General features: G+C 40.6%; 3 protein-coding genes and 1 long non-coding RNA gene across 16 annotated transcripts in view; 2 read left to right on the forward strand and 2 right to left on the reverse strand.

Annotated features, from left to right (window-relative positions):
* Positions 1-11,388, reverse strand: part of RCOR3 (REST corepressor 3) — a 27,691-nt gene extending 16,303 nt beyond the window's left edge. For 3 of the 5 annotated variants that reach the window (XM_041476788.1, XM_041476785.1, XM_041476784.1), the window contains exons 1-6: positions 11,127-11,388; positions 10,594-10,650; positions 4,230-4,307; positions 2,634-2,686; positions 761-922; positions 312-436 (exon numbers count right to left, since the gene is read on the reverse strand). In XM_041476788.1, coding sequence (XP_041332722.1) covers positions 312-436; positions 761-922; positions 2,634-2,686; positions 4,230-4,307; positions 10,594-10,650; positions 11,127-11,268 — 617 coding nt within the window. In that variant the 5' untranslated portion in view covers positions 11,269-11,388. Of the gene's footprint in view, positions 1-311; positions 437-760; positions 923-2,394; positions 2,523-2,633; positions 2,687-4,229; positions 4,308-10,593; positions 10,651-11,126 lie in introns of those variants that run through there. The other 2 variants (XM_041476787.1, XM_041476786.1) reach the window with 2 other exon arrangements.
* Positions 11,389-11,916: 528 nt separating this feature from the next.
* LOC121358541 lies at positions 11,917-23,985 on the forward strand. 9 transcript variants are annotated; one of them, XR_005955901.1, is made up of 6 exons: positions 11,917-16,275; positions 16,764-16,835; positions 17,498-17,539; positions 18,289-18,346; positions 19,897-20,000; positions 20,123-23,985. It is a non-coding gene; the product is annotated as an uncharacterized LOC121358541 (long non-coding RNA). The 9 variants fall into 9 exon arrangements; XR_005955900.1 differs by having other exon boundaries at positions 19,897-19,991; XR_005955899.1 differs by having other exon boundaries at positions 19,897-23,985.
* Positions 23,986-26,651: 2,666 nt separating this feature from the next.
* Positions 26,652-195,873, forward strand: KCNH1 (potassium voltage-gated channel subfamily H member 1). Its single transcript, XM_041477121.1, has 11 exons — positions 26,652-26,724; positions 37,517-37,640; positions 37,887-37,993; positions 46,974-47,102; positions 54,700-54,818; positions 62,640-63,032; positions 75,466-75,895; positions 108,722-108,921; positions 112,469-112,721; positions 125,394-125,590; positions 194,919-195,873. The coding sequence occupies exons 1-11, from the start codon at positions 26,652-26,654 to the stop codon at positions 195,765-195,767; spliced, it is 2,874 nt and encodes a 957-aa protein (XP_041333055.1). The 3' UTR covers positions 195,768-195,873.
* A 13,868-nt stretch (positions 195,874-209,741) lies between these two features.
* HHAT (hedgehog acyltransferase) overlaps positions 209,742-220,709 on the reverse strand; it is a 147,560-nt gene continuing 136,592 nt past the window's right edge. Inside the window, exon 12 of the mRNA XM_041477305.1 lies at positions 209,742-212,004. Coding sequence (XP_041333239.1) covers positions 211,913-212,004 — 92 coding nt within the window. The 3' untranslated portion in view covers positions 209,742-211,912. The remainder of the gene's footprint in view (positions 212,005-220,709) is intronic.

The following is a 220,709-nucleotide window of genomic DNA, read 5'->3' on the forward strand; positions in this document are numbered from 1 at the left end:
ACCCAATCCCCCCCGCCCCCCCCCCCCCCCCCCCGCCCAAAAACACTCTCCTGCACAGGCAGTAAAAGACTTTAGGGTTTAAACCCTTGTTTTTACAGTTATCCATTAAAACACTCCTGTCTCCTATTACAACTCACACAGACTAGAGTGATGAAGTTTTTAAAGCACAGGTACCAAAACCCTTGCTAAAATCAGAGATAGCACAATTTCAAACCTAAAACACATGGCTCACACTGAAACAATGGTTTTAAACATTTTAATTATTTTAATTTAAAACATTTTAATTAATGGTTTTAAACATTAAAACTCACCTGTCACCCTGATTATTTCTATTAGCTAGTTTACGAGCCTGACGATCCATCAAACTTGTCCTAGAGCGAGTTTTTTTCCAAGAATAGTAATATTTTACAAGGCTTGCGATGGTCTTGTCTGGGAGCTAGAAGAATTCATCAACAGATTAACACTTAAAATTTAAAATTCCACCCAGAATTATAATTCTGCTCTGTTTATAACCATCCTTACACAATATTTTAAATGCATTGGTAAGACTGAAAGGAGGGATGTATTTCATACACTTTTTTAAAAAGGTAAGAAGGCTTCTTTTCATTAAAGTGAAAAGCTAAAATTAAATTATATCTTATATTCAATGTTCTTCCTGAAGCTTTTACACAGAAATCAACATGAAATTTTAGCCCACTAGGAGCCTTTGTTCTTAGTGCATCTAAGCTGTTTAATGCTTCTGATTAAAATATTACTTTACCATTTGCTGGATCCTGTGAAAGCTCTTTCCATGGAAGCTAAATGCTTGTTCAAATAGGACTTTATCTTCAACTGTCCATTCATCAGGGAAAGGAGTGAAGTTAGGGAGATCCGCAAGGGACTTCTCAATATTATGTTTATGCCAGAACAGCATGCCGAGAGCCTTTGAAAAGAAATAGTCCCTCTTTGGATTTAGTTAATTTTCTAAAACGTTGAGACAAGTTAAATAAAAACAGGCAATTTATTTGTTTGAAATAAAATTTGACTAGCAGAATCCCTTCTCAAAATGTATTTACAATTTTGCTGGCTATTTACTATAGGTTACAAAATTCTCTTGGAGACAGTGGGCACATCTATATTTTACTAATGGTATGAAAGCCAGACAATTTAAGGTTGGCATGGCAGCAGTAATTCTAGAGCAGCTTGAACTAGGCTGAGAGGCTCAAATCTGACCTGCTTTCTTACTTTACAGGCATAGATCACCTACACACCTCCTTAAAGGCCTTTATTACCAGCCCACTCAAGAAAGAAAATAAAAATACTTTTAAGTATTAATACTTTTAAATAAAAATACTTTTCAGTTGCCAGAGAATCATCCAAATTGCAAGTCTGAAAGTTCAAAGTGAGAGTGGTCTTTCTACATATTCTCCAATCCACAAATAACAGCATGGCCACTTTGTCACATGCACCTAATAAGGAATGGAAATTTAAACATACTTTCTTATACAATTTCATTTCTCAATAGCCTAAAAGGATTTTATGCTCATTGGACTTTCTGCCAGAGAATCACAGGCAGATTTGATGCCAAGATTCGGGCATCGGAACTGGGCAATGTAATCCATTCAGTTTCAATCACACAGCACAGACACGATCACCAGGCGTCTCTCCAACCCCCTGATTTCACATCTTCTAACAACCTGGACACAGCAAACCTCTGCTCATGTTAAAATGGGAAGTGACAAGCATCTCTTGCAAAGAGAACTTCTATTCCATTGTGAGGAGTCTATAAGTGTTTTGTACCAGAAGTTATTTTGGAAAGGCATCTCTTGGAGACTTGAGATCCATCATTTCCTCCTCCTGCCTAACAGAAGTCAAGGCATAAAGAAGTAACACCAAACCAAGGTATATTCTGGACATTGTAACACTGGCAGCCTCTTTGTCAGACAGCAGTTGATGAGCAAGTTTCCATCCTCCAAAACTTGATCATACCATTTCTTTTCAATTGTACAGCAAATATTTGTATGCAATAGGTAATCTCAATTTTACATAGATTGGTTAAATTATGAAGAATTTTGCACTAGAACTACATGCAGACCAGCAAAGTTTATCCTTACTTTAAGGGATGGTGACCAAAGGCTTTTAACTAAAAAGTGAACTTGTTACTTTTGGAGCTAAAACTTGAGTCTGTTCTCCTGCCTCTGAACAAACCCACTCAAATTGAGGTTGGTTTGCAGGTTTTCTTCAATATGAAAGAAACCTTTTCAGTGCAATCCCTTATCATTTAACGGTTCAAAATTGTATCATATTTGCATTCTAATGTTAAACTTTAAATTTGTAAGCTGCTTCCCTAAGAAACTCTTTAGCGAAATATACACACACAATTGCATGACATGCCCAGTGTATCAAGAAACATACCAAACCTTTCAAAAGTGCACATTACAAGCTGAGCATGTCATGAAAACAAAGAGCTCAATCTTTTGCAGAGAATCCAGACCACAACTGTATGCAGATCCATTTAACTGCAGTGTTTGCTGCCGTGCCTGAAGAGAAACAGCGTTAATTAATGGTAACCAAGGGGAAAAATAAGAGTTGTGTTATAGTTTTACATTAAAAAAAAAATCCTTAAATGAGCACTCTCATTCCACAGCACTTACCTGTTCCACATTGTATCCATGTTTTTCCTTTGCTATTGCTATATATTCATCCACTGTAACAAAGCAATGTCAGAATTACTCTTTAATACTTTTAGCTCTGCTCTATGACAATTAGCCATCTAACATGGGGAAACAGTTTCCCCATGCTTTAACACACTGCATTGGTCCAGATCCCCCAAAATGTTAAATATACTCACAGCTTTATTTATTAATAATAAATAAACCCACTGACCATTATTGAACATTTAATTTTATAAACTTTTCATGCAAGCTAATTCTGCTTTCTTTCACATTTTCACTACTACAAAAAAAAAAAAAAAAAAAAAACAAAAAAAACACAAAAACCACAGAGGCTTATAATTTATTTATTTAAAACAGAGACTAGCTGGTTATTGAAAGGCTATGCCTTTTTGGAACTCCCTCCTGGGTTAGTTCTAAATTGAACTACTTCTATTGCTTGTACTCCCAAACATGCTGAAAACTAAAGCAACTATATCAATGATTATGTATATCCTCCAGATTACTATAGCTTTCACTGACCACTATCGATTTTAACTATGACACAAAGTCCATTTTCAATAGAAAGTATGAAAAATCAATAATTAGATAACAAAATTAAGGAATAACATTTTAAAAATCACATTTAGCAATAATAGAGCCAACTTTGAGTTGAACACTTTTCATAATTTTGAAATTAAGTCCCACTTTATTTTTAAACAAAACCTTTCCCTATTCACCTTCTAGAGCTCAAAATTCAGTTGCAACTAAATAGTTGAAAGGAAGTATGATCAAGAAAAGGAAATAATCATATCCTCCTTCAAATGGACAAGGGATATCCTTGCCATGCACTGTTGCTGCAAAGAGTTAATATACTTTAAAGGAATGAAAAAAGTGTTGAATAATCACAGGTGTATTTTATTTCTAACTGTTCTGCAGTAGTTGAAGGTGCATTCCCTCAAACATAGAGGGACACAAATCTCTAACTACTGGTATTAGATAAAAGCTGTCCTGAGGATGAGGTTCTCATGGTTGCATTCTCAAAATTTACTCCCCTATATTATATATGGGAAATTCCAGCACAGGAGACAGGTTTGAACTAGATTAAACAGATAACTGATCACATTCAGTCAGATGACATAGTACATAAAGGGAAAGCTTTATGTACTATGTATTTCAGGTCACTCCTAAAGGCAAAAAACATTTGGTTTTTCCTTCTGTGACAGCAGTAATAATTTCCCCTTGAAGTGGGCCTCCACAAATCTTTTCCAAATTCATCCACTGAAACTCCTTCTCCTAGGAATTTAAAGCAGCAAGTTCCTCATGTTCAGATATTCCATTCTTTAATTAATAACAAAAGGTATCACAGACAATGATGATGATAATAGAAAAGAGGCAGTACGATCTGAAACAAAGACTTTACTAACATAAGAGAAGATTATCTTTGCTTTACCTGGGGTTCTCTAAATAAAGAAAAAGCAGCTTTATGTTTAATTATTTGTAGTTTCACTGTGCGTAAAATAAAGAGCAAACAGGCACACCAGAAACAATTATTTAGTTTACTTAAGCACCCGAATCCCTAAGCAGACAAGGACTTACACTTGGCATCAGGAATATTATGATATGGAGACCATACAAGCATCCCTCCATTATCTTTATCAGTGTATTTTGTGGCACCTGTAAGAAAACAAGTAACTCTCAGTATTTATTTAATAACTATGATCTAGAGAACAACTATGTGACAGTAAGGAAAAGCCAACCACAGTAAGAAGTCCAGCTACTAAGGGGGGAAAAAAACATTAATTCACAATTAATTCCTTAAGATAACAAATGGCTGAATCAGAACACTACTCTTAGGATGTTCAAGTACAACTAAATATTAGACAGTATCCTGGTTACCACAATTAAACCACTGAAGTGCATTGCTTCAGTTGGAAGGAATCTTATCTAGTTCCAAACCTCTTGCCATGGGCAGGGACACCTTCCACTTGACCAGGCTGCTCACCATCCTGGCCTTGAACACTTCTAGGGAAGGGGCATCCACAGCTTCTCTGGGCAACCTGTGCCAGTGCCTCACCACCCCATAGTGAGGAATTTCTTCCTCATATCTAAATCTACCCACTGTGAAGTTGGCAAAGATGCAACTTTGTTTGGTTGTCCATTAGTACTATAACATTTATCACTATCATAGGAGTACTAGGACCTACTGTGGTCAGCTAGGCTTCCTTAGAACAAACAAAAATAGGTAAGAGCTAGAATTCAGTCACCATCCCTGATCCCTTTCAAGAAGAAACTATACTAAGAACTATGCCAGAAACAATTCTGTTCACCTCTATCTAGTTTTGATTTTTCTAATTTTCTGATTTTAATATTCATAGCCAACCAAATTGCACAGCTGGAGAAAGCAGTTAGACATAAAAGTAATTTTTGGTTTTGGTTTGTTTACCCCCACCTCAACACAGCAAGGAAAGCAGTACAAATTACCAAAACCATCAGGACAGAGGAATACCAATGCAATGCACTGAAGCACTAAATCAGAGCATATGACTTTTGAAAACATGCTGTAAAAGAAAACTCCCTGGTACTGTAAAAGCATTAATTCAGAGTCACTTTCCATTACTATTTCACAAATGTAGTCTAAAACATAAAGCCCCTTACAATCTTTTTGTTTACAACAGTTTACCTCGCTAAGAAATTGCTCAACAATTGGATTTACATCTAATGTCAGTATGAATTCCTTGAGTAATCACCCTCAGAGGAAATATCCTTGCATTCTTCTTGGAGAACAACAGCTTTTTTTATTCAGTGACACAAGTAACTTTTCACTCCATTTTAAGCTTATGCACTTTATATTTAGGCTCTACATCTTGTTTGAAGCAAACAAAAAACCAAACCCAGTGCTTTGGAAAAAAGAACAGTGTAGTGCTTTCCCTTTATGTACTATGTTTTGTTGCTCTTCCCTCTTCAGTTTGGCAGTGTTTTGTATTTGCTATCATCTCCACAATCTTGATCCATCACAACTGTGAACTTGGAAACCGTTAATTAAAGAATTCCTGCGCCTTTCCAAAATGAGATGTGTAAGGCAGATAACCTGTTCGGGAGTTTATGCTGCATTGAAGTTAAGAATGTACATACACTCATAAAGCACCAGTTTCAAGGCATAAGCACTACTAAACTCTGAAAGGTTTTTGGTATACAAGAACAAACTTCTTAATATAACATTCCACTTCAGAATAAAAAAGCATGACATTTTTAGTCATTAGGAATGCAAGACTTCATGAAGAGCAGGGCAGCTGTTACAGGCACAACATTTTTCTTGCCACAAGTAAATGACTACTATCCTACACTTCATTCTAACTAAAGATGAGGAGAAAGCAGGACCACCAGAGAATGTATTAGAGTCTCAGGTTATGAGGAAAAAATGCCTAAACTTAAGATACCTGCATACAACTGGATATCATGGATATTACCAGATACTGAATACTCAAGTACTAAAGAAAAAAAAAAAAAATTAGTTTCATAGTTCTTGTGCCTGCAGGAGATCATGTATGTGGTGACACACCCCTAATGAGGTGTGACCCTCACATGACAACAACCACCAGAACATCCTTTTTCAAAGCAGTGCTGTGTCCCCAGCAGGAATCAGACATCTGCTTCCATTCAGGTGGCATCTTCACACTGCCAGAAGAAAAGCCAGGATGACAAAGGAATAATGAGATGCATAGAGGTAGCTTGAAGAAAGGCACCCTGACCTCACCACCAGACGTCCCTAGCTGTAGGATAGAGATCCCTCCACCTCTGATGCCTTGAGAGGCTGATCTGGAACAGAGACTAGACAGAGCTAAAAGAATAAAGTAAGTATTTATTAAAAGGTCTTAAAAGGATACACCTTGGGCAGTACAAGAGCCTGGCCATAGCTACACTCAAGATGCACCCAAAATGGCCACAAGATGGACAACCGGTCACAAGGTTTCACTCTTTTATAAGTTTTGGTCCATTTACATATTGGAGTTAACTGTTTAATTACAGCTTCAGATTATGAAGCCCCATCCTCCTTGTTTGCTCTCTTCAATTCACTGTTGTTTATGCTTTTTGGGCCTGAAGCTTGTAACCTTGGTTCCTTGTATCCTTGGTTCTCAAGCTGGAAAAGGATTGTTTTGTCTAACTATCCTGTGAAGAGAACTTGCTACACTCAAGATGCACCCAAAATGGCCACAAGATGGACAACCGGTCACAAGGTTTCACTCTTTTATAAGTTTTGGTCCATTTACATATTGGAGTTAACTGTTTAATTACAGCTTCAGATTATGAAGCCCCATCCTCCTTGTTTGCTCTCTTCAATTCACTGTTGTTTATGCTTTTTGGGCCTGAAGCTTGTAACCTTGGTTCCTTGTATCCTTGGTTCTCAAGCTGGAAAAGGATTGTTTTGTCTAACTATCCTGTGAAGAGAACTTACTAACGCTTAATATGAAGCTCAGAGCTACACACAAAGGCAGCACAGAATCTGAAAAATATGAAAACTAAAACTTAAGACATCATCTCCATATGCAACACCATGACCTACCTTCCTGGGAACTTCCTGCCTGTCCTTTGTGCCCCAAGCACTCAAGAAAGCAGCCCTCAAGGGCAACATAACCGTTTTTACAAGGGACGGAGGCTGGAAATACCCTGCAACAGGTTAACCAAAGTGTGTTAGAAGACTTGTAAGCCAGTAAGGAAGAGAAGGACCAAGAGCTACATCTGAAGAATAACAAGTCGCCCTCTCCCCAAAACACACCTCCAAGCCACTGAGGAAGAGGCTTCTGCAGTTCAGCTGCTGCACCCCTCTGCCAGTATCAGTTAGGAAATGCAGCCAGCTGAAGATGCACCACTTCCAGAACAGGGAAATCATAGCAGCAAACTGACCCTCTCTAAATTGCAGCTTCATATGAGAAGTAAGGTATGCACAGCTGGTGCAGCTCTATACAGGATTCCAGGTACTGAGAATAAAGTGATTATCCAGAAGCATGCAAGACACAGTGAGGGCACTGTAGGGCAGCGTGGCAATTTAAAAGTTTGTTGGTTTCCAGCAGAAAATGTACCTTCCTCTGCTTAAGACTAAGCCTTCCCCATACCATTTAATAATGCCAATTTTAAAAAGCCTGTTTTCCTGTTAGAGGACTAGAGAAAGAAAAGTTATAAAGACATACAGACAAATGCTTTCCTAAGTGACCTTAAACGGTATAAAGCATTCTTCTTGACAGCCCCAACTCCACCCCTGAAAAGAGGGTAAGTGGGAAATTAAGTATTTCAGCATTAAGTAGGCAAAATTCATACTAAAACAATTCTGAAGTCTAAATCTGAGTACAATAAAACTTCTCTAGCAGTTCTCTGTGGATGACACAACAGAGTGGTGCATTCTCTACTGTGATGTCCAAAAGAATGCAAACAACCCACAATATAAGGATACCACCTTTGTAACATCCCACTGGATCTATAAGTGGGTCAGAAAGCACAAGCAGAAAAACTTTCACCAAGAATATAAAATCCCATAGGAAAACCAGGAGGAGGAGACAAAAATCTGAGTGCAGGAGATGGTATGTTAACTCAGCAAATTAGATAAAGTAAAAAAAACCAAGTTTACTTATTGAAATTATTTCTTGCAGTGACAAAATCTCTCTCATTGCTGTAATATTGGTGACAATTAATAACACCACTTCTCTTAAGCTCTATCTGAAAGTTTGTTTGTAAAAGTAATATGGTGTGGAGGGGGTAAGAGAGTATATTTAAGTGAACTTTGCCTAATTGTTGCTTCCAACCACAATCCACTTCTTCCATAAGACACTGAGAAACAGTGGCACTTTTTCTTTAAAAAAAAAAAATCTTGTTTTATACATAAACTAAAATTTTTTAAAAAGTTTACTGCCATCACAACATTAATCATGAATATTTTGTTCCTCACTGTATTGTTGTAGAGCATTGCTTATGGCTATTTTTCAAGACAGGCTAAGTGAAACCCAAAGATTGGTATTATTCCACTCATTTTAGTATTCTGTAGGTTTATCAGGGCTGACTTTTGTGTCTCAGAGTTATGTCTACTTTTATCCATCATTGATTCCCTTCTCCCACCTATTTATTTCAAGGGGCTTAAAAAACAGCACTCAAGAGTACTGCAAATAAACACCCATTCCAAAGTATCTGATAAACTCTAAAAAAAAAAAAAAAAGTATTAGAACAATTCCAAGAAGAAACATAATCAAAGATAATCAAATACAGTGCCATGTCCATATATGCAAACCTGGAACTAAAGGGGAACTTATTACCTTACTTGCTACAAAAAAGTCACCTAAATGTACCTGTAAGGGCACAGATTTTTGTCTCTCATTACTTCTGTTTTTAAGAAATAATACCTCAAAACTCATCAGAAAAAAAATTCAACCAAAAAACCAAAGAGATGAAAGAATGAGATCTCGGTGATATCTCCTCAGACAAACAATCTGTTAACTTGGTAAGTGCTGTACTTTTGAACTTGATGGAATTTTAAATTTATTTTGTAAGACTTAGGTGTTCCAAAATAAATCACTACCTTCTTGCCCTAATAAACAAAATACACACACCAAGAAGGATAATACCTCATAATAAAACATTACGCCTCTAACTCAGGAGTTATTAAAGAAACATCTCCATTATTAAAGAAACTGATAGGGTGAGTATATTAACCCCAGTTATTGGAGAAAGAGGCATTAATTGAATACCATCCCCAGAAACACTTAGGAGCTCCAAAAAGTCTGCTTATAGGAGAGCATAAAATTAATTCTGTAGTTACTAATGTAATGGTACTATTGCAAATACAGTTTACAAAATTGAAACCACAGAACCTCAATTGTCCTACAAGGGCTGGAGTTCTTTTAATCAAAAGAAAAACAAACACTAGGTGTTTTTCCAATTTAAGTGGCCTATAGGAAAAGCAAATCCAGGCTGGAGGTTAGAAACCATCATTTTTATCTGTGTATATTTTTATGTAGGTAATGTAAAAATAGAGGGTGCAAACAATTAGCCTTATTAACAAAGACACAGACTACGTTCTCCCTCCTAGGAGAAAGGCATTCCCTTAAGCCAAGATCCCGCATTCATCTAATCCCACCCTCGCGCTTTCCTTCCCCCAGCCTTTTCTTTGGCCGGTGGGGACTTGCGCCCATCCAGAGGGGCTCGCTCCAGCCTTGGGAGGCACCCCGAGAGCAATCCTCTTCCGGTAAGAAATCATCCGACACCCATGGAGCCTGCCTGGAGAGCAGGAAAGTAGGCAGGCTTCATCTGACCGCTACAGCAAAACTGCTGCACGTTCCTGTGGTCTCCCTGCTCAGTGTAGTAAGGCACAGCAGCATTCTAGCCATTAACTTGCTCAAGCCGAGTACCAGGCTATGCGAGCGTACCCATATTCCTCGGGGCGGGGCTGGGGGGGGCGAGGAAGGCGGAGGAGAGCAGCTCAGCCTGCCACGGCGGGGCCAGCGAGGCTACTACAGCACACAAAACCAGGAGCAGGAGTTTCCCACCGAGCGCATCTTCCACCCAGCAGCCAGGTCTGCTCCGCTTCCGGCAGGGCGCATCACTTCCCACCCTTGCCCGACAATATCCATCACCCCTCGTCAAATATTTTTTATGGTTATAGGTTTAAGGACAAGGAGGGAAAAAAAAAAAAAAATCAAGCTTTTTCTGCTTCACCGCCTCCCGCCGGATGCCCATAATGCGGCCGATAACGAAGCGAGAATCCCCCACCGCGAAGCCCCCCGCCCCCGGAGCGCAGATGCTGCCCCGGCCAAGCCTCCCGCCGCCGGCACCGGGTCGCCGACACAAAGGCTCAAAAGCACCGTAAATACAGCCCCGTGGCCGCCGCCGCCGGAGAGCGCCGGGCGAGCCCGCCCCGGCGGCGAGCCCACCCCTCCCGCCTCGGGAGATGTCAGGTTACAGCCGAAAACCGATTTACCGGGCTCGAAGTCAGGAATGCGCGCCTGGTATTCCGCTCCGACCCTCATTCCTACATCTGCAAGGCAAAGGGGGGAAGAGAAATTAAGGGCTGGAGCGTCCCCGGGCGCCGTCCCAGGCTCCCGCCGTGCGGCGGGCGGGCGGGCTGGCGGAGCCCCCGCCGCGGCCGTGCGGAATAAGCCACCTCCTCCCCCCGCCACCCCCCGCCCACCGCCGCCGCCGCGGATTAAGCCCCGACGACCGCCGAGGAGGGGGCAGGAGGAGGCGGAAGGGGGAGTTTATTCCAGCGGAACAATGGGGACGGCGGCGGCTCCCGGGAGACACTCCCTCCCCATCGTTAAGTACCGCGGGGGCAGCCGCGGGGCCGCGCCGCGCGCTCCCGCCCCCCGCCCCGCACACGCGCGGCCGCGGCACGGACGGAGCGGCGGAGCCCCGGCACCGGGAAGGGGGAGGCGGCTCGGCTCGGTTCGCCGCCCCTCCCGCCGCCTCCGCCACCCCCCTGCCGCCGCCGGCGGGGCGGCCCCAGGCTCGCACCGTGCTCGTCGCCACTGTCGCCGCCGCCGCTCTCCGGCTCCGAGTAGTGCCCGTTGGAGGGGCTGCTGCTCTTGGCGCCGTTGGGGGCTGCCCGGCTCTTACCCCCCAAGAGCTCCGCGCCCTTCTCCATCATGCCCGGCATGCCGTGGCTGGGAGCGGGGGAGAGCGGCGGCAGCGCTGGCTGCCGAGGGGGGGGAAGTTAATACGGAGCCGCCATGTTGCCCCCTCCCCGCCCCCCCCTCGGGCACCTCCTCCCCCCGCCCGCCGCACCCCCCCTCCCCCGGCTCCGGGAATCCCTCCGCGCCGGCCCGGCCGGATCTCGCCGAGGGGCGGGGGATGCCGCTGGAGCGCCGGCGGCGCGGCCGCCAGATACTGAATACTCAAGTACTAAAGAAAAAAAAAAAAAATTAGTTTCATAGTTCTTGTGCCTGCAGGAGATCATGTATGTGGTGACACACCCCTAATGAGGTGTGACCCTCACATGACAACAACCACCAGAACATCCTTTTTCAAAGCAGTGCTGTGTCCCCAGCAGGAATCAGACATCTGCTTCCATTCAGGTGGCATCTTCACACTGCCAGAAGAAAAGCCAGGATGACAAAGGAATAATGAGATGCATAGAGGTAGCTTGAAGAAAGGCACCCTGACCTCACCACCAGACGTCCCTAGCTGTAGGATAGAGATCCCTCCACCTCTGATGCCTTGAGAGGCTGATCTGGAACAGAGACTAGACAGAGCTAAAAGAATAAAGTAAGTATTTATTAAAAGGTCTTAAAAGGATACACCCGGACCGCCGCCGCGCCGCGGGGCTCACCCGGCCAGCGGGCCCAGAGCAGAGAGGGGACTATTTCCCGGCGGCGGCGGCGCAGGGATCCCGGCGGGAGATGTGGCGGCTCCGGTGGTGCCGCGGCGAGGGGCGGGAGGAGCCGCGGCCGCGCGGGGACCGAGCGGGATCAGGAGGCGCAGGAGCGGGGCCTCGGAGAGGGGCCGAGGCCGGCGCCAGCCACCTCGGGGCCAGGGCCGGGTCCCGGCGGGGAAAGCCAGTGCTGTCACATCGCTGAAATCACAAGATGTGTGAACCCGTGCTGGTATTTCTTTCTAAATTCAAAAAGTGATCTATTTCTTTACCTGTGAAGTGAATTCTGATGCGTTACCAAGTGCTGCGGTGTTACCATCCAGTTTATCTCAAATATTCACGTTTTATGAGGTATAAAAGGGCTGAGACAGGCTTCAGGCCGACACTCAGTTACGATGTGACAGCAGTCTTGCTGCTTAATCTGGAGATGCATTATTAGTTTGGCTTGTTCTGTGCAAATACATTTAATGTTCTTGTGGCTATGTTTTAATATGTGTTATAGGTATTTTTAGTAATGCCGTGGTAGTTTGTAAGTCTGATTTCCAGATGTAGGGAAAAAGTATAAATTTAAATTGCTGTATATTAAATTAAAGTCTCACGTTCCAGCTAAGTGTGTCTGACACGATCCATTACCCTTTGTCATATCTCAACAATTCTTCCCAAACTTTGCCCTGGTGGCTGTCTACCCCAAGCTAGTTGGTTAATTGATTGATTGATTGATTGATTGAGGAGTGCTAGTGGAAATAGTGCAGCTGCTTTCTTAGGGTGAGATAAAGGGGAGATGACTACTTGTGTCCATGCTTATGGCTACTGAGTGTTCATAGTGCCTTATAGTGGGATTGTAACATGATGTAGTTAGTCGTGTTTGCTGTTTCTTGATACTTGCCTTGAAAGAATTCCATTATGATCAAGTTAGATACTTTTGAAAAACCTTTGGTGTATGTATGCTTCCTAGAATGTGTCAGGAAGATATTGTCAAGACTTTTCCTCCTTTGGGAATTTTGTGTCTTTGAAGAACTGTTTTTGTGCCAGCTTTTGGCTTTCTGGCTATCAAAAATGCAAGTAAACAAGCTGTGACTCCTTTATGCTTGCTGTTTTTCAAGAGCTCGAGAGAAAGATTAGCAAGGACAAGGTGGGAGCAGCGATGGTTGACTGCCTGCAAGTGCCTCAACAATTGAGGATTTGCAGTCTCACAGTTTGACATACACAAAAAAACTCAAAATAAGAAACCACTGAGATGCCAGAGCCACAGGAAAATCTTGAACCAGTGTTTGTATTTTTAAGGCATGAAATTTACGAAAAGCACAAAATCGTTATGAAAATTGCAGGAAATTGGGATTTGTTGTTTTAGTTCTCCTAAGGCAGTCTATTGGAAGCTTTTATCTTTATTTTCTACAGATGTGAAATTTGGGCATACATGTGGCACTACGACTGTATTTGTCTGACAGTTCTTAACTACTGATAAAAGCGGCTGGAAGTTTTAGTAAGCTGTTACAGCTTTCAGGAATGTTAAGTTCTTACAGGTGTCATGAAAGTAACCACCTGAAAGGAAGAAGGATTCCTTGTAGCACGGTTTGGAGGAGAATTGTCAGAAGAGCTTGACCTTTTCTTTTTCTGTTATTTGCATGGCTGCTGATGAAGCTGCATTTTGGAGGTTACAATAAAGGGGGCATAAGTTCACTTAGTCAAGCACTTAGATATTAGCAGATCCATATAATGATTTTTTTCCCCCCATGCAGTCTGGAAGTTGGCTTGCTTTGGGCTCTTTCTTCTCGTGGATTCTCGTCTTATCCTTCTCTTGTCTTCTGTTTTAATTTTTTGGTTGTTTTTTTATCCCTCTCTCCACAGTTGTTCTGTCAGGTTCAGTATACGGGTGCTTCTGGATTACAAGTGACATGACAATCAAATAGTTGTTTGTGAGATTGGTCCTGCATTTGTTATAGAAACTATGCATAAGAAATTATCCTAGATTAATGTTAGCATATAGAATCACAGCATGGGTTGGGTTGGAAGGGACCTTGAAGATCATCTAGTTCCAAACCCTTGCCAAGGGCAAGGATGCCACTCACTAGATCAGGTTTTTCAGAGCCCCATACAACCTGGCCTTGCACAGGGATGGGGCATCCACAATCTCTCCTTGCTTTATATTGTCTCCTTTCTTCTTTATATCCTTCCTTCACTGTGTCCCTATTTGTAATTTTTATTTCCGGACATGTTCCCCAGAGGGCAGCAAAGTAACCAGTGCCTTCAGAAGGTGCACAGTCTAAAGATTCTCTTTATGAGCCTGTCAGTTTTTCATTCTTGGAGATTATGCCTTTCTTCTTAAAACGTGTTTCCCAAGTCATAGTTTCAGGGGGAGGGTTTGTATTTGGTTATACAAAGTGGATTGCAACAGAGAGGAAGGGAATTAGGGAATGGACAATTTGAAGGCAAGGTGAAACAGTTGCTTCTTCCCTTTTAGTGAAATTGCTAAAAAGTAGAAACAGAAGCTCAAAAGGAAACAGCTTTCCCTATCCATTAATTAACTTTTATTGAAACCTGCACAGCTTCTGAGGATGCTCCTGAGGCCTCTTGCAATTTTTGTTGGTGTGGGTGCTTAGAATTCATTGCAAACCAGACTTTGATTGGAGTGTGGACTCCTGCATATTATTATCTTATGGTGAGGGTAAATGATGGTATTAACTGTTGAGTGGTGAGCTAGGGGAAAGTAAAGACTCTTTATTCAGAAGAAACTAAATTCTTAAAACGAGGTTTTAACATGCCTGTATTACTATAGAATAATTTAAGATGGAAATGACCTCTAAAATTGAGTCCAACCATTAACCCAGCACTGCCAAGTCTGTCACTAAACCACATCCCCAAGTGCCACGTCCATGCTTTTTTTATATACCGCCAGGGATGGTGACTCCACTGCTTTCTTGAGCAGCCTGTTGCAATGCTTGACAACTCTCTCTGTGAAGAAAGTTTTCCAAATATCCAATCTAAACCTCTCCTGATGCAACTGGAGGCTGTTTCCTTTCCTGTTACCTGTGAGAAGAGACCAATCCCCACCTGGCTACAGCCTCCTTTCAGGCACTTGTAGACAGCCATGAATATTCCTCTCAGCCTCCTTCTTTCCAGGCTTAACAACCCCAGCACACTCAGCTGCTCCTCATAAAATTCGTGCTCCAGACCTTCCACCAGCTTTGTTGCTCTTTGGATGCTCTTCATCACCCCTTGTATGTTATGCCCATCTCAACTATAAATTTCTAACTCATTAAATTCTAGGTCAGGGAAAGTATTGCAGATCACATGTTTGTCCTTTTTATCTTATGGTGACAGTTTCATGCTTTCACTTTTTTTGGAAAGAGCGTTTTGACAGTTTAGTGTCTTGGGAATGTTGCCTTACACCATTTAAAATCAGTGTCTTTAAATATTTTTAGAAACAGGTCAACAGATTTGTGATGCTTCTCCAGAAAAATTTTGGATAGATGATGTGTGTTGTGTGAAACCGAAAGAAAACAGGATGACCATGGAAACCTTTTGGCAATATCCAGCCTGGACACTTGTGCTTTAATGTGAAGGTCTATAATTGTTCCATAAAGAAAAGTAAGCTCTTTGTCGTCATAAACACATTAAGAAAAGCATGCCTAGGATCAAGGTAATTTCAGATCAATTACACTGCTTGGAGTCTATTCACGCCTCTGCTGGAAAATATATAGGTGTCATCCATCAAGTCCTGTGTTTCTTTTATATTAAACGTAACTAGGCCTGCTGGGTGGTAAGTGGGAGGCTTAGAGTGGACAGGGTGAGATTTATTAGTTCTTTTACACTGATGGTTGTTGCTGTGTTTCATTCAACGTTCTTGAATTTTTCAAGGACTTCACATTTTAGTGGAACCAGTGGAATGGTGGATTTTCTACAGCTCTAGAAAATCAGGTCTTCAGTCTCAACCTAGCACTTACTAGTGCCGCTTTTGAATTCTAGTCTTAATGTTTTAAGGCAGAAATTAGTAAAAAATGTGTTCTATAACTGGCTATTAAAATGAAATAGCAAAGAATTTGCTGTCTTTCTACTGTTAATATCCCCCAACTGAGATTTTTTTTCTTTGTTTTCTTTCTTTTTGTAGTGCTCTCTTCCAGTTAAAGGTTTCAAGAGTTATCTGCTTTCCGGATCTGAATGGAATTCTTCTGCATCAGAACTGTTGGTAACTTATTCTTGGGAGATGAAGAAAGTCATGTTGCAGTTCCTTTGAGAAGCTTAAGGACTTCAGCAGTGGTAGACATTTTTTCTTATTTAAAGGCCTGTCACCAGGTATCCTATCATATGGCCAAAATTTGAGACTCAGATTGTGTTGTACAGTGTTAGTGGTAGATACCTTGAATGGAGTGTGGAATGTTAGGACTTGGCACTCTGTTAAAAATAGTATTTTGAGATAAATTATTTGTTGCACTGTAGGAAGGCTTGTTCAGGAACGAGCATAATGGGTTAGTGCTAACATCCATCTTGCCCAGTACTTTGATCCTGACAGTTCTACAGAGGAAATCATTTTGGAGCGGGTGCCATAGTCTCCATTCTGTGTTGGCAAGAAGCCTATTCTTGGTCTTCTAAAGATTTTTACTCTGAAGTGTAAAGCTTGGTAAAAAAAATTCTTATTCCTATGGATGTGTTATGAAAACTTCTGTTTCACCTTTGCATATTTGTAGATTTGTTTCAGTGACTTCCTACATGTGAATTTTACTGACACTGTATAATTATATTTTTTTCCTTAAAAAGAAATTATTTTCTCTTTTTCTTGACAGGAGGGACAGCTGTTCCTGCTCAGCCCTTTCAATATCATTGTTTCATTTCTCTTCAGTTAATCTAAATATCTGGTGAGCTGTACAGTTTGCAAACAGTAAAGAGGTTCCAGTTTGTTATGAGGGCACACACTGTGGGAAAAGCTAGGTGTAGCTTTTCATTTTGTGTTACATAGGCAACTCAGGACAACAGGTCATTTCAGAAAGTCAGTCTACAGATATTATTTAACCATTTATATTTTTGCATACCCTTTTTAAAGGAAATTTTGGTAATAGCTGGCAGTATGTCTTTGAATCAGAGCATTGACATTCAGTATTGTCAGTGAAGATTCTCAGACTGTGTATGAAGATGTTGTATACGTGGCTGAAATGGTAGCACCTCTTTACAAATAATTTGGGTTTAGGGCCAGTTGTTTCCCACAAAAGGGAAAAAAATATATTGTAATTGTTTTGGTAAGCTAGTGTGTTTTTACTTTGTCCTCTTTCACTTTTTTAGTGGTTACCTAAACCACTTTTCATAGGACTGTTCAGCAGAAAGCAGAGGTCGCCTTAATTGATACTTTAAGCTGTTGAACATCTGTAAGAAATGTAGTTTGGTTCTCCTGCACGATGTTTACATTTCTGTGTGTTTGTTGTGGTTTGGGAGGGGTTTTGTTTGTTTTTCTAAATGCAAAGCAAGATCTTTGATTCCATGTGGTTGGGGAATTTGTGCTAAACTTATGCTTTGCTCTTGTTAGGTTGCCTGTTGCTGTGCTAACTTGAAGAGGTGACCATTTGCAGTGAGTTAATGATGTTTATGCTCTCTCCTGTGGATCTCTCCTCCTTTTCCTTCTATCAAGCAATGTCACAAAAGGAATAGACTGTGCAAGATTTTCTCCTTGCAGTTAATAATACCAAGCACTCATTTTGTTGAGAAAAATGTTCTTTAAAACATTCTAGAATAAAAAAAAAAAAGAAAATTATCTGCTGTGTTACCATTGTTGTGTGCCTAATCCTGAAAAAGAGAGAACTTTGCCCCAAACACCTTACAGTTTGTTTGGGATCCAGCCAGTGTATGTAATTGGAAATTGAATTTCAAATTGGGAAAGGAAAGTGAAGGGAGAATAAAGGAAACATCAGTAATATGTTGGACAAATTATGTGAAATTGCTGTAACCCTCTACTGCCCATCCATTTAAGATACAGTGTTATTGCAGGAGTAATCTTGGGGGATCTGAAAGAACCAAATATTAGGAACTTCACTTGAGGAAGATGATGTATTTTTACAAGTGGAAAAAAGGTGTAAGGAGTGTTGTAGTAGCCAGTAGTGTCAGCTTTTTTTGCTGTGTACCTTAGGCTTGGACTCTCAGAACATTTTATGCTGTAACATACTGGCACCTTCTGCTAAATTTTGTCCTCCATAGCTTATTCTACCTGGCTTCTTGTGATTTAAGTGTAAAGTGGAAAGTAACACTGTGTAGGACCAAAAGAAGGTCCCTGATGTATTACAAGAGTTTGTATTTCTGCTTTCTATTTTGTTGTTTCTACAGAAATATTTTGTTGTTTCTTAGAAGTTCCTGTGTTATGGAGCTGTGCTGGATTTTGAAGGTCAGTGTTGCTGGACTGTGTAGATATCAAAACATTACTGCTATTTAAGAGTCATATCTTTTCCTGCTGTAACTACTGTTTGGCTCATGTAATGATCCACAGTTCAGATATACAGTTTAGGAAAGATCAGCAAGAGGTTCCATTTTGAGAATATCTCTAAGGTGGAGTTGCAAGCAACAAAAATATAATCATTAATGAATTTTTTCTCATATAAGTAAGACTTATTTTTCCACATGGAAATTGTTATTATAATACCGTTTCACTGGAATTTTCTAGGAGTACAAATGGTTCTCTTAAAAGTATCCTGTTAAAAAAACCCAGCAGCTCAACAACAAACAAATCAATATGGCTGTATCTGGCTCTTCAAGTTGTATTGTACAGTGTTTCCAGGAGTATGTTCTCTCTTCTCCTGTCTGAGGCAGATAATGACTACATAAATATAAATCTGAAATCTGCAATTTTGCATTTGAGGGTATAGATCAGTACATACAGAGTCAATCTACAGTAGCAAAATTGTCCTTGGAAGGATGAACTGTTCACAAAATTTCTGCTGACGTGTTTGTTAAACTGAGAGGAAAAACAAAGCTCATGCCTACACAACTTCAGGGTGAAAATGTTGGATACCACTAGGACCTTGCTATTGTTGGTTTCCACATAGTTTTTAGAAAAACACCCACTCAACTTTACTTTCAACCAGTGCTTTAAATTCTCTTATTGCTGGACATGTTTTTACTTGCTTTTACAATTTTTTATCTTCCATCTAAATTACATACCTTTTAGTGAAGGTGGCTTTTGTCCTCAATAAATTAAACTAATTAAAACTTGAAATATGTTATAGTCTGGGAGCCTGTTATGAGGTCCATGTGTCTTAGACACATATTGTTCTACAAAACCAAAGAGATGACCCAGGTTTCAGAGTTACGCTCTGAGCCCACTGCCAGAGATCCCTCCCTGGGAATACTGCAGAACTGGCAAGGGCATTTTTGATATGTGATGTTCTGCTGGTTTATTGTGTAAACATACACTTCTAACTTCCCACCCCATCCACTCATTCCCTGATTTCACCTTCCCATGTGCTACATGCTGTATTTTAGTTTGGTAGCTGCAGATAGGTCTGGATATTCTAAAAGAATGTCCTGATACCTCTCTGTACTGTGTGACTTTACAAAGAAGCTTTTGTATTAATTAACTGGTAGCAGTCTTTGCTTCACAATAATACATGGAAACAAAAAAAAAAAAAACCAACTCCTCTTCTACTTGTAAAAAAAATTAACCAAAATTAGAAAAGACAAACCTCCCCCCCCCAGCAAGTATGCAAATGTTATGAAAATCAATAGCTCATATGTTACTAGTTACTAGGTATGAATACGAGTCCAGTACTGATAAAGATCATGGAAAAAAAACTGCTTTTAATATATGATCAAATTCAGAAAATTAGTATTTTTTTCTCAGTGCAATTGCTGAAGATAACAATAAGAAAGTTTGTTATCACTTTATTTAAATTTTAAATGAAATGCTAGTTACAAAACCCTTCCCTCCCTCCCTGCCAGATTTATGCTCCTCAGTTGTTTGGCTACTTCTGCTTTTCCTTCCCACTGTCAAAGAATGCAACAAAGTTTTGTCTACACAGAAAGCAGTAATGCATGTGAGTAATGTGAGTAATGCAGCACGTTAACATTACTAAGTGGGAACTATGTAATGAAATGCTATACTCAGAAAGAATATGAAATAAAGTGGCAAGAGTTTAGTCTGGTTTTTTTCCCTTCTCTATTCTAGGTGGGTTTTTTGTTTTGGAGGAGAGGTTGATTTCTGGCTGTTGATAAACCTTCCATAACTGAAAAGTACAAGGAACTGGTATGGTAAAGTCTTAAGGTAAGAAACATTACAGAATATGTGACTTCAAAGCAGGACTTCTGAGTACATGTAAGGCAAAACCTATAACATATAAGCTCTGTGCAAGAACTTTATTCACTGTGCTGAGGATAGTTTTATGTAGTTATATGCTGGGTACACTTTAAGGTGTGTTTCTTGGAGGCTGCTTGGAAAGAAGCACTAGCCATGCTTTTACCACTGTCAGCCTCACAGGTGGGATGCTTCTGTCCAGAAAACAAACAATGAGACTTTTAAGACTGTTGGACTTTTTAAATTTACCAAAGAGTATAATCTGGGGAGTCTGACTCAGTGTTATTTGGGAATTTTTTGTATTATTACATTCTTGGAAAATGCTGTATAGTAGAATACAAAGAGAAAAAAAAAATAGAAAAAAAAGAGGACCTGCTAACTAGCACAATATAGAATTAAAAATGGCTTTTAAAAATATTGTTATATTAGAGACTACTAGACAACAGTTGAGAGATAAAGATGCAATTAGTAACAATACAGTAATTCAGCCTTCAGAGCTCCTTGCTACTTGACAAAAAACAATCACCCAGAACTATGGGTTCCTAGGTTTATTGTGGACAGGGCATGCAGATAAAATTATTTGTTACAATTACTTAGCAGGGCCCTGCATTCTGCTAGAATTCAAGCAAACTGTATCTGAACTGCTTCTTTTTGCCTTGTTTTATATTGATCAAGAGACACAGAAAAAATGAGGCCAGGAAAATATGCAATAGATGTGATAATTAAAAAAAATCCCACCAAACCTGGAACCAAAGAAACTATGGGTATTTTCTGTCCCTTCTCTGAGTAACACCACCAGTGGGTCACTGCCTCTGCTCTGAGGCAGGGAGAGGCTGTGGCCATGCCAGGACAGGGTTGAGACAAGAGGATTGAGTAGACACAGCTGCAGTGAGGAGAAGGGTGATAGTAGCTGTTGTCCCAAACAAGATGTGTGGTGACTTTATGTTGGGTTCTAGGAGTTTTATTTTTTCCCTCCCTTACTCTGGAAATCCAGGATGCTTCCTCCTGTTAAAATAAATGGAGATGGACATGCTGTCCAAATGGGGAAAAAATTTCTATGCCCTTTTGAGGTGTTCTTTAAGAAGGAACAGTTCCTCCCTGTTAGCCCACACTCCAAATGTTAGATGTATAAATAAAAACTGGCTGTGTACTCCCTCATCAGTTTTATTTTGAGATTTTTTTTTTCTTACTTTCAGAACAGTGGATTTTCTTAGTTATTTTTCCATAATTGTTACCCATGAAAACTCTGGAGGAAATTCAGTAATTCCAAAACTAGAAAAGTGTTAATATTTATTGTTTGACAAATTTGTTATGGCTGCTTAGAAATGCTAACATACCTCGGTTCCTAGGTCTGCAGTCTGCTGTGCAACTGGATATTTCTTTGAGTTTATTTCAGACTCCAGAAATAATTGGACCTTTAGGAACCTCAGGCTGAACTTGACGAGTATCTCAAGACAGTATAGAAATAGATGGAACAGTTTCAGTAAGATGCACAGATATCTTCTCAAATTCTTTCCTTTTGATGGACACATGTGATTGTTAAACTACTGACTTGCCTTAGTTTTAAGGACCTTTGTTTTTCATTGCTTTTCCCACGAGATAACAAATAAGGTTAATCACAAGCAACTAAGTATTCATGGATGTTATTACTTAACAGGAGGTCTTTGCCTGCATTCCTCTGGGGGTAAGAATTTGTACAATAATGACTGCTTCATTGATTTTAATGTAAAAAGAAATAAAGTTATAATTGTTTCTCCATCTTAGTTGTAATTCAGATTTCTTTTTTTTTTGTTTAGTATCTGTATGGCAGTGTAACTTGTGTAGTACCTTCTGTAATTTGTTATTCTATCAATTAATGTATTATATTTTGACAGTTTATCAAAAGCTGTATGGTAATATACAAATTGAACTCAATTTAAAGATCGAATACTCTTTTTGTTTTTAGGGTTGGTGGTAGTTTGTTATAACTGTGTTATAATTCTTGGTTTTGATAGTTTATTTTTTACAAAGACCAAAAGGAAGTTTGCAAAACAGAGAAGAAATCAAAAAGACCTTAAATAAATCAGTTATTTTCAATATAAACCAGCTAAATTCGTAGCCTATGAGATGTCCCTAACTACCATGTTTCTTTACCCATTTGATGCTGTGACCGTGAAATGAGAAGTCCCAAAGTACTGGCAAAATCTAACAGCAGAAGCCTTGTGCAACTTTGGAAGAACTGGGTTTGTCCAGACTGCGAGGCAGCAAGAGCTGACAGATGAGCATTATAGCAACTTTTCATGCATTTGAAAACTTGCAAAAGGGTTGGTGATTTTTGTGACTGCAGAAGGAAGAGTTTTTACTGGCTTCAAAGACCAGATGACTTAGTGGCATTTTAGGAAAAGCTTTCTCACAAGATATGTTAGACGTTGGAACAGATTGCCGAGAGACTCTAATGGCTGACAAAGGGAAAGTTTTTAAAGTTACCTTAGTGTCTCTCAACGGTGAACCATGTGATAAAGTGCAAGAAGTGAGCTCTGTCCAATTCCAGTGTTTTTATTTTATAAATGCTGTGGTGTTAAATGACCTTCCCATAAGTTAATTCTTGGAGCTGATGTTTTCAAGGTATTTGCGTGTATGAACGCTGGAAGTTGACAGTCATGTTATTAAATGGTTTGATATAAACACAGGCTGCTGCCAAAGAGGGACATGCCTTAGCTGCCCTTTTCTGGCTGGTTTTCAATTCAGTGGGGTGACAAATATGCACAGCTTAGATGTGCATATTTGATGAAGGCAAATCTATCCCTTTTGCAGCAGCAGCTGCTCAGTGTGACCATGGAACAGGAGCTCAAGGCTCTGCAGCCAAGGGATGGTCACTTATGGGATGATTGATACTTCATGTCCTGACCTAGGGCCTTGTTCAGGAAAGAACACGCTGAAAGAGCGGCATAATGCAAGACAGCTGAATGTTTTCTATAGCAAGCTATCTCCTTTTCCATTAATCTTAAATGGAAGTGTTAGATATTTAGTTCTGTCCAGTAGGCTTTAGCAAACATGCAAATTAAGCAACTCCAGCTTTCAAGTTTCAAAAAAAAATTATAGCTGGAGAGAGGTAACTCACTAGTAATGAAGTCGGACAGAGTACATGTCCTGCTTCAAGTGGGGCTTTACCTCCAGCTCTGTATCATTTGCAAAATTTAACAGTGATGATGAGAAAATTAGTATAGAATTCAAAATCATCACAGTAAGACATTATCACAATGTCCCTTTGCTCTAGTGGTGAAAAATCCATACCGTCAGCAAGAATCATATTTTGCAGGGGGGAGAAAGTCCAAAGAAGGTAGAAGATCCAGGAGAAATCTTTCATTTGTTATTGGGTCCAGCAGAGATGGAGCTCATTTTCCCCCCAGCAGCCCCCAGAGCTGTGCTGTGCATTGGCAGCTGTAAAGGTGCCCATAAGACAGCAGTGTTTTGGCTGCTGCTGAGCAGCACTGGCACGGTGTCAGCGCTGTCACTCCAGCATCTTCTCCTCACCAGGAGGGTGGGGGTGGGCAAAATCTTGGGATGGAACACAACCAGGACAGCTGACCCACTGACTGAAGGGATATTTCATACCATGTGATGCCTGCTCAGATACAGAAGCTAAGGAAAAGGAGTAGGGAGGGGGGACATTTGTTATTTACAGTGTTTATCCTCTGGGGCAACCACTGTGTGCTGAAGCCCGCCTCCTGGGAAGTGGCAAGACACCACTCACTGATGGGAAGTAGACAATAAAATATTTAGTTTTTTTCTTTGCTTGTGTGCACACTTTTTTTTTTTCTTTTGCTGTAGTAACCTGTCTATTCTTGACGTACAAGAGTTTTTTTCCATCTTATTTTGCTGGGGAAGGGAGTGAAAGAGCAGCTTGATGGGTATGTGGCATCCAGCCAAGGTCAACCCACTACAATTTGCTGTAGCATTTTAGTCATTAGGGTAGATGTAAAACCAATGCAGATAAAATAGCACCTTTGAGATGAAACTTTGGATTAAGCATGACACTGAAAAATTAGGTAATCAGAGACTGGACCACACAATGCAACATAATCTGCAGCCAGCTCATGGAGTTCCAGAAAAAAAGTCTTCAGTTTCTTACTCTTATGTCACCTCATTCCCACTTCTGTGTACTTGCTGATTCAGTTTGAACCCTTTTTCCTTTAAAGGCCTCAAAATTCCTGTAATATATGTCAGCTGCCAGGTGTCTTCTAAGTCATAGATATTCCTGCAGAGGCCAGCAAAAGCTAAGATAGTGTGCGCTTATTCCTCTGGCATAGGGGCTTTGAGGAATAATAGAACACTACTTCGCATCCCAGTTTTCCAAATCTCACTCTTGGTTGTTAGCAGTTGCGTAAATTCAGTGTCAAAGGCTACATTTACAATTTTGTCAGAGGGTTTAGAATCTCTTCAGGTTTGGCCTGTGCTGCTGAAGCTAGCAGGAACTAAATGACCTGAGGTCTTTGTATGGATTTGTTGGTTTTCTTAGCTTTTGTAGAGATGGGGTAACTGAGAGACATTTTAAAAGGTTTTATTCTGTTATTAGTCTCGATGAAGGGTGAGACATAAGAGACATAAAACTCAGCACTGTTCCATCAGAAGCTAACCTATTTTCTGGTTACAATACTTTCTAAATGTTTTTCAGCCTATTAGCTTTTCCCACACAATGCCTCTATTACTTCTAACACTAATCACCTATATTTTTACCCTATGTAGTCTTATTACAATATATCTTTCACAGTTCTAATTCTCTAAGATATCTAGTCTTTTTACAAAAATGTATTTTAAAAATTATTAAAACTTATTTCTAGTTCAATCTCTCAACAATGTTATCTCTATTCCACGGCCTTCCTAAATCAACACACCTTATTTCAGTGTTTATATACAAATATACAGAACTATATGAACTTTCTGTCAAGTTTTAAAAATTCTTTATAAATCCATTTCTCACATGGATGGTTGTTAGGAATACTTAGATGCGTAAAGATGCAAATAAATGCTTCTATGGGATCTTTTAAACCCTGACATTTCAGGGACAGTAAGTGGACTTTTTGCAGCTACAGGCACTTAAATTTTTTTTCTCCTAACCTGCCTCTGTTTGGCAGCAAATGCAGGTGTCCAGCATGCAGATAATTGCCAGTTTAAAAAAGGCTTCTGTGGCACAGCTAATTCCTGCCTGGCAGCTGGGCGGGCTCACAGGGTTTCTAGAAATTCCCCAGGTTCCCAGCTATGTGAGGGGCTGCTGGCACCAGGATGCTTAGGGACTCGATCTGTAGCTGCTGCTGCAATGAAATTGTCACCTGCCTTCATCCCTCGAGTCTCACACTCTTCACTTAAAAATGCTGTAGGAGACAGGCGGCTGGTGGCAGGGAGATCAGACCTCTCAGGCAGTATTGTGTCACCGCTGTGTGGCTGAATCGGACCATGTGCTGGAGCTGATTGTGGTTCCTGGCTGTGCTGTGGTCCTAGCCCAAGCCTTACCCAGGAGAGAGCAAGCTGGGCAGTGCCAGAATTCTGTGGGAACAGTGGTAGTGGTTAAAAATCCCGGCTGACACAGGCCATCGTGTTTGCCATACTTTATTTGCTCACACTGTGAGAAATAGCTTTTTCTCAAGCAGATGAACATGCAGAAACATACTCTCCATGTCTCCAATATGCCTTGAGCTGCGGAGCCTGAAGGTGTTACACTTAATGAGGCATTACAGCAAGAAAATGCCAGTGCCAGCAAGAGAAAATATGCCTTTTAAATTTAAAAGATCGGAGTATTTTCCATTTACTGATAGATTGGTACGAGGGAACAGCAAAGTCGATTAATCTCTGAATGAAAACTTGGTGTCAGTTAAATATCTCAAAGAGTTCAAGACCTGTCAAAGGTTATACTTAAACAGTTTGTCTCGCTGCTTTCCACGGAGCTGTTAATCAGTTTGACCACTTAATACTAAGTAGCCTTCTAACAGAAATCATCATAGGCAAGCGTGAAGCGCGACCCGGGATGAGGGCGGCGAGCAAAGTCCCCGGAGTTCGCGGGGACCCTCCCGGGGTGGGATGTAGCGGTGCCTCCCGCCGCCAAGACAGCGGCTGACGGGAGTTCGCGAGCGGTCTCTAAGCACTCCGCGTTTCTCATCGGCGAGGGGTCGAGCACGGCGGCAACCACCCCCGAGCGGGGGAAGAGGCCGGCGGAAGGCGCCGTCCGCCGCGGACGGGCCGAGCGCTCCCGGGGCTCGCGGCGCGGCGCCGGCCCCAGACGATGGCGCTGCAGCCCCGGCGTTGCGGCGCGGCGGCGGCCGCGGGGGCATGAGGCGCGCGGGGCTGGCGGGCGGCGGCGCGGCAGAGCGCGGGTCGGCGCGGCCCTGAGCGGAGCCTCCGCGCCGCGCTGCGCTCCCGCTGAGCGACTATGGCCGGGGGAAGGCGAGGGCTGGTGGCGCCTCAGAACACGTTCCTGGAGAACATCGTGCGAAGGTCTAACGGTAAGGGGGCACCGGGGGCGAGCTCTCGCCGGCCGCAAGGAGCCCAACGCGACCTCGACGGGGACAGCGTCGGGCGGGGGGCGCCGAGCCCCGGCCGCTGCCGGGCGGCTCCGCCGAAGCGGCGCATCCAGGTGCTGGAGCCGGTGCCGGCTGCGCCGCCCAGCTCCTGCCGAGAGCCCCTGGCCCGGGCGGCGGGGCTCGGGCTGCAGGTGCGCCGGCACGGCTGGAGCCCAGCGAGCCCCGGTGGCCGCGCCGTGCCCGCGCGGGCCGGGATCGGGGGCGGCGGCGGCTCCGGACCGGGAGGAGGTGCGGGGATTCAAGATGGTCCCTGGGCTGAGAGAGCCCGGTGCGGGGGCATCGTCCAGGGCTGCGTGCTCGGGTTGAAAGGGAAGGTTTGTCATAAGTGAGGAGAGAGTTTGCCATTTTAAAGGCTGAGGGCAGATACTGTTTTTTTTTTTTTTTTTCTCCTAGTGCACTGTAACCAGGTCTGTCTCTTGGAAAACTGTGGAGTGGAAAATGCCTCGAATTTCACAATTGCATGCAAATATGTATTAATGCTATCCAGATTCTTTTACTTAGGGACTTACCAAAAGCTGCTCCCCCTGCAAGCCACCAACCATGCAAGCGTTCATAGATTTGTTTAACCTAGGCATGTGCATTTCTTTTAAAGCCCCGAGCCTAAGTTGTGCCATTTTTAATGTTCTAGTGACTTCAGTGGGGTTACTTCAGGGGTTAAGAACTCGTAGTATGGTTGAGAATATGAGGATCAAGCTCCTTTTGAAGACGAGATGAGTTAATTAATTAAAAACATAGTCAGTTTGTTCTGATAAGGCAAAGACAATTAGCCCTCTTGATAAGCAGCTAAAAAGTCAAATGATCCCAAGAATGATTTTCAAATTTTTTAAATTAGGCAGTATTATTGCACAACTAGTCTTTGATAAGACCATATTTTCACATAAAATTGTGAGGCTCTTTTTATAGGTTATTTCTCTCTGCAACTTTCCTGTGGAAGGAAGGGGGCTGGAGGCTGCATTCCTGAAAAAATTACTCTCCAGTCGTACAGTGAAGCTTACCCTCTTATTTTTTTTTTTTTATGTCTTCAAAAATGAATGTTACATGTCATCACATTCAGGCTGCTTCTCTAATCTCCCAACAACATTTATTGAAGGTTTTTCTCAAAACTGTCTCGACTTTGTAGATTATTTTCTTCATTAAAAACCAATTTCCTCTTTTGGCTTTCAGTGCCAAAACCTCGATGCAATAAATCAATTGAGTCTTGGAGATAGCTTCTGCTGCATGATTCCCCTATGCTCTGTTTCTTCCTCTCTTCCCCCATTATTAAGAAGGTGTCATAACAGAGCATGGTGCTAGACAGCACAGGTAGAATGACAGCACTCCATTTCCAAATGCTCAGCAAGTCCTGAGGACTGTAATCAATACAAGTTTTTAGATTAAGCTTGGTGAGAAATGATGCACAATTCAGACCTTACTAGGATAAGCTTAGGGAATTGACTCAGGTTTAAAACCCTATTTCTTCTGTGATGTGCCTTCAAGTTTTTGCTGGACCAAATTCAGTTTTGCTGGAAATGTGATGCTATCACATACCAGTGTTGGATGAACCAGTTTTTCTAACCTTAGTCTGTTTGAAGAGACAAGGATAGACTCCTTTCTCTCATGCTGAGGCAGGGCTGTGCTGACCAGCACGGGGGCAGTATGGAAACGTGCCATGTCTCATCTTGTCGTGCCTACTTGGCCATTGAGATGATTTGGGATACCCACAGGATGAGTGCTTAAATGGGCCCATAAAGCTTGAGGTTTGGCTCCCCTTTCTTGGTTTCGTTCAGTTGGGTAGTAATGTCACCCACAAGGAAGCTGTCTACGCCATTTGGGATTTGCCAAATAAACCTTGGGCTTGTTGTCAAGCTTGTATTTGCTGGCACATGCAAGCAAGTTGAGTAGTGCCAACAGATATTGAGTTGATACAGATACAGAAATGCTCCTAATTTGTGGAGGATTCCCTTTGAAAAGAGAGGAATTTTGTCATTGAACAGAAAGAATGTACTAAGTGCTTCACGTGAAGGAACTTCTACATGACACGTGTATCATCAGTCACGGGTGGACTCAGGAAAGAGTGTTTTGGGGCAGGAGGTGTTAACTCAGTGGAAGGGGCTGTACACACAAAGGAGTGGCCATACAGCCTCTTTTGCAAGCATTGCTCTAAGGACAGCACTAATTACACCATTATTTTACCAGCAGTTTTAACAAGGAATTCTTTGGACAGCCTTTCTATCGTGTTAGAAGCAGGACTGATGAGCTGATGCACATTCTGTGGCTAAAGGTAGTAGCAGCGTACGTAGACATGCAAGTTCAGGGTTTTTTCTATTAGGGTTAAAATTTGGCTCATGTTTATAGCACACCTTCTGACTCACCTCCAACTCCTTTGGTCTGAATTGTCTGCTTCAGAGTTATTAGGAATGAGAGCTTCTTCACAGGCTGCAAATCAACTGAGACAGGTTCTCATGCACTGAATGGCAGCCAAAAGAGTTGTGCTGGGGTTAGAGGTGCAAAGCACTTCCTTCCCACACACTGGACTAAAGAGAGGATGGGATGGCCTTAGAAAGCACACGCAGGAAAGAACATGAAACATGTCGTCTTCTAGACATGTGGACCTTGTCTGGTCCTCTGTGATTTCTTCTCACACAAAGACCTTCTGCACGAAGTGTGAGCTTAAGGTCTGTCCTTCTTTGAAATGAGGGACACCATAATTCTGATCATCTTGTATTTAATGTTCAAAATATGTGTTTCTATACTAGCCATGCAGAGCTAGAAAAATAAATGTTGCATGCAGTGGTTGGCTGACAAAAAATTCTTTGAAGCATTGAAATATTTAAAGACCAGAACACCCAGTGGGACAGAAAATGAGCCCATGCTGTAACACAGTGGAGTATATAAAGAATCACTAGCCCCTGATGGTTACTGCTAATGTGATATTAATGTTTTTCTTGGTAATGTAATACATCCACAGTATACAAGCACTGTAATAATAACAGTTATAAACCTGGATCATGGCCAGGGCACCCAAGTCAACTGGTGCAGCTTATTATAGAGGATAGTGGTTATTTGTGATATTCCAATGCTTTATCAATATCAGTAGAAAAAAATTGGTTTTGATTTATGTAAATGCCAGCCAAATTCTTCAGTCCTTTCTTGGTCAAGATTCTCATTGAAGTGTGTGATAATTGTGCATGTATAAGAATGGCAAAAGTCCTGTGTTTACATGGCTTTGGAATTTCAATGGAAGTCACAGGTACTCTTCTGATTTGTGGACAAAATAAGGAGATTGGAAGAAGGGTAAGTTAGAAGGCATAAGGCTTGTGTGAATTTACTTTTCCTTTCACAAAATCCCCTGGGAACACACTAAGGAGACATCAGTTATGGAAGCAAACCTGCATCTTTTGATGGAGAATGCAGAGAGTTCCCTGTAGAGGGAAAGAAAAAGCACCTTCATACATAGATCTTGAGTATAACAGACATTTGCATGATTTATGGCACTGCTTTCATTACAGGCTATAAAGTCCCAGTAAAATAAACATTTTGCATCCTGGGCATGCTAACCTTGTACCATCATCTGAGACCTAGGAGAGAAATTAACTTTATTGTAAACACTTCTGAAACTGAAAAGACTGTTTTTGTGTTCAGCCAGAGAAAAATGCAAAGAAAACTTAACAGAGAATGAGGAATGAAAACAGCAGACCTTCAGAAACTGCAAGAGGACAGCTTGTAGATTCTGTGTTAAGGACATTTTCCCAGAAGAGAATGAAACAATGGGTTTTATTGCTTCCTGATCTTCCTTCTTTCCCATGTTAACAACTGTGGAGAGACATATATTTTCATCCATGCTTTTCACACAGTTGATCAGGACATTGAAATACCTATTCACTACTGACAATCTTTTTTTCTCAGTATCACTGGAATTGAATGTAAAATGTGGGTTTTTTTCTGCTGGCTTTTACTAGGCCAGAAGTCTAGTTTTGAATTTGTGCCTTTATGCATTTAGGAATGTACAACCTGATTTCGTTAAAATTACTTTTATAGAGAGTAAGGGAAAAAATGTACAGCACAGAGATGGCAGGTAATGTGCTTTAAAATTAATGTTCTGAAAGCTCAAGAACTTCTCCTGTGATAATTCAATGTATCAATCCAGTTTTACATTAAATCCTAGAACAAGATTATAAAACAAATCTTAATGAAACTCATTGGAGAATTGGTTAATGCATTTTTAACACATAGACAAAAGTGAGTGGGGAGTTACATCTGGTATCAAATATTTTTAAGGCTATAATCAGTAAATCAAATGGCTTCTTTAAACTAAAGAAAGTCTCATAATCGATGCAACTAAAGTATGCCTTTTCTGGATATGGGATGGGAAAAACAAACACCGATGAACTCTCACTGCTAAACAGTTGTTTCGTCCTTTAATAAGGGTGGTGCAATGTCTGCCTCTTACCAGCTGATGAACTTTCTCATTTCTGAAAATCATCTAATTATCTTATTCTAACGTCACATATGTGTAAATGTTGTGGGATTTGTGTTTTAGTGCTTATTTTTGGGGTTTTTATAGGGGGGATTGTGTTGGATTTTTTAGGTTTCTCAATATGGACAGTACTTCAAGGATAGGTGACAAATCATGCTGTCCATAAAATACATATGACACCTTTGGAACAATTTTGGTGCCATTTCAGCTATTCTTGTTCTGTTATTCTGCAGCAATATGCTTTATTTAAAAATATATATATAGGTAATTACGGCAATTTTATAGCTACAAGTGTTAGAATGATGCATAATTTTCAATTTAAACTTTTCTCATGGTAGATGCCTACCGTGAAATATTTTCAATAACAATGCAAAGTAAGAATGTTGAGATGGAAAAGGTATTTTTTGTCTATTCTGCTGGCTGCAATTAGCATTCATTTTCTGTAATGATTTAAAGTGACTCACTTGAAGTTGTTGCTTTTGTTGGAGTCTCTTGTTATTTGTGGAACGACTGATGATACAAATTTTTTAATAATTCTTTTCAACTTGCACTTTGCTCTAGTGTACCATGACAGTGTAAAGTCATGTTTGAATAAACATGAAATATGTGTATTTAGGGAATTGTGTTCATGCTGTAGCAACCAAGGAACTTTTAAATCAATTTTGTTTTGGAAATTAAATAAATAGTTATAAAAAACTTTTATAAAACAGCCCAAATGAACCTATCTATAGGAGTTTATTTTTTTGTATTACAAAAAAGCTTAAAAATTTTGTGAGCTTAAAAATTTTGACCTCAGTATTAAGGATGGATGATTTTGAGGCCACTATATCACTATCTGTAGAGAAATCAAGTCGTTCAATGGGATATTTAAGCACTGAAGCACTTCTATTGTAGGGATGATTACAAGGAGAGACTGAGTGAACGTGAGTATTCGTGTGACACCACTGACTTCCACAGGAGGATGTGGGTGGAAGAGCAGAATTATTAATTATTATTTTTGTTCTACCATATGAATAGTTTTTCTGTCATTTGAGCAGGTCTGTGCTTGCTTTGACTACAGTTACACCACTTCTGTCAGGGTGAAAATGTGGTTGGTCCCTGAAGTGCAAGTTTCGAATCACATGTGTGCAAAGAAAGGATTGAATAAGTACTTGAAATTCAGTGTGACTTATTTGAACTGACTTAGGGACATATTTTCATCTCAGAAGTTACATCTGAACAATGTAACTAATCAGTGTGACTAACTGCTTCTGTTTTTTTTTCAAAGCTAAGACTAAACATGAGCAAAGATTCATACATTCCTATCCTTTGTTAGCAATTTTGACAGGCCTACTTGCGCACAATTGATTTCTATGCTCTGGGAAGAAATTAGACAGAAATGATGCAATCTCTTTTCCCCCCAGTATCCAAATGATGCTGTCTGTTATGCAAAGTCACAAGTTTGTAAATACCACGTGTCCCTTGTCCTTAAGATGTATGATACGATCTTTACCGCTATGACAGCCGCACATGATTTTTGGCTGCTGCACATTTCTTACACTGGCTGTGACACAGCATCTCTGCTGTTCTGGGCCCAGCTCAGGCAGCAGTAGCTGTATCCTCCACCCCTGTTCCATGGGGGGCAGGGGGGTAAGAGACACATGTGATGTGCAGTTCTTTTAGTTCTGCTGTAGAAGTGGTTTGTGCTTGCTAATGCTAAAAAACTAGATTTGCTCCCCTGAAGATCCATGGGAAGAGTTTGAGAAAGGATAAAAAAAGACCTGCTGGTCTCAATAACCAGGGCTGTCATCACCCGCATGAGGGAGGCTGTGGTCTCAAATGAGGAGGGCAATCCTCTTCTCTCTCTTCTCTTCTCTTCTCTTCTCTTCTCTGGTGAGGAGCAGGTCTTCCCACCATACTGAGCCTCATTCTCCTTTTACTCAGGGGGGAATAAATTGGGAATAAACCTTTCGAGTGTTGAATTTGTATGATGACTGTGGGAAAATAGATTAATATATTTCAATCACATTTGTGTGCTACACAAACCCAAGCACCCTGGGGGATTTAACTGGCCCAGATATGGGAAAGTGCAGTGGGTACCAGCCTCTCTTGTTACCAAGGTCTGCACTAGAACTGCCTGGGCAGAGGTTTCCCCTTGGCTTCCTCCTTGCAATGAGGGAACACCTGCAGTCTGAGAACGTGTCTGGCAGTGCTGTGGGAATATGTTTGGCTGTTGGTCTCTGACCTTCTGCCACTGTGTCCCAGAAGAGGACCTGTGCATCACTGGTGGGACAGGGAAGGTAGAACCGGTGTGCTGGACTCTGGAAAGAGGTGGGAGGGTCTCAGCTTGGCAAGATCCATGTTGGGATGCAGTGGGAGAGAATACGTAGCTGTGCAGAGCAATGAATGGTAGGGGAGAAACATTTCAGTAACTTGCTCCACTTTCGTGTAAGGAGGTGACCACTCCTTAGTCAGTTAGTCCTGGTCAGATAAATGTCTGTGAGTGCAGCTTATCTACAGGGATTCTGGAAGCTGATGGACAGTTTTGGTTAAACAAAGTACTAAATGTAACAGTAGGATTCAGTAGATGGAGTAGTTTTGGTAAGATGGCTGCTCTAGACACTTGTGATTGTTACTGTTTAAAGGACCAAGGCTGTTTAGAAAGAGATTTTCTGATTCTTCTGTGATGGTCTGTTTTCTGAGTGGAGGAAAGTACTGGTTTCAATGACTGAGTGAAATCCATTCTTACATTTTGGAAGGAGCTAAAATGTTTTTCTTGTTACTTTTAAGTGGCCATGTCTACTTTAAAGTGATAACTCAAACTGGATTTGACATTTGAGTGTGTAGATGCTGATGAGGGTATACTGCAGTGAGCAGAACTAACCTGGGGAAAATGCAGACTAGAAAATATGAAGTGATGCACTTCACAAAGTAATCCATGCTGCAGAAGCCTGCCCTCCTCATGCAAGTAATTGTGCTGCCTTTGTGATATTACAGCTCTTACTCTGTTTCTGCAACATGTTGTGCTCTGTGCTGCACCTCTGCATATTTCCTTGCCTGCCAGTGGTCTTGTTCAGACTGTGCCAAATGCAACACAAGCCAGAAGCCCAGGTCTTTTATATGAGGCTGCCATCTCTGTCATGTTTTCTTGGAGCTCATGTTTTCTTGGAGCTCACAAGAAGGGCCAGTGATGCTTATAGCTTCTTCTTGAGCCAGACAATACTGCTAACACAGCTGCCACTGTGATAGAAACTGGTTTCCAGGTACAGGAGTTTACTGAGTCCTTTCGAAGAGGTGCTTCAAGTCACCAAATAGTTTTGATACTGCTGCTATTACTATTATGTCCATTTCATCCCTGTCTTTGAAGAGAATTTAGCAGTGGATTTCTTCATGGTGTTCCTCTGGCCAAATCTTTTCCTGGCCTTGCTGACCCACTTGTGAGTCCCCAAGAGTCTCTGCTCTGTGATACTCAGAGGTCACTAGAGCATCCCTCATGCTTGTTGTGTAACAAAGCCACAGCTTTTTCCTGGTCTCTGGGACCCTGTGTCCCTGCAGATGGAATGGCAATATTTGCCTCAGTGGATATAGTATTTTCTTATGTTGGGAAAAATTACCAGATTATGAGTTGTCCTCAAGCAGCACATTGTCAGGGATGTCAATGCAATTGAATGTAAATGATAGCAACGAGGACAGCCCTTCTACTTCTGGGTTGTCTGTCGGAACAAGCTATGCAGTGAAGTTATAAGTGGGAGTCCTTATTTTATGCTGTGTCTTGCCAGCATTCACACAGGCAAAACAGTGCTGTCAGAGACACTTCTGAAGAAATGAGGTGTGTTTGTCAGCTGTGTAAAACCCAGATCAAAGAAAGGTCAAGATGCATGAGGTTGGAATTGGTTAGAAGGGAGAGACACTTAAGAAACAATGGGATCATCAAAATCTCTGACTTGTTCTTTGGTTTGATAGTTGTGTAAAATTTTTCCTTTAAAGCTTTATGGGTGCATAACAATCTCAGCTTGCTTCTAACTCAGGACTAAACCCAGCCTGGACTGTCATGAAACATTGTACCTCTACATGCTAGAGAGGTTCACCCAGTGTTAACTAACAGGGGTGCATAAAATACAACAGCCAAGTCATACTGACTTAAAAACTCATGTGGTGAGGATGTTGACATCTATTTGCTGTGGTAGCTTGATGATTAGAAGAGTCATTCAAGAGCTGAAATAATGGCTGAGCTTTCACTGCCCTAAAGTAGCCTATGTCTTCTAGGAGAACATCCAAACTGCTGTTGGGGGAGAGAAATATGTGCATGTTCTCTATCCTTTGGAAACTGCCAGTCCAAAAAAATCGGGTTTTGCTGGGCCAAAACATAAGTGAGAACAAGATTCTTCAGCTCCTGCAATAATGGCAAAGAATTGAGTATTAACTGTGAGAACTGGGCTCATGTTAGAATATTAGGTATTGCAACAAACATGGGAAAGGGGAAAAAAACCGAACCTTAAAATATCCCCCTTTTTCATTGTTTTCTGTGGTTTAACTTGGTCAGATTTCCACTTGCTGGGCTAAAGTTTTTCAGTTCTCCTCTCCAACAATGCTCACAGAGCTTCCAGCTCCCAAGTCCTTAAGAGCTGGGCATCAGGGACTAGACTGTTGCAGTCTCAACTTTTGGAGCTTAAATCTCTTATGGATTTAGGGCTTTGTTTTCACCTGTAAATAGGAGACAAGAGCATTGTTTTAACTCACATAAGCCTTGCAAGGCTAGATAAAAGTAGTATTATCACAGTGATGGTTATCAGAAATGTGTCCTATATAGCCTTCAATGAAAGAAATTATTTATCTGAAGACAATAAGGTTTAAGTGTGAAAGGCAGGCAAATTCTTAACAGGAACTCTTTAAGAAGTGGTGAGAAGGGAAAGTTACCTTTTGAGAAGGGAAGGCAGTCAGAAGCAATTCTTAAGCAATTCATGCATGGAATAACACTATTCAGATCAGGGCAGGACCTCGTCTAACACTTGTTTTTGCCTTTTTTTTTTTTTGTGTCATTTTTTTTGTACTTCCTGATGAAATTTTAAAATACCCTAACACAGTCTAATGTAGTGTTTATAACAGACACACAAAAGCACTTGCTTTAGCAGTGACAAATGACTTGGTTTACTTGGTTTACTTATTCGTGGGAAGGGGTAAAAGAGGAGTATTGTTTTCGGGAGAAAGTGCTTCAACTAAGCAAAACCCATGGTATTTAAAAGAGGCTGTAAGACACAAAGCAGCTAAACTATCCTGAAGTTATATTAGTGGTGTATTTCATTCTAAAGAGTGTGTAAAAATACACTTAATCATGTTTGTGGAATTGGGCAGTGGATTTAGCTAACTACAGGACTGCTTTGTTTAAACCCACTTGAAGTTTGGGCTGAAAGATTTTGAAAGGGAAAATTGAAACAAACTAAACTCTCTGCAATTAATAGGTAAAATGTCATTTGGTTGGAGGAAGCTTTAATGAGACCTTTGGATGTGTGAGCAGCTGGAAATTGATACTGAAAAGTAGACAGTGTGGTGGACTCCTGTAAAAACTCCTTAAAAATGAGTGCCTCTTGACTGCCCAGCCTTTCTTCCAAAAGCCAGAGGGTCTTTGCAGCTGTGGCAGGAGCCACCATCTCCTGCTGCCTGCCAGTGCCCAGGGAGCAGCACTGCTGTCTGTCTTGGCACAGGTGTAAGTTTGAGTTGGCAATCATAAAAAATGTGGCACACACAGCCCCAGCAAGAATGTAGGCATGAATCCTGCTTAATTTTCTTTTTTTCCTGCTGCTGGTGTAATTGCTAGCCCTTAGTTTGGAGTGCTGTGCTGTACACAAGTGTTTGAGCTTGTGTGGCCAACAATGAAGGCAGTGTTGAGAGGAGCCCCTGTGTCTGCATTCAGGGAGGAGAAATATTGCTCATGTGTTGGTTTGGCCACCTGCAAGAGGCTTCATATTTAAACTGAGTGTCATGTGAATCAGTGCATGTGGCACAGAGGAACAGTTTGGTGGATCTGTCTTCAGTCAAGAGATGAATTTTACCAGCTTAACCATCATGTATTTTATTTATGCTCTGAGTAACTAACACCTTTTTAAAAATAAAAATTTGCTTAAAATTAAAATCAGGAATAATCCTGTTGACTGCAGTGGGAATGATATCTGGGCAAATTGTGCAGTGACTGAAGAATTGGGATTGGGTTCTGAAATGAGTATTTCCTCTAATGCAACCATAGCTTTGACTAATGTCTAACTGATGTGTTTTTTCAAACAGATACTAATTTTGTCCTGGGTAATGCCCAGATCGTGGATTGGCCCATTGTCTACAGCAACGATGGATTTTGCAAATTATCAGGATATCACAGAGCAGAAGTTATGCAAAAAAGCAGCACCTGCAGGTATTTGAGAACAGATTTATTTTCTGTTAAATAGCTTGTAGTGTTGTGCCTGTTGCTTGAGGAGAAAAGTAATCCATTTATTCCAGTTTTGTCTTTTATCTCCTGGGGCTACATCTGTCAAATATGCTTTCCAGGTGAAACAGAATCAAAGAAGAGCCATTTCTAAATGGGTCTCTTTTACACAGTAAACAAATGGCTTTGTGTCTTTGTCTGGTATCTGACTTGAATTTCTCCATTTGTTTGCAGTTTTATGTATGGAGAGCTGACAGACAAAGATACAATTGACAAGGTCCGGCAAACATTTGAGAACTATGAGATGAACTCCTTTGAAATCTTGATGTACAAGAAGAACAGTGAGTAGTCGATTGGTTTGTTCATTAATGTAGGTGTGTAAAGTTGTTCTTAATTGTAGTGTAAGCTGCAATTCTGTCACCCTGGAGGACAGTGCTTTATCTAGGGCTAAATAAGCCCCAGTTCTGCCACTTGGTCTGAAAGGGAGAAATGAGAACATTAGAGATGAAAGTCACTCAGGGAGGCAGAGGAAGCTTTCTAATTTGTTCTGACATTTTGAATAATTTGTCTGTGATGCTTTAAGACAACACTGAAGATTCCATCAACAATGGTAGTACACAAGTTAGGTTTAGGTAAGTTTCCACTACAGAGAACATACTCAGTTTTTAACAACCTGATATAGCAAAGCCAGTATATAGTAATTTTGGAATAAAATAACCCATCTTTTGTTTTAGAAACTGAACTACTTCTGATGTTTTCAGATGAAACATCTTTTGTTTTGGACAAAAAAACCTTAACTGGCACATGATTTTTTTTCTGGGAAATTCAGTCTGTCTGTAACTGCACATGTCAGCAGATGTACTACTTGACCCAAACTTGCTGTCTCACCTAGTGTGGACTATGTTATGCAGTTATTTTCATCTACTGAATGTCACCTGAAGTGTAAATACACTGAGGTCTTCAGCCTGGCCAGATGCTAAGCTGAAAAAATTGCATTCTGTAACTTCCTTTGCTCTTAACAATTTTGCCTTCTAATAATGAAGCTAGTAGTGCCTGGATGCGCAGTCTGTATGGCCCTGCTTTGTGCTGCTTTCCTCCTAGGGCTACTTGCCTCCCATATTTACCCATTTTCTAAAAGCTGATTTCTGTTCCCAGCTCAGTTTGTGGCCATGGGGACCATATGCAGCTCACATCTATGCATCCAAACCCAAGTAAATAAGCTGCAGTGCTGGGATCTAGGAGAGCCTGGAATTCTCTCTTAGTTATCAGTGATTTGGCACCAAGAGACAATGCAGCTACTCTTCTGTCATGCTGCAGCATATGGCCTGCAGTGGAGCCTGGGGCCTCTCTGTCTTTTGTGCAGATTTAAAGCAAGGTAACCGTGGAGTGAGGAATATTTCCTGCCCTGCTGTGTACCCCTCCGAGGAGAGGTGGCCTCGAAGGAAGTCCAGCTGTGCAGTAGCTGTGTCGTGAGACGTGCCGAAGGACGGCACTGCCAGAGTTCTGCTCTGTGCACAGAGGGTCACGGGCATGGCAAAAAGGAAAGCACAGAGCTTGCTTTCAAGTTTAACAAACTGCAGAGCACCTAATGTTTGTTAGATTTGCAGCTTTACAGATACATTAACTACTGTTACAGAGACTGACTAATAACACAAGACAGTTTTAACTGAAAAATTTCAAAAAGGGGACATCCTGGAACTTTTTCTCTGTATAAGCCACATCACAGAAAAGGACTGTTCTGTTTACCAGTCACTTAGCACCCAGACTGCTAAGTGACCTTTCTTTTGTGGTCACCCTACCTCTGCCTGCAACTGTGGCAATGGTTCAGATAATGAATCCGGTTGGTTCTAACCTGCTCTCAGTTTGAAACTTTGGGAAAGGACCCTGAATTTTGTTAGGTATCTTTTTTCCTGCTCTTTGTTTCTTCTGTTTGGTCTCTCTGTTCTTTCCTCATTCTGTTTTTCTTTTTCAAATTAGCTAGGGAAATAGATTTTTCATATTCTTTACTTGTCTGCTTCCTCTTTATAAACTAACAGACATGACAAATAGCAATTTTTTTTCCCAGTTTTGAGTTGTTGGATAATTGGTACATTTTCCACAGCCTGCACATTTAATGTAATTCTGGCTGTTTTAACAGTACAGTCTCTATCCTTTTAGAGGAACAAAGGAAAACAAAATAGGAGTTTTGAGTTAATAATGATGTCTGTAGTGCAAGTAAATCTTGTACTTTTGGGAGCAGCAGCTATTTTTTTCTTTCTCTGAGAAACAATTATTCCCTGGTCTTATGTGTCAAAGCAGATTGAGACATTTAATGATGCTACTAGAAATGATAGGCTATTTTTTTATTTTACATGGCACTCTCCATGGTGGTGACCCAGTGTTAGTATTTGTTTGGTTGCCTGATAAGAATACCCCATCCAGCTGTTGATAGGTGCAGTATATCCACAAACTTCATTGCAGTTCACAGTATTAACTCTAGAAACAACATACAATTTCCTGCCTTCATCATGTTTGCATTTATGGCTGCTGCCTCTACCCTGGCCTTCCCTTGCTTTGTCCAGTTCCACCCACATCCAAAAGTGACTATACTCCCTGTTTTCAGAACTTGAAGTTAAAATGTGATAGAAATTTGATGATTCCTTGGGCTAGGCCCTTGATAACTTAGCAGATATGTAAAAATCACTGTTATTCTCTGGAAGAATTGCTTCCCAGAAATGCAGAGCTTCTTCAGGATAATTGGAAGCAATTAGAGCAAACAGGTGCAGAGCCACCAGATTTTTGTCATTGTTACTTTGATGCCATCCAGTTGCATTCAGCGGGGATTCATTGTCATACCTGGAAGGAGACAAAGTGAAAGCTTTCTTTAATCAGGACTGCAAAATGACAACAGACAGATTGACAGTAATTTCACATGAGAGCTTCAGTTCCATTGTTTAATTAGATGTGAGCGCCCAGTGATTCTGGAAGTATTGTTTATTTTTATATAGGAAAATGAAAACATTACTAAATCTGAAGTCAGCGGAGATAAATGAACTTATTCCAAGGAAGGGTACAGCTTATGTATTAGAAAATATTTTATATCTAGCCTTAGCCATATCTTACCTTATCTGAATTGATTTGTTTTAAACATCTAATTTCTTATGAGACTTTGACAGCCATTTAAGTTTTTACACTTGATGGTCAGCCTCATGAGTTAAAAATGGCTGAATAAATTCAACTTGGATTTTCTTTGTCTTGTATTTTGTCTACAATGTAGGCCTGACATGCAAGCAGTGCAAAAGCAGGCTTCTTCTTTATGCACTTGCATTCATTACTGATGAAGTATATTTTTATAAGAATACAAAATTCATTTGCTTCTATCTGCCCCTGAAAAGGTGGTGTCCAATTGAAATCTAACCCCCTTTTCAATGCAGTACTTGACCCACTTTAGTGGAAGAATATTTGAAGTGGGGTGAACTCGTCAAAGGTGAAGTGCATCAAGAGTTAGAAAGAGTCTTCAAGTGTCCCCTGTCTGAGCAGAGGCATTCCCATTGCTTATGGTCTGCAGCTGTGCTGCAGAGAGAGTGTTAAGACACCTTTTTTTTGTGTCTCAGTAGTTCTCTACTGATAGGACCAGCAGAATGCTTGCCAGAATGCTGGCTTGGCTGTAGGTAACTATTTTGCGCACTGCAAAGCAGTTTGGTAAAGCAGTAGCTTTTTGCTGAGTAGTCATATTATGGTGAGAGTCCCAAAGGCTGGGATGCACTTTTGATTTGTGCTGGGCTTCACTTCCCCGTTTCCTGGGTGCTTAAACATTTAACAAATTTAATAGCATGAATATTTGTGTGTGTGGTTTTTTTTTTATTTGATTGTTTGATTTTTTAAATTTTCATTTTAATGTGTGCACAATCTTCTCCCCTCCTTCCTTCTCCCTTCTTCCCCCAGTGTATTAGAAAGCCTTCAGATGTCAGAGAATGACAGACAAATCAGCCTAAAATAGTGATTTGGTAGATTCTATTTGCATTTATCTTTGGGACCAGTGCTTTCTATAGAGGTTCAAAAGCAAACAACCCCATCCTAATTTATTGGAAGCAAAATTCACTTCAGGGTGGTAGACCTGTGATTGCCCACCACCCCAGTTATGACAAAAGAGTTTCTCATGACTGTCATTGGTTCAAACCATGTAAACCCATTTATACTTGTGTGTGCTGTGCCTGTAGTGTCTCCAGATGGAAATCTTTGCTAGCCCATATCGTTGCATAGGAACAGAAGCAGAAAAGAATGAGGGTGTTGGAGTCAAGTGACAGGTATCCTCCTCAACCTCTCACTGAAGTGTAGCTCCATTATTTGTCAAGCAGTATGCACACCTGCATCTCCTGCATCTCCTGTGAAATCCATCTGTGTGAGTTCAGTTACCTTCAGCAAGGTCAAATTAAATATTTTGGACTCATAAAACTGGTAATTCCCATTTATCATTGTCTTCAAATGTGTTGGCCAGCAAGGCCTGCTGTCATCTCCACGAATATGTACAGAACTCCCAGCAGTAATCCTTAAGTATTTTTCCGGTGGTAAATGGAAAAAAGATCTCAAAACTTGACTGTGTCTTCCTTATACTCATGTTCTGTTCTTCAGAAAACTCAGAATCAGAAGAACCATGCCAGCACTACTGCAGTACAAGACTCTGTGCTGAACCTTGTTTTCTACTGTGCTGTTTCAGTGTCACAGGATAACCCTTGTGAACAGCAATTCCACCTTTGGGGACTAAAATTGATTTTCCTTATCTTAGCATGCAAAGATCTGACCTTTAGAAGCATTAGGTGCCGCAGCATCCAAGCACCAGATAGAGAAGGCACGAAGGTAACAGCTTTAAAAGTGGTGAAATTGTATTTTAAAGATTTACTCTTTAAAAGAGTGGTGAGCTGCAGGCTTAGCTGGTCTGTTCTCATTTGGTACACACTCTGCTCAAAACTAGAGTCTGTAGGAAGACTTGTTCTTCGTCTTGCATGGTCAGATTTCATGGGCTTCTCTGAAAATTTACACATTTAATGTGTGTTAGTCTGGAGAAGACTTGGGAGTTGAATAACAGCCCTTAAAATTGTCTTTGCTTTAAGGCAGCATCATAAGAACTGTGCTTAGATCATAAAAGCCTATCAAGAGCTGCACCTGTTAATTCTGGATTGGCTACGTAACTTTGGTACCACGAGCCAGGCTGGTCCTGTGGCTGCTGTCAGGCATTCATTGCAGATTTTCATTTCTTCTCAGTTGTCCACACTGCTTGTCCTGCCGCTTTGAAGGGGCATTCCCTTTCCTAGCATGATTGGTGCTATGCCACTAGACAAATGCTGGATTCTCTCACTGCTGATTCCAAATCTAACAGAAGCCAATGTAGCTCATGAGTGTTTACTTTTTTTGTTTGTGCACTGGTATTATCACTGAACTTTACCAGGGAGAGAGGTTGCCAGGACTAAAGACAAAATGTAAATGGAAGTAGATATATTGTTGGAAACACTGGTAAACACTTTCTGTGTGACTGTGCATCAGTGCAGACTGGGAAGTTGCTCTTGTTTTGCTGTGAGAACTCTGGAACATGCTGCAGTTTCACTGCCTGAATAACCACAGGCTGAATCTGAAAATCACATTTTTCATTAAAATGGCCTTTTTTGTGCCTCTTGCTAGTCATGGTTGTCTGGCTGAGCAGGGATGTTGGCTTTGATACCAAGAGCATGAGGGCTGTCTGTAGGACATTGAAATTCTGGTTTCTGACCTGATTTATAAGTAGTTTATACTTTAGGCTTTCCTGTTTAATAGTTAAATAAACTGTTTAAGAAGTAAAATTCTTCTGATAATTAAACCGGTATGCAGCACAAAAGCTGAGCATGGCCACTTCTTGGCTGAGCCATTTGGTGTGTTCCCATGTTTCAGATCCCAGCTCTGCTGTGAACGAGCTCCTGGTTGTAGAGCGCTGTGGAAAGCCCATGTAACCCAGCACTATGAGCACTCACCTCATGACTGTGTTTTTATATCCACTTGTCTCCTATTCACAAGAGACACTGATAAGATGTTAGGGAATGCACTGCAGGGAAAATACAATGTTGTGGAGGCAGGTACAGAATTTTCCATCTACTTAATTCTGCCTTTGTAGTGTTACTGTGTAGATCCCAAACTGGAAGATGATTTCTGCAGGCCCTGCATGCCACCCTGATTTTGCATGTTGCTCTGATGGTGGACTCTGGCAATTACAGGGATACCCAAATAGTGCATTTCATCAAACACGCCTACTTTTAGCTCTCAAGAACATCTGGCTCTTTCTTTTAGCCTTTTAGGGGCGTATCATTAAGTTATAGACTTGGTTCTAGGTAAAAAGTGTTTTGTCTTCCTTCTTTCTATAAATAATGCAACACATGAGTGGGAGTCAAGGGAGTCAGAAAGTAAAAACCCTGCTGATAAAAGCTCCTTGCCCTGCAGCAGCCTTCGACAGGTTATTGGGAAAAGTCCTCTTGCTGCATTCAGAACATGTTAGGAAATTCTTGCAGCAACATACTATAGCATAACCATAAAGGGAAGGTGACATCATGCATCTGACAAATAGCCAGAATAAGAGAGTGAATGGCATCCTTTCTATGTTGAGTACAGCATCTTCAAAAGCACAGTAGTAAGTTTTTATAGCTATGAGAATCAGAGAAGAAACTGAGTGTGTAATTCAGCCTCAATGCTATGAAGGTTAATATTGTGAGCAGCCTGTAGCAGAATAGCTGCAGCTTGAAGTAGTAAAACAATACAAAGTGGTTTGGGAAGGGGAAAAAAAATCCCTAATCAAAAAAAGTGCATGTAGATAAAGATCAAAAAGCAAGGCTGTTGACGGAGATCCTGGCTGATTAAAAAGTTGCAGTGTTAGTGAAGGGTGTTGAAGTGGGTAAAATGAAAAGCAGTTAGTCACCAAGGAGTCTCTGTAAAAGCAGGATACAGATTTGATCAACCTCAGAATAGTTCACATGTGAAGCTGGGAAAAAGAAGTAGGCAAGAAGAAATTGAGATAGGCAATTTTAGGAGCTCTTGAGAAAGGGTAGCGTAAAGGGTGTTACTGTCTAGAAAATTGCTGTTGGCTGCTTTGTGGCAGTGTCTTCTAAGCTCATTAGCAAGTCAGTGATGATTTTACTGGCACGGTTACTTTGCTGAATCTTCTTTCACACTTAGCATGTTTGTTTGTTCATACTTTTTTGGAGGGGGCTGTTCAGGAATGTTAACTCTTTAAAAAAAGGTATATTGACCCTTGAATACTTTCTGCCATGCAGGCATATTTCAAAAATGGCCACCAGTGATTCCATCTGGATTTCTCTGCTTTTTGAGCAGAGGCCTCCATGCATCATAGACCCTGCTGTTTATAGAAGTGGCTGTACATATGGCATGGAATCTCAGCCAGAGTTTGAAACTGCTTGTGTGTTATGCAGGCACAGTGGGAGCCTTAGGAATTGAACTTGGTTTATGGAAGCTGTCCACGGGTTTTGGAGATGCCCTACCTTTCTGTAGCCAGAAAAGATTGCTTAGCACTGAGGCTGGGAAACAGCCAGGTGAGGCACTGGTAACAACAATCTCTCTTCTATTAACATAGCTGTGAAAAGAGCTGCCTTTGCTTCCTTTTTTGGACAGTAACTTATAAGATACCTGAGGTTTTCTTATGACCCTTTGACAGCCAGGAAACACAAGCTGCCCTTGTTACTAAAAACTGTTGCATGAAATATACCATGTCATGCTCATGTTAAAATACTGAGCAATTCAGGTGAAAGAGAATCTGACCACTAGCATAGAGAAGGGTCCTTTGACTGAGAAAGAAAAGGAATAGTCTTCTAAGGTCGCTGTTTCTGAAATAGATTTTGCCACATGAGTGAAAAAGATTGTATGGTGCTCTTTTTTCTGGCTTTCCCAGAGGGTCAAGCTTCTGCTGATCTTATTTTGGCCACTGGTATGTAGACCCTTCTCTGCAAACAAATCTCATATAAAAAAAAATGTTGCTCACAGCAATCAAGCCTGAATTCTCTGTCTCTTGCTTCTTGTGCTTGCAAAGGCAATGGTGAGTTGTTTTCATCATCTCTGAGGGTGTAGGGGCAGTCTGAAAACCCATGTACAAACTCCTTGATGGCTGAGGTCTGGAATGTCCCTACTGTGATGTACCTTGGAGTTGGAGAAGTCATCTTTTTGTCTCTAAAGTTAAGACTGCAGACTTAAAAATGGTGCCTTCAGGGTGGTCATGTTATTGCATACAGGAGCCAAGTGCTTTTTTCTGAGCCCTCCAACCAGTTTATACTCAAATATCACTAAAATCAGTGTGAGTCACAGGACTCAGTGGTGAGTCCTGTGAAATGAGTGGCAGACACTGCCTTGTTACATGGAATTTCATTGGTATCACTAGGGTCTTCTCAGCAGTCTCAGGAGAACTGCCAGAAATATGGAAAGGCAGGGCTGACTGACAGATTCTCTCCTCAAGGTGATCTGTGTGGATAGAGGTCAAGGAGAAATGGCAGCAGCAGCATCTGAAGGGTCATATTGTGGGACCATCTTTTTCTGTGATGTGCAGACTTAAACTCTCAAGCAGTTTTAATTAGCAGTTCATCTGCTGCAGTAATTAGAAAGGTGCACTTCCATGCAGTACAACTTGATCCCATCCACAGCTTCATATGTTCTAGTCCTAATGGCTTGTTCTCTCCTGAATTCAGCGGAGTCTTGCTTCACACTGGAGTGATTTGGAGCAGGTTCAGGCCAAGGCAAGCTGGAAAGCAGCTTGTGAAGGGTTTCCCTTGTACGGGGGAATTTGCAGGCTGGGCCAGAGCTCCTGGAATCCAGCTTTGAAGCTAGACATAGGCTACTATAGTAGTTAGGGCATGGTCTTTTTTAGGGCATTCTCTGTTGGCAGGGAATTATAAAGTTGACCAAACTGGTCATATTCGTGAGTTGAGACTCTGTGTTATGCTCATGTCCTAGGCACAGCTGGCCCATTCTCAAATACTTCAAGAACCAGCAAGACACTGTTGTGTGCAGCTTTTGCACATACATGGGACTCTTCTTTCAGGAGATCACAAAGCAGTTCTTAAGTTCAAGTGTTAACTTTGCAGGTGAAGTTCAGAAATAGGGTGATTCCTGGAAGATTAAAAAGCTAAGAAGAGACAGAGCAGAGAACTTAAATAACAGACTTGTCAGCTGCTTTGTTATTGTTCCAAATAGGTGTTTGTAAAAAAAGGCAACATTAAAGTAACTTTTACAGATGGCTGATCTGAGACGTAAACATCTAAGCTGGCACATTTACTGTTCTGCCTGCCATTGACCAACTCTTGATGTGTTTGTTTCCAGGAACACCTGTCTGGTTCTTTGTGAAAATTGCTCCAATTCGAAATGAGCAAGATAAAGTGGTTTTATTTCTTTGCACTTTCAATGACATAACGGCTTTCAAGCAGCCCATCGAGGATGATTCATGTAAAGGTTGGTCTTTTTCACAATTATATATTTATGCTGCTTTTGTTTGTTTGCCCTGGTCCTGGAAGAGCTGAAGTCCTTTAAATACCCAAGCCAAAGAATTAAATGTTAAAATAGCTTGTAGCTGTGCCACTGGGGATGACATTTGTGCAAGAAATGGTTGCTGATTCCTTTAGTAAAATTGTTCTGGCCTGCACTAGAAAGGGTCATTGCTAATGAAAACCTCAAGTGCTTCAGAAAGCGCAGTTTACATAGTAAATAGGTACTGTTCTTCCTTTAAAATACACTATTAACCCACTCTCCAGCATAGGCCTCAAGGACTCACAGTGTTGCTCAACAGTCCTGTACAAATTGTGTGTGAAACTGTATGAAAAAACTGAGGAATCAACCCTGGCTAAGTCTAGCAAAGATCAGAATAATTAAATTCTGCCTGACTCTATGTTACTTGTTATTATTATGAGATTTCTTATGCTAAATTTCTGTTCTAAGTTTCCTTTAGCCTATGTGAAGAGATTCCAGTTATCTTAAGTGGAATCAGGTTTAAGCTGTCCTGGAGGGTGAAGTAGCACTGCAGTGTTCTGCTCTTAACCCTTTGCAGAGCTACAGCCTGGGAACCTGGAAGCAAACTCAGCTGTTACAGCAGCATAAACTTTCACTCAGGTTCAGATCCTGTCAGAAATAGATCTTTTGTACCCTATGGAGGATTAAAGAGACTTGCATCCTCTGGGGTAAAGAAGGATGTAAGTTCTCCTGTTGTTTGCATTTTTGTAGTATTTAATAATATTTGTAGTATTAAATTAAACAGGAAACTTACTGTGAAGATGAACTGATTTACATTTGTTCTCAAAATGTTATTCTTTAAAAACATAGTTTCTCAAAGTGGAAACACCTGTTACCATGAAAAAGAAAGTACAACCTTGACAAACATACCCTCTTTCAGGCTATGTGGGTAATTTTTTTCTCCTGCTAATGCTATTTGTTTGGTTCCTTATTGCTTTAACAAAACGAAAAATCTTAGCTTGTCAGAAAGTTTGGGTCTATTTTTTCCCTGCCTAATGGTGCTCACTGTATACTGATGAGGAGTGACAGCATAGATAAATAAGGATGATGCAGTAAAGCTGGCTCTCATTTATTTGCTGGTCGTGAAGGCCCTTGCTTCATTTAGTCAGTTGATAAGCAGGACTTTTAGTCAGGAGTGGTAGCTGTGTCCTTTGGCTTTCACAGGGGTTCCCTAATGTGGAAGAGATAGGCAGTTTGTCCTTCACTTTTAACACAAAGAAACACTTTAGCTTTCTTTTTTTCAATACAAGTATGTTGAAGAAAAGGAATGATAGTTTTGCTTTTCTTTTTGAATCTCCTTTGTATCTTGAAATTATGCTGTTCTTGCAGGGAGCATGGTAATTCTCAGTGGTTGCACATCTACAGCAGTATAGGCACCAAACCTACACATAAATGCGTGGACTTGCAGAGCAGTTGATGATAAGCAGAATTTCTCCCTCTGGCCCACAGAAACTGGCAAAGTGACTAACAGAGGTTGCAAACAGAAGAACTGAATGTATTATTTAGAGGCGACTAATTCACAGCTCTTCACTCTTTGCCTGAGTGCCATGTCTTTATGTACAGAAGGGCTTGTGCACTAAATGAGTCTTCCAAATATTTTTTCTGGATCTCCTAAAATTAATAAAGTTGCAGAAGTTTCATGCTGGTAAAGAGTTCTCTGTCACTTTATGCACAAATCAATCTTGATATAAATGGAACTCAACTTTCTGTTTTCATCCTTAATTTATCCCTTTTTCTTCCATAATATACTTTTTGTAGGAATTTTGTTGTGTGATATAGTATTAATCACTTAATGGCTAGATGAGCAATTTCTTGGAGGAGCTGATTTGTCAAATAGAATTTTACATGTGTGTCCACGTCTTTAATGTTAGATCTCATTGTACAATTGTATGCTGTGAGAGGGGAAAGAAAAGGCAGGTATGGGGTGTTAGATGATCATCTGTAGTAGGCTCTGGGATTCACAGAGTGGAAAAATGATTTAGGAAGATCTAAAAAAGGTAAAATTGTACTAACTTGTTCTAAGAACAATTAACACACATGAGCTTTGAAGAGGGCATATTCATTGTGCTGTGTGCAAGTTACACAGGAAGTCTGCAGCATGCTTTTGAAAGAGGGCAATTTTCTTAGAAACATTTCTGAATGTTTCTCATATTCTCAACCCAAATGAACTCTCAATCTGAAAAACTAAAACTGTGAACTGAAAACTGATTGCTAAATCAATTATTTTTCCTTCTTTCACCTTCAGTCAGCTTAGCAAGTACTTTCCTTTTACTGCGTTTGTATGTGTAATCAGTTTCTTATGCTTATGAGTACTTAGTATGTAATAACTTGCCTGTAGATGCAGATATGTTAATAAAATGTGCTCTTTGCACAGTTGCAGGACGTTATAGTTTAAAGCATTTAAGATTTTCAAAATCAATGTCTGTATGTCTATGTAAAGAAAAACATTAAATCGATCATGTTCTTGTACTACATAAAGAGCAACTAATCTGTCGGGCTAAGCCTGCTTAGCTGTGGTATTTCTTGGTTTTCTATCACCTGCTGGCAATTTCAAGTCTGATTGTTCAGCTGCAAATGATGCAGCTCCTTGAGTGAAAAGTGTAGAGCTGTAATGGCAGGTGTTTGACTATACAAAGATGAATAGGCATCTTTCACCTGAAGGTGACTCAGAGGGATAGAAGGTCCCATTACCATTTTTCATGCTTACTTTTTTTTTTTTTTATTGATTAATAATGTCAGACATTGGAGTAGATGAAACAAGAAAGTCACATAAAAGGTAGACTTCTCATTGTGGCCTTTTTAAAATTGATTCAGATAATTTAGAAATGTTTATTTTATTATTTCCATGGAAGGTAAGTAAGCTTGCTTTTAAATGCAGCAATTTAAAAATAGTGCATTCTAAATAAAACCACTTAAAAATAGTGTCAGTGATGTTGATAATTTTTTTAAACAACCTCTTTCCACTTTTTCCCTTTTGCTTGCCCCTCAAAAAAAAAATCAGGGAAATGTAAAAGAGGTTTACTTGAATAGAAGAAGGCAAAATCAAGCTTATAGCATAGCTAAGTTTGGCTTGTCAAGTGCTAGGTCATCTTCTTAGCTGAATTTTAAAGTTTATACTGTATTTGGAATTAATGCATTTTGCCTCTATATGTCTCTCCCGGTTTGAGATCTAACATACCAAGTATGAGATGCTTGAGAATAGTGTATAAAGTGGAATGCATCACTTTAAGCAAAACAATTATTTGTGCAGACAAATAGAAACTGTGCCTGCACTCTGAGTAGCTTCTAAGAAGTTTGCCTGAACAGGTTTTGAATGCATGAATACAAGGTGAACTTATGCAGAAGCATCTATGCTGTCTCATAAGAGCTTGAAAACTAAGCTTTGTATCCTAATTTTTGCTTTTGATAACTTCATTTTTATACAAAGAGGTGGTCAAATTCAGCCTCACTGAATCAAGTAGTGAATGGTTGTTATCCTTCAAGATGATGTAGCCTTTTGTGCTTTGTAGCAATCATCAGTTGCCATCTCCACTGCAGAAGATGCTTTATTTCATGTTGCAGCTAAGCTGTCCTTTGCATAACAAGCAGGAGTACAGGCACAAAAAATATTTTGTTTGTCTTCTTCATCTTAATTCAGGGAAAAATTCATGCTTCCTCTTTTTTTTTTTTCCTTTTTGTTTCTGGGGTTTTTTTGGGGGGATTTTTTGTTCTGTTTTTAAAGATGTATTTATATGAACAGAGCCAGTGTTTGAAATATTTTGATTAAGATATACTCTGCTTTCATCTGGATGAAATGTTTTCTTAAAAAGAGGAAACAAATGAAGGGGAAGTAGTGAGTATATTAAAAACTTCAGTATACTTTCCCAGCCCAGATGGAAAAAATAATACTGTTTTAGTCATGAGGTTTCAAAGTGAAGGAGCACTGCAGAGAAGCTGGATGGAAGCAAGGATCTTTCATGTGTGGGAATACAAAGGTGGCTTGAGTAGAGGCAAGAACTGCTGGAATCTTGATTTATTCAAATTTACACAGTTGTGTGAACAACAGAGCTGTGGACAGACAGACTTGTTCACTAGCAGACAATGGCTTCTTGTTCTGACTCCAGGAATTGTGCAAGTCATGGATCAGCAACGTGCTAACAAGGGTTCTGTAACTGCCACAGTTCCCAATGTTTGAATTCTTGAGTTATCAGGAATGAATTGAAAAGAGTGGTGGGAAACAAATAGCTACCTACAAATAAATAATAAGTGCTTTGTGCTTGAGTATCTACTTACTTAAAAATACAGAAAATTCAACTTAAGGCCATTGTTAAATGAAACTTCATGCTTTAAAGAAGAAAAGTTTTGATGCCACAGCACAAAAGTATATTTCAATGCCATATTTCCACATGAAACAAATCTCCAGGGACACCTTTTGTAATCATCTTGTCTTGGGTGTTATCAGAAGCAATTTCTATTCACCTTTTTGCAAAGAAATGGTGAAAAACTGAAAGAACAGTGTGGAATGCAGGAGTGCTGAAATCAGTGCTGTTAATCTTGAAGGCTTTCCATCCTTTTGAAGCTGGAAATGTTTTAATGTCATCCCATTGCTTTGTCTGTGCATGATATTTTCTGCAGAACTTAAAAAAGTAACAAAACAATGATAAAAATGGGTTAAAATCAAAGAAAGGGGCAAAGGCAAGCACTGCCATAGGGTGGTATCCATCCTTGTGTTTGGTTCCTGAATTTCAACCTGTCTTCTCTTCTGTGTGAGCTTATCTTGTTTGAGGATTATATATGTCTGTATTAGAACCACCTGGGATCATTAGATTTTAAATTTAATTTATATTTTCTCTGTTTCTAGGGGGAAAAATGGATGTAGGGCTATGCCAACTGCTTGTGTTGAAAGAGAACTCCTAACCCATATCATCCGATCCCTCTGTTTTAGCAGGACTGACACCAATATATTCTTACACCGTTTTGAAGCTTAGTTCCTCATCTTGGAAAACTCCATGACCCTTAAAATTTAGTGTTTGTGTTCAGTCCTATGGCTTAAGTGCGCTACTTGACCTGTCTTTGTTGGATAGATGACTGACCTGCTGTTGGCTGTGTCTGTCCTTAGGGTTCTGGAGGAAAAAATGCAATAAATTCAACAGGTACTGTTGTCTTTTCAGGCATTACTGGAGATGTTATGATTCAAAAGGTTTAGTACTGGCATTCTGTTTAATTTTTATTTTCTTTTTCCTATGCCACAATCTGCAGGTCCAACGGTATGTTGGAGTTGCCACATTTTTATCTTTTCCTTTCACAAAAGTCAGAACCCAAAAGGCAATACAAGGAGGAGAGTGTTGTGTTCTAAAGATGTAATTCTTACATGTTGCACATGGATTCAGTGCCTGGTTTTAGGCATACCGTGGCACAGCGGTGGGAGTATCTCCAGGCTGGGCTTTCAAGTGTGGTACCCTGTGTTTAGAGAGAATTAGGGAATGTACTCCCATTTTGTGTCACCCTGCTTTGAAAAGCCAAGCTGAAAAGTGACACAATCTCTTGCCTGGAACAGTTTTATTGCTTTCAGATCAGAGTTTGGAGTAGAGGGTGAAATCTAGTGTTTGTGGAAACAGTTCTTTTGTGAGCCATTTAGGCACCCACAAGTGAGATGTTTAGGACGTAGGGCAGAGGAGATGCTTGCAGGGGATGCTGAGGAGAGAGGAATGGGTTAAGCTGTGCCTTTCAGGAGATGACTCCTGGGAAGAAGGGGAAACACCTGAAGGTGCTCAGCATTTGTAGCCATAAATCATACCACAGAGTTGTCTGACAGTGCTTTTGTGCCAGAAAGCTCAAGTAAGGTGCTTCCTTTTCATCCTCTCTCTGTGTTTCTCCAAATAGCCCAAATCTTAGAACAATGTTTGGAAGAAAATGCGCACTGGAAGTTTGTCCTCAGGTTATGAACCAAATTTCGCATCTTCCAGGAGAATGTCCATCCCATCATGCTCTTCGAGTTAATAAAAGGAGCTGTCTATGTTATCTGTCATTAGAAAGGAGGCAGGTTTCGAGTTCCCGGGCGAAGCTGGAACTCCGTGGTGTGCCCCGTTTCCCTCCGGGGCTGGCGTTTGCGAGCGAGCCCCGTTCGTTCCTCTTCAGCACCACGGCCAGCGCCGGAGCGCCCGTCCCGCCGCCGGGCCGGAGAGAGGGCGATCGCCGGTGCTCCCTTGGAGCGCATCCCCCTCGGGCCTCGTCCGGCCGGCCACCTGCCAGGCCCTGCCCCTGGGCCGGGTGAGAGGCTGGGCGTGACTGGGCGTGACTGGGCGAGATGCACTTGAAGCTCATAAAATCAGCTGTATCCCGGGATGCAGCAAAAGCGGCTTGGCCAGCGGTCAAGAGAGAGGATTCTCCCACTCTGCTCCAATCTTATGTGACCCTACGTGGAGTACTGCACTCAGCTCCGAGTCCCCAGCATAAGGACCTGTTGAGCGAGTTTAGAGAAGGGTCACAAAGATGCTCAGAGGGCTGGACCACCTTTGCTGTGCAGACAGATTGGGAGAGTTGTGTGTGCTCAGCCTGGAGAGGAGGAGAAGATTCCAAGGATGCCTTATAGCACCTTCCAATTCCTAAAAGGGGTCTACAAGAAAGCTGTGTAGACAACGTTTTCCACAACCAGGTTCTCATTGTAAACTGAATCTTCAAAGTGCTGAGCATCCTTAGTTGGAGCAGGAGATGAGGAGTAGGAGCTCAAGAGCTCCCAGGTGGTGCTAGCATTTTTCAAGACTGGGACTAAATGCACTGATACTTTCAGTATACCAAAAATATCCAGATGTATACTCTGCCTATCTGTCATGGCAAAGTACTGCTCATAAAGATTATAGTTGTAGCTAGCTCTTGTGACTGTCATTAAAGGTCTTCTATTTTGAGGAATATTTGATATCACTGTAAAAAATATTCTGGATTAAAATTCAGCATACGACTTCTCTGCCAGAAGCTGCTAAATGTTTCATTCAAGTTCGAGAAAATCTATTAGTATATTCCCCCTTTTGTTTAGAGAGAGTAAAATTAATGATTTTGTTTTGCTTTTCTGCTCTGCTTTTTATTATCTTATGTATATTTCTCTGCTTATTCCAGATCTATGCTTGATGCATCTGAGGCTAGATTCGCTTCTGTTAGAGACAACTGTAATTTTCATTGTGCATTACTCTAGCCTTACATCTTGATTAGTCTGAAGTGTCTTCTGCAGTGCTGTGAGATCCAAATCTGATAATTAGATTTAATATGAGATTATTGTATAGTAGACATTTATCCTTGCAAAATACGCCGTTCATGTGGCAGTGCTTTTGTAGAGTCATTGAATACAAAAGTCACAGCAGTCATGGGTTTTATTACTGTACCACGCTGTCACCTATTTTCTGACTTGCTTTCATCTGGTACTTGGTTAAATTATACTCCCTTCTGGTCAGTATTAAAGCAGATTGCTCTGTTTTAACAACTTTTTCTCCCTTTAGTCATAAGAGGTTTTATGAGATACACTTGCAGCTTTTTTTGGTAATGTGTGTCTAATCTTGCATGTTTTCTCAAGGTTGGGGGAAGTTTGCCCGCTTGACCCGTGCCCTCACGAGCAGCCGAGGAGTGCTGCAGCAGCTTGCTCCCAGCGTGCAGAAAGGAGAGAACGTTCACAAGCACTCAAGACTTGCTGAGGTAATTTCTTCTTTCCCCAGGAGGAAATGTTTTTGGCCTTTGTGGGTATGTTGTCTTTGCACAAGCCAAGAACAGTCAGTCCTCCCTGCCCTGGGAATCTGGTACATGTGCTGTGAAATGTGTCCTATGACAGCAGAATGAAAGCAGATGTCCCAAAGACTTCATGTAACCTAATTGCAGTGTTGTGTTCCATATCCTAGCAAAGTCTTAGAAAGGTGTTATTAAAATAATACTTTCTTGCTTAGTTTCCATTCTTCTGATCTTAATAAGAGTCGGATCTTGGACTATCTGCTTATGTAAAACTGAGGTGAGAAAAACTTAGTCTAGTCCACAAGGAAATCCTGGAGAATCCGTGGCAGGGTTATTCTCCGAATTAATTTATGTCTAGTGGGATCCCAACCCTGCATTAACAACTGGTTAAAACCTATGTTTAAGTTACTGCTTTTATGGACAGAACAGTTGTAAGGTGACACAAGCAGCACTGCAGGGAGATTAGGAAAGTGAAACCTTGTGATTTAAGTAGCCTCTCAAAGTTTTGAGATAAGCTCCAGGTAGAGAAGGCCCCTTGAAGCACTTAGGGTTTGAGGGCTTTCGCCACGAGGGGGAGAGACTGTCCCATTTCCCGTAGCTGTCTCCTGGGCCGGTAGCAGAGTCTCCTGGGGAGAGGTTTGACATGGTGTTAATGACAGCACAGCCAATATGACATGGCAGTCCTGTGTCACTTCCTGCTGTGAATGCCATGGTAGCAGCTATGGCTTGACAATAATTCTTGATCTTCGTGTACAGCTGGAGGTGTAAGGCGTTGATGGGTTCCATGAGTTCTCCATGTAGTCAGTTGTACTATATTCTGCAAGTTCTGCTGTATACATCTCAGTTTCTATGCAAACTAAAAATCACCTCTCTTCTCATCAAGTATAATGGCAAAATTCCTGCAGACAGGATCTCACCTAGTCAGTATTTAATACAGAAGAATGCAAGAAGGGGAAACCAATTTCTGTTGGAAGCAGAGAAATAACATGGATCATACCAGCACAGAGGAGGGACAGACATTCACACGGGCACCATACCGCAGGAACACCATGTGATTAACCCATGTCCACCCTGAGGTTGCTTTAGTGTCCTGGAATTTGGAATAGCTTTCCTCCTAATCCTACTCAAGGCTTCGTATCAAATAATTGTTTCTTGTCTTTCGATCTCTACCCTTGAATTTTATTAATGCTAAAATGTAGGCAGCAAAATGTAAGACAAAGTGTCTGAGGTTATTCTGTTTGGCAACAGTCTGGATGTCAGTGACTACATGTTACTGAAACTTTTTGCAAGTCCATGTGCTCAACAAGTCTTTGCAAGTATTCTTACTGGCACAGCCAATTGATTCATTACAAATAATAAAGGGCAAGTGCATAGTTTACATGTCTGAAATGAGTTTCTTTAATTGCTGACTGAATATTGCGGGCATAATTTTACAAAAAACATTGGCCCTAGCTGTGATGTTAGGTAGCTTTTTTTCATGCTGTAATTCCATTTAAGCCAATAGAACTACACTACAGAGAAAAGAAGAGTGCAGATAATCATACAGACAAGACCAACTTTCTTTATTTGAAGATACATGGGGTGCCAGGCTTCTTATCCTGCAAAGGTTTTTTGATAATATTGAGTATGGGATCTCTAACAGTTCCCTGTTGTATTTTGAAATATTTTTTTCTTTTTTTTTTCCCTTCATCCCTGCAGTAGCCTATCTAAAATTTTAAAAGTCGTCCTTTTTCTTTTGCTGCTCACCATGACAATTCACATCAATCTTGTTTGTGTGAGAAGGCTCCATATTTATTGCAGCGTTAGTTGTGTTGCTCTTAGTTATTTATCACTTAGATATTTGAATGTCTTGGGAGGCTGTTGCATCCTAGAACCCAAGTAGAGCAAGGTGTTGGAGCCTGCCACAACAGGTTACAATTTTATATTGTTTATGGAACAGTTTAAGAAAGGTGTTAGTGACAGACTAACAGGCCATGGATAATACAAGCAGTGTCTGTGAAGCTTCAGTCTCTGACTTTCGTTGGTAGGCATAGATTTTTTTTTTAGCCTAATTTCTCTACTAGCAGTCATATGAAAACTATTCAAATTAATTATGCAATTAACACAAGGGTGTTAGGTAACTGTGAGACAACATTTTGCAATAGGAGTTTGTAAAAGTAATTGATGGATTTCTGTTACTTAATCACCAAGGAGCTGATTGTAGGGATGGTTCTTCCTGGTCACTGCTGAATGAGTACATGTGTCATCTGCACCTGTGGTCTTAGCTGATGTGTTCTGCACCTTTGCCATGCAGTTCTGGCAAACAAGACTGTGTCAAAATTAAAACCAAAAAATTACAGTTATGAGAAATAAAAGCAGAGAAATTATAATGGTGCTTAGCAGCACTGCTTAAGAATGGAACTTCCAACACTTTTTTTTTTTAAATATTATTTACCAGGGACTTATAACTGCCATTAAAACTGCCAGTCAAAATACTGAGGCATAGCACCTAGCCCTTAGTTTAGGAGCAATTTGTGTGGGTGCTTGGGAAAACAAAAGCAAGGAAGAGTGAGAGAAAGCAAATAGGTGCAATTGAAAACATGAAAAGGAGAGATTGAGCTGGAAATGAGTGAGTGTTTATGTTAGCTTTTTTTTTTTGCCCCCCAGTCATACAGTCATAAAAATAAATAAACCATTGTAACCACATTTGATGCAACTTATGACTCCTGACTTGGGATATATTCACCATTTTGTAAAAAAAATAGGATTAAAAAAAAAAAAAAAAGTGCTGTATTTAGAAAGTAACACGGTCTTGTAAAACCTGTGATGAAATTTGGCATTTCTGCTCTTGGAATAAAATTCTCCAGCGTTAGAGAGCTATTAAAGCATCATGCATCATTACCACAAATAATAAATGCAGATAATACAGCTGCATTATCTGATGAATAATAAGTAACTGAAATGATACTTTCATTAATAAGTTTCAGAAATAAATATTTCTTTTACCATGATAAAACTGTATAATAGTGAAAAATCTTCCAAAACCAGAGCTGTTTCAATTATTCAGAAAATTGTTGTAATCAAATTGTCCAGTGCACATGAAAGGAAGCTCATCATAATGGTTTATATGGTTGTGTACATTTTCTTCATGATTACTTTTATATCAGTCTCTTGGGGTATGTTTTTTTTTTAGCTCTTCAAGAGCTATAGCTTTACAAGCAGTTTGAATGTGGTTAGTTCATGTGGGTGTGTAACCACACCTGACTACTTTAGCAAACCTGTCTCAGGTTGGCACTACTCTCCCTAGAGGCTGAAGTGCAGCAGAAGCACCTTGGAACAGGGCAGAAGGTACTTTGCATCGACCTGGATTTGCTGGATGGTGTGGAAAGAGGGGGGTTTATAGCTCTGAATCTTCAGATGACCCAGGGGTGGTGTGTGTGTGGGGAAGGATGGTGAGGAAATAGACTTGGTGTGGCCCTTGGTGTGAGAAGTGGAGCAAGGAGCGCTTGTAACTTCCAGCGCAGTGACCTGATAAAAGCTTGATCTTTAGTACTACACTCTGTGGACCTCCTTCCATGGTTTCTGTGCAGTACTGAGCTCTTTTGTTGTGCTTTATGATAAAGGCACATGCTTGTTCTCTGAGATTGTTAAGCTTTGTTGTAGGTGTGTTTCTCTTCCTTCAGTGAAATGAAGAATTTGGTGCCTTTGAGAGCTGTTGGCTGGCACTGCCAGGCACTGTGAGACTTTTGCCAGTGTGCAAAGCAAGTTGCCTTTGCTGGGAGAGATAGTGTGAGCTGGGGCAGTGCTCTTCTTTCACCTCAGGCTGTGAAATGCTCTCTAGCAGTGCCAGCAACATGGGGTGGTTTTACAAAGGTGTGTGTCAGTGATGTAGTGAGAGGGAGCCCAGGCTAGAACTCATCACCTCCATCCCACCCCAAAAGAGGACTGGAGGCACCTCTGGCTTTCTGCAGGTGGCTTTCCCCATCTGGTGAATGATTGGAATCCCTGTGTCATTCCTTGATGCCTGCCTCCTGTCCCTCCATTCAGGATTCATGCCCACAGTGATGGTGCACATCCTCCTGCTGGAGACCAACTAAAGCCATGGCCCCAGTCTCTTTAAATAACCATTGCTAGGGCTTCTCCAGAGACTCCAGCGGGGTAACAGAAGTTCAGAAGACTTATTTATAAGGTCCCTAGCTACTCAGATAGTTTGGAGTATGTTTACTTTCTAAATAGAAAGGGAAGGAGATCAATCAGTCATCAATTCCTTTTATTTTCCTGTGGTGTAGCCCTTGAATCTCAAACAAGTAAGGGGAAAATGCTTTTAAAATGGTGATGGCATTTTAAAACACTGAAGCAGCAGTTTATTGTCTTAACAAGTTGGAACTAGAAGTCTGGTTTTTCTGCTTTCAGTTCAGTTTTACATCCTTACAGTTCCACTAGCTTTATTTTAATGGGTTTTTTTCTATTTACAGCAAAACAATGGACACCATAATTTAACCCCTTCTTTTTTGCCAAACAGAAATTGTTCTTGCCTTTTCCCCTAATTGGGTAAGCAAGTATACGTTAGTATATTTTCCAGTAAATTTAGTTCTGTTGATGCAAAATTTCCACAAATTCTTGAGTACAAAGAGAGCAGCAGTGACCAAAATGGAGTGCATTATGCAATTCTCAGTCTATAACTTATGTATGTATAGATAAGAACCACCTGACAAGAGCAAACTTTTTTTTTCAGTTTTTCATGGTTGAGGTTCCTATGCTGGTTAGAATAGTGACCAAAATATTGGACTTACTCATTTAATACCAGGGGCTAAAAAAAAAAAAGCTGTAGTAGGCCTGTGATTGCAGAAGAAGCAATTATGCTTTCCTGCTGCATTTGAAGAGTGATCCTGGGATGTGAACTCCCCATGTGTGGAGATGCGACCTGTCTCCCCACACCAGTAAAATCTCAGCATTAGAACTGAAATTCTGCTAAATGAAAAATGTTACTATGTGATGGAGGTGCTTGGTTTTGCTGATCAATTATTCCAGTGAGTGAGTGTTGCAGAAGACACTTCTTGCCCATTGAAGCATATTTCAGGCTTGGGACCCTGTGTAAGAGCTGCTGGTCATGCAGAGCCTTCTGAAAGCCAGCAGTAACTCATTGCTTTCCAAGTGATTCAGGTACAGCTGCAGTATGCAAAAGGGAGGGCAGGAGATGTTTGCAATATTGATTTGGGCTAGGGCTTTGTTGGGAAAAGACATCCCAACATCTGTCACCAGGACTGCAAACAAGCCTTGAAGGGAATGATGCTCTGAGTACACACACAGATTCAATACACATCCTCTGCCCCTTCCAGTCACACCAGTGACTTTTGGGGACTGCGTGGGCTGGCCAGTGCCTCCTGCAGAGAAGAGAGACTGCGTGTGCCTTGTGCTCCTTCCATCTCCTCTCAACACAGGACAGCTTAATTCCCTTTTATTTTTGGTAGTATGGAGTACATACATGAATCAGGGTCAGGATCAATAGACTACGCAATACTGCAGTGATCACGTGGGTCTGCTGGGGAAATGTTCCTTTCTCCTCTTTGCTGTCATTCTAGACACTCACTAACAAAAATACAGAGTCCTCTTATTTTTTTTTCAACCAATTTTTTTTCAGACTCTTAATGCCTCTGTGGTAGCATGCAGGTCTGTCAGAGCAGGTCATGTTAATTCTCTTCAGGAGAACATACTGGGCTCAAAGTCAGCAGGCTTGCAATTCCCATTCTCATTTACACGTGTGTGAGGAACTGTGGTCTGACAGTGTCTGACCCCTGTTGTGTACACGAGTAAGTGATTATGTGACGTTCAGAGCAGCAGGGAATTTCATCTTAGACTGTTTTGTCCAAGTAGATCTTGTGTAGCTGATTGTTTTCTTTTGTCCCCTTTGGCTGAAACTGTTGGGGAAAATCTCACCAGTGCACCAAAAAAAAAAAAAAAAAAAAAAAAAAAAAAAAAAAAAAAAAAAGGCACTCAGAAAAACCTGGAGATAAAATCCACATCTAAATAACTGACATTAAAAAAGCTGAGATAAGGAAAATGAAAGGAAGACATCCTTCTATTCTAGCTGTGTTGTCTTATCTTTTCTCAGAGAAAAACAGACATTTGATTTCCTTCTTGGCTTCCTATTGCTCTGAACTATGTGTAAATAAATGTGAAAAAGGAACCATGCTCCTAAATATTTCTCCTAAATACTTCTCACAGGTTCTGTGAGTTTGGCATTACCAAACACATTTCACTCAGGGAAACCTTCATGTTCCTTTCAGTTTTCATTTATAACTCACCCAGGGTAAAATTTGCTTTAAAATTTAACTTCTCTTTATTTGGACACAGGTTCTTGATGTTGGTTTCACCCTCATGTATAGCCATACATATAAACAGACACATCCTTATTCATAGGTATGTGAAAGAAACTTGAGTTCCCAAGAATTACATACATGATAATATTGTTTTTGCAGCAGTGGGCAGAACAGACATAAAATGGGCAGCATTGATTGAGACTGCAGTTATGCAAAACAGTGCTCGGTGTCAGCATGTCCTCAGCATGAGGTCCAGGGTTTAAAACACGTGCTGGCAGATAATCTTCTGCAGTAGTGCTTTTCTGAATTCAGACCTAACTGCAGTGTAACTCAACAGTGTGCCTCGGCAGGTCCCCTAAATCCTGCATTCAGTCTGGAGGACCCCAAATCCAGAGGGACATGGAGGCATTGGAGCGTGTCCGAGGAAAGGCAAAGAAGGCAGTGAAGGGTTTAGACAACAGGTTTGATGAGGAGCAGACTGGGGAGCTGGGATTGTTTAGCCAGGAGAAAAAGAGGCTCAGGGGGGATCATCCCATCTCTATAAGTGCCTGAAAGGACGTTGTAGTGAGGGGGAGATCAGTCTTTTCCTCCTGGCAAAAAGTGACAGCAGCAGGGGAAATGGCCTCAAGTTGCACCAGCAGAGATTTAGATTAGATGTTAAGAAAAATTTCTTCACTGGAAGGGTTGTCAAGCATTGGAACAGATTTCCCAGGGAATGGTGGCATTGTATGGTACCTGGAAGTGTTCAAAAGGTGTGTGGATGTGGCATTTGGGACATGGTTTGTTGAAGAACATGGGGGTGCTGGGCTAATTGTTGAACTCAACAATCTTAGGGGTCTTTTACAACCTTAATGATTCTATCTTTCAGTGATTCTACACCATCAGATAGTTAAGATATTGAACTTCTCTGAATGAAAAGGTGAAGTCCAAAATGAGTTTATTGAGGCTAATGATAGATATCTATGGGCTTTGGACCTTCACAGCCCAGAGAAGAGGAAAAAAGGCCTGTGCATTCATGATAGATTGTAGTTTGAGACAATTTCAGACAGGGTGTAGTGAAGAGTTTAATAGGCAGTGTTGAAAAAAAATGTGGTCCAGTGGTCCTGCTGCTGGACCAGAGCTCAGTTGCATGTTGTTCCAGGTTTTGCATCAATTTCTATTCGCCCTGGCCTTCCTGCCTATTCTTGCCCATCATTTTTCTGTCTCGTCTGTCTAGATAGCTGAAGGGGTTCTCTCTTCTCTGTCTGTCTTGGGCACTCCACACGTTAGACTTAGTGTCAAAAAATAATTAATGGCATTAAAAGAAACAACTGTTCTTCGTTTGATGCTGATTTGTGTAACAGAATACTTTTCTTGGCTTGCTTACCATCTGGTGGTGGTAAAAGGAGTTATTTGATGTGAATTTTTATGAACTGTTGTACTGAGCTTGAGAATCTAGTGTGAAAAAATTAACCATGTTTTCTTTTTCCTCTCAAATTTCTGTTGACTACAGGTATTGCAGCTGGGTTCTGAAATCCTCCCACAGTACAAACAAGAGGCACCAAAGACTCCTCCACATATAATTTTGCATTATTGTGTATTCAAGACTACCTGGGACTGGATCATCTTGATTTTAACCTTCTACACTGCTATTTTGGTCCCTTACAATGTCTCCTTTAAAACCAAACAGAACAACGTGGCATGGCTAGTAGTGGACAGCATTGTGGATGTCATTTTTCTGGTTGACATTGTGCTCAATTTCCACACCACCTTTGTGGGGCCGGCAGGGGAGGTGATCTCTGACCCCAAGCTGATTCGCATGAATTACCTGAAGACCTGGTTTGTGATCGACCTGCTCTCCTGCCTGCCATATGATGTCATCAATGCATTTGAGAATGTTGATGAGGTCAGTATACCACTTCCACTTCCATCCATTCATTGTTACTCAATGGCTAGGGGGGAGGTGCAGGACAAAAGGAATGTAAGTTTTTAAATTTATTGAATTACTGTACATACATCTCTGGTAGCCACCCACGGCATGCACAGAAGTTTGCTTATGAATCCTAGCCAGAAGGTTTATTCTTTAATTGCTGCTGTAGTTTTTGGTGTTAAAAACCCATGTTTATTTTCCTTCTTTCTGTACCCTCAGTGCTCAGGAGGACAGGTAGAGGCAGAGAGCAGCACCTTTGCACAGAACTGAGGAAAGCTGTTCCACCTGCCTTAGCAGGAATAGTTTGAGGTGTGTGTCAGGATAGTTTGTCGGGGCAGGCTGTGCTTGCTTTCACTGATGACCGATCAGGGTAGTTCTGCTAATGCCAGTTCTGCACAGGAGCAGAAGTAAAATACTTTTGGGAAGTAAAATACACATTTTCCAGCTGCTTCTAGTACACCATGGCAGGTGGCAAAGAGGCAGGCAGTCACTCACTGAATCGTCTTTGAGCACCAGAAAGCACTGTGTGGATACCTGGTGATCTGTGCAGCATTGCTTGGCAACACTATTTTTAGAGGAAGGTGAAGCAATTGAAGGTTCTTGTTTAGTGATTTCATAATTAAATGAAAGGGTAGGGAGAAATCTGGAAATCTAGACTCTTCCTTAGTTCTTCATTTGTCTGGGAGTAGATCACAATCTAGCAAAAGAACTAACATTTAGACAATTAAATCCAGAAAACTAGTATTTTTTAACTGCTTGTTTTTTTGGATCAGTCTGCCAAGAAAATATTCCTAAGGTAAATACATTAAAGTTCCCTGCCTAAATAGTTCAGAGAGTTAATGAATTTTTATTAAAATCTTAAAGAGGATTCCTGCTTTCTGGTTACATGTTATAAAATCATCAGCTATTTATGTCTCTGAGTTTATCTGTGACACGTGCTAAAGCTGTAAGATACAGAATCACAGGATGGCTGGGTTTGGAAGGGATCTCTGGAGATCATCTAGTCCAACCCAGCTGCTAAAGCAGATTCACCCAGGGCAGGTAGCACAGGGGATCACATCCAGGTGGGTTTGAATACTTCCAGAGAAGGAGAGGAATTTACATACCTACCTCATCAGGGCTTAGTGTTTGAATTTTAGCCTGTAAAATTTAAATTTTATAACTTCATTTAAAATATGCCCATTTACAAAGGACAGCCTATCTATCAAAAGAAAACTATGCCAAGAGAAATATAAGCAAAACCAAACCCCATTACTTTTAAAAAATTACACTATTTTTTATAAAATTTAAAGTGTTTTTCTTTAAAATAACTTGAGGACAGGTAGGTAAACTATTAAATGCAGTGGAAAAAATGTGATGTTATTTGATATTTAATTCCCTAGAGAAGTTTTCATTTTATATCAAGCTACAGACTGAAATAACACAAATTAGATCAGAGAGAGAGAGAGAGAGAGAGAGAGACCTGTCCTTAAGTATTTGTTTGCCATATAAAAGACCCAGACTGCAGATTATTCTGCAGGGCTTTCACCTATTCCTTTGCTGTGACACTGATAGAGCGATGGGAGGAGTGGCCATATGTCAGGTTCTGACATTTAGACAGAAAGAGAAAAAAATAAAAAAGAAAATTAAAAATTAACAAAGCAAGAGACAAAAAACCCAAAAAACCCCAACCAACAAAACCCAACAAACTAGGAAGGAAGCTTTTTTCACCCATGGCAGATAGAAGCAGCCTGGTGAAGATTTTGCTGAAGGAGCACTTTTTGACTTTAGGCCGGTGATGTCACCTACAGAACATCTCTGAGGAAAATGTCTGTACCAGTGGCTATGACAACCCTCGAACTGAGCACAGATGATTTTGGACTCATGGTAGCAATTCTGCAGAGAAATTCTTGTGTGAGTTTGTATTCCTGCAGGTTCTCCATCTCAGTGTTGCCTTGTAGCAATGAGAAGCTGATTGGTACTTCAGTTTTCCCCTGGCCCTTCAACAGTCCTTAATCAGTATAACAGTGTTAGTTTTAGTTATTCTACTATTGTGCCCAAGGGGAAAAAAAAAAATTTCTTGATGCTGTCCTTCCTTTCAAGACTGTTCATCTGCATTTCCCCTAGTGGCTTCTGACATTTGGCTGGTAAAAATCGTTGTAGGACCATTAGAGCAGAGTTTCCACTGGTGAAAATTGCCATGCTTCTGCTGAGGGCTCCTAGGCTGGTTTATGGGACCTGAGGGGTTTTGCCAGCAGAATAACACAGTGCATATCAGGAGGGGGTTTGGAACAGTAGATGCTGATTGCTGTTTCAAGAACTGCCTGTAGAGAGAAAGATAACTTTCTAGTGAAGAAGAAAAAAAATAAAAGCCACATTCAAGGAATCTTGAAAGCAGAAAATCTTTGCCTTTTATCTTTTTTTTTTTTTTTTTTTTTTTTTCCTGTTGTGTAGAGCATTCCCTTGTGGGTCAACTCCCTTTCTTTCTTGCTGGTTTAAATTTACCTCTCTCTTGCCCTGGATTATACACCATATAACTTCATAGCTGGATGAAGTCAGGTGCAAGGCTGCCCTGCTCAACGTGCAAATAACCAAACTGAACTGTATCTCTGTGTCACTTTAATTTTGCTAGAGGGAATTCCCTTGGAGCCATGGCAATGGAGTCAGTAGCTGGCCATGGCTGCTGCAGGATTTTTTTTTTTTTAAGTCCTAGTAAGAGTATTCTTAAAAAATGGCCAGAGATGAAATGATGCCCAGTGTCAACAGTGGTGATAAACTGAGATGAAGAATATGAATTGCTATTTTCCCGATCTGATGTTTTCCATACATGATTTTAAACAGGAGGAAATAGGATCCTGACTTTGTTGCAGTCCCTATAATGAAGGGGGACTGCACCAGGTGGAAGCTTGCTTATTTGGCTGGCTACTGTCATTTTCTGTTTAAAAAAAAGGCACTGAAGACTGAGAATGTCATGGAGGAACTAACTTGACAAGTCAATTTGGACTGCAGAATGTTGTAATTACTGTGATGGAGACTAATTGATTTGCAAGGGACCCAGGAACTGCAGCACTGAATAAGTAAAAACTGTAAAATAGGGTATTGAGATTTTTTTTGCTCTGGGCAGTTTTGGGACTGTCCCATTACTTATCTCTAGATGAATAGTGAAACCATTTTTGTCATCTTTAAAATGATCCACTAATTGTAATAGATGAAACTAGAGCTGATCAATATTTTTGGCAAGCAGATACTCAATTGAAAAAATTCTGGTATTGGATTTTTTTTCTTCTTTTGAAGTAACTTTTTGTTTTGCAATTTACTTCATTATTCCTTTATAAGATATAACAGAAAATATTTTCTTGAAACAAAATTGAGTGTGATTTCTGTGGTTTTCAGACAATTTCAAAATTCTTTGGGTTTGTTGCAGTTTGGAAAATTAGTATATTTTCACTTCACATTTTTCAATATAATCGAAATTCCAGTCTCCTCTCTCCATGGTTGAGAATATTTTTGTCCATAAAAATAATTTGAATTCATTAACTATTAATCAATACAACTATTAATAACTACAATTAATTCGAGAGGCACTTAAGTATGAATAGCCACATTCTACAGATGGAAGAGGAAAGAAAAAACATTAATGTCTTTGTTCAAGGCCATATAATTATATAAGAGACTGATCTCAAGTGCTGTGCTCAAAGAGATAGTAGAGCATTTCATATTCAGACATGAGCCGAATTCAACAAATGAATAAATGAGTAGCTGTAGAGACATTTCTGTTGTTACCCAAATGAAAGTAAAGTTATGGATGTTTCTCCTGGCTTTTTTATATGGGAAACGAATTATACAGTTAAATACTAATTATTTTCTTGACCTGACAGAATTTCAACAGAAGAAAATATACCATATTCATACTGATTGATGAATCAACTTAATGCTAGGCTTGAACTTTCTATTGTTAAGAGAATACATCATGCTGTAATTTAGTCTGAGTAAGAAAAGAAAATATTGGCCTAAAATTTAAATAGCCCATGAAACATGTGGTGTTAGTCTCTTTCAAATTTGAATGATCAAAATAGCATTTGTCAGTAATTCTTTACAGTAATTAGTATTATTCCTCACTTAAGGAAATACCACCTACTTTGGGGGATAATGTTATCTTTTTGTGTTCAGACATCAGTCAGTAAATTTAACAAAAACCAGGCTTAAAGAAAATTCCACAATTTTTGCCAAGAACAGTGAAATTTAAGACTTTGGATTCCAAAGCATATTTTTGCAGTGTCAGCTTGAGCAATTTTATACTGTGGTTTTCGTCCATAATGCCATAAGATATAATTTATATTGGAAAAAATTTTACTTATTGCATGTGATGCTGTTGTGAAATCTCATGCTAGGAGTGGAATCCAGTCATGTCACCACCATATAAATCTCTGAAATAGGGAGTTTGTAGTGGTAATTGCTATATGTGTTTGAGCAGAGCACTGTGATCAGTTGTTGGCTGATGCCAAATTGAGAACCATGTATGACTCAATTAGTTGAGGTAGAAGAGAAATAAATGCATAGTAAAAGATCATTAGGAAAGATATATTCAATATAAATGATCTAGTGCTCAGTTAAATGAATGAATAGGAGAGAAGCTAGCATGTAGGCAAAGAAGATATACAGCTTTGAAAGGCCAAAATTTATGATGATAAAAGGAGTCCCAGAAAAAAAATACAAAACGGAATAATAGAAGTAAATTAAGATAATTAGTGCTAAGTGAGTTTGGTGTAGCTGGAAAGTAAACAGAGTTGAGAGAGGAAAAAATGAATGTGTTGCTGGTCAAATTGTTGGCAACTCTCTGAGGCAGTACTTTTGCAATAGATTAATTTAAACCTTGTTAATGGAATAATCTCTCATGCTAATACAAATTAGCTATTTAGGAATTACTGAAGCAGCTACACTGGAAAGCGTACAATTTCCCTTTTTTTTTTTTTACCACTGCATGCAATAAGGGGCAAGGGAATAAATTATCCTATTTACAGTTTTATGGAATAAACTGGGACCTATAAAGAAAGATTTTGGGTTAGGTGAATTCTGCAAACTGGAAAATATAATTTTAAAAGTATTTTTAAACTGCAAACAGCTGAGTAATATGAAATCTGTTTGAAACAGTAGTTTACCACCCTTATTTGAATCTGTCCAATGAGGCAGTGCTGTATTTTGCTTGTGAATCTATTGCTAAATCTAGTAATGAATGAATAATTTTCTATGGCTAATTGAAATTTTAAAGTAGTCATAACCTACTTTTTATGTGATGTTTAACAAAAAAACCCCAGCTGTGTATCACGGAGCGTGATCCAGGCATAGAGGAAATGCTGGCAAATTGTGGTTCTTGAATGAGATGAAGGTAGAGGAGGGATAAGTGAGACCCTGTGGACTGGGTGACACCTACTGGGGCTCCTGGGGAAGGATCCAGCAATTGGGTTATTTGTGCCCAGGTGGGGCAGGGGAGGGCTGGCACATGGGCCTTGGGTTGGGGGTGTCATGATGAAGGAGGTCTGCTTGGTTGGCTGTCCCTGTGTGAGAAGCCCCTGAGAAACAGGGCAAAGCCCCTGGGAGGTGTGTGCTGGGGGCTGCAACCTGCCAGACACCCTCGGAGCATGGCCAGGAAGGTCCTTGCTGTGGCTCCTGGATGGTATTTGGAGCTTCAGAAGGAGCTTGACAGCCTTGAACTGTGGAAAAAGGAGAATGCAGTGGGAAGGAAAAGCAGTGGTGGAGGAGGAGGACTGCTTGTCTGACTTCTGTGAGTGCCTCTGTTCTGCAGCATGGCCCCAGGGGGCTGTGCCAGGCAGGAATTACTCCTTAACAGACAGGTAGGTGGAAGGAGTATTTTGAGGAAATGCAAATGGTGTAAAGCAGATTCCTGGGGTAAAGTGCACAGCCAGGATATAAACCAGGTAGGCAAAAGAAGCACTTGCTGTTCAGAGACTCCTGGGGATTCAAGTGAGGGTGTCTCTCTTCTCTGTCTGCTGATTGTTCCACATCTCCTCCCCCCTCCCCCCCATTTTTTTTTCCAGTCAAATATGAGTTTTTCTATCTTCCTTCCTTAAAAACCCAACCTCCATGCTACCCATCACATGTCATTTTTGTGCTACCCTGTGAAAGGGCAGGCTGTCTTTTCCCCCAAAATCCTCAGTTTTCCAAGTTGTGTTGATGTATACAGTCACTGCAGAGCTCTTATGCCTTGGAAGGCATTCAGGGTTAAATTCTCTCCCGTGCTGTAAGCCTGATTCTGCTACCTTCCCATGTCTTACCCAGGCTCATACACCTTGGTGGCTCAGAGATACCTGCTCTGTCTGCTGATGGATAGCCCCTACCAAAAGAGAATTCCAGAGCAGGATGTGTTGCTGTGCCCCTGCCTGATGTTGGCCTTCTCTATAGGCTCTACTGAGGCTGTCAGCACTCCAGCTGACTCTTCTTCTGTACTCCAAATGTTCAGATTAGTCTTTCTGCTAAGTCACAGATAAATAAGGGTGTTACTGGATTCCAGGGCTACTTCTTCATAGCTTTGAAAGGCCTGACATGATTTATCATTCTGTTAAAGAGAGAATAGTAGTCTACATAAGCTATTCAATCTGTATCAGGCTAAAAGAATTAAAACGCTGAATTACATTTTCAGTGATAATGTATGGTGATAGCCTTTGTCCAAGAAGGAGAGCTAATTGAATATATTAGAGTCTGAATTATTTCAAAAAGCTGCTGTTAGAGCGAGACTTACACTGTGTATAAAGGGAGGCATGTTCCAGAGGCAGGGATCAGTTACTCTCCTCTTCTCCCCCCATTCAGCACACTTGTATCGATCTGAGGCAGAAAGTCAGATGAGATTACAAAGGATATTTGTTTGAGTAGCTAAGTGGTTGCTCTGTAGTCTATTTCATATTAGGGATGGAATTAGAATTGGAAAAGATGGAGAGGTATTAAATGCCAGTAACACTTAATATTATTTGGGTGTTTTGCTTCTTTGAGATAAGTAAAAAGCTTTTGGAACTGGCTGTTGCTTTGAATCAGAAGCATAGGGAAGCAGATTGTTGTCTGTTGGGGTTAATTTTTTATTTGCTGCTACAGAAAGTAGGATTTCTTTAGGTTACTTATGTGTTATCTTTATTCTTCTTCTTGGAGTAAAAGGAAAATAGAGTTTGTTTCCTTGTTTCGTTTGTTTGTTTGTTTTTCCCTGAGTGTGCATGTATGCATGTAAGGCAAGCATGGACATAGTTTTACAAATGAAAAATCAGTCTTCCCATCTCTTCCCACACCCTGTGCTCTAATACATGAATTGTTGCTGTTTCTCCCCCAGTTCTAACCAAGCTCACAGATGTCTGACTGAAATAAGCTTCAGGGGTCTAGAGATCTGTTTTCTTCAGTGCTGAAAACCACAGCAGTATCCAGAGGGCTTAGATATTGATTTTGACCTGTGCACATAATGCTATCTCATCTCTTGGTTGCTAAATATGGCCATCTGTAGGAAAGGTCATGTTCTCAGACCTAATTAAGAAAATCAGAGGAGACAAATGACGGAAATGTGTAGTCCTAATGATGACCTGACAGGGCTGCCAGGTTACTGCAGATAGGCAGAGCCAGACTGTGGCATGGCTGGCTTCAAATAAAGTGTCAAGAAAAAAGGCAGTGCTTTCTGCGGCTCTCGCCTCACAGTAGTGATAAAATTGGTTCATTGCCTCCCTTTTTGGAATAAATAATTTATTTTTTTGTCTGTTTCATTCTCTTTCTTTTAATGGTTAGCTTTTAGTCTCCTGCATCTCCCATTAATTGAGATGAAGCCTGAATTTTAGCAGTTCCATATGAGAGAAAAGTGCTGGAAAACTTAGGAAAGATTTGTGCCAATACTGAATATTTCTTTTTTTAAAAATAGGTAGTAAGTAGGAAGTAAATTATCCTGCCTTTGAGCCTATAAAAAATCTTAATGCTTGGGTTAAGTGCATTTTCTTTTTGTACATGTAGAAAGTGAATAATGGCCTAAAAAGTGAATACTGTCATGTAGATTGAATCTATTACTAAAGTACTTGTGCTACTGCAGCTGTAGGAGGTGGGGTGAATGCAGCATTTTAGTTATTTTCTGCAGTTATTCATGCTGCATCTTGTTTGGAGTGGAAAATGAAGTATTTCTCACATTTTTGGGGGGGCAGGTGGGGTGACCTCAGTTACTTTTTATGGCTGCTCTTTCAGCACTTTGTATTTTAATTTTTTTCTAGGTGGACTTTTGTTACTCAGTGAATTGAGCCGAATTTAGTTTTGCATGGCAAATGAACAGGAGCAACTGCTTTTATCTGTGCAGCATCTATCACTGTGTGTCCACTGTTATTGTTCTTGGACCACAAAGACACAAATAACAATAATTGCTCTGCTTGCAGCCCTTGTATTTTCACAGTGTGTTTTCACGCAGTTTTTCTGGGTGTGGAAGTAACAGCACAAATCTTATGTTGTCTTATTGAGAGGCAGAGCCAAAATATGGATATAATATGGATATCCTGGATCCTGTATTTGGAAAGAAGGCTACTTACATGGCTGAGGTATCAGTGTGAGACAAGGGGTGCACTCACAATAGATTAGACCTTGCAGAAAGCAAGGAAATACAGAAGAAAACCTGAGTAAATGTGCACAGAATATAGTGAGGAAGTCTAATTAATAACAAATTATACATGCAAATTTACTTTTGGCAGTATTTAATGGACAAACTTATGAAGCCTTTTCTTTGAATATAAAATACGGGCACTGCTTTCCTCTGGGTCTGAGTCTGGTCTGTTTTTCTGGTTTTGGGGTACAGTTCTACCCTGCAAAGAATGTGTAGAAGGAGAGGGAGGGGAAGTGGTTGTGCTTATTATTTTAAGAGCTTTTGACATTCAAGTCTGCTCAGTCAGTGGCTATGGAATTATTTCTTCAGTGTCTCAGTGCCTTGAGCTTACCCTTTGGTTTGGAGGGGACTGGCTACACTTTCTTCCTTTATCATGCAGCAGCCATCACTGGCAATGAAAGTAACCTGCCAAACAGGAAATATTTATCAATATCAATACACAGGTATCAGCAGTAGAATTTTTTAGTCTCATTCAGTCACTTCAAAGCATTTGAAATGTAAGTGTGTGTGAAATTCAGTATTTTCTGACATACCGGACCAAGTGCTGCATATTGAAGTGAGCACTGCACCCAAGTTCTCTTTGTAAAAAAATATAGTAAAAATGTACTATGTGTCTATTCTGGCCATATAACAAATTTTTAAAAATTTATTTTCGCATGACCTCAAGGGATGTTTTCTGTTGGATAGACTACCAGCAGTTGCAACTGTGTCAGGGTAAATCAGACCCAGTAGAACTCCATGGAATATTATTTAGCCTTGTCCTTTCCCTGGCTGCCACACAGACTTTCCTTATGGTGACCCTTTAGAGCAGAGCATCTGAGGGTGCCTGCTTGGGACATGCAATGCCATTTCTAGCTCTTCATGAACTGAAGTTTTTCTATTTCCTTTGGGCACAAGGATCTCTGGGTGTCTCTTCATCTGCCTCTCAAAACTGGCAGGAGCAGCAGACCAAGAGGGTGGGACATACATCAAGAGAAGTAAATTGAGTTCAGGCGCCTTTGCGTGACATCGTGGAGCCATCTGTACGATAAAAGCATAAAAATAATCTGCTCTGATAAGAGCATTAAAATGGAGAATAATCTAAAAGTACAGTTCTATTTCGGAAAGTGGTAATCTAAAATTGTCAATTTTTCAATCCAGCAGATCTATTCCAGTGAGCATTAAAATATAACTTGCTAAATCTAGTGCCAAAAAGTACTGATTTAAAGTATTGCAGGACTATCTGATTTTTTCCCCCTACTTTATCATCTGTGAAGCAGTCTATTAAGTTTCTGTTGTTTGGAACCATTTGAAATTCTTTGACTTAGAAATTTTTAAGAGTTATATGCATAATCAGTTCCCTGTACAGTTCTTGCTCTTGATATTGATCCATTTAGGATAGACAAATCCTTTCCTTTGAGGAAATCAAAGAGAGAACACGGTTAACACTGAAATAAAAAAAAAAAATTGGGTTTTTTTTAACCGAGCTTTTTCTGAACTTTTAGAATTTCATTGGCAATGCAGTCAGGTGAGTATTAGGAGTAATTTGAATATTAAGTGTATCCTTCCAGAGCAACCAAATCAAGTATATATTTTCTGTAAATATTCAAGTTCTTCTTGTACAAAAAGCCTAATTCTCTGTATCTCTTGTCAGAATTTGGTAGAATCAGTTTCTCCCAAATGATGCAGTTCAATCCCATTTAAATTTTTTAAATAAAATTTCTTTTAGTGAATTCCACAAGAGAAATTAGGATAAGAGAATGCTTGAAAAAAGTATTTTGCCTTAGACTTTTAAAATCTGATTTCACATATTTCAGTTAGTATTCCCATTTTTCATATCCAATTTCTTGAGCTCCTCTTCTGTGATTCTTTCCTTTCCCCAAGTATTTCTAATCTTTGACTCTTTTTAATTTTTAATTAAGAATTTACCAAATTCTAATCTATTAAGTCCTTCTTAAACCATTATTATTTTTTGGCTTTGGTAGGACTCTTGCTGAGAGTCCTACCAAAAAAACAGCATTTTTTTTCCTTTTTTTTTGTTAATCACAGGGATATGTTTAATTTGAAGAACAGGTTTTGCACAAAAATAAAGCCGTTTTCTTGGATGTTGGGGTGGAGATTTTGAAGCAGTGTGTGATTAAAAGGCTTGGTTTTAAGACTGAAGCTAAAAGAGCACCATTGCTGGAGACCTCTCAAAATGTAAAAAATTAGTGTTTCTCTGCTAAGGTTTCTTAAGAGAAAAGGGAGAAATGGGCATGAGCCCTGAGGGAAAAGGCCAGAAAGCTGTGTTATAATGCCAGAATATTTAAAATGCAGAGACCAAATTTGCTTGTCAGTCCAGGACTTGCATATCCAATTCTAAAATGTGGTTATAATTTTTTTCATTTTCCACTTTGCTATTCCTCTCCATACTGAGTGTTCAGAAATACCTGCTTTCCCTGCCCTGGAAATTAAGGTCTTTTTTGTCATATTCTCAGAATTGGCACTGAGGCTTTGCTCCAGTGTTTACAAAACAAAGCTGGGTATGGAATGAATGGGAAATGAAAATTAATTTACTTTGTGTAGCAATTTTTGTATCAGTGACTTGAAAAGTTTGGCTTAGATATTCATTAAAAGAATAGTTCACTTGCTCTCTTCTAGATTTCTGGAAATATCTCTGATTTAAAGGAAGGCTGCTTTTTATTTTCTTTTTTTTAATCTCTCTCTCTCTTTTTACTCCCCACCCCCTGGTTGCATTAGATTTTGTCCAGATACTTAATAGAAATTGCTAGTGTGTTCCCAGGTAACAAATTACATCTGTCTCTGAAAATGAGTCAATGTAATCATGACAAATTCATGAAATAAAGGGAAAATATATTGCCACAGTCTTGGGGAACATGAGTCAATATACTTTATGTAATTATTTAATAAAACATCTTTTCTAGTGCATTGAAGCAGCCTAAGATACTGAGGCAGTTGTATTTATGTAGGAATAAACAAACTTCCAGTAAAAGCTGGTGACCAGAAGTATGCAATTATGTGTTTCCAGAAATACTCATTAAACCAGTCTGCTTAAATTTTAATCAGACTTCTATGTATGAAACAGTCTTGGTAAGAGGAAGTAGAAAAAAAAATGAAGGATTTTTATTATAGGCTATTCAGATCTTCTCGTGCTCCAAATAGGTTTGAATTTTTTTATTTGACTTCTTGTGCAAATCTGTATAAAAGTTAACAATACAAAATCCTGCATGATAGCTTAATTCTGTTTCAAGGAAGCCATATTATTTTCAGCACAGAAATACTGCATTGATATCAAAGCTGTCATAAAAAGGATATAATTTGGGGATTAGTGAGATGTTTAAAATATTTAAGCTTTGTGTAGTTCATATGAGAAATGCCAGAGGACTGATTGTCAGTGCATGAATTTGTATAGGAAAGTGAAGTCATAGGAAATGCATCGTAGGAAATAGGAAAACCACAAATTGCCAGGTACTGCCAGTATCTTTTGGCCTTCTTTATCTTTCTGACATTACATCTGACGTGTTGCATAAGAGTTCACAGCTGGATACGGAATAGACAGCCTGTCATTTGAAGTTTTCACAAAGGTATTTGTAAACTTATTCAAATAATCTGAAAAGGGAGTTCAGAGAGCAAAATGGTAGTGGATGAAGGCAAAGGTGCATGTGTTCATCCCGGGAAAGGGTCACTAAGCTTTTTGTGTTTCACAGTTTCTCTGTTACCTGGTGACTGTTTTTTGTGGATCACCTTGTTTCTTTGGAAGTTGCAGTTATGAATACTGTTGCTTTCACATGAAATCCTAATGGCCACTGTTCTTTGTCCTTCCAGGGCATCAGTAGCCTCTTCAGTTCCCTCAAAGTGGTCAGGCTGCTCCGGCTGGGCCGCGTGGCTCGGAAGCTGGACCACTACATCGAGTACGGGGCGGCCGTGCTGGTGCTGCTGGTGTGCGTGTTCGGCCTGGCGGCGCACTGGCTGGCCTGCATCTGGTACAGCATCGGCGACTACGAGGTCATCGACGAGGACACCAACACCATCCGCACCGAGAGCTGGCTCTACCAGCTGGGAGAGTCCATCGGAACTCCCTACCGCTTCAACACCTCCGGCTTCGGCAAGTGGGAAGGAGGGCCCAGCAAAGATTCCGTCTACATCTCCTCGCTGTATTTTACAATGACCAGCCTCACCAGTGTGGGATTTGGGAACATCGCTCCCACGACAGACGGGGAGAAGATCTTCGCTGTGGCTATGATGATGATTGGCTGTAAGTATTAGAGATTCTGTCTTTCTCGTGCACAACACCGAATAGCTGCGTGTCATGAATGCTGATTTCATAAGAACATCTGGAATCCTAGTAAGTGTGATGCAGCTAAAAATATTTTTGGTGGCAGTGTAAGTATTGCACACTTCCTTACTGGTTAGGTTTAAATCACAAAAAGGGGTATTGTTGTGACTAGCAAAAATTCAGTCATTTTGGAAAAAATATTCTGTCCATATCCTCTCAATATACTCTTGTAATAAACCATAAAATACTTAAAGCCTGAACTGTTAAGAATTAATGCACCTTTTGGCCTCAATTTTAGTATGTGGCAAACTCTTTTCATGTCTGAGAGCTGTATAAATTTGATAAGTGGGTCAGGGTGTGGGAGGAGGTCTGGGAGCATCATCTTCTAAGGGAGAGAAAACTGGGACTCTTTAGGAGCCACAAACTCTGGCGTGGGCTGAGCACACAGACATATCCTGAAGCAAGGGGGGTGATGCTGTGCTTGGGCACCTCTGGCTCAGACATCCTTGTTAGAATGGATACATGTTGCCAAGCTGTCCAGCTTTTGGCCATGTTCTCATTTCAATGCAGGATCCGCATTCAAAGTGCCTTGAGAGCTTCTTGGAGTTAAGAACCATATGGTGGCTGCTGTTAAACTAGGTCGTGGTCTTCTAGATAAGGGTGGAGTTTGAACCAAAATAAGGGAAAAAAAAAATCTGCTTTGTCCATGGAAAAACTTACTGATGGAAAAAGATAGAAGCTTCTGTACGGTAACATTGCATCCAGAGAAGGAGAAAGTCAATCCTGGCTAAGCAGAAAATGAAAACCAAATACATAATGAAACTCAATTAGCAGCACAATGCCTGTTGTAGAAATGTGAACCTTTGACTCTGATGTGTCCTTTTACAGCGACACTGAAGTCACACACTGAGATTATGTGTGCAGTGTTAAGTCTGATGAAGGTTAGTGAAAAAAACTATCAAGACAAGCATTGTTGATCACACAGGGATTGGGATATTTTAGCTATAAAAATTGTTAATTTTTTTTTATAGCTTTTTCCTCTGCCAAGAGTCCCATCATCCTAATAAAACACCCTGTAGGAGAAGGGACATTTTTATAAAACATGGATAAAATTTTGCAGTTTTCTCATGAGAAGGTGCATTAGACAATGTAGTGGTGTAGCACAAAGCAGGCTTCCAAACATGTTTCCTGATAAAGGTGCCAGTTTGATAGGAAATATCCTGATCTTTGGCTTATTGTTATGACCATGATACTAGCTAGAACAAGAACATCTAGTATTAATCAGTATTATTATTTAGTACTATGAATAATGATTAAGCATAGCCTTCAAAAAGTCATGAATGTACATGGGGTTATTTTGGACTTGTACCTGTTCCAAGCTCTTCATATGACAATGTGGCAGAAAGAAACTGAATTTATGCATAAATACAGTTGATTTAGATGAGCAGAAAAAAAAAACCACATTCTTTTTGTGTGTTTTATCCTCTGCTCATTTGAGTAGCAATAAGTGCTGTGTCAAAAGACTAGTGGCTTAAGCAATACTGAGGCCAGCTAAGCTTACAGTCACAGTTTCATTAGTAAGATCATCTTTGAAATTTTTACCGTATTTTTATTTCTCAAAGAAACTGACTTTTCTGGAAATGGTGATGGAGAAGGTGAACATCTGTGAAAATGTCTTCAAGCCCCACCATTTTTGCATGGGCTCGATGTGGGGCTGCCCTGCAGAAAGTCAGGGTGCAGTGCATGGCAGGGACTTGCCCTCCCACTGAAGGGTGTCAAAGAAGCTGCAGCTCTGTGGGTCCTCAATCAGTTCAGAGTCACAGCACTGCCTTTGCACCATCCCTCTGATTATGGGTATCGATGCTCTTGGCTTCAGTTTGCTCCATGAGCTGTGCCTCCATGGTTTGGTAGGGACACTCAAGAGCTGCTCCCCTGGAGTGCAGATGTTGGCATCTTGCAGAGGGAAAGGAAGAGTTTACTTTTAGAAGTGTAAAATTACAGAATTATTTTTAATCCAATGGATTTGATTGTGCAAAGTTCTTGTACCTCTGGGAAAGGCTGGTCATGGTACATTGCCAGGTGGTGTGGTGGTTTTGCAAGTCTTTCAGGTCCTTGTTTCTAGTAACTTGGTTTCTAGTTTTGTTTTGGTTTAGGGGCTCAGTATCTTGAATAGTTTCTGAAGAAGAAAGGTGTGAATAGCAGTGATACTTTTTTCTTTGATCTTGGATTGTTGTCTGTTGAGCCTCTGTTTCTGAAGAGGACTTGCTGTGCAAAAAAGTGTTTTTAAGACTTGCATTGCTGTCTTTTCCACTGGCAAATTGACTGAAGGGTTTGTGCTACAGTCAGCACAGGCCTGTGGTGACATCCAAACGGGATGTTTGTGCCAGAAAGGCTCAGAATATTAGGGGTATTTAAAAGCATAAGCAGTTCATAACTAGTGTTCTTCCACGTGTCTTTAGTATGCTTAAGCCCAGAGAGATGGAGTAAACACTGTAATTCCATCTTCCATAAGACAAAATGTGGTTTGCCCTGCTGCTCAGCCATGGATATGTCCCCTTGTGCTCACTGCTTACTCCCTCTGTAAAGCTGATCCTGTGGCAGAATTTCATTTGTGTTGCATTAACTCTGTAGACACACTGACCACTAGTATTAGTACTTTACTGTGATATCAGATAGCTGTTTAAAAAAAGTAGGTAGGACCACTTCCATTTTCTCTTTTATTCAAGCTTTCATTATGGTAAATAATAAATCGAAGTAACTTTTAATTCAAAATTTAGAAATACTTTATTGAAGCTGTCCTGGACCAGTGGGAATTTTGGCTGAGCTGAGTGCAAATGTTGACCCAGTAAAACATTTAATGTATGTTGCAGTGGGTACATCATATTGACTGTGCACAGATGCTGGGAAGGCATGGTTGAGGTGAATAAGCTGTGTGTGGGTATTGAGCCTGTGGGGCTGACTTTGTTAGCTGGGTTTACACTTGGGTTTACAAAGTTTAAGGAAGCATGGCTTTGTCTCAGCAGCCCTGGTCTCTGCTTCAGAGCCTCTTTCTGCAGGCAGGTGTTCTTGTGCTCTCAAGTGCAATGAGGCACATGCTGTCCTGCTGACCTCAATGTGGCTGCAGTTTTCAGAGAGAAAACTTGTCTTGCTGTTGGTTATTTTGATATGGAAAGGTGAAGCCCCTAATTAGATTTGTGGAGGGGGGCTGTGGCATGCTCCTAACCCCAGGGATGTTTTGTCACTTTGTCAGCTCCACTGGAGAGGGTAGGTGAAAATTGCTCTTGATTCTTGATGTCAAATAATGCACATCTGTTTGGGAAGATCAAGTTATTTTAAAATAGAGATGAAATACCCAGTGACTGCTTTTAACAATTTCTGTTCTGTGGAAGCTTGTGTTTCTTATTACTGTGTAGCAGCTTTTCCTGAACATATGTTGAATTATAGTTTTGCAAAGCAAAATAGCTTCACATCTCTGAACTGACCTGCATGGTTTTGCCTCACTTTCTTTGTTGAGTGTATGTGTGTGTATATAGAGGGAGAAGGATGAGTTACTAGGGGAAGTAAAAGCAATTAATTCCTCAGCTTCATTTTAAATGAAAAACATATTTGCTTATCCCTTTCCACAGATGGCCCTTAAATTGCTAATTAATAGGGAAGATGTCTACAGACAGATCTTTCTGTGAGGCTGATATTACATAAAACCAGGCTTAAAACCACTGTCTGGGTCTGCAGAAAGACATATATTTTCCATTTTTTAATATTTGAGAAAAAAAAAAAAAAAGCTGTTTCAATTTTTAGTTTCTTCCCTGTGGAGACATATGCCTTGAAATTACAGTCTTTATATATTTTTCTCAGTGATTCTGTCAGGTTGGGTTGGGTATTGTTTATATTTCCTATGCACTAGTAAAAATCAGACGACTTTCATTTGCAGTTTTTGTATCTGGGCATTGTGTCAGCAATCTCCTTGCTATGCAGGTGGAGTAGGGATGAGCAGTTCTAAAAATGCTTGGCATTCTTGACTTTTGACATAAAATAATACTGATGGATGCTTGCCTATTTGGATTTTGAGCAATGGAGCAAAATCCATCATTCTGGGAACTTTTTGTTGATGTTTTCAGTTGCATTAAAAGATCCCAAGTTTTTGGTGCCTGTTTATGCTAAATTCTCCTTTGTTAGGTAGGAACTTACTGGAACTACAGGGCTGGACTCATCCAAAATATGAAGGAAAAGGCACATGTTTGAATGCTAAATGAAATCATAAATTCCCCTGTGAAACACTATACTTAGACCAGATAGTGAGAGGGATCATGGAAAAAGACAAAAGTAGGAGTTAAAAGGTCAGATTCATGAACATGCATGCTTGCATACTGTGATGAATTGTCAGCCACTGAGTTCATTAGTCAAAACAGTCCAGAAACCCAAGCCACTCCTCTTCTGCATGATGTGTTGTGCACCACAAGCATCATGCAGTCCTGCAGCACTTCAGCTGTTGTCTCTGCTTAAGGTAGACACAGATCCCAGGAGAATGGAGTAGCTGTCTCAGCTTTGATCAGCTTTGTCTAGTTTCTTGCTCATTAGACAAAAAACCCGCCAAAACCAAACCAAACAAAAACACCCAAACAATCCAGAAATGAGAATAACATTCAGTAAATGTGAAAATATAGGCAGTTTTGTTTACAGTACTCTTGCTGGAAGGAACAATAGTGTGACCATCCTTGAGAGCTTTAAGAAAATCTTGGTGGCAGGTATCTTGATGCACAGGTCAGTGTTACTCCTTCACAGTGTCACAGAGCATTGGTGTGCTTTGGTGACCTCCAGCAGGTTAAGAAGTGTTTAGTGGCTCTTGTGAACAAGGATAGTCAGAAGCTGACAAAAACTAGACTGTTGTTATCAAAACACCTGGACAAGATATAGAGGCATTGCAGCATCATGTTTGATGACCTTCCTGAGCCATGATTTCCCCCTCATAAAGCAAGTCATCAATTGAAAAGCAAATGGATGTGGTCATTTACTAAACATGTATCTAATGACAAGAGAAACATATTTACTCCTAGAACCCCTTCTAGGTGGTGGGGGAATGTGTTGGAATAATTTTTGCTGGAAGTTGGTGGCCTGAAACTAAGGGCCAGCCATGTGCCAAGTGTTAGTTAGGTTTGCTGAGGGTATCATTAATGAGTGCAGCACAAAGGCCTAGGAGATTTTAAACACAATGAAACTTTCTCTGCGTTCATGGGTATTGCCAGTGCAGTGTTTTGGGTTTGGGGACATGCTGGGAAAGGAAAAAGAAACCTTGTCTTGCAAAAACTGTCTCTTGAATTCCTGGTCTTTGTCCCATCCCTGGCGAGATAAGAAAAATCCCTCAGATGTCACATACCTCTTGCAAGCTCCTGAAGCTGCAGATGGCATGCTTTCTGTAGGGCTGATAGTTTTGCATTAACTTTCATTCTCATCTATCTTAGCCAAGAGCAACACTACTCTAGCCAGTAATTCCTAATCTAAAGACCTGGATTTTTTTTTTTTTAATTTCTTTTTAATAAGTATGGCCAGTCTTTTCAGTTCCGTTCCTTCACCCCTCCATGATGTGTCTTATTACTTTTTATTTGATGCTAGTCATGAAATTTGAAGAGATGGTGTGTTATTGCTGTAATTGTTAAGCAACTGTTTAGGATTTCTGAGTGTTATTTTGCTTGGATGCTTTCTCCACTAGAACAAACCACCAGAAGTGCTGTGGATATATTTCTGTGCAAGTTTCAGCAAAGTGATAAGGCTGGCAGAAAAGTGGGTAGAGTTTCTCTGTACGTTGGAAGAGGGTTTAACTATTAGGGCAGGATTTGGTCTGGTTATCTCTAAAGATGAAAATATTTCAATTTTTCATGCTCAGAGTAAAGAACGAGTGAAAACCAAGCAAAAAAAAAAAAAAACCAAACCAAAACAACAAAAAGCCAACTCCAAAACTCAACAACAAAACCTACGAAGACCTCAAAATCATTGTGACAAATAGAAATAAAATGGATAGACAAGGTTGTTTTTGGCTTTTTGGATATATAAACAATCCTTCAGACATCTGAGTCCTGAGGGATGCAATTTCCAGCCGAGTGCGTCAGTATTTCTCATTGGTAAGCGTGGGGTGCGCTGGGTCGTGGCAGCATTTCCAGCCCCACTGATGTACCTGCTCAGAGTTACATTATTGACATTCAGTGCAGACTGGCCATGGAGGAGGGATGCCATCAGTGCTGACAGGCTTCACAACACAGCCAGCTCCAAAGTCAGAATTTAGCTCTTAAAAGCTGCCTCCTCTTTGGGTAAGGATGTCCAGGAGCTGCTTGTTTTTTTCAGAATTGCTTGAACTGAAGCACAACCCTGTTCCCCAGGACTCAGTATTGGGACCAGTCTTGTTTAATATCCTTCTGAATAATCTGGATGAGGGGGTCAAGAGTACCCTCAGCCAGTTTGCAGAGGACACCAAGTTATGTGGCAGTCTTGATCTGCTGAAGGTCATGAAGGCTCTGCAGAGGGATCTGTACAGACTGGATTGCTGTGCTGAGGCTAATGGTGAGGTTCAACAAGGTCAAGTGACAGGTCCTGCACTGGGGTCACAACAACCCGTGCAGGCCTACTGGCTTGGGGCAGAGTGACTGGAAACCAGCCCAGTGGAAAAGGATCCAGGGGTGCTGGTGACAGCAGCTGAACATGAGCCAGTGTGTGCCTGGGTGGCCAAGGAGGCCAATGGCATTCTGGCTTGTACCAGAAATGGCGTGGCCAGCAGGACCAGTGTTGCGGTGCGTTTAGAGGTGGGGCACCCCGGGGATGTCCCCGGAGGGGGCAAGGATTTCTGCCTCTGTACTGGGCAATGGTGAGGCTGCACCTCAAATCCTGTGTTCAGTTCTGGGCCTCTCAATACAGGAAAGAAGTGCTGGAGTGAGTCCAGAGAAGGGCAGCAGAACTGGAGAGTCTGGAGCACAAGGCTGATGAGAGCAGCTGAGGGAGCTGGAGAAAAGGAGGCTTGGGGGAGACTTTATCCCTCTCTACAGCTGCCTGAAGGGAGGCTGTAGCCAGGTGGGCGTCGGTCTCTTCTCCCAGGTGACAGGAAATAACCTCAAGTTACACCACGGGAGACTTAGATTGGATATTAGTAAAAATTTCTTCATGGGAAGGGTGTTCAGGCATGGGAATAGAGTGCCCAGGTGAAGGTGTGGAGTCACCATCCTGGAGGTACTTAGAAGACATGTAGATGTGGCACTTGGGGACAGGGTTTAGTGATGGACTTGGCAGTGCTGGGTTAAGATTGGACTCAATGGTCTTAAAGGTCTTTTCCAATTTGAATGATTCTCTGGTTCTATGATAAAACACTGGTGTTAAAATCAGAAAAAAGCCTTTAGGCAGCACCTATCTAAATAGTAAATTCCTACAAAAATTGTCTCCAGGAGAAGATGGACTCAAAGTTGTTTTTCAGGTTCACAACACAAGTGCTAATGCTGTAATAAATCTGTTTTAGCTAGTGACCATGGCCATATGAGAAGTGGCCCATTCATTTGGGGTTAGTCCCCTCCTAACCCCAACACATTTCAAAGCAAGCAGTAAGAAAGTATTTTCTGTCAGTATATTAGTATGGTAATACTTTGTTGCCTGGCCTGGCCTGAGGAAGCTTAAATTAATTCTCTGTGAGATGTTATTTCTTAGAATGCAAAAATTAGTAACCAGTATTCCCTTCCTTGTTATTTAAAGCATGTATAACCAGATTAAAGCTAGATTAAATTATTGCTACTAATTTTTTTGCAAAATATATTTTGGAAAGGGCAAGGGTAAATTGCCCGTGTACTTTTGGCTGTATGGAAAAAACCCATAAATGTTCCAGAGCTACATATCACATACCTATGCTTTATGAATTGTCCCTCAATATGTTATCTTGCCCTAATGACTAAGAATTTCAGGCTGTGCTTCAGCCTAATAGAACTAGAGAATCACCCTACCTCAGAATATACTAGAATTTAGTTGCTAGAATACTCCCGGGATATAGTCCATATCTTTAGCAGTACTCTGCAAATGCAATCACGACAATTCCTGTAGTGAGATTTTTCTAAAAATTTCTAATTCTCAAGGTTTTTACAGTCCATTTCTCTCCTGCAGAGCTTAACATTGCTCCCCAAGACATTGGACAACTTTTGAAAGAACAGTACATGGAAATGGAGAAAAAATAGTTCTGTTTGACAGGAGAGAAGATGAAAGCTGTGAAGTGTTAATAGTTTGGTTTTTCCAGGATTTGAGGAGAGCTCACACTACAGTAATGTTATAGATAATTGCCTTTTCTCTTTTACACAGCATTTATAAATTTTGTCTTTTAACTCTTTAATAGGAAGGAGAAGGATTAGGAAAATAGGTGTCCCAGCTGTGGATATCTTTCTTTTTCACCTGACGTCTTTCATATCATGTGCAGCATTTTGCTTTCTTTAGACATTTTTAACATTACTTTCTATAACTAGATTTAAAACACTGAAATATGCTGGCTTTATCAAAATTTAATCAGAGTGAGCAACCAGCTTGTTTTAAAATCTAAAGAAACTTGATTAACACAAGTTAATTTTTGAGAGAAGAGTGTGATGCATCCAGAACATGGACTGAGAAAGCAGAGGAATATAAAAAGAAGAAAGAATATTTCAGGCAAGATAATTTGCAAGATAAGTATTTTGTTCCCTACAATAAAATGAAGAACCTGCAAGAGACACAGTGCTTTGCTATGCAGGACAGCAAACCTTGGAGTTCAGTTTACAAATTTATTCTTAAATTGCTGAATTACACAAGTGCAATCTAGAAGAGCATGGTTTGTCTGTCAGAACTATATTATGGATTCCCACTTGTGGAATTGGCTAAATATAAGCAACATACAAAAAGCACAAATTTTTCATTGTCTCTGCATTCCTTAAGCAGCCAACTGTATTGCTGAAGGATGGTAATGCTGGACAAGGATTTGGTTTTACACAAGTCCATTTCTGACAAAAATCCCCCAATCTTTCAGATAGGCATGGGTGGAAAAATAGTAAAATAGCACATCCACCCATATAACACATTCTGCCACTTGTCACCAAATATGTGGAATATGATGGAAGTTCTGAAGCATCTTCTAAGCACTTTTCACTTCTGCATCAGCTTCAAAAAATTGTGTAATTATTTTAATATCTACATTCTGCTGGACTCAAACAGACCTGCTGTAGGTTACAAGATGTTGGAGTAGAAGTAGCTTGCCTAGCTGGAATGTGTGAGTGGTTTATAGATCATGTTATGACCTTAACCCCTTGGAGAAGCAGTCTCATGACATCTTGAGGATGAATAAGGCTTAGTTGTGCTTACCAGATCAGTGAGTTTTAGTGCATTTGGCTGCTTTTGTATTTTAAAGGAAGATTTGTCTGTTTATAAAAGTGATAGGGAATGTTTTAGAGTAGGCAAAAGCTGCTAGAGGTCATATTCAATCTGTTTCTTGCAGTTGAAAGCTCTGAAATACACTAGATCTGAACTTGAGTTATTATCTGAAGACATCTCCTATCATAAGCAGCAGCCTGTTGGAAGAAATTCTGATCTACTGAGAGAATATGGAGTATATGTAAAAATATCAGTATCTTTTATCCACTGTGCAGCAACTCTTGCTGCTACTGGTGTGAAAAATGTGGAAGGAGACAAGTAACATATTAATAGGTCCTATTGCCTGGAAGAAAAGTAGAAAATCTATTCTTCTAACCAAAGGATTTTGGCAGCCAGTAGGTTCTAAAATCTCAAGTGCCTTACAGTAAAGAATGAAACAGTTGAGGTATTAAGGCCTGACTTTTCTGACTCACCTCAACATGAATTAGAAATGCTTTCTTCCTTCTTTGAAATCAAACCAGTAACTGTACCAAGTGGTGTGGAATTCAGTTTTCTGGTGAGATAATAGGCAAACCTTGCTTTGCCCTGTCCCCAAGCCAAAAGCAAATATGTCTTGGTTGATGGGTGCAGGTGAGTGTCATGATTCGGGTTTGTGGTTTGATACTTCCTCATTGTTTTTGCAAGGATCCTACAGGATTTTCACTACAAAATAAGAGGGAACTGGAGATTGATAATATCTTCTAAGTGTAACAAGGCCAAGTGGAAGGAGACAGAATTGGATTTAAGATAATTAATTTCTGCCTTTGAACTTGAATGAAGAATTTTTTTGCAAGTTATTTTCTGATAAAATTGAGATTTACTAGGAAAGCATGAAAAATAATGTTGGAGGTTTTGGGTCATCCTGGTCCACAAAGGTCTTAAGCAGTCTCAGAGCTTCTAGAAACTTCATCAAGTAAATTCTGAAGACTTATTACAGTTGTATGACTTACTGACAGTTTGTACTTTTAGTACAAGTTTTCCAAAATATGAAGTAGCACACTTGCTCCAATTTTGAACCAACCATATCCTAATGTTCCTTTGTAAAACCTTTCCCCTCTTTCATATTCAGAAGGCAAATGAGTGGAATTTAATCTCCTAACGGTCAGACCTGCTGACCATTTGTGTGTTGTGTGTGTGGTCCTGGACCGTGTGCATCCTTTTGCATCTAGCACACAGATCTGGCTCCGATTTGGTCTTGGAAATAACCCAGTATCCACTGAGAATAGTTCACAGAACTGCACCCTAAATCTCATGTGGCCTATTTCCAGTTCTCTTTCCTAAAATGGACCACCATTTTTCTCTCACTTGTCTCTATAAACTTTCATTTCTGGGCCTGTCACCACTCTGAGCTTTGCCATCCCACATTAGCAGCATCATCCTGGCTTTATTTTTTTTACCTCACAGAGAAAATTTAATAAGAAACAAGGAACCAGAAAAGATACTCAATTTGACTTGTTCTGCCCCTTTGATTTTTGAGAAGGAAGTTGTTATAAAATGTAATTCCTTGAGCTTCTCATTCCTTAACCATTTGCTGAACTTTAAAATTCTTGTTGAGTTTGCTGCATTTAAATCCAGAGGGAGAGAGGGGAGGGGAAATGAAGGTGATTTCCTATATTGCAAATAAGTTTTGATTGCTTGATTCACTTCGGTTTTGAATATTTTTGATTCTACTTATTTTTTCTTTATAAAATCCTTTCTTTTCATGACCTAGAAAATTATAAAATCATTTTTATCAGGAACTAAATATGCCAGAACTAAAGATTTTAGGAACTGTCTTTCTCACACTCCTTGCAAATGAGTTGACTGCAGGTTAGTAATGAGATGACAGCTACAGAATGTGTGAGGGGGGAAATGGGCATTTTTCTGGAAAGGAGCCTTATTCCACATGAAGTTAGCAACCTCCTGTGAAAATCATAGAGGAATTACCAAACAGGGAAATAACTTTGAGCAAACCTCTGTGTTGTGTAGGTGCTGCACAGACTGGGGGCATTGGAAAGGAGAAGATGACCTATCAATGTGCCACCTTTGGCCCATAAAGCTGTTCTGATCCACTCATGCAGTGAAAATAATGTCTAATAGTGCTCTGAACCTTCATGTATGCTGTAAATTGAGGTGACTGGAGGCTGTGCCAGATGCTGTCTGGAAGAGGCACTGCAGTCCCATTGGTGGCCTGTAGTGTGACACAGGGGAGCTGAGGTCATATCGAGGTGAGGTGTTAATTGTGCTGTCACCTATTTTCCCTTCTTTGCCATTCTTAGGTATTTAGACTCTGTGCAGGGAGGTAGGGAGGGACCTGCCTCACGTTCCAGATCCTGCTGTTTGTTCCCCATGCATTGGTGTAGGTGTTTCCAAGAGGCACCTGAGAACACCTGTAGATGCTGGCTTGGCACTGCAATATGCCGTCTGATCAAGAAGGCAGCTTTCATGGTAAAAAACAAAAAGGGGAGAGGCAGATGAGTGAGATTTTTTTTCCCCTCACTGATATAAGAGAAGATAGTACACTTGTTGTGAAAACTGCAAGAGTCAAGTCAAAACTTCTCCATGTATGTGTAGAAATACGAGAACAGCAGTACCTGTGAGGCAGACATCTATATGACATTGCCAGGTACCTTCTGGGGTATTGACTCAAAGCTGCCAAATAGAAGGATGCTCCTGTTTTCCAGTGATGGCATCAGAAGGTCCTTTCAGGCCAGTACAGCTGACTGTCTGCTTTTTTGGGCTTCTGCTGGTCAATTCCCAAGCGCACTGACAGGTGTGAGATGGAAGAATGTAGGTTACTGTGATTCCCTTGCTTCCTTTGCTGTTATGATGAGGTGCGTGTGGGTGAGCAAAAGGGAGAGCAGGTGTTGAGAGAGAGAAATAGAACTTGAAGTGGAAAGTAAGGTTTCTCCTTTTCCTTTACAAACTCTGAAACTTCTTTTTTGACTGCTTTCCAAAAAACCCAGAAACTAACATGGAGCATGTTTAAGATGGTTGTTTCCTTATGCTCGTTACAGACCTGTAGTCCAAAAGATGAGCAGGATTTCTCTTCTTTGGCCCTTGTGGCTGAAAGAGTGTGGTTTGAAGTGTGATAATGTTTTAAAGCAAAGACTTGAACAGGGAATTTCAGAGAGTTATTTATGTGAGGAAAAATGCATGCTGGGGCATGAGGTAAGTAAGTATGGCCAATTGACTGTGCTGATATTATCAGGTTTGATATTGTACTGTACAAAGTGCATGAGATTCACATTGTGATTATGCCAACATAGAAGATATCTCCTTTCATGAGGGTGCAGTTCAGGTCCAGAATGGAGTTATCTTTTATTCATACACAGCCTTCAATAATACAGAAGACTGGAGGGAAGACTACTGTTTTATGGGATCATTGTGTTGTATCATTGGGCAGCCATACAGAAGAAAATGCTCTGAGTCATTGCCAGTTTGGGTTGAAATGGAAAATATGATACAGCAGGCAACTATATCCAAAAGGGTATGAATGGTTCAGTACATGGAGTTCTGGTACAACTGCAAGGTCCAAAGCACAATGAAATGGGCAGTTCAACAGTGAAATACTGGGGTAGGGAAGACATACAAAAACTTAGGAAGGTGACAGCCTAAGGGCAACCACATTTCTCAAGCTGTCTGCCTTCAGCTGGGAAGGACAACAATCTGCTGTGAAGCTTGTCTCCTCTTGCTTTGGGGGACTAGCTGTGGTAGAACTGGTCAGGGACAGAACTGACTCTCTAGCCTTGCACACTCTGCGCAAGCAGAAAGTTGAATCAGTGTGGATGACACAAATACTGCCCTTGTGACAGTAGTTACATGTTTTCCTTCCTGCAGCTGTTCCGTAAGCAACATCATGGCTGTACTCACTCTCCAGAGTTTTAATATGAGACAGTGTCAGTAGGGGAGAGCAGTGGGAAAAAAATCTGGGAAAGCAGCTGCATGTGAATGAGAAATATTTACTGTAAGCTTTTGATCTTGGTTATTGTCAGGGGTTGGGGGCAGGATCTGTAGGTCGACACTTTAAGGTAACACTGGAGATGGCTGAAGAGTTTGATTAATTTTGGGTAAATGGGCAGTGAAACAAGCTGCTTCCCAGAAGAAGGCAATATGGGTTGAAGAAAAGAAAGAACTTAAATCTGAGACTGCTATGTTAGTGCATGTGTATGCTAGTGCTGCTTTTTCCTCCTTTAGTTGCTGTCTCTAACCTTAACCTGCCAGAGAATACTGCTTTATACATTTAAGAGAAGAGTATCTGGTTTTGTTGCATTTTCTATGCAGCGATGCACAAAATGGTTGATACTCAGTAATGTTTGCCTGAGGCCACACAGCCAAATTTCCTGCTGGTTGTTAGTGGGAAAGTTTGTCCTTCAGCAGCTACACAGCGGTACTTCTGTTCTAGCAGTTTTGGAGGACTTTACCATCAGTCACCAGCTGCCTGGTGAACCAGAGCACTCCTGTAAAGCAGGGCTGCTTTCCCAAACAACCTGCTCTTTAAAATGCCCATTGCTTGTTGGTCATTTTAAATGCCACAGGATTTTTTGCTTCTCTCGATTCAACAGGCTGCAGATTCATCTAAAGTGAGGGAGAAAAAAGCATTTACTGAAGTTACAGCTGAGAAACAGCAAATTTCCTCCCAGTCTCTACTGAGCCCAAGTCCAGGGAGGGTAGGGGAAGGCCAGCTGCTCCTTGGTGCCCCAGTTTGGAATGGCCAGGTTCCCTGGGGAGGGAGGACAGCATAGAAATGTTCCAGGTGAAGAAAAAAACACGCAGTCCACAAAACCTATTTACCCTAAGGAGCAAATTTTACTTTTGCATGAATTTCTCCTCTCCTGGCTCCAGCCATGCTGTTCCTGAAGTGTTGCAAAGACTTGACCCCATGAAAACAGCCAGTGTTTCAAGAGCTCTTGCAGTAAAGGAAAGTAAAACACCTTTCATTAAACGGTTGGATTTCTCCTGAACTTAACTCAGAATCTCTGCTTGCAAATGCACTTACTCTCCTCATAGATTTTTTAATATGTTGTTAGTTTTCAATTTTCAAGCAAAAAATTGCCTTTTGGAGGAATTAGAGACTATTTTGTGTGCTTTTGCATTGTCTTTTTTGGCCACTGCTTTTCATGGGTGCTTGATAATTTGTGGTTTAGCTTCAGATTTTCCCTACTTGGTACACTACAAACCTGACTTTATGTTGCTACACCTCTCAGGCAGAATAGATTTATAATTTATTACCTTTATTATTATCACACTTATAAAAAACAATGAATCTGGCATTAAGAATTATAACTATCTGTGTCAGGGACCCACTGGAAAACTCTGATCTTAGACAACAGGAGACAAGAGAGACATAAGAGTATATGATTTTTCAAGCTAGGGTTGTACATACCTGTATGTCAATGGCAATTAAGCAGAATGTTTAATAGAGAAAATGTAGATGAACTTTAAAAGTTAAAATGGGAATGAAAAACTAAAATAGAGAAGCCTAGCAGCACAGGCTAATTCTGCCATCTTAAACCCCCTAGTTATTTGTGGAAACAACTGCACTTTCAATGCTGCCAATAATATTTCTGGTCCTGTCAGGTAGGAGCTGCTCCTTGCAGATATGCACTATCTGCCAGTATCAACAGATAAGGTTAGCACTGATATCTGGGCAACAACAAAACCATACTGTGCTTCTGCATGCCTTGTGTGTGATCTCTGTGCTCTTTCTGTGTAGTGAATACACTGGGTATGCTGTAATTCAAACTGTGGACTTTAACAATCACACTCAGATAAGCAAACAGAGCATAACAGCTATGATAATAATTATTTATCAGAAATTGTATGGCCAGCAGGACCAGGGAAACGTTCATCTCCCTATACTCAGCACTGGTGAGGCTGCACCTCAAACCCTGTGTTCTGTTCTGGGTCCCTCACTACAAGAAGACACTGAAGTGCTGGAGTGAGTCCAGAGAAGGGCAACAGAACTGGAGGGTCTGGAGCACCAGACTGGTGAGAGCAGCTGAGGGAGCTGAGAGTGTTTAACCTGGAGAAAAGGAGGCTCGGGGGAGACCTTATCCCTCTCTGCAGCTGCCTGAAAGGAGGCTGTAGCCAGGTGGGGGTTGGCCTCTTCTCCCAGGTAACAAGTGACAGGATGAGAGGAGGATGCACCAGGGAAGATTTAGATTGGATATTAGTAAAAATTTCTTCATGGGAAGGGTGTTCAGGCATGGGAATAGAGTGCCCAGGTGAAGGTGTGGAGTCACCATCCTGGAGGTATTTAAAAGATGTGGATGTGGCACTTGGCTTTACTGGTGAACATGGCAGTGCAGGGGTGGCAGTTGTACTTGAGGATCTTTAGGTCTTTTCCAACCTCAACAATTTTATGATCATGTTCAATACAGCTTGATTGAACCCGTGTCTTCTCATTAGAATGGGAAAACAAACACAACCCAAAAACAAAGAGCTTTTTTTTACTGATGGCTTTGTTCATTCCGCAGGCTGATGATGTGCTTTGTGTTATTCCTTACGCTCTGAATCCTTCCTACTATTTATAATTTTACTGCTATTATCCGTCTGCTGTCATCACGATAGCATTAGGACAAAATGTAACAACATCTATAATTAGGGTTGTCTACACATTTTCTCTCTATTTTCCATTTGACTCATGTTTGTAACTTTCAAAATCTTTCAATTTTCAAGTTGAGATAATCAAGGTCAGCCATTTCTGAGAGCAAGGGTGGTGTTTATCCATTTTTAAAAATGATATTTTGATCTTCAGAGCAGGTATATAAGAACAGCAGAGCTGGATATTAAAATTTGACAGGGAGAGAATACTTGTAGTAGAGAATTCTTAGAAAAAACCCAAATCTTCTTTCAAGAAAGATACCAACAAAGTAAGGACACTTAATAAAGACCTACTGGAAAGTGTTGATTTGAAAGATACACAAAATTATGCAGTTATTGAGATAGCCATATGCATAGTTTAATGTCAGTGGAAGTGCTGAATAGACATGAAGATTATATGTATTGCCTTCTCTGGATGAAACCCAAGAGAATGAATCATGAAAAAAGATGGATGTGTGTAGGACCTGCAAGTCAGTGCTCTGAGGACAAGCTAGGACATGCAGGCACCCTTTAGCTGCCAGTGCCCACAGCCCAGCCCACACACACCCCCCTGCTGTAGGGAAGCACCCACTGGAGGAAGCAGCGTGGGCTGGCCCCCAGCTGTGGCAGCAGCAGCATCTGGTGAAGAAATGGTGCTGCTGGACCCCGGGCATTAGGGAGGCTTAGGAGCACCTCGGAAAAGGTGGTGGGTGATGGACAGATTGAACTTTTAGTCAGTGATAGTATGTACCTATGCATGAGCTAGGCTGGTTGCTGTGCCTTTGTAAGCTTGCCTCAAACAGCACAGCTGTGGTTTTCTGCATGGGGGGCTCTGTGCTTGACCTTGCCCAAGCTGTACTGCTGTGCACAGGTGCTTTTTAGCATGTCTGGTTTTCAGCCAAGTGTGAATTTTGCTTTTTATTATTAAAATTGGGGCTTTTTATGTTGTTTTGTTTGTTGAGATCCTTAAAAGCATTCTCCTTTGTATCTTCTTTTGGGGAGTAAATTCCCTTCTGCTGTGTTTCACTCTGGTCCAGTGGGATACCACAGAGTGCTGTGTGTGCTTCATTTCAGGCACTGATTTTTAGATATTCGGGACTGGCCATAAGTGTGTTAATTGGTGCTGCTAATTGGTGATTAACCTAATAATGGCTTTGATTATGTTAATTAAACTCTTGTCCCAGATGGCAGCTGTTAAATCATTTGTCTTCAAGCTCTCCCTCAGCTGGGGTCCTTCTGAAACCTGCTGGTTTGTGTTGGCAGGGTACTGAGTACGTGATACCAGCACAAGTGTCAGCACCAACACTGTACTCAGTTTTTTTTCCCTTTAATTTTAAACTGCCTCTTGTTAAAACTCTATGGTAAAAATTTAAATGTCACTGATCCACTTCTATAGTGTGGTTCTCTGGAAGTTCTTCCAAGTGTGACTGCTCTCCAAGGTGATGGGAGAGAGCCTATGACACCTGCTTATGCTAATCTGCCTTTTGGTGCATGTATGCACTTCGTGAGATGCTTATGGAAGCTGAATACACGGATCATGAGACAAAAACACAGCAGTTCACTAAACATACAGCTGGGAAGGCTGGGCCAGGTTGTGGTTTTCCTGAAAGCAAGGGGAGAAGTGGGTCTTTATGGATTGTTAGCTGACAGAAAACTGTAGAAACGAATACTTCAGCAAGAAAAGACTGTAGCTGTGGTGGAGGGAGTTTATGGCAACACTGATGCTGCTACACCTTTTCCAGAATAACTCAGATCTTTTAAATTTGAGTAAGTAAGCAGGTGTCTCAGACTGGCTTGTCCACAGCTTCGTAGCAATTGTAATAATTTTGATGCTGCTTTTTTGGCATGCTTTCATCCAGCCAGAACAGTCTAGGAAACTGCAAATGCAATGAAAAGGGAAACTGGGCAGTTCCATGCCAATGTATATTATATGGAAACAGAGATTTTGCTGACACTGCCCTGTTACCATAGCTTTTAATGCTCAGGGAATGAGTGCAAAGTACTAAAGCAAAAATTATGTTGTCTTAATGCTGGTTTACTGAAATTGGTGACACACACGGAAGGATGAATTTAGCTTTATGTGTGCGTAAAACTAGTATTTCTACTTACAGAATATTTCTGATTGCCCCTGTTTTGTGGTTGTTGTCTTTTGGGGCATTCAGAAGTCCCACTTTGTTTGGATTGTTTCAGCTGAGGGTGCTCTGCAATTTGAAGTATCAAGCCTCAGGTCAGAAAGATTGCTTTTCAGAACTGAGGAACATTTTAAATTGATGGCACATTTACAGTGAGTACCTTTCCAGGAGACTGAACAGCACCAAGCCTACAGAAGCCAGTTCCTTTAAACAATGCCTTATCCCTTGTGATTGCTGTGACGATTAAATAACTTCAGAGTTGAAAAAGTTTGAATGGCATTTGCCTTGAGCATTCTTGTGCAGTGCTTTTTTAAATGAGCTCCCACACTGCCAGCTTGCAACTTTCAGTATTTAAAGCTTTCTTTGTGCTTCACTCTTACTGCAGTGTTGATAAATTGGGTTTAAGACTTTTATTTGCAGTTGTCCTTTTTGTGTGAAGTGTGAAACCGTGCATTAAGGCAAGGAGAGCTTTTATGTTTGTTACTACTTAATTCTGTTCTAACTTGAATCTAGCTGGAAGTCTAAATGTACTAGACTGTAAGTACAAGGGCAGAATAATACAGGAAAGATAAAAACTGTGATAATGGACTCTCAAAGATTCCAAAGTATTTTTAAAGACTTAACAAAATATTTATACATTTTAATGAAACTGCTGTGACAACTGCTGTGTTACCACTATGCACTACTGTTGGAACTGCTAAAAGGACATTGCTCCTATTCTAAGGCTGAGGAAGAGGAGACTGTATGAAGTACCAGCAGAGGGAGTCAGGACTGGCCATTAAATGCTGGGAATTTTCAGATCCCAGTGGTCATCATCTGGAAGGGAAAACATATTGTTAATGTGTGAGGTGAAGTAAAAAAGGTTGCCCTTAAGAATCTTCTGCCTTTTGTGTGATACATAAGCATGTCTTTTCCCCTCCAGCATTTGGATTAGGACTATGGTAACACAGTCTATTCTATTTTGGCTATCCTCATAGTGATTCCATTCAAAAATGGTTTTCTGAGCAATTTCCCTCTTTTCTGTGCCCTTCTCGAATGACACTAATATGTATGGAATGTGGTAGCCTTTGGAACTGTTCAGGATTTAACACCTCTAGCTTGTCACTGATAGAAGAAAAATGGCAAATGGATCCACAGAGGCTGGGAGGAAAAGTGGTTCAACATGCAAAATGCTGGCAGCATGCTCAGAACCACTGCTGTTTCCTCTCTCCCAGCTGCAGAGCAGTGGTCTCTGAATGGATGGGATGCATGCTGTCTCTGATGGCACACTGATGATGAGGACTTGGGCAAGTGAAAATGCTCTGAAGAGATTTGTGGCTGTGGAGAAGCTCTTGAAGCTCTTTTCTGTCAGTCTGCAGATCAACACAATGGACTTCATCCCACCTTGCTTGTGACAACTTGTTTACTTAGGATATTGTTAGGACCCAATGTTTTTGTCCTCTTTAGTGTCCTTTGCAATAATCTCTCTGGATTTGTTGTCTAGTGTTCCTTGGCTTGTTCTAAATTTATTTTTTTTTTAAATCTTTCTGGCTTGTTCCCTAAGCCTTCATCATTGAAATAATGGAGAAAAGCAAATAAAAATCATAGAGTATTTGCTTTAAGATATAAAAATAGATGAATTTGTATTCATTAGCCACTAGCAAAGACAACATTTTCACTGGGCTATTTGTTATCACTGGCACTGTGTTCTTTTGGTCTGACTTGCTCAGTGTAAAGAGTCTTGCAAGGCAGTCATGATGTTGACACACTCTTCAAACGAAGTTTTTAGGGATGCACTTAAGCCACAGCTTAGACTTTTACTGCATTTCACTTACTGATCTTGGTGAACGTGGTCCCAACTCAAACTGTTTCTTCATTAAGCAGGTTTTTGGTATGTTTTCTTTTTACTGGAGTAATGGAAATTCAGCCAGAGACACTGGAATCTACCAAACATTCAGAGAGATTGGTGATTGTTGCCCTTTTGAGTTTGCAGAAGGTCCTGGATACAGCAAACACGTGTTATGGCCCACAAAGGAAACAAGCTGATAGGCAAAGAGCAAAGCAAAAGGTAGAAAAACCCTGTTGCTTGTCTCTTCAGGGCTGACAGTGTGGGGCTGGCGGACAGGGGAGGGGCCCTGAGCTGGCAGGTTTGGGCTGGGTTCCCAGCTCTGTCACACACTCCTCTGTGGCCATATACAAACTGCTCCAGGTCTCTGCTTTGCCTGTCTTGCCACTCTTAACTCTTCAAGTCTTACTAGTGCAGAGTGGCTTGCACTGTGCTCTGTACAAACCATACCATTGTGTATCTGTTCCCTCCCTCTGCAGTGCCACTGAAGTGTCTTTTAATCTTGGATGGTAATGACATCAGTAAAGCCAAGCCTATGGAGAAAACTGGACATTTAAACTCTCTGTGCTTTTTTCACAAGTTCATTTATCAGCTGCTCCTTTGTGTTCTGTGTTCCTAACCTCATCTGCATTCCTTTTCTGCTCTTTTACCCCGTGCTTACATATTTAGGTTTGTATCCCTGTCCTTCCCCTTCTTCCCCATCTCTGATCTGTGAAGTCTCCCAATTCTTCTGACCATCTAATTTAACTTTGATTCCCTCCTAGTCATTAGGCTTCTCTATTGAGGCCAAAAAGGTCTGGCAACCTCTTTGATGGGTTTGCTAAGCTGTAGATTTAAATTTTACAGGCTTTGTGATGCAGAGAGACCACTAAATCACTGCTCCCATGACAGGTTTCTGAAAGGCTAGAGGAAGACAGAGTATTGAATAGAAAATTGGAAGAAGTGAGAGAAGACAGGAGGGTAGAACTTCTGGAAGAAAGCAGGAAGAGTAATTATGGGCCAGGTAAATGACAAGAGTCTGACAGGGAGAAATCATTTCAAAGAAGAGTGTGTATGCATGTGTAGATGGAGAAAGGCAGGATTGAAAAAAGACAGAGGGACATTTGTCAGAAGGAGCTGAAAACATGGTGGCTGCATTCTGAATGTTCAGCATCAGGGCTGATATTTAAGGACAACTTCAAGAGCTTCTGATCCAGAAAGTCCAGTTGTGTGGTTTCAGGTGGATTCTCTTATTAAAAAACCAATCCAAAACAACAACGAAACCTGCAAAAAAAAACCCAAAAACCCCAAAACCAGAAACAAACAAACCAACTCCAACAAACAAAACACCTAAAGAAATCCAAACTCAACATCGAGGCTGTGTACCATTCAAAGCATGTCAAGAGAGCTTGACAGAAAAATATTTTAATAGCCTGCTGCTCTTGTGCTGATTGATTACAGCAACAGCTCAAAGATAAGCATTCTGTCAAGAATCATTAATATCTGTCAGCCAGTAGTAGCTATGCAATATCAGAAATTCAAGCTGTTGAAAAGCATTCTATCCTTGCCTTGTGCTGAAGACCAGTAAATGAATATTCATGGTAGCACACATGAACAGCTTACAAACAGTTCTTCACTTCACATAGCTTTCAAAAGATGAGCATGCAGGTTATTACCACAGTTTAGGTGTGAAAATAAGTTCCTGCTTTTTTACTTATTTATACTTTGACAACTTAAATTCATGTAAATGACATGGAATGTAGTTACCACAATCATGTTCCCAAATCTTACTGTTCATCTGCAGTCTTACTATTCATATTCCAATGAGCTGTAAGATTTTCTTGTTGCCTTCATCAGTGAGGAGGAAGAATTTAAGATCTGGAAGATTTAAAATGCTACTTAGGTGATCCTGTACGTGGCAGAAAATTGAATTACAAAAGGTAAGTTCTTTAGTGCTTAAACAAGGAAAAGACTGTGACAACTGCAAAAACTCTTCTGGAAGTCCTCTGATGTTATGAAAGTTCTCCCTGATCTGTAAGAATTCTCAGGGAATGTGACCTTAGTGACTGCCCTGGGACTGCTGCAGGGTTAAGGTACATCCAGTGTTGTGTCAGCAGACAGTGGGCATCTGGGGGGATTTCCTTTTGTAATCCAAAGGTCAGGATTTCAGTTCAGGAGTTCATTGCTCTTATGTTGTGTACCCCATGTCACAGTGATGAAAAGTTTACTCTGAGGTTTGACTCCTGGTGCTGTGCTAGGGTTTACTTATGCTGAGATTTTGGCTACTTTCACCAGTTGGTACAACTACCTTATTTCCTTGTGATTCCTAAGACTTTGTTCATGCACATATGTGAAATCACTACAATGAATCTTAGAAATTAATTTTCCTGGGATCTTTTGGGAGTGCTAGGATAGTAGGTGTCCTTGATCTGCTGTGGCTGGTCAAGTAAAGCTTCTCTGAGCAAGCCTGCGAGAAAACATTATTCTGTGGAGAGGTGAGAGCAGAGTCTGTGTTTGTGTCCAGAGTATCTGCCTCCTCCATTCTAATCCATTATTTCATGGTTCAAAGGCTTCAAGGATATGGAAATATTGGGAACACACCCCTGCTGTATTTATGGAGATTGGAACAGTTCTACTAGTAAAAACTCTTTCCCTTTCCTTTCTGTTTGATTCAAAATATTCAGTCACCTTTAGGTGAAGGAAAATTAAATTTTCTTCAGAAAAATGGAAGATCTGATTTCAGGTCTGCTCCTGCACTGATATTTGAAACAGGCCTGTTGTATCCCAGATGTTCAGTGACTGCAGTGGACTATACTTGTAGTATAACCTTCCCAATTGTTCTTCCCTAAGCAAGGAAAAGCTTTGTGTGCCTAACTACTGGATGAGGTTTGTAGCTGCAAATTAATGACAGAGATATTTCATTGCCTTTGGGAGTCCTCTGTACTTTCTGTTGGACAGCTTCAGCTTATTAGCATCTGCAAATGCCATTCCTGGGTGCCTGGCAGGTACTGCACAAGCAGAACAGTTCTCTAAAAAGGTCCCAGTGGGATAGTAACACATCCTTACTTCTGACTGTATATGTTTGTTTATGTGCAAATATATTTGCATTTTGTGGTGACTTGCTAACAAAGCACAAAATGCAGCTGCCTGATATCTCTTAGATGTCAGATAATTTTTCTGTAATATTTACTTTAAAAATAATTTAGTCAGTATCTCTTACCCAATAGCATCTACCCCTGAATATCATGATTATCCTTTTTAGAAGTGAGGTATGGAACTCCCAGCTGTATGCATGTTTACTGCTGCTTTTAGTCCTGCTAAGTTCTAATAAAATAGCAGACTCAGCCTGGAAGAAAAGTACTTTCAAGACTGGAGCATTAGGAAGAGAAATTAATACCTGTTTCAGAAAGTTAGGCTGTAACCCTCTTCACCACTCCAGAGGCAAGTATTCCTCTCACATGCAGTCATCCATGGTTTATCATTAAAAACACAATAGTGGTTCCAGTTATTTTTTGATAAACCATCTGTGTCTTCACTAGCCTGTCATTTCACTCGTCAGTAAAGCAGGGCCCCCTTGAGAAGCCACTGTCTATGAGTTATTCCCATGTCACATTCCTGTAAATACCGTGTGCACCTCTTGATTTTGGTCTGCAAGCACACCTGTGATTAGTGTGCGGGAGGAGCATGACTCAGACCTAGTCATTCCAGTGACAATTATTATTTAACCACCCCAAATTAGTCTTCATCGGTAAATGTCACCTTTGTCTCCAACCTCATTGGTTTAGTCAACATAATTCCAAACTTCATTATTCTTATTTGTGTTATGAGCAGTATTAAATCTTTGTAACTATTTAGTGATACCAGAAAAGGGGAAGTTTTGCACCACTTTGTCTTTAGGTTTGTTTGGGAAGTGCTTGAAAACCCTGTGTAGAAAATAGTCACGTAACTTGTTTGTACTGTTGCACCCAGAAATAAAAGTTGTGCATGTGCAAGAAGGGATTGGCAGGTCGATGATGACCCCTTTGCAGTCTGGCTGTGGATATTGAAGTAACAACACCCCAGGGTGGCTTACCAAGGTTTTGTTGCATCAAAAGCTTCAGAGTGAGCTGCAGAGAGGCAAAGCACACAGGTGCAGCGTAGTCCAGTTAAGTGCACTAGCTTTAGGGACTTAATTTCACAGTAGAGGAGATCTGAACTGAGAATTAATTGTTGTCCTTATGTCCAGTACCCATTAATCTTGTCAGGTGCAGCCATGCCCTTAGTTCTTGCTGGCTGGTCTGTCACCTGAGCAGACCTGGCAGCTGCTGGGTGATTAGCACAGCCTCTCTGGTGTCTGGTCAGTGCTGGTTTCACAGTGTGACTGCTTAGAGCAAAGTCAGCTTGAAGGGCCTGCTGAGTGTAAACCAGGTGAGCTACAGAAGACACAGACTTCCAGGTACCCACTTTTAGTTGTTTTCAGGGTTTTGTTTAACAAATTTTGGGTTTGGGGACAATTAATTAATCCAAAGAAGTGTCTTCTCTCTGGAATCTGTGAGATAAGCGATATGCAATTTTTCCGTCAGCTGTCTGGTTGAGGCCAGCACTATACCACCCACCTTTGGTTCTCTTCAAAATGACACCAGAGTACCTCCATCCCACTCTGCTTTTATGTTGGGGTAATTTATAGGCACTAAAATTTTACCTTTTCTTTTGTTCTCAGAGAAGACAAAACCTAAAAAAAGACTGTGCTATACTGCTACATAGACAGCAGAAGCTTTTGTAAGTAATTGGATGAAAGTTAGGTATTGAAGAGAAATGCATTGTCTTGGTATTTCTCTGAACTGTGTCCTTAACTTTCACCACAGGCAGACATGCCCACCCCTTGCAGTAGTGCTTAAAGCACAGCTGAGTAGAGGTTTTAAGCCTAATGGGAAGTGAGGTCACTGCAGTCTCAGGGGAAGCCTTGGGTCCTTCCTCCTTGTGGTCTCACTGGTCGTTTCAGATCTGAACATGATCAGCAAGGAGTGCAGCCAGCTATGAACTTCCCACATGGGTGCTCTGGTGGGAGTAGAGAGAAGCCACCTGAATCCAATTATAATTTGGAACAAATAATTACTCTAAATGTAAGATTCCTTAATTAAATGAGTTTGAAGCAATGACCAAAAGGAACAGACAGGAGAATTTTTCTTGAACTTTGCAAGTCACTTTAGCCATTGAACTCTTGTGTTGCATCAGTGATGAGGGCAAGTTTTGTCCAGAAATCCAAGTGCTGGATGGTGGTTTTGGTGTGCAAAATTCAGATCCAGTGCTGAACTCTCAAAGACCACAGATAGGTTATTGCAAAATGAGGTCCAATAGTTGCCAACAGGGACACGCCTGAGGCAGCAGTGCAAAGCCCAGCAGAACATGTGGCAGCGATGAAGGGAAAGGACCAGAAACTTTGGATAACAGATGATCTCCTTGAGTGTCCTTAGATTTCCCTCCTGCAAGGCCGTGTGGAAAGGATCATACAAGTCACAGAAGAAATAGCTTGGACAGAGGAGTACTGACAACTACGTAGGTAAGCAGTTTCACATGAAGAGAACTTTCCTGATTGTGACTTTTGATTTTTGTTTTTGTTCTTTTGTTTGTGTAGTTCTGTTTCAGTAATAGATTTTACAATGAGGAGAGCTGGTGTTTAATTGGGGGAAACCATTTGAGCTAAGTTGAGAGTAGATAAATCTGAGCTTTGAAAGCAAAAGCTTTCATATGGGTGCAAATGAGTAAAAATCTAGAAGCAGTATCTGGAGATTTAATTTTAACCAAGTAATTGAAAATGGTCATGCATTACCCTGCATAAACTGTAGAAGAAAAATGATGCCCTTAAATGGCTCAGTCGTCATTTAAATGGTGATCTGTTCATTAGTGCTGGGAAATGAAATGGAAATCCATTTCAATTTTCTAGACAATTTAAATTTTATTGTCCATAAAATTCTACAAAACAGTAAAAGAGTGTCCTTTCTTACAAATTGCAGAGGATTTAATCAGATTTGGCATTTTATTAATTCTCATAATGGTAAAACCTGCTAGTGAATACATTGAGCTGAGTTCTTCCTGTGTTGGTAAAAGTGTCCCACTGGGGAGTCTGCCCTGGTATGTTTGGAACAGAGATAGTTTTTGCAGCAGTTATCTGTTTGTACACTTACTTTCCTCTTGGTAATCAAGTTGGCACATCGAGCAAGATCTTGATGATGCTCCATGTTTTGAGCATGTGTACTTCAGTGTTGCTCTAGACTAATCCCTTATGACATTCCTGAAGATCTTGTGATAAATTTACTGCTCTTTACAGGAATTGCAGTTGCTTTAACTAGTTGTAAAAATTGGTATATTTTCTTGCCATTCTGTTTTACCTTATCAGAGATAAACCTATCTTGTGGGGAATAAAATTTAGAGAGGTGACTGGGAAGTGCCATTTTCTGTAGAATCTTCCTTTTTCTCTAGTCTTACCTTTGATTTATCGTTATCACCATTTCAAATCTTGCCTGTTGATCTTCCTGTCCCATATTTTATATTTTCTCTGAAATAAATTGATTCTGCAAGGAATTGTCTGTGGACTCGTTGATTAAACTGTACTAGTTCTTGGAAAGTCTTTTTGCTATCAAGGGTTAAGGCCTTAATTTCAATTAATGACTAGGTATTACTGTGTTTGGAGTTAGTCATAGCTTTCTGTCAGGTTTAAGAATTTACCTGTAAGTTGAGGCAACACATACATCTTCCTGTCTGGTTTATGATGCACTTTTGAATATAAAGCACTGCTACCCCCATTGGGACTCACTAGTCAGTGGAAGTGCTGGGCCTTGCTGAGAAATGGATGCCTTCAGGTAATTCAGGTAAGAAGAGTCAGGTGAACTCATTGGTCTGCAAGTGCTGTTTGTTTATAGAGTAAAAGTGTGCAACCCTGTTTCCCTGAAAGTGAGAGATGCTCATGGTTAGAGATTTTGAAGTCTGTCAGCTTGAAATCTCACTGTATCCAGGATGCTCTTCTCTTTAATTCCTTCCAGCATTATGCTTCTGTTGTCTTCTGTTGGTGTCACTTTACAGCAGAAAGTGTATGACCAGATAGTTACTCCTTAATTTTGCAACCAAGAGCATATCTAAGTCCTCACAGGCTACTTCTGACTTGTGCATCTGATTACTTTAGTAATCTGCTTTTCTGCAAGCATATTGGCTGCAGTAGAGTCTGTGGCTGCCTAAATCCCCCTCTGGTGACTGTTGGCACCTTTCAGGATAAATACAATACTAAGCTGTAGCTGCCAAAACAAATGAGTGATGAGTTTTGTGAATCAGGATTCTTGGCATTTTACTTGTTTGGACACTTCTCAATTTGCCAAAATCCAGATTTTACAGTGTTAATTAGTGGGACTGTTAATTTAGTCAGGTGCTGCTGTGCAGAAGTAGGAGCCTTGGCCAGGGAGGTAACAGCCACCACTTTTCCTTTGTATGATTGGCAGGAGACTCTCTTTTCATAAGCAGGCTCTTGGATCCAAGATGCAGCCCTTCATAGAGAGCAGGGTGGTGTTGGCCCTTCACTGTCAGCTGGGAGAGAGCTGTTCATGTTAAAGAGCTTTCTCACAGGGCTGATGCTGAAGTTTGTTCTACTGGCTTGTACTCACTCTGGCCCTGATGGCTCCTCTGATCAGTTTTGCTCTGTGTGTTTTTCCATGCTCTTTATCTTAGCCCAAACATGCTGAAGGCAAAAGCAAAACCTGTTGGAGAGTTGTGCTGTGTGTGTTGCTTGCAAGCCAAAACACCTGTGATTGCTGCGGTCAGCTGTGTGGGTGCTTCCAGATAAAAGTCTGACAAAAAAAGGAAAGCTTTGAAGAATCCTAAGGGATGGTGGAGTTCAGCATCTTTGGAAGGTTTGGTAGTTTACCAACACTTGCCTCTATTCTTCCACATTAAGTCTTAAACTGGTAAAATAGAAGTCATTGCAAATTGATGGGATAGCAGGAGGTTATATGGCTGTGCTGCCGTAGTAACAGGCTGCTTTTATATTGTAGAGTTAGGAAAGGGTGTGAGGAGAGAAGCAGCAGGAGCTGCTTCTGTTGTTTGTTCCATAGCTGTTCTTAACTTCCCTTTCTGCCCTTACACACTGCAGACAGCCTATTTTAAGGTGCACAGATGTTTCTACTACTCTAGTCCTTGGTAGTTGCTTAAGTGGCTTATTAGAGCAGCTGTTCCCTTGTTTATGTCTCTGACGTTCATTTCATTGCAGTTCTTGGTTTGTTTTTTTTTTTTTGGTGATGGGAAGATGAAAAAACTCCATATACTGATGCTCTGTTGTTTAGCCTTTATCAATTGTGTCATCACTGATATCCTACCCTTCTGCAGGGGAGGCATTTCCATTGTAGCTGGAGCTCAGTGTTGTCCTTCTCTGTCCCAAATTTGCTATCAGCAGGGTGATTTCACCAAATGTGATGATGAGAGTGAGAAGATTTGCAGAAGGATTCAACTAAGAGTTTAATAAAATTTGCCTGTGGTCTCTCATCTTTTATCCTAGCAGTCAAGTGCTTGCACCACATGGTTTGATGTGCATGTCCCTCATAGCCTATTCAGGCTTCCTGCTTTGCTCTTTGCCATTAAATTGATTTTCAGACTTGCTCAATAGCGTGCCGGTTCTCTGATCTTTGCCATTGCTACTGCCTTACTTTGGAGGTGCAAATTAGAAGCTGGTGGCATGAAAGAGGGAGGTGGAGCAGTGTATTGTTTCTGTCCAGAAGAACAGAGAGCTGTGGGAAGAGCAGGATTTAACAGTTACTGGGACAGCAAGGGGAGAGCTCCTCTAGGAATTTACTTTCACTTGAAAAAATGTCTTTTTCCCAGGTTGTGAAATTCAGGAAGTGATGCACATGCTAAGACTAGCAACTGTAATTTGTTTTATAACAGGTGAAAATGTTCTGGATATATATTGTGATAAGTCATGAAGTGCAGAAAATTAATTGACCTATTAGATTTTGGCTAAGTTGTTTACAGTTATTCTTTCCTTGTTAAATGGAATTATACCTTTATACATTGTGTTAGTAAAAAAAAACAAAAGGTAGATAAAAGATTACAAATAGGAAACTTTATAATACACAAAACTTCCTAAGAAGAAACAAATTAAGCAGCTCTGGGTCTGTCTGTACTGTTCTAGAAGGTTGTGTAGATACTTGATAAGTACATCTTGCTTCAGAAGCTTTGATATCAGATTGCAAGACTACAAATAACAATTCTATCAAAACTAGCTTTGTAAACAATTCTTTAAGATACCTGTTCAGTTTGGTATTTGCTTGCATATTGTATTTAACAGTTCAGTGCTTTTTTTTTAACTGCACACTCTCTACCCATAAGTAGGCATAATTACCACTAATCAAGACCCCTAATCTCAAGCAATTATAAGCTCTTACATTGTTCTAATTGCACATTTGAAAATAATGTCATTTTCTCATATAATTATGAGATGATACATACAATTAATTTCTGCTTTTCTTTTTATCTGATCAATGTTAATTTTGTGTGACCTCACAATGTGTTATCTGAAAAATGCCTTTGAGACTTGCAGTTTTTGTGGTTAATTTACAGTTGTGTTTCATATTCAGTAAGAAGTTATGCAGTGCAACAAATTCTCAAGGCTGTGCTTTCAACCTTCTATGAACTGAAAAATTTGTTGTATATTAGGAACTTGTTGGTGAAACAGAAGTGTGATTATCCATTTAAATAATCTACTATTTGCAAATGCAGGTGCTTGCTCTTTGAATAGTACTTAGGTTACTGCAGTATGTAAAAGGGGTTTATTTTGCTTTTTTAGTTGTTAAATTGGAATTTACATGCAGACAGACAGACTTTCTCAATCAGCTGTCCAGGCAGCAAAAATGAAGGCAGTTCATTTTCAGAAAGCACTGCAAGTCCTGGAGGCAGGATGTAAGAGATTGTTGGTGTAAGAGTTGATGTTGGTCTCACTTGTTGCTGTGTAGTTCTGCACACATTTTGTGTGTGAGGCCATTGCATGAGTGAGTTTTGAACAAATCATCGTCAATCTGTTGATTCATCTCAGGAACCGAATGCAGCACTTACGTCTGTAAATGGGGTAATTGTAAACCTCTCATTCTTTCTGTTATAATTCTCAAATCAGACCCCAGCTCTCTTACTGTGGTAGCTGAGACTTACACTGGCTCGTATTTATTTCTCTATTCTTACTTGTTACATCACTAAAAATAGCAGATGATTTGGTGACCTTTACAGCCTGTGTCTGACCTTCATGATTCACTTGTGGGTAATTTGCTGCTGCAATTACTATGGTCCTGTCTGTGCTGTTATTTAAACACTGGTTTAAATGGAGTATCACAGACTGCAGTGTAAATGAGCAGCCACATTGCTGGGGACAACATGTTTTTCTTTATTGTAAGAAAAGAATATTTACGTCAGGGGGTGAGTGCCATATCATTTCTGAGGGACCTTGATATTCCTGGAGAAGAAATGCTGGAGATTTTGCTCTGTCATAAATAGCCCAACTTTCTTCCTTTAGTAGAGTGTGTGTTTCTGAAATCATTCTGGGGCTGCAGTCTACTGCAGTGGGTTCATTTCATTATTCCTTTGAAAGTAAGGAAAGGCACACAGCCAGCTACTTCTGTGCAGAAGAGTTCAAGGTTTAATATGCTAATGTATCTACCCAATATTAGGCTGCAAAAATCCTTGGCTTTGATGTATCTTTAATAGTAATAAAATGGTTGGCTAATGATAAATTAAGGATGTAAGTTTGGGAATTAAAAAAATTAATCTAGGCAGGAATAATTTTCCTTGCCAAGATAATTGTCATACTGGAACTGCAGTTTGCAGTGGAAATTGCTTGCTTTATAATAATCAAAATATACAATCAAACTTCCGGTTTTTCTTTAGGCTTCACATTAAAGCTGGACATTAATGGGACAGAGTGGGGACTCCATGTTACCTTTGCTGGCCTGGAGCTGTACATGCCAAGGTACTGAACCCCCAGGTCTCACTGTTTGCCAGAGAGCAAAGATAAAAATCTGTTTGCCATCCTCTCTCTAATTTGTCACCTCTTTCAGTGCTGGGCTGGCTGCCTTGTGCTGCTGCAGTCTCCTGTAGGGTCATGTTTGCATCTGCATAACAGAGAGCAAACCAGGACTTACTCAGGGATAGGTAATGCTGTCCTAATACAAAAATACTCATGGATTAAGGAGCTGTTGTGGTAAATCTGTTTTGTAAAGCATTTTATCATTCTTCACTACTCATTGGACTGCCCAGTATGGTTTTGTTCACGCACAAATTAAGGTTAAGCAGGGAAAATATATGTTTCTGGTCACTGTAATAATGCTCTTTACTCTTCTTTAAACTGAGTGTGCACGTTTTTCTGCATATTTTTATACCTGTTTGTACAGAGGAGTAGATAGAAAAAGAGAGAGCTGTTTCTACAGAAACTCATAAAAAAGAAAAGTCATGCAGCTTCAGGAAGGAATTCTACAGAAAATTAGCAGTGTAAAGGCCTTGAACAAACCTTAAATTACATCTTTTGATGATCAGGACAAAGACAGTCCCATAAGTTTCTTTTGCACAGTTGCAAAGGTTTGTATTGGTCATAGAACCCTAGAGCATCTTAATTGGCTTCAGGATATCTGTCTATAACACTCACCTAAATAAATAGCTGCATTCTCAAAGGAAGGAGTGGGATGAAGTTTTTGTTTTTTTTTTTTTAATAGCTGGTGGGGAAGTAAATAAACAGCAAAAAGGGGAACTTCAGTAAAGCAAAATATATTTTTTATAAATATGGCTTCTCATTGACTTATTTTTATTTCAAGTGGAAGTGATATGATACTCACAATTTAGTGCTTGTTTTGGGGTACAGGAAATGATTATGAGGAAGAACTTACTCAGTAAGCCAGAGCACTCACAGGTGGTTGTCATCCCATCTGCAGCCTGACTGTTCCTCTCCCTCTACAGCCAACCTGTCACATATCACTGACCTGATTCATAATATAGGAAAGCTCCCCTTGAGGCTTCCTGTCTCTCCATTTCATTCGGGGCTGGATTGGCTGGAAGAGCCTCAGCTCAGCCTCTGCAAGCCATCAAACCTGGCTGCTGAGGCTGCCACCAGCCTGCTGTTCTGTCTTGGCCTTCAGCAGATGGATCTTCTCAAGTCCTGTGTGTTTTCATCTGCTTCTCTCCATGCTTGGAAACACTGCCTTTTTTTCTGCCTTGTGTTTATTCTTAAACCCATCTTGATGAACCAGCTGGCTTCATAACTGTGTTGTGTGAAGTCAGGAGGGTGGTGCAAAGGTCTGCCTCTGAGGGCTCTAGCTCTTGCCTTAGGCCTTGCTGCTCTTTTTCCTGAAGAATGTAAAGTAAGTTTTTATGTATTATTAAACTTATGTCTATAAATTACTGACCCATGGTAGCTGTTTATTACATATTCCATCTTCTGCTTTGATGCACTGCTGTTGTCACTCCGAGGTGGGTAACAATGACTCAGCTTACTACTGTGATAATGCACTTAAAGCCTGGAAATCTGTCACTGATGGTATTTCAACACAGGTGCTATAAACCTGAGATGAAAAATTGAAGTATTTGCTGTCAAGCTATTTCTCTTAAAATTCTTCTGTCTACTGTTGTGGTTTTGGAAGGTTTTGGGTCCAGCTGAATTGTTTGATGGACAAACAGTCATGTTTTAGGAGCTCTGTGATGCAGGACATGCTCACACAAAAGTAGGTGGTGGTCCTCAATTTGCAGTGCTAAAGGTGACCTATAAAATGCTTGTGCTCATCAGGCCTTCCTAATAAAGCACTGATATTTGCGTGCATTTTTATAACCTAGCATTTCCAGTGTTACAGCCCAGTGGAACGCAGACTGATCACCCATCTTATCATGTATTTTCTCTGTGGTTTTTCCTCTTTTCCACAGCCCTTCTGTATGCCACCATTTTTGGTAATGTGACAACCATATTTCAGCAAATGTATGCCAACACAAACAGATACCATGAAATGCTGAACAGTGTCCGGGACTTTTTAAAGCTCTACCAGGTCCCTAAAGGACTGAGTGAACGTGTGATGGATTACATCGTTTCCACCTGGTCAATGTCCAGAGGAATAGATACTGAAAAGGTAAGTAAATTAAACTGCAAGGAAAGAAGTCACATCCTGAAAGTAGTCCATTAAAATAAACAGGAGGTACTGCTTAGTAAAGGAGACAAATATTCTTTAAATAGTTCTAAGCAGCAGCTTCCCTTAATTTTTAACTTTCAAATACAGTATTGCAGCTATTCTGTCATACTGACATATGATAGTGCTAAAAGTATGTATGTTTTGCTAATGAAATGGCATGAAATAGTATAACAATGATAAAGGGAAAAGCTCAGTTTACAATAAATAAAGGTGATAAGTAAATAACAAGTTCCAGATTGTAACACAACTTCACAGTTTTTCCAAATGAGATTTTTTTTTTTGTAATATTTCTTCTGAGGTTTCTTGCAGCTCTGTGGGCCTGAAACAAGGTAATTTTTTTTTGTCTTTGGAGAATTAGAATGTAATGTTCCGTGTGCAGGTTAAAGATATTGGTGAAAACTGGGAGTATTTAATAACGTATTGCTTGAAATCTACCTTGTGTAAGGCAAGTGTTATCATTCTGATTCATTGAATTGCTGAATAAATTCCCATTGTGTCTTTTACAATAACAGATGGCCTTTCACCAGAACAAACGTACAAATGTAACTCCTTGTCGCTTTCATATTAGTTGCCAACTTTTGTAGAGATAGACAGTTTTTCTTCTGCTTGTAAACAGATGCAATTTGTGGGGTGGATCATTCAGGAAGTCATACCAATGCTCTGGTCACCAGCCTTCTGGTTGGTAGCTTAATTTAGTATTCTGAACTGTGGATGATGCAGTTAAAGAGCAAACAGTGTCATTTCTGTACAGCTGTTACAGCATCGTTATGAAGGAGGAGAACAGATGTGGCCTTGCACTGAGCTGCCTGGAGACTGAGGGGCACACAGGGCACTGTTTGCTTTCCTAAATGGTCTTCAGCATATCTGCCATTTTTAGATCCCAGACATGATTCTGTAAGCACTGTCTGCCATACTAGCTTTCAGAAAGAAATGGTATTTTAGTGCTGGATAGCACTGGTTAGAAGCTGTTTTGCATGTTTTCTCACAATCTGTCTTTGTGTGGGGCTGTGATTTGAGGTAGGTGCATTTGGGAAAGGTGGAGAGACATCTGAGGATACATAGTGTAATGAGTGCTGGTGCTTTCATTCAGCCCCCATTACGAACTCCTGTCATCATTTTAACAAAACAACAAGAAAAAATTGCTATGTAAAACATGTTGATTTTTTTTTTTTTAAGCTTATCTTCAAAGTTCATTCTTGGCTTCCTTTGATAAGGAGAGAAATGCTTTAAGAGGATGCATTTGGACACAGCAGAATAACCAAACCAAGCACAACAATACTCAGTGTAGCCTTTGAGAATTATCTTAATAAACAGGAAAAAAGTATCCAATTGTCAGGACACCAAAGAGCTTAATACAGTGCTGTTTTCAGTAACTGGTGTGTTCATAGCTGAACTGCTGCTGGCCATGACTGCTAAACCAAGACCTCAGCTTTCATCTGCACAGCAAAAGCTGTGGTTGGCTGTGCCAATCCATAAACTCCCAGGTCTGAGCTCTGTTGTTTTGATGCCTGTGTATAACTTCTGGGATGCTTTGTCATGAATAAAACATGTATTGCTCATGAGGCAGAACAGTGGTACTTGTGCTCCTCTGAAACGCAGTGCAGCTTCCTACAGATAAGGCAGAGACTTAAATATGAACTGAGCACAGAACTGTCACTATTTTGTAGGCCACAAATTTGTCAGTTCAGTGTTCACTGCAGACACGCTAAGTTATTGGTCTAGAAAATGCCAGTACAACAAAATTTAACCAAGAGCTACTGAAAGATTCTAAAATTGATCCATAAAGATACATTTCTTACCTCCCTTACAAATGAAAGTCTTCCATTTATCTGTAAATCTCAAATGTCTTTAATCCCTTTCATTTTTGTGAACTCTGGAGACAGCTTCTTTAAATGGAGAATGGAAAATTGGTTAACTTTCTCTAAGACTGCTATACCAAAAAGTTTTTGGATAATAGCATCATTTTAAATATTCCCTTGTATACTCAGGGGATTTTGCTACTGTTTCTATTGCAACAACCCTTTTTGTGTGTGATATTCAGGTAACTGAAAAGTGTGTGTGTAATTCCAGTAGTAAAATTTGGCAAGAATATGCCACTAGAGAGTATTTTTATTGCCAGAGTAAATGAGATAATGGAAAAGACAGATATGGCGGCTGCCTGTGTTCCCTGTTAAACGCTGGTCTTGCTGCCTCAGCTCATTTCTGTGAGCCTGAAAAACTGATAACTGGCAGGTTTGGCAGCTCTTCTGTACAGGGCAGCCAAGAAAAATCATCCATGAGTGCCCTACACCTGAGCACTATACAAATACATCTCTTTTTAGAAGTAATATCTGTAATAAAATGTCTGTTTGGAGACGGGCCAAAAATGATGATATTGGTGGTGGAGTTATTTGCCTTTGGAGTACCAGGCATGATATCTGGAACCAGTGCCACGCACAGAATTAACAGCTTGGTTCTCTGCACAGATCTTGCACAGAACCCCATTTCAAAGTGTAGGCATAGCCATAGTGCTTCCTGTGTTACCTTTTTGTTTTTCAGGAGTATTTGCAGTGAGATAGTCTTCTCTTTCCATCTAGGAAAATGTGTGGGAGGAACTCTGAAGCTCAACCAGAGTGTTCCTTAATTGGATGGAATAATTATTACTAAGAAAATAATAATAAAAAAAGAGGCAGACTTAGACTAGTCAATGTTTTTCTCAAATAATATGTCCTAGATGTGCTTCATCATAGACCATCCCCCAAGGATTTTGTTATCCCCAAACCCTGTTCATGTCACTTCTTTCCACTTTTAATCTGCACATGCAGCAGTGATTTTGTATTCTTTCCACTTGGCTGTCTGTGTTATATTAAAACCCTTCAGAAATGGCCCTGGCTGGTACCTGCTGTGCTGAGCATCAGCTTGTGTTCTCTTAGGACCACACATCATGAATTGCCATGAGGAACATTCCACTTGGAAGATCAAAAGCTGCCCAAAACAGCATCATACCTTAAAGTCCCTTTCCTGTGTAAACAAAAAACTTGTTAGTGCCACTTGGGGGTAAATTTGGATACCTGCAATTCTCAGTGTTATGAGTCAATTAAACTTTAAGTAATTTGTTTTAGTTGTTAAAGCATATAACTTGTGCAGGCTTTTCATGGAATCTGCCTATCAAAAAAATTACCTACCCTCTAGAAACAATTCTTCAGGAAGCTTTTCTTCAACACTTTCTGTACTTCTGTACTCTAAGTTTTTTTGTCTTAAAAACCTTAGGTCTTCAATATCCAGCAGAGCATGTTGCTGAGAGGAAAGCACTGTTTTCCTTCAGATGTTGTAAAGTAGACCAAGTTAGTATTGTTGCTTATGTGGATAAATAATATAAAAATAAACTCTGAGATGAGAAATTTTATAAGAAAGGGGAAAAGTGGTTCCTAAACCTTGTGTGGTGAACTAGCCATAGCAGGCACGTAGAAGCCATGCACAGGAGCTGATTGCCTGATTTCCCTCTCAGGTTTTGCAGATTTGCCCCAAGGACATGAGAGCAGATATCTGTGTTCACCTGAACCGCAAGGTTTTCAAGGAGCACCCCGCCTTCCGGCTGGCCAGCGACGGGTGCCTGCGGGCGCTGGCCATGGAATTCCAGACGGTGCACTGTGCTCCAGGAGACCTGATCTACCATGCTGGGGAGAGCGTTGACAGCCTCTGCTTTGTGGTCTCGGGCTCTTTGGAAGTAATCCAGGATGATGAAGTCGTTGCTATATTAGGTGAGTTTTGGAGCTGATAATATGCATTTGCATAAGTACAAATATGTGCAACAATTTATAGCCTCCTCTACTCAATCTAAAGAGCTTCATTCAGTTAAGTTTGTTTTTCCACTGAGAGGTTTAAAGGGCAACCATATAATGTCCAGATTGCTTCAACCCTGTTTCATCTGGTTAATGGAAACCTTACTTTAGCATGGAGTCCTGGTCATTCTTTAGGTTTTTCCTGTCTTGACACATCCCTTCTAATTAGAAATTCCATTTAGAACTTCAGAAAACTTGAAGTGCCTGGCTTCCCTGCCTCACTCCCATGTCCCCATAATAATCCACTTTCGCTGGAATTTTTCCAGTTAGATTTATTTGAGATGTCGTGTTGAAATACTATTTATCTATTTTAAAGTCAAAATAGTTTAAAACATTTAGAGCCAATTTGTGTTAACTTGGGTTGGAGGCATTGAAAATAAACTGATGGGGTGTGAACAGCATTCTGAGGCAAAGCTAACAGAAAAGAGTGTGATAATCCAATAGATGTAGATGAATCGTGGGGTGGCTGGAGTATTGAGGAGGTGATACTTATCATTTGATTCTGTCAAGCCCTTTTGTGATAAGGTAAATTCTCATGGTGGCTTAATCCTGTAACTGCCACTCACGGCAGCCTGGAAAAAGAGAATAAAACATCTTGGTTATCTTACCTTATTCTGAACATATACACTCAACTCTCCTAAGACGAATGTCTACTGAAAAATGAGAGGACTAATAAATATGCTGAGCTCCATTTTTTTCTCTAATTTTGAACAGGATTGCATGTATAGCATAGGGTAAATTTAGAGTCGTGGGGAATCAAGTTGATAATACTTTGTGCCACACAAGAAGGTAAAAAGGTGAGAAGTTGGAGGATAACTGACTCCCTTTTGTTCTGGAATCACCTGTGCTGTTCAGTGCTATATGACATTTGTAACTTCTGCTTTTCTATGCTGCACATTAAGAACTTGCTACCTTTTGCCATGTTGAGCTCTCATGAATTAACAAATGACAAATACAGAACACAAACTACGACCCCTCAGTTTGTGTACCTTTATGCCACCGCCTGGGTTCAGCATGAGAAGAAAACCTCAAAACGTCTGGCTGTTCTATTTGAGTGTAGGTAAAAAAGCACCAAGATCAAATTTCTTTAAAATGTTCTTTAAAGATACCAATTTTCTCCTCATCTTTACTGGTAACTCCTGCATTTTATCATAGCACTCACTTTAGAAAGTCCTCAGCCAAGATTGCTGGAGGAATCAGTGTTAAGGAAACCTAACTCCTAATCTCTGCTGCTGCAGGGTGATAGCTACAGATAAATGAGGTTGTTCCCTTGGTATCTGGATGAATAGAAGTATTTTGTTGCTGCTCTTCTCCTGGGATGTAACTATTGATCCTCTTCCCCCCACAACTTTTTATTTTCTTCTTTTTCTTTCTTTTTCTTTTTTTAAATTTGGAGTCAGTTCCCCAGCTCTCACTAAAGTTGGTGAGTTTTATTCACATTTTCTTTGTGAATATTTTAAATGGAGAGGAAAGTAAAATGAAATGGGATCTATTTGGAATTCTGTGAGATTTCACTTCGGATGTACATCAATATTTGTGTTTCAGTTTCTGGACTAAAGAATCCCTTTCCTTCCACACATGTGTGTCCCTTCCTCCTCCAGGCTGTGAAGACTTCTTCTGAAGGTTTCTCTATCCTGTAAAGAAATTATGAATTTAATTAAGTTTTTTACTATTCTAAATCAGTTGAACTTCTTTTTCCTTCAGCATTTTGTAATTTAATCACCACACTACTGAAGGATGAGCCAGGAGATGGGTCAGGATTTCCTCTCTAATTTCTTTATACTCTCAGTTTTCTTATCTGTAGAAAACAGCGTTTTGGGGTGGGGTTTTGTGTTGTTTTGGGTTTTTGTTTTGTTTTGTTTTATGAGGGTTTGTTGGTTTTGTTTGTTTTCATAGCTAGCTAAATTTGCCAAGTTCATCGTTAGCTAAACTTGCCAAGGTCTTGATGAATGTATACCAGAAAAAACAAGGTACTACAAGGGGGAAAAAAGGTGCATTGTACAAGAAACATGATTTTTGTTGATCACTCAGCCAGAACAACCTATGCCATAAATTTTGTTTACCAGTCCCAACCAAGCATAGCTGTGAACATCAGGCATGTAACAGCAAACCATGTGAGGAATTCCATAGGGTAATTTTAGTTGACAGGTATGTTATAGAGACTGTAATCTTCTTTCAGGCATTCTGGAAATGAAAATAAAAAAAATAAGTGCACAAATTATTCAAGGTGAATTATTTGCTCAGCTCTGGCTGTCATGTAATAAAGCAGCCTCTGTAACTGGCAATGTAGCCTTTGTCTTCTTTACAATGGAGAAATGAATTTCAGCTCTGAATCAGTCTGTGGGACTGCTGTACAGCGTTTCATAAACCAGAGGCAAACTGCACTTAATGCTTAAAGGATCCAATTCATAGGAAGCATTTTCAAGTTCTGAAATTGTTTAACCTTGCAGACTGGCATATAAGAGTGTATTGTGTAGCCCTGGAGTGAATTGTGTATACTTGCATAATATCCTTCCAAATCAGTTCCATGTAATACACTAGAAACAGGAATATTCTCATTTCAGGCTTATGTTCTTAGAACAAAGCACTGACTTTGATTGACTTGGATTAATATGAGTACTGAGCTGGAAGAAATTCCACATAGGCCAGCAGTGAAAAAAGTACTTTTTTTGTGCGTCCCCTAAGATTGCCTTTCCCATTAATTTAAATTAATACAAAACACAAAAGTGCGCTAATTAAAACAAACAAACAAACAACCCCACACCTGTGTATGTTTTAGAAAAAATTAAAGAAAGTGGTGCACTTTGTATGAAGTTCGATTTGTTGGGATAAAAATACATGTTTTGAATTCTATGAAAAATTTATGCTAAAATACAGAAATTACTGATGTTCACACAACACAATCTTTGCTTTTGGTGTGTCAAAGAAACAGAAACAAAAATGTCAAAAATGTAGAAAATGACCTCTGAGCCAGGTGATTGATTTATTTGTAATTCATTCCAATACAAATGAGTCAGAAAAAGAAGACTTAGCAAGAAAAGCCACTCTATTACTATGTTTTCTATGTTAATGTGTAAGTATGAAAGTGGGATTATGTAGAAGGGAGGTTTAGCTGGTGGGACGCTCCCTGGATGAGGCACAATTCTGGTTTTGGTAGTTTGCTGTTCTTCCACTGACGCTGCTGTTGCTGCGTAGGATGAAGTGCTGACGTACACTCAGCACTTTGAGGAAGACTGAGACAAATCACACAGTCCCTGCCCTGAAGAGATCCGAGTGAAGCACAGGTCATGCAGGGCTTCCATTAACAGAATGTTTTCAACTTGGCTTTGCTTTTAACTTTTCCTAAGCCCTCCCAGTTGGCCCGATGCTGCTTTATCCACCTGAGACTGACAGTATCTCTTTGAACTACTCTTGCTTAAAGACTTAGCCACTTATCCTGATGTGGTTAGAAAAAATTTGAAGGTTTGTTTCCTCTGTTAAAAACAATCTAGTGTTTATGTGCACTTCATTTGGCAGCTCTAGTTTCTCTGTTTTGGAGCAGATCTTTCAGGCTGAGACCCTGACCGTCAGCAAACCTGACTTTACTGCAGGCCTTTGAAAAGTCAAAACCTACTCGTGTTCAGGAGATTGGCTATGTTTTAATTTATCAAATAACTTCTTAAAAATATTCCTCCTGAATTAACTGTGTTCCAGGCACAGACCATAAAGTCTGACTGCAGCTTTCTTTGCAATATGCAGGGGAAAAATGCTCTGCAGTCATTTAGCCTGAACCTTTTCAGTCTCTCCTCACCACTGCTTGAAGAAGTGCTAATTCCTGTGCTGTCTCCAATTGTGTGTGTGCTTAGATAATTTAATGAAAATTACAGAAAAGAATGTCATTAGCAGCAAAAATGACTTTTTGTATGTATTTCCTGGAAATATATGGAAGGGCAGGATAGGAGACCTTGTTAGTACCCAAGTTGGTTCAAGTCTTTCTGCCTGAAATTGGGGTAATTTTTGACATTTAGGAAAACATTCCAGTAAAAAACTAGAGACAGGAAGGAGAAGACTCTTGAAAATTAGGATGGCAAAAATTTTTTTTTCTAGCTAGCAGTGAGGAAAGCAGTGTCTTGTACTTAAATTTTCAGACTGCTTCAAAATTTGTCAATTAATGGCTCCTAGAGGGCCTGACTGAGCAATAGATCTTTACATGTATGAGGTGCTCAAAGCTGCTGAAATGGTCTTGACACTTCCTGCAAGGAGCCAATGTGTGTATGGAAGGTAAGAAAGAGGTTAGTTTTGTGGACTTGCTTAGAGACAGGGAGCTTTAAGCTTTTATTTAACAACTAAAATCCAAAGCCCTGAAAACCACTGTCGTCTTCAGAGCTGAGCACTGGAGGAGAAAAATAGCATTAACTAGAAGATTTAATTAAAAAGAAAAAACAACACCCTCCCACCAAACAGTTTGTCCCAAGAGTTACATTCCAGCTGTTCTGCATTTATGTTCTTGCTATCATTTTTTGAGCTAAAAAATTTCAAAAGAATAAATGTTTTTCTTGACTGTTGGTTTAACATCACAGAATATCTTCAGTTGGAAGGGACCTATGAGAATTGAGTCCAGCTCCTGGCTCCACAAAGACCAAGTAAAATGAATGAGACAGGAAGGGAAGTCAAGGCAGGAATTTATTGTGAATAAGGAATACAGTTTTTCTCCAACAGGACAGTTTGCTGCTGCTATTCCTTTTGCTGCTATCAAAGCTGAAAAGCAATAACAGCATGGAGATGATATGTAGGTATGCAAGGGTACCATAACACAATGTCAAGAGTAGGATTTTTTGAGAGAGGGGCAGAGAGTGTACAAAGGATGCACATAGATTTACATTAAAGATCACACAGAAGCTGAGGAAGTGAAATTTGCGTGACCCTGTAATACAGATCTTTTATTGTTATTTACAAAGCTACAAAGTTGACAAGATTGGAGACTGCGGTTTTAGCATGATGTTGTAGAGGACTTCGGTGTGCCATGATTTGTTTCAGCAGGATATTAAATGCTCCATTTGCTTTGTGTGGAGAAATTCCTGCTGATTTAATTTGATCTAATTGCAGTCTTAAAGAAATGTTAGAAGAATAATTGTTTGTTTTCTTTACAATTGCTTTAGCTTACTCATTTAGCCGTAAGCATTTCACTCAGATGTAGACACCAGAGGATTGATTCAGATTTTGGTGGGACAGATTTGCATGCAGACAGGACAGTGCCAGCTGCAAGGGCAACTGTGCCACAGGGATGGTCTCTTTTAGAGGAGGCACAATAGCAGTGCAGAAGTATTGTCTGTGTTAGACCCTCTGCATGGAAAACATTGCAACTTCCACACAGTCAATGTGAAAACTGCTTCTCTGCAGACTTGAAGATGGCAGATAAGTTAACTGAGCCCAGGCTGCTATCTTTAGACCATCCCTAGTACCTGAGCTAACTCTGATTTCCCTGAACTGCTCTGTGTACTACTCCATTTTCAAAGTCTAGTTCTGTTATTTTAGAGCCTGTTACTTAATTCCAAGCCCTTGAAGAAGTCCCTTACTTCTCTGCTTCATTTTTCACCTGAATTTTAAATTTAGGTACACCTCTCTGTATTAAAAATGCCAGGCTCCTGAGCTCTCAGGCGTAATAAATGGTTGCAGGAATATGGATGGCATTAAGACTTTTCTGACAGTATCTAACATCACAGCATTGTTTGTGCTATTGAATAAGACTGAAACATGACCAGCGCTGCTTTGACAAAGGAATGATTGAAATTAAAATCCATCTTTATCCTCAGTAGTCCTACTGTGCTTTTTCTATTTATAGTTGAAAGGTGGGGGTTTTTTAGATTGATTTATATAGGCAGGTTGGACAAGTTGCATGTTTCTGTGAAGTGATTCAATAAACATCAACTGAAGGAACAATTTTCAGAGTCTGATTTCCTCGATGAGTGTCCCGGCACACTTAGCAAAAGCATTACAGATGGAGATCCAGCTAAACTTTTTAAAAGGACATGGCATAAAGAGGTCTACATTAATATAAAATTTTAATTTCACAGTGGATGCAGGAGCAGCACTAAAACTCTTTTTGAGAAATACAGGTTTATCCCACATGGTGGTTTCAGACAGAGTATTCCTTATTCCTGTCCTCCAGACATCTGGGGTGGGTTGATATCAGGACTTGCCATTTTTGGGACTTTTTGTTTGTTCTATGTCTAATTTCTGACAGACATTAAAAGCATGAATTGCCAAAGCTCCTGTCCACAGCTGTTTATAAATGACCGCGCAGGGTATTGGAAAAACAGATTTTTAAAACATTCGATGACTTGCTGGAGTAACTGAGGAGGAGGAGTATTCCTTGTGAACAGAGACCTCACTAGGGGACTTTTGGGCACATTTCATGTTTTACTGTGCTGAATTTATACACCTTTGCATAATGTGCTCTTAAATAGTCCAACAGCATTGCATGTGTAAGAAGTCCCCTTTGGAAGCTGGCGTGTCTGGCAAGGACACTGGCAGCAATGATCCATGACACTGGGAGCTGAAACTGAGTTCTGGTGGGGATGAGGCTCTCTGTTCCAGCATGTCCCTTGATATCTCAGGTATATCTGTGTTAGGAAGGCTTGCACATCATATTTGTGTGCATGCTGCAACAAAAGGTGTGAAGAGGTAGAAATTATAATTTGGCAAGGAAATCAGCTTTCTATAAAGACCCTGATTTCTGGCAGATGGACCACTGAACTAATTTTCTTTTTTATTTTTTGGGGTAGGGTTTTGTTTCTGTCTCAGAATTTTGGATTTTCCAAATTTCAAATTAATTTTTTTTTCAGATATATATTTCTGTAACATTGTTAAATTTATACTGAAGGAGTTACTAGGAATACCAAATAAAATTAAATGCAAAATAGATGCAAATTTTGTGAGGTTTTCAACGTGTTTGCTTTCTGTATTTCAGAACACAAAGCTTGCTATTTAAACTCTTGTGAATCCTGTCTGAAATAAAATAATACAGTTTTGGGGCTTTAATGTATGCTTCAGGCAATATCTAGAATATAAAGCCTGTCCCTAAGTAATCAGGGAAGTAACTCTGAGGATAATGCAATTTGAGCCTCTTATATAGGTTTGTTCTTTTTTTTTTTTTTTGTCAGAGAATTAGCAGTGCCCATGCAAAGACAACACAGATTGAGCTGTGTTTTTCCTATTACTTAACCAATGCAAATACATTCAAATATATTTATTGCTCCAGTTACCTGAGCTACTCCATATCCTCTGAGTTTGTACAAACTGGCCACATATTTATAACATTTTTATAGTAACCATTACAATGCAAATAAGGATAAATTATGCCGATTCTGGTGAAGCCTCCTGGCTTTTTTTGTGAATAAACCTGGTAGGGCCCAGTTGATGTTTAAAACTCTTCATCACAGTACGTCAAGTAGTGAAATATAATTCTATATTCTGTGAGACAAATAAGCAGCTTAATTACAGCAACAATAATAGAAACTTTAGCTGTAACTTAATCATGTTGTTGCTACTCCTCTCTAAAATAAATGTTTTTTATTTTGTCTGTACAGTAATGTATTTCAACAGAGAAAATTGATGTAGTTGTATAGTAAACTGTCTGCAAAATGTTGCCAGGCTGTGGTTTATAGCAGGAACAGATACTCTGTGTTTCTCTTTATGAACCAGGCAAATCGCTGAAAGAGCAACTTCAGTTTGTTATCTCTGTAACACTTGCTTTGGTTTCTGTGGCAAAGAGACTCAGACATTTTGGAGGTCTAAGTAGAGGGAAAGAGTAGTTAAAACCTCTGGTTAATGAAAAATAGTATATTCTCTGAGTGCAGTTGGTCATTCACTTTTCATTACATGTCTCAGTTTGCACTTGAGAAATCTTAAGAAAATCCAAAGCACCAAGCAACTTCCATGCATCATCTCCTGCCAGCTGTACTGTGTTGGAGAGCCAAACTAAGGCTATTCAGTGGCTGTCAAGTTGTGCAATTTATCTGTAGGACAGATACTAAATACTCCACCTCAATGCCAAATGGTAGCTCAATTTTTTAATGGCTGTCAGTTTTTGTTGCATTAATGCACCAAGAGGGAAAAATTAATTTTACTCTATTATCTTTACTTTCCTTGAATCTTTCTTCTCTCTGTATACAGGGAAAGTTTAAATTGCATACCTTAGATCTGGAGGAAATGGGAGAAGAGAGAAGGGAAGGATTTTCAGTGGAAGACAATCATGTGGTGATTACAGAGGGAGTTTGACCCTAGAAAATCCGTGTGTTTGCTTTTATAGCAGTTGGTGTCTCCCACTGCTTGGAGGTGGAGAGCAGATCCTGAGGGTGCTGGCCAATGTGGGGGCTCTGGGGAGCTGTGCTGGGAAAGTCATTGTGGATCAGCATCACAGATAACTGTGTTTGCTAAACACCTGACTGCCAAGATATGCTTGGTGCTGCATTGCCACTGAGGTGAGCAATGCCTGGGCATTGCTCAACCATAAGCAATGTTTGGTCATTCTGTCTGACCTTTGGATCTGCTGACACTGTCAGATCCTAATTCTATTGTTCAAACATGCAGATGAAGGCAAATTGGGAGGGGACATGACCTAGGTTCTGCTATTGGCTGCTGTAAAAACGATTACTATTGCTTTGAGAATGATTCAAACATGAATATTTTGTCTGATATACTGAAAATCCATGGGTTCACGTGAATGCCTTCAAAATCCATTCTGACTTGGAAGACCTGCAATACATGAATCCATAGCCTCATCTTCTGCCCCAGCTATCACGTCAAAACTGCACCAGGGCTTCCAGACACCCAGAACCCAGAAGTGGACTGAGTAGGTTGTCAGCCAAACACATATTCCACATGAGTCAGATTTTTTTTGCAGTAGAGTGTAATATCGTCTGCCTGAGAGAAGAGCTCTTCAGTCTCTTTCCTCTTGTAAGAGTAAAAAGGCCAAGAGTTGTTGTGGTATTGAGGCAGTACAGTTGTAATGTGAGAGTGGGGTTCTTTCCTCAGAATCAGCAGAGCACCTGTCTGAGCTGCAATAATCAGATCTTCATCACTGGTGCTGCTTTCAGGAGACAGAGTGGATGTGGCCTGACCTTATGCCTGACTCAGGCTGAATTGGCAGTGGTAGCAGAGAAATCATCTTTTCACTTATAAGTTAAACAGCAAATTTTATGTGAAGAAGAAGCGCGGAAAGAATAGACATGGAAACAGACAGTTTTATAAAATATTTCTTCACAGTTTAAATATATCAGGGTTTGGGGACTTGTTATTATAATTAAAACAAACAAGGAAACATAAAAGGCAGAAAACTATTTGGCTTTCCAATGCATGCTGAGCTGATGGTGGAAAAGGTCCTCAGCCCACAAATCCAGCAGGGAATATAAATGATTGATGGTAAAAGCTTAGATCATCCACTTTAAGTGTGATTGACAGATAATGTTCCTGGCAAACATCTGGAATTCAGCAAGCTGGGAATGAGAAATGCAAAGTACTGACAAACAAACGGCCATCTGCATTTCTCTAGCTTTTTAATCTTTCTTCAGAGGTAAGGTGAAATATCTAAAGCCTGGAGTTATGTATAAAAAGAGGTTTTTGGCTCAGGTTCCCTAATGCAGCCCTTGGACTTTGCCAACCACCTTCGGACTCAGAAGTATCACCATACCCTTCTTGCTTTCCAGCTACAGATGATTTTGATAAAACACCCACTTAGTCTTCCCCCCTTTTTTTTTTTAATTTCTTTTTCCACAGTGGTTGATCTTACTTTGTGGAGAACATGTAGACAAAGGGAGATGGTATGCAATTCCTTATTATGCATAGGAGGCCAATTATTCTAATGCAGTGCAGGTAATCCTGGGTGGAATTTTAATTCCTTCTTGCTATATAGATTTCTACTGCTCCTTCCCCCCTCATTTTTCTATAAATGCCAAACAAGTTTTTTTTAGAATCTGACAATCAAATTTAATACTTTTTGTATGCATCATTTAGAAAATGGACTTGACAGAAATAAAGCAATGAGGTGCTTCCATGTGCCTTGCTTTGGAAACTGAAGTACAGTGTAGGATTCATTTTCAGCTAGATCACTGGCTGTTAACTTCAAGGAAGTTTTTTAATTAAAGAAAAGAGTACAATTTCTTTTAAAAGCAGGGTCTTCTGTGATGACTTTGTCACTCATCTGGTTCAGCGGGCACCCAGCAGACCCAGCTCCTTCCTGTGCTGTTCTTGCCTTTAATGGGAGGTGGCAGCACACTGCAGGAGGGAGATTTTTTCAGAGGGAAGAGTTACAAATAGTGAAGGGAAACTGGTTGCTGCCACAAGTGGAGGACAAAGTTGTGTCTTTCTGTGTTGTGGAAAAAGCAGAATTAAATTCCAAGAAGAGTAAGATATAACTATCTTCTGTTGAACCTCGTTTTTGCGGTAGGCACAGCAGCACCATGTTGTTTGTGCTTGGATTGTACTAATTATTCATCACATTACTGTGGGGCAGTGACAGAATTGTTGTCTTAAGGTAGGGAAACTTGTCTGGAGATCTTAAGCAATACACTTAGAAATGAGTTAGAATTCCTCTCCCTTGTGCTTGGACTACCAGCTCTAACTGTTGCTCATCAGTGATGGCACAATTCAATGCTTGATAGATTCCAGAGCGTTAATTAAAACAGTTGTTTAGCTAATTGCCTGGAAGATTGTGAATAAAAGCATATTTATTCCAAAGGCAAACAATCCATTTTTACCCAGTGAAGCATATTGGTTTTTATGGTGTGTAAAAATTGTTTCATTTCAGTTTTGAATATACTGTGTATTGGTCTGAAAGCCTTGTAGATGATCTGTTTCAACTGCATGGAAGCTTTTATTCTTTAGCGATTTTTAATGTATCTTCTAACAAAAACCATACAAGTAATTGAAAATGTGAAAAGTCATTGCTATTAAAAAGAAAAGGTGTTTACTGTACTGGTCTGTGGGACTACCACCATGCTTGGTGATATGAAGCTTTTGTACTATTTTCAGATGTTGGCATTGTCCTATGTAAGAGACTAGAGGTGAAAGAAAAGTTATCTTTATGGTGTCTTTGCCTAATTTTGTGAAAAATATGGTAACAGAATGGGTGGTTTCAGTGTATATACACATTTAAAGTCCAAAGCAGTCAGGATCTAAACTGATCCATGTGAGGTGGATGGTGTAGGTCTTCTGTGGAAGACTGGGAACACATTAGTGTTAATAACAACTTATTGCAATTCAGGGTACTTTACCATCAAGCTGATAGCTTTTTCTCAAAGCAAAAATGCTTATCATCTAATGGAAAAGATTAGGTAAGGGTGGAAGTATAACTGAAGGACAGAGATGGGAATTCTGAGTTTGATTTAGAAGTTTTCTTTCTGAGCTCTTTACTCGTGATAGTTCTCTTGACTTCATATAGACTTTCAAAAATGATTATTTATTTAGGGAAGGAATCTAAAAGAACCTGGGTGAAGTCAGTAAACTAATACGTATTTTGATGCTTTGGATTTAAGGATTGTTATTGGCAAGGTATTCCTTATAATACAAGGGACCATTCCTATCAAAACTTGATAGATATGAAAATGTTTCCATGTTGGTCTTAAGAGAGATGGGCAGTGATGATACAGTACAGCAGAAGTTTGGGAGGAAAACTAATTTCAAAACAAGAAAGGTATAGCTTTTCATTAACAAGGTAACAAGTGAATATTCCCTTTTTGTTAGCATTATGTATTGGAAAACGGGGAAAAATGACCATTACTCTTGTAAATGAACTTGTAACTTTCTCCTACACACTCCCTTTTGTGCCCAACCTGAGCTGGGGTGCAACCAATGAAATCCTGACAGGGGGCTGCTTTTCAGCTGGATTTTGGTGTACATGCCCTGCATTGTAGTGCCCAGACTGGTGCAAATGCCGTCCTTGCAGTATTCCACAGCAGGGATTTCACTGCTCATACAGACATGCACATGGGAAGGGTGGGAGGAAATGACTGTTTTCTTCCTTCCAGTGAGAAACAGCTGAACTTTCATGCCTTGTCATTGTTAGGTTGGGGATAACTAATTGTACTCTTCTTGGTTGGGACTCTGTTTAGCTGCAGCCTGTAGCTGCACTGATGTGATACAAGATGATTTTATTGACACAACAGTGGGTAAATGTTAGCCAGATTAAGAAAAATCAACAACACAGATGTAAGAAACAGATCCTTTGTGTGACAGTTAAAAGGAAGGGAAAAACCATTTCCTCTTAATTAATTTCTTTGAAAGGGATCAGAAGAGAACATGAACCAAGAATGAACCACTTTTCTTGATTTTTTTAAGCGAAACCTGTATTGATATTTAAAGGAGACGTCACATAGAACACTTTTAAAGTATGATTTATTCTTATGAAGTTTTGCTAGGCTGTTGTAATTAAGAAAAAGATAATGGAAAAAGTTATCAATTAAATATTTCAAAGTTGTTTTTTTCCCCCAACATTTTTTTTTTTCCGAGTGCAAAAATAGAAGAAATTTGACTGCATGAATGAGATGTCTGTTCTTTTACATTTTTGATGGAAATAGTGCTGTTAATGAAAGCAATGCTGTTGATTTTCTGTAGGCAAAGGAGATGTTTTTGGTGATGTGTTCTGGAAGGAGTCGACTCTCGCCCAGTCCTGTGCTAATGTAAGGGCTCTGACTTACTGTGATCTTCATGTGATTAAAAGGGATGCCTTGCAGAAAGTGCTGGAGTTCTACACAGCCTTTTCACACTCCTTCTCCAGAAATCTCATTTTGACCTACAACTTGAGAAAAAGGGTAAGTAGCTGTGTTTTTCACATACATCATGTAAATTATCTCACTTTTAAGGACTGCTTGCATGAAAAAACGGAATGGCTTGAGTTCTGGAATTTTTTGTGGACCCCTTTTATAAGATGACTTTTCAGAGCTTGCCTAAGAGACCCTGCTGGCATATAGAGTCAAAAGGCTATGAGTATTTATTCCAGTGCTAGCTTCAGAGGGCACTAGACTGTGTGTATGTGAAGGTATTATACATTTCAAGGAACTAGACAGGTTCCAACATTTATGAAAACTGTCATGCACTTGTGATGAACGGTGTTCACTACTTAATGCAACTTCAGTTTATAAAGCAGCTAAAAATATTTTAGAGATGTTGCCTGAAATCACAAGTAAAATGACAGGGAAGATATAAAATATAATGTATGGAACAAAAGTCAAGTAGAGTAGACATGATGGAAAAGCAGTATGAACATGACATTCTATCAAGAGTTGTTTCTTTTATTATAAATCACATTTTGGAATTACTTTGCTTATCTATAATGTTTCCATTTTCTTATCCTTGATTTTTTGGCTCTTTTCATTCCTTGTTGTGTGCCATTTCAAGTTATTTTGTCAAATGTAAGTAATCATAACCTAATAGCCCAGTTTAAATCCTCTGTGTAATCTTCAGTGAACAACCTCTGCAGGAATTTATTAAAACTGTAGTGGGTGTAATTCAGATTATAAGATTTTATGATGCAAGGTAGAAGACAATAACATTACATTGAAAAGAAATACATTAGAGAACCTGTACTTGCTTTATAAGTGTATTTGAGATCAGCTAAAAAATATGTTTGATTGGAGACTTTTTTTAGTAATTTCCAGGTGCCAAGTGAGTCCTAGATAATTAGACATGAAAAAAAAAAGAGAAATATTTTAGTCTTTCAAATATATTTTGTAAAATTACACTTTACGACTAGACATTTTAAAAGATTTTTTTTAATATATAGAATTGGCATACTGAAAGTAAAGTAGTGTGATGATATTTTTTATCTGCATATGTTATCAGTATAAAAGAATTCAGCTTTTTAGTGTTGGATGAATGAAGAATGTGTGATCCACACTTTGGTGAAATAAATCAGGGCTCTGGTAGAAAATTGATGTGATTAAAAACTAAAAAGCAAATTTTTATTTGGGGATTTCCTGCTAAGAAATTTTTTTTTCAAATGAAGGTACACAGCTGCAAGCATATTAAGAGAGATGTCCTGTTAATAAACAGCTCCTTACCCAGTCTTAGTTAATGTAAGAAATAAAATAAATGAAAGAATCTGACATTGCTGTCACCTCAAGAATCAGTATCACTGACTGACATATTTTATAATTAACTCCATGGCTAATGTGGTAAGATGCTCTCAGAATATATAACTACTTCTTTTCTTTCTTAGAAAAGAAAGAAATAGCAAGCTTTGAGGCTTAGAAGGACCAGCTTTTTCAAAACTCATAGTAATGCTAGCAGAATTCACATCATTTTGGACCTGATCTGAGCCAAAAGGCCAAGCTTTAGAATCAAATACCTCCTCCAGAAGTGCCACTGTCCCTCCATATTTATTGCATTGCTTTTCCCAGCCCAGGTTACAAAACATTTTTTAACTGTAGCGTCACAAATTCTGTGCTGTCAATTTTCTACACAAAATGTTCCTAATAAAAATGTACATCTTATGATAGCAATTTCCATCCAGTTATTCAAATAATTGGATTTTAATTGAGTTGCAGTCAGCAGAAAAGTGGCATTGATTGATAATGGAAGTGAGAATTTGATGGTTCTAAGTTAACAGACTGTAACACTATTTTATTAAAAGAAGGCTGATTGCAATCAGAATGCAAATGTTAAATAATGTGAATAATATATGCTCTTGGAAATGCGTGGAAGGTACGATACTTTAGAGATTTGAGGTGATGCACGTTAAAAAGCAACTTTTTAGAATTTAGAATTTATTCTGGTTTAAATATCTGTGATTTTGTTTTTTATAGAAATAGCTTCTCAGCCTGTCGCTTCTAACACTTCTCTGGTCTATTTTCTGCAAATGGAATTTTGTAGAATTAAGATGAACTGGTACCTTCTGTTAGTTGCATTTGTGATGTATTGCATATCCTTTGGAGTATAAATACCAGAAGTACTCTTTTCATTTCAATAAACAGTTCCATCTCTCACTCCAAAAGTGTTCAACTAGTTGAAATGTGGATACTCTATATTCCTCCCAAATATATTAATACATATTCCAAACGCGTGAAAAAACAACTTTGGTATTTTTTTTTCAGAAAGATCTCATATTTTAGACTTGGTTATTCCTCTAAGGTGTCCCCATCTTCAGGGCATATGCCTTTAGTTGGTTTTGGTACCAAGTCCCACTATGCAGGGCTAGGTGCTTTGTAGCCTAGTTTCACTCAGCTTAAGTGAACCCTAGCATTGGTCCATGTTTTTTTTTTTTGCCTATTCACATATTCCTTGGGTGCTGGGTCTCCTCTGGTGATCTCTGGAGGAGTTGGAACTCCCTGTCCCAGGCCCTTTGGTGCCAGTGAGGGGATGTTCCCCTATCATTGTGTTCACAGGTCCCAGGACGAGGGAAGAGATGAATCTGACTCCATATTTCTTAGAAGGCTGATTCATTATATCATGATATGATAGGATATGATATGATATGATATGATATGATATGATATGATAAAGTGCTATACTAAAGCTATACTAAAAGAATAGAAGAAAGGATTTCATCAGAAGGCTGAGAAAGGAATGAGTAATAAAAACTCATGACTCCTCAGAGCCTCGACACAGCTGGACCATGATTGGTGATCAAGTAAAAACAGCTCAAATGAGACCAATCGAAGATGCACCTGTTGGTAAACCATCTCCAGACCACATTCCACAGCCATCAGGTAGTTATTGTTTACATTTCTTTTCTGAGGCTTCTCAGCTTCTCAGGAGAAAATCCTGGCAAAGGATTTTTCAGAAAATATGACAGTGACATTCCCCCATTGCTGGGACTGGATCCACTGCTGAGGGCTGTGACAGAAATAAGCAGAGCTGCAGGTAGGTTGGAAGATACCCAAACTGCTCAGTTGGTCTTGACCTTAGCTAAACCCAGAGCTGGATTTAGGCAAAATGAAAGGCAACATTCCTTGCGCTGTTCTTCCTGCTTGTCTTGAATGTGGTTTGAGCTGGGCTGGGAGGGCAGGATACTTCTGTGTGTATTTTCTTTATGCCTTCCATAGAACAGGCCTGCAGGTGTAAAATGTTACTGCCTGTGATATTTAAAGACTTTGTGGCCAAGGGAAAAATTTTCCGTGGTCTGTGCCTGGCATGTCATTATTGTCCCTGTCTGTGCTGTGAAAGCAGTTTCCTTTCACTGACTTTCTCAACAAATGCCAGTGAAATATCCTCTTTTCTGAAAGTGTCAGCTTGCTGTCAGGTGACTCCCTAAGCGGTTTTCTCAAGTGACTGAAATCCCTCCTGAAGTTATTAGTTGTATAGTTACTTTAGAGTGGAGCTCAGACTTAGGAAACTTTTTATTTTTCCTAAAGGAAAAGAGAAAGCAGACCTTTAATTAACTCCTTCTGCTGCCAGTCACCGAAATTTTCATCTAAGTGGGAACAGGGAGATAATCATGTGCTGCATCTCTCTTTCCACCATCCTAAGAAACTGAAACTGCAGTCTGTGCCTGCAGGTGCTATGTGTTGGACTTGAAGACTTTGCAGTTGAAAGGAAGCTGAGAGAGGTTTTTCAGAGCAATACTTGCTGTAACAATGTTCTGAAATTAAAGTAGGTTAATTTGGTGTTTCTCTCCATTTTTGGAGTCTTTGAGGGGAAACGGAGTGTAGACACTGGGGGTATTGTGGGATAGTCAAGTGACAAACTCACCCTCGTGAAGGGTATGCATTCAAGACAAAAGAAATGCTGCAAGTTGGGAGGGCAGCAGGATTCACAGGCTGGATGGAGAAGATCGGGTTGTTCCCACCAAATATTTAAACACTTCTGGGTTTCCAAATTGGATGTCCTAGCTTCAGGCTGGTAGAAGTATAAGAAGAGAAAAGCTTCCTTCATAGCTACCTGTCATTGCCTTTGGCTTGTGGTAGGGTGAAAGTTTGCTGTCTTTAAGAATGGGAAAGGCCTTTGGCAAATGTTCTGGCTTTGGCAGTTGCTTCTTTCCATGTGCGCGAGCTTTGTGGCCAATATTAACTTCCACTGGGTTGCACCACCCTGCATTTGCTCATTTCATTCTGCTGCAGACATAAATGATGTTACAGCTCAAATGTCTGCTCACGCTACATAAAAGGGAGAATTCTTATACATAATTTATTAAGCTGAGATTTCTCTGGTAAGCCATTTTAGCCTGGATAGAGATTAAATTACTAATTCTGAATACTTTGGAGTGTCATGATAGAAAGCGCAAGTAGCTTTCCCAGAAACTGAAATTTGTATCCTGATATAAAAGAAGGAAGGCAGTAGGATCTAGGTATGTTACCAGAATTTTGTTGGAGTGAAAAAAGTGGCAAAGAATGTTCTGCATTTTTGCAAATCAAACATGATTTAGTGAGTTAGAACCAAAGCTCCTAGTCAGAACATACTTGAGAGAACAGTGATCGTAACAGAATAGTCTCTCTCCTTGGCAGTGTAAGATTACTTGCTTTTGTACATGTAGAGCTGTGTTTATTCTATGGTATTCCAACTGTGCCAGTGGACAGGACTCCCAGCATCTCTTTCAAAAAGCAATTTTAAAATGTAATTGTGCTTTCCTCTTCAGCATTAGCTTAATCTTTCTTCTTTTGATAGTGTAACCTCTAACTAGAGAAAGAACCTCTCTCCAATCATACATTTCACCTAGGAGTGCCTTAAGCCCAATTTTAAATCTCAGGGGGTGTTGGAAGCAGTTTGTTTTCAGAGGGAGAGTCCATGGCCTTATATTCTGCCTTTCCACATGACAAGTTTTAAAATTCTTCTTCATGATAGAGGTTCAAAATGGTATCCCAGAATTTTTTCTGGTACACAAAAGCCAGACTTGCTGGAAGATTTCGACAAAGCTTTCTTACACTGAGAAATGTTTTAATTTTAGAATATTGTCCCATTTGATGATGGATTTCATAATGGTCAAACTGACAGCTGCTTCTTTCTCCTGTGTTTGTACTCACCAAAACAATCCCACAAATCCCGTGGGAAGAGGATTTTGCTGTTTGACTTACAGCACTGAAAACTGAGGACGTTGGACATGACTGAGATGTCTGGAAGGGCCTGTGGCTTGTGAATTATGCCAAATTCCCAAGGAGGCAAAGTTGTCAATTTCCAAAAAAACCTGTCCAAATGTAAATAAACAGTTAGGCACTGTGTTCTTTCCCATGCTGCTTTTTAAAAGCTGTTCAGGGAGTTGGATGCTCTTGTATACACAGTTTCTTTATGGCAATCTAAACAAAATGTATTTTATTCTGGTTCACCATTATTAGATTCCCTTTTGCATTTTTGCATCTTTTCCCTGGCCTTGGACATCTTAACTTCTATCTCTAACCGAGAACTCTTTAGCTAGCCCTCAGATTTTTGGTCAAATAGACTCTGTACTGAAAACGCTCTGAGGCACTGTGTGTCATAAAGTTTGCACATCTTCTGTGGATGATTTTAGTGCTATGTCTGTCACTGAATTGAAGCCTCATGCTCTCGGGAGGATGCACCCTCGGATTTCTTCCTTCCCCTCCTCTGGATTTGTTGAACCCCTCCAGGTAAAGCAATAACACCCACCCTTAGAGAAGATTTGTTGAGCTGCAAGCCTTTAACATTCATTCACCTACAGTGATTGTTTACATATGGAATTGTGTTCAAGCCAAAGTAATTCCATTATCTATTTTCCAAAAGTTTCAAAATTCTAAACTTATTTCTGTTCTATTTAATGCTTATGGCCTGGAGCCCTAGAGAGAGGAATATCTGGCTACAAATAATTTACATAGTGGGGATGTGTGTGAACAGTAGAAAACATAATTTACTAGGAAGTATAAAACACTGTGGTGGGTTGACCTTGGCTGGTTACCAGGTGCCCACCAAGCCTCTTTATCACTTCCCCCTTCTCAACAAAACAGGGAGAGGAAAATAAGATGAAAAGTTTGTGAGTTAAGGACAAGGAGATCACTTACCAATCGCCATCATGGGCAAAACAAATTTGACTGAAGGAAATTAATTTAATGTATTACCAATTAATCAGAGTGGGATAACGACAGATAAAAAAAAAATCTAAAAGACACTTTCTGCCCGTTCCTTCCCTTCTTCTTAGGCACAAATTCACTCCCAAGTCCTCTATCTCCTTTCTCTGAGCAGTACAGGGAGGTGGGGAATGGGGGTTGTGGTCAGTTCATAATGTTTGTTTTCTGCCATTCCTTTCTCTTCACACTCTTCCCATGCTCCAGCATGAGGTCCCTCTCATGGGTGACAGTCCCTCACAAACTTGTCCAATGTGTGTCCTTCCCACAGGTAGCAGTTCTTCAAGAAGTGCCCCAGTGCAGATCCCTTCCACAGGGGGCAGCCCTTCAGGAGCAGACTCCAGCATGCATCCCTTGGGGAGCCACAGGTCCTGGCCAGAAGACCTGCTCCTTCCTAGGCCCCCTCAATGGCCTGCAGGTGGATGTCTGCTCCACCGTGGGCTTCCATGAGCCAGAAGGGAAAACCTGCAGCTCCACAGTCTCCACCATGGTCCATCACCATGGGTTGCAGGCAAATCTCTGCTCCAGCCCCTGGAGTACCTCCTCCCTCTCCTCCTTCTCTGACCGTGGTGTCTGCAGAGTTTCTTTCACATGTTCTCACTTCTCTCTGCCAGCTGCTGTAGTGCAGGGCTTTTTACTCCTTCCTAACTGTGTTACCACAGAGGTGCTGCTGCTCTCGCCCATGCCGGCTCTGCCTTGGAGCAAACCACAACTTGCTGTGTCCTATGTGGGGACAGGTTCTGGTGCCTTCTCACAGAAGCCACCCCTGCAGCCAGTCTGCTATCAAAGCTCACCACATAAACCCAAACTGGACAACAAAACTGTTCTGTTGCTGTTACTCACTACATGCTATGTTGTCATGTAAATTTTAGCTGTGACTTAGATAAAGCTCTGTGGGTAAGTAGCAAAATGCTTCTTTAGAATACTCTTAAATGACTAATCCCTTCTAAACTGATTTAATGAATTCATCACATGTTTGAGATGCCTTCTGCTACTATGAATAATGAATAATTTTCATACATTTAGGTGCTGTAGTATAAAGTCTGCACAGTTGTTACAAAGAAGTAACTTAGTATGCTATGCAAAGCAAGCTGTGTATTTATTCCCAAAAATATTGAGTTACTGAAGTTCTGATAGGCCATTCACTAGCAAATCCCATTAAAAGTAATGCAGTCATCAACAGATATTAATAATCATCAATAAAATTGATGGAAGAGCTGGTATGGGTGAAATTCAAATTCCAAATCACCTTAAAATGGGAGAATATGATTCTTTTATGAAGCTGATGCTAAAACCATAACTGCCTTGGAGTATCTTCAGTAAAGAAAATATTTCCTATTATGTGCTACTGTAGATTTATAGGTTTTCCCACGGTGGTCACTAAATTCTTAACTATCATTTGCATTCTGATCACTGAATTAGGAATTAAATTTGTGCTGACTAAATTGGTAAATCCAGAATTTTGGCTATTTCACGATGTGTTTTCTAAGTATGGAAAGTGATGTCAATGTTATGTCAATAAAGACATTCCAATTCTATGTCAGTACTTGGAAGAAAAATGCAGTAAACAGAGCGAGTTCTGGACAACCAGAAATTGGGGTTAAGCACTTCATTCATCAATCTAGAAACTGAATTGATGCTTTGCTTGTTTTTATCATGTTTTGAGGAGACCTGCTTGAATTGTTTTTAAAAGTTTTTTTTTTTTTCTCAGTGACACATAAAATACTCAGTCTTAAATATAAACTAAAAAATTCTGACTTTTTTGAAATCTGTAGAGTGTTCATAAAGTCTTTCTATGTATGGGAAAGCTGTTTCGAGTAGATGAAAAATGTCTTTAATGAGGTTGATGGTGAATTAAAATAAAATTTGTTTTCTTACTCTTTTAATCCTTAAAAAAAGACACATTTGGCTTTTGTGAAACTATTTTCAGATGGGTAATAGAAAGTTGACATTAAAAAAGGTTTTGTCTCATTTAAACATGAGACACACACCCACACCAACTTGTTTATCCCAACAGAAGAAAATGCATTACTTTGATTTTTACCCTCTTCCACCCCCGTAGACTAAAGCATAGAAATAATTTTAATACAGAGAAAGGTTACTCAGAGTGAATGAGGATTCCCCAGAATAGCTCCCCCAAGCCTTTTTAAAATAGAAAATGCATTTCCTAGGAACTGAGGAAGTTCTAAATGTTGGCCCACCACCAGGGACAGAAGACAATAATCCAAAAGAGTGTAGCTGCTCTTTCACAGTCTGGGAATCTGGTCTTCCTTGTGAAAACAGTGAAAGGAAGGATTAATCCCAAATTTAAACTCATGCTTTTTCTTACTAATGTGTTGATTTAGAGAAATAGAAGTGCAATATGTGGAGTCTTTCTGCGTGGTGTGTTCGGTATGTGCGTGGCACTCCACCACCTGCTCACAGTCAAGTTTAATGAGGTCCTTTAGTCCAATCCTTCACCAAGCTTGCAAAGAGGGGACATTCCAGGGGAATTAAAGGAATTCCTACCCTTTCTCCAAAGCAGTCATCTGCTTACCATGACTGAACAGGGAGAGTTTGAAAATTTGTCTGCATTTCCAATTTAAAAAATAAGGTACGGGGTTTTTTTGGTGCCTGCCATCTCTGTCTGTGTATAAGAGTGTGTGTGTGTGTGAGAGCATATATATATATATATATATATATGTATATATATATGTGTGTGTGTGTGTGTACAGTGACTGACTTACTGCTGAAGCTCCCAAGTAATTCCAATGATGTCACACACTCTTTCTAATATATTCATGCTGCTGCCCAGGCTTTTTTGCATATGTGTGCCACATTCTATCATGTTTTATATTAATGTCACGGTAACCTCTGTGACGTGGTGGTTTTATGTTTTGGTATAACCTGGTGTTTCACTGTGAAGCACTACTGACCAAGCAAAAGATAGAGCAGTGACTTGTTACCCTCCTGTATTATTTTTTTCTAAAAATGATCTTTCTGGTCTGGGAAGCAGCTGGGTCCAGGACAAACTTATTAAAAGGAAATGATTTCCTGGCATAACAGCTTTGACCTTCTGGTCTCCTCTAGGGTCACTAAGAGCTGAACTCATATGACTGCAGATCCAAACACAGCCTGTTCAAGGTACTCCATGAAAGAGAGAAAATGCAGATAACTATGCAATATGAAAGCTGAGTTACGTTGGCCAACCTACATCCTTGAGCCATCAAACTTTATGATCTAAGTGATCCAGTTGATCCTTTTTTGACACTGCAATGAAAGCTGAAATAACTGCTCCCTATGGGAAAACAAACAAAAAAACGGAAAGCAGAAGAAACTAAGTTCTGGAGGTTGCAGCTAGTGTTGTCCAGAGACTTTGTGATCCTGACTCCAGACCAAACACTTCCTCCAGGTCCTCTGTTTTCTTGCTGAAATGTTGAGACTTTTATTGTAACTATGAGCTCTTGGACAGCAAGACAAAGGAGGTCCTTCCCCTCTCTGTGTGTCTCAGCCAGGTCTCCACAGTTCCTCTGAGGGCTCTATTTGCTATGCCACATGATGGCCATAAAAGAAGTAGTTCATCTTAAATGCAACAAATCCTGTTAAGATTTTGTGTGAACCAAAGAAGTTTCCCAGCTTGATTTGGAAAAAGATAAACAGTAAACACTGAGAGGTCAAACTAACCTATGTGTGTAGACAGCTGATGTTTTTCCTGTATCCATCCTTGAGAATCAGCCTTTTAGCTGCCTCTGGATGAGCATCTTGCTGGGGGAGAACAGCCAGAAATGTGCCACATTCCTCAGCCTCAGGACTGCTGGAGAAGTCACACAGGTAACAGGGTGCCTGATGTCAGCCTGCTCTGGTTCTGATGTCAACCTGCCCTGCAGGCTGCTGCCCATTCCAACGTGGCTTTGTAGTGTTTGATTGCTGCATCTGAAGTGGAGAACGACAAGGCGTGGCCTTGGGAGAGTTTCTGAATTTGAAATCCACTACGCTTTGCCATCATGGGAATGAACCAATTGCAAACAAAACTTGATAGGGCACCATGCCAGTCATCTGCTGTAATTGTGGCTACCAACTATTGCTTCAGCTAAAGTCAAGTGTTAAGGAGTGTGTTGGTCTGTGCCTTAGTATAAGAACTTTAAGAAATACATTGAGAGTAGAATCACAAATCATCCCCTCCTATTTGGTATTAATTTTGCAGCCAGCAACTGGGTTTTTGTTCAAACTGTGTATGATTCCTTCCTCAAAAGGAAGTTCACTTTGTTATGTGCTATGTCAAATATATGTTTGAATTCAGATTTTCAAACAGAAATGTGACGCTGGTGTAGAATGTAGAATCCCTATGCAAGTGAATGTACTAAGCGGTTTTTTGAGTAATTTTTTCTAAATTAACAGACTGCAGAGGAGTCTTAGGTCCACTTGAAAATATTAGTATTCTCCCTCTTTTAGTGCCTTTTTTTTGTTGTTCCCATTAATTTTCTCTTTTGCTTTTTACATTACAAAATGGGGTGTGAACTTCAGCATCTTGTGTGTTTATATATGTGTATATAAAAAAATATAAGGACACACACAAATATATGTATATATATACAGTGGTATGCTACTCTGAGTATACTTAGTGTGCCAAAATGCTGTACTTATAGGACTTGGAATGGGAATTTCACTATCCACAAACAGCCATGCAGCTGGACATGAAGGGATCATAATTAACCACAGGTCCAAACCCATTATCTCTCTATGCAGCTGTGAGACTGCATAATGTTTTCACCAGATTTTTATCAGGGGCTAAGTCTGCTAAATCCATTTTTAATTAGTACAGCATTATGAATGTGAAAACCCAATACCCAATTAAAGAAGTGTTTGGACTTTAATACTACCATATACCTTTGTATAGTTGTTTTCTTGCCATCTCCTGGGGTCTTTTCCAAACACAGAAAGCAAACACTTCACACATGCACTTTTCCAAATCTTTGTGACTTGGTAAACCACATCTACATTTTCCCAGCATTCCCCAACCTGGGTTTGCCTTGCAATTCATCTAAACGTATTGTTCCTCCATCTTAAAATTTCAGAGGATGTGCTTCCACCATTCTGACATACATCATGCTTGGTCATTTCTCTCATATGCTCTGAAATAAATATGCTACACAACAAAATTTTTTCATTATTCATTTACACAGCTGATGTCAGAGAATGTGAGAAAATTTCAGCCACAATAAATTTGTAATACATCAGATGATTTAATTTTGTAATCATTGTCTTTGTGTGAAAATACAGAATTATGTTCCCCTTTTGGAACCTTTCTTTTTACTTTCTTAAAAAAAAAAAAAAACACACACACAAAAAAACCAAACCCAAACAAAATACTTTAAAAGGATCTAATGTTATACCCAGGTTGACTGGCATAGATACATCTGTGTCTCCCATCTTCAAGGTTGATGCCTGGATTTAGTATAAAATTTAAATGTCATGTAAATTCCAGCATTCTTTGTAGTGCTGCAGAAGTGAGGAACATTGCAGTCAACCTCTAAGTAGGGAGACGTGCAATTTGTTGTTTTTCAAGGTTTTGCTGTTACTTCACAGTAACTGCAAAGATGTTATTTATGGCCAGTTATTATCTTGATTAATGAAAACAAAATTGCTGTTGATTTCCATCACATACTTGATCAGATGGTTGGCTAGAGTGGAAATATGAGGGTGCTATAACCTTTGGTCATGCTAAGATGCAAAGCAATAACAGAGGAAGAAAATAATGTTAGCTCTGACAAATGGATATTGGTTTTGCCATTAGAAATTTGGTGTAGTCTAGAAATATTAACCTTTGGTTTTCCTTGCCTGCATTTTTCAAATTGCTCAAGGAGCAAGTCTTGTAGGATTAAAAGTTTCAGTGGCTTACATGTTCTCAGTAATTATCATGTACTCTTTCTGAAAAAGGAGATTCACATTTAGTCCAATGACAAATTCATGGGAGTGAATGGAAGAAGAAATAATGAAAAGCTTTTATTTGGAATGTCATTTGGGATCAGTTATATCCTGCAACATAAAAGCATTACAGTGGTCTTTTTCAGGAACCTTGAAAATGGTCATTTGTGTTTGACAGTCAAAATAATTCATAAATGACCTTCAGCATTCAATACCCAAACCATTCTATAACACAGATGCAGCCATGAAGGGAGTCCAGAACACTTGTGGCTTCTGATTTGTAGTATATTCCCAAAATTGATAAAAGTTTGCCTAAAATTGCAATTGCTCTGTCATTTAAGTAGCGTATTTGTTAGTGATGTGAAGGCATAACTTCAAAAATACTGAGGGTGTGTTTCTTGGTATGCTCCCTGAGAATCTCGTTAAATATTGCATATTGCTTGTTTCATCACATTTTCTAATCAGTAAGATTTTCCAAAGTCCATTATGCTCTTCAGAGAACTGTTCAGAAAAAGTACACTTTGCAGAATTATAAGGCCCCTACCAAATTAGCTTTAATAATATTTTCATTTTATTACATGTTGGAATTTCTTTACTGGATATTTTAAGGCATACAGATGGAGTACTTCATCCAGAGGTCTCATATGGGGCTGTATTTCTTTATTTCTTTTTTATAAGATACTGAATGATTTATTGTCCTTATGTGAGGGGAAACTGGAATGTAGAGAATTAAGTGACCTTCTGTCTTGTACAGTGATCCTAAGTGACAAGGAGTAATGGAACCAGGATTTTCTAGTCATATGTTCTACTCTGTGTAGAAGACCTTTGAAGGTCTGCAGCACGTGGCACAGGATGTTGAATTATGCTTTCTGTAGTGGAAGAGCAGACTCTAGTTTTGTGCTGCAGTCTTGCAAAGGGCCTTGTGTCTGCTTTGAAACAAAACCCAGTCTGTAAGTATTTAATAGTACATACAAGTGTGCTAAAGAAAGCAGCTGAATGAGCAAAAACAAGGACAGGTTTGTCAGGAGAGGCCAGAAAAATGGTGCTTGAAACACAGGCTTGGCCTTCTTCCCCTTGTTAAATGCTGCATGTACCAAGAGAGCCTCTCAGTAGAGAAGCTAGTTAAACAGAGAAAGAGGCAGGAGATGAGTGGAGCATCTGGTATCTCTCCATGGAGGTGAGTCAAAAAAAATCCAGATGAGTGGAGCAGCTGATGCTCTGTGATCCACAAAGCTATAGGACAGCAGTTGGTGACAGGGGAGAGAGACAGCTCAGTGTTTCAGAGTTTTACTACACCAGGTGGACACAATAAAAAAAAATAAAGAGCAACCTCAAATTATCTCGGCAACTTTTCCCCTATCTGGCCCCCAAAGAAACCCTTCAGGCTGCTCCACTTGACAGCCTGTCTGACAACAGAAGCTGCAATACAGCAACATCTACACTCTCATGATCCCCAAGGAATATTATTAAAGCAACCAGCAGAAGAAGATGAAGAAGTCTGGTGACGTTACTGCACTTGAGGTCCTTTTTCAGCTGTCTGTATCCAAAGTTGCTCTAGTACCCAAGACTTAACCTGCCTTCTGGAAAGTCTGACCACGGTGGTAACCACTGCATTGTGTCTTATGGCTATCATAAAACAACCTGAAGCCAGGGCCCAATATAGAATCACAGAATAGTGAGAAGGACCCTTAAAGGTCATCTAGTCTGATGCATTGCAGTGAGCAGGGACCTCTTCAACTACACCAGTTGTCCAGAGTCCCATTCAATTAACCTTTAATGTTTTCAGCAACAAGGCATCTACCACCTCACTGGGCAACCTGGTCCCATGATTTACCAAACTTTCTTGTAAAAAATGCTGCTTCAAAAGCTGTGTGGTGTGGGTATGAGGTCCATGTCTCCCACTGGACAGGTTGTGCTGCTGGGCCTCTGCCACACTGGTCATCTAAAGCAATCTTAATTGGTATTTCCACATGGTACCCAAATGGTGCATGATTGATCCTGGTGTTCCTGTTCCTCCTGTGTGAACATGAGCGACAAAGCTGCTTTCAGGTCCACAATAGATGTAACACTTGCATCCTGCAGCCCTCCCAGTTTAGAGAAACAGCATGTGATCGAGCTGCTGCTCTGTGGTTGCTGGGTGAGTGCCAGCTGTGGGTTGCTGAGACTCCCCAGACTCACTTAGCAACTGTGGAATATGAGACTGGCTTGTCACACCATGCACACTACCTACCCCTGCCTGAGCACAATGCCAGGTCATGTTTTCCTTTGAGATTTACTCCGTATGTGTGATTTGCTGTGTTCTGCCCACCAGCAGCTGCGCCCCACACCTTCTGAGCAGACTTTGAAGGTGACCTGGGCCAGCTGTGTCCCTTCAGACAGGCGGGTCATCTCATGCTGTACGAGCCATGTCAAATTCTGAGTTGTGGGACCACCTTCTCAGGGGACAGTGCTGGAACCAAGAGCCTGAGGAAGCAGGGAGAAGGTGGTTCTGCTCCACATGAGCAAACAAGTCTGCTGGAACAAGCAGCTAGAGATCAGTGGTGGTTGGATTTCACGTAACAGTCCTTGATGAGCCTGGGGAGTCAGGTAACGAAGGCTGACCTCAGAGATCTGGATTTCTCCTGATCTCTCTCTATTTCCCTCACCTTGCCTGAAGTGATGCTGGCAGGTAGCAGAGCTAGGCAGGATCCCTTCCATGTGACTGCTTTGTGTTGTGGGAGTGGTGTGGACAACCAACCTACTAACAGACTAGATTGCCCTAGCTGCCAAGGGGTGGTGGGGTCTGTGGCAGTGGGTCCCCTCTCAGGGTTGCAGTGAAGACCAGGCAGAGCCTGCTGGACACACCAGGCTGGGCAGCAGGAGAGAAGACAACATTCCTGCTCCAACCATATGTGGCATATGCAGATCACAAACATTCTGAAAGGGCAGCTTGACAGTGAATTTTGGTAATTTTACCATAGAAGCATCAAAGCTTGTTGATCTGAAAGAAAATAAGATTTTTACAAATGATTACTGTTCTTCTGAGCTGTTTGGAGGTTTCTAGCACAAACTGTTCAAAACAAAAACTCTTGATTTGAAATCTAGCACAGTTCAGTGCAGGGTATTTAATGGATTATGGAGCTGTGTAGTAAAAAAAACAAATAGGAGTAGTTCTCATGTCTGGGGTCCTCCTCAAATGGATCTGACACCAGTGGTGAACACTTGTACTGAAGAAATTCCTGGTCCTTCTTTAACCAGATGTTTCTAGTCTCTTTATTTTGTAAATGCGGAATATGTACTCTGCATGTTCAGTAAGGCAAGACTGAGCAGACAGGAGTAGGGTGTGAAGATGCAACAGTAATAATGATAATAATGATAAACAAAACAAATTACCTTTATAATGTAAAGAAAGCTAATGTTAGTCATTATTTGACTGTTGCTGGATCCATGACTTTAGTTCCCACATGCTTATCTTAGGACATACTAATCATGATTGCATTAGGAAGCTTCCCATTTTATTTTTTGTTTAGGGTATTGATATGGCAACTTGCATTAAATGCAGAAAAAGAGTAACACTTTAATAGCATAATATTAATTGTTTAAGACTGTTTTGCAACATAAATATTCTTTGTTCCCCATTAAAAAGCTTCAATTGCCTTTAGACATCCTAAGTGATTTAGAGAAACAGACAAATGATTTAATTTTGATTTTGTTTTATACTCCAATGAAACAAACAACAGATTTGGAACAAGCTGCTTGCTAGACATTGGAAATTAAACTGCTCTTTTTATTGGGCACTGGTAAAGCGTCTCTGCTTTCCCTGATGGCAGACAAGCATGAAATACATTGACTCATGCTTGTTAGGGTGCCATCAAGCTCCTTTTATCTCCTTGATTATGATTCTAGTGCTGCCACCCAGGCAGGAGCTCCCATTTGATTTCCCTTGAAACCTGCGCTTTCCAGAGAACATTTCCCCTCTACAACCTGGCCTGAGTTACATTGTGAAGGTCTGAGTTACAGGGCTCTACGAAGCTTGTAATTTAAAGCTTGTAACTGAATGCAGAACAGCAAAGCTTTTTCTTACCCCTTTGAGGGGGTGGGGGGTCTGCATGCGTGGAGCATTAGGTGAGCCTGGAGCAGGGGCTTTGGAAAACAACAATAGCCTAATTTTAGCTGATAGACCTGTTTTGATAAGGCCATTATTGAAACCAAGGTTTTGATGACTGAGTGTGACACTGTGAAGAACTCTCGTCCAGGTCATTCTTGGACCTTTGTAGGTCTCAGAGCTGGAAGCCAGCAGTGGGCAGCTTTTTGCAGAAGGGTGGGAGCTTCGGGTGAGCAAAGCACTCACCCAAGTGCCTGAAGCGATCCTGAGTGCTTCTTATCTGGTTTGCTTAATGCAATCCAAGATTAAACGTTTAAAGGCAGGTTTCTTGCTTGCATGACACTTTTTCAGGCTCTAAAAGTGCTATAAATAACCTGTTTTCACCTGATTAGTTTCAGCTCTTGTACTACTAAAATATTTGCTTTTTTTTCTTCTCCTTTTTCTAGTTCTGTCCGGGTTTATGAAGGCTCTCACTGCCTTTATCACTGTGTTATCCCACTGTCTTTTGGTGAAGCCCAAAGCAAACCCACTAACATCTAACATCTGTCTTATGTAGTTTATTCTTTCTCATCTCTTTTCCTTGGAGAAGTAACTGTATATTCAGTATCCTGGCTTACTTTGGTCAGGATTTTTAGTACGTGTATGTTAAAGAAGGTGGAGCCTATGCACCAAGGACAGCAAATGGTAATAGCTTCTTAAAAGCAAGGTGAAGTAATTACACCTAATTACATCTTCTTGATGAGGTGCATCTTGTGGGCAGTATGGTTATTTTCCCTAGGAACGAAGGGCTAAAGGGTTGTTTACTAGAATTACTTCTGTCTTTTAAAAGACTATATTTCCTCTCTTAAGTGTTTGAAGAGTGTTACAAATATGACTGTATAAAGATCAGCAGACACTATGGCAATCCAATTCCAATGGATTTCCTTTTTTTTTGTTTTAAGAAAAACATACAATAAAAAAAATTCAATCTTGATGTTTCATAGGGCATTTTATTTGGTATTTCTCTTGATTGTACAAAATTTAAGTGGCTCTGTTAAATCTAACTTATGTTCTTTGTACCAGTGCTACTGAAGAAAAAAGTGTCTTTCCTCACATGAAAATATTAATTATTGGATGGTCTCTTCAACTACTGGTGAGAAAAGAAAACTGTTGCTTGTTTCAAAATTGCACAGGGTTTGAAGGTCCAGTTGCCTCAGTTGATGTATTTTGGTAATGAACTGAGAGCACTGCGTAAATCTCTGGGGCTTTTTTAACTGATGTTCTTGCAGCTTCTCTCTTTTTTGCTCTGACTCACATCTTGGATGCTGTATTGTGTAACCTGCCAGCCAATTGCCTGGTATGAAAAATTTAGCTGCAGGGATTATTATTAAGTATGTCTAATAATTTTCATATTTTAGTGATCTATTTTTGGATCATTATGCAACCCACTACTCAGTGGGACTAGGCAGAAAGGATAGGGAAGGACTGGATGCTGATAGACAGAGACCACTTGGTGTGCTCAGCCGTGCAGTGGGGGTCCTCTGGGCACAGGTGCTCTGTTTAAAGCTGTCTTGCTTTGTAGCAAGTTGTCAGAGCCTCCCCCCAAAAGCAAAGCCATTTCCTCCCACTGAAATCTCTGGTCACTGGGGGCAGGGGCTGCCAGCAGCTGCTCTTTAGCTGTTGGTAGGACCCTTTTGCTATCAGGTAGGCATGACCCTAAACATAAACCAAATGTATTTACGTTTTTCTGTGTAGTAGGGAAGGATTTAAGTGCGATTCAAAACAGTGTCAATACATGCTGGAAACTGCATAGTAAATCACCATATGTTCCAGAGGAAATGCCAAACAAAGTCATGATTGCTTTATATGTGCACAGCTGACTGGCAAGCATTAAGGCAGACTCATGATGGGGAATGCCATCATATGCTTTTCTTCTCTGTGCTATATCAGAGAATGATTAGAGCCCATCTGCTTCCCTCAGTGCTGGGAAAGGGTAGGAAAACACTCAGCCTGAAGTTTTGCTTCTGGAGCATTCACACCAGGACAAAAGAAGCTAAACCCAAGGAGCTCTCCTAGATATGTTTGTTCTCAATTTCCTTTGAAGTAGAAAATTGGTAAAAATTATTTAAAATTCTCGTGCTTCTGCAACTCTACAGCTCTGGCTTTGTGTTTGTGTTGTGACAGCCTCATGTTTTCTAGCTGTGGTTCTCAGACCAGGCATGTCTGGGGACAAACCTCAGCCATGTGTGCTGGTTAGGCTGGCTAATACAACTGGGGAGGGGGTAGCAAGCATCTCTGTTCTTTTAACCTGTGCCAGCACGGAGTGTTTAATGCCTCACTAAAGCCCTAAGTGCAGGTGTAAGAGCTGTGGTATTTGCTGACATGTTTGGCAATCTGTTTGCGTTCTTTCCAAACCCTTTAAGGATACTTGAAATATCTGATAGAAAGTCATAGAAATGACTAATGACGTCTTTTTTTTTTTTTTTCTTCTTTAATTTTCATTAAAGCCGATTTATTTTAAGTACAGTAATTTAGCGTTCTCCAAACTAGGCACCCCTATGGCCTGCAGTTGCTGTGCACCGATAGCATTGACTGCTGTGACACCTACTGGCCGAGCCGAGCAGGGAAGAGCCTCAGGGCGCTTCCTCCATCCTCTTCCTAATGCTAATGCTAATTCCATCTCCTAATGAGTTGGGTCCTTGCGCAGGCAAGTCCTTGCAGCGATGGTGGTGTCCCTTGGAAGGACTTCTTTTAAACCTCATCTCCTTCAATACATGTCCCGGTACTTTGTGCATTAAGAAAGCTAGAAAATCACTTTTCTTTTTGCTTATAGCTCCTGTCCTTTCCATTCCTAATAGCTCTTTAATCTTCACCCTCTTTGTTTTATCTGTCTTATCTTTACCCAAGTTTCTTTTATATCGTCCCTTAATAGTATTGCGAACTGCAGGAAGTCACTTTGAAGCCTCCTCTGAATTGCCTTCCTCTCCTAGAACAGTTCTTCTTCATTAGCTGTGATCATTTCTTCAGTGCTTGAGACCTATTACCATTCTTATTGACCTGTTAGGCATTCCACTTTTCTGGGAAAGGTAAGGAGCCATTCATGCAATTTCTCCTATGAAATCTCATACCTGAGGAGCTTTTGTGAGTATTAAGAAAAATGGAGTTTTTCTGTATATATAAAAATAAAGATCTTAGTAATTCACAATAAAAACAACTTTGCATCTCCACTGAGCAATGACGAATGGATTGCATTTCAGGACTATAGGGAGATTTTCTCTATTCTTTTTCAGAGGGATAGTTTTTCTGCACTCCAGCAGTGCTGTAATCTTCTGGAAATGTATTCTCTTCTGTATGATTTTGGAACATGCCACCAATGCAAAAAGTTATACAGAAGCCTTCTCAGGTTGTTCTGTCTTGAAAGACAATTTATATTTGAAAAGCTTGAGTAGTTCCAAATAATTTAATATCTCATGAGGTGATTTGATTGAATCTGGTAGATCTCAGTGGCTGATAGCAAGGAATCCCTGCTGTCGCCTCCGCCCTGTTTCTGGTGCATACTTCTGTCACTTCTTTTGTGTCTAGTAACTCCAACACTCTTCAGACCCTTTCTGCAGCCACATTCCATTCACTGATGTGGCAGAGGGAGAGAGGATGGGTCATGGGAATTCCAGTCTGATGAGCACCACCGGGTATCAGCAAGGGACAAGAGGTGGCTGGGAAGCAGGTGTGAGGAAGCTGTGGGAGTGGAAAGAAGGTTAGTGAGGTTTCCCCCTTTCTGATAGATTCAACTGTTGCAGAGATTTTCCCTATGGAAAAAAAATGTTGTCTCTTGCTGCCTTTTCCCCCTCTCTGGTCTGCCGGCTCTGTGGAATCTTGCAGTGAGTTATGGGTCACGCTGCCATTCCTCTGTCTCTTCTTTTCTCAGGTTTTGGGCAGCTTCTTGCATTATGTTTTTAGAGCAGGGTCTGCCTCCTGTCTAGGCCATCTGGCAGTGTGCCCAACATGCCTCCTCTTTCTCTTCTTCCTTGGGGAAGAGTTCAGTTTGCCTTTACAATACAAAGTAGTTCCATACCAAAATGTACACAAGACTTTTGTAAGTGTTTTCCTCTAGAACTGAAAGGCTTTTAACATAGCCCTGGAATTTATGGAGCTGGGGAGAAAACGGGAAACTGAGCAAGGTTTTACATTCCTTCAGAATTCAGTGAGAAATTGAGATTATATATGTTTTTATCACAAAAGATCATGGTTTTGAGGATTTGCATTGGTGGTCTGCAGTAGCTAGAAACTGTCAGTCTACAATCTACTTAAGAATTAATTGAGATGAGTTAACAAGCTCAGCATCAAAGAGGAAAGAATAGAATCTCTGTCAGACAGCTGAGATGGTCAAAGTAGTTTTGTTCACAGACTCCTCCTGAGCAGATTAATTGACTTTGCTATGCCAGCCACCACAGACTTGCTTTGTTTTTCAAGTTGAAGATATTTGTCCTAGAACACAAAATATGCCAGGGATGGCTATTTTACTTGTCTGACTCCAGATTTAATTTTTAAAAGTCGGGTTTGAGCAGTGATGCATGTTACTGCAAGGTGCTGAGAAGTTCCTGCTGATCTGTGCCCTCACTGAAGGCTGAGGACAGTGGTTGTGATGGTGATGTTTCATGATTTCAGGTCAGTAACAGAAAAATGTCCTTAGCAAATTGAGACCCTCAGACTTGCCTATTGCACTCAGCATGTCCAAGATAGTGCTCTGAAGCAAGAGTGGTTAAGGCAGAGGATGCATGATTCCTGTTGCAGTGATGGGGAATTAATCTCTCTGAAGAGCTGGATGTTACAGAAGAGTTCAGTACCTTGTGGGATTTCCTAAGCCTGGCCAGTTGCCCACAAAAGTCACTTAACTTTCTTAATAGTTTTGCTCTGCTTATTTCTTATTGTTCATCCCTTGCCATTAATGACTTGCCAGGTTCACACAGGAAGTCTCTGACCGACCCAGGTACTAAACCCAGATGGCCAGATTCCCTTTCCAGGTTCTCAGCCACTTTCTGGGGTGGCTTTTCTGTAAGCTAGATTCTGAAAAAGAGACTGTAGGTCAAGCAGCAGTTCTGAAAAGTCATAATGCCTCTTAGACTAGAAATCTACGAAGCAGACTTGCATTTGTAGCCATTTTTGCCCAGTATTAGTGTGTCATTTAATGACACATCACTAAAAACTACCATTTGAAATATTGAATCATAGAAATCTCTGAGTCTAATCACAATCCTATGCTTAGCTAGACAATCCAATGTAGAGAAGATTGACCTTGACTTAATTATATACATTTACAATGATTAATTTGTGGTGATGTCATTTATCTGATGGTAAAGTTTCAGAGAGCGAGGGACTGCAATTTAATTTCACTTATGCCTTGTGCTGTTGTGGCAGTTTGACTTTGGCCTTAAGATGTAGTGGGGCACCCTGTCCTTTAGAGGTTTCTCTGCGAGCTGGCTGGAAATAGTCTCTTGCCAGCTTTTGGGTATAGCTCAGACAGTGAGGCAGAGCTCTGTCACCCTAAGAGAGCTCCAAGCAACACAGTTTTGCTGTCTTCAATGCAGCCACTAAATTAAAATCTTTTTTTTTTTTTTTCTTTTTTTGTTAAATTCTTGCTGTGAGATTGAAAATCGATTGCCTAGAGGAGGAGTGTCCAACCTTGAACCTCCAGGACAGTCTGGTTGGTGCTCTGCCAGCTGTTTCCCACAGGGCCCCTTAGGAGCAGAAAAAGGGCTGGATGGGTTTTCACCATGTTGAGCTTCCACTCACCACCCTTCTCTGGGATGTGAAGGTGCCTTCAGCTGCATCTGTGACAGCAGGCTCAGATACTGCATTTGGGAATGTGCTGACATCCTTTTTACCTTGGTGATTCTTCTCTCAGTTCCAGCTTTTCCTTCTCATGCTAAATCTCCTTCATGGCATTGTCTCTGCAGAGCTACAGTTTGTCAGCATGCCTGCTAAATGTTTTCAATCAGTAAATGGTAGTTGTTAGGCTTACGTGCACCTTAGGTACTCAACGTCACAGACACCAAAAATAGAAATGTTGATTTTCTTTCCAGCCTTGTACATCAGCCTGAGTAGTGGAGGATTCTGCGTCTTTGTTACATTGTTCTATTGCATTACAGTAAAGAACTCTGATTGAATACTAAGTATTTCTTATTCTATCAAAAATCACAATGGGATGCTCCTGTAATCTGCCATTGTTATGTTGAGCCTCTTTTTTTGTAGTGCAAATAACAATTGCTCGTATAAATCTTGTGCCCCTTGCAAGCATCTTTGTGCCTTTCTCTCAGATCTTGGTATGATGGCAGTGCCTTGACTATGAGCACTGAATTAAGGAGGGATTTTGATGAAGGTTAGCAGGCTGCACATAGCTTCTCAGTAACGTGTTTGCTTAGTAAGAATTAATAGATCTGTAAACTGTTAGAAATAAATCACATCTCTTTCTGGCTCCTGCTCCTGCACAGAAGGAATAGGTTTGGAGTAAAGTCCAAGGATCTTGTAGGGACATATGCTGCCCCCTTCCAGCTCTTGTCTATGATTTGTGGTGTTGTATTAGAATTTCAAGATTACAAAGCAACATAATAGAAGCCATTTTGCATGTCAAGATAAAGTCTGTTATGTATAAATTCCAGAATTACAATTCTTTCCTTCCTTTTTGTGACTTTTTGGAATTTTTAAATTACATTTTTGCTGAAACTGATGTCTGTGGGTTTTATGTTAGCTGCCTTAGTAAAAGCTTGCCTCATAGTCTTAGGAAATATGCGCTCCTTGTTACTAAATGCAAAGAATGTTGTCAGTTGTCAGTGATGCAGAGTAACGGTGCCTGAACACAGTAAGGGCAAATAACTGTTTACCCTAAAACATCTAAAGATATACAAATTTGGCCCCGTGAACAGCTGATGTACAATGTTGTAATCCACGCTTGGTGGTGGAGGTAGGCGCCAGGCTTACTCCACAGTCTTTTCTGTCTTCAAGCACTACCATGCATGCCTTTGGCTCACTCCTGCTCCAGAGCTGTGCATGCAGTCGTTCAGCTTGTCCTGATAAATGAGGGTGCTTGTGCTTGCATTTTTACCAGCGCATCTTTTGAGAATGTATTTGCATGCTGCGGTTTCTAAACCTTCATCTTGGGCGGGGAATGCAGTTTTGCAAAGCCAGTGGAATTTCTGCTTTTCTCTCAGTTATGTAAAACAGGGGAAAACAAGCATGGTCCAGGATGGTAACACGCAGTTATGGGGCTCAGGCTGTATTGGTGTCTTAAAACAAAGATTTACTCAACTGGCTTAGGAGCATAGCTGCAAGCATGGAGAGATTGCTCCTCTCAGAGGTCCATCTAGCTGGGTGTCTGGTGTGAGACAGTGTCCAGCAGCACTGCCTAGGGGACAGCACAAGTACAGGAGGAAAATGTCACTGTGCTGTTTGGAATAATCTCCTGGCACCCAGCCAATTAGGGGAGAGGATCAGAAGCAGTCTGTTTGTATTTAGTAATCCTTTGTGTATTTTTCTTCTGTGACTTTGTCCTGGTATCTTTTGAGTCCTCTTAAAACTAAGACTTAAAAATTCATAAGGTCCATGGCAGGGAGATCTAAAGGTTAGTCAGCTGTGTTAGAAAAGCTGCCTTTCTTGTTTTGTACATGCTAATACCATTCAGTACCACTTAATTCATCATCAGAAGAGAGGGTCAGCAGCATTTCCCCATCCTCTAATGTGACACTAATTATTTTATAGCCCTCTGTAGACAACTTCATGTTTTCCTCCTTCTTCTTCCCTCTTTTCTCTTCCTCTCCCCCACCCCCAAGGTGTGAGACTACTTGTCATTCACAGCTTCATGTTGAATTTGACTAATAAAGCATGATGAGAAAAAATTATGATGTAAAATTGTTTTCACATTTTCAAAGTCAGCTCTTCATTTAATAATGGTTAAATTAAACCACAAAACACATTAAAACACAAAACAATATAATTAAGGGGAAAAAACCTTGAGAAGAAAATGAAGCATTTTTCTTGCCTCAAAGTACATCTTTTGAGGATGTTTTCAGGAGCTTACTTCCATGATAAAACAGCATTTTTTGAGTGTACGTAGCAGATAACAGGGATTTTCTTTTCTCTTTTGAAGAAGTGAATTGTCTCTCTCTGTCCTTGTGCTGCCCTGCAGCTTTTGAGCTCTCAGACCTGCACCTGTTCCACAGTGGGAGCCAGGTTGAACTGGCAGCACTGGCTGGCTCCACCCCAGCTGTGGGACACCATCTTCTAGCCAAAATCCAGGGTGCACAGGGTCTGCTCAGAACCAGGTGTCACAATGAAGGAGTTGGTCTCCCTGCAGCCTTTATGCAGATATTGATACAAGAAGTTCTGGTTTTGCCATGTCTGGTTTGTAGCCACCCCTCTTCTGACTGCTTTAACATCTGGCTGTGATCTAATCATCAGTTTAATTCTGACAGTTTCAGTCTGACTGTTTACTAGAAAGTTAAAAATAAAGCACAAAGAGCCCTCAGCTTAAGTATTTTCTCTTTTTTTTTCAGTTTTGATTTTTATGTTAATACTACAGAACTCCAGAAAAATATGTACACAAGGCAATTTTAGTCTTCTTACATCCAAACTGTCCACTTCAGAAACTCCAAGTATATTCAAGTAGCTTTAATCTGTGTTTATAGCTAACCTGCAGAATCATAAAACCTTCTCTATTATGCTGCAGAATTAATTAACTGTGGTATCTGGCTTTTCTCAATAAATCTGAAACCCTGTGCAGCTGAACACATTATTTTGCTCCTAGCTACTGAGGCAGAGGTGTTCCTGAAGATTGCTTGAACACTCATGGCCTGATATTTCTGATTTTTGGGTGGCCAAATCTTTGGTTGTCTGATTGGAATATTTTGGACCTTGTTTTCAGTGAACTGTAACATATCTATGCCTGTCTCTAATCAGAGGTCTAAAATGGTTGAAACAGAGATTACTGTGGAAATGTTGTGTTATCAACCCTGTGTTAAGCACAAATCCAAAACACAGCCCCACACTACCTACTGGGAAGAAAACTCACTCTATCCCAGCCCAAAGCAGCACAGGCATGTAAAAGAGCTTAAAGTGGCAAGTCAGAGACCACTGTTTAAAAGAATTAAAACATATGGTCAACAGCTTCTAGAGAAGTTAGTGCAATAAAACCAGGAAGAAAATCTGAAAATAGCACTAAATGGGGGATGCAGATATGAAAATGATGGGTTTTTCAAACTTACTCTTAATTATGTACTTTTTAAAAAAATCTAACTTGTGTATAGCATGAACCTAACTATTACTTTTAGTTGCTGGCATGTTGTTGTTACTAGAACAATGTAGGAAGACACACTGAAGGAAATTCAGAATCTGACAAATTATTAAATACCTTTAAACAGTTTATTTTAAAAAATATGGTCTTTCAATACAGTATGCATTAAAATACAAGTCATTAAGAAAGAAAACAAAAATCAAACAGCAGAAAATGAGAGCAATAGAAACTGCAGCTTTGAACTTTTTTTACTGTGGAGAAATGTCACAGAGTTACATAATGTTTGGTGTTTTATTCTAAGTACCACAGGGTAAAAGTGGAGAGAGTAGATGAGTCCTTGAAGCAAGGGGAATATTTTACAAACTGACAATATGCAGCAAGGTGAATTGGTTAGGTGGGTGAGTGGCTATAAGCCTGCATGGCTCCACAGCATTTTGTCCCCTTCTCAAAAAGTGGGAGAGTTAGATTTCTTTTCTTGTAAGCCAAGAGAAAAAAGGTACAAGTGCATTAATTCCATATTTGTGCCACACTGTTCTGTGCCTGCCTGTTAAGTGGGTCCAGCTTAGATGCCAGTTGAATTTGGGAATGTCTGGCCAGCCTGCTGTCCCCTGGCCTTGCTCACATGCGCTTCTCTGAGGAGAAGGCACAGAAAGGTTCTGCACGGTGGTGTGGTGGAAGGGGTTGATGTGCTCGGGGGTGGTGATGCTCTGAGCTGGGTTGTGCCTGCAGGGCTTTCCCTGCTGCCCTGTGCACAGGCAGCAGGTTTCTGTGCTTGTGCCAGGTGGGCCAAGCTGAGCTGGGGGAAGAGCAGTAAATGGTGCTGCTGGGCTGAGCCAGGCGCTGCCTCCTTTACTTGTGCACAGGAATACCGTGCTGTGGTAAAGGGAATGGAAATATTTGCAGAGTAAGGTACCACTTACTCGTAATAAAACAGTGTGAGCCTAGTCTTATATTAATATTTATTTAACACCACAATGTTAAGTGAATAGTGCTGTGGAGGAGGGAAGCTGTTTATTTTTCACACAGCAGAGGCATTTTGAAAACCAAGAGATGGCAATGCAAAATCACTCAGAGGAGTGAGCTGCTGAATGCTGGATGTGTGTGTAAGAAATTCTGGAAGAGTGTAGTGCTTTCAGCTCACTGGGTGGAAATTAAAAACAAATAATCTGGGTGCCAGCAGGATAACAGTGAATGATTTTGGAACCCACTGTTGTTTTCAGATTTATGTTTTTATTAATTTACTTCTTGTTTTTAAACCCACAATATTGCTAGTATGACTGTAGGCCTAGTAATGCTCTAGAGTAATGCCTGGCATCTTTACAAGGGTGGGAACACAGAGGGATATTCTTATCTGATTTTGGATTATGCCTGACTGACCTTCAGTCACTGGTTTCCTATCTCTCAATAGGAGATGGAAATGTCCGAGTGAGATGTATGTGTCAGTATGTCAAAGAGGAGACCTTGCTTTATATTTCATTAAAACTTCTTACAGTTCTTCTATCTTTCTAGAACATTTGGATTTAATTTCTTTTGAGATACTGGGATTGATTTTCCAATTAAAAAGCATTTCCACTGTTACCTGAAACCTCCATAACCAGGATCTTCTTCATTGTGTGGTTGAGACCAAGTGGCTTATTTTGCCTGTGAAGAGAATGTAGGGAATCAGGTCTGTTTTGTTATAGCTGAGGAAGGCTGACAGACTTCCCAAAAAGTACCAAAACCTTTCTACTTTTATTCTTTATGAAGTGGTTTGCAGAGAGTCCACTGACTATAGGAGCAGCAGGGGATGGTGTTTTTCACAGTAATTCAGAGAGTGTTCAGTAAAAGCAATGTGATCAAAATAAGCAAGCCATATTTGATGTACACACTAAATTTTGAAATGCTGCTGTCTTGGAAAAGTCATCTTTCATGTGGTTATGATTCAGCTCCGAGATTAGTTCCAAGAAGAAATGAGAAATTGAAATGCACATATTGGCTGGTAATTGTGTGAATAGCAATGAGTGGGTAGTTCAAAGCCAGCAGATTGCAACTATTGGGTCTCTCCCAGTTTGCTTTTTCACAAATAGCAATAGTGGCAAGGGACAAGCACTTTTGCTTGTTACTTTGTATCTGAATTATTTCTTAGATGAATAGATGTTCCTCTGCAACATGCTAGATGATAAGATTTTCTGTGGGCAACATTTCAGTGCAGGTCCAACAAGAAAAAAATATCTCTTGTTATATTATTTTATGCAAATTATTTCCTGTAGCAAGAAGAATTTCGAGCACTATCTAGGTCATTACTGCCAGAATTAATTAGTTCATTAAAAAGTATGACAAAAGAAACGTAAATCACATTTCCCATCTATTCTTAGCAGATCATTGAAGTATATACTGTAAAAAAAACCAAAACAACCGAAACTAAGCAAACAAAAATGTTTCCTTGGCTCAGAAGTGGAATAAGTGGTTGGGCAGCCCTCCCCCTTTTCCATTTTTAACATCATGATGGCAGCCAATGTAACTCCTTTTGTATATGTGAAGGCTGAAGTGAGAGTTTCACAGCTCTATACCAGTTGTATTTGCAGAGAATTGAAATGATACTGAAGATGTGAACCTCAGTTTCCATAGCATGGTGACGAAACATGTGAGATGGTCAATGTACATAAAATATTTATTTCCTTTGCTGTTAATCTTATTCTTAGTGAATACAGTTACCCATATTTAAAGTTTGGCTGTGTTATGTGCTTTTGGCACAAATATACGGCCAATACTGGGTCATGTTTAGCAGCCATTTGACTCTGCTTACTGCATGTAGGGGAGCTGTGTGTCCCTGAGGCATCTCATCCATGGTGGTAACAATGGAAAACGCTTCCCCTAGATCATTCTGTGTACTTCCTATCGGCAGAACCTGAGCCAAACACCTCTCCTCCTTGCAGTGGATCTGCACTGCTCCTGGATGGAGAGACAAGGGGGCTCAGCTGCCATTGCAGTGACCTTCATTTGTGATTCCACATCATTTTGCTTTGGGCAGCATTATGCTTTTTGAACAACTTATGCTGAAGAGCATACACTGAAGAACCTACGTGTATAGATGCTTTGCCTCCATTCATTTATTACTTTAATGTAACCATTAATTAAATTGAAAGCTTGATCAGCACTTTGAATATCTGTGAGATGACCAACAGTGTGGTGTTAAGCAGTGGTCTCTTCTGGGAAGTCAGTGCTTTATCAGCAGATATCAGAAATCAGATGTGGTCTGAGCTGTGAGAGGAGCTGTAGCTGTAACCTTGCATTTCCTTCAGATATTCAATACTGCAAATGACCAAAAAGATTGCTGTCTCCTTAGAAGTTTCATTTGGAGAATTATCTTGTTAAAGGAAACGAACAAAAGAAACAGTGAAATAAAAATAACTTGGAAGGAAGAAAATTGAGTGTCCTTCCCCGGCTTTCCATAGTTTTTCAGTCAGTAAAATTAGGGAATGAGCCAATGTGGAAAAGTAACTTAAAAATAAATCTTACTACTGAAGTTAGCTTGTAGAAGTGCAAGACAGTGCTATGTACATGAACCTTGCTTTTGTCCTAAAACCCCACCAATCCAGACTCCTCTTGTAAATCTTACAAGAAGCATGGCAGAAATTTTGAAGGAAGTTACTGGCAGGGAACAACTTCCAAAACTACAAAAACATTTAAAGTTACAGGATTTTTTTCCCCAAATATACTCATTATTATGACTTCTAAATGAAAAAAAAAAAATTATTCCTTTCTTCCCGAAATTAATTGTGGGCTAATTAAATTTTTAACAATATTTTTGAACATATCTGATGTATTTAATTTGTTCAGTTCTGAAAAGTACACGGCCTGTAAAGTGGCACAAAATTCAGATAATCATAAAATGTTCATTATGGACAAACTCACTTCCCATGTTTCTCTTGGTTGCATTTGAGTTATGCCATTGAGCATTTCAGAAACAAAAGTATCAGATCAGATTTCTGTCTATATTACTTTGTGCTGGGAAGATAAATATGCTGCAGATGAGTGTCAAATTTTTTGAGGTGATTTTTAGAAGTCTTTAATAAAGAAACATTTTTCATTAGCATAGAGTAATAAGTTAAAAGCCAAGTTCAACCTCTGCTCTTTGAGAACATGAAAATACTTTCTGACACATATCTGGAATCAGATGCATGGAACAAGGGGCTCCAATGTGAGTGTTTCCGTATAACACGATGGTGCCATTTTGCACTTTCCTCCCAATGTGGCCTTTTTCAAGTCTTCTGGGCTTACATTTAAAAAGGCCAAGTCTGCTTATTTTTCCTCCAGTTTCTAGTGCTTAGGTTGTAATTTTTCTACCTCTGATACCAAAGAAAAAATATTTTATGTTGCTACAATGTGAATATCCATTTTGCTGTGAGACACAAATGTCCCTCTGGAACCATATTACTTGCCCCAGTGTTTGCAAATCAACACTTCCAGACAGAATAAAGCTCACAGTTGTTTCATAGTTCATAGTTAGCAGGCATTCTAATTAAATTGCCTATTTGTTGCTGTTCTTAACAATGTTTTCTAATTTGCTTACAATTTTGTGACCAATTTGTAAGTTCTGTGATTTCCAGTCAGAACCTTCCAGAGAGAAACAAAGTTTTGTTCAGAAAAAGTAGAATTATTAAAACATAGATAATGAAATTTAAACAATCTGATAACAAGTTGCTTTTTTTCCCTCATTTCTTTCAGGATAACTAGTCACAGCAGGCATAGTTTTCAACTTCTTTCTTTTTTTTTTTTTTCCCCAAATGTAAATCCAGTCTCATAGTGCAGAAATTAAATTAGAATTAAGGGTGATTGTTTGGTATTTATTATGCAGAGTATGCCTACTAGTTTAATGACAGACTTTGACATTTACAATTAACAAAATTTGTACCTTGTCAGCACTGAAAAAGAAGACACTTGCTGTGTTTATTAATTTATTACTTCTGAAAGCATCTAAAGAAAGCAAGAGCAAAATAGTTATTTATGAAATGAAATCTGTAATGAATTCATTGCATTTGGTTGCAATCAGTAATATTATCATCACTGTTATTTTGCCAACAATACTGAAATAAATGGTACAAAATGAGCAGTGACCTGGACTCTTTCTTGCTGTTGTTAAACCAGGAGCTCTGGGGAGCTGCTGAACACAGGGAAGGAGTGAGATGAAGGGAACAAGCTGCTTCAAGCCTTTTCAGAGAATAGTCCAAGTTAATTAGTTTTTCTGATGGAAAATGGTCAGCTCCCAGGCCACAGAGAGCTGTGTGGAGTACAGCTTGTTAACACTTTGCTGTACAACCAGAAGTGGCAGGGGAGCTGCTTGTAGGACTTTGGTTGGTCAGTGCTTTACTGTTTCTCCCCCAGCCTCATTGGAACGCACTCTTTATTCAGATTGATGCCTTTTCAGGTTGATGCTCCAGCTTTCAGATCCAGGGCTGGTGACCCTCACTACACACTGTGGCCTGACCCTGCTCTGCCTCCTTCTCTCACAGTGACAGCAATTCCAGTACTGGCTCCTCCATTCCCAGCCCCTCTTCCCTCCTTGCATGTCTTCTTTTAAATAAGATTCTCCATGGTGCCCTCTAGATAAGTTACTGATTAGTCTTGGGGAATGGGGATAAGCAACTGGTTTGAGTAATTCCTCTGAAAGTAAGTCATTGATGTTAATAGAAATGGCTTTAATTTGTTGATTTTCCAAATGTACCTCATCATGGCATTCAAAAGCAACTTGCTTTTTACTCTGGTTCCATTCATTTTGCAGTTCAGTGTCTCAGCATCCAGGTCATTTTTCAGGTGCTTAATTGACTTCATTTTTCTACAGTAAAGCCCATGATTTTCCTCATATCATTGTAATGTCTTGGATATTGCTTTAAAAGCCTCGGTACTGAGAACCTCCCAAAGTGGAGAGAATAAAATGGAAATATTACAATATAAATTATTTGTTTTTAGCATGGGCTTTAAACTTTTAATTTGAAGGAAAGGTAAAACATACTTGGAATTCTAGAAAAGCCTGTTCCTAGTTGAGATGTGCCAAATAAATGGTGAGGCAGAGACTGACAGCAGCACTGTCAGTCCTTCCTCATTTATTGCTCTTCCTTCTCCATTTGCTTCTGTTGCCTGCCACTGTTTTGCCTCCAGGTTCTGCTGAGATGGGAATGCTGCATGGCATCTAATCCTAATGCAGAACTGCATTTTGCTCTGAACAGCCTTTAACTCTGAGGTACACTTCCCTTTCCTAAACCCACCTGAGGCTGCATTAATAGCTTAAATGAGGTGTAACGAATCTGCATACTCTCCAAACTATTTCCTTTTTGCCCTTTGGTTGCTTTAAATTTTTCAGATGGTGAAGCTTTGAAAATTCTCAGTGGTTTTCCTGTTTTCTGAAGGACTTTTAATTTTTACCTCTGTTAAAAACCCATCTATTCTTTTTATTCCCCTTAATTTTCCAGCACTCTTTCTGTCCAGATGATGAATGGCTGCATTTGACTGGTTTGCTTCCTTTACTACAGTGTTAGGAAAACAAGTCATGTTGATGATGGAAGAGTTGGAGAAAAGTGCACTGGCCCAATGTTCAGCAGCACAAACCTCTAATGCCTTGCTGAGGTTGAAGGTGGGGATAGAGCTGCCTTCAGAAGAGAGGAAAGGTAGAGCAGATGGTATAAGACGAAGGGGTCAGGATGTGCCAGAAATCTCATTTCACACAATGGTGGAGAATTTTTGTATTTAAAGTAACACTTTGGAGTGCCAGCCAGCCTCCTGTTACAGACCAACACCAAGTTCATGCTTTTTGCTTACTGGAAGTATTTTCATTTGCAGGCACCATTTGGTTCTGAGAACTAGGCTGTTGCAAAACCCCCCACTTTATATTTTAAGATTCACAATAAAATAGCAAGAGTCGGAGTGCTTGCCAGCTCCTGTAATTTCATGAAAAGACTGCATTTGGTGGTTTTTTCCTCTGATGGCACAATTCCTGGATACAAGCATCTACGCAAGGAACACAACTCATACATTTAGGAATCCCACAGTTATAAATACTTGGGAATATGTAATACAAAACCTAAAAAGAAGGGTATTTTTGGTTCCTAATCTTGTGAATTCCAAACCTACTTGCATGGTAAGCAATACTAGTGTTGATAACGTAGTCTCCTCCCACTTTTGAAGAAGAAAAAAAATCAAGGTTATTTTATACCCATCTTAGCATTACTTTTCAAGGTCTTATATTGATCCTTTGTATATATGCAATATATTTTAAATCATCAATTTTATTTTTATTTAAATTAGGTTTTAATAAAAGCACTAAAATAATGGTGAAAAAATATATTTGTTTGCTTTGATATTTAAAAAATAGCTACTTCATTTTAAAATAAAGGACGGGAAAAATAATGTAGTCACAACACAAAGGGCTTTCTTTAAAGATTTTGGATATAAGAAATTTTTCACAGAAATATATTTTGTTGTTGTATTCTAGACATGTAAGCCTGAACTCATATAGAAGAAGTATGTTTTATATATTTTATGTATGTAAATATATATATCTATATTTATGCATGTGCAGTTAAGCTTTGTAGGCATCTGATTACAGCACTAATCAGAAATCCCACTTTACTGATATATTACTATTCAGTAAAAGGCCTAACCTTTTTATTTTAAATTCCACCTACTATATTTACTTGAATAACAAACAAACATATTGTGACAAGCTGGTTTTAGGAATATGATTCTTCTTTTGTAATTCATAAATAAGGATAGTACAAAAGCAAGAAAACCATCAAAAGCTACCTGGAGAAACTGTGGAGAATTTCCAAATAATAGGAAACAGGATACTGTTTCTTAGCAGGTACAGAGCAACCTCCCAGCCAGATGGAAGGCTGCCTTTGCTGCCAAATTTGGCTTTTTGAAAACATTTTCCTGGCCACAACAAATGCTCCATGGGCCGCAACAAGGTCAATATGGCATCCATCATTAATCATTGTTTTTCATGTGCTGGACTCTTAAGACATACTGTTCTTCCAACTCTTTTAGAGTTGGTGGTCAAATACTTTTCTGACAATACATTTTCTTTAATTTGAAAGCAGAGAATGGCGTAGTCTTACTTTTGATATAAAATATTATAGTGGTGGATTCTAAGAGGAAATAAAATGAGACTTGATGCCCACTACTTACTAAAAAAAGAGTGAGGCTTATGCCAAATAGATCTACATTGATCATGAATAAATTTAGATGGAATTCAAAATCAGGTTTCTTATTATGGAAACCGTTGAAACTGGCTTTTAAATATGAGTAAAAGTCAAATTAGGCCAAAGACAGAACTTGTGAAGCCAATGAAGAGGTTGCAGTTGTCTGTGACAGCAACAGTTGGACTTGGAGGAAGTGTCATTGGTTTCCAAGCCTGTGTTCCCTGTCCTGCTGGCAAGAATTGTTTTATAGCTCTGTTTGTTCCATGTTACTGGAGGAATCACATGGGCACTTTGGATCATGCCTGCGTGAGGGTATTTATGCTGGAGGTGCAAAGTCTGAAACCTGCTGAGTCAGTTCTGTGTTTCACAGTATTTCCCAGCCAGAGGCACTGGCAGAGCCAGAAGGGACCAAAAACTATGTCTGGCATTTCCCTTCTTCACTCCCCCTTCCTTTGTCCTCTCAAATCTTGCTGTTATTACGCAGACAGGTCTGAGTGTACAAACGTTTACACACACACACTTGTGCAACAGCCTTTGGCTTGAGATGTCTATACTTTTAGTGTTTGTTCCAGAATTGCTTTCTTCTGTTTGCATCTCATTCCTTGTTTTTGTCAGTCTTGAGACACCAAGTCAAGTGACTAACGCAGCAAATGTCCTGCCTGTGTTTTTGCATCCATCACCCCTGAATAATTGCATAAATGTATCTATCAACTTTCTTATTCTGCTCTTAGTTGAAATTGCTTCCACAAATAAGCAATTTGTGCAGAAGCCTCTGCATCTTCTTCTGCATGATTATACAACAGCGAGGTGTCTGTGAGTCACTGGAATCCCCCCCTGTGCTAAATCTGCCTCTTGCCAATAGACTGGTTGGTCTGGACACTGAAAATAGAGTGAGAGGGAAACACTGTATCTACCTCTAATGTGATTCCTTACCACAAGAGAATAAGCTAAGGGATTTTTCTATGTGTGTGTTTTCATTTAAGACAATTAAATAAGGGAAATCTTTCTCTTACAGAATAGAAAGTTAAATTACTATTTTTTGAGTCTGTGCCATTTTGCTTTTCAAGTCTATTCTGTAGCCTGGGCTAGATTCTTATTTGATAATAACCTAATAAATTTTTTAAAGCAGCATATTAAAATGCAAAAATAGGGTGTCTTGGTTTAAAATGGTGGTTTTAATGGATTTCAAACAGTAAAAATAACAGCTTAATAAAAATAAGCTTTGTTGCTGATGCTGGAGTATTGCAAAGTGGGAATTTGTTCTATCTCCTCTTGAGAAAGAAGAGTTAAAAGGTTTGGATTAGATGTTAAGAAAAAAATCTTTGCTGTGAGGGTGGTGAGGCACTGGCACAGGCTGCCCAGAGAAGTTGTGGATGTCCCATCCATGGGACAAGGCCAGGTTGGATGGGGCTTGGAGCAACCTGGTCTGGTCACAGGTGTCCCTGTCCATGGCAGGGAGGTTGGAACTGGATGATCTTAAAGGACCCTTCCAACCCAAACCATTCCATGATTTTATGATTCTGTGGAAAAGTTGTATTGCTAGTAAATTTTAAACGTGGCTTTATTGCATTGGGGTTCAAATACATTCCAGAGAACAAAATTACTGCTGTTCAGACTTTAAGAAAGCAGACATTTAAAAGTCTAAATGATTCTTTGTCACTTATCCATGACTGGAAAAGTAAATGTTAAAGGAATTTCAGCTTTATACTGTGGCTTCCAGTAACAGTGTCTTTATCTTGATGATTATGCCCTGCTAAAAATCAATCTTAGCACAACATTCATTAGAAGTGGCAGTGTTTGCTAACTTTGAGTGTATGCTTTAATGTTTTGTCAATGCAAAAGTATTCCTGATGAAGAGATGATAAAAATATGTTTTGTGATTTAGCTCTCCATTAATTACAGAAGTAATTTGCTTCTATCTAGTGTATTTAAGGCACGACCCAGCAAAGAAGAGTGATGTTGTTCCTAATCCATTTTTAGCAGTGATCTTGTTAGTGCTCCCTAAAGCATGGCTGTCATGTTATAGATAGAAAAGCACAGAACTGTTTGCTAGGGAACACTTCTCCCTGTTCCCTCCTCCATCCCTGAGCTCCAAATCTGCTCTTTGTTTCCATTCAGTTGGCAGAACCTGTATTTTCAGTGCAGTAGCTTGCTAGTGCTGGGAATGCAGAGGCATTCAATGCAACGAGGAGCTGATATTTAGAATAGCATTCAGGATGGAGCAAAGATGACTGTGGGTAATTAAATGCCAAGGGAAACTGAAATACACCATATTCATAAATGTAATTTCTCCTTCTGTTTGTCCCTAAGGTGGGCCGCTGTCAAGGAACCTCAGCTGAGGACCATGCACCAGCAGCCTACCAAGCATGTGATCCCTCTTCTTTGGACTCACTGATGGTAGTTGTCAGGGACAATATAAAAGATTAACAGAACTAGGGAGAGGCCATGAGCTTTTCAGGGAGATTTTGGAATTTCTCTGCTGCTTTGTGTTTGAAATGTTCCTTTTCCTCTGAGGGAAGGGGAGAAGTGCATTCCTGTTCCAACTGACTGGCAGGGTCACAAGCAGGGTCATCCTAGAGCACATTACATGCAAATACATCCAAAAAGATTCCTGAGTATCCCCGGTGAGGGAGACTCCCCAACCTCTCTGGACATTCATTCCAGTGCACAGTAAAGGAAGAAGTATAAAGGATGCAGCAGAGGCTGATGACAATGCAGATCTCAGTGCTGAGTTGTTATAAGATGGTAAGGCCCAACATATGTAGGGTGTATTCAGCTGAAATTGCATTTTTGAACAGAAAAGGAACCTTTATTGAATTATTTAGGCAATCAATTTTTTAGATTGTTGCTGATTCTCGGTGTAGTCCTCAGGAGAGCTGGTGAAGGGTCTGGAGACTAAATCCTATGAGGAGCACTTGAGGGAGCTGGGGTTGTTTAGCCTTGAAAAAAGAAGAAGAGAAGAATGTTTGGTTTGTGTCACATCACCAGAGAGGATCAACACAAGTCATCACCTGTGTGGGTGTGGGCAGTAACTGTAAGTTTTGAATGGCTGTAATGGATAAGAGGATGAGTAGGAAATGTTATACAGAGGAAAAGCAGAAGCCAAGATCTTGGTTTAAAATAGTAGAAAATGTAATCCCAGAAACTCTACTGGGTAAGATCTTTCCGGCTCCATACTGCACACAAAAGCAGACACTGTAAGCTTTGAATCTACAACAACTGAAATATTTCTGTTACCTCATTCTAGATGTTCCATTCAGGATCAAAGTAATTTATAAACTGCAGTACAAATAGGTAAAAAGAATAAAATTTCAGCCCAAATGAATCACCAGTCTAAACAACTTTAAATATTGAGAACTTCAACAAATTCAGTCAATGATAGAAAATGACACCCTCATGAAGTCTTCATTTGCTAGAAGGGTGCTTTATTTCAGCTAATCAAAAATGTTTTCTATTACTGTGTAGGACTGTCAGCAGTCAAGCAAAATAAATGGTTTAAATGTAGATGCATTGAAAATAAATGTGTTTGGATCTTCAGGCAGTTGTATCAGCTATATGAGGTTTAAAAATGATGAAAGGATAAATTTGGTGGTGCTGACTTCAAGAAAGAATAACATTAAGGTAGCTGCAGATGCACAACTTTTAAGATATGGTGGTACAAAAATCCACTTTTATGGCTTTATAGTATATGCCTGCAGGAAAACTAGTTAAAAGGCAAATAAGCATTATAAAAGAACTAAGAGAAATGCTTTTTCTCATAGAAATTGAGAGAAATCTGTTATGAACTGTTGAACCTGCAGTGTAATTTAAATATGTTATTTGCTTCTCAAATTAGGGTCTAGGATTTGCTGGCAAATTATCCTTGTTGAAGATCGTGACACTGTTACTGGTCTATGCTTTTACATTTCTAGCTCAGAAGTTTTATTTCCAAGAAAGAGATAGTCACAGGGAGATCTCTAATTTCTTTAAAACTTGCTTTGGGAAGAACATATAGTGTCTGCTGATTTTGTGTAGGTGGGGTCAAGTGTTGGCCTGATAGCTGTTCTTCCTCCCTCGAGTGGTTCAGAACAGACTGATCTGAGGAATAGGCAGTAGGCACAAAACCAGCAACGAGATCAGAATTAGCAAGAGATTCTGCCTTTTTGTGTGGGTGCTCAGCACCCCTGGCCAGCTACACTCCTCTCTGGATGTCTGCTCCACCACACTGCCAGACTCTTGGCAGAATCATACCATTTGTTCCAAGCTTTTGATGAAATCTGAGCAGGACCCCTAAGTGACACAAAGTGTTCCCTTCAGCAAAGCACCTCAGCCATCACAGTCTCCTCTTTTAAAGGACCTGCAGAACAATACCAACAGCTCCTTTTTTAGGGGAAGTGTACATCCCAAAGCAAGAGCCATTAGTTGGTTGTCAGTTTAAGATAGAGAGATCTGATGTAGTTTGTTGGCACAAGGCTTGAGCAGACAGAAATACCACATACCTTCTTCTAAGTCTATGTTATGTGCCCCTGGGAGGGCAGTGAAGAAGAAAGCAGTGCCATCACATGAATAATACCATAGATCACAAAAGGACAGAGAGCTTCTTTGCTGCATCTTCACTCACAGCAAAGGTAGAGAACTCACTGTTGTGTAGGGGATTTGCCATGCCACATATTTCTGTGTGTAGTTAAAAGGGAATTGTCTAGTGAGACTGGGCAATTATCTTTTTCAAAGACTTCTTTGTAAGTGGGAATCGATATGGTTGTTAATGATAATGGTTTTCCAACAGTAGTGTGAATGTACCTGGTAATTTCTAGACAATTGAGTGATAAAACCAAGTTGCATTATACTCAGTTGCGTTCGTTTTTTTGTTCTCTTCATAAAAGTGGCTCTAGGAAACTCTTGGATTATTGAGCCAGTCTGGTTTCAAGGCTCAGGTTAATACCAAGGTAAAAAGCTGTTCATTGTGTACACAACCCCCTTCTGCTTTTTTCTTTTTGAATATTGGAAAAATCTATAATTCAGGCTCTGCAGATATGTGTCACTAATGTCTGGAACTTTGCACCAAGTTTATTTTGTCACCAGGAGAAAAAGCTTCAATGGGAGATAAAGCAAATGGTGGAAAATAACCATTTCCAATTATATGCTTACAATACTGTGAGGTTTCTACAAGACTGAATTTTACTTCAAAGAACAAAGGGATTGAACAAAATCAACCACGACCTTTAAATGCAATTTCTTTGTATATACATTCATACAATTTACTTATTTATCTATAAAATGCCATCAACGAATGCTGTAACAAAATATTTACATGATCCTCTTTGACACCCAGATCAGCCTTTGCATTGTTTACAAAATACTGACAGTAAAGGTGTCACTCTAAAATGGATTTCAATACTGCTGTCTTCCATTCATCAGAGCATAGCACCAGTAAATTGGTATGAGTTTTTACAGACAATGGCATTTAAAGCAACACTTGACTCAGCCAACAGCTGTGATTTATTGTCACTCAGTTGGAGCTGCCAAAACACCAGAAGCAAAGAATTGCTTTGGAAAAGGTTTGTATGGATGGTGTGCCTGCTTTCTGCCTCTTGGGCGGTTATCAACTCCAGTAAATTCCAGGAAAGAATTTATAGGGGAATGGTGAGGCCCAGGTAGAAAATTAACCATCAGTGAGATGAGGTTTTTCTTTTACATCATGTCACATTGGTAGATAGGTCACTGGCAATGCTGTTGCTGCATTACTGTGGGCTGTCCACTCTCTCTTTTGTCTTGTATGTCAGCTGATATTTGTGGTTTTTGATCATGTGTGTAGTGGTAGACAATGAACTTTCTTTAACTTGGTGTGCCTTGTAGCACTGAGATACTGTTTTATCATGGTGAGGTAAAAGTTGCAAAATTCAGGCTATATTTCTCCCATTCTTCCACAAAAGATGTCAGCATTTTCCCCTATGACATTCCTAGAGCGTTCACTGGTAGTCCTACAGGCAGCCTCACCAGTGGATCAGTTGCTTGTGATATTCAAACATTAAGGAAAAAGATTAGCAAATGGAGTTTTCACCATCACAGTCTTGCATGATTATTGCTGTAGACATCTTTCAGTGATTTAATCTGTTTACTAGAGACAGAAATGTGTAGCCATTGCAAACTGTCTATAATAATTAGTTCATGATAACAAAGTTATGCCTGGATGATTGCAAGGCAGACTCCTGAGTGCATTTTTATGAAAAGATATTAACAGTGCTGAGTTAGATGAAACTGAGCTAATCCTGTTGTTATCTATCCTATTTATATTTTATAAGTAAGGGCTGTCAGTTTGACTAATGCAACAGAAGTGATGTATATACAGTCATTTATCAAATTATTTGCATGAAATCTCAGTGGCAGGTACTGACTCTGTGCTGAGGTATGTGTCAGTGGATGTTTCCTCTAGACCTTGCAGATGGAGGTACTCAATTTTCTCCAGCCAGGCTAGTTCTTTTCTTCTTAGAGGTCTGCACTAAAGGCATAGCTACAATTTCTCATACAAATGGATATTACCTGTTGCAGAAGGTTATCTACTGTGGGTTTTTTCCACTAACATCCTCTTTCCTGTTGTGTTGCCCTTCTGTTGCAAGCTCACTGTGGGCAGCTGTGCCATACTAGTGCAATGGTTCTGAAAATGCCTCCTGTGAGAATCAGAAACAAATTTTCATCATAATTTTTCACTCCTTTTTTGAAGCAAAATACACCAGTCCTTAGTTGTTGAGATCATCTCTGTAGCATATATTTGAGAAGCCAGCATGTGGAGAAGGACACTGATGGTCCTTTCTGTTGTACAAAAGCAGTGTCTAAAGCCTTTTCATACTCTAAAACCCTGCCACTGAGCTGAAAAAAAAAAGCTTGAATGTTCTGTGGGAAAGCTGGGAAGCATATCACCAGAGCCTGCAAAATGGTATGCTAGAAAGCAGAGACATGTTTTTTTTGAGGGGACACACTGAAAGAAGTGTGTTGCCTCATGGTTAGATAGATGTTGCATGCTTACACAAGTGTCACATGAGATTTGCCTCTGCTTTTGTACAGGAATGAGTCTGGTTTGCTGTTGTTGAATTCAAATGTTGATGCTGCTTTCCTCAGAAACAAAATGAGGCTTTCCTACTTTCTGACAGGGTGGGAGGGGATGTTCAGCTGGTGGCTGATGTGACAAACCACACAAACATTTTAATGAATGTTGTTTGGGACGGTGATGGAAGTTCACAGTTCCTTAACTTGGAGCTCAGTGAGCATCTTCCCTGAAAAGGTGCTTTCTGGAAAAAAAGTATGTATATGTCAGAGACTTATCCTTTCACACACACAGGTCCCAAAAGAACACAGCAAATACAGCAATACTCAGCCCAGGGCTTTACAAATGAGATTGAGCTGAGCTTCTCTTTTCTGCTTGGCCTTTTTCTGCTGACCCTTTGAGGTTTCCCAAAATGTTTCCCCAATCCAGTAGCAGTTTATTTTGTAGCAGTGATAGCCAACTGCTCAGTGTTTTCTTACTGAGAAGAATACCTGGAATATTTCAGGCTTTTCCTGATAACCATGTGGGAGATGGGTGCTCCTAATTCGGAAGAGCAGTACACCTTCCAGCAGAGGACTTGGACTCTGCTCCAAGAAAGCTGCTGGAGGACTGGAAAGAGAAATAAAGGATGAGGGCCCATGTTTTACAGCAGTGGCTCACAGGAGAGGTGGGTGGTGCAGGGCAGAGGGGCTTGGAAGGAGTGAAGAGAGCTGTGGAGGCTGCAGAACTCCCACTTAACGCAGCAGATGCTCAGCTTTGGTCTCTGCTCCTCTTTTTGCTGCAGCTCTGCTCCTCATGGAGCTGATGCTGGGGGAGGAAATTTGCATGTCTGACATCTTTCAGCCAGTTTTAAAGCAAAGCCAGAAATAGCTTCTTTGAGGGGGAAAAGAAACCTTAAAAGTTTCATTTGCCCTACACTAAAACTGCCCCTTTTCCAACTGTTTATATTTCTTTAATAATTCCTTTAATATGCAAAGTGTAACTGCAAGTGGATCATCAGGTATTTGTTGCTTATATCTGGTTTAGTTGCATGGCAGTTTTAGGGTTTAATAGAGAAAACAGAGGTCAGGCACTGCCTATGGGAGAGCATGTGCCCCCAAGCTAGCTGTGTGTCTGGGATGTGCCATCTAAGAGCATTCCCTCTTTTTTCATAAGATTAAGACAAATTAAGGCAACATGTTAAGTAGTGGTTGCAATGACTACTTCCATGTTTATTCAATTTTTATTTTGAAAATGCTTTAATCATACTTTTCCTTACAGTGAGGAAACAGTAAATTCCCAATACCATAATGTTGCAGCAAAGTGTAACTGTTCGGATATCTTAAGTTTCACAAGTCACTGCAGAATTATTAACTGAGTAGCTTAGACAGACATTTAAGGCCAAGAGAAGTCTCTCTCCAGTATCTTGCTGTGTGCCTATGTGCCTGTTACCAGCTAGATTTGAAAAAAGAGTATGATTCCCAAATATTCAAGTGGGCTCTCCACTCAGCTAAGCAGTTAACTGCTGTAGATTTTATATTCATTGGTGTCATTGCTCATCTGTAGTTGCATCTACATTTGATTAGAGGAGACAGAGGATTTACCTTTGTCTTTTGAAGTACTTTACTATGTCAAAAAATTACATTTCCTTTGAAAACAAAGCAGTAGATGTGCCCATTACTTCTTTCTGTTGCTGTCTGTTTTGCACTTTTAAAATCGGCTTTTCCATTTTATCTATTGCTGTGATAATTTATCTCTGCCTAACTCTGCTTTTGTGGAGTAAGAGATACCTGTAGGTACAGCCAGTAACTTGTGATTTCACGTTGTAATTGCAGTTCTGCCCCACCTGGGGGTCACAGTTGTCTGTGCTGACATGAAGCCACAGTTGTCTTTGGAGACTGATGACAGGAAACTTGGATACAAGTCCTCAAGGCAAATTGTGTCCTCTGCTGTGAGATCTCAAGAACATACTGTTTGCTCTCACACCATTTCTGTAGTGTGTGGAAGGGGCCATGTCTTTGCAGCTGGATAAGTGAGGTTATTGGCTCTCTAAGGCAAAACTGATTAACATGTGGGCTATGGCGAGGACAGGGAGCTCTTTTGTTCCCCAAATCATGGGTTATGGGTATATGCACACAAGGGGTTTGATGCAGGATGTGTCCCTTTGTGCTCCTCTCCCGTGTACCTGGAAGGAGGCTTGGCCAGGGCTGCCAGAGGAGGCGTTCAGCACAGGGGCTGTGAGGAGAAACCTCCTGCAAAGCCTCAGGCCTTCGTGCAGCCAGGACCCAGTCTGTGCTTGGCCACAGCTGCCACCCGCAGAGCTCTTCACAGCGGTCAGTTCTTTTTAGCTGCTTGCTGGGCATTGCAATCACCTTTGCTTTAGCCAGTCTCTGGTGCTTGACAGCAGCCAAGGAGACAGGTCAGGCTGTTGGCAGGGTGCCTCGTGCTCAGCATCCCTTGCTGTGCTTTCCCTGGGCAGACGTGTTGTCCCTGGCTCTGCCGTGGCACCACAGTGGGACTCCTTTGTCCCACTCATTTGAACTCCATGTCCATCCCTCTCTGTGACTCACGCAACACAGGACTCCTGCCCATGGAATTGCCTAACAGTCTTTATAACAAACGGTGCAAAGCTGAGGTGCTACTCTGGAAGCACTGAAGGCATTTTGTGTGTGTGTTGTGTGTGTAACATATGCGAGGATTCAAGGCTTAGTTCTGATCCTGCTAAAGTAACATAAGTCCAAATCCTGTTCCTACCATGGCAGATTTATCAGAGCATGACTGCAAACGCTCTGAAGCTGACTGAGAGACAGCTACGTGCTGTGGACAGGCAGCAGCCAAGAGTTCACTCCTACAGCTACCATGGGAGCAGGAAAACAGCGATGAGTAATAAGAGTGAGTGGGGAATGTGCAGCAATTTAACAGCTAACAAAATGAATGTAAAATGATACTGTGTTCCCTGCATTAATATTAATTATTTCTCTCACCAAAATAAAATGAAAACAACATTGTAAGCACTCATTTTAAATTTTAAAGACTATATTATTGAGGCACTTATATAATGCATTTGGGACCCACTTCCCTGTTTTGTATGAGAAATAAGAATTTTGGAACAAGATAAACAAGTGAAAAGGAAGCATAATACTGAGAAAATGAAAGTCATGACAATTGCTGCTTGTAGACTTTCTTCCATTTCCTCTTCCCATTTGAGATGCTGCTGTGCCACTGTATGTTCTGGGGTTGTAACTTTATGAGAATGTGATTGATTGCAGTAGGTCTCTGGTAGAATTCAGTCCTGTAGAAGCAGTGATTTAACCTGGGGAGTATGGGCTTTGGTCACAGTTCATCATCTTTCTATAAATTGCAGTATGTAGCTGTGCTGCTCCTCACAGCACCTTAGAAAGGATTTGCTGTCCAGAAAAAATTATCACCTCTCCACTTTGTTCCGAGAAAATTGTAATTTGCAGCCTCCAGGAGAAGCATTGTGTTTGTTACTTGACCTGACCAGTGGAGATTTTCCCCGTTATGTAGGGTGGCTGGTTCATCAGAGTAGGAGGCAGAGACTGGCTCCCTTGTGTTTTGCCCCTGGTCAGGTGGGCAGGTAGTTCATTTCTCTACGCGTGTGCTCAAAGATGTGAGGAGGCAATTCAATTCAGGCTGTCTCTGTGTGGTAGCTCTATAGCACAGACAGCACACCTTCTTTTAAACCGAGGATTTTTCTTTTTGTGTGCCTGTAGAGCACACAGCAGCTATTTAACCAGTCAGTCATGACAGTGGCATATTCAGATAAAAGTATTGCAGGTCCATGCCCATGAGTTGGCAGAGATGGATCGTGCTGCCCCTCCATCTCCCCCACATTCCCACTGACGTGTTCTTCAGTGCTGGACTGCATCTCACGTGCATCATAACCCCACTCCTGCCACCAAAGTGGATGTGTGGCTGTAGTCTGGGGTGTAGGAGCAGCACCTGTCAGTGCTGAGCAGTCATCCCCTGCAGCTGTTCCCAGTCTCTTCTGGGGAAAGGAAATTTGAACAGGTAGAAAAAATCCTGAAGAATCAATGTGGCCTACAGAATTGCCAGCTTGGCCCTCCATGTCTGGGATGAGGTCTAAGCATGCTGAAGTAATTTTCCATTTTGCATTGCAGAGAAGGAAAAAAACCTGGAAAATCAATATAATTTCTGTTTTCCATAGGAGACAATGGATAGATTGTATGCTTTAAGGTCAAACAGATGTTTCATCTTGATGCATTTTTTTAATCCATAAAAACAGTGGGAAAATATATACAGAGGAAAAATGGTTCAAACAGATTAAGGGTATATTTTTGCTTTATTGCAAATATTTTAAAGCATCATCGAGAAAGAAGAACAGTTAGTTTTGTTTTAGCTAGTAAAGTCCAGTCATTTTCAAAGCCATCTCCTTCATTCCTTGTTTTACACATGTAAAAAAGAAAAAGGAATATTGTTAGCAATTTTCAGAAGATGACAAATACTCTAAAATGACTAGACTTTTAATGTTTAACATCAGGTCTACTTCGACAAAATGAAAAGCCATTTGCTGAAATATTTGGAATAGTTGTGAAAACAAAAATTCTGATTCTACTCTTTAAAATTTCTCTACGAAGGGAGCTAATGAAAGCAAGTGGCAACATTACATGATAATTGCAATGTATGGATAGTGGCATCAGAGCTGTCAGCAGAATGTATTGATGTTTCAGGTGCAGCAGTGTGTGGGTTTGGAGTATGGACATATGGATAATATTAGCCTGGTTTCTGATAAACACCTGTGTCTGGACTGTGATGGTAGAAAGTGAATCTTCCTCTCCCAAGCATTTAGAAGAAAACTCATTGTGGAAAACATGGGTTCTTCTTTTGTGTTGGCAAAAGTCTGGGGTGAAAGAGCCCCCGTGCAAATCCAAGGTTTCTCCCTGTCTCTTGAGCCCAGGCTAGGCTGTGCACTCAGCCTGTGAGCAGGAGCTGGGCTGGCTGAGCTGCTTTGCAGTGGATCTTCACGGGCACTTGTGATGCCAGGGACCTGCTCTCCTGTAGGCTGAGGGAGCAGCGCAGTGTTCTTCGGGGCTGGGCAGTTTAATATTCTCTGATCACAAGGTTTATGAAGACTTTGTTCAGAAAGCACTCTTGTGTGCCCTCTGCATTTTCAACATCAGATAAGAAGCTTTATAACCCTGAATTATTTATAGGTTGGTAATACAGTAGATCTGACCTTTTTATGGGGCAGCATCATGCAGAAACAAATGAAGTATTTTTACACAAGGGTCATGCACGCAAGGCATAATCTTGTTGTTTCAATTGTGATGTCCCCTCACTTTGCTCTGTCCTAGCTGTTTTTGTTTTTGGTTGGTTTTTTTTCCAATGGCATTTCTTGTATCTTATGTGTGAATTGAGGACAAATAATGCAAAAAACATCTGCTAGTTTAAGCACGGGAGGGTTTTTTTCAGTAGTAATTGAACAAATGCAGTTATAAAAAAGTTTAAAAGCTGTACCCTTTCTGCCCCTCTCATAAGGATGAGCAATAAGGCCTGTATTTCCCAGTTTATTGAGCCTGAGCAGTACCTTTTACCTGCTTAAATGCCAAAGCATTGAAATAAAGAAAATTGCCATTGTATTCTCGTGAGTCACCAGAACAGTAGTGGAATAAGATTTTATCTACTTCATAGGAAACCCAGTGTGTATCTGTGAGAAGTGTTTTAATATGACCTTTTGGATTCTGAACCCATAAGCCCATAAGTGCTGCATTTTGGTTTTGGACCTGATTTCCAGAGACACTAAACCCCAACCAAAAAAAAACCAAAAACAACCAAACACCAAACAAAACCCAAAAATCCCACCCACACAAAACAAACCAAAAAAACCAAAATGAAACCCCTGCAAGTCTGCACTTTTAAAAACTCCAAGGAAACCCATCAAATTTTGAACATCTGCGTCTATACTTTGGACCAGAAAAGCCCAAAAGAGCTCCTTTCTAGGATGGGAAGAGAGACTCAGAGCAGCGCTCATGCGCACACACTTGCTTTCCTCACCAGCCTTGATAGGATTTTAAAGGCAGGACAGAATGGTAATGGATTAGGTGAGTTCCTGACTACTTCTCACTCCCTAGAGTTACATCTCTCAAAAATGCAGGCTCGGGCTGCATACTTGCACTGAACCATAGTGTATTGAATTTGTAGCAGGTTGGCACTGCAGGTCTGAGCCTAGACTGATGCTTTAAAGCATCCCTTAGATGGGAAAGATAAATTAAAGATTAATTCAATAGGTAGCATAATCACTCATTTGTACACTGCTGTTCAGTTGGACTTTTTAACTTATTTTGAATGATAAAATAGGGACATTTGAAGATTCAGACTGAGAAAAATAGGAATGTGAAAAAACTGTGCTCTCATTGGCTTTAAAATCCAGCACAGTAAGGAAGTGATGTGGGTCAGTGAATAAAGGCAGAATAATAACTGCATGGAGGCAACTTTTGAACATCACTGTAAGATGCTTCAGATACCTGAAATTTTTAATCTTTTAATTTATTACAAAACCTTTTTTTTCTCCTTTAAGAGCTCTGAAGGTATGTAGCACTTCAACAGATGTGCTGGTGACTTGTAGGAAACTTAATCCTGTGAGTGCTGTGTCTCAGGTGTCCTAAGAACTCCAGCATGGCTCTAACTACAGCTGCTTGCAGCACTTGGCCTCCCGATTCCAGCTTTCTGTGGAAGTGACTTCAACTAAAGCTTTAAAGATATTTTGTAACATTTCTATTTTTGGCTGCAAAAATATTGTGAAACTTCTTTTAGAGAAATTGGTAAGAGAAGTATGATGGTGCCAAGCTGTGAAGTGAGATAAGGGTGGAATATCTTCCAAAATTGCTCTTTTCTTTTTTTTTTTTTTTATCCCCATGTATAGGTTTTTGTATCGTTTTATTCTTACTACTGAAAGCAGGGGTTTCAGTTGTTGGGTGTCTGCTTTCATCTTTAGACAATTCCAGTAGCTCCAGTGAAGCTATGCTGAACTTCCACCTCTGAAGGATGTGACTGGGGGCTTGGCCCCTCCTAAATTGGCCATTTCAAGAGCAGGAAAGGCCCATAGTGAAATTTAGCAAACCTATTGTCCTATCTGTGTCATGGCAACAGGCCTATCATGTCACATCCCAGGCCTTGTACCACCTGTAGCAGCACTGTGTTCTTTACAGTTTTGAGCCCAGAGTGGCTTTCTTAATGCAAGTGGCCATGCAGGAGAGGAGCCTATAGCTTCTGTCACAGCACTGTCACCAGAGGAGACCCTGCTCTGCTGACAGCAGGTTTACAAGCCCCTTTTCAGCATACTCATCCTTCCCACAGAATAAAAGAAGTGAAGCCGGAGCAAAATGGTCTCCTCTAAAATTTTCATTGTAAAGAGTGATTGAACCAATGGAGAATAAGTTCTGTTTTGGACAAAATAATTAAAAATATACGAGATAACTGATTTCAGTCTAGCAGGAAAACCAAAACAAAGCAATGACGTCTGTAAGGGATTAAATTGACTTCTGAAAATGTAATTCTAATGCACTAAACAATCAAGTTGCCATCTTGATATGTTGAGGACTAGGTGCCCCACTTCAGCCATTTTGTCAGACATTTAATTTCACTCTGGCTTAAGAAGCTTAGCTTCTGTTCCATGTCTACCTTGCAATTTTCTTTTAGGAGCATCACAATCATGTTGTGATGCTTCACAGAGATGTTCCCACTAAGTTTTCCTAAAAATAAGAATGGGAGAGTATAAATAGGGGTTTATAAGATGGGGACAGATTTTTTAGTAGGGCCTGTAGCAACAGGACGTGTGTTAATAGTTTCAAACTAAAAGAAGGTAGATTCAGACTAGACATAAGGAAGAAATTTTTTAACAATGAGGGTGGTGAGGCACTAGTACAAGTTTCCCAGAGAGATGGCAGATACCCCATCCCTGGAAAAATTCAAGGTCAGACTGGATAGGTCTCTAAGCACCCTGATCTAGTTGAAGATTTCCCTGCTCATTGCAGGAGGCTTAGACTAGATGACCTTTAAAGATCATTTCCAACCCAAACTATTCTATGATTGTATGATTTTGTGAATGCCACTGGTGGTGGAACTAGTTTGGAGACTGAGGAAACCTGTGGTTCTGTGTGGCCAGTCTCAGAAATCTGGCCTTTTTGTACCATCTGAAATGAGCTGAGCACAGTTTTTCCACATTATGTGATTAACTGAAAGTTTCTTCTCAAAAAATTATTTGTCCAGGATATTCTTCCATTACCCTGCCATCAGCAGTAAAAGTAGCTCCTTACTGGAGCTCAGTGATGTCTCACTGCCTGTTTTGAATGAAATCCCCATTAGGTGTCTCATCTCCATAGTGCAGAGTTACAGCAGGTATCTGTTGGAAAGCTGACAGTTCCTTCTTTCTGGGGGAGGGTGGTGTTACACAGTATGGGCAGGTCAGACTGTTCTTTGCTTGGTATCAATTTTATTAAAATAAAACACAAATGATGTTTTTTCAGTGTGGGAAAGCTTTCTTGCTCTGATCCCATGAAATCTTGCATACAATGTGAATATAGTGTAGCATTTAAATATGATATACAGATTTCCATACACTTACGCTGTATAAGAACAATGTAGCATGAATCATCTTACTATGACTGCAGGGCTTTTGCAAAATGCCCATTAATTCTGTCCGGTCAGTCCCTGCTGCATAGATTGAAAAAATTATAATCTTCCTCAAATTGCTTGCATCTGAATGCTTCTATGTTTCAGAGTTTCTTCAAGCTCTTTTAAATCAAAAGAAAGATGATCCTGTCCTGTTGCTGACTCATGCCTCTTATGTTTCGGTTCCATTGCACAGGGCTTTTAACATTCTTCAATGTAAATGTAGCAAACGGGTAAAGCAGACTTTGCGGAAGCCACATTTTCTTGAGTAATAGCTGTGCTCTGTCTCAGTTTTCCTTAGACTTAAGGAAAATTTCTACTGGCCTAGCATGCAAAGGCTTTTGGAGAATGTCTTTTAGATTATTTTATTTCCAAGGGCTGGTTCTCATTACAAAAAAAAAAAAAAAAAAAAAAAAAAAAAAAAAAAAAAAAAAAAAAAAGCACTTTTTTTTTTTTTTTTTCCCCCCTTTTTTAAAAAAAAAGTCAATGCACTTACAGTTTTACTTCTTTTGGATGTTTTTAAGATTTCTTGAAAATAGAACTATTATTCTCAGGAAATCCCTTGCTTCCCACTACTGTTTCTTCCTTTCTTCCTCTTATCTGGCTCTTCCTAAAGAGCAGCCTAGAAAAAAGACAAACACCTATCTTACAAGAAGACAGATCAATGGTTTCTCCCTAAATATATATATATATATATATACACACACACATTGTCTATAGCAACTGAACTGTAGATAAGTTAAAGAAACTTTACACAAGTTTCTCAGTGTACGGAATATGGGCTGGGGTGTCTGTCAGAGGGTTGCATTGCAGTATGCTTTAATCATTTCCCCAATCCTACTTAGTTTCTGGCATTCCTGAGAGACGCACTTGCACTGACATTAGCTGATGACATTTCCATCCTTTTCCAACTACTTGAAAATGTGCAACTTTCCATGCTTTTAACAAAGCCATCCTTCAGGCTCAACAAAATCCATACAGCTGTTCACACACTGTCTCAAACCTTTTTTTTTTTTTTTTTTTTTGTAGAGAAGTTATAACCTGTTTTGATCCATATTGATTTCAGTTAAAGGATGAACTGAACTGCATGTATTGATATTACAGAAACAATCTGGCTTAATTATAAAGCATGAGTACATACTAGGAGCAGACATGCAATCCTTCTTCTGTGGGTAAATGGGTAGTAAAATGTCACAGGGCACTGCAAAGGGGAGTTCATTAATCTTTGGAAAGAATAAAGCTACTGCAACCCCCAGAGTCCGTGGGGAAATGGCTCTGTTGGCTGGGCAGGGTTTGGATGCTGCTGGCTGATAGACAGGTCATGCAAAGCTCTGTGAAAAATAGCACCAGGTGAACTCAGCACTGCTGCTCAACACAGGAGCCCCTGGGCTAGAGGGCTGGGCTTTCATAAGAAACCTCAGGCAGACAGGAGGGTTGGGACAGCAGGGGCAACCAGAGCTTGAGGTGTCTTGGCACTGCAGGTCTGCCTGAGCCTCCCCCAGTGCCGTTTCTGAGCCTGCCTACATGTGTGTGTGAGGGAGGGATGCCTGGGGGGCTTTCAGAGGCTGAGAAGCTGCTTCAGGTCAGTGATGAGCACTGTGTAGCCACTGAGCAATGGGGAGGTTGAGGGTGTTCAGCTCCATTGAGAATTTAGCTGTTAAAGCTTTTAAATCAAACTGGATAAACTAACTTTTCTATTAAGATGGTAGCAGTTTGATGCTTTACCACCATATCTTTCTTTTTGCCTGAAAGCAGCCCATCACAATGAACTAAAAGTAGGGACCTCTTACTCCTGTTGTGTTACACAAGTTAAAGTAATTTATTTACTGCACTGGTAATTCAATGCACTATCTGTAACTGTTCTGCAAGCATCTATGACTCCTTTGAACATTTATTCTTACAAAGAACATGCTGTATTGCTGGGAAAACAGAGATTGCTTTTCATTCTACTTCAGGCATCTAGTTTAAAGGCTAGGCTGATTCTTCACTCTCTTTACTCTCCAGTCAGGCAGCAAAAGCAGTGTATTCCTTGCCTCAGAAGCTGTTACAAAGTTGAATCTTCTTAAGACTCCCGGGCAAAAGGTGTTTGAGAGACTAAAGCTTATTCCACAGCCCAGATTGGTAGTAAAAAAAAAAAAAAAAAAAAAAACGAAAACCAAAAAACAAACCCAAAACAAAACCTGCAAAAAAGGTGAAATTCGCTGCTGTTGCTAATAAATTTTAGATCAAATCCTAAAGTATGGATTTTACTGGAATTTTTTACTGATTCTTATGTGTGCAGGAAAGTTGCTTTTTTGACAGTGCTTAGTTTTCCAATTGGAATGAAGGGTTTCACATACGCCTTCTGTCTTCCTCCTCACTGTCATTACATCAGTGAGGACTTTTGAATGCTCTTTTCTTGGAGTATTTTGTGAGGAGGACAGTGACTGCTGGAGCTCCTGGAGCATATCCAAACATCTTTAGTGACCTAGACACAATAGCTGGACTTGAATCTAGATCTAATTTTTAAAAAAGGGATCTTTTTAGCTAGGAAGAGAAGACCTAAAAAATTAAGAGGTATGCTGTAATTGTCCTGTGAGGGGGTTTAAGTATGGTGATTCATCTCAGTATGAATCTCCTGTAAAAATCAGACACTTACTGTAGTTGCATTATTTGTTGGTTTTTTGGTTTTTTTGGGTTTTTTTCCTTCTGACAGTTATTTTTGTGTTGATTCTGGGACCATTTCCTATAGATGACAGAGTGCAGGAGACATTTTGACTGCCAGATATTTACAGAATTGATAGAAAATGTCCAGGAAATGAAATGGTATGGATGGTTCCTCAGCTGAAGCCAGGCTTTGATTTTCTGAACCTTTTGTTTGTGATATGTATTCCCTGGGTGTTGTGAAGCAGAATTTGTTATCTGTTAAACACTTTGAACTTTGTCTCTATTCTACTTGCTTGGTTTTGTAATACTAATACAAAGTGGAGAAGTTTTCAACAAAGTCATGATGCTTTAAAGCTATGTCCACCAATGTGTTAGAAGGCACAGTGACATCTGCTTGTTGCCTAAAACTGCCAGTGCTAAGAGGGTGCCATCAGCTCTAGTTAGACACAAAATTTAGGGCTCAGTCTGGCAGTGAAGTGTGGGAAGAGGGAAGACGTGCAGCAGAGTGCAGACCCTATCTCAGTTTTGAGAACATAAAGGAGAAGGTAGAACTGCCACCCTCACCCATTCAGGCATTTGGATCTCCTTTTAAAACCATCAGAGTTTAAAAGACCTCATTGGAGCAATGGCCTCATCAGAGGTGATGAATTTTCCCATTGCATCCTGCACTGCCTGGGGGTGCTTGACCTTCCCAGTAGTAAGCACAGCTCTGTCCTGACTCCTGACCCTCATGCCTTTGGTCAAGGCAAATTAACAAAAAACAAAAATAGATGGGATGCTGCCATCAGCCACAGGGTGTCTGAAGTATCCCAGTCCTTGTTCCCTTACATGCAAAACACATCTCAATGCAGTGTATGATGCATTTGCAAATTTGTTGCCTTATTTATTCCTGCAGTCAAAGTGAGAACATAGGCCAGTCAGTATTCCACTTGGGTGTCTGGTCTGTGAATTCTGGCTGTGTTTGGAGGCATTTTGGTTAGCCAGAAGCCTTCTGAGTTTGTCTCCCGTGTGTATGGCTATCTACAAGCCCAGCGAGGCGTAGCTGGATCGCCCTGTCTGAGCCTCAGTCTGTAGACACTGTGCAGCACTTAGGTCCTGCAGGACCTCAGCAGTGCCTGGTATCAGTAAGTGCCTGGTATCATAAAAAGCTTCTGATCACTTAGTCTCAAGTCCTACAAGAGGAAGAACAACTTTTGTGTAGCGTATTAATGTGAGACTTGGGAGATACCAGTCTACATCTCTGATCTGCAAAAACCCGTCTCTGGCAGCCTTTAAGAAATAATTTATTTTCTTCTGTCTTTTGTTCCCTTTCCATAAAATAGATATGGCCTCATCATGCCAGACTACAGCTTGGAGAATTAATGGTCTGTGTGTAGAGAAAGGATAATGTGGTCTGTTTGGAGTTTGATTTCATCTCTTTGGCAGGTGTCCCCACTGCCATCAAAATGTTTTCATGCATTCAGGAGGCTTCTTTGTGTCTCCTGAGGTACTCTTGCCATCATACTGAACAGCCTTGCCCTCATACTCTCACTTCTCTGGGGTTGAGTAGAGATTCACGTCTGAGATGTGGTGATTGGTCAGTGAATTGCTGCAGGAACCTGGCAGCAGAGCCCCTGCCCTGCTTCCTCACCCTGCCTCCTGTTCGGGGCTGTCAGCCCAGCCCAGTCCTGGGTGCGGCTCTAACGGGGTAGTGCTCAGCTTCTAACTCTGTGAAAAATAGAACCAACTACAAAGCCAACAGCAACAACAAATTTTGGGGTGTCTCAGCACTGCTTTGCTGTCGGTAGTTGCTAGCTGTAGGTTTGTCCTTGAACAGGTTTGAATGTGAAGGAGCCTCTCTGAGAGCAAGAACAGAATGTTGTATTGAAGCGTGTAAGTGCCTTGGAAATTCTTGGGCAATTGAGAGTGACTCACGGCTTTAGCACCAGTGCTGGAGATCATTTGGCAAGATGCAGTTTCAATAACCAATGCAGGCACAAGGACCAAGTGTTTTCAGAGCTGGATGTGATGCAGAAATGAGCTTAAATTCTCTCTGCCCCCAAGGTACAGGCTAAAAGTATTCTCCTCTTTATCTGAATTGTCTCATCTGGCTGATGACTGCTTCTTTGAAGCTCTGATATGCTAGATGTATCCAGCAAATGATGTATTTAAGAAGATAATCAAATGCGATATGATATGCCAAACATCTATTAAGACAGAAAAACTTCTTCTCTCTGGGGAATCCCCTTCTCTTGAGTAGGGCAAAGATGAGGTTTGTGTGCTGATTAGTTACAATATGTCCTATGAAGTAATTTGACTCAGCTAACAGGGAGTGATGGCAGCAGCATCCTGTGCTTCTGCTGAGTCCTTTTGGGTCTGCACATTAGAGCAGCAGCAGGCAGCCAGCTGTTCACAGGCAGCTCTGCACCCTTCAGCAGCAAACCTGGACCTCTCACAGGGGAGAAGTTCTAATAACAAAGTTTAAAGGATCTTCTTTTAATCACTCCTGCGCCTGAGCAAGATTGCAAGGTTGGATGCAGATGCTATAAATGTATATTAAAAAAAGAAAAGGAAAGCAAGAAAAACCAGAAGATGCTGTTGAGACTTATTTTTAGCAAACTGAGTTTCAGAGTGTGCTGAGGGCAGCTGGGTTGCAGAACAGGTGAAGATACATAGTCATGTTTAAGATAAATGCTAAAAATTGCATGACTTATTGAAGCAACAGCTTTTCAATTTATAGTATTCTGAGCATGCTGTTTTGAATTTTAGCTGGTTTAATGTAAACTAATGTTTTAGAAATAATCCTCTTTATTAATAAACCACATTTCCTAAGAAGTCATGTATGAAACAGCAAATGCTAAGTAAAAGGAATATTAAAGACAAAATCTGTTTCAAAATCCAGATCTCATAAACTCTCATGTTAGAAAAATATTTAATAGCAGCTGGATTGGGCCTTTTCTAGCTGGGTTAGACAGCTTATTTGAGTGGGGGAAGTGAGTTTGCAATTAAAATTGAAAAGATTCCTGACACCATTTGTTCAAAGGGTATTTTCATTTAGCCCAACATCATGATTGAACCATACTTCATAGCTTGGGGCTGCTGGGGAAGTTATTACCTCTGTGTGCACAGGAATGCCTGTTAGCAGCTGAGCCCATGTGCTGCCAAAGTCTGCACCTCTGCCTGCAGACCTCCCACCACCCTGCTCATCCCATGCAGATGGGGCTCCTGCTCCTCCCAGTGCCCATGTTCAACAGCGTAGGACATTTCTGACAAATCTTCCCAAGAGCCTTCTAGGATTTGAGAGGTCAAATACACTTATTTCATTTTTAAAAACTCTTTTTTTTTTTCTTTTTCCCAAACTCTTCTAAGAAGTTTCAGGCCTGGTGGAGCATTAGAGATAGATGGGCTGCAGGTGAAATTGGTGATCTTCAGCACTCCCTATCATCTGTGCATGAGAGAGGGGCCTTGTGCATTCAACTTTGTGCCCTGGAAAAAGATTTTTGTGCCTAGCCTGTTCTGCTTCTGTGCTTTGGGGAGCAGAGAGAGAGAGAAGAGGGCTGTGGGCAAATATTTTAATTCTTGACCTCCTTTGGTACAAGACCTGGCTTTGAGAGGGCAAAGGCAGGCAGTGTATTTACTGTTCTCAGGCACTCTTTGGAGGCAGTGAGAGCCCTTGAGCATGTTGGCTCCCCCTCTCCATGCTGCCCTGCAGCGAGGACACCAGACTTACTCTACATGTTGATGTGTCACCCTCTGCTTGTGGTTGTGAGTGCTCTACTGAGGATGGGGACAGGCACCCAGGCGAGGAGCACAGTGGGGCACTCATTACCCACCGCTGAGCTGGAGGACAGCTTTTTCACATAATGAAAGCTTGTAGCATGTCAAGAGATGCTCCAGTTCTGGCATCCTGCCAGGAGAACTCTTGTCCTGAGAGCTGGCGTCAGATCCAAGTTATAAGTGAGGAGGTTTTGGAGTTTAGGGAGATTAAATGGTCTCTGCCAGCATTTCCATGCCCTCCTTGACAGCATTTTCTACAGCCTTCTGTCACTGAAGAACAAAAGCTGGATCCAGCAGTTGCCTGGTGGTTCCATCCACTTCAGCCAAACAGGCGTTTTGGGCTGGATGCCCCTATAGCACAATGAGAATAATGGAAATTACAGCTGATTTACTATGCAATGATGCTTCTGAGCCAAATGGTTTCCATCTGAATGTGAAGCAGATTTGCCAGTGTGCTGGTGTAATGAGTGCACCATCTCTTTGCCCCTTCTGTGCCTTTGCAGTCAAGTATTTGCCAGAAAGTGCAGTGTTAGATAAAAATTATGAAGAGAGGGTTGGAAGTCACATCTTTGAAGTTTCTCTGTATGTTACTTGGTGTATAATAGTAGCTCCAAGTGTTTGGAAGTGGATAAATTAAAAGCATGCAAACCTGCTTTGTGCAAAGTAACCCAGGTGTGTGCATGTGCCGTAGGCTTGCTTCAGCAGGGTCAACATGGAGTCCCCATGCCAGGAGTTGTAGGAATTGTGCTGTTTCATCTCGAGATAAAATGATTTTGTCCTGTTGACTTTTGAACTGTTGACTCTTTGTGAATCTGGTGCCAAAATCTCTGCAGCGAGGCCCTTGTGTGATCAGTAGCACAGAGCCAGATAAAGCCTGATATAAATCTATGCTGTGGGCAGACTGGTGATGAAGATGCATGTTGGGAGAGTTCAGGAGCATTTGAGAGGACAGCAGGGGTGGAGAATGAGATGTATCTTTGACAAGGCTCTGAGTCCTCTAAAATCTGTCAGTCCTTCCCAGCCCCACGATAGTCTGTGATTAGAACGACACAACAATGGCTCGGATCCTCCTGCTCGTGAGTTGTGATTGCACAGGGAAGTGGGTGCACACAAGTTAGGTGGCAAATTCAAACTGCTGAATGAGTTCCCATGAGAAATGGCGTTATTATGCAGTAAGGGAGATGGTCTTAAAAGCAGTTCATTTGATTAGGGTTATGATTAGTCATTATGTAAAAAATTAAGAACATTTCTGTGGGATGATGAAGCTGTTGCCAAAATCCAGCTTTCAGCTGCTGGTGCTGGTTATATAATGATAACTGCTTTGTGTTTCTAAGAATTGTAACCTCTTAGTTGAAAATAATGTCAGGAAAAGATTCTTCAGCATGGTTTGCTGTTTGTGCAAACACTTTTATTTTCTCTGAGCTCTCTTGTTAGATTGTCCAGCTGTGTCTTTGTCAGGTGTGCACACATAAGAGATTGATCTAAGCATTGTTTATTCAGATTCAGGGGAATGCACTGGCCATATCTGCTGTTGTCTTTTCTTGATCCGTGACTAATGTTATTTTGGATAACACTGTCTTTTTTGGATCTCAAAATAGCATTTTCCATTAAATTACTGTTTTCACTATATTGAAATACTCTTTGTGGAGTCTGGTATTATTTCTACATGTACTTAACTGCTGAAGTGTCTGCTGCACTCTTCAGTTGCTAAGGAAATAGTTTCCTTTCCTTGATAAATATTTTTAATGTGTCAGCCTATGCCTCTGGTATAGGATCATACATCTTTTCACCAGGACAAATTTAAGTGAATTTTGGGACTAGTAATTCTTGCGGACTAGATGTCTTACAAAGGTATAAGAGAAAGCAGAAAGGAGAAAAGAGCTCTCATGGAGACAGGAAGAGAGGGATTCTTGCCTTTGTTTGCTTAATTCTGAGCAATTAAACAAATTTGTACGCTGTAGTCAAGTACAATCATTGCCATAACAGAAAACTTTACAGCACCATTGAAGTGTCTACTCTTAGGTAAAGCTTTGCATTGGGAACTGTTCCCAGCTGGATCTCACATGCCTGAGGCCTTGGTTGTGTCCCCCAAGTTGTAAGAGGGACATGGCAAACCTTTACTTTCTCACCTCAAGCACAACTTTGCAACGCGATGGTGACAAAGCAGAATGGGTCTGTGGCTACATGAAACCCACCTGACTTCCAGCAGCTTCTCCAACCTCTCCATGGCTGTAGTTCTTCCTGTTTTCAGGAAGGTGAGAGTATATCGTGCTGCTCACAGACTTTATTTCTGATCAGGATAATGATGTTTTACATTCCTACACTTGGGATAAGAATCAGTTCATGTGAAAGATGAGACTAGAAAATGGGTAACAAAACATAATTGCTCCTTGAAAGATGCCTCTCTTCTTTTAAAAATGAGAAGATTATGCTATGTAAATATAAACCATAAATGCACATGGGGAACTAAAGAGCCTGTGGTGCAGTGTGAGGAGGAGTTAAACTGAGATTACAAAGCTTCACTGCACTCCTAATCTGAGATATGGCACTGGTGGTGGCTTCTCCCGGATACTAGTACAACTCTGAAACTAGAATACACCACATTTCAGTGATGCTTAGAGGTTAAGGCTTAATGTCCCAGTACTACCAGTGGAAGAGAAGCAGTTTGCTCAAGGTTGAGCTCTGTGTCACGTCTCAAGTCTCTTATCTCAGAACAGGAGATCAAGGAGAAAACTGATTTTACAGCGCTCCTTAGGAGGAAGCAAGGAGATGTCACCTGAAGTATTTAAGTTTAGCCCAGTGTGACGTTAGGACATAGAAGAGGTAGAGACGGCAAAGCACGATAGTTAAACAATCAATATTTTATTGATCTCTTAAAAGCACGTAACCACGTCAGCGTACACTCTGTGCTCTGCCTCACTTCAGCTACTGAAGCTGAACTCTTCAAACCTGCCTGCCTCTCAAATGAAAATTAAATGTTTTGCTTTGTCTCAGTGAAGTGGAAAAATAGGAGAAGAGGAGAAAGCTTAAATGAAAAGCTGTCTCTAAGATGAAATGAAACATTTTAGTTCGGGGAAATGAAGGGTTAGAGTTGCAGAGCAGAAGGAGGGCAGTATTCAATAAAACTGGGATAGTTTTCAGGTTCAGGAAGTTAATTTTTCTCACTGATTTGAGAAGATGAAGAGAATGGTAAAACTGCTGTCCAAGAGAGGTTCTGGGTGTCATTGTCTCCCCAGCTGAGATTTTTCTGTTTTGAATCAGTGGTGGGGGCATTTGCTGAAGCAGGAGCCAGAATGTGGGGATCCCACCCTCCTTCCTGGTGAGGACCTGTGTCTCCATGCTGGAGCACCAGTCCTGTCACCCGCTTGAGGGAAGGTGGGGGACCTCAGTTCCAATTTACACTTTCGAAAGCAGAACTTCCTTCAGCCTGTCTTGTTGGAAACACTGGCTCTGAATGTCTCTGTAGTGTGGAAGGCAGGATGTCCTGTTGTGTGTGTTTCCAAAATGAAATGCAGGGGAGGCTTGGAACAGCTTTCCCTGGGGTAACCTCAGCCATCCTGGCCTGTGTCTTGCTTGCAGTGGGCAGGAATCTCATCACAGTCACCTCGTCACGGGGCAAAGCTCTGGCAAGGGAGGGAAGGGGAGAGAGAGCTTCCCTCATGGCATCTCTGTGCACATCGGAGTCTGAACTGAGGTTTTGTCCCCATAATGTGGTGACAAGAGCTGTGCTTCTTAAAGGGGCATTCAAATCCTTCTGGCAGGGGGGAAAAGGGAATTTGCTTTCTGCTATCTTTGAGTACTGTCAGCTACTCTTGCAAAAAAAAGTAGACAAAACCCTGACCGTGGTGTCCAAGAGTCAGGTGCAAGCACACAGTTTTTCTTTTTGTCTTTCAACAAAACTGGTTGCAAATACAGCCTGAACTTTGATTGAAAAGGCATTTGGGAATGAACCTGTGTATCTGCCCATGTCTGTATAAGAGGGAGAGGTATGATACAAACAAAGACTGGGTAAAAGCTGGCCTTTAGGCTCTCATTTGATGCTCTCAGGGAGTCCAGAGTTTGTCATTCCTACTGCTCCTGGCAAAAGGTGTGTAGAGGCTTTCAATATTCAAATCTAACTGTCACTCTTTGAATACAGATGATGGTAAATATTTTTTAAATGAGGGTTTCAGTCTGCTTGTGAAGAAAGAATTATCTCCTTCTGAATTAGCCTGGTTTTCCTCCTCTACAGCAGGTGTTTTCTTCAAGAGAAATTAATGAATGTTTAAGTTTAGTGTGTCTGAAATCATTGGACAAATTGTATTGAGGATCTCTTATCTGAAACTTGTAAGGGTGAAGTCTCACTAATTGTATCAGAAAGGGATGTCTTGCACAAGTAACAGTTCAAACTGCTGATAAATACTTGTGTGTCTGACATGAGACACTGCAATACGTGCTGGGCCTGTGATGTCTTCCCATAAAACAGGCCATTTTACCTCACTGACATTTTGTTCCATGTGTGTATAAACTGAAAGCCCAATAGAACCCTAAGCATTGATGCCACATTAGTAATAAAAATAACGGCATTGGTCATATTGGAAGGATTGAGAAATTGCTGTAAAACTCTTGGAGATGTGTGAATGAAATATACTGATAAGATAGATAGAAGCCACCTGCCTTTGCCAGTATTGGAATCTACATTCAGCATGGGACATAAGTGTCTGCTTTCACAGAACTAAAATACCTGAAACAAAATCAAGAAATTCGGCTCTAAAGGATTCTCTGTGAAGTTATTTGGAGGGTCCAGTCAGTCCTTGGCTATTTTAATTAGCTCATCTGTGGATCTAGTGGATGGGAGACAGCTATCAGTTTTGACAACTGATAAGGAAGACAGGGTCATCACTTACCATCACCAGCTGCAGCTGGGCTGCGGGAAACTGGCAGAGGTTGTTTCTAGGAATGCAGAGTTTAGAGGAGCTCTTGTAATGAAAAGGTCTGAAACACCTCACTACAGTCAATTCTTGTCTTCCCTTCAAGGTTTTAAACTCCTGGCTGTTAGGGCTGAAAGGGTTTGACAGCTGCTTTGGGAAATGGTGAGCAATGCACTTTTTCTGTTGCTGATTCTCATTCAGTTATAAGTAGTTTGTTTCCTTCTTACATAATGTTATCCAAGCTTTTGAACAGGGAAAGGACAGACCAGTGGGGTGGCACTGGGTGCTTGACTGTGCATGACTGTGAAGCCATATTGGGCCCCCTACTTGGGTAGGAGATTTATTCTCTTTCTGTGCAGGGCTGCAGGTTGGTTTGCTTTTCTTCAATATTATAGCTGAACTCTAGGCCTGTTAACTCAGGGAGACACATAAAAGAGAGTTCATGTTATTTGAGGCAATTTATGCAGGCAACTTTCATCTGAGTGTAATTGTCAATTTATAATTTCAAGAGCTGCACAACCCTTGTACATTGGGAACACAGAGCATTGTATTTGTGTGGATTGGTTTGTGAGTGGGCATTCGAAGGTAGCTGAATGACTCGTAAGCTCTTGGTAAGCTCTGATTAATTTGAATACATTTGAAAATGCATTTGATTCCTCTCTTAGAAAGTAAAATACCTGTCCATCACTGTAAGTCTAATGACAGAAAGCAGATAAGTGAAAGCAGAAGGAAAAACAAGTGAATTAAGACACTAGCTAAGAGGAAATTATCTTATATGGCAAGCTAGTATCCAAAATGTAATCACAGAAAGCAAACTGTGCAATTTAACTATTCCCTCAACACACCATTGCTTTTCTCAGCTCTATGACCTCTGCACCATTTCAGATCTCAAGTGAAATTGTGTCTGAGGTAGAGATGGGAAAAAAATCCCAAATCCTTGACTCTCACAAATTGCCTGTTTTCTTCCAGAAAACACTTAGTAAATGGCAGCAAGCCACAGGGAGCTTGGAGAAACAGACTCTGAGTCCTGAGAAGGCACATTGTACAGATTATATGACGTTTTGTATAGTTGTAATTTAGGTGACAGAGAGGTAAGTTCCTGCTGTGCCTTGGGCTCTTCTTAAAGCAGTTTTCAAGGCAGTGTTGTCTGCCCAAGAATACAGGTAGTATGTTGATCTGGAATAAAAGATGACACTACATGAATTGTTAGCATGTCTGATGTCTGCCCACAGCTAGAAAAGCACCTCTAGTGCTAAAAAATAAAGATTAAAAAAAACCAAAACAATGCAAAAAACCCCCCCCAAACAAACATGAAAAGAGTGTTTTATAGGAGTTGCTGCTAGAAACTGCTGACAGTTGGCTGTCAAAACCCATAAACATTCTTCTTTTTTTCCTCATTTACTAGAAACAAGAAGGTCCTACAGAGCATTTCACATTTTGATGGACATAGTAGTTCTCAGGGGGTATAACACTCTATCACTCAGATCTGGCATAATTTCCCTAAGCTCTTCTTTGCACATTAAGTATTTGCTTGTGACAGCTACTTTTCATCTCAGAATAATGAAGTTCTAGTAGATCTTTAGCAATATATGTATTTCAATTGTTTCCTTTTACCTGTTTCTCTTGCATCCTTTCTACATTCTTGAAGGAGATTCCTAAATAAGTTATAATGTGCTGTAATTTTGTCTATTCAAACCAGTGTGGTTTTTAGTTGTGCAGTCGTCTAAGTTTACTGTTGACAGTGTTTTGGAGTCTGTTTTGGGGAAGAGACATCTCTTAATGCCTCAAAACCTGCTAGGGAGTCTGTTGCAGATCAGGCAGGGGCTTTTTATTATTTCCACTAATTGCTTTAGACATAATTCTGTCTTGTTTTCAGTAGTATTTTTGTAAAAGCTTTTCCCCTTTCACTCAACACTAGCACAGCCTGTAAACCCGAATTAGAATGAGGAGTTTGACATAGAGGAGTACAGCCTTGAGTTGTGCAGAACTTCTAAATAAGTAATAGTGACACGATTAAACACTAATATTTGAGTTGATATTTCTAGGACTTGTAATCAGGCTACAAAGCAGGCTGTCACAGAGAAGAATTGCAGCACTGTTGAAGCTGATAGTGCTCATGACAGTAACATTTAGCCCAGATGTTGTTCTGTAGAGACTGAAACCCTTGTTCCCTCTGTTCATCTGGGTAGCCTGGATGCTCATGAAATGATGAAGTTGTGTCTCTTCCGAGCACTTGTCTATTCATGAAGTGCACAGAAGCCTGGTTTTTGAAAAGTAATTGGGTACTGCTCTGTCTGAAGGGCAGGGTGATGACACCCCACAGCACAAGGGGCTGTGCCCATCCACATGTTGTCCTTTGGGCTTTGTGTCTCCCAGGGATCCCTGAGGTTTGCTGACACCAGCACTCCTGGTACCAGCACGCCTGTACAGCCCCACTGCCAGGACCTTCTGAATCTTAGTTTGCTTTGAATATTCAGATAATTAATCTAAACTAGAAATATTTGAGAGTGCCCAGAAGGGATGTGGCCTTAGCTGGAGAGAAACTCATTCCTCTTCAGAAGCAGAAATTAAATTCTGCTGTTATAGACAATAAAGCTAGAGGGGACTTAATGACATCTACAACATTATTGCACATTCTCTTGATCCTGTATTTAATGAGAATGTAGGACCAGTGATTCCCTCCTTTCTGACAAGCCATCCCTTATAATTGCAAAAGACACAGGCTCCTTTTGCCCTGACACCTGCTAATACACTGCTAGAGGGATTTCTCATCATCACACTCTACGTTGTTCATGTGCAGCTTTGGTTTCTTTAACATCAGTGTCAAAAGCATTTTTAATGTTGAGCCTTCTGTCTCTTTCCATTTTCCCTCCCCTTCTGCTTCTTAAAAAAAACTAAATAAAAAAGGAAGAAAGATTGGATCCAATTTTCATCAGACTAACATCAGCCTGAAGATATTTTCATCAGTTCTTGGCAGACCCTAGATGGACTGTGTAATAATGAATGCCTTTTCATGATTGTTTTCCTCACGCTTAAGTTCATTTTCTGTGAGCACTATATGAAGTAATTTTAAGCTTTTAATTGTTTATGATATTTGGCACTTCCAGACTCCGGGAATGTTTCTGTATCTATGAAAGAGTATTATTAAGCACCAGAGAAAAATGCCATGCTACTTGCTGTTATGCTGAGGAAGACCTGCCAAATCTTGCAGTATTTGTGCATGCTATAGAGGTGCAAAGAAGGGAAGCTGGCAGAGCTAATAATAGCAGCAGCTTTGTGGCAAGAAGCCTCATAATTGTAACTCCATGATGACAGTCTGATTCAAAACATGATGAAATCCGTACTTCTATCTATTCCTGTGGGCCTTGGATCAGTCCTTACAAATCAGAGTTGGAAAAAAACTTGGATGTTTTTGCACAAGACGAAAAGATTCTTTCATTGCAGGTGCAGGCAGGTCTCTTTCAGCATTTGTCAGGGTAAGATTTTCAATATATTCACAATATGCCTAAATGTAGCATCCCCTGATAACTTTAAGTCTGTCTCATGCAGTGTTGGCATGCAAGTCCAAAATCTGGTTGCTAATACATCACTCCTGCCTTGCCCTTCTGTTGATTACCTTTCTGGCAGTGTGAGGAGAGGCAAAGAACGTGACTTGCCATGACTTGGCAGGCAGCACCGTTCTGGTGGGGTTTTTGAACAACCAACAGTGGGCTATTCGTGACAAGAACAACTACTGACAGTGGACAACATAGTAGAGCACCTCTCCCATGAGGAAAGGCTGAAAGAAGTGGGATTGTTCAGCCTGGAGAAGAGAAAATTTGGGGTAACCTCACTGTAGCCTGCCAGTACCTGAAGGGAGCCTACAAGAATGATGGAGAAGGACTTCTTACAAGAGCCTATAGTGCCAGGACAAGGGGAATGGATTCAAACTGAAAGAGAGTTGGTTTAGATTAGGTAATAGGAAAAAAATTATTTACTGTGAGTGTTGCCAGGGAAGTTGGGGATGCCCCATTCCTGAAAGCATTCAAGGCCAGGTTGGCTGGATCTCTGAGCAACCTGTATAGTGGAAGTTGTCTCTGCCCATGGCAGTGAGGTGAGAACTAGACGATCTTTAAGGTCTCTTCCAACCCAAACCATTCTATGATTCTATGAAACTTAGCCTTGAATCAAAACTGAAGCAATATTTCATCTAGATGTCATGATGGATTCTTTATTGCCATCAAACTGGGTGTTCTAAAAGACGCAATCTAGTGGTAACAAGATTCCTCCCAGGAAAAGCCCCTTCAGAGCAATCTTATGGCCTGCCTTAATCTTGGGGGTCACATTGCCATCTGTTCTCCTGGTCTTATCATAAAAAAATTATGAAAGTCATATTCACAAATAATGTCCATGCTCTGTTATTTAGATGATGCTTGGGTTTCAGTGCTGGGTACTCCACGTTTCACAACCAAGTATTCAATTATGTCTGCCTCATTTTTTTAATATTTAGACCTTAATCTGTAAAAAATTTATTCTAGAAATACAACTCGAAAAATTCTACGATGATTCAAAAGAGGCAGAGTTTTTACCCGAAGTCACTTCAGACTTCACAACTGGATAATACTGAGGAAAGGGAAAAGTGCTTGGTTGCTTGGTGTAACCCTGTCTTTCTTTCTTGGATAGGACTCATGCACAGGCAGGAATATGGTCACAGAGAGCATTCTGTCATAGGTCTGTAGGGACATAGGGGAGCAGGAGTGCACCAGGACATGTCAGCACATTTCTCCACTTGTCTCTGAGTGAATTTTCCAAAAAAATGAAATTGTTATTGAGTCATCATCATCATCAGTGCATGCCTTGGTTAAGTGTTCATATGATTGCAAGAATCTGTGCCTAACACAGCTATTTTTCAAGGTTTGGCAAATACCTCCACAATACTCCAACTTCTGGCAGCTTGGGCAGCTTCCCTGTGGAGGTACAAGATTCAGCACCTTTTTCATAAAAGCAGAATTGTGAAGTGAGATTTGAGATTGGAGGTGTGAAATACGCAGCCTTAGGCCTGGTGTTTAAATCTCATGTTCTTTCATCTCAATTCAGGTTCTTTGTCCCTCTTTTGGTTTTGACATACTGTTAAAGTTCTCCCACTAGGTATTTTCTGTGGGGCCTGTGTGTTTAGTTCTTGAAGAGTGCAGTGTTCTTAAGAACTGTATAATTTGTGAAGTTCCCTGTGTGTGAGCAAGGTATGATACATGGGCTAGGAGATTTTGGGGGTATAAAGCTCTATCCTTTCCCAGACAGACATGAATGCTTGGAGAAAGAGATAAAAAGGGACTGTTCTAAAAGCTATCTTGCGATCTTTGCCACAATATTTTGGATTTTAACTTTGATTAAGGTCCGTATTTGTAGCCCTGTCAAATTCCATATGAAAATTTCTGTGTAGGTCCAGACTTCTCTTCCTTAAAACAAATGAAATCTATTTTCTTTTCCTTTGTACTCTTACTGCTTGTGGGAGCAGGTGTACATCCACTGGCGTACCAACCAGATTTTCTGAATAACTTGGCTGCTGCTGAAGATAAACCACTTGAAAACAGTATTTTCCTTAGCATTTGTAAGAAAAGAGTCCATTTTAAAGTTATGTGTATTTTTATTTATAAGGAGCACTTAATCTTAAAAAAAGGCAGAAAAAAAATCCAAAATGGAGTTTATTAATGCATTTTCCATTACTGCTGAGTTTTGCATAGCTATAATATTTTTACTTACAACATAAATATGGAGCTGTCTGGAGAAAATACAGCATTGGGGAACTTGCAAAAAGGAAGACAAGTGACAGCTTTGTCTGAGCTTCCCAAAGAGAAGTTGCTCTCTGACAGCTGTTTCTCCAGTGTCTCAGGAGTCAGTTAAAAGGAGCCAACCCAAGAGTGGGAGGGATGTCCCCTGGCAAATGTGCATATGTTTGACCTGTGCTGCATGAGCACAGCTTGTCACATAAATGTGTATCTGTAGAAGACGTCAAGCAGGGTGGGAGACCCAAGGGCTGCATTTCTGCATTCATTCAGTGGCTGCTGCCCTGGTGTACTTCCCTTGGAGCTGGTGTAAGGCCTTGTGGAAAAGGGAAATCAGGGGTCTTGTTAGCATGGTAGCAGTACCCATGGCAAAGGCAAGTTTTATACATCTCCTTCTACATACACTTCTGTTCCTGCTGCAGTTAGATCTCCTGAAAACAAAGCAGTGAAGGTGTGTTTGGGTGTCTTAAGCTGACCACCACACAGTGGGAAGGCTGATGGCAGCTCCTCCATGGCCAAGTGTGGCTGGCATCCACAAGGAGGGCTCACTGAGGCAGTGCCATGGAGAGCAGTGGGGGCTGTGGGTGGATAAGTGCTGCCAACAGCTTGTCCATCAGTGCTCATCTTTCTGCATTTGCTGGTAGATTTATTGTGTCCTCCACCACAGAGATCATGCTAGTAACTGCTTGAGGTGCAGTGACTGGGGCTAATATGGATTGGGCCAGGCTGTTAATATGGGATTGATTGCTTGAGACTTGCTCATTGCTGTCTCTCCTGCATGGTACTGTAGCAGAGACAGCTTCTGTCACATAACTTACCCATGTATGTTGCAAACACCAGTCATTAAGTAGTGAGAGGTGCTCCAGTGCTTTCCAGACACTGTGCTGATTGCGCTGTGTGGAGCAGGGGTTGATTCAGACATTGACTTGGCAAAGCATCCTGGCCTCTGGGTCTGAAAAGCTTTCCCTGATGGTCCCTGTGAGTGTGACCACTGCACCAGCCAGTCATACATACCTTCTGAGCATTTAAGGCAAGTCCTAATCCATAGGTCAGACCAAGACAACATGTTCATGTACCAAGTGAGCCCTGTTAGCTACATCTGGCACAGATGTGGATGCCCACACCTAACATACAAACTCCAGGAGAGAGAAGGCTTGAGGGCACAGAATTTTGCAGGGGCAAATTGACCTGGCTTGGTCAGGTGGCTTCCTTGGTTTGCTGGGGCTTTGTGCTCCCAGAGTCAGCCTCAGGATGCTGCTGGAGTGACTCTCTGAGACCCTGCTTGGCACCACTTGGCTGCAGCAGAGCGAGCAAGGCAGTTGCCCTAATACTGGGCTGACACTCATCCCTCAGGTAAAGTGGGAAACTGCCAGTGTGTGGGAAGCCATTAGCCTGCAGGACTGCATTGAATTCCCTTCCCAGTGAGTCCTATTCTTTCACTTCTAAGGATTACAATGCTTTGTCCATTTTCTACTGAGCTCATTGCAGAGTGAATTTCCTGGAGGGAAGAAAAAAAAGACTGTAAAGTATCTCGTTTTCTTATTCTTATCTCATATTTAGTTTCCTAATTACAGCTTGGAAATAAAATATCCTTCCTGCTAATTTTATTCTTTTGTATTTAGGAAATGCTGCCAAGTCTGACAACTTCTACCTTCCAAAGACGCACTGTTAAGATGGTTTTTTCCCTGCTCCACAATGACAAAACTGTCAAGAAGCATTGGAGTCTGGAGAAACATTCATTTTGTGTGTGCCAGTGAAGAATTTAAATTTGTCTGCAACAGAGGGATGGGTTTATTTACACATTTCCTAATAATGATTTGAATCTCGAAGTTATTTCTGCATTGAAGTATAAGGTCTTTAAGTGGATTTTCCCCAGAGCAGCTAAAGGGATTAGATATCAGTGTTCAGTAGAAGCTGTGGGCTGCATCTTTTACCCTCTGTATTGCAAACTTCAGGTTTGGGGACCTCTCATTTTCAAACAAGGCTACTTGTTCTTCATTAGTGCCAGGGTGGAGTTTTTGGGTTGGCTTGGAAAATACCAATATTAATGTAAATTGCACAGAGTTTTTGTAGGGAATGTATTTCCATCACATGCAAGGAAAAAACCTTGCCTGACTACAGGTTGGGACACCGTGAGGCTTTTTTCAGTACTGTGGGATCCTTGGACTGCTCCTATAGAGATCACTTAGCCTTAGAGGCTCAGGAAGATATAATTAGGAGGGTAGATGGAAAATTAATACTTCTTTGTGCAAAAATGTTCTCTTTTGCATAGAAATAGAGATAAATCAAGACATGAAGCTCTGCAAGCTTCTGAGGTAATGAAGCCATGAGCAGCTTCCCCATGTCTTGCCAAGCCCATTGTCCTTGTGCCCCTGGCTTTGGGATTGACTCAAGCTTTGCATCCTTAAACTGCACATTGCTTCTAAAAGAATATGTGGGAGGGAGGGCAAGAAGCACATTGCAAAGGGCTGTTGAAAAGTCTGGAGTAGTATTTGCTGTACTGGCACCACAAATGGCCAAGCTGCACTAAAATAGTGTTAGATCATTTGCAGTGAGTGAGCTCTGAGATGAGACTGATGGAAACGGCTCTGTAACATTAGAAGCTTGGTGCTAAACCATTGAGTCAGGAAAACAAATACAAGAAGTCACTTTTTAATGCAAAATAGAACAAGTATCTTCCTGGAATCATTATATTTACAATGGCACTGCCTTGCTCTGACCTGTCAGAGCTGGAGAAGTATTTTTCTTCTTCTGTTTTTTTTTTTTCTTTCTGGTGTTATAAGACAGATGGTGTCTGCTCTTAAATAATGAAATAAACCATGTTCCACACAATGTAAGACATTTGAAAATGTTGCTACAAATGTGCAGAGGTTGTGCACTTCTCAGTTAAAATAGATTCTTTCAAATAATTCTTTCTCCAACTTTTCCCCCTTAATAAGTGTGCAGTTAATCACAGAGTGAAATCTCTTTCCCCCTGTAGATTGTGTTCCGGAAAATCAGCGACGTCAAGCGGGAAGAAGAGGAGAGGATGAAGAGGAAGAATGAAGCACCTCTGATCTTACCCCCAGACCACCCGGTCCGGCGGCTGTTCCAGAGGTTCAGGCAGCAGAAGGAAGCGCGGCTTGCAGCGGAGAGGGGCCGGGATCCGGAGGACCTGGATGTGGAAAAGGGCAACGCTGCGGGGGAGCAATCCTCTGCTCGCGCCGTGGTCAAGGCCAGCGTCGTGACCGTTCGGGAGAGCCCGGCGACCCCGGTGTCGTACCAGCCCGCCTCCACCTCCGGGGCCTCCGACCAGGCCAAGCTGCAGGCTCCGCCATCGGACCATGCGGCGTGCAAGGTCCCGGGGGACTACCCCCGGCGGAAAGGCTGGGCCAAGTTCAAGGAAGCCTGTGGGAAGGGTGAAGACTGGAACAAGGTCTCTAAAGCAGAGTCCATGGAGACTTTACCTGAGAGAACTAAAGCTTCAGGAGAAGCTACCCTGAAGAAGACAGACTCTTGTGACAGTGGCATTACAAAAAGTGACTTGCGCTTGGATAACGCTGGGGAGACGAGAAGCCCGCAGGACCACAGCCCGGTCCTCACGGAGGTCAAGCATTCCTTTTATCCCATCCCAGAACAGACTCTTCAGGCCACCATGCTAGAAGTGAAGCATGAGTTGAAAGAGGACATCAAGGCTTTAAACACAAAAATGACCAATATAGAAAACCAGCTTGCTGAGATACTTAGGATATTAACCTCAAGAAGAAGCTCCCAGTCACCCCAGGAGTTGTTTGAAATATCAAGGCCCCAGTCTCCAGAATCAGAAAAAGACGTGTTTGGAGCTAGCTGAGGTGTTTCTTTTTAAAAACAAACAAACCAACAAACAAAGAAACAGCCCCCTAACACTTTACATTTAATCTTTCTTGAAAACAAGTGAGGGATCCGTTCACTAAGCATGTTCCCTCTGTCTAAAAAGGTATGGTAACAGGAATTGCAACCTCATGTCAAGATGGCAGCTGACTTTGAAGCCTTTTTGACAGCAAGGGTACAGTTTCTAAAGTTTTTCTTTCCACCCTTTGTCCTCATTCCCTCCCCAGACCCCTTCTCTCCCTCGGGATGTTGGAATAAGAATTCTGACAGCAGCAGCCATCCCCGTGAGCCCCAGGTGATCTCTGAGGTTTTTGGAGCATGCCTTATATCCTTAGCTCGGGTTATGCCTATATGAATAAGCACTTGCCAGGGTGCTTATATTTTCAGTGTTTGGTGGGTTGTTTGTTTTTTTTGTTTTGTTGCTGCTGTCACTGTCTCAGTCACCTCTACAGCACATTGGATGTCACAGTATATTTTCATAAAGCTGTAATAATGCAAAGAGCAGTAGAGGACAAGTGTTTCATTGTGTGCTGAAGTTTCTTTTGGGTAGTCAAGGAAGGGCTAATCAGATGAAAAAAAAATTGTACTTTTTAATTTTGAACTGACATATTGCTGGAAAAATTACATTTGGCAGCATTTTCAAAAATAGCCACAGTATTTCAGATCTGTTAATACATGGGATCTTCCATACTGTCATTCACTGAATGAAGGATATGTTTTTTTCAAAACTTTTTGTTTTTTCAAAAACTTGTCTTCTGCCTCAGATGTCTTTCAACATTTGATACTTCTGCTTTTAACTCCAGCTGCTGGAGGGTTGGGTGTGCAGTGTATCTGAGAGCAGCCCTCGGCACAACGTATTTGAAACATCAGTAATAGGTCCTGCAGATTTGCTTCCCGATGAAAATATACTGTGGCATTTATGTCCTGTTCTGCTATGAATCTGCTCTTTTAATTCTTGTTAAATTATTATTCAGAAGTTTCTGTTTTGATAATGTTCATTGAAGCCAAAGTCTTTCACAGAATTTTTAACATTTTTAGATGGTGGCATTTTCCTCTACATCCAGATGTATTGTTCCTGATCTAATCTAGCTTGGAAGCAAATGGATAGTAGAGGCAGAAATACAGTGCTTACTGTATGCAAGTGCTATTGTAGCAAGGAAACAAAGAGATCTGCTTCTTAAAGAAGGAGATGTTTCCAAAACTTATATTTTCATAACTTTTTTCAGAGGAAGATTGAAGCACTTTACCAAAACTATTCTTCATTATTCATATAGGGTGGCATAGATGGTATCATGACTTGTGTTCTCACCTTGGGATACAGGTATATATTCACAATATATTCACTCCACAGATCTGGTATGTTCACTGCTTAACAGTAGCTTAGATCTCAGAAACATGGTACCATACCACACTTTAAGGGGTTTTCATCTTTAATGTCAACAGGTTTTAACACTGAGTGTGTTAAGTCTCATTCTTTTGCCTTGGTACTAAGTCATTTACAAAGAAACACAGGATTTTTTGGGGGGAAGATTTTTTGTTCATGTTAAGTACAGAAGAGGCAAGGAACACGATCAGTTGTAATGATTTCTGCTGGCTGGCCTGATGCTTGCACAGTGCAATGCAGAACAGTGTCAGACATCCCTGGGGAGTTGGGACGTCCACTGATGACTGGCACAGTGGTGAGGCTGTGTTGTGCAAAGCTCCCAGCTCAGGTCCTGCTGTCAAGAGTGTTTGTTTCTACCTGTTCCTGCAGTAACTGCCCTTGCTCTCAAAGATAACAATTATTCCAAGTGTGGCACCACCATTTCTAAGTCCAGAGGCAGGTGGTTTAGGATTGCCTTTTATTGTCTTGGTTTGCTTTGAAGGTGCCCACAGACTGTGAATTCATATCCAAGGATTGAAATACTCCTGAGAAACAACTCTCAGGTTCATATCTGTAGGTTACCTTCTTCCCTCCCACAAGAAAAGGCAAGCAGGGAAGTGAGTTGCTCTGAAACCAAGAAGCTACTTCCTTAACTTATTTCTGGTTCCATGTTTAGGTTTTTTCAGTGGTACCTGGTGTCTTTTACAGTTGCTCACTGCAGACCTGCAGTGATGAGGAAGGTGTTCTCTGACCAAAGCCACGCTGTTTGTGTTTGCTGCTTTAATCACTGTAAGTGGCAGCAGTTATCTGAAACAGCAATGGCATGGCTTCCACAGAAACCCATCCATCCACAGTTTCTGTGAGAAACTTTGTCATGATTTTTTTTTTCTTTCTAGTCTTCTTAGACAGTAACTACTACCTAAGTAAACCCCAGGAGTACTGATACACAAGGATTTGTAATTGATTTCCAGCAAGTTTTTAGAGACTGCCTTGGAATCAGTTTCCTGATCCAGGCAAATTCCTCACCAGCATGATATTCACGACACTTTTCTTCATAAAATTTTTGAAAGGCTGAAGGTCTTAGCAAGTCCTTTGTGAAAGTGTCACCCATTTACCTGCAGTTGGATAGACATGGACCTGAGCTTATCCCAGGTGGACAAGGGAGGAAATGTTTACAACCTCCCAAGTATGTGCCTAGTATCTCCAGAATTGCAGTGCAAACCTATAAGTAAACGTGCAGATGCAGGTTACCTGGCCCTTTGTTGCTGATACTGAATAGATGTTTCTCAGTGATATTTTTGTGTGCCCTCAGGGATATGTTAAAGGTTATTCTGCTGTTGCTGATTGCCCAGCCTGGAATCCCAGCAGGACCAGCACCAGAAGCCCCCTAATTGTAATAATTACCCAGGCCTGTGAACAAAGGCAGACAAGTCCCCATTTTCTGGGGATGCTCCTTGTGTAGCCTAATGCTCAGAATGATACCAAAATCCTCCCCACCCTGTATAACAGTTGGGTGAACCCAGTCCTTTTGTAAGGCTTTTTTCAGGCTCTTACAATGGCCTATAAAGACATTTATTATTTGTAAAGCCCTCAAAGATTGTAACACACGCCTGAATTCTATTTAAAACTTAATGTCTTTGAAGATCATGGCCAAATTTAACTTTGCTATTGTCATGAAATAGCAGAGAAACTCTGCTTGCTCCTTACAATGACACCTTCAGGGTGTCTGCTCCAGGTGAGCCCTGACAGGAGTCAGTGTCAGTCAGACCTGTACAGCTGTAACTGAGATTAGGCCCATTATTATGAGCTGTCAGGCACTAAAACTGGTTGTGAGAGAGTGCATCATCTCTCAGCAACCTGCATTTGTTGTAAGAGAATTTGAAAAAGAAATACTGTCTAGGATGAGTTTTGGTGTTTGGATTCCCTGGACTACTGAGTGGCTAAAAAATGAACAAATCCATGCCCACTCCTTCGAACCCCAGACTAATCTGAACCTGTGCTATGGTGCTCAGGCTCTGCTGATGCAGCACTTTTCCTTTAAAGAGTGGCTAAAAGCCCCTGTGTTACAAATCCGTCCTTCTCCACTGAGCCTTACACTCAGACAGATGCCTATGGCTGGATGGCATGTGGACCCATCATAATTGTTATCAGTTCTTTGACTTTATTTGTCAGCTTTTCCTTTTTCTCTTGTTCCTCTCTACATGTTGGCCAAGCCTTTTCACTTAAATTACTTTCCAGCTTAGAAATGAAGGATCTCTGAAAATAAGACTCTGCCCCTTCACAAGCAAATGCTTGTAGATAGTATAAAGAAAAAACCCAAACAAAAACCAAAGCCTCAGTTTTAACAGTGTTCTGGCATAGTGCTTCTGCCTTTTAACAACCTGCTAAACTACCTGCATCATTCTAAAAGGGATGATGTGTTCCATTTTGACTATATGGTGTAATTAAATTTCAGCCAAAAGAAGGTAGTTGAGAGAAGGAGCCTGTGTTATGATTTGGTCAAATGGGAACTTCTGAAAGTTCATGCATAAATGGTTACAAAGAAAACAAATACGCAGCACATGAAAAAGGATTAAAAAAGCAAACCCCAGCCCTCACCCCTACCTTGTTCAGATACATTTACTTCTGTCTGGTATTACAAGTATACTTTTGAAAACACCATTCTTCCTTTAAATCTCTTCCACAGTTCTGCCCTGAATCCCAGCGAACACCCTGTTTAACAGCTTCGAAGGCGATGTTCTGTTTCTACAGCACTTCCCTTTAATGAACTGAACAAGATACTTACTGTGACTATCTGGTGATATACTTTCAATCACTCTTAACCAATCTGTGAAAAAATTGACTACATAATTTGTCTTTACTATATAAACAACAAGGTGTATGATTACGCTTGTGCAGATGCGTGTACATACACACATATATATATAATATCTATGTATAGATAAGTCTATGGATTGCATTTCTGTTAAGTAAAAGCACATTCCTCATTGATTCCAGTCCAAGAAGGGAGCTTAAATCTTCCCAGTAGACATCCACTGAGTGTCCTGTTAGTGTCTTGTTTGTTAACCATTGAACTTTTAAGGCCATGATTATTCTAGCTGGCCTCAACTTCATACTGTGAGTCTGGTAAACAGTGTGACTAAGAGAAGATCTGGTGAGAGTCGTGATAGTCAGGAAAGAGAAATCCATGTGGAACTGGAAAAATGCTGTATCCTAGTTGGTGGAGAAAAGGCTCATAAACTGTTGTTGGTTGCTCACAGTATCTCTGAAGCCAAGCTGCCCTGGTAGTGTTTCTCATGGCTTTTCCTGCAAGAGAGATGGTGGAATAGATGGATTCATTTTTTTCTGGTACCAGGGGCTGTCTCAAAGGTGCTGAGCCTATCCTTCTTCTCACGGGCAGCGTAACACATGGTTGCTGCACCTCTGCTTTCTTGTCCTGGTGTTAGGTGGCAAAAAGCATCTTCTACTGAATTTTTAATTTCCACATAGTCTCCTGTGGGTGTATTGGCAATAACAAAGTCTGTGTTTTTGCTGCACTTGTGATACATCAAGACAAACCTTTTAGAGAGAGTCCCATGCAGGGGGAGCTCCAGAAATTTGAGGTGAGACACAGTAGGATACTGTATCCTCCAATCTGACATCATTTGACCACATTGTTGTGGGAAGCATTGATTCAACTAAATAAAAATAAAGCTTTTTTTGCAATAAGATATATCCAGCATTTAGCCTTAAGACCCTTTCATAAGTGATATAATTCAAACTGTCATTCCATTCTTCTTCCTTCTTAATGTTCTGTAGTATTTACAGTGTTGCCTAAAGATGAAGCACTTTGATTAGCTTTCTAAATCTAATGGAAATCACTTGCTGGTAATCACATTTCTTTCTCCACTTATTGCCTTCTTATTAGGATAATTAATTACTCCAATTGCCCTCATAAAACAAAGAGACATAGCTATTGTCTAAACACTTTTGTATATCAGGGAGCCAACCTGTCATATTGCAAAAGTGTTTCAGAGACTTTTTTTTACAGATCAACAAAGCTAATGTGAATTTACCTGCAACTGTAATTTGTTTTAAGCTGATTGTTGAGTGTTGTGTAAACATATTTGATGTGTAATCCCAGAATATCTCTGTAACTGGATCCAAATGCCTAATATTAACAAAACAGTTCGGGGTTTTCACTAACTGTTCTGAAAGGCTCATGGGTTTCTTTCTTCTTCCCACTAAATCTGTGACCACTAACATAGAAAAAGAATCATTTTAGCTGTAGATGAAAGAAGTTCAATAATCTTGTATCAGGATGAACTGCTATATAAAGAAACACCACGTTTTCCAATGAATGTGTTATAATATTGTACCTACATGCAATCAATATTTGTACATCTGTTGGAGACCTGTCTGCGTTTCAATATTTAGCCACCACTGCATGGACACTTGATTGATATGCAGTTAATGCAGTTGCTTTGGCGCTTTTCAATGTACTTCACTTGTTTTTATCCTTTCAGAAATCCACCAAATACTCTCAGTTCTTTTTCTTTGCATTTGTCACTTTGTTCAATGAAGCATGACTAGAAACAGAGAATGAGTAGATACTATTTTTGTGGTCAGCAAAGCAGCTGCCAGTAGATAGACAGTGTGTGTATGTATGTATGTATACACACTGTCTGGGAATGTTTCAGATACAAATGCAGCCACCTCCATTAATGATATCCCTAGTCAACATTTTTAAACAAGCACAAATAATATTTGTAAAAAAAGAAGTTTAATTTTATTTATTATAGTAATAAACTATTTTATACATTACAGTTACTTCGGTGTGCTTTTCTCTGTGTTGAATATGTGCTCATAAGATCAGCAAGGTGGTTTTAAATTACTCCCTAGAACTTCTGGCTAGCAGTTTTGTTGCTGTTGGTTTGTATCTCAAGTGTTATCAATGGAGCAGTGGGATATTATTGATTTGGTTGTAAATGATTCAGGTTGTTTTTCAGATTTCTTTCTGCTGTGTATCAGTGCAAAAGGATTCACATTTCCAGGCTCACTGTAAACTAAACTCAGGTGCTCTTTAAAGTGAATATCCTGACACCCCAGGCAGTGTCCCCTGCTGTGGACCTCAGTCTAGCCCAGGTGTCTGCTGAGCAAAAAGAGATCACCAGAGGTCACCAGGTTGTGACCTGTCTGAAATGATCATCCCATGTCCTGAAGGAACACATGTCTGTAGTTGGTCTGTGTTTTAGCCTGTGTTCACTGCTGCAGTATCTGAGAACTTTTACAAATCTCATGGAAACCAGAGATCAAAGAACCTTCTGCTTTCCTGTCATCTGCTTGCAGAAGAAAGTGACCTCACCATGGACTCACACAAAGACAAACTCCACAGAGGAAGCCCCTGGCAGTGACACTGCTGTAACAGGCAGCAATGAATATTATTTTGTGGGCTACCTCAGCAAAGGATAACCAAAGGTCATGGGAATGGGAGATCCTTTCAGATCAGGATGGACACATGTGACAGGATCACACTCAGCAGTCATTCCTGCAGGCTAGAAGCCATGCTGGAAGTTCATACAAAGTTTTAGTTTTCAGGATGTCAGCCTGGGCCCTTTGAGCTTTTTGTGGCTCATTCTCCATCCTCTCACCCAAGGGTCTGGTGAACGTGGCTGTCACCTGTACTAAGACACTCCATGGGATTGTCAATCTCATCTCCAAAAGAACAACAATAAAGCAGGAGCTTTCAGACTGCCGAGCTGGGGCGGAACTGTACGGAGAGCAGCCAAGGAGCACAATGAGGAGCTATTTTTAACACCATTTCTGCATCCACTGCCGTATGTGGTGTGACAGGAGCTCTCGTCACTCGCGTTGTTTCTCTGGCCAGCCTGAAAATCCAGCTCTCTTTTGCATTATGTTATACAGTGTCCTTATACTTAGTAGAAAAGGGAAAATTACCATAGTGAAGGCATGTACTTTGACTTGGTTTTTTTTTTGTTTTGTTGTGTGGGGTATTTTTTGTTTTGTTTTATTTTGGTTGGGATTTTTGGCTTGGGTTGTTTGGGTTTTTTTGAGGTCTCTAGAGCCTGTTGTGCTCATTTTCTGAGTTTTTTATTATTTTCTTTGCTCCTGCATTCTTTGCAGCCTCTCTGGCAGTGCTCCAAGCTTCAGTGAGCACAGGAGGGGTAACACCAGCCACACAATGTTCCCCATCAGAGTTTCTCTCCCCTCAGCAGTCCCACAGCATTTCAAACCAAGGATAATTAACTAGAGCACTTTTTGCCCAGATTTACATGCCAAAGACTCATGTTCTGCATGCTGCCCACCAGCCTTGTGCTCAGCTGGGCAGCAGCTGTGAGCAGCCTCAGGCCCACCTGCACCAGCCCCTGCTCCTCATTCCCTCCACCTGGGAGCACATTCACAGCAGGGACAGAAGGTGTCTAAAGCACAGGGAGTGTGCTGTGGCTTCGGATTTTTCTCAGAAATAGCTGCAGGTTCTTCTGTTTGGTTATGAATTAGTGTGCAGCTGCTGGGGACCCCTGCCAGGGGGTGTGCAGTCCTGGGGCAGCAGCAGGAACTTCCAGGGACAGCCACCAGTGCATCGGCTTATGGGGAGGTGAATGCTGCCTACACAGTTTTATATTCTGCATTTGGTAATGGAGGCTCTTTAGTTGCTCTGTGGTACATTTTAGTATCCATGTTAAACTTGGAAGCACTCTATCTCTGGTCCTTTTTTGCAACGGAGTAAAGACAACCAGCATAAACCAGCTCTTCTGTGCTGTGAGAGCCAGTGGGACTGAACTGCAGCAAATCAGCAAATCCCTCCCCCTCACACATGTGTGCAATAGCAATGGGTTTTATTTGCTCCCAGAGCACTGAGGAAACATCAAAACTATTCCTGTTCAGCGTGACCCAGCAGTGTGTGTGCCTGGTGCAGGGCAATGCTCAGGACACCCTACCAAAACTTGGGGAGAGCACTGGGCCCCTCACCCAGTGGGAAGCAGCCACTGTGCCCCAGCACTGGGGCTGAGGAGACCTTGGCTGATTAGCTGCTCTCTGTGCTTGCCTTCTGCCCCAGGAGTTAGGCTGGTTAGTAAGGCTGTGTATCCAACCAGAAAATGCTGGGAAGGATGCTGTGTTGCTATGGTATTTATTGCTGCCAGTTGTATCAGGGGTTTAATTGCAACACACCTCAGCCAATAGAAGTCTTTTTCTCCTAGAAGAGTTTGTGCTTCTTTCGTTCTAATTTACCGCAACTTCTGTGTGTACGTGGCAGCTGGGGGAATTAACTTCTCCTGTTCTTGAAAGACAGGATGAGTAAAAACCTGTGAGAAATCCAAAAAAGGCATTAGGGAAAGTGAACTTCTGAAGTCTGTCAGAAGTAGCTATCAAGATGCTCATGCACAGCTGTATCTGTAAAATACATGTGCTCAAGCCTTGTCTTTTTGCTTTTTTTTCCCCTTTCCTTTTCCATTCCTGCTTTGCCTCTCCTAATTAAGTTCAAGTCCTTACGTAGCACAGCCAAATTCAGATCTAAGTTTCCCCATGGCACAGGTGTGGGTTTCAAACAAGCTTAACTGTGGCAGCTCCATCCATCATTACCAATTCCGAAGCTTTCTCCCTGCAGCCCCACTTTAAATACTTATGGAAGCAGGAGTGTCTGAGAGGCCTTGAGGCGGTTTTGGCTCTTTTTAAGCTTAGCTCAATTGTAGAGATTTTCTTGAGGATGTTTCTGTTCAGGTGGATGAGGGAAAGTATGAGCTTTGCTGTTAATTCCTACCTGGGTCGGGGGGGAACACAGAGCTCCTGTAAATGTCACTGCAGTTTCTCTGTGCAAATCTGAGGGGGTTGTACTTTTGCACTGGGATTTCCTTCCACATTCCCAGCTTACAAAACTGGAGGCAGGAAGAAACTGTGCTGGAGTATCTATTACACATGTGGATTTTCTATAAAAGGAAGATTATGGCCTCTTCTTCATCAGGGGCTGCCACTGGGGGGAAATGCTAAGCAGCAGCAGCACAGGGAGTGCACTATTAAGCCTGGGAGCAGCTGTGTGCTCAACAGTGGGACCCAGACAGCTCAACAAGCCATGGCTCACTGCAAGCAGGGCTTACAGAGGAGAAATAGATTGCTTTTAAAGCTCTCCAGCAATCTTTTTTTGGTGAGTTTTACAGTTAAGCAGAAGGTATTTTAGAAGAACTAATGATAACAGGAAAATACATTGAACACTCTCAGCGTGAGAACGGGAAAGAAAGCTAAGATAATCCATATGGAGCCCCAAGTCAAAATAAAGTATTTATTTTTGTTTTCCTTTAGAATCACAACGCTGCACATGCAACCTGGCTAGTGAAAATGGACAAAAATATAAAGCAAAGCCATTCAGCTGAAACCTAAATTGGTAAAAGTACCTTTTAGGAAAGTGTACAGGAAGTGTGCAAGAAATAATGCATGAAATTACAATTCTGCCAACACAAATCGTAAATAGCTCTGTAAAATGGGGGTGGGAGCCTCTCATTTGGGAGCAGCAAATAGAGCAGTTATGGCCAGGTGTGCTGAAAGGCTGCAGGCTGGTTGCTCTGACCCCAGTGTAGACCAGGGAGAAGAGTCTAAGGTCACAACAGCAAATGGAAACAGCATTTAATGTAGCAGAAGTATGGCCCTGGATACCTGTCTTTGTAGCTTGAATCTGCTGCATTTCCTTTACCCAGGAAAATCTGTTATGGAGGAAACCTGTCTGTGTCTAACGTAAGCATCCGAGGAAAACCTTGGAAAATGAAGTGTGAGAGGGGGGTTTGTAGGTTACTCTCACCGAGGGGGCAGACATTAGGGAGGGAGCAGGAAAGGGAAGCACAACACTGGAACGAGGGCAAATGACACTGACTGCCCAGGAGGCTCCTTTGGCTGGAGGTTCTAAAGGGCTGTAGCCCTCCGAGTCACCATTTGCCTGCTGGAAGGAGCTGTGAGATGCTTTACCCTGCCTCAGTTGTCTCTGCCAGTGTTGGAGAGTGCTCTTGTGTTACTGCCAGCAGCCCTAAAGTTGTAAAGATTTAGCTTGGAAACCTTATTAGTATGAAAATGTAATTCTTCTTAAAATAGAAGTTTCCTCAACCACCATGAACTAAGAGCCCCCAAGTTCAGAGCCCCCAAGTACTCCAAAAGCAGTGTGTTATTTTATTTTGAATGGTCATTGTACTTTTTAAAGCCTTACACCTATGTCAGGCCTCATACCCAACTTGCAGTTGCTCATGGTGTCAGTGGTTATTGGCATAACTGCTCAAGACAAGCAGGACCTCTTCAGACCTGTTGTAGGTCTCTTATTTTTACAGACTGATATTTGGCAGGACTTGGTCAAATTGAGGAACTTTGAGAAGAATAACCTGAGTGAAGGTTGGGCAGATGGCACCAGCAGTGGTGTGTGAAGTGTGGGTCAGCAGAACTGGATCCAAGGGTAGCCTTGAGACAGAATGCCAAGAGCTGGGGAAAGGCAGTGGAGAGGTCACTAAAGTGGCCTGGAGCAAATATATGACCAAATGCAAGTTATCAACATGCAATTTCATCATGAATTACCACCTCAGCACAAAACTATTACTGCAAGAGTAAAGAAACACATAATTATAAATTAGCAATGCCATCACTTCAAGAACTGTCTCATAAATACTTGTTCTTATCTCTGAATTGTGGCTTACTATACGGTAATCCTCCCACATACCTGAGCCCCTAAAGCAACCTTAACCCTTCTGGCAGTGGTCTAAAAAATAAAAAAATCAACTGGACCTAATTTTTTCCCTGATTTGCCTTTTGATTAATTTATGAACAGTGTAGCTGTTTCTGGTCTTCCAGTATCATTTCCAGTTCTTCTATTTTTGCCACCTAATTTTGGAAACCCAAATGTGCTAGTGCAGGGATAAAATGTTATGGTCCATAAAAATTAATTAATTTTGTCAGGAAAGATCAGCTCTAGAAGGAGTGCCAATACAATTTAAATGCCACGGGTCATAACTGAAGTTATATTTCTGTGCTACTTCTTCAGTAAACTTTAATTTTTCAGTGGCTGGCTGATGCACCTGTCTGCAATGATTCACTTCAGCTACCCAACCATATATAAAGCTTTTCTTAAATCCCTGTGGATAGAATGCATTTCTGTTACCTGCAGGCTGACCATTGCTGGGGAAGGCACAGGCCACAGGTAGCCCATTTAATTTGTTCTGTTCCTTAAAGTGCTGATATGCAGCTGCCTAAGGCTATTTACACATTTAGCTGCCTCTGGATATTAAGAAAGGTGGTGCAGGCTAATTTGTGGTCAAAATTTGCCTGTTAGATCCTGATGTTAGCTTAACTTGTTCTCACCCAGATCATTGTGATTCCCAGCATAAGGAATGAGATTTTTGAACATAGTTTTAATCCTGGCACTGCCTCTACTGGGTACAGAGTGCACACACCTTTTTCCTCATGGAGCAGGTCACTTATGTTTCTAAAGCTTGTGGGAACTAAAGGGAGTGGTTCTGAGGCTGCCTGAAAGTTGAGCCTTGACACCCTTCAGCTTCATCTCTTGTGCAGTGTCCGAAGCGTGCCATATCCATTAGAATTTTCCTTTTCCTGTCCTGGGCATTGGTGGCATCTGTGAAAGCCTCTCAAGCTTGGAGCTGCCAGTGCGTGTCCCCTTGGCTGGGGATGTCTGAGCCACATTGCCCATCTGTAGGCTGGGTGTAGGTGACTGGTGCCACAGGCAGCTGGGACTCATTCTCAGATGCTCTGGCAGGACCTGTGTTGGATGTGATTGGGTTTGCATGAAGCAGAAAATTAAAAACCACCAAAGTTTTCTTCATTTTTTTCTTCCTTTTACAAGCAACTAACGGAGGAGCCGCTCCACAAGCAGCTCCTGGTTGGATTGTTGAATTCAGTGCTTGTGCACAGAACAGCCCTGGGCATCCATGGGGACCCACCAGAGAGGGCTGCTCTCAGAGGTCCCATAATACAAGAAATGATCTATTGTAATGCAGATTTCCCCTCTTCCTCAAGGTGTAACAGGCACAGTGTTCTCCACACAGGCTTTGCATTGAGCAGTATTTCAGCTATCCCTGCTGGATTAAAATATATGCCTTGACTAACAAGTGGCTGTGTGCTGGGAGTTATTTTGGAAAGCAATAATGAGCTGCACTACTTGTGGAAGGGGGGGAAACTAGAAAGAACCACGAGAAGTTGTGACAGACCGTGCATAGCAATCTCCTCGCTCTTCACAGCTCCTTGAGGACAATCCTGCTGCCAAGTCAGAGGAAGCAGAGCCTCCCCCCTCAGGAAGTGCAAACTGTGACCAGCTCAAGGGTTTGTGGTGACAAAGGCAATTAGGTGGGCGTGCAAGAGAAAGGACAGGCCCTGCGTTATTGCTGTGACTAATAACTAAATTGCTGCAGGTATTCACAGTTAAGCTGTTTTTCTTCTGACCTGTGGTAAGCTGGATATTCCAACTAAGCTGCTTTTAGCTCTCAGATGTGAAAGAGATAGGTGAGCAAAGCCTTGCTCACCGACTAATCAATGCAAAATTAAAGAAAGAGTCAGTATAATCTTACCCAGTAATGACGATGGCTCTGTTAACTTAGGAGGGGCTAGAGCAAGGGGGTGGGGGTTTGTGTGTGGGTGTGTGTGTGTGCAAGAGACTTCACTACAGCTTTGTGGTAACCATTAAAGCCATATATTACTATACATTACACTTGCTAGTCACTTAGACAGCTTTTCAAAATCACTTGTGAACTCTTGTTGTCAGTAGCCATTGTGTAGCTGTCCAGCTCGTTTTCAGAGCCACCACCTTTGGGGTTTTTTTTGTTCATTGCATTTTTGTGACTTTTAGGGTCTCACAGCAGTAGCAGTCTGTGTCTGCTGTTCCCCTCACCCTGGCTAAAAGTGCTCCCCTTTGGTGCAGAATAGCCAGTGTCTTACTTTGGCCACGTCTGTCCTTGTCACCTGTTTCCTACACCCCTTAGCTAGCTTTTTCTCAGTGTTTGGAAGTCTCTTTCTCACACACCCCTCACCTATTTTTTTCCTTTGGGAAGTGGCATGGCTACTGCAGTCTCTTCCAAGTCTCTGCAAACTCCCCCTGCCCTCTAGGACTGCCACAGAGACCTTGCTTGGAGGATGGCACTTTGGGCTACCACACAAGTACATCAGGTGCCACATGGAGAGTCACTCTCAGGCATGCTGAGGAATGTGTCTCCAAGCTGAAGGAGTAACTGAACAGCAAGTTTGGAGTGCTTCAGGCGTAGAGCTGTGTGTTGTCTGACTGAATGTGCCCTATGCTGACAGCTGCTGTATAAGCAGGACTGAGAAGGAATTTTGTGAGTGGAAAGCATCATTTTATGTGCATGCTGCTCTTCTCAGAAACTTCACATGCCGAAGTCTTTCCTTAACCCAGCTACAAAAGGCTGATTTGCTTTTTAAACTCACATCATTAGGGAAGGCATATTCCATGCAGTGCACAACAGGGATAAAAATGACCAGTCTGCATTGCACCCACCCTGCAGGCTTCCAGTGCATAGTAGTGTTTCTCCACAACAGTGGAGCAGTTATTTTTCTTAGGCAAGGCTATCGTTTTCCAAGACACAGCTCTCAAGCCAACAGTGCATTTCAGCTTTATTTATAGAAACAGAAAAAGATACAAAATTATGAAAGATATATAAAGCACTGAAAAAAAAAATAGAAAACAATTTCAGTTCAGAAATAAGCATGCTCTAGATGACCTTCAGGGTCATTTCCATATTGGAGCTGGAAGTTTTTCATGCATACAAATTGGAATCCAGTCACTCAGTAGCATCTCGGTTCATGTAATAATGGTAATCAATGAGACTGAAGAACAGATTCATGACTTTTTGCTCTAATGCTAATTCTACTGAATTACAAAATTTGAGCAAAGTCCCTTAGGTCAGTGCTGCCCCAAAATGGAGGCCAATCTTTTGGATCCTTCTAGAAAATACAGAGGCTTAGAACCATATACTCTGTGACTGAAAGAATCCCTGCAATCATCATCCAGACAGTCAGGAGAGCCGTGTCTTTGGCCAGGCAGCATTCAAGGTAAGTTATTTTCAACAGGCCATGGTGTCTCCCAGAAATGGCTTCCAGGGGAAATCATGGCATTCTCATGGCAGGGGAGCTGGGGGACTCTTAACAAAAAAGGCTGGAGCTTCTGCTTTGAAACAGCAAGAGATGGGCTTTTCTCTGGATGGATGGAGAGCTGAAGTCTCTGCCCCTGTTTCTTCAGGAATAAATGGAGGAAAATAAGAAGGCTGCCATAGTTGTGAGCAGCAGAGACATCAGAAATGCAGGCAATAAGCAGAAGCCTGTCTCAGGAACTGGATTTCTTGTTGAAGGGATACATTATATCAGACTTGGCTGAAGCTGCAGGAGTGATGGACAGTAGGACACTAATTCCCAACAGGCTGAAATGTCTGGCAGGGGCATGGAACAAGTTTTGACATGCTTTGGGTGGAGGAAGCTGCTTTTGGAAGAAGTCTACTCCAGAACTTGTGGCCTTTTGACCATGCCTAGGGGGACTGTCTAACTTTAGAAAGACTGAAGTTCTTCTGGCTGCTCTTCAGTATCAGTTTAAAACAGAACAGTGTAGAAGACACCCATAGTATCAGACAGGGGAAGGCTCTCCCCTTAGAAAACGGTGTGTGTCAAAGCACTCCTGCAACCTGGACACCTGCAGGCATGACCTTCCCAGCTCTGGACAACACAGTCTTTGGGCAAAGATGCTGCTTTAACAGGTCTATGTGGCCAAAGGACACGGAGCTCCAGCTCATCTGGTACCACTGTATTGGACCACTCTGTTTTTTTCCAAAGGTCTTAAAAAGTTCCTCCCAGGGTGTCTGCAATATATTGCAGGAGCTGATTGCTTGGACACCAGAGAATGAAACAGACTGAACAGATTTACCATTAAACCAGACTGGAGATATCTCCCTTTGTCACAGAACAATACTAGAGGCAGACTGAACAGTCTGAAGGCCCCAAAATAAAGGTACTGTTTAATGCTTTAGCTCTAAGACAAGGCAGAGAGCACTTAAAGTCCAAGGAACTTTAAGAGCATATTTTATTTAAAAGGAAAGCTGTTCCTTAAGAAAAGATCTTCCTCCTTACTCTGTCTTTTTAAAGAAACAAAACCATTTCTAAGGTTACAAAAAAGGTGTTATTTTAAAGGCAAAAATTTTAAAAGAAGACATTAAAAAGAAAAAGCAGGCTTTGCTACAGTAGGTGGAAAAGTAGCTTAAGGCAGAACTACTCCAGTCAGTGAGAATACAAAATGTTCTAGCTTATATGGGAAAGCAGTCAAGAAGAACTGATGAGCATCATGCCCTTCATGGAGTAGTGTAAGTGCAGGGCACAGCCCTACATGCCCCTGGACACCATCTGTGAGAGACTGGGCTTTTTGAATTCTCCAAGGTAGATTTTTTTCTTCAATATCTCAAAATGGGCAGCAAAACATGAAAACAACCCTCGACATATATAAAATACCTGTTCTGAGATGCACACTTCTGAAGTACACAGAGTCACAAAGATGCTGTTTTACAAAAATGACATAATTCAAAATGCTTCATCATTTCTCCCCACCCCCCGCTGCAGCCCATCAGTGTTTCTGCAGTTCAATTCCTGCATTTGTAATCCAGAATCAATTAAATGAGCTTTTGGTTTAAACACACAGACTGAAGGTTTGGTCTGGCTCACCCTTGTGCAGTTAGAATATCCAGTGCAGAAAAACCATCAACCTGCCTTAAGAATAGTTGTGTGTATCATTCCTAATGTGCAGCACGCTTCTGCTCCCATTCAATTCCAACATGAGAATAGCAGTACAGGAACCCATGAACAGTCAGTGTCGCCCATGGCCAGCCTATAAATAGAAAAGACAGACAATCCTAGTCAGAATAATTAATGACTGCTTCAAGTAGAAATACTCTTGGGATTGCCAACTTATGATGCTTCTTTTTATTTTTATTAGCAATTCAGCTCCATAAGTAAGTAGAGTCAACCCACAAAATTTGAAAAGTAAAATTATCTAAGCTCCAAGGTTGCCTGACCCCCTGGCAGTCCTTGTCTTTCTCATTTCAGGGAATTGGACCAGATTTATTCTTGTTGAATTACAAAAGTCTGTTTCGATCCTCTCCTTTGGAGTGAGTTTGTCTATCAAGAAGACAAAAGGCCCCAATGAACCCTGATCCTTTAAGCTGGCTATGGTGCTTCCTAGGCACAAAGGGATGTACAGCCACAATGAAGATTATTAAAAATCTGAACAAGTCCAGTTACTGTTCTGCAAAAGCAGTCTGGGGTCATCTCTGATTAAGGCTGTCTTGGATATCCTGCAGCTGGGTGTAATGCCTGATGTACCCCTCTACAGCCCACTAACAGCTAATGTGTGTCAGTGACGAACAGACAGACCTCTCTGCCTGATTTTTCTGATGTCCAGGTTATTTTTTAACTATAAAGGCTCTTCCAATATATAAAATCTTTGCTGGTGAAATGATGTTTCATTATTATTCCAAATTCTTTTCAACAAAAGCCACCATCCTTTCACTCAAATTTATCACAGCAAACAGCAGTAAGCAGGAGGTCACAAGCCAAAAGGTCTATAGCTTTCTAGTAGAGCTGTAAATACTTTGAAAAGTCTGTAATCAAGTAAATTATTTTGCTTTCCTTGATACTTTTCCTGACACTTCTGTTTCCTTTGTCCATTCTCCTCCTTTCTCTAGAGTTTATGAAATTTAGATCTTACAGGTAGAAATCCTCAGTGCTAGGCCCTGATGTGTTTTAGTGTGTGTTGTCTGGGGAAAGGGGACAGAGAAGAAGATGTTTGAAGGTTTTTTAACAGCCTTTCTTGTTGCCATTGTTGACATTAAAATTGTGGTCATGTGCATGAATGGTTTTCTGCATCCTGTCCTTGGACAACCAACATCTGCTTCTGAAAGAAAATCTGCCCCTCTTGGGGAAAACTCTGGTCTAAAGGAATGTACTGGCAGACATGAGCTGCCCCTTTGGGCTGGAAGAAGGGATGGAGAGAAGCCGTAACCTCTGCCCAACATGATACTCCAGGAAGAGCTCTTTCTGAAGGTACATTTACAAGGTGCTTTGCAGGCTGGTTTTGTCCAGGCTCCAAGCTAATTCCAGTCAGGGGAATTTTGTCAGTTTAATTGTGCTCACATCCAGCTGAGCCTTAGCTCAATGCCCTGCCCTCAGCAGAACTCAGAGCCCCAGACTCAGTCCTGCACTTTTGGGAATGGCACGTGCTGGGACCCTTCCTCTGTGCTCCAAGAGCTGGGCAGTGCCACACTCCATCCTGGAACAGCTTCAGAAAAAGTTGTATCCCCCTGCTATGAATAGCTGTGTTTGTTTCATGAACCTCGAATTATTCTGGCCATCCTTTGTGGTGAAATATTGTCCTGTAACCTGACTGATTTTCAGGGAGACATTTACAAATATTAATCCCTTGTATTCACAACACCCTGAAGTGAAATTATACTTTTGTTTAATTATTTCTTTCACAAAACAAATTTGCTAAGGTATCTCCAAGGGGATTTTTAACCATAAAAGTCTTGTTTTTATTTCAGTGAAATTAGCCTACTGTAGATTGGGTTTCACCTTCAATAGCAAGCTAAAGCCCAGCTGTGCTTTGTCTCTGCTGAAATTGCACGTGAAAGTATGTCAATAGATGTAATAAAAACATACCTCTTCTGGCAGCAATATTGTGGCGGCTGCTTTATACAGACAGAGCCAGAAAATTAAAAAAGAACTGAGGCTAGAATTGTTCTGTTTTAGGGGCACTTTGGAAATTTGCTAGTTACATGTTTTGCATTTTTAAATACTGTAAAGCTCTGGCACACAGAAAATGTGCCAACAGTAGCTGACTTGCTTGCTCTCCCCAACCAGCATATTAGAGATCTTGTCAGAATACATAGTTATGCACTGGAAATCTTTTCTACATGTCTTAGATTTCCGACAATATCTCTCCATAGTGCCCAGAACCTGGGTTCACAGCATTTTTAACCCAATAATCAAGCTTGTGGTAATCCTCCTGGAATGTAGGCAGTCTGTCCTGTACAGGGGGGTCTCAGGGGTGGCCATTCAGCACATCATCTCCTGCTCATCTAATGAAGGTGAGAAGGAAGGGGGAAGAAAAAGTGACCCCAATATGGGCAAAAGAAAAGGGAATTTAAAAAAAAATTAATCTTGTTATAGTTCTGCTAGGAGGTGCTGCACAAATCCCAAAGCGTTTCTTGCTGTACAAGTAGGAGGCAGCTCCAAGCAGGGGAAAGGGAACCTTGCCCATTCTTGCCATACTGGAACCACATGCAGTGCTGGTAGGTGTGGGGAAATGCATGTGAGTGAAGCAAAGGCATCATGTTCTGCTCCTTGGCAATCCCAGATTACTCCAGTCCACTCAAGGCAGATTTGCACAGGTGCATCCACACTTGAGAAGCAGTCCAAGGACAGCCTGAAGCAAGCAGGAGACCTTTAAATTGTTTTTACTAATCTCTTCCATTTTAGGACTGGATATACAATAAAGTTGTTGAAAAATCTGAAGAATTTGGTGTCCAGAAGGTGATGATGTAGGGAAGGACACATGGAGCAATGCTAATCCAGCAAGGGTGCAATTTCAAATTCTGCCCAGCGTGTGTTTTCCTTGCAGGTGACATCCATAATCAAACAGCAGCACGAGCTGCTCTCTTGCAAGGTCAGGTCACAGAAGCCTTTTCTGGCTTCCACAGTTTCTCCTTATAAACCCAAGCAACCAAACAGTACTGATGGCCTTGGATGCACAGCTCCAAGGAAATTTCCTTCTTTTACCCTGGGCCAGCATCTTAAGGTATGTTTGTACCTCAAGCCTTTTTCTGCCTCTCATTCTGCTCCTATTCTCAGACACCATTCAGGGGGCTCTTCTTTTTGGCAACTTCTCAGCTTTACCTTAACCCCCTAAGCCACTGCACCCTTACCTGTGCTGTACCAGTCTCCAAACTCTGCTTGGAAGCATACATGCCTGCATTTTGGATCAGTATCTCCCTATAAAGTCATACATAGAATGTACTCTTCAATACATTATTGGTTTCAGATCAAGTTCTGATCAAGGTTTCAGATCAAAGCTGTTAGGAAATGACTGAGTTAAGTCTGTTTATTCAAAACCGTGTCAAATACCACTTTAAATCTTACGTTTCTTGACTGGTTTCAGTAATTTCATTTTGAACTTGAAGGCCGAGTTTCATGGGACTACATAGATTGTCATGATTTTTTTTTACAGAAAGATGAATTTGTGTTCATTAACATATGCTATTTGTAGAAACAAGGACTAATTCATATGCTGTTTGAAAATCCAGTAATATTTGTGAGCTTTACCTGCAGAAATTTATTTTAAGATAGCTGATATCACTTTTAACAAAGGAACACTGGGTGAGAATCACAACCAAATTCTCTACTTATGGCAAGGTATGCTGCTTCACAAAACATCAAACACAAACTCATTTGTGAGGAGGGCTGCAAATTTTGTAGAGAGGCAGCAACAGCACTTGATTCATCTATCACACAACCTCCTCCTAGAGAAGTCTTCAGTCCCAGCTAGGCCTGAGGCACTGCTCTGTTCAACACAGCCCATGGACTTTCCAGGAGTCCTGCTGGTTAAAACCAAATTTTGGTATGTTACGTACTCAGCTTTCATCCGAATGAGAAGGAGACTTGTTTTCATTACATGATCAAGAGAGAATTGATACAAACTTGCTGCAGGAACAGCTTCTGAGTCACATTTTCAACTTCCCATCTCTCATTCCAAAGTATTTTTGCATATTTTGCAAATGACTAGAAAAGGTCATGCTTCTAGCACGCTCTGGATTTTGATAGGAGAGGGGTAAAACTAAGCCTTCAACTGAAAAGTAGCAGTATGGATCACAGCTTTCAAAAGACCAGTTATATCCTTATTACCTCAGTTCAAATCGTTTGAACAAACATTTAATCATGTATCCAGAAGGAAGCTCTTTCAAATTTCCTCACCACCCACAGTAATGAAAAATAATCACACTGGCAATGTTTTGGGCATACCCAGGTTTCACATCATCCTCAAAACACTAGGAAACAGTCCTTTGTTCCTTCCAACCCGTGAGATGTAAGAGAAAGGGGCTGTAGTTATGTTTTGCATTTTCCAAAACTGCCTTAGTGGCTCTTGGACCTAAATGTTATTTTTAGATTTGCCTTGGCTGCACAGTCCTCAGAAGTCTTCAAGTGCAGAGTAGTTATTAAATCAATTGAAGTCAGAAGAACTAATCTCCCTGAAAAGCTTGGCTGAAGAAGCATACATCTACTCTGACTTTGATTTGGAAGTACCTAAGTTGCTGTAAGGCTTAGCACTCAGGAAAATTTATTCTTAAACAAAAGTTCAAATGTGACAAAGACACTGAAGCAACTCCTCTGTAAAGTGGAATTAAAGAGACTGTGGTGGGAAGGAGGGGGAACAGGCACCAGTCTGTCAAGCATAATAAAAAGCCAAAGCAAACCAGCATTTGAGGCCAAGACAACTCTTACCCACAATTACTAACATACTTAGTATCAGTAAAAATACCACTTTTTCAGAAAAAACCACAGATCTACTACTTTCTGTTGAAAGAAACCTATTATCTATCCCAACATTTGAAGCACCTCCAAATGTTGGGCTAGATAAACTCTGCATTTTTTAATTTTAATTTCATGTATTTTTGTCACTTCCAGGTGGACCTGTCTGACCATTACAGCAGGGAATGTCATACAGCATGTGTTACAAACATGGTGCAGTTTGATACCCAATTAGTCTCCAGATATTTGGAAAAGAAAACTCTACCTGTTTTCAGCTGTGATTCCTAGCAGGTTTTTTTGCTGCTGCTTTCAGCCTCCACATTGCATGTGTGTCAAAGAGCAGACAATAAATTCTGCCAGGAAACACACAGCCCTCCAAGTCCCAGCTGGGCATCTCCGTCCTCCCACCCCATGTAGAGCAGCACACAGTCACAGGGTCTGTAAATTCAAGATTCCACTTTGTCCCATTATGAGCCCCCAGCTAACAGCTCTCATGTCTTTCTCCTCCACCCATTGTGCAGTTTGGGAGTAGAACAGCTCAACCAATGGGAACCAGCTTGGGAGATCAGGTAAGGCTTACCGGACCTATTCCTATAGATTTCCAGGCATGGAAGGCACTTTAGCTGGTGGGTGTGGAAAAGGTTCAAATATTAATAAAAAATATTACTGTACAATAGGTAGTTTTCAAAGGAAACCCATGGAAATGCTGTAAGGATAACTCAGCTCTGTCCCATGCAGCATCTGGAAAGATGACTGAGAAGGACAAAATTCTAAGCTTCCAGGTCTAGACCTGAGCCTCAGCCAGGTACACTGGCAGTAACCACAAAAGCTGCCTCTTCAGTAAACATGAAGCAGTTTCCAGCAAAAGGCACTAACAAATGTGTAACATTGTAATCTACTTATGTGAATTTTAAATCATACTATCCCAAAGAATGCTTACATCTGTGGCTTTCTGAGTACTTATCACTGCTGTGAAAAACTGAAAATGGAGAGATAACAGTCCAAGACCATCAGCTGCAACACAGGATGACAACAAATCATTCAGATCAGCATTACTGAAAGCAAAAAGCCAAAGTCTCTTAGTGATTTCATAATACAAATAGGTTGGATTTAGTAGACAGAGGTCACAAAAGTTGTGGCTTTCCTGTGTTCTTACTGTACATGGAACCAGGCTTTACCATAGCTAAAATAATTTTAGTTTTATGCTTGATGGAACTGAAGAAAGTTAGTTTTGTCAGTTTGTGCTGACAAAGACTTTGTTAAGCAACAAGATATCAATTTAACCTATGTCAGGGCTAAGGCCGCTGACCATGTTTTTTCCTGTTAATTAGGTAAGCTGCAAATAAACAAATTCATAGGTAGAGCTCAAAAGATTGGGCTATCCTTTAGCTTTTATAAAGCACCCCCAACACAATTCAGTGATGATGCCAAAACTATTTTCATTGCACTAAGTATGCATATGGAAAAAAAAAACCAAAAAACCCCCACTACCACCATGCTTTGCTAAATGCTCTCTGGATGCAAGTATCCAGAGTTCTCTCTTTTGTCTTTGGAGTAGAACCTCATTTAATGCTAACTACCATTACCACTACCAGCTCTCCAGATGCTGCACAATGTAGGCTAGAAGGGTTATTTCCCCAGTATGTATCACCTCATATGAGCAGGACAGTTTCACTCTGTATTTCTTGGCGTGTTTTTGTGATATTATCCTACCTTAAGCATTTTTACTTCTAACCCTCATATAAAGCACAAAAAAAATTCACAGGAATTATGCCTTCTGCTTCATTTTTTAAAATAAATCTTCACCCTTTACTAATTTTCCCAGCAGAGCCAGTCAGTGGAAAAAAGTCTGGTATTTTAGGCAGTAATTGTGGTCTCATGCATACCAAGTTGACTCTGGAGTAATTCAACTAAAATCAAAAGAACCATATTCATGCTACTGCTGAATTTGAATTAACAGTAAGGAAGACTGATGAAAACTGCCTGTTGGAATCTTCCTGCCAAAATTGCTAATGAGAAAGGAAAAAAATCCAACCAACCAGCTTTAGTTGTCAGATTATGAAGGGGTGAATCTGTAAATCAGAAGCAACTTTCCCTCTCCTCCCATCTTGAGAACTACACACAGCTAATATGAAATCAAATACCACAAATATGAAATCTTAATGCTCATTTATTTTTAGAACAGAGAGAAAAGCTTCTAAAAGCATTATGGTAAACAAAAATCCATCTTCACCCTGAAGCAAGGCAAAACAGCTACCTCTATGAAGTGCTCTGCAAAGAAAACATTTTAGAGTGATGTATCTGGCTCAGGGCAGCACTATGTTTATCATTAAATGTCTGCTCAGGTATTCCCAACAGAACTTCCTTAAATATGGCGTGAACAAGTACCTAAAGATGAGACTTGCAAAGATTTTAGGGCATTTTTCAATTGTAATTTTCTGCTGAGTGTTATATATACCAATGGAAACACCAGAGCCAGGAGCCTCCTTTTGTTACAGTTTTAAGATGGAACAGGAGAATGAAGAGTTAACTCCCCAGGAGAACATGAACATCCCAAAGGCAGAGCTGGGAACGTTGTTGTTGCCTGGCAGATCCTGAGGTGAGCATCTGCCTCTCACTGAGCAGAGAGATGCCCATGTTATAAACAGAAAGACATGCTGAGCAGAAAGGTGAATTTACTTCCCCTCCACTAGAGCTTCACATTTCAGGAGGATTTCTGTACCAGTCTAACTGGGATTCTTGGATTTAGGTTTGTGTGTCAGGCTTTTCACATACAATGAAGCTCTTTCCCTTGCCTTTTAGTGCTAGGGAGCTCTTGAGAAATCAAGGCTATATACTCACAAAAGAAGAGGATTTAAACCAGGGATTCAGACATGTGCCATCAATCACCAGCAAGCAAACATTGGGGTAAAAAGGTGAAGCACTATAATTTATTTCTTCAATGTGATTTCTTGCTAAGGTACCCTGAAACGGTCATGAATATAAGATGCTTAAATGACCATAAAATAATTAATTTTTAAATATGAAGAATGGTTTAAAGATTAATTATTCACAATCCCCTTCCTACCTGCAACCCATTTTTTAATCTGCCATTTTTCCTTGTCATCCACAAAACCACTCATATTCCAAGACCATTGCAACTATTCCATGGTGCTGTCTTGGGTCTTCACAGCATTAAGAATTAGAAAAAAAGCAGACAGTGTGACAAATTTAACACATATTTACAACCAGCTCCGCTAACAACAAACAAACTGTAGCTCCTTATCGCAGAGCTCTCATAGCTGAAATGCTCCGTGGATAAAAATTATTATATTAACTACTAGAGCTTAGTGCAGTAAGAGAAGGGCTGAGAGCACAGTGTTAATTGACATGAACACTGCATTTTGATAATTGATGTATCAGTGTAAAGCTAACACTACAAGTGAGGTCATTGAGCTGAGTTCTCACTTAACAGAAATACAAATATCTTGAGGGATGGAAGTGCACAGATAAGGTAACCAGGCAATCCTGCAGTCGTTTACTGAGCCGTAGCAATCGATGCAGGACTAAGGCATTTTGAACTGCTGGTCTCAGGCTGTATGAAGTTACTCCCCTTCTGCTTGTGTCTTGTTTTCACAGTGTCACCAAAGAGCAAAGAAAAGGGCTGATGCAGATTTAGGGAGGCAGCCCTGAAGAGACAGTGGTGCCGGAAGGCGGCCATGAGCCAACAGAAAACCTTGACAACAAACAATCTCCATCCCACTGGTGGCATATCCCATGAAATGGAATTGTGGCACACAAGTTATCCGGAGCAAAAGGCCCCTACAGGATTGCCTCAGTTGACCACATTTTGATAGAACAATTGTTTCACTTCTTACCTGCACAAGCTGACCTGACCCTGCTGCAGCCCATAGAGTCATAGCAACTAAATAGAAGAATTATCAGTAAAAGAGTTAAATTATAGACAGCTTGTGGATAAGAGCAAATTCATTTTAATTGGGGGGGGGGGGGGGGAAAAAATTTTGTTTTGTC

The sequence above is a fragment of the Pyrgilauda ruficollis genome, unplaced genomic scaffold (genome assembly GCF_017590135.1).
Source record: "Pyrgilauda ruficollis isolate IOZ18807 unplaced genomic scaffold, ASM1759013v1 scaffold4, whole genome shotgun sequence".
Lineage (NCBI taxonomy): Eukaryota > Metazoa > Chordata > Aves > Passeriformes > Passeridae > Pyrgilauda > Pyrgilauda ruficollis.

Bases quoted from the DNA above. Each gene is read 5' to 3' on its own strand.
- KCNH1 (XM_041477121.1), top strand. From the start codon at position 26,652: ATGGCCGGGGGAAGGCGAGGGCTGGTGGCGCCTCAGAACACGTTCCTG. The intron at 108,922-112,468 runs GTAAGTAAATTA...TTTCCCTCTCAG, and splicing joins GAGGAATAGATACTGAAAAG to GTTTTGCAGATTTGCCCCAA. The intron at 112,722-125,393 runs GTGAGTTTTGGA...GATTTTCTGTAG, and splicing joins TGAAGTCGTTGCTATATTAG to GCAAAGGAGATGTTTTTGGT.